The following is a 251,645-nucleotide window of genomic DNA, read 5'->3' as shown; positions in this document are numbered from 1 at the left end:
TGAGGTTGTTCTGTTGTTCAGTAGTATTCGGGTAGTACTCATAGTATTCGAGTAGTATCCGGCGTTCCACTCCTTCATTCCCCCCTTTTGATACTTGAACATCCATTCTGGTGGAGAGTATCACCTCCATGGACCCTGAAAGGGAAAGAAAGGACAAGAATAGTTAGCGAAGGAGGCATCAAGCGAGCCCTAAGCCCTTGCGCAGCCGTCGGTTGCTTCGCCGGGGTTGAGACGGAGGGTCCCTAGAGGAATCCCCCCCCCTTTGTAGCCGGTCTTTTGCTGGCACAAGGGTAATGGCCCATTAAGTGACTCAGGGGGTTCAAAGTGCACATCAGCCACAAGGTGCTTCATCGTAAGCTTCATCAGACTGAGGAATGGGGGAGTACAGCTGGAGAGCCATAAGTTGGGCAGCAGCCCGGCGGTCGGCGATGCCCTCCATGGTGGAGCGGAGACACCTGAAAACAAAGGGAAGAGATAAAGGAATTAGTAAACAGGACAACAAGAATAGGCCACCCATGACGAGGAGGCCTTGCAGGCTCCCGGAAGTTGGTAACCAGCTGGTTAGGGAGGAAGTCCAGTCCCACGCGCTGTTCCAGGTCTGGACGGGGACGTGGGCTAATTTGACCATCCGGTCAGTTATCTCTTTGATGACATGGCTCTGGTCATCAATCTGTAAGCAGCAATTACTGAGGTTAAACTTGCCACACACCCCGCCCTCCTGGGCTAGGAGGTAGTCAAGAGCTAAGCGATTTTGGTAAACCGCGGTAATGAGCTTAGTGTTTTGTCGGGCTAGGATATTAAGGGCAAAGGCCGAATCGTTAGTAAGGATTTCGAGCACGGCCTGTAGGCGAATAATGCGATTCAGCATATAGATAGGGGTTCGGTACCCATATGTGCCATCTTCAGCCCATGTGGCCGGTCCATAGTAATGAATGATGCGTTCTGGCGGCCACTCGTTGTCTTTCCAGTCTCCAATTTGGACCTTGGGCTTGGTGTTTAGAAAAGACCGTTTACGTCTGGCAGGGTTATCTGGCCCCTTTTCCACGTATAGGGGGATACCCAAAGTTTCACCGACTAGCAGGGGCAGAAGGAAAAAGCTAGGTCGGACAGTACCCAAGAGACAGGTACCGTACCAGCGGGCCGGGAGCTGTTCGTAGGCCCTGCGCCCACAGATATAGTAGTAGCCCCCTGGGGCTACCCACTTGAGGGAGGCGTTTCCTCCGTATGTCCATGTCGTGTTCAAGGTGGGTTCTGTCCAGATAGGCTCCGGGACGGGCCAGTTATCCGTTTGCCACCAGGTCGTTCAGCTTCCATTATACTGAAGGACCCCCGTGCAAGCAGAATCTCCCACTGGTACAGAGTACCGCTTCGATGGCGCTCGACTAGCGCAGAGGGTGCCTATGATATTTGTTCTTAAGGCCCATTCGTACGGCTTCGGCCGTTGGGGAAAGGTAATGTTAGTGGTGTTGAGTGCATCCCATGTTTGCTGTCGAATCTCTCTCGCTTCCCAGGGCCATTGTTCACCCATGTCAGTGCCTCCACAGACAAAACAGTTGGCAATTCCCAGGGAGAGGGCAATGTTTTCGGCCAAGTTGAGGAACATATTCCGGGCTTCTGGGGAAATGGGGAATTTAGTCTCGGTCTGCTCAGCACGAGCGATTTCATCGAACACCTCTTGGTAGCCGACGACAGTAGTCTGGTAGTGCGTAGGAGGCTTTGTTTCGAGGCTCTGATATATGGTAATATATGTCAACGGATCCATTCCTCCTCCGTCAATGCCAAGGCCCCACGTCCCTCTCCATGGCATATCGTGTCCTCGAATGGGCCAGTCTAGGGACACATAGTTCCCAGAACCTCGACGAAACTCGCCCAGGCCGGTGCACCCGGCATATCCTCCACCCGTATAAGCACATACTCGGTCCCAGCCCGAGGCTCGAGTGTCACCGGCACATGGGAGCCAAACCCACGGGGAGCAGCATCTCATATCTGGACTGAAGGGGCAGACATACTTGTGGTCGTTCATATATGCCTTACGCCAACTCTGGCTGCCACATTTGCGGGACCACGGGTGTTTGTCCATGGCGACACAGACGTCGAAGGTTAGGGTTGCTACAGTTTGGATGCCACCGACGAGGATGCGAGTGGAGTTTATGTAATACAGAATGTCATCTCCCTCGACTCCCGGAGGCCCGGCCACATACGCAGGGAGTCCTACGCTGAGGGTGACATTGTAGTATCTTGGCTTGGTAGGGCTATGGCAGATAGTGAGATTGCCTTGGAGACATCTGTGGAACTGTTGGAGGCCATTCGGGGTAATGAGGGCACACGTCGGTAGAAGCTTGCAATCGCCTTCTGGGGGTTGCGTCTGGTGGATGAGGGTGGTAACCAGGTGATATCCTCCCTCTATACGATGGCGCACCAGGCGCAAACATTCAGTGCAATTCTTGCTCAGGGTGGTAGGATAGCTCGGGACTGCGCACAGGAGAAGGAAGATGCTCAGCATTATAGATTTGGTGGGAGGTATCCGAGCTTTTGCAGCAAGAAGATAATGAGGCCCACGATGAAGGCTGCGATAAACAGGGAGCCAAAAACGCAGTGGGTCCAGAAGCTGAGTTCCTGTTGCTGGGCAGGCATGAATCTGGTGGGTCACGTCTTTCTGAGAGTCAGCCGTAATGGAGCGTCAGGATGTTGATGCGCAGTCCAACGCTTCGGGGTGCTGCTAGTGGGAGCAGCAGGTTTCAGTCGGGTCCAATGTATCCACACTGGGTTTCCTGCAATTTTAACAGCGGTTGGGGTCGTTAGGAGAACAAGGGAGGGTCCTTTCCATTTGGGTTTCAGACAGTCGGAGTCATCCCACTCTTTTACCCATACCTCATCTCCTACCCTGAACCGATGGGTGGGACTGGTGAGAACCAAGGGAGCTACTCTTTCAGTGTATTGCTGGATGTCTTGCACTACCTCATGTAATGCTTTCATCTGTTTCACTAGGGAACTCTCACCCTGTATCTGCAAGGAGTCGGGAAAAGAAGGTAGTGGTGGTGGCCTAGCATACATCATCTCGTAAGGAGTAAGGCCGGTAGCCTTGGGGGTACACCTAAGATGCAGCAAGGCCAGTGGAAGCAGATCGGGCCATTTAGCTTTTGTTTCTTGGCACAGCTTGGCTAGCTGGTTCTTCAGGGATCGGTTAGCCCTCTCCACTACTCCACTGCTTTGGGGTCTCCAGGCACAATGCAACTTCCAATCGAGGCCCAGTCTGGTACTGAGCTGTTGTGTTACTTCGCTGGTGAAGGCGGGCCCGTTGTCAGAATTTATTTGCTTGGGGAGACCGTATCTGGGTAAGATTTGATGAAGTAGTAGGGAGGTGACTTCTTTAGCCATCTCCGTTCTGGTAGGCTGGGCTTCAATCCATCCGGTGTAGGTACATACGACGACGAGGATAGCTTTATAGCCCCGGGCCGGGGGCATGTGTGTGAAGTCAATCTGGCAGACTTGGAAGGGGCTTGTGCCTCGGAGGACATGTCCTGGCATAGGAGCGGGCCCCGCTCGAGGGTTGTTCCGGGCACAAGTTGCGCATCGGCTGGAAGCATTTTTGGTCCACAGGGACAGTTTGTTGATGTAGTAGGTCTTCTCGAGTAGGCGCCCCAGAGCGTCCCTGCCCAGGTGGGTGCGGTCATGAGCCTCCTTGGCCACCGTCCAGGCCAAGGCTTCGGGTATCCATATGCGCCCATCCTGTAGTATCCACCAACCGTTGCGTGATTCTAGGCCCTCTTGTCGGGCCCATTCCGTTTCCTGGGGGGTGTAGATGGGGATCTCTGCAGGGAGGTGAACAACGAGTACAGGGTCAGAAGAATGAGTAGAGTGAGGGAGCTGACTTGCCCTTTTTGCAGCATCATCCGCCCGTTGGTTACCGCGGGCAATGGGATCCGTCCGGCCTGTGTGGGCCCTGCAGTGCATCACAGCCACCTTCTTCGGTTTCCATACTGACTCGAGTAATTGGCAGATCTCAGTGGCATTTGCAAGTCCTTTCCCCTCAGCAGTCAGAAATCCCCTTTCCTTGTACAAGGCTCCGTGCACCTGAAGGGTGAGGAAGGCGTATTTAGAGTCGGTGTAGATATTAACAACTTTTCCTTCAGCCCACAGGAGGGCTTTGGTGAGGGCGATCAGCTCCGCCTTCTGGGCTGATGTTCCGGGCGGCAGGGCCATAGCCTCGATCACATGGTCTTCAGACACGACAGCATAGCCAGCTCTTCGAATTCCCTCTATCACCTGGCTGCTTCCATCGGTAAAAAGGGTGATGCCCCCTTGCCAGGGTTGGTCCTTCAGGTCAGGTCTGCTCGAATGCACAGTGGCCATTACCTCTTCACAGTCGTGGAGTGGTGGTTCAGGGGCCGGAAGGAGGGTGGCGGGATTAAGGTTAGTTGTGTCCAGGATCCGCACCTCCGGATTTTCGCACAGGAGGGCTTGGTATTTAACCAATCGGGAGTTGGTCATCCATCTAGGTCCGTGGCTCTCGAGTAGGCCGCGGATGGTGTGGGGTGTGGTCACAAAGAGGGTCTGGCCGAAGGTGAGCTTATTGGCCTCGTGTATCAGCAGACAGGCCGCCGCAATGCTTCGGAGGCAGCCCGGCCATCCTCGTGCCACGTTGTCCATGCTCTTGGAGAGGTATGCTACAGGGCGTTGCCAGGTGCCGACCAGTTGGGTAAGGACTCCAAGTGCCAGTCCCTTCTTTTCGTCGACGAACAAGTGGAACGGCTTAGTCACGTCTGGCAGTCCGAGCGCTGGTGGGGCCACAAGGGCCTCCTTGAGGTCCTGAAGGGCTTTCAGTTCGGGTTTCTCCCACTGGAGGTTTTGGCCCTCGAGTTCAGGTCCTTTTAGCTTGGCGTACAGATCATGGGTCAGAACAGCGAAGTTGATGATCCATATCCGGCACTATCCAGCGGCTCCGAGGAGTGCTCGCAATTCCTTCTTATTTGCAGGAGTGGGTTGGTTGCGGATAGCTTGGGTTCGGGGGGTACCGAGCCTCCGGGTTCCTTCTCGGAGGCGGAAACCCAGGTATTCGACTTCGATCTCGCATATCTGGGCCTTCTTGCGACTGGCCCGGTACCCCTGGGCTTCCAGGGTTTTCAAGAGGTAAAGGGTAGCTTCTGCACAGTCCGTGTACGTTTCACGGGCCACCAACAGGTCATCCACGTACTGGACGACCGGCCCATACTCGTCCTGATACGTCTTCAGGTCCTGAGCGAGTTGGTCGCCGAAGAGGGTGGGGGAGTTCTTGAATCCCTGGGGGAGTCGTGTCCAGGTAAACTGCTGCTTATTACCAGTCTGTAAGTCTTCCCACGTGAAGGCAAACAACTTCTGGCTGTCGGCAGCAAGGGGGATGGAGAAGAAGGCGTCCTTCAAATCAATGACACTGTACCACTTGGTCTGGGATGGCACTTGGGCTAGGATGGAGTATGGGTTTGGTACGAGGGCAACTATGTCGGCTACCTGGTTGTTGACTTTCCTCAGGTCCTGGACGGGTCTGTACTCGGATGTTCCTGGCTTCTTAACGGGCAACAATGGGGTGTTCCATGCGGATCTGATTGGTTTAAGGACTCCCTGTTGAAGGAGTTTCTGTAGATGTGTGTGCATACTATGCCGGGCTGCATAGGGGATATGGTATTGTCCTTGGTTGACAACTTGAGCATTTGGTTTGAGCTCAATCCAGATGGGGATAGCGTTAACGGCCAGTCCTCCGGGGTTTACTTCTGCCCATACATCGGGCACTTCATCCATTATGGCTCGCCTCTGCTGGGCAAAAGGGGATTTCTGGTCGTAACGGCAGTCGCCAGGCCCTACAGTCGGGGGAGCATGTAGTCTCCACTCTTCTCTCACTGGACAGATAAGTGTTACTGGCCGATCTTCAAAACGAGCTTCCACTTCACCCGTGGTCTTGAACTTCAAGGTGGCCTGGAGCTTACAAAGTAGGTCTCGACCAATCAAGGGGACGGGGCATCCAGGAATGTGTATGAACTGATGAGACACCATCGTCCCTCCGATCTGGACTTGGCGCTCCTTGAGGAGGGGGGCTGCGAGGGATTTCCCGGAGGCTCCCACAATTGGTATAGTCTCTTTCGTGGCTGGGGCTATAGCAGTGGTGATAACAGAACGTTGGGCCCCTGTGTCTAGTAAGGCCTTCATAGACTCTGTCCCCACTCGAATTTCCACCAGAGGGTCAGTGGGGACTCTGCCCTCCCGGTCTCTTCATGCGGTGCTGTCTCGGGTAGCCTCCATAGCCATCTGCCATTCCCTCCGGTCATCCCGTCCCCTATCTCTTCGACCCCGGCTCCGGCCTTGTCTGGGGGCCCCTGCACGGTTGTCCGTCTCCTCCTCTCTGGGCCGGTCCCATGGTTCTTCTTCTCTCGGGTGGTCCCGTATCTCCTCTGGGCAGTCAGCCCACCAGTGGCCTTCTTTTCTACAATTCGCACACTGGTTACGTCCTATGGGGGACCGCGTCCCTCTTGTTCTCCTGCCTCTCCCCTTTGGTCTAGACCTCATTCGTTCCTCCAGCACCGTGGCCAACACATCTGCTTTCTCCCGCATCCGCCTGGTTGATTCCTTTCGGGCTTCCGTCTTCTCTTCCTGATCGCGATATCCGAACACGCGATCAGCTATAGCTTTCAGTTGGCTGAGGCTCATCCCTTCGAACCCCTCCGTCCTCTGTAGCTTCCTTCGTATATCCGGTGCTGACTGGCTAACAAAACTCATAACCACGGTTGGGAGGTTCCTGGGGTCTTCGGGGTTTATTGGGCTGTGCCTTCGGAATGCTTCCATAAGTCGTTCAAGAAAGTCCCCTGGACTCTCGTCCTTTTGTTGGACTACACTGTGAATTTTTCCCATATTGGTGACCTTCTGCTTCCCCTTCTTTAAGGCGGCCAGGTACGCCTGCTGGTATCGGCGGATAGAGGTTTGGCCTTCAGCGGTTCGATAGTCCCACACAGGGGCAGCCATGGGCGCCTCCGTCTCTATTAGGTTCTGCAAGTTGGCATGGGTAGGGTTCGCATCCCGGACAGCTTGCTCCATATTCTGTTGCAAAAGGCGGCGTTCTTCGGTGGTCAGGATGTGGGCGCTCAACTGCCTAAGGTCTCCCCAAGTCGGATTATAACTGTATATAATGCCTTCCACCAGCTCCACCAACTGCTCGGGTTTCTGGTCGTAGGACGGCCCATGCAGTTTCCAGTTATACAAGTCGGCACTTGAGAAGGGAACGTGGCTATAAACTGTCGATTCAATGGGCTGGCCCCCCCCTTCCGCCGGGTTAGGGGTATAGGTGGTAGATTGTCGAACTGGGAATAAGTTAGTGGCTCCCTCTTTCCTGCTCGAAGGAAGGGCACTGCGTGGACTCGATTGGGGGAACCGAGTAATGTTCTTCACAACTCGTTTACTCTTCCGTATGGTTGCGGGGCCAGGTGACTCAGGTGATTCAGGTGAGTCCGGACGGGACGTCTCTCCGGCATCCGACTCTGACCCGGAAGCCTCAGCGTTATCCGGGCCCTCCTCCAGGCTCGCGATGTCGGGGTATATCGGGGCATACGGCGGTGGCGCGATGTCGTCTTCGTATGCTTCCGCCGTAGCAAGTATCGGGGCCTTCGGGAGCTTCTTTCCGGGCAAACCCTGAACTTTCCCTAGGGTTTTCTTTGGGGGTTTCATTCTAGGAAGTGTGTTGGTCGTACTGGGCGTGGCTCCTACCTTACCAATGGTAGCAGGGGGCGTGGTCTCAGTGGCTTCAGCGCTAGGGGCGGTGGGCCGTATGGGGGCGGTCCCTGCGGCCTTCTGAACGGCAGCGGTTGCCGAGCTTTGGAGAGCGAAGGCATGGGTCGGCAGGGTTCTGAGCTTAGTTTTCCGGCCCTTCCTCTGCTTTACCAACATGAGGGCGGCCTTTTCTACCTTCCGTTGGGCCCAAGCCGGCGGGTCCCGGACTACATCCAACCACGCTTCTATGTATGGAATGTCCTCGGGACAGCCTGGGTTTCCCTCAACTATAACAATATTCATGACCGCCGCCACTTTCTCATACTCGAATGACCCTTCCGGGGGCCATTCGGCAATTCCTAGCCCTGGCCACATAAATTGACATCTCTGTATCATCCCGGCCCTGCTACATTTATCTAGGTCGAACACTTCGCTAAAGTGTTCCGTCATTAAATCTAACGGTGAAGACCCACCCCCGCCCATCCTAACCTGAGTGCCAAAGGACAGGTGACGGACAAAGAGGGAAAGGGGCGGTGGAGGAGTAAGGGGTCTCGTTCCACCAGACACAAAAGGGTCAACACTCGGCCTGACCAGGACGCGGTCGCCCGGCCTGGAACTGCAAGCCCATTCACACACTTTCATACGCCACAAGAAACCCTCCCGTTCGCCGCTCGGTTTCGTCGTCGGAGCCTAGTGAGTTTCGGGACCTAGTCGTATACCAATAGTCCGTATTAGTCACTGGCTAAAAGAGGGTGATCACGCCTCTTCTTCGGTCCTTACTGGGCCGGTCACTACGTAGAGTATACTCGCCTGTCCGCCGGGGTCGCAGGCCGCGCCGTCGTGCGCTTCTCCCTGAAATAGAAAAGGTGCCTTGTCGGAACCACACAGCCCCCTCTACAGTCAGGCAGAGTTGATCGGCCCTCCTCCGGGAGATGGACGCTGAAATCAGCGGTGGCCACTCACCACCTCCTCGGGTGGGAATCGATGACCCGATCCGACTGCAGTGGGGGAGGGGAAGAATATAATCCGATTCCCCTTTCTACTTCTGTCCCATCTGGGGTTCCAATGAAACAGGTGGGAAATCAGGAGACGAAAGGCAAACTTTGGTTCCAAACAAGGCAACTTTATTGCTAGCAAGTGAACAGTACCGAGTAGTCTCGGGACACTGTGTGTCGCGAATCACCTGACACTTACAATTATACTTCCCTACTGGGCCTGCGCACTAGGCCCCTTACACATCACATTTGGCATGCGCAGTAAACAATTGTAGTTCTTACAGTACAAAATTGTAGTCCCAGTACGTACACACGTCATAACAGCGAAATGATACTGGCAAGAAAAACGAAACTTAGCAGCTTATTCTTCACACACACACACAATGCTCCTTTCTAGCACAGGAGATAAGGTTCGGCTCAGGAATGCAGGGGGTGTCAGCACCCTCCAAGGTCGCGTTGCTACGTGCAAGCTGGTCTTGTATAGGCCTTGCAAACTACTGTTACAAGCTATAAGTCTAATAATCCTGCATTCTGTCCTTACATTAGTAAACAGCAAACTTCTTTCGTTAGTAAACAGTAAAACTGGATAAGGCACGAATGTCCAGTGCAGTAATAAAGTATGGCTAAACAGCCAAAAGCAGAGGTAGAGTTCATAAGTATAAGTCCATCAGTAGGCACAAACATGAGGTTGTTCTGTTGTTCAGTAGTATTCGGGTAGTACTCATAGTATTCGAGTAGTATCCGGCGTTCCACTCCTTCAATATGGTAACCCTAACATGACCAAAGGACCCTATCCTATATCTGTGCCCCCCCCCCTCCCCCGGATATAAAATCGTACACTGGACCAGAAAGGAAAAGAGAGGCAGAGGCATAGCATTAATCTATCGATCCCAGTTTACCATCGAAACCACTGCCGAGTCCATAGCACTGCAACTTGAAATTGCCTCAATCAGAGTGCGACCAACTCCAACATACTAATACTAGGACACATCAACCTTCACCTAGAAGTCCCAGACTCCACCATGCACATGATGTAAGGCATTCCTCCATTCATGGGACCTCACATGGCCACAAATGCAAGCAACTCATGTCAAAGGGTATACTGGACCTCATCTCACACAAACTGCCAATAGACCAGAACCTAATAATAACAGATATCAAAATCACTACAAACTAAACCTATCAGTAAAATGGAGGAAGAAGGGCTCATACCGCACACAGGAACACACAACCTACAGCACCAGAGGCCAAATAGACCCGGAAACATTCCGGCTACAGATATACAATAATGAATGGACAGCACAAACTGACTCCACACACTATCTCACAGAATGGGATAAAAGATGCAGAAGCATACAAGACAAAACAGCACTCTTACGAACAAGAACCTCACGTAGGCAGAACTCTATACCATGGTTTAACGATGAACTGAAAAAACTAAAAACACAATCCAGGAAACTCGAATGAGCATGGAAAAAAATAAAAGATGAACACATACTCAATGCATGGAAGCAGATACAAAGAAAATACAAATACGCAATAAGACAAACCAAAAGGACATGCTAGAAAACTAAAATAGGGCCTGACTACAAAGACACAAAGAAACTATACCAGCTTGTGAACAAACTACTAGACACTACAGCGGTCACTGCAGCCAATACAGACATCCCATCTGCAGACAAACTCGCTAAATACTTCAATGAAAAAATTACAAACTTACGCAAAACGCTACCTCAGGACAATACTGATACCGAAAACTTTATCAATAGTTTGGATCCAAATCCTGGAGAATACCCAGCTGACCGAATTTGGTCACATTCCTCACTGTCGAAACAGTCATCCAGGCGATCAAAAGGTTCTCCAGAACCCACTGCAAACTGGATACCTGCCCCAGCTACCTACTAAAATCCGCCCCTGACCGCTTCATAACAGACCTCACATCCCACCTAAACTACATGCTCCAACATGGTCTTTTCCCTGAGGAATATGGTCCATCAAGCCCATCGTCCTGTTTCCAACAGTGGCCATCCCAGGTTGTACGTTACATTGTTATAACGGAATGATTAACCAGATATTGGTAGTGTGCATAGATTAAGCATAGAATTTCTTGAAAACGTAGGTCTTCAGTTCTTTTCTGAACTGGATGTAATTTGTGATGCTTCTTGTGACCTTGGGAATTGCGTTCTACCATTTAGTGGCCAGGCAGCTAAATCCCACTGTGTAGATGGATTTGTAGCAAACCGGTACTATTTAACATATTTATAAATGATATGGTATTTGGAACAACGAGTGAGGTGATTAAATTTACAGATGATACAAAACTATTCAAGGTTGTTGAAACACTTGCGGACTGTGAAATATTGCAGGAAGATTGGGCATCCAAATGTCAGATGAAATCTAATGTGGACAAATCCAAAGTGATGCACATGGGAAAGAATAATCCGAATCATAGTTACCTGATGCCATGGTCCACCTTAGGGGTCAGCACTCAAGAAAAAGATCTAGGTGTCATAGTGGATAACATGCTGAAATCTAATGCTCAGTGTGCGGCGGCGGCGGCGGCGGCCAAAAAAGCAAACAGGATGTTAGGAATTATTAGGAAAGGGATGGTGAATAAGATCAAAAATACTATAATGCCTTTGTATTGCTGCATGGTGCAACCACACCTTGAGTATTGCGTTCAGTTCTGGTCGCCGTATCTCAAAAAAGATATAGCAGCATTAGAATAGGTTCAAAGAAGAATGACCAAAATGATAAAGGGGATGAACTCTCGTATGAGGAAAGGCTAAAGAGGTTAGGTCTCTTCAGCTTGGAAAAGAGACCTTTAAGGGGAGATATGATTGAAGTCTACAAAATCCTGAGTTGTGTAGAATGAGTAGAAGTAAATTGATTTTTTACTTGTTCCAAAAGTACAAACAGTAGAGGACACTCAAGGAAGTTACATGGAAATACTTTTAAAACAAATAGGAGGAAATATTGTTTTACTCAACAAATAGTTAAGCTCTGAAACTCTTTGCTGGAGAATGTAGTAACAGTGGTTATTGTATCTGGTTTAAAAAAGGTTTGGAGAAATTCCTGGAGGAAAAGTCCATAGTGTGCTATTGAGACAGACATGGGGAAGCAACAGCTTGCCCCGGGATTGGTAGCATGGAATGTTGCTGCTAATTGGGTTTCTGGCCGGTACTTGTGACTTGGCTTGGCCATTGTTTGGAAAACAGGATACTGGGCTAGATGGACCATTGGTCTGACCCAGTATGACTACTCTTACGTTCTTATGAGTGATGGCTGAGCTCTACATTGAATGGTTGATGGTATGAGAGGGGTAGAGGCTATGGAGGAGAGGCCGAGTTCAGGCCCCCTGGGTGTACAGGTCCAGAGTTTAACTTTCTGGACATGACTGATGAACAATGTATAGGCCACTACTGCTTTATAGAGAGACTATTGTACACCTGTGTGAGCAACTAGAGGAGAACTTGGAGCCCACCACTTGAAGGGGGCACGCCCTTCTGGTCCATGTGCAAATGACGACAGCCCTGGCCTTCCTGGCAACCAGCACCTTTCGAAGACCTCTAAGAGCTGCAGCAGGCATAAGTCAGCCATCTGCCTCACGCATGATTAGCAACTTTCTTCAGGCCTTTTTGTGAAGGGAACTCCCTGGTTCTCCATGCATGAGGCAGAACAGCAACAGACCATGATGGCCTTTTACCAGCTAGCCCAATTCCTCTCAGTCTTGGGTGCAACCGACTGCACACAGATGGCCCTCAGACCACCTGCAGAAATTGAGCAAGAGTACAAAAACCGGAGAGGCTGTCATTTGCTCAACACACAGGTCTGCATTTCTAAAATGAAAATCACAGATATGTGTGCAAACTAGCCAGGATCATGCCATGATTCCTATATCCTGTCGAGGTCTGGCATTCGTGCTGCTTTCCAGAGGGTACACATCTGAGGTGGCTGGTTATTAGGTGAGGACCATGCTACTACCCTAACACCCTTTTAATCGTTGACTACATATCTCTCTATTCACCACAGGTGCTTGGGCAGCGTGGGACCAGTGGTCTGGAAGATGACACAGAATACACTTGTGGAACATGCAACAAGACATTTGTGTCCATTCTCTAACATCATGTGTTTTCTCCTGTCCTCAATGCAGGACACCCATTTAAACAACACCTGTAAAAATGTTAGAATTTATAAAAATAAAATAGTAGTATTTCAGATATCAAATCCCGTGACTGGTTCCTGCTCCCATAAGCAGATAGATTTTGCACTTGTATCTTGAGGAATCCAGGCTTTCCTACTCTAGGAGCCCTCACTATTCAGGGAAGGAGGTGGCCAAGTGCTTAGATCTAAAGACTTATACTGGGGTGGTGAGATCAAATTCTGTCACTGGTCAGCTCCCCCCATGCCAAGAGACATCCCCAAGCAGGGGAGGAAGTAGCCTTGCAATTAGAAAATCATACACTGCCCCAGGGTTAGCTAACCACTACAATCATGACCACCACTTTTGCACGTACTTTGCATGCGAAAGGAGGCTTCAGCCTGATTGCTTCAATCAATTTGTCACCAATGAACATTAACATCCTACCCCCTATCTCTCATGCCTGAAATGAACTGTTTATTTAACTTACTTTATAATTCACTTCAACATTTATGAACTTTAATGTAATAATACATTGTATTTCTCATTCCGGAAATGGCGATCGCTATTACGGCATACTGTAAGTCACATTGAGCCTGCAAATAGGTGGGAAAATGTGGGATACAAATGCAACAAATAAATAAATATTTCTCTGTGAGTCTCTCCCAGGCCCTCCTATGTCTTAGGCATAACCTTCTGTGGTCTGGGAGGACAAAATAACCCTTCTTTTTGCAGAGGAACAACCTTGCTGATAGGACAGTGTCCCCAGTAGCCATTTTCCCTGTGTCCCCGCATAGATGACATCATAACACGCCAACACCATATCGGCGTTGATACAGAACGTGGAATTGTTTTGTCAAATGTCTGGAGATTCTGAATAGAGCATGGAACAAGGTAGGCATGTTCTATAAATGACACTTTTTTGGACAGGCCGTGACACATAAAAATAACGCTAAATGTTAGCGCTTAGCGCAGTTCTTTAAAGGCCTTGTGTCCTTGATAAAATCATGCTACCCGTGCTTTTAGTCGGTGTCAATTTTTCAGGCGCAATATATAGAATTTGGCTTTCCATTCATCTTGGTTCTTGTTCCAGTTAGTCTTGGATTCTCTGTCTCTCCTTTCACCCCACCCTGGGAAATCTGTTCATCAGTAAAGTCATTCTTACTGTTTCCTTCTCCTCTACCGCCAACTCCAGACTCTGTTCCTTCCATCTTGGTGTGCCATACGCCTGGAATAGATTTACCAAGTCCACTTTTTTGAGGTTCCTTTTAACCCCTTATTCACCTGTTCAATACCCATATTGTTTAAATCACTCCAATAATAAATGTAAGTCCCTAATCCTTTGGGTGTCTTGAATAGATAGAAAGCTCTGAGGAACATGGACTGTCTCTTGTGTGTTTGTGTGCAGTGCTATGTATGTGTAATAGTGATATAGAAATAAAAAGTACATCCTTCTTCCAGTGTTCACAGTGGGTTACAACCTTACATAAACAATATCATGAGATAAAAAACAATCTTTATCAGAAAAGAAACAGCTAAAATAAAAATCATACTGCACAATACAATTATTTTACATATAAACATTCACAAATAAGAGTAACCATATTTCCTTTAGCTTCCCACAGATCAGTTCAGAACTTGTGGGTTATGTCTGTCGACCAGCAGATGGAGACAGAGATAGAAAGTAGTTCTCTGTGAGGCTCAAAGCTGAGGGGGAGGAATATGTAAAATTTGTAAATGTGCCTACTTTGGAAGAAAGGAGATTGGGAAGATATAAAGATATTTAAATACATATGTCGTATAAATGCATAGGAGGCAGGCCTCCTTCAACTGAAAAGAAGCTCTGGAACGAGGGGTGATAAGATGAAGGTGAGAGGAGATAGATAAAAGTAATCTAAGGAAATATTTCTTTATGGAAAGGATGGTGGATGCAAGGAATGGCCTTCCATTGGATGTTGTGGAGATGAGGACTGTATCTGAATTAAAGAAAACCTGGGACAAGCACAGAAAAACCTGGGACAAGCACAGAAGACCTCCGAGGGGGAGAAATGGACTGTAGAGCTTAGTAGTTGGTATAGATGGACAGACCAGATAGGTTGGATGGTCTTTATCTGCATCACTTTCTGTGTGGAATGTGGGGGAGAAAATAAGGAGTTAAGGAGAGAACCCTCAGTTGTGAAAGGGCAGAGGTACAAGGAATCCAGGGGGAAGGAGATGAAGACTGGAAGAGAAGAATAACTGCGAAAGGAAAGCAGACAAGAAGAGGAATAAGAAACAAAGAAAAAGAGTAGCAGAAAGAGAAAATATTAAAATATCTACTCTGAAGGGAAAAGCCAATGAAGGAACACTGAAACAGAAAAGATAAAGAATGGATGACATCAGCGGGGAGCAGAGAATGAGACAAAAGAGAGACGGGGAGCTGGAAAATCAACTTGGTATTTGCTGCTAGAGAATTTTAATTATCAAATATAGAGAAACTGGAGACCCAATCCAAAAGTATTACAGTCTTCATGTATAGTCCATAGACAGACGATGTTTATATTCTGAAAAAAGCTGAATCTGGAACGTTTGTCTGTTTCTGATATCTGCTTACCTTTTGTGAAGGACATACCTCAGAAGAGAGCTGGATTGCTAACATTTCATGCTAAGAAAACTTAAAAGAATGTTTCTTAGATGGCGGAAGATTGTATATATCAATACTTGGTTGCTTACCTAAATGAAATCTCTGGATCTCTTATGACAGGCAAATTTGTCTCACAGGATGATCAAAATTTTGGTAATGTTAGATTTGTATTCGACAGTACTTTGGAAAAATCAAGGTGCAATGGCTGAACTGTAACCATGCTCCTCTGCTTGTGCTTCTCCTCCACTGTTTAGCTAATGAATGCTTTATTTATTTATTTATTTATTGCATTTGTACCCCACATTTTCCCACCTATTTGCAGGCTCAATGTGGCTTACATAGTACGTCAAAGGCGTTTGCCCAGTCGGTGGATAGCAAATACAAAGTTGTATAGTGATCGTATGATGTGGAGAGTCAGAATGGATGAAGATTGCGTGATGTCTTGTTCGATCATAGTCACAGGGCCGTGCCTAGGGTCTCTGGCGCCCCCCTGCAGTTGGTCCCGCCGGCGCCCCCCCCCCCGAAAACGATCGCTACACTACCCGCCCTCTTCTCCCCAGATCCTTTTCCTTTTTGTTTAAATTTACCTCTCCGGCGCGCGGCAGCGTAGCGTTAGTGAGAAGGAGGCGGCGCTCCCCCGCCCCGAAGTGTCTTCTTCCCTTCGCTCAGTGTCCCGCCTTCTTCTGACGTCATTTTTGTCGTCAGAAGAAGGCGGAACCGAGCGAAGGGAAGAGACTGACACGTCGGGGCGGGGGAGCGCCGCCTCCTCACGCTACGCTGCCACGCGCCGGAGAGGTAAATTTAAACAAAAAAAAAAGGACAAGGATCTGGGGAGAAGAGGGCAAGGTAAGCATGGTGCGGCGGGGCGCCCCCCAGAGGATGGCTCCCTCCTGCCATGCTTACCTCGCTTACCGTGTCGGCACGGCCCTGCATAGTCATGCTGTGTTGGTAGGTATTTTTAACATTTTATTTTAGGAGGTTTTGCAGTTCATTTTAGAAACCAAAAAACAGATTTACGTATTTAAGTAGCGATTTTAGAAAAGATGCTATTTAAAGGCGAGATGTTCTGGGAGAACCTTCCAGATATACCGAATACCGTATTTGAGAACATCAATACGCATATTTCTTGGAAGTTTTTCCCATCAGTATTTACCCTGCTCAGAATCTGACATGGCTCCTAACGTCTCTTTTAGACCTGGGGCTTGGAGGAGCGGTTGAAGGGGAAATGTGCTGACCTCTCCGATGTTCAAAACCAACTCCCTTGGGACAGGGATCAACTTTCAGAGGCGACTCTCTAATTAGCTCACACTTGCATCTGTTTTCCACCCTTTGCATGGATATAGCCCCTCCGGACATGTACGCTTGTAGAACAGGTCTTTCTGGTATGTAGCACCATTTCTACATGTATCATTGACAGTGCTATGTGTATTTTACAAAAAGCTTAGCACTCGCTGGTTCTTTCTAAAAAAAAACTGCTCTACCTTTACGTTCACAGACTGAAATGTCCTTTTTTTTTTTTTTTGCTATCTGCACACCCTCTATCCCTTGTGCTGTAACGTTTGCTTCTCTCCCTGAAGTCAGTCATCCAAATGTAGATAAGCATTGTTCTTCCAAGGGAGTTGATTGCCACCTGGTTGATCTTTGGTTTAAACGAAGACCATATAAAACATAACACAACAGTTCATTATTTTCTTTTAATGGTCTATCAAAGCAATGCAAAATCTTTGACTTTTTCTTGACATGAAACATATCAGGAATTTGCTGCAACTCCATCTCATAGCATCTAAATTTGTAAAGCTTGGGGGGGGGGGAGGTGTAGAGCCCAGACCCTCTGGTTTTTATTTTTCCTTTCTCTGCCCTTTAAATTTTATTAACAGTGTTGGTATATAAAGAAAATATTAAATTCTGATACAGTCAATACAAACAAAATAATGTGAACAGAAAATGGGCAGATTTTGAACCACTCCCCCCCCCCCTTTGATGCTGCTCTGCTACATGGATAGTGAAAGAGTATTCTGAATCCCTCTAGATAAGTAGGCAACCCTAGTGATACAATTCATTCACTAATTCTTTTATTACACTGGAGTGAGGTTACATTTAGCATAGTTTCTGCTTGTATAGTGCTTTGAGCATTGGAGTCCAGCCTGGATCAGGCAAGATGTATAGCAGGTATTACTATGGTGCTCTCGGTGTCTCTCTTCTTCACACTGTCTCACTCCCATCTTCCACTTTCACTTTACTAGTCTTTCGTGTTTCTTTCCCCTCCCATTCTCTGTCCCCTTCACCTCAATACGTTTCCCCTTCCTTTCCTTCCCTCTTCTCCTGCCCTCTCCACTCATTCGTTTGGCCACTCTCACACTCTTGACATCAGTCTCTCTGTTTCACTGTCTTTCTTTCTCGTCTCATATATTTAATGCCTCTTTCATTTTGTCAGAGGCTTTCTCCAACCCTGAGAATTTCTATATGTACTTGTTCATAACTCAAGATTCCTGACTGTAGAAACTAGGAAATCGTCTACTAAAACTACTGCAGAAGGCACTGTGCTGCTCAGGCCTTTGCGTTCTGTGGTCTATCAGAAGACGAAATCCTGTGTGTACAGTCTGCAGCTTTAAGCAGGACTGTAGAAGGCTGGAGAGGGAGGAGCTTATATAGACGCTTACTGACTTCACTTTTTCCCTTCTCTGCAGTTATACTTTTGGAGGCTCTCTGATAAAGCTTAATGACGAAGCAGGTGCTGCTAGGCATCAGAGTTTCTCAGAGCCTGCTAGATTGCTAAGGAATGCGAGTACAATTGAATATTTTGCAAATGCCCAGAATGAGGCTATCAGCTTCCTTTTGAGCGCTCAGCAATGAGAGTATCAGGGTCTCTAGAAGAGGACCTTACTGCGCCCTCAGAACTTTCAGGGTGTTTGAGGAATGAGCTCTGGGATCTATCTCACTTTGGCATGATAAGTTTGATGTATGCAATGCTCCCTGCAATTCCTCCCCCCGACCCAATACACAGCAATAACCCAGTGCCAGGCTCAGATCACTCCAGACCAAGTCCAAAACTCTCCACGCTCCAACTCCATGAACCGTTGTGAACTAGCGCAGGACACTGGAGAGCGCTGTAGAGGAGATGCAGCTTCTGCTGACTGAAGACCCACTTCCTGTTTCTCAGATTCTTGTTCCTCTTCTTTTGATGGCAACAAGCTGATTAGTGGCTGGTGAGAGCACAGACATAGCTCTGTTGTCTGGTTGTTGGGGGTGGAGGGGAGGGGGGAGGACAAGGATGGAGATAATACAATGAGACTTGCATGAGGCTCTTGGAACCATGTGGTCAGCAGTCCAAAAAGAATTGAACCTCTCCGCTAAAGTCCACTGTTTTCATCTGGGTCCTTTTTTTTCTTTTCTTTTTTTTTTTTTTGTTCTTCTTTTTCTCTGCAGTTCATGCCACGATCCAGAGTTATAAGCCCTTCCCAGTTAACCAAGACATATCGCCAGTTCTGAAGGGCAGACAAGGAAAAAAAACAAGTTAAATTGTAGCCCACAAAGCTAGGCCAGCTTAACTAAGATTACTGCCTGACCCATGTCATCTCTCCCCAGCTGACCAAGTTGTTCTTTTCCCATTGCTACCAAGGACATTTTCATTTCAATTTTTCTAGAAACCTCAGAACTAAGTGTAATGAGGGAAAAGCAGCACTAGATCAGGTTTTCAGGATTAACCTGCATGTGATGATAATCAGAGGCACAAGAAAGCAGGAGGTGGAATGGAGGATGCACTGTACAACATGCTCCGCTACAATCATAAATCCTACCTACTACAGCATTACAACAGAAAGGGGCACACAACAAAGATTTCCCTCAGTATAAAAACTGTTCCAGCACTGGTCATCAGATTTCCCCCTGAACATACCACTGCAGAATCGCATCTCATCATAATATATAGACTTGGAGCCAAAAAATGTCTTTTACAAAGAGGGGGAGGTGTGGTCACAGCAGATCTTCCCAAACTTGTCCTGGGTGCTCAAGACAACCCACCATGAATATGCATGAGAGAAATTTATATACTATATATTAGGTCTCCAATGCATGCAAATATACCTCATGCATATTCATGATATTTCAAAATCCTGACTGGCTGTGGGGTATAGCAGGACAAGTTTGGAAGGAAAAATTATCTTACCTGATAATGTTCTTTCCTTTAGTCACCTTTCTGATGCTGCTTTTAACTCCTAACCCTTACTCACTTGTTCAGTACCCATGTTTTATCATTCCCACCTTAGTAATTCCCTTATCCCTTATTTGTCCTGTTTGTCTGTCCTAATTAGATTGTAAGCTCTGTCGAGCAGAGACTGTCTCTTCATGTTCAAGTGTACAGTGCTGCGTACGTCTAGTAGCACTATAGAAATATAAATAATACTAGTAGATGAATTCAGGAACTTGTGGATTATGACCCTCTACCAGCAGGTGGAGATAGAGGACATCAAACTCTGTCATATACAGTGGGGGAAATAAGTATTTGATCCCTTGCTGATTTTGTAAGTTTGCCCACTGACAAAGACATGAGCAGCCCATAATTGAAGGGTAGGTTATTGGTAACAGTGAGAGATAGCACATCACAAATTAAATCCGGAAAATCACATTGTGGAAAGTATATGAATTTATTTGCATTCTGCAGAGGGAAATAAGTATTTAATCCCTCTGGCAAACAAGACCTAATACTTGGTGGCAAAACCCTTGTTGGCAAGCACAGCGGTCAGACGTCTTCTGTAGTTGATGATGAGGTTTGCACATATGTCAGGAGGAATTTTGGTCCACTCCTCTTTGCAGATCATCTCTAAATCATTAAGAGTTCTGGGCTGTCGCTTGGCAACTCGCAGCTTCAGCTCCCTCCATAAGTTTTCAATGGGATTAAGGTCTGGTGACTGGCTAGGCCACTCCATGACCCTAATGTGCTTCTTCCTGAGCCACTCCTTTGTTGCCTTGGCTGTATGTTTTGGGTCATTGTCGTGCTGGAAGACCCAGCCACGACCCATTTTTAAGGCCCTGGCGGAGGGAAGGAGGTTGTCACTCAGAATTGTACGGTACATGGCCCCATCCATTCTCCCATTGATGCGGTGAAGTAGTCCTGTGCCCTTAGCAGAGAAACACCCCCAAAACATAACATTTCCACCTCCATGCTTGACAGTGGGGACGGTGTTCTTTGGGTCATAGGCAGCATTTCTCTTCCTCCAAACACGGCGAGTTGAGTTCATGCCAAAGAGCTCAATTTTTGTCTCATCTGACCACAGCACCTTCTCCCAATCACTCTCGGCATCATCCAGGTGTTCACTGGCAAACTTCAGACGGGCCGTCACATGTGCCTTCCGGAGCAGGGGGACCTTGCGGGCACTGCAGGATTGCAATCCGTTATGTCGTAATGTGTTACCAATGGTTTTTGTGGTGACAGTGGTCCCAGCTGCCTTGAGATCATTGACAAGTTCCCCCCTTGTAGTTGTAGGCTGATTTCTAACCTTCCTCATGATCAAGGATACCCCACGAGGTGAGATTTTGCGTGGAGCCCCAGATCTTTGTCGATTGACAGTCATTTTGTACTTCTTCCATTTTCTTACTATGGCACCAACAGTTGTCTCCTTCTCGCCCAGCGTCTTACTGATGGTTTTGTAGCCCATTCCAGCCTTGTGCAGGTGTATGATCTTGTCCCTGACATCCTTAGACAGCTCCTTGCTCTTGGCCATTTTGTAGAGGTTAAAGTCTGACTGATTCACTGAGTCTGTGGACAGGTGTCTTTCATACAGGTGACCATTGCCGACAGCTGTCTGTCATGCAGGTAACGAGTTGATTTGGAGCATCTACCTGGTCTGTAGGGGCCAGATCTCTTACTGGTTGGTGGGGGATCAAATACTTATTTCCCTCTGCAGAATGCAAATAAATTCATATACTTTCCACAATGTGATTTTCCGGATTTAATTTGTGATGTGCTATCTCTCACTGTTACCAATAACCTACCCTTCAATTATGGGCTGCTCATGTCTTTGTCAGTGGGCAAACTTACAAAATCAGCAAGGGATCAAATACTTATTTCCCCCACTGTAGGACAGTGTGCAACCTGGTAAATCAGTATTTCCCATAACAAAGCAGAAGCAAAAATTAACCAAACATACATGTCTCCTTCCTCACAGAAACAAAGCAAGAACAATGTAATGTGGAATTTACAACACAGGAACATGCAGCAAAGCCTAAACAGAGAAATATACTAATACAGAGCAGTACACCGCTGAGCAAGGGCGGGACCCTGGATTCACCTGCTGTGACTAAAGGAAAGAAAATTATCAGGTAAGACATAATTTCTCCTTCCATGTCATCAGTAGCAGCTGAATACAGGAACCTGTGAGATGTAGCAAAGCAGTCCTCAAATAGGGTGGGACACAGAGACTCCCATGATGATAACTGAAGCTACAAAGGATGCTTCTGCACAAGCTTCAGTGTCCAAGTGATAATGCTTGGAAAAGGTATGCAAAGAGGACCATGTAGCCGATCTGCAGATTTCTTCAAGAAAATATGCTTGAGACTTGGCCCAGGATGTGAAAAGAACCCTCTTAGAGTAAGCTCTGCACAACATCGGAGGATGCTTCCCAGAAAGAATATAAGCTGAAGAAATAGTTTCTTTAATCCAGTGAGCAATAGTTGCCTTTGATGCTGCATTGGCCTTGTTTGGCCCTGCCAGCAAAACAAGAAGGTGGTCTGAATGCCAAAAATCATTGGTGACCTGCAGATATTGAAGGAGAACTCAGCGGATGATGGAAATCCTTACCATACTCATCCTTCCTAACTGATGGAAGAAACAACAGTTGCTTCTTGTGGAAGGAAGAAGCTACCTTAGAGAGAAAAGACAGAACCGTTCGAATGGTAATGCTCACCTCCAAAAAGCAAAGAAACGGATCTCTACAGGACAAGGCCTGAAGCTCTGATATTCTGTGAGCCGAGGAAATAACCACCAGAAAAAACGATTTCAAGGTAAGAATGGAACTGCAAGACTGAAAGATAATGAGAATGGCTATGTGAAGAGTAATGAAGATAAAGCGAATGTGCTAAACAATTATTTCTCTTCAGTGTTCATGGAGGAAAATCCTGAAGAAGGACCGCAGTTGGCTGCCAAGGGAATGTCTGGGAATGGAGTGGATACTGTACCGTTTACGGACGAAGGAGTTTATTTTATTTTTATTTGTTACATTTTGTATCCCACATTTCCCCACCTATTTGCAGGTTCAGTGTGGCTTACATTGTTCCGTAGAGGCGTTCGCCATCTCCGGTAGAGAAACAAATACAAGGAGTTGATGTGGTCGGATAAGGTTCATGTGTTATAGAAGCATTAGGAATTATAGAGAGGAAGAGTTATGTAGAGTCTGTTACAAGCTTTCGTTTCGTTGTGTTGCGGAGTTTAGGCACTTAAGTTGGGTCGATGGGGTATGCCTTTTTGAACAGGTTGGTTTTTAGTAATTTCCGGAAGTTTAGGTGGTCATATGTTGTTTTCATGGCTTTTGGTAGTCCTGGAGAATCTGAAGGTGGACAAAGCTATGGGGCCGTCTGGGATACATCCCAGGATACTGAAGGAACTCAGGTCCTGGCGGGACATGTTAAAGATTTATTTAGATCTTTAGAGACAGGAGAGGTTCCGCGAGATTGGAGACTAGCAGATGTGGTCCCTCTTCACAAAAGTGGAGACAGGGAAGAAGTGGGAAACTACAGACCGGTAAGTCTCACGTCGGTGGTAGGAAAAATAATGGAGTCGCTGCTGAAAGAAAGGCTAGTTAACTTTCTAGAAGCCAACGGGTTACAGGACCCGAGGCAACATGGCTTTATCAAAGGAAAATCCTGCCAAACTAATCTTATTGACTTCTTTGACTGGGTGACCAAAGAACTGGATGAAGGACATGCGCTAGATGTAATCCACTTGGACTTCAGCAAAGCCTTTGATACAGTCCCCCACAGAAGACTCGTGAATAAACTGAAAGGGTTGAACTTAGCACCGAAAGTGGTGAACTGGATAAGAAACTGGTTGACTGACAGGTGGCAGAGGTTGGTGGTAAATGGAATCCACTCGGAGGAAAGGAAGGTGAGCAGTGGAGTTCCTCAGGGGTCGGTGCTGGGGCCTATTCTGTTTAATATATTTGTGGAAGATATTGCTGAAGGGTTGGAAGGAAAGGTGTGCCTTTTTGCGGATGACATGAAAATAGCCAATAGAGTGGATACCCTGGAGGGAGTAGAAACAATGAGAAGGGATCTCCGAATGTTAGAAGAAAGGTCGAGGATCTGGCAATTAAAATTTAATTGAAAATCCAAACACAGCCTCACACTTAACTATGTATATTTGATGTAGAACACTCACTCTGCTATGAAACCTATAACTTCTGTTTAAACTTAATGATGGAGAAAAAAAGCCATCAGAGTCGCCACCCAGCCGGCCCAACTCAGCAGGCTATAAGGCGTAGGCTCGGCGTGCCATAGGGTTACCATATGGCTTCAGAAAAAGGAGGACAGATTATGCCAGTCTGGGTTTTACTTTCATTGCTTTCAATGGAAGCAAAACCTGGACTGGATCAATGTGTCCTCCTTTTTCTGGAGCCATATGGTAACCCTAATCATGAAGCTTTTAAAAAACTCCATCAAATTTTACTCATTATAATATCAACCAGAAAGTTTCTATCTCAATATTTAATCTTTTGGTTTGCAGTCGTTTGTGTCTACCCTCCTGTAGATCAATGATAATTTATATAGTGTCTATTCCAAATGTTGTGGCTACCACTTTCAAGAGTGCAGACCAAGGAGGTATGATTGAGAACAGGAGACGGCATGACATCAGAAAGTTGAAGCCAATTAGGTTAGCCTCAGTTTCCTCTCCCTTGCGCAGCCGTTTTTCCACGTACACTCAAAACAAAGCAATCATATGAGCTGCTGCATCCACGTAGTTCTTTATTGTTGATGGCATTTTTATTTAATCTCACTTATATTTTCAAACATGCTGGCTTGTGCAGCATACGGATGTACACCAAGGAAGTATAATAACGGAATAACTTTTCATAGGTAGAGTAGTAATTTGTTATAAATTGGAATCAGTGCATCATTTGGAGAGGCTGGTATAGGGACACCCTTGCATGTGTTATATTCGTGTAGAGATTTTTTTTCTCCTGGTAAAGGGCCAGTAAAACAGACATGTTATGAGAATCGGGTGCTCAACATTCAGAGTTTCTATCTATTTATTTATTTTCTTACTTATGGCAGCTATATTCCAAACTAAACATGAATTAGGTTGAAACCCAGGAACATTTAAAATCTGTTTTTCCTGTGCCTAGATCAAAAGAGAAAGATGGTTTGTGGGAACTTGCTCCTTTTTTTTTGAATGCAGTAGTATATTATAAAAAATTCACTTAATATTGTTTCTTACTACTATTTAAAAGAAAGATATTAAATAATGAGGGCAGAGCTACCTTCATGCTGAAGTCCAGTCTAAATGTGCCAACATTTTTCAGTTCTGTGATTATATACTTATTTCTTCTTCAGGTCTGGTTGGTTGTAAAAGGCATTTTTTTTGGTGGGGGGAGAGGGGGGTTAATATTTGTCTCCCGGTCATGTGTTTGTATATAGATGAGTCCTAGGAATAATGATGGTTAAGGGAAAGCTGCAGTAGAAAAGATGGAGCTGAATGACATTTATGTGTTCCACATGGTGATGGCACAGCTTGATGGGATTTCCTTGTTGTAAGACTGGAGTAAATCATTTCTTAGCTTCTTGTTTAAAATTAACCAAGAAGGAACAAATCTGGTAAAGGGGAAATGAGGCAGCATGAGTTCAGCCAACAAAACCTAGCCTTAAAACTATTAGCTGCTTGATCGACGTCAAGCTTCCTAATAGGATTTGAAAACAGCATTTTCTCAGTTATTAGCCAAATGCGAATACAGTTATAATGTTAATAAGTTTTGGATGTTACTGAATTCTATTATTCTGTCTTGCTGTATTTCCAGTTTTGGCACAGTATAATTCATCACAAGGAGAAAATATAAGAATACCAATGGATTGCATGAGAGATCTGCATGAAAGAAAATATTTATTTTTATTATTTTGACTTATGAAAACCACTTGTCCCTGAAACACGCTCAAAACAGAATAATCCATTTGTACAAAAGTGAAGAGGTGAAGATGTCTATAAAATAATGAGTGGAGTGGAACGGGTGGACGTGAATCACTTGTTTACTTTTTCCAAAAATACTAGGACTAGGGGGCACATAATGAAGCCACAAAGTAGTAAATTTGAAACTAATTGCAGAGAAAATATTTCTTCACTCAACGTGTAATTAAACTCTGGAATTCGAAGCCAGAGAATGTGGTAAAAGCAGTTTAGGATAACTTCCTAAAAGAAAAGTCCATAAGCCATTATTAAGGGAAGGGAAGGGAAAATGATCCAGTATTTTACCTTCTCTCTCCACCCCACACACACACACATGGTCCAGCATTTTACCTTCTTCCCCCCCCCATCCCCCCACACACACATATGGTCCAGTATTTTACCTTCTCTCTCCACCCCCCATCCCCCCACACACACATATGGTCCAGTATTTTACCTTCTTCCCCCATCCCCCATCCCCACACACACACATATGGTCCAGTATTTTACCTTCTCTCTCCACCCCCCCATCCCCCCACACACACATATGATCCAGTATTTTACCTTCTCTCTCCACCCCCCCATCCCCACACACACACACATGGTCCAGTATTTTACCTTCTTCCCCCCCTCCCCCATCCCCACACACACACATATGGTCCAGTATTTTACCTTCTCTCTCCACCCCCCCATCCCCACACACACACACATATGGTCCAGTATTTTAACTTCTCTCTCCACCCCACAAATAGTTCAGCATTTACCTTCTCTTCCCCACAAATCAGAAATAAGCCAACATCTCTCATTTATCTCTCTACCCCCCCCCCCCCCCCCCCCCCGTGTACCTTTTAAAAGTTTTCTTGTCTGTAGCAGTCGGTGACAGAGAGAAGGCTCTAGGGTTGGCGCAAGCAGGATGTATGAATCGTCGCTCGCCAGCACCGACCACTAGAGACAAGAAGACTTCTAAAAAGATACTCTCCTTTTGGCACAAATGAAGCTGGCTATGTTAATAAATGACCCTGCGGAACACCTGTGCACCAGGCCACCGGTTGAAAAATGCTGACCTAGTGCATTGATGTTATACAGTGGATGCAGTATCCATGTAACCTCAAGTCTATCCTACACACAGAGTTGCCAGATTGTTAAGCAGGATAAGTAATAAAGTGATGCTTACTTGCCATGAAGAACAAAGATCCTTTATTTGTGAAAGCATGAAGAGAAGGAAGCACATGTCCTTAATGTACCTATCACTATGGATTAATACCAGGAGCATATACATTGTCACACACGTGCGTACATATATAGAGAAAGGCTGAATCCCAGGAAAATGCATTGAAATGAATATTTACTTTTATTTATTTAGGATAATCATATGTACCCCTCCTTTCCCCAGACAGTCACACTGCGATCGTGCCAGGTCCTTCTGACCTGAATTGGCCACTGTTGGAAGCAGATGGACCATCGCTCTGACCCAGTATAGGTATTATGTTTTTATCTCCTGCTGGATTAGTCGAGGGGGCTCTTCCTTTAGCTCAGCAATTGAATCCCTGTTTATCAGTCAGAAAGTTGCCAGTGTGAAACCTTCATAAAAATGGAACGGCATTTTCACTGGTGCTGGTGCAGTACTTTAGAACAGGATCTGCCGATGTACTGCCTGTTCCACAATACAGACCCCATGTGCTGGTTATTTCCAGCACAGAATTCCATTTTACAAACTAAAGGGTCCCTTTTACCAGCTGTGGGAAAAGGGGGCCAGTGCTGGCTTCGGCGAATGTATCGAGGCCCCCTTTTACCGCAGCTGGTAAAAGGGAAGTCTCGCCTCCCTGCAGGAAATAGCCGTACAGCAAGTAAAGCACTTACCACGCAGCCATTTGGGGGGGGGGGGGCCGAGCCCTTACCATCATCCATTGAAGTGGCGGTAAGGGCGCCTGCATTAACCCAGCGGTAACTGGGTAGCGTGCAGCACTGCCCGATTACCGCTGGGTACATTTTTGTAGCGCCGGAAATGAACGCCCACTAGGAGTGGGAAGTACTGCTGGGCTGCTGCAGTGGTGCTTCCTGTACGTCCTACCAATCTTCTTACCCTCCATACTCTTCCCCTACCTCTTCTTCATCGCTCCACTTCCTTACCTACCCTATCCTTTCTCTCATACCTCTTTTATCCCATTTACCCTTGTTCATTTGTCCTACCACATACCTCCTTTGTTGATTCAGATACTACGGATTGTATTCTCTGTTACTATGTAAGCCACATTGAGCCTGCGATGAGAGGGAAAGCGCGGGATACAAATGTAATAAATAAATAAATAAGCCCGCGTTGGGCTCACCACCGCTTAGTAAAAGGAGCCCTACGGGACACAACAAGGGACATGACATCATTGTGGCAGCAAAGGAACATCCCTGTTATGAAATGACCCTAGGTGTCCATGTGGAGTGAACATAGTAACATAGTAGATGACGGCAGAAAAAGACCTGCATGGTCCATCCAGTCTGCCCAAGACAAACTCATATGTGTATACCTTACCTTGAATTTGTACCTGTCCTTTTCAGGGCACAGACCATATAAGTCTGCCCAGCAGTATTTCCCGCCTCCCAACCACCAGTCCCGCCTCCCATCACCGGCTCTGGTACAGACCGTATAAGTCCGCCCTCCCCTATCCTCGCCTCCCAACCACCACCCCCTCTTCCCCCCACCTGAGTGAAGGTCCAAGGGACCCTGGTTCAAATCCCACTTCAGCTCTTTCTGACCTTTTTTTTTTTTTTTTTTAATTGTGAGTCTGAATGTCGACCACTTCACTACCCTTCAGGCTTACAGGTGTCTATATATATTCAGGTGCACTAGGTATTTTTCTGTCCCTGGAGGGCTCACAATTTAAAAAAATATATCACAGATTGAAGTGGGATTTGAATCGTGTCCCCTGGGTCTTAGTCCCCTGCTCTAACAATTCGACTACTCCTTCACTCCACATGGAAGTCTATTAAGAAGTTAATGTATAAAACATTTTAGCACCATCAACATCCACAGTGCCTGCAGCTGTCACAGAGTCCAGTATTCCTTACCCATTTCACATTCCAGGGAGGGTGGGGGACAGCGACCACTGGGGGATTAAGGAGGTGATTTGCCTTAATCTCTTTACAGGAAAGCTGCACAACTGGAGAACCTCTCTGTGACTTGGATGGGTACCAGGTCTAAATACCAATGTCTATTTTTTTGCACACAGACGTCCCTTCCCCTTCTAAAATCGGGTTGGATGTCTATATTTTAGCCCCTCCCTAGTCCCACCAAGACCACGCCCCCTTGCCCTGTGGACGTACTGAAGTTTTAGAGGTTCATATCCTGGTTTATAAAATTGGGATTTGGGCATCTATGCAATAAGGATGTCAAAATGCTGATTTGAAAATGTCAGAAACATGAGTAGAGCTTCTAACATAACGGCCATATGAGCTAAAAGATGCAGATATACACTTAGCTAAATATTTACAGGTACAGAGTCATAAAACGCGTCTAAAGACACCCACAGAGAGAGGGGAGTAGAGAGGCAGAATCCTTGTCCGTAATTTCTGTATACTCACTCCACATCCCGTTTACGGATTGTTTTCCCAGAGGCCATGACTTCTGCCACTTTGGACACAATAGGATCATAGTTCATGCTGGCCACTGCAATTACCTCATCACTCCTGCAACAAAGTACATAAATACATAAATATTGCCATACTGAGAAAGACCAAAGGTCCATCAAGCCCAGCATCCTGTTTCCAACAGTGGCCAATCCAGGTCACAAATACCCGACAAGATCCCAAAAAAAGTACAAAACATTTTATACTGCTTATCCCAGAAATAGTGGATTTTCCCCAAGTCCATTTAATAATGGTCTATGGACTTTTCCTTTAGGAAGCCGTCCAAACCTTTTTTTCAAACTCCACTAAGCTAACCACCTTTATCACATTCTCTGGCAACGAATTCCAGAGTTTAATTACAAGTTGAGTGAAGAAAACCTTTCTCCAATTCGTTTTACATTTACTACATTGTAGCTTCATCGCATGCCCCCTAGTCCTAGTATTTTTGGAAAGCGTAAACAAGACATAAGTAATGCCACACTGGGAAAAGACCAAGGGTCCATTGAGCCGAGCATCTTGTCCACGACGGCGGCCAATCCAGGCCAAGGGCACCTGGCCAGCTTCCCAAATGTACAAACATTCTATACATGTTATTCCTTCACACCTACCCGTTCAACTCCACTCATTATTTTATAGACCTCTATCATATCTCCCCTCAGCCGCCTTTCTTTTGTCTGATTTTTATTTTTATTTAAGGACACCTGATCTACTATGGTCTCTTTTGCAACCTATCGGGATACCCTATCTTCCCTATTTTGGTGATATCTTTGAAAGATACCTTATCCCGAACCATGCGCTTTTGAGCGACTGTCGGCCTTCCCCCCGTTTCTAGTTTAAAAGCTACTCTATCTCCTTTTTAAATGCTGATGCCAGCAACCTGGTCCCACCCTGGTTAAGGTGGAGCCTATCCTTTCGGAATAGACTCCCCCTTTCCCAGAATGTTGCCCAGTTCCTAACAAATCTAAAACCCTCCTCCCTGCACCATCATCTCATCCACGCATTGAGACTCCGGAACTCTGCCTGGACACATCACCCCGTGCTCTACACATGTCCCCTGTCTGGGGGAGACACACAGAGTGAGACCCCCAGGACACACGTCTCTATGTTGTACAACAATCTCCCTGTATCCAAGATATACTGAGTGGGAAAGAGCAGCTGGGTGACCACATGGGCAATATTTTTGAGGTTCTCATGGTTTCTCATTAGGATGTTTGTCGGTGATTCCAGTGTATTGTACAGATAATAAAGGTGCCCGGTGAGAATGACTCAACCAACCTTGAGCATACATCCTCTGAAGAGATGCGAAGAAGTGCTTCGGTCTGCAGGACAGTTCATACTAACCGTGTGAGGATGTCAGGAGTCAAAGGGCTGGTGTAATCAGAGCACACCGAACATCTGAATAAAACCTTTAGCACAGATACTTCATTTCCATGTTAAATTTCTACTTAACTCCTGATGTAATAAAGTGATGAAATGCATAGCGCACTAAAGAAAAAAAATCTACTCTAAATTGTCATTCAGTGATAAAATCAGTACAAAATTGCATTGTAGCTTAGAAATGTACTACTCCCAATATATTCAGGTTATTGATTTTGTGAAGCATAAAGGTGTTCAGGGACTGAGTGCTACTAGACGCCCTTTGGAAACGGCCCTGGGAGGTTTGGAGGGTTGTGGGCCAATCACAGGCATTTATAATTCTTTATTAGTTATATATGATACTATCTCTCCTCATGGGTATATCAGCTAACCCATGGCACTTTTCACTCTGTGCTTCTGACACGTGCAGGAGACCGGCTCCTCCGAAGAATACCAGTAAGACACTGGTTTCCTCCATCACCAGGACAGGCCTTCCACCCTGATGTCAGCTGATAAGCAGTGCTCCAGTATCATCTGTAGGAAAATGCAGGTTTCTTCCCTGTGTTTCCCAGGTCCCACATCAATGACATGAATTAAAATGAAGAAGAAAAGAAAGCATCACCCAGGAGAGTCGAGGCGACAGTGTAGATCGAGTCCCAAGCTGCAGAGTATGAGAGAATGAAGCCATCGCCTGCCCGATGCATTTCAAATTCCAAATCCAGAACAACCAGAAAAGCAGAAGAAAGGAGGAAGTTAACCTGTTGACTTCTGATGGTACCAAAGAAAACAAATCCGTGTCTGTAAGTAACACGCTTGGCATTTACCTAAAATCCACTGTCTTTTGAGTTCTCTGACATTATAAACTAATTGTACCCAGATAGATTAAAAAAAGAGCAAGTCTCCTTCAAGGTTATATCCACTGATTGCAGCCTGCAGAAAGGCAGGGACAGTGGCAACTTGAGTTGTACCCTCCCTCCCTGACACAATCACAGGATCTCATGCAGTCACTGAGCAGTTCACTCTGTGTTAGGGGGTGACAAGTGAACCCCACTGCTTCACTGATCAGTATGACTGTTCTTAGCTAGGGACCCTTAACTGTGACCTCCTGGACTGAGGTGAGCCCTGAACAGGGACACCAGCTGGTGGTGACTGAAGAGAGATAAAATTAGGGGGACAGTGACAATAGTACCTGGTCATGCAAAGCATAAGGAAACCTTAACTTTAAAGTTTTTCCTGCCAGGTTCTGAATTATCTGCTCCCTGCAGGCTTCTGTCACAGCAGCTCATGACTGAAAGCTTCCAGTGTGATGTCTGGGAAGCAAAGAAGCATTGCAGATGCAAACTAGCTGAAAATGTATTCAAGAAAATTTGAACTGAAAGGTTTTTCCTTCAGATGGGGCCAAGGGCTGTGTAGCAGTTGGTTATGTTGAAATACTATAAATTCAGTGTAACTGAAACTGTTAAGAATGTTCTATTTTTGATGCTGACAGGCATTGGTAATGAAAGTCTTTAGTGACACTTCCTAAAGAGAGGGAGGGAGAGGGAGGTACCATGTATCGCAGTCAGCAGGTTAATGCCTTTTTCCCCCAAAAGATTAAAACCATGCCTTCACCAGAGCTGCCGCCTCATCTGAAGAAGCTCCACCCACTTTTGTGATGTCATAGCACATGTCGCTCATGAGCAGAAACATAACTATGCAAAAGGCCCTCCGTCTGGTGAGCTTTTCTACAAATGTTCCACCATGGTACGATATGTGTATTGGGCTGTAGAAGGTCCTGAGGCTCTGTCCTGGTGTGATGCATGCCCTGCGCTGTGTATGTACTAATGTCCCACAGGTGTGTTATGCTACCGAAGTTGCTCCCTTACTCACAACACATTCAGTGGTGGATCTGTCCACTCTGTGTGCATTACAGAGAGCGAGGGCACTTCCACAAGACTCAGGCTGCTAAATTCCTCCATGATCTCTTTGTTCTGGCTCCTTCCAGAACGTTCCCTGGAATCTGATCTGTTAATGAATTGTATTGCAGTAGTTATCAATCCCTGTCCCTGGGAACCCCCCCAGCTAGCCTGCTATTCAGGATTTCCATAATGCATGGGAATATTTGTATGCAAATGTATCTCATGCATTTGATTTGTGGATATCCTGACAATCAGGAGAATGTCTGAGATTGGGAAGTACTGGGATAGTGGATGAGGGTAGTTTGACTGATGGCATATAAGCATATCTGTCCATACACGTGTAAATGCCAAATCCCCCCCTCCCCCCATTCTGTAAGCCTGCGCATGTTTTACAGGTAGGCAGAGTCAGGGCGGGCTTCACACATATCGACAGGATCCGTGCCTATCTCATACCAGCTCTATGGCTGCCGTGAGCGTATGGTGCGTACAGAGCCGGTCCTTCAAGGACAGTAGGTGCCCTTCTTCCTCTGTAGAACAGATGCCACACAGTCCACCCTCTTAGGGGGCCCCAATGCCACGCAATGAGAGTTTATCCTATAATGGCACTTGGCAGCCCACGTTCTAACACGCCTAATGTTTCCATGCCCCCAGGTGTAAATGTGGCAAGGGTGAGCACGATTCAAGAATTTGTACGTGTAAGTGGTGGCACAGCCCATGTCCCCCCCCCCCCCTCCATGCTCCACTCATGCAAATACCTCCTTGTATGTATGTACTTTGCCCTTACAAAAAACACTTGGATGCTTTCCTGCCTGTCGCTGGGATTCTGGACTTTTACACGCTCAAGCGTAATGTGGCACCTTTGTTTGCAATTGCTCGTTTAACGCCTGCTATGTCTGACATCACAAAAGGAACCGCGATGGAATTACAGCTTTCAGGCCAGGCTAGAGAAGCCATGAAGGCAGGAGGCAGCCCTAGGATCCAGCAGGCAGAAGATCCCGAGGTGATTATCCTGAACCAAAGAGTCATCTGAAGGACAGGTTACCTCCATAGGTCTATGCACGTTGCCATCCTATTATAGGACAAGAATCTCCGCTTTGGCTTCCTAAACAGCAAAATAATGCACATGTAGTTCCTTCTATTAAGTTATTTCTTATTAGTTTTAAAGCAGCAGGTCTGGTCCTCTGTAATGATTTGTTAGCAGACTGTAGGAAGAAATGCAGTTGGAGAGTTCAATTAAATCCTTAATACAATGGTTCCCAAGCTGTGGATCAACACCATGGGCGTTATCGGGAGAGTGGACTTAATAAATAACTAAATAAAATGGGGTCTCAGAAACCACCCCCAGCCTTCAGTGTGACCTATGCTGAAGACATCATGGGACTTGGAAGCAAAGATTGTCATAAGGAGGAGAAGCAGCCAAGATTATCACCAATGCAAATTTATTGAAAGTTGACCCAACTCGGCCGAGTTTCAGCACAAGTGCCTGCATCAAGGGTCATCCACAGGGCCGCCAAGAGACTGGGCTGGGCCCCTGAGGTTGCTGCCACCGCTCCCCCCTCCACCCCCCCACCCCCGGTCCGCCACTGGGCCCCACCCCCTGCATTGATATCACAGTGCCTCTCACCTCCGTATGAAAGCGCTGCAGGCAGCAGGGCAGCAGATCGCCTCCCTTCGGCCCTCCTTCTCTCCTTGTGTCCCACCCTCGCGGAAGTTACATCAGACGAGGGCGCGGCACAGGGAGGGAAGGAGGCCCAAAGGGAGGCGATCTGCTGCCTGCAGCACTTTCACACGGAGGTGAGAGGTGCTGCGATTTCAATGCAGGGGGCCCGGCCCGGTTTCAGACGGTCGATGACGGAGGGCGGGTGGGACTGCGGCACCGGGCCCCCCTTGGAGGCCCAGGCCTAGAGAATTTAGTCCCCCCTGCCCCCCTCTCGGCGGCTATAGTCATCCATTTCTCAAGAAATCAAGGCACAGCACAAAGTTCTGTCTCCTCGCAGTGAACTGAAATTTCACTCACCGCACCGATCGACAATCAGTGCATTGTGAGGACAGAGAAGTTTGGGCTTTTGTGGTCCCATTTATGAGGTTACCCTGGCTGGTTAAAAGCTGAATATTGGCTGACTCTGCCCCTGGAGTGCCCACAAAATAGCAGCTTTTGTATTGGGTACTAACTGGACATTTTCAGGGTCCAGTTAGCCATGGACAGCTGATTTAAATCACCAATAGGTTCTCCTGGCCATTTAAATCATTTTTAATATCGGGCTCATGAATTCTATAACCTACCCATGTAAATATTCGACACTCCTATGCCTGCCCATGTCCTTCCCCCTGTGTCTCTCTAGAGGCCAAGAACTTCCTGGTAGAATTCGTTATGGAAGTAATTCTTGGGGATAATATTAAAAAAAAAAAGGGTTTCACTTAAGTACTAAGTTGTCAGCTGACAATTCCTCTCGGGAGCTTATACTGTATTGAGACCTTGTCATTCAAATACCAAAAGCCATAAGAAATACCACTGACTATCTATAGTTCAAAACCCACCTATTCAAAAAATTCTTCAACTAACCCAAACAAGGAATCCATGACCTCCCCACGCAATAAATGTTAAAACACCCATGTAATGTCACCAAAATGTAAACTCTAAGCCACTTTGAACTGAAACCTGTTTTCGGATAACAGTGGGATACAAGAATGCATAAATAAAACACATAAAAATTGCCCAGATTTAAGTAGGTGCCTTGCACTGAAAATCTTTAAGGAGCTGCCTGACTTTTTCTTCACTATAACTCTGCTTCCATAGGCCATGGTCCACTTTTCAGGCACCTCAGAGGAGTCTCTTTATGTTTCTAGATGCTAAACCTAGGAAGATAAACCCTGTTAACCCTGGTCCCGAGTGCTTAGTAGGCTACAGGGAGCAGTGAGGCGGTTTCATATTCCCTGCCTGCCTGCTGCACTGATTTACATTATATCCTGCAGTGTCCGTGACGATGACGAGGAAGGTAAGAAGCCACTGTACCTTGTATAAAACGCCACAAATTTAAGTTCATCAAGATCCCCCTGGACAATGACATCATCAAATCCTTCCCCATGGCCTGTAAAAAATGAAAAAGGAAAGGAAATGTTTCCTGAGGCATCAGCACAGAACTGCCAGGACGACACGGCAACATTGGTCACGGGCGTCCAGGAGAAGCAAATGTAAGCTCCGCCCCCTGAGAGCCAGCCACAACCTACGTTTACCGTAACTTTGTAGTCGCTAAGGCCGATACCTCAGTTGCAGGTTACTCTCAGAGAGACGAGCCCATAAAATAAGGGATGAAGTAACATAGTAACATAACATAGTAGATGACGGCAGAAAAAGACCTGCACGGTCCATCCAGTCTGCCCAACAAGATAACTCATATGTGCTAATTTTGTGTATACCCTACTTTGATTTGTACCTGTGTTTTTCAGGGCACAGACCGTATAAGTCTGCCCAGCACTATCCCCACCTCCCAACCACCAGCCCCACCTCCCACCACCGGCTCTGGCACAGACCGTATAAGTCTGCCCAGCACTATCCCCGCCTCCCAACCACCAGCCCCGCCTCCCACCACCAGCTCTGGCACAGACCGTATAAGTCTGCCCAGCACTATCCCCACCTCCCAACCTCCAGCCCCGCCTCCTGATCTTGACTAAGCTCCTGAGGATCCATTCTAGGATATGTAAGGGGAATATCTAGCACAGGGGCGTAGCCAGACACCCAATTTTGGGTGGGCCTTGGCCCAAGATGGGTGGGCAGAAGAACCCCACCCCGTCTCACAAGTGATTTGGTCTCTCCCTGTCTTGCCTGCATGCCATATGGTCTTTAAAGCATCCCTACTCTCCCACATACCTTTTAAATAGTAGATTTTCACCAACGAGCAGCACCTAATACACACTCTCATGTTGGCCCCACAGCCTTCCCTTTGATGCAAATTCCTGTTTCTGCATAGGCAGGAATACAGCTGTGGGGCTGGTGCAAGCAGTATGTATCAGTAGCTGTTCGCTACAGGCGACGATCTGCTATTTACAAGGTATGCAGGAGGGACAGTTGTTAAGAATTTTCAGCTGGTGAGGCTTGGGGATCCCTGCCAGCCACATCATAGGTATGGTGCTACTGGGTGGGTCTGAGCCCATAGTGGGTGGGCCTGGGCCCACCCTTGGCTACGCCACTGATCTAGCATACAGAAGGATGAGGTAAGTTTCTATTTGTGTTAATCTACACAGATACTTGAATAATACTCAGTGACACACAAACATAATCAAATGTTTTTTTTTAAATCTTTCTTTCTAGTGACCTAAACTGGATCCAGTGTAGAAACTAAATAACATGACAAGAAAAATATCAGATAAGTGGTTTTACAGTTTAACTTTCCATCAGCAGAAGTCTAAAGCTGGCAACAATGTATCTCAGCAAAGGACTGAGATACACATGTGCAGAACAGCGCTGAACAGGCCCCTCACAGCCACGGCGCTGTCCCAAACTCCCAGCCTCAGGAACCTCGGCTGATGCCGGATCAGTGCTGCCTATCACCAAGGCTCCTGCAACAGCAGCCTCTTCTGCCTCACCCAGGCCTAATGATGCTCCGAATGCGGTCCAACGCGGCACCCACAGCACCTTTCTAGCCCCTGTTCAGACCCGGGTGCTCTGCCTCCAGGTACTTAAAGCTCGCAGAGTTGGGGTGAGGTGTGGGTAAGGCTTTCCTCACACACACTCCTGCACCACAGAACAGGTACAGAACACTTTCTGAGCACACTACCAAAACCCTCATCCACACTCTTATCACCTCTCGCTTAGACTATTGCAACTTGCTTCTCACAGGTCTCTCACTTAGCCATCTCTCTCCTCTTCAATCTGTTCAAAATTCTGCTGCACGACTAATATTCCGCCAGTGTCGTTATGCTCATATTAGCCCTCTCCTCAAGTCACTTCACTGGCTCCCTATCCGTTTCCACATACAGTTCAAACTCCTCTTATTGACCTATAAGTGCATTCCCTCTGCAGCTCCTCAGTACCTCTCCACTCTCATCTCTCCCTACATTCCTCCCCGGGAACTCCGTTCACTTGGTAGATCTCTCTTATCTGCACCCTTCTCCTCCACTGCTAACTCCAGACTCCATTCCTTTTATCTTGCTGCACCATATGCCTGGAATAGACTTCCTGAGCCGGTACGTCAAGCTCCATCTCTGGCCGTCTTCAAATCTAAGCTAAAAGCCCACCTTTTTGAGGCTGCTTTTAACTCCTAACCCCTATTCACTTGTAAAGTACCCATGTCTGTTTTCATTCCCACCTTAGTAATTCCTTTATCCCTTATTTCTCCTTTTTGTCTGTTCTGATTAGATTGTAAACTCTGTCAAGCAGGGACTGTCTCTTCATGTTGAGAGGACAGCGCTGCGTATGTCTACTAATGCTATAGAAATAATAATAAGTAGCAGTAGTAACATAAGAACATCAGCATTGCCATACTGGGACAGTCAAAGATCCACCAAGCCCAATATCCTGTTTCCAACAATGGCCAATCCAGGTCACAAAGTATCTGGCAAGATCCCAGCAGTACTGGAAGATTCCTTCACCCACACTGCCCCAAAACTTTCCTGATATACTGCCGTGCTCCTTGAAAGGGTGGCTGGAAACATCCCTCTACCCTGCCTATTAAATCCTTTCCCACCCTGTGTCATGTTCCCTGACCGTTCAGGATATGGGCATCTGAGGATGGGGTGGCCATCTTGGATGTGGGTATCGCCAAGATAGGGCAGCCATCTTAGAGGTGGGCGTCTTAAGCTGTGGCAGTCATCTTGGAGTTGGGCAGTTTCAGGAAGGAAGGCCATATTTGGGCATAAGGGCATCTCCGGTTGGGGCAGCCATCTTGTTGACAGCTACACATGTTTTGGGCCTAATTCCTGTTCTATTTAAAGCCCGACTACCAGTCCTTCCACGCTTCGGCTTCTACTCAGTTCCTTGGGTAGTTGCTGTGCTTCTGGATACCTTCACGTCTGCTTCTTGGTCTTGACCTGCCTGATCCTGGATTCGCTATTGTTTGCTGCCTGGTACTGACTTCTGCCTGTTCCTGACTCTTCTGTTGCCTGCTGCCTGGTCTTGACCTCTGCCTGATCCTGGATTCGCTATTGTTTGCTGCCTGGTACTGACCTCTGCCTGTTCCTGACTCTTCTATTGCCTGCTGCCTGGTCTTGACCTCTGCCTGATTCTGGATTCGCTATTGGTTGCTGCCTAGTACTGACCTCTGCCGTTCCTGTCTCCTCTGCTGTCTGCTTCTGGTCCTCGTTTCTCCCATGGCTAGGCCGGGCCCCGTGGACTTTGTTCTGGACTCAGTTCTTCCCGCTGTTGGCTTCCTGCACCTGGGGGCTCAACCCCTGGGAAACGGAGGGTGACACAGGGGGAACTCGGGGTTGGCCGACAGCTCGGGAAGGAACCCTCCTCCATCGAGCACAAGGGCTCACACGTTCCTTCTCAGCGAGCCTGACACCCTGTCTTCTACCCTGCCAATATCTGTGTTAATTAGAGATAATTGTAGGCCTGACTGTTTTGGACATTTCATCAGGATAACAAGGTCTCTCACCTGCGTATCGGATACTCTTTCCAAACATAGCTGTCCAGAGGTAGGGAATGGTGCTGATTTCTGTGCCCTGTGCCAGCATGTTCAGGGCTGCTATGCGACCTGCCAAAGGGGCAAAAAGAAAAACGAGAAATGTTTGTTGTGACGGGAGAAGGAATATCTCTGCCAGCTACAATATTGCAAGAGACAGAATACAGGCAACCAGCCAGACTTAGGCAGGGTAAAAAATACTCACCATAAGATAAACGGAAAAGCCTCAAATGTATCTGTTATATTGTCCTAACATGACAATTTGGGCTGGTTCCACTGTATTTGTCAGGCCATTTTGTTTTCTCTCAAAATCTTAGAGCTATAAGGTTACCAGTTTTATTTACTTTTCCTTGTTTAAAAACTATGAAAACATTTAGATTTTCAGATTGCCTTTTTTTCTTTTCAAGCTGCTCGTTTTAGTACACACGTTCAGACTTTTTGAACTGTGAGGTACTGGCGGAATACAAGTTATATTGTTAACATTAGTGGATAAAATCCAGGAAAAGTGCTGTGACTGAAACCTGCCCTCCACTGTCAGCCAAAAGTGCATCTGCCTGGACCGCAACACACCCTTTTAACCAGAGGCAAAGGAAACACTCCCCTGATGAGGAGAAGGTGATTTAGAACAGATGTATAGATTGATTTTTCACATCTATGGGTATTATTTTCCCCAGCGTAAATGCAGGTGCAAAAAATACAGATACTTCAAGCCTTTGGGTCTTCTAGAAGATTTTCAGAAGGAAACGTCAGCTCATCGTGAGGTATTATGACCGTTCAGTAGCATCATGTGGCCTTGTATTAACATCTCCGTTCTCAGCACATTACACCAGACCAGAGGCATCAAAAGATGTTCTGAACAGAAGCACCAGCCTCCTGCAATTCATGGACTCTCACAGGTTAGTACCTTTGCACGTAACAGGAATCAACATTACTAACTTCGAGAGGTAACTGTGGCCGGGGGTTGGCGAGCTGCCTCTTTTACTGTCAAATTTTGGCTTTGAGTCTAAATAGCTTCAGAGATGCTTCAGGCTCTGCTAGCAGTGTTTTACTGGTGGGTGTGTTAAAGAAATAACCTGCCCCAAGAGGAAGGAGGTAGCTGTTCAATGTGTGATTATTCAAACCCTGTGTTGAGGAAGGATTTTGTCCTTCCTTATCCAGCCTTCCCTGAGTTTGAGCCTGTGGTCTACAGACAGGACAGGAAGTGCCCACTGTATTTGGGTTTTATCCCATCAGGGACTTCTGGAAAATGAACCTCTCCCCTCTTTCTTCTCCTGCTCAGCTCTTCCTCATCTTCTGCCATGTCTTTGAAAACAGCTTCTGAGCACCAGGCTGTATAATTTCTACCTCTTAGGGCCGACTGGATCCCTCAGTTCCTGGAGGCCAGAAGTGCAGTGCAGAGTGCTCAGATTGGGAGACTTGGCATTCTAAGAGGCTTGGGGAGGCTAAGCCTCCCCAGCCCAATCGTCGACTTCCGCTTGTGGTGCAGCCCATCCTCCCGCCCCGCGCATTTTCATCTTTTATTTCCGTGGCAGCAACGTCAATGAAGAAAAAGACTACAGGCTCGCCGCCAGCTTCTCCCTTCTCTCTGCACACAGTGTCCCGCTCTCGCGGAAACAGGAAATGAATCACCGCAGAAGGCGGGACACTGTGTGCAGAGAGAAGGGAGAAGCTGGCAGCGAGCCTGTAGTCTTTTTCTTCATTGACGTCGCTGCCACGGAGCGTATGGAGGTAAGCTCCGCCCCCTTTAGCCTCCCCAAACAGTTGGGCTACCGACCGTCTATGTTGGCATTCCTCTCAGCAGGAGAAGGGCACAGCGAAGGTGACAAAATAGATGATGCCAATCAAACTTCTACTGGACTCAAGAAAAGTTCACAGCAAGAGTTTATAATTCAAAAAAAATGGACTCGACACTCAGGAGTCCCTGTATGGCACAGGGCTGTTGATTCTTTAGGAAACGTCTTTTTTATGCTTTTTCGAGCAGTATCGTTCGTATTGGTATAACGGAGCTGAAAGGTTTCTTTGATTTAACATTTTCCAGGTCTTGTTAGCAAACCCAAACATCGTGGGAGAAGACTTTTCCTAAAGAATCAACAGCCCTGTGCCATACAGGCACTCCTGAGTGTCGAGTCCATTTTTTTGAATAATAAACTCTTGCTGTGAACTTTTCAGTAGAAGTTTGATTGGCATCATCTATTTTGTCACCTTCGCTGTGCCCTTCTCTTAGATTTTCCATTGCGGAGGTCTGCTTTCTTCTGTGTTTGGCTTTCCTCTCAGCAGAGCACTGCACTGTCTCTGTGTGAGAGGAAGAGCCTTAGGTGGTATCAGTCAGACTTGGCCTCTCTGTAGCTGGGCAGACTGCTGTTTGCAATTACAGCAGTGGTTCCCAAACCTGGTCCCGGAAGCACCCCAGCATGAATATTCATGAGATAGATTTGCATGCAGTGGAGGCAGTGCATGCGAATCTCTCTCCTGCATATTCATTGTGGGTATCCTGAAAACCTGTCTGGCTGGGGGGCCTCCAGGACTAGGTTTAGGAACCCACTGAATTACAGAGATGCCAAGATACCCAGTTCCAGGCTGGAGCTTTTGGGCAGGTCTAGATTTCTGACCACCCTATCCTGGTGCATTATGGGACATGTAGCACTGATTTCCATGGGCAGGAACATGCACTACAAATCCCATACTGCTTTGGGATGTAAGTTCAAAACCAGGTCTGTCCAAAAAGTCTCCAGTCTGGAACTGGGTAATTTGGCATCTCTGCAATTAGAAAATTGAAGTTAATGAAAGGATACAATATTAAAATCCATCTCCAGGATTTCCAGCTACTTAGACCAGTTCAGATGCTTTGTGTTGCTTCCGGATTGGTTAGTGCTTGAAGTGACAGACTGACACAGTTCTGGTTTTACCTTACTGCATCTATGGACTTGCAGGTCTCAATTCCTCTAAAAATCCAGACCACAGTTAGGCAGAGGTAACATCTGGAGCGTTGCTGCTATTTTGTCATGCCTTGATCTGATCACAGATCACCCAGGGAACCAGCGTTGCTTCTTCCTTAAGAAATGCTCAAGTGCAGGTCCTTTCACTTGTGACCTAACAAGACCCTGTGATACCTCAGCCTTTGCACAGGAAGCCTGTGCCAGAGAAGAGGCAGCACATCACAGTGTCCATCAGCGTGCAAATACTGGAAGGTCCAAGCAAGAAGCACTGGTTACCACTGAGGGGGTCTTTTGTACAGTGCTAACATAAGAAGTCGATTAGGGGAGACCCCCCTCCCCAGCACAATTTCAGGAGAAGACCTTCCCCCTCCCTTTTCCTACTGGTTCCTACAGTTTAAATCCAAGCTGGCTGGGATAGAAATTTTGTAAATAAAAATAAAAGCAGGATTACTGGTCTCTGGATGTACTGGGGTATAACAGTGATCGCCAGAGAGGCAACCCCACTACCCCTGCGGCTTCACCGTTGCTCTGAGCCACGCTGGCATACACCACAAGCATGAACCAATGCAAGTGCCAGGCTATCTGGGGCCATGCTCCAGACACAACTGTGCCCACCTTGGATGTGTGCCATCTGCCAGTGAGGTACATTCACTCTCTTATTGTTCCGCAGAGCCAGAGGAAACGTTACCACATCACCAGCTGCAAAGACCCCCGGGACATTACTCTGCATCATCTGCCGGGAGAGGAGAGACGGGTGAGTGACATTACAGCCGCTGCAGCCAGAAGAAAGAAAACGCCCACGTTCCTTTACAGAATACCAGTGTAATGAGCGCTTGTACCAACTATACAGCTGACGTGTGTGCAGCTAACACAAAAGTCTGAGCCTCACTTATACTGCCCAAGAGTCTACCTGAGTGCAGGTATTTACAGAACAAGGCTTACTGCATTTGGCGCAATCAATACGCCATTGTGTGTAATTAGCACCGATTTTGTACAATTAGCCCATGTTACCCTGCGCTAGGAACATGTTTTTATTGCGTATTGTGTTGACATTGTAAGTAGTGTACTATGCCATACTTTGTATTGTTATTTCAATAATTTTTCTGCTGTAATTGTGTATTGCTTATGCTTCACGTATTTTTGCTGTAAACCGCTGTGAGTGAATTCCTTCAAAAAGGCAGTAAATAAATCCTAATAAATACATAAATACATCACATTCCCAACAAAGGAATTCCCCTAATAATGTACTTTTATGAAGAAAAAGCAGAGTATAATGTGCCCCTGTCTTAGGGTTACAGGTAACAGGGAGGTGTGGAAAAATGACCAGTATCTGCCAGCCAAAGGCAGGGCTGTGGGGTATAAAAGGGGAAGTTCGGTCTTCCCTGGGAACTGAAGGGAGAAGGAGACCCCAGACATGGCTTCAGGACTGACGTGATGCTACCACTCTTGGTCCGTTTCCCCGAGACAGTTCCTCCCCAACACCTGGGATAGCAGAAGGGTCAGTCCTAAACACCACCCTGGGGGCATCAGCTTCACACCCTTTCCACTCTCAGCAGAACCCGTAGCCTCTCAATCTGCTCCTGCAGTTTTTGACCCAAGGCATTGCAACAGAGCTTTGTTCACACACTCTGCCCCTTAAAAAATGTGAACTATCGGACAAAACACAGCAATGGAAATAAGAGAAGATATCAACCTAATTAATAACAAGGTTATTGTGACAGTGGGGAAACAGTTATAGTGTTATTTTTTTTGTTACGTTTGTACCCTGTGCTTTCCCACTCATGGCAGGCTCAATGCGGCTTACATGGGGCAATGGAGGGTTAAGTGACTTGCCCGGAGTCACAAGGAGCTGCCTGTGCCTGAAGTGGGAATCGAAGTTCCCCAGGAACAAAGTCCACCACCCTAACCACTAGTTCACTCCTCCACTGTTGCTACTATTTGAGATTCTACATGGAATGTTGCTATTCCACTAGCAACATTCCATGTAGAAGTCGGCCCTTGCAGATCACCAATGTGGCCGCGCAGGCTTCTGCTTCTGTGAGTCTGACGTCCTGCACGTATGTGCAGGACGTCAGACTCACAGAAACAGAAGCCTGCGCAGCCTTCTACATGGAATGTTGCTAGTGGAATAGCAACATTCCATGTAGAATCTCCAATAGTAGCAACATTCCATGTGGAATCTTCAATAGTAGCAAAATTCCATGTAGAATCTCCAATAGTATCTATTTTATTTTTGTTACATTTGTACCCTGCGCTTTCCCACTCATGGCAGGCTCAATGCGGCTTACATGGGGCAATGGAGGGTTAAGTGACTTGCCCAGAGTCACAAGGAGCTGCCTGTGCCTGAAGTGGGAATCGAAGTTCCCCAGGACCAAAGCCCACCACCCTAACCACTAGTCCACTCCTCCACTGTTGCTACTATTTGAGATTCTACATGGAATGTTGCTATTCCACTAGCAACATTCCATGTAGAAGTCGGCCCTTGCAGATCACCAATGTGGCCGCGCAGGCTTCTGCTTCTGTGAGTCTGACGTCCTGCACATATGTGCAGGACGTCAGACTCACAGAAACAGAAGCCTGCGCAGCCTTCTACATGGAATGTTGCTAGTGGAATAGCAACATTCCATGTAGAATCTCCAATAGTAGCAACATTCCATGTGGAATCTTCAATAGTAGCAAAATTCCACGTAGAATCTCCAATAGTAGCAACATTCCATGTAGAATCTCCAATAGTATCTATTTTATTTTTGTTACATTTGTACCCTGCGCTTTCCCACTCATGGCAGGCTCAATGCGGCTTACATGGGGCAATGGAGGGTTAAGTGACTTGCCCAGAGTCATAAGGAACTGCCTGTGCCTGAAGTGGGAATCGAACTCAGTTCCTCAGGACCAAAGTCCACCACCCTAACCACTGGGCCAGTCCTCCACTGTTGCTACTATTTGAGATTCTACATGGAATGTTGCTATTCCACTAGCAACATTCCATGTAGAAGTCGGCCCTTGCAGATCACCAACGTGGCTGCGCAGGCTTCTACATGGAATGTTGCTAGTGGGATAGCAACATTCCATGTAGAATCTCCAATAGTAGCAACATTCCATGTAGAAGTCGGCCCTTGCAGATCACCAATGGGGCCGCGCAGGCTTCTGCTTCTGTGAGTCGCCTGCGCAGCCTTCTACATGGAATGTTGCTAGTGGAATAGCAACATTCCATGTAGAATCTCCAATAGTATCTATTTTATTTTTGTTACATTTGTACCCTGCGCTTTCCCACTCATGGCAGGCTCAATGCGGCTTACATGGGGCAATGGAGGGTTAAGAAGGAGCTGCCTGTGCCTGAAGTGGGAATCCAACTCAGTTCCTCAGGACCAGAGTCCACCACCCTAACCACTAGGCCACTCCTCCACTGTTATTGTCCTGCTTATCTGATTAATTTATATCAATAACTTGATGTATTTTTCTTTTGATGAGATTCCTCACTTGGCTATACAACCTCAGAACAGGGATAGTAACAGGTAGACCTCATTTAACTCTTCCCAGTTAAGAAGTAAGGCAGTGCCAGTGTGGTCAGAATCCAGAACATGTTGTGCAGAACGAAAGATTTGAGGCTAGAGAAATGAAGATGGGAGAGATGGCAAGTCTGAGACCCAGAGGGACGCCACACCTTGTTCACAGGAATGAAGCCCCGAGAGTCGATAGTGATCCCACTCTGTTTCAGGAAGCCTGTCGTTGGACTTGCACCTGCAAAGGAGAAAGGGAACCTGTCTGAGGTCAAGTGGGGAAAGCATGTAGAGCAAGGCCCATGGAATTCTTTCCAACCCATCTATATGTGTCTGCCACGTGCTTGGTGCATTGGAGCTGACTCTGTGGGTGCTGTGGGTGCTTGAGCACCCCCAATATTGAGAAAATTCATCGTATGTGTCCAGGGAGGGGTTATTTTCATTGGGCTTAGCACCCCCAATAATTTTGAAAAGTTGGCTCCTATGGCTTGGTGTCTTATCTGTGTGTTTGTGTGTGTGTTTATCTTGTGGGCTGCTATGTCTGTGTGTTCATATGTATGCATATGTATTTGTGTGTCAGTATATGTATACTTGTATGTGTGTGTGTATGTAAGTGTGTGTGTGTGTGTGTGTGTGTGTGTGTGTGTGTGTGTGTGTATTTATGAGCCAAAGGAAAGAGAGAACATGACTCCAAAACACAGACGGTACAAATTAAGGGACTACATGGATCACTAACAGCAAAAGCCAACAGGATGCTGAAGGAGATGAGGTTATTGAAATGGATCTGACACAGTATTTCTGCATCAGAGGTCAAAACCAGCTATGACAGATTCAGCGCCAAACTGACTATGTTGAGTGGTCAAAATAGGCCACTTAAATGCTATCATAGATAGTTAACTTTTTAGCAGCCAAAAATAAACTGGTCGCCGGAAATGGCCAAGAATTGAATAACCAGAGTCAGTGCCACCGGTGGTAGCTAAATACGTTGCCTGCCGCCAGCTGACCATCAGGAGGGGGAGGGGTGTCTGACTAGAGCTGCTTTCTAGTGTTGCTGTTGTTCTGAGACTGGTGGATAGGGGGATTGTTTTGACTTGTCACCTGCATATTTTCTCTTTTTTATTTATTTATCGATGCATTCTTGTATCTCACTGTTCTCCAAAGGCACATTTCGTTCAAAGTGGCTTCCAATTTACATTATTAAGTGACCATTACAATAGTATGTCTATTGTTACCTGAAAAGTACATTGATAGTTTGTCTATTTGTCTCTAGAATTTTCGGAGAGGTTAGTCTGTGTTTTTGTCTGTAGCATTTTCGGAAGGTAGTTTTTTCAGGAGGTAGTTGTCTGAAGGTATTGATGAGGTGATTTGGAGAGGTGGAACGTTCATAGGGATGGAACTTTGCCTTTTGATCTCTGAACTCTGTATCTGAGGCGACTGTGCCTTCTGTCTTAATTTAATTTCTAGTTTTCTTTCTGAATTTCTTTCACAATTTGCCATTGTAAACCTCTTGATCTGTGTGCCAGTAAAGGCGGTATATCAAGGCTGAATAAAAATGAACAGAAACGTATAGAGGGAGGGCAGTTTCCTGACAGCCACTAACAAAGGAAAATGTCTAAATCACTTCAGTATTTTTATTCAAATAGGCAGATTGTCATTTGGTAGCGTCTACCATGTAGATTTGCCACCAAAGACCAGACACTGCCCTCCCTGTGTGAATGGACCTATGACACTGTGCATCACTTTTGTGTTGCTTAGCCAGGCACTGCCACTGTAGGTCACATTTGTCATGCCGTGGATTGTAGCTTTGCTGTGTGTCTAACTGGCACTGCCCTATTTGTGCCACTGGACCGTGGCTTAGTCAGGCATTGCCCGTGTTCTGTAACTGTTTGTGGCACTCTGGATTGTGGCTTTGTTGTGTTGCTTGCTATGTGCTCCTTATTTGTGTCACTGTGTATCACATTTGTGGTACTGTGGATTGTAGTGGGCCACGTGGCTGCCCTGCCCTTCACTTACCTATTCCGATAACACAGACATCGGCTCGAAGAACTTTGCCACTCTTCAGCACCACTTCCTTCAGCTACATGGGAACAAAAATACAAGAGACATCCAGCTGTGATGCTAGCAGCAACTCTCCGCAATGCACATCTGTATGACCCATCCAGCTGTGACACCACTGTAATGCACATCTGTATGACCCATCCAGCAGTGACTCACACTAATGCACACCTGTCTAACACACCCAGTTGTGACGCCAACAGTGACTTGCTGTAATGCACATCTGTGTGACTCTTCCAGCTGTGATGCTATCACTGACTCTCTGTAATGCACATCTGTATAACACACCCAGCTAAGAAGCAAGTACACCCTCTGCTTAACACAAGCATACATAAGACACTCAGTTGTAAAACATGGATAGGTGATGGGGAAGCCAATCCGTTGACCAGTAAAACAGTCGGAGCCCAACATAAGTTGGAGGATCGTCCAGGAACTGTTCTCCTGACAGAAAACATTATTTGACTGCAGTCTCTTGACACAGGCTCACTTAGTCCTCTGCTCTGGCCTCCAAGACCAAACTAACGGCCTCAACTCTTCCCGCATCAATTATGTTACTATCCAGAAAAGCCTGAGATATATTTTAGACTCAGTTCTGTCCTTTATGCAACACTATTTCCCCCTTTCTAACACCTCATTGCTGCCTGCCTCCCATCACACTTCCGCTGCTTTCCATGGGGTCTCCTGTAGGTGGCGCCACTGTCAACCATACAGCTCAGCTTTGTATGCAGCAACCATGAACGTCTTACCCACTACCCCAGAAGCTCTGCTGCAGTGATTTCTAGTTTATTGTGTATCACGCTTTGAGCTTAGTTGCCAATGTGTATATAACATGAAGACAGAACATATCTGAACTGATTCACTACCCCAATCCTGGCTCAATCTTTTATCCAAAAGAAACGAAAGTAGGGCAGGACAATGGCAAATCCACAAAGAGCCAAAAGGGAGGTGCAAAACGAGAGGAACAGAGCTGTGTTTCGGTGAAGGTCGCTGCCTCAGGGGTCACAGAATCTTATAAAGTGTTCGGTGCTGTACTATCAGAACAGCTGTATGCAAAACTTGTATGGGATTTGCGTTACAAGACGTATGAGGAGAGACTTGATGACCTGAACATGTATACCCTGGAGGAAAGGAGAAACAGGGGTGATATGATACAGACGTTCAAATATTTGAAAGGTATTAATCCGCAAACGAACCTTTTCCGGAGATGCGAAGGAGGTAGAATGAGAGGACATGAAATGAGATTGAAGGGGGGCAGACTCAAGACAAATGTCAGGAAGTATTTTTTCACGGAGAGAGTAGTGGATGCTTGGAATGCCCTCCCGCGGGAGGTGGTGGAAACGAAAACGGTAACGAAATTCAAACGTGTGGGATAAACATAAAGGAATTCTGCTGAGAAGGAATGGATCCTAAGGAGCTTAGACGAGATTGGGTGGCAAAGCCGGTGGCGGGAGACGGAGATGGTGCTGGGCAGACTTATACAGTCTGTGCCAGAGCCGATGGTGGGAGGCAGGACTGGTGGTTGGGAGGCGGGGATAGTGCTGGGCAGACTTATACAGTCTGTGCCAGAACCGGTGGTGGGAGGCGGGGCTGGTGGTTGGGAGGCGGGGATAGTGCTGGGCAGACTTATACGGTCTGTGCCAGAACCGGTGGTGGGAGGCGGGGCTGGTGGTTGGGAGGCGGGGATAGTGCTGGGCAGACTTATACGGTCTGTGCCAGAACCGGTGGTGGGAGGCGGGGCTGGTGGTTGGGAGGCGGGGATAGTGCTGGGCAGACTTATACGGTCTGTGCCAGAACCGGTGGTGGGAGGCGGGGCTGGTGGTTGGGAGGCGGGGATAGTGCTGGGCAGACTTATACGGTCTGTGCCAGAACCGGTGGTGGGAGGCGGGGCTGGTGGTTGGGAGGCGGGGATAGTGCTGGGCAGACTTATACGGTCTGTGCCCGGAAAAGGACAGGTACAAATCAAGGTAAGGTATACATAAAAAGTAGCACATGTGAGTTTATCTTGTTGGGCAGACTGGATGGACCGCGCAGGTCTTTTTCTGCCATCATCTACTATGTTACTATGTTACTATGTCACCTAGGTGAAGAGAAAGCTACCTTACTGAAGGTACCAAGGCTTTAAACATGGTGGATACGTTTTGGACCTACATCTACGTAAGGGTTTTTATTTTTCTGGTTCTGCCTGTGGGCCCACAGTAAAGAACCAGCCCAGCCCTCTTCATTTAACTGTGCGTTCATGTTCTCCAGACGTTACCCTATGCCGTACCAACCTTACTCAGTCCGGCCCCATTCACTTAACCTTGCACTCATGTTCAGACCCTGCCCTCTGCTCTACTAGCTGCACTCATATGTGTATGTCCTGTCTCAGGTTCTGAAAGTTTCCATCCCTCCTCTGGACCACAGGCCTCCACACTGCCATCCCAGCCCACATGCCTCAGACCCTGCACCTGTACAAGCACTGCTGATTAACTTAAAACATTTACTCATTTCAGTCATTTTCATATTTCCATGGGCTGAGGTCCTTCTTCTGTACCTTTCCCTCCTGTTCTCGGAGCTCAGACACTTCCGTCTGCATATAAAACTTTATCCTGTGATTCTCAAACATCTAAAAACAGGAGAGAAAGAAACACATTACTGTTACTAACTAATTACTAAACATAATTAACACATTAATAACATTAATTACTCTAGGTTTTCACAATGTTAACTCTTTTATTCTAGGAGGGAAGTTAGGTCACTGACATGTCTCTTACAAAGTAATAAATTACAAGATACAGGTCACATAGTTAACCTGTAATCAACTATGGGGCACGAACATGTGACATGCAGGATCCCTTACTGGTCACGTGGGTTAAGGCGGGATCTCTTACTGGTCACTGATAAGTACATAAGGGGGGAAAGGGAAATGGGACTTGATATCCTGCCTTTCTGAGGTTTTTGCAACTACATTCAAAGCGGGTTACATATATTCAGGTACTTATTTTGTACCTGGGGCAATGGAGGGTTAAGTGACTTGCCCAGAGTCACAAGGAGCTGCAGTGGGAATTGAACCCAGTTCCCCAGAATCAGAGTCCACTGCACTAACCACTAGGCTACTCCTCCACTCATTCCACCAATAAGAGCCAACCTCATCAGTGATGTCACAATGGCTTGATTGCCCGATACTTGGGTTGTGATGTCATAAGGGAAAGGGAAATGGGACTTGATATACTGCCTTGCTGTGGTTTTTGTAACTACATTCAAAGTGGTTTACATAGTGTATACAGGTTCTTATTTGTACCTGGGGCAATGGAGGGTTAAGTGAGTCACAGGGAGCTGCAGTGGGACTTGAACCCAGTTCCCCAGGTTCAAAGTCCATTGCTCTAACCACTAGGCTACTCCTCCACTCATTCCACCAATAAGAGCCAACCTCATCAGTGATGTCACAATGGCTTGATTGCCCAATACAGTTCTGATATTGTGATGTCATAAGGAGGAGAGGGAAATGGGACTTGATATACTGCCTTTCTGAGGGTTTTGCAACTACATTCAAAGCGGTTTACATATATTCAGGTACTTACTTTGTACCAGGGGCAATGGAGGGTTAAGTGACTTGCCCAGAGTCACAAGGAGCTGCAGTGGGAATTGAACCCAGTTCCATAGGATCAAAGTCCTCTGCACTAATCACTAGGCTACTCCTCCACTAGCAACATTCCATGTAGAATCTCAAATAGGCAAAGGGAAATGGGACTTGATAAACCACCTTTCTGTGGGAATTGAACCCAGGCTGCCTGGCTTAAAGCCTGCTGCACTAATCACTAGACCACTTCTCACTTAAGACAACTGAGGGCAATATGTTCAGTCTAATCTCCTTCTAGTTTTCAAAGTGTAGCGCAGTCTATTTTAATCCCTTATTTTCTTTATATGGAGGGATGATGAATACATTGATTGGTAATCTGCAGTTTTTGCAAAATACAGCAGCTCGATTAATCTTTGGCCAGATTAGGTTTAAGAGAGCTACTCTACTTTTGCAAATGCTGCATTGCCTTCCTATTGATAAGAGAATCAGGGTCAGATGAGCTTGTCTTATATTTAAATCTTTATTTGCGGATAGTTCTACGCCTTTAGTCAAGTATTTGAATTTTTCATCTGCCTTTTGTTCAGCACGAAAAGAACGGTGTTGGAAGCTAAATTATCCATCTGCAAAGGGTGTGCGATGTAAATCAATTCTGGAGTCATCATATTTGTATTAAGCAGTAAAAGTTTGGAGCTTGTTGCCTCTTTCAGCAAATTGAGTCATATCTTACTTTTCGTAAGGCTTGTAAGACTATCTTTTTAGAGAAGGAACTTAGAAGAATGCTTTAATTTATTTCCCTCTGTATTAAATGTTGGTCTATTGTTTTTCTCCCTTTCTCTTCCCAAAGTCTGCTTCAGAACAATCCATTGACTTCTATCTCCTAGTATCATCCATTATCCTTTCCTATAATGTTTTTCGTCTCATGCATTACACCAATGGTCTCTAATTGTTCTCATACCTCACACTAACATTATCGGCTTCTGTCTCACCTAGAATGTAAACCACACTGAAATCTGGAAAGAGGATTTTAGCGATATAAAAGAATTGACTTGATTCGATTATGGAGATTTGAGCTGTGATCCATTTAGAATCAGTTTTAGGAAAATAGAGGAATATAAAACTTGTATAACATAACATAACAAAGACCATCCCAAACTACAAAAGGTAACGGACGACATTACAGAAAACAAAAGATAGTCATTTCAAAAGAATGTGGGCCAAGCTTAGTGGGAATGAGAGGAAGCTTGGCCATTACCTTAATAGACCAGTTTTCTCTACTCTGATATACAAGTGTCTAGAGCCTTCCCAACTAAGGGTCAAGTACTGCTGACCTCTGACCTAATGATCTAGATGTTTCTGGGTATATCTGACCCAGCCAGCAGATGAGTGTCTGGCCCACAAATAACACTGTGGCCAGCTTGAGCCAATGAAGACTAGGCCTAGCTCTCCACCTTCTCCCCCATTTCAAGAACCTGGTATCACCTCTTCCTGATGTGACTGTCAAGACATGGCCAGCCTTACTACTAGGGGAACAGACAGTTGCCTAGGGGGCAGAATTTGGAGAGTGTGGCTATTAAAACAGCCACTAGAGCGGGCCAGACAGCACCACATGGCTGGCAGAGATCAGATCTCAATGCCCTAACAGCAGAAGAGAAAATTGAATAGGCTGGCAGGAGTCTGTGCCGAATTGCCCCATTAGTCTTCCTTTTAGCCGGCCTCCCCAGCATGTCCAAAGTCTTGCTTGTGCGACTAGTACTTCCTGCTTTATGTCACTGCAAGACTGGCATTTGGAAGTGCTGGTCTTGAGATGACACATTTTGAAAGTGCTAGGTTTAAGGAAGAGCAGCAGGGGGTGGTATCCCCAGGACAGGGAGGGTAGGCCACAGTTAGCACCTGGGGATTTGCCAGTGTTGCTATGCTCATATTAGCCCTCTCCTCAAGTCACTTCATTGGCTCCCTATCTGTTTCCACATCCAGTTCAAATTCCTCTTATTGACTTACAAGTGCCTTCACTCTGCAGCTCCTCAGTACCTCTCCACTCTTATCTCTCTCTACACTCCTCCCTGGGAACCCATCCGGTAAATCTGTCTTATCTGTATCCTTCTCCTCCACTGCCAGCTCCAGACTCCGTTCCTTTTATCCTGCTGCACCATATGCCTGGAATAGACTTCCTGAATCGGTACGTCAAGCTCCATCTCTGGCCATCTTTAAATCTAGGCTAAAGGCCCAGCTTTTTGAAGTTGCTTCTTTAAATTCCTAACCCCTGTTCACTTGTTCAGTACCCATGTTTTATCATTCCCACCTTAGTAATACCCTTATCCCTTATTTGTCCTGTCTGTCCTAATTAGATTGTAAGCTCTGTTCAGCAGGGACTGTCTCTTCATGGTCAAGCGTACAGCACTGCTTACATTTAGTAGCGCTATAGAAATGGTTAAGAAGTAGTAGTAGTAGGAACTACAAAACATGTGATATAATTTTTTTTTTTATCCCACATATTTGTAGGCTCAATGTGGCTTACATAGTACCGTAATGGCATTTGCCAATTCAGTTGATAACAAATGCAGGCTATATATATATTTTTTTGTTACATTTGTACCCTGCGCTTTCCCACTCATGGCAGGCTCAATGCGGCAATGGAGGGTTAAGTGACTTGCCCAGAGTCACAAGGAGCTGCCTGTGCCTGAACTGGGAATTGAACTCAGTTCCCCAGGACCAAAGTCCACCACCCTAACCACTAGGCCACTCCTCCACTCCTATTGTGGTCTAATGAGGTAGGTGTGTATCTATTTTATGATATTTTGGTCCTAACCCCCTGGACTGATTGTAAACCACCTTGATATTGCATCTTGAGTATTGTGTTCAGTTCTGGTCGCCGTATCTCAAAAATGATATAGCAGAATTAGAAAAGGTTCAAAGAAGAGCGACTACAGTGATAAATGGGATAGAACTCCTCTCGTATGAGGAAAGGCTAAAGAGGTCAGGGCTCTTCAGCTTGGAAAAGAGATGGATGAGGGGGGATATGATTGAGGTCTACAAAATCCTGAGTGGTGTAGAACGAGTAGAAGTGAATTGATTTTTTACTCGTTCCAAAAGTACAAAGACTGGGGGACACCTGAGAAAGTTACATGGAAATACTTTTAAAACAAATAGGAGGAAATATTTTTTCACTCCACGATTAGTTAAGCTCTGGAACTCTTTGCTGGAGCAGGTGGTAACAGTGGTTAGCGTATCTGGATTTAAAAATAGGTTTGGACATATTCCTGGAGGAAAAGTCCATAGTCTGCTATTGAGGCAGACATGGGTAGCAACTGCTTGGCCTGGGATTTGTAGTATGGAGTGTTGCCACAATTTGAATTTCTGCCAGGTACTTGTGACCTGGCTTGGCCATTGTTTGGAAAACAGGATACTGGGCTAGATGGACCATTGGTCTGACCCAGAATGGCTACTCTTATGTTCTTATGATATACTCAGGGGTGTGCTGGTAAATTTTTAACAACAGGCTCTTTCTCTGGATGTAGCCAGCTCTGCAGTTGGAAGGGCCAGGGGTGGCCGGGGGGGTGGGGGTGGGGAGCAACTCTTGCCTCTCTCTCCTCCCTCCCTTCGTGTGGGCATGCTAAGCATACCTTTGCTGGCAGTCAATAAATGGACTGCCACCACTCCCAACGTCTTTCTCTGAGCAGCATGCTGGAACTTCTCTCACATGCTGGAGAAGTCCCAGCCTGCTGCCCAGAGCTGGAAACAAGGAGTGGGAAGCAGCAGTAGTCTATTTACTTGGCTGGCAGGGCTCAGCATCCCCACCAGCAAAGTAAAAGTGAATTCAGCAGGGGGCCCAAGCCCACATTTTGGGAGCCAGTTGTTAAGGTAGTCATGGAGGGCCCTACTTTAACAACCGGCTCCCAAAATTCTTAAAAACTTAACAACCGGCTCTTGCGAGCCTGTGAGAGCCTGCTCCAGCACACCACTGGATATACTTCTTGAAAAATGGTATCACAAATTAAATAAATAAATACTCATGGCTGTGGATAAAGCACTTTATACCCATAGAAACAGCTTATATAATTACCTTTTAAAAACTCACAGCTATGTACATGCAACACACATGAACTAAGTATATATTGGAAGCAACAGACATGGATTTCTTTAACCACTCCATGGAAACAGGATGCAGTTTATACCTTCATGATTGCTCGCCCAACCTTTTCCCCTAGGAACCTCTTGAAGGGAATGTCTTCCAGCTCCACCACCGACACTGAATGGGCTTTCTCACACAGGTACGCTGCCACTTCCATGCCTGGGGAAGGATGAGAAAACAAAAACACATGTGTTCCTGAAAGTTGCCATGTCTGCCTCGGGGGATAAACTGGTCTCCAGTACTCAGCCACTGGCCCTTATGCAGATGACACCAGTTCCAAAGGAGTGGAAAAAGCTGAGTTTAGCCCCGGGCTTTCTCATGGAGGAGCCACCTAATGGTTAATACAGTAGACTGAGGTCCTGAGGAAGTGGGTTCAACTCCCCAAAACTAAGATCCTGAGGAAGTGGATTCAATTCCCAATGCAGCTCCTTGTGATCAGAATCTTGAGAATTATACTTTACTCACCAAGGTTGGCTTTGGAAATACATGTTTGACTCCAACTGATTCAGCAAAATAAGATTGCAGCCCTCTACAATCAAGACTGACATCATACATTAAGTTTAGCTTTAGATCGTGGATTGATAATATTCTCTTAGGGCTGGTTGGTGCAATGACTGACACTTTTAAGAGTTCGGCTTTTAGCTGAGTTGGGTTGCAGAGTCTGAGCACCTTCACATTCATTTATTCATGATATTAATTACTGATGACATTTAATTTTCCATAGAGTATAAATATTAGTAAAAGGGGAGAATATTTTTTGTTTTGAATCCTGTTTATTTTGATGTTGAGAGTCCTTGTGATCCTATGCAAATCACTTAACTCCATATTGCTTCCGGTACAAAAACTTAGATTGTGAGTCCACAATCATAAATGTGAAATGCTTTGGCTGTACCACATATCAAATGCGTGACTCTTTACTGTTTCCTTTTTCAAAGTTGTATACTGAGAAACGCTACAGAATGATCTAAGGAAGGAGCTGAAAAGCTAGAACATCAGCTAAGTTGTGCTTTGTTAGATCAGACCAAAGCTCAATCAAGCCCAGCCCCACCATATGGGTCACTAAGTATTACAAGGCAAACCCCAGAGTTAATGTTGCTGCTCAGTCCCCAGGATAAGTGATGGCTTTCCCAAGCCTACCTGGACAAAAATTCCCTACAGACTTAACCACTTATCCAAATCCCCTTCAAACTCAGCCATGGATTTATTCTCTTATCCAAATCCATTTAAACCCAGCTATGGATTTATCCGCTTATCTTGATCCCCTTTAAACCCATTTATAGACTTTCCGCTTATCTAAATCCCTTTAAACCCAGCTACAGACTTATCTGCTTATCCAGGTCCCCATTTAACCCAGCCATGGACTTCTCCGCTTATCTTTAAATCCATCTGTGGACTTGTCTGCTTATCTGAATCTCTTTAAACCCAACTATGAACTATCCACGTATCCTAATCCTCATTAAATCCAGCCATGGACTTCTCCACTTATCTTTAAACTCATTCATGGACTTCTCTGCTTGTCTTTAAATCCATCTATGGATTTATCCATTTTAAACCCAACCATGGACTTATGTGTTTATCTTGATCCCCTTTAAATTCAGCCATAGACTTATCCACTTATCCTGATCCCCTTTAAACCCATTTATGGATATCATCTGTTTATCCAAATCCCCTTTAAACCCAGCCATGGACTTCTCCTCTTATCTTTAAACACATCTATGGACTTATCCGCTTATCCTAATCCCCTTTAAACCCAGCTATGCCTCTATGCCTTGACCACATCCTCTGGCAACAAATTTCACAGCTTGATTGAGAGTTGAGTGAAAAAGTATTTTCTCGACTCTGTTTTAAATCTGCACCTGCCATTCACTTTTCACCTGTTCCTTCCTGCTCTTGATTTCTTAGCCCTCTATCCTAGCTCCTCTCAGCCTTCTCTTCATCAACCTGTTTAGCTTTTCCTCACATGGTTCATTTTGGTCACATTGTACTATCAATTTCTTGAGATGGGATGACCCAAAGTGCACACAATACTCAAGGAACTTGCATTGAGAGAGGCCTTGCGATATTTTCCATTTTGTCCAAATAATCCTATTTGCTTTTTTGGATTGCCGAATACACTGTTGCTATATCTGGCCACGTCCTCCGGGGGAGCCCTGCACCTGCATTGTGAGGGCAGGATAGTGTATGCTGTGCCTGAATCTGGTAGTGTCATTATAGAGGGCAGCGCAGCTCACCAAGAAAGGAAGCGCCCACAATGACAGCATTCTTGCCGCTGGCTAGTCTGACTGCCCAGTTGGCATCTTCCGGTGTTCGCAGGGTGAAGACATTGTCAATTTCTTTCCCTTTACATGCCAGGGTCTTGGGTCTGTAAAAGCCAGAAGGAAGTTTAATGCACCTCATTTACCTAACTGAAGCTCTGACAATTAATAACGCCTCAAACAGCGCAAGAAGACTGGCAAAACATTCAGGGGATAACTTTATAAAGTAGGCAGTAACCTTTTACATTGAATACGCATGTAATGATCAGAACAATGGATCCCTAGCCCGTCAAACTTTCAGGATACCCACAATGAACATTCATGAGAGAGATATGCATGCAGTGGAGGAAGTGCACGCAAATCTGTCTCATGAATATTCATTGTGGATATTCTGAAAACCCGGACAGGTTTGGGAACCACTGGATCAGAATAATGGTGTGTATGAATGTATAACTGCTGAAAATACACTATGCATTATTCTGTAAATACTTCCACATCATACATTTCAGAGCCTCTGTCTTTGTTCTCGTCTCCTCTGTGTCTGACTTGAATCATGGAACAAATGCAGCATTTGGCCGGAACTGATTCCCTGACTCAAAGGTTGCACTAGGCCAGGGGTAGGCAACTCCGGTCCTCGAGAGCCGCAGGCAGGTCAGGTTTTCAGGATATCCACAATGAATATGCAGGAGATAGATTTGCATACCATGGAGGCAGTGCTTGCAAATCTATCTCCTGTGTATTCATTGTGGATATCCTGAAAACCTGACCTGCCTGCAGCTCTCGAGGACCAGAGTTGCCTACCCCTGCACTAGGATACGTTGTCCTGTAACGCGGGGGTTCTCAACCCAGTCCTCGGGACACACCAAGCCAGTCTGTTTTTTAAGATATCCACAATGAATATTGCCTCCATTGTATGCAAATCTCTCTCACGAGTTTTCATTGTGGGTATCCTGACACCTGAGTGGCTGGGTTGTGTCCTGAGGATGTGACCCGGGGATGGGGATAGCAGGGGCACTGAGCATGCAATGATAACCCAATACTGGCCTGCGCTGGTCTGCGTGTGTAACTTACGTGTTCCCAGTGGCTATCAGCAGTTTGTTATACTCCATCTTGAATCCATCTTTGAAGACAGCCACCTTACTCTTGGCATCCACAGATACAACCTGAAAGAAGATTTTCAGCGTGAACCATCTGCAATTAATTACTGAAAAATCTTCTTCTGAAAACAATGGATTCTTAATTCGAGCACTTGAACGCGCTTTTAGGAACAGTGTAACGGAGTCTTAAAGACAGGTGAAATAAGGCACAGAACATCTTCTGTCAACATATTCCACGGTAGAATTGAACCCAAGCAAAACAGAGATTCTGTGGGTTCCTAACAAAAGTGGACAGATAACTGGAGTGGAGGAGTGGTTAGGGTGGTGGACTTTGGTCCTGGGGAGCTGAGGAACTGAGTTGGATTCCCGGCACAGGCAGCTCCTTGTGACTCTGGGCAAGTCGCTTAACCCTCCATTGCCTGCCACATAGAGCCTGCCATGAGTGGGAAAGCGTGGGGTACAAATGTAACAAAAAAAAAAAAAAAACTGGCTTCAAAATACTAATTGGGAAGTAGAAACTTCCCCTGAAATCACAGGTCAGGAATCTTGGGATGCTGCTAAACTCATCATTGACTTTGATCCTGCAAATTCAAACAACTTTTAACATTCTGCAAAATCTCTCTCTACATACGGAAAAGATGAGTCTAACCACAGTGGTCCATGTCATGATAACATGACTACTGTAATGCCCTGTACACTGGTCAAAACAAAGAGACGTTGCACTAGCTCCAACTAATTCAGAATACTGCAGCTCAACGGATAGAAGGCTGCAAGCAGTGTGGCCACATCACACCTTTCCTACGAAAGTTACACTGGCTACCAGTAACTTACAGGCCTAAATTTTCAAGGTCCTCAGGAAAAATGAGCTGGAGTACTTAAAGAACAAGATAGCCCTTTACACACCTTTAAGATCCTCTCAAGGATCATCACTATCTGTACCTTCGTCAAAAGAAACTGTACGATGTGATAGCTGCCAGTGAGCCTTCTCTGGAGTAGCCCCCACGCTCTGGAACTCACTCCCAGAGGGGCTACGTCTAACTCGAGACTACCTCTACTTCAGGAAGCAGGTGAAAGCCTGGCTCTTCTCCCAAGCCTTTAACACACATGATGACTGACTACACACTCCCTCCACACCTAGACTAGCTGGCTACACACCCGGTAACTTAGACCAGTTCCTCATATCTCCTCGAACTGTACATTCAATTTTTCTTCAGTTTAGCCATCCATCTATTTAGCCCAATGATTTTGTACTACACATCTTGTCCCCATCTGTATATCTCAACTGCATTTACCCCCTTAGCTACATGGTAAGATGTTTTATTACATTGTGGGAACAGAATTAGCATCATATCTATGTTACTTGGTTGTTCTGATGTCGATCAGGTGTTTCACTGGTATTATGCTGGCATTGTATTACATCTATGTTATTTGAATGCTTGAGTGGAGGAGTAGCCTAGCGGTTAGAGCACCAGTCTTGACATTCAAAGGTAGCCAGTTCAAACCCCACTGCTGCTCCTTGTGATCTTGGGCAAGTCACTTAACCCTCCATTGTCTCAGGTACAAACTTAGAATGTGAGTCCTCCAGGGACAGACAAAAGTACCCAAATGTAACTCACCTTGAGCTACTAGTGAAAAGGTGTGAGCAAAAAATACATAAATAGTATGTGCTTATTAGGTGTTTCATTGGTATTATTCTGATATCATATCTGTTATTTGAATGTTGTTGTTTTTTGCTGTCTATTATGGTATCATTTGTACTGTGATGACATTTATCATATTTCTGTTATGATTGTTTTACTGTGTGGTTTAATGTATATATTTCTGGAACTGTTTCATGTTAGTCCTATTACTAGGTTTCAATTTGCCATATCCAAGTCTACCTCATGGACTGTATTTATGTTTATATTTGGTCATCTTTACTATTGTTCTACTGTTAACAAAATTGTAAGCGTTATTTTTAACTGTACCTGCTGTACATCGTCTTGGGTGAATCTCTTCATAGAGGTGGTTAATAAATCCCAATCAATAAGTAAGCACACCCAAAGACACCCCAATACTTTACCTGCATGTCCATCAGGACCTCGATATCATACGTATGGAAGAATTCCTTGGAGCGCAGAGCAATCTGGTCTGGTTGAGAATCCATGGACTGCAGAAAAACATGCAATAAAGTAATGTTCTTAAGCATCCTAACAGGTCGGGGGGGGGGGGGGGGGGGGGGGGAGGATTGACAATCTTTTCAGCTACCACTGTCCTCATTCCAGAGACTACTGCTGCTACTACTACTACTACTACTACTACTTAACATTTCTAGAGCGCTACTAGGGTTACGCAGTGCTGTACAAATTAACGAATGACGGTCCCTGCTCAGAAGAGCTTACAATCTAAAGGACGAAATGTCAAGTTGGGGTAGATGAGATTTCCTGAGAAGAGATGTAGTGATTAGGTGAAGAAGGCGACATTGAAGACTCTGCTGTAAATAGTGGCCTGATGCACTAAAGCACTAAAGAAAGGGATTAGAACAGGATGTCCTTTGGAAACTTACATTATATTCCTTGGGGGGGGGGGGGATGTTAGCAACATGGGCTCCATTAAAATGTGTTCTTTTACTGTTAACCCCAGTTATTAGGAACTAGGTCTTATTACATAAACTGGACCTGTGGTAAAATAGCACCAGTTAGTAGTAAAATAACCCATTAACAGTGGCCCACGTTGATAACTTCCCCTCTTAGTGTGAACAATTTCAGTCTTTGGTAACCAGAGCTGATATTGTGATGTCATAAGTCTCATTCCACCAATAGGAGCCAGCCTCATCAGTGATGTCACAATGGCTTGATTGTCCTATACTTGGCTCACTTTTATTACACATAGCAGTGATTCTGATTTTTGGAAACATTTCTTTTTTCTTTAATAGGGAATCAGGAGATGCCTTCATATTTGAACAACGCACAGATCATATTGTTGCTTAAGCCTGGGAGAGACCCTTTAGAACCGATGTCGTATCGCCCTATCTCTTTACTGAATTATGATACAAAGTTATTGGCGAAAATTTTAGCAAATAGATTGGGTTGCTTGCTGCCTCGACTGTTACATGATAGTCAGGTGGGGTTTGTAAGAGGAAGAGCTGTGAGCAAAAATTTACGAGCGATCTTGGCCTCTTTAGAATATAGCTCGCAGGGACACTTGGCGTCATTGCTGATTAGTTTTGACGCGGAGAAAGCTTTTGATAAGGTTCGCTGGGAGTTCCTTTTTGATACTTTAGAATGTTATGGTTTCTCTGGGTGGTTTGTTGATGCGGTCCGTGTACTGTATGCTAATCCTAGTGCAACATTATTGGTGAACGGACTTGAATCAGAAAGTTTTCCCATCCGGCGGGGCACCAGGCAGGGGTGCCCATTATCACCGCTTCTTTTTGTTTTGACATTGGATCCCCTTATAAGAGATATTATGGAGAATCCCTTGGTTAAAGGTGTACATGTGGGGTCTCAAATGTTCAAGGTTGCTGCTTTTGCAGATGATCTTTTGGTACATATCACGAACCCAAGAGAATCGTTGGAGGCATTGTTGGAGACGTTTCGAGAATATGGGGATTATGCTGGCTTTAGATTAAATTTGGATAAGTCTGAAGTCTTGGCCTCCCCAGAAGTGAACCAGCAGGATTGGGGACCTGAGTTCCCACTGCGGTGGGCTGATGAATCTTTCAAATATTTGGGGGTTCGGCTTGCCATGGATACCTCTGTACTCTATCAAATAAATTTAAAGGTTCTAATTGATGACACTAAGGTTAAGTTGGATGCTTGGATGCATCTTCCTTTGTCATTAATGGGGCGTATAAATTTAATAAAGATGACGTTGTTTCCCCGGTGGTTGTATGTTCTGCAAACTTTGCCAGTCCGTTTGTTGCAGAAAGATCTGAAAAGGATAATGTGTCTTTTTAGTCGTTTTTGTTGGGCGGGGAAAAGGCCAAAATTCAGTCAGGAATTGTTAGTTGGGAGTTGGAAACAAGGTGGCATAGGATTACCAGATTTATTCTTATATAATCAGGCGTGTTTATTGCGTCATCTGGGGGATTGGTTTGAATCGACTCATTTTTACACACCCACAAATTTAGAAAAGGCCTTTTTTGTTCCATATGATGTAATGGCGCTTCTTCATCTGCCTAGGAGTAGGGTACCCCCTAGATTTAAAAACAGCTACAGCCGCTTCGTGAGGTATGGCAGTGGTGGGTGCGACGACTGGGAGGACATCCATATATCACTGACTTATTGCCGAATTTTGGGGCCTGGGGACGGCAGGGAGTTGTGCGTTTAGAACATTTGTTGCAGAATAATGGGGAGTTGTTGCCATTTGAGGCTATTCAAGTCAAGGTGGGAGTAGCCTGGGGTAATAGGTTTGCTTATGCGCAGGTCACGCATTATATGAAGTCTTTGCATCAGGCTTCTTTGAGATGTCGATTGGGGGACCGGGTTCGAGAATTTTTTGAAGGGACGAAAACTGCTAGACATTCGGTCTCTGATTTGTTTGGAGCATTGGTTAAGTGTAAGCCTCGGAGAACATTTGAGGGTCTTAAGTATAAGTGGGAACAGGATCTGGGGTCCTCATTGACTTCATGGAATGTGGAGGCTACTTTAAAGGGTATTCGCCTATTAGTATTGGATGAACGGTTGAGAGAATGTGGGTATAGAATAGTTCTTCGGGGTTATATGTCTAAAGCGCAGTTGGCTCATGTGTCAGATACGGTTGATGCTGCTTGTTCTAAGTGTGGGGGGGGTCATAGTTCCTTTTACCACGCGTTATGGCAGTGTCCAGGGGTGCGAGCATTTTGGCAGCGAGTTCGGGGGTTTTTGATTAAACTTGGGAATAAAATTGAGGGCACGGAGAGACAGTTTTTGCTAGACCACCCACGGGCTTTTGCCTCTTTGAGTACTCCTGCAACTCTGCTATGCAGAAAGCTGAGTTTGGTAGCTCGTAAGTGTATATTGCAATATTGGACCTCCTCGGAAACGCCCGCTTATTGGCATTGGCGTAATCAGGTGCACCTTTTAGCATCTTGGGAGGCTAGAGATTCCAAGATGTCACCTAAACGTAGAAAACAATTTCTTCAGATATGGATGCCTTATATTCAGATTCTAAGTCCCAGGGGTCGGAGTTTACTTATTAATGCATATTGATTTTCTCTGTTTTGTAATAAGCTGTTTTACATAGAGTACAAAGTTCAATACATAATCTGTAATCTGCTAAACAGTTCTGGATTATTGGTACTGTTGTACTTCCTTGAATTTATACAAAGTTTTTGGAATTTGAGTGGTACAGGGGTGGGATGGAGGGGATGGGAAGGGGAGGGGAGAGATGGGGGGGGGGTATGGGTAGTTTATAAGCTGTATAGTTCATGAATAGTTTTTTATTGTTTGTAAATTGGCATTATTGTGTATGCTTACTTTGAGTTATCAATAAAATTTACTTACTTTGCCTCTTCGATTGCTGCAGAAAGATCTGAAACGGGTAACGCGACTTTTTAGTCGTTTTTGTTGGGCTGGGAAAAAACCTAAAGTAAATCAGGATTTATTAGTTGGGAGTTGGAGGCAGGGTGGTATAGGTTTCCCAGATTTGTTCTTATATAATCAAGCATGTTTGCTGCGCCATCTGGGGGACTGGTTGGAATCCACTCAATTTTATACACCCACAACTTTAGAGCAAGCTTTATTCGCCCCTTACGATATAATGGCGCTTCTACACCTGCCTCTTACCAAAATACCCCCCAGGCTTAAAAATAGTGTTTTGTTGCAGCCGCTTCGTGAGGTGTGGCATTGGTGGGTGCATCATTTAGGGGGAAAACCTCATATCACTGACTTATTACCAATTATGGGTAATGTCATGTTTCCAGCAGGAATGGACAATCCGATTTTTGGCATCTGGGCGCAGAAGGGAATTGTGCAATTAGAGCATTTGTTGCAGGATGATGGGGAGGTGTTGCCATTTGAAGCTATACAGGATAGGGTGGGAGTGGCCTGGGGTAATAGGTTTGCATTTGCACAAGTCAAGCATTATATGAGGTCCTTGCATCAAGCCTCTTTAAGGGGTCGTTGGGGGAACCGGATCCGTGGTTTTTTTGAAGAGCTGGTACCTGTTAGGCATTTGGTCTCTGATTTGTATGGGGCTCTGGTTCGGCGTATACCACAGAGAAGATATGAGGGCCTCAAGCATAAATGGGAGCAAGATCTGGGATATTCCTTGACATCATGGAATGTGGAGGCTACTTTACTAGGATTGAGGCGGTTAGTAAAGGATGAAAGATTAAGAGAATGTGGGTACAGGATAGTCCTTCGGGTTATATGTCCACAGCGCAACGGGCCTCATGTGTTGGGTTTGGTTAGTACTGCCTGTTCCAAATGTGGGGGGGTTCCAGGCTCCTTCTACCATGCATTGTGGCAATGCCCAAAAGTGCATGCATTTTGGCAGCGGATACGAGGGTATCTGATCAGACTAGGATATAAAATACAGGGAACAGAGGGTCAGTTTTTGCTTGATCGACCAAGAGCTTTTTCCCCTTTGTGTGCTCCAGCAACTCTGTTATGTAGAAAGTTGTGTTTGGTAGCGCGAAAGTGTATAATGCAATATTGGACCTCGCCGGAAGCGCCTGCCTACTGGCATTGGCGCAATCAGGTGCACCATTTAGCTTCTTGGGAGGCTAGAGATTCAAAATTATCACCTAAACGTAGGAAACAATTTCTTCAGATATGGATGCCTTATCTTCAAGTGCTCAGCCCAAGGGGTAGAAGCTTGCTTATTAATGCTCATTGAGGATGGTATGACATGGTTCTGATGCATTTACTTGTAACCACTCAGTTAGCAGTAAGAAGGTTCCCGAGACTATATACTAGGGGGGAGGAGGGGTTGGGGGGGTTGGAGGGGATGTGGGGGGGGGGGGGAAGGAACTTTATATGTTGTATAGTTTAACCGTGGTATGTATGATGTTATGAATATGTTACGTTGTTTACCTTTGTTATAACAATTAATAAAACTTAAATTTAAAAAAAAAAAAAAAAAAAAAAAAAAAAAAAAAAAAAAAAAAAAAGTAAAAAAAAAAAAAATGAAAGGAGAAGTTAACGTGGGCTACTTTAACCCCAGTTATTGGTAACTAGGTCTGATTGCACAAAATGGGACCAGTTAGTGGTAACATAACACTTCTTAAGGGTATCCCACGTTGATAACTTTCCCCCTTTAATATGAAGAGTTTCAGTCTTTGGTAACCAGAGCAGAGATTGTGATGTCATAATGCCTCAGTCCACCAATAGGAGCCAACCTCATGAGTGATGTCACAATGGCTTGACTGTCCTATACTTGGCTCACTTTTATTACATAGAGCAGTGATTTCACTTTCTAGAGACATTGCTTTTTTCTTTAATTAAGGGGGGGGGAGTTATCAACCTGGGCTCCATTAAAATGTGTTATTTTACTGTTAACCTCAGTTATTAGTATCTAGGTCTCACTGCATAAAATGGACCTGAGTTAGTGTTAAAATAAGATCTTAACAGTAGCCCATACTGATAACTGCACCCTTAATGTCTTAATTGGGAGGGTGGAAGTTTTACTCCCTGCCTCTTGATCCATGCAAGCTCCACAGAGCAGACTTCCCTTTGGAGTCACCCACCAACGCTACATGTTCAAACTTTAGAAACTATAGGCGCCACCTGCACATATATAAAATGAACTTCTATGTGCAAAATGGCAACATATGGGTTTAAAATGCACTGAAAGGAGGTATTTTTATAGAATGGAGGTATTTTATAGAAAGGAGGTATTTTTATAGAATGGGTATTTTTATAGAAATGTCTATCAACCCCCTTAGTTACTTTTCCTGTGTGGATTGCTCTGCCTGTCCTACAGCCGAGGTGGGGCCTGGGCCCTCCCAAATTGGCTCTGGAGTCCTTGGTTTGGCTGGCGGGGTCCCTAACCCCCACCAGCTGTAGCGTTTGTCCCATGCTGGCCTCGCCACATTGCCTACCCTGCTCTTAGTTGTGCAATGCACACTCATTTTAGTGAAACTGAACACGCGCAACATTTTGCGCATGCTCCATTTCATGAAAACGAGCATGCACGGCGCGACTGAGAACAGAGCAGGGTAGGCAATGCAAGACCAGCATGGGACAAATGCTTCAGCTGGCGGGGGTTGGGGACCCCTGCCGTCCAAGGTACCATCATGCAGCAGCAGCAGGGAGGCAGGCCAAAAAGTGTCTCCCCCCCCCCCCCCCCCAAATCAAGGTCTGGCTATGCTCCTGGCCTACAGGAGTCATTTATCATTGTTCTGTGTGGAGGAGATTTTGATAGTATTGTCACACATAATCACCCGATGGGTTACCCTCAGCCCCATCAAGTCAGGGGGCCAGATGCACTATCAAGGATGATGTATTCCAAAGTCTGGACGCACGTTCACTGTGACGTGAGCCGGAGACTGTTGTGTATGAGAGTTCAGTGTTTTGCTACTATTAGTACCTGACCAGACTCAGAGCCATTCAGTCTCAGGGTCCATATTCAGCTGCTAAAATCCTGACGTCCTCATCCGCTGGACACAGTTTTGCAGCTGTCCCACACCTGAGTTTACTAGAATGTGAAGGAAAGACTCCACGAACCTTGCTCAGTTTGGGTCTGTCGTAGGGTAAATACTTCTCCATTGTACACATTACAATTCTGTCGGAAAACCCCTCTTGCCGTAATGTTTCTGCACACAGTAATCCAGCTGGACCTAGAGGTAGAAGACCAGAAGTGCGTTAATAACAAAGGAAATCTCTTCACCGACATTCAAAGGAAGTTATGTTCACCTGCAACGGCTAAATCTGTAGAGGCCGAAATCAAAGCAATTTAACCAGCCAGAAAGAGATCTTGGCAAATTAAATCGTTTGCTTGACCTAACCGCTCATTTTCAGCGACACTTATCCAGTTACAGTCACCGATAATGTCCGGTTAGTATCTAACGCTAAACGGGTTATCTTGGAGGCGTTTCCGGGACGGAGTCATCACTTGCCTGGTTAATTGCTGATATTTAGACTATAAGAAATTTACAAAACTTTTTAAAACTTTTCTATTTCAAAAGTTTGTTATGTGTTAGCAGACTTAGCTGATGCATTGATTAAACTGTACAATTTGTTTGAAATTTCCGGTTTCTACCCACAGTCTTTAAATTGTAATCCGCACTGAACCTGATTTTTGGACACATGCGGAATAGAAGAATAAATGCTAAACTATGGTCTGCTTTTGTAGGCTGGAAAATCAGGTAATCAGCCACAGCGTGGGATCTACATGGACCAGGAGATCAGCAGGGCAGTGGGAGGCACGTGGGATACAGGTTAGTGAGGTGGTGTCCAGAAGATTAGCAGGGTAGCAGTGGGAAAATGGAGACAGAGCCCAGAGCCTCAGCAGAAGGATAGTGGCTCAAAGCCCAGAGATCAGTAGGGGAAAAGAGAGACTGGTGGAGTGTGAGTGGACTAATGAGAAGGGAGGGAGTGGAAGAGGGAGAGAGAGACAGAGTGATGATGGTTTGAAGGGAAGAGAGAAACTGAGGCCTGGGAGACATTAAGAGCTGGGGCCGGGCTGCAGGGCAGACAGATTGGGGGAAGAGACAGTGGAATAGCCATGGGTGGGCCCAGGGGGGTAGGGGCCCACCCAGCTTCACTTCAGGCCCACCCAGTTAGATTAGCTGGCGGGGATCCTCAGGCCCCGTCAAGCAGTCTCATCCCTGTGACAGTCAGCAGTGTGTTTGCAGCTGCCAACAGTATTTCCCTCCTCTCACGCATGTGAGCATGGGGGGTGGGATGCTGGTTGAACTGAGAGTGCATGGGGGAGGGGCAGTGCCAGTGTCGGCGGCTGTAAACACGCTGTTGACTGCAGCGGGGATGAGACTACTTGGTGGGGGGGGGGGGGAGGAGAATCCAAAGAGGACTCTCTTGCTAACGGAGCATGGGGATGTCCGTCAGCCAATGTATTCATTTTTACTGTCTCAGGGGGAGGAGTCCACCCAGTCCACCCCAAGGCCCACCCAAAAACTGAAGTCTCGCTGAGATGGAGTGGGCTCCTTACCACTTTCCCCTGCCCTAGAGAGATAGGCAAAAACCAGCAGAGTCCTGTCTCCTGGCAAAGAATAAACTATCCCAAATCCAGAAAGAGAAAAACAAAACCACGTGAACATCAGCCGGGGGGGGGGGGGGGGGGGGGGGCTGCAGGATGACGTATCTTAGATTTGTAAATAAAACAACACAAAACTGCTCAAACCCAGATTCATTAAACAATATAAGTGAAATAACCCCCGTAATCACTTCCACAGAAGCGGTTAAATTATCTGCATTCTTTCGTCCTCAATAACCAGGGATCAAACAAACATTAGAAATGGTTTTACCCTTTATATATGCTGAACATGAGGAGGGACAACCTTGAAAATGAGCTAAGTAGGGAAGTGGCCACTGCCTGGGTCAATCAACCTGTCTGAAAAGTCTCCCTTCCCTTCCCTCTCCTCTGCCATCTGAAGTCTGTGCGGGCATCCATGGCACACGTGCGTTTAGCCAGGTTATAAAGAGGAATTTCTGTGGATAGGACTTTGTGCGTGAAATATTTTGATTTCACTTGACTTTTCCTACACAAGTAGAAAGTGAAAAATATGAGGCTTCTTTCCACACACAGATTTTGCAGCTTCTAATTTTCAAAGGGAAACTACACACCTGCTAACCTTTGAAAATGTGCTGCAAAGATTGTATTCAAAATTGCCCAAGGGTTGGATTTTATTTATTCCTTCATTTGCTTTCTTCAAAGCGTTTTCTTTAAGAACACCGAATTGGTTAAACGTATTAAACTTTCTAGAATTATTGGAGGGTGGCACCTCTTCCTCCCCCTTTGTTAAGGGTCTCATCCATACTTTCACTTTGCTTCCAACGTATATAAATAATGTTTCAGTAACGAGCTGTGACGTGACTGCGGAGATCCAGTACCTGCACCAATGATCAGCACGTTGGTGATGCTGGTGTTATAGTTGCTCAGAGTGATACACTTTGCCATAACCTTCGTCCGTCTTTGCGACTGGAGAGCCTGAAAGCAGAACTGCAGGTCAGTTAAGAAAAAGCACTCAGCCTTTAGCTGAGTCCACTCTGGAGCCCCCCAACCCCACCCCAACCCCATCTCTGGAAACAGCCTCACTTTAAAGCCATTTGTCATCTTCGATGACATCCTTCTTATCTGTTCCCTTCTCCGCTACTGCCAACTCCAGACTTCGCGCCTTCTGTCTCGCTGCACCTTACACCTGGAATAGACTTCCTGAGCCCCTACGTCTTGCCCCATCCTTGGCCACCTTTAAATCTAGACTGAAAGCCCACCTCTTTAACATTGCTTTTGACTCGTAACCACTCGCCTCCACCTACCCTCCTCTCTTCCTTCCCGTTCACATTAATTGATTTGATTACTTTATTTTTTGTCTATTAGATTGTAAGCTCTTTGAGCAGGGACTGTCTTTCTTCTATGTTTGTGCAGCGCTGCGTATGCTTTGTAGCGCTATAGAAATGCTAAATAGTAGTAGTAGTAGTCTTGTAATCAGAGGTGATATTGTGATGTCATAATGCCTCAGGCCACCAATAAGAGCCAACCTCATCAGTGATGTCACAATGGCTTGATTGTTCTATACTTGGCTCACTTTTATTACATAGCTCTTTGAGCAGGGACTGTCTTTCTTCTATGTTTGTGCAGCGCTGCGTACGCCTTGTAGCGCTATAGAAATGCTAAATAGTAGTAGTAGTAAATGGCCCTTCTCCACTACTGCCAGCTCCAGACTTCGCGCCTTCTGTCTCGCTGCACCCTACGCCTGGAATAAACTTCCTGAGCCCCTACGTCTTGCCCCATCCTTGGACACCTTTAAATCTAGACTGAAAGCCCACCTCTTTAACATTGCTTTTGACTCGTAACCACTTGTAACCACTCGCCCCCACCTACCCTCCTCTCTTCCTTCCCATTCACATTAATTGATTTGATTTGCTTACTTTATTTATTTTTTGTCTATTAGATTGTAAGCTCTTTGAGCAGGGACTGTCTTTCTTCTATGTTTGTGCAGCGCTGCGTACGCCTTGTAGCGCTATAGAAATGCTAAATAGTAGTAGTAGTAGTCTCTTGTAACCAGAGCTAATATTGTGATGTCATAATGACTCAGTCCACCAATAAGAGCCAACCTCATCAGTGATGTCACAATGGCTTGATTGTCCTATACTTGGCTCACTTTTATTACATAGCTCTTTGAGCAGGGACTGTCTTTCTTCTATGTTTGTGCAGCGCTGCGTATGCTTTGTAGCGCTATAGAAATGCTAAATAGTAGTAGTAGTAGTAGTAGTAGTAGATACATCATCCATTCAAGCAGGATGATAACAGCATCCTCTTTGCATGAGAAGTATCTAAGATCTTCCTACCTCATTAATAGGCTTTAATAAGTGCTAAAAGGACCAACTCACAGGAAGATGTTTTCAATGCTGTTTTAAAATTTTTTTTAAAGGAAAATTCTTCCCTAAGGTAAAGATGGAGAAAACTGAAAAGAACAAGGGTGAGACAGAAGAACGCTGATCTGCGAGCAGTCTTAAAATGCAGGTGAAGGGATAACTAGATAGAGATGATGTTGTGATTGAAGCGAACATGGGGTGACAAGAGGAATTTGGTGATTTGATAAATTCTCTTGGACCCTGGAAAATAAAAGCTCTATGAGCTACCAACAAAATTCTGAATTTCATTCTAAATTTTAGAAGGGAAGAAATACGACCTGACCTCTTTGTGTTAAACAGCACCGAACAGCTGCATTTTGCAGGTTCTGAAGCCGCTTCATAGAGGTCATTGTGTAAAGAATTACAGTAATCCAGGCAGAATAGGATCACGGTAAAGAGTAATGAAAACCAAACAAAAAAAACAGCACCACGGGCCTTTAAAAATGGAACACAGTTCTTTAATGAATGAGCCTTGACAAAAAGACCCTGCCACTTATCAAATAAAGTTTCATCCTCATTCTCATCAAAAATTGGTGGTTCCTGAAGTAAATTATTTAGTCGATCCTCAGAATAACTGAGTAATGAAAATCATTCAACAGACTAAAGCTGACACCGTACAAAAACACTGACCCACACACAGTAAAACTGAGTGTCAAAGGGTAGGTTTGAGTCAAACATACAACCTGAGATGGTCGGTGAGGGATAGACTGAGCTAACTGTGGAGCCAGGGCAGGCCTGGAATAGGACTTTAAGGGATTCAGTTTCAGTCTATTATCCGCCTGCCATTTGGACACTGCATCTAGACACAAATTCAACAGTGAAAGGTCAGAACTAAAGGCCTTGTTTACTAAGGTGCGTTTGCATTTTTAACATGCCTCCAATTAGCATGTGCACTAACTATGGAATATTGTAGGTACATACACACTTAACGAGCGTACATGGTTAGCATGCGTTAAAGACGCTAACGCGCCTATAACGCGGCTTAGTAAACAGGGCCCTAAGACAGTCAACACTCAACACTGGTTGAATATCACCTGCGTAACTGAATCTATTAATGCCACATGTTTGAATGAGAACTACCAAATGACCTAGGAACACATTAAAAAGGCGAAAGGGAAATGGGACTTCACATACAGACTTTCTGAGGTTTTTGCAACTGCATTCAAAGCGGTTTACATATATTCAGGTACTTATTTTGTACCAGGGGCAATGGAGGGTTAAGTGACTTGCCCAGAGTACAGGACGTCAGACTCACAGAAACAGAAGTCTGCGCGGTTGCGTTGCTGATCTGCAAGGCAGGCTTCTATATGGAATGTTGCTAGTGGAATAGCAACATTCCATGTAGAATCTCAAATAGTAGCAACAGAATCTCAATAGTAGCAACATTCCATGTGGAACCTCAAATAGGGAAAGGGAACTGGGACTTGATATACCGCCTTTCTGAGGTGTTTGCAGCTACATTCAAAGCGGTTTACATATATTCAGGTACTTATTTGTACCTGGGGCAATGGGGGGTTAAATGACTCGCTCAGAGTCACAAGCAGCAGCAGTGGGAATCGAACTCAGTTCCCCAGGATCAAAGTCCACTGCACTAACCACTAGGCTTCTCCTAACCAACAAAACTGACCCCTGAAGCAAACCAAAACCTGTGGTACAAGAGAATAAAAAAACACACAACAGATTCTGTCTATAATGAAGGAAAAGAACTGACCTAAAACCCTCCCGTAAATTCCAGAAGCCACAAGATGACATAATAAAAGCTTGTGATCAATAAGGTATATGCAAAGATACAATTACGGCACATCATTCATATCATGCAGACCTCAATCATATCCTCTCTCAGATTGGAAAAGAGGCGGCTGAGGAGGGATATGATTGAGGTCTACAAATCCTGAGTGGTTTAGAACGAGTAGAAGTAAATCGATTTTTACTCTTTCAAAAAGTACAAAGACCAGGGCACACGCAAGAAAGTTACATGGAAATACTTTTAAAACAAACAGGAGGAAATATTTTTTTCACCCAAAGAATAGTTAAGTTCTGGAACTCTTTGCCGGAGGAAGTGGTAATGGCTGTTAGTGTATCTGGTTTCAAAAAAGGTTTGGAGAAGTTCCTGAAGGAAAAGTCCATAGTCTGTTACTGAGATGGACATTGGGAAGCCACAGCTTGCCCTGGGATTGGTAGCATGGAATGTTGCTACTATTTCAGATTCTGAATGGAATGTTGTTGCTCTTTGGGGTTCTACATGGAATGTTGCTTTTACATGAGATTCTGAATGGAATGTTGCTACTCTTTGGGGTTCTCCATGGAATGTTGCTACTATTTCAGATTCTGAATGGAATGTTGCTACTATTTCAGATTCTTAATGTAATGTTGCTACTCTTTGGGGTTCTACATGGAATATTACTACTATATGAGGTTCTGAATGGAACATTGCTGCTCTTTGGGGTTCTCCATGGAATGTTGCTACTACATGAGATTCTGAATGGAATGTTGTTGCTCTTTGGGGTTCTCCATGGAATGTTGCTACTACATGAGATTCTGAATGGAATGTTGTTGCTTTTTGGGGTTCTCCATGGAATGTTGCTACTACATGAGATTCTGAATGGAATGTTGCTACTCTTTGGGGTTCTCCATGGAATATTGCTACTGTTTGAGATTCTGAATAGAATGTTGCTACTCTGGGGTTCTGCATGGAATGTTGCTACTGTTTGAGATTCTGAATGGAATGTTGTTGCTCTTTGGGGTTCTGCATGGAATGTTGCTACTATATGAGATTCTGAATGGAATGTTGCTACTCGTTGGGGTTCTCCATGGAATGTTGCTACTAATTAAGATTCTGAATGGAATGTAGCTACTCTTTGGGGTTCTGCATGGAATGTTGCTACTGTTTGAGATTATGAATGGAATGTTGTTTCTCTTTGGGGTTCTACATGGAATGTTGCTACTATATGAGATTCTGAATGGAATGTTGCTACTCTTTGGGGTTCTCCATGGAATGTTGCTACTAATTGAGATTCTGAATGGAATGTAGCTACTCTTTGGGGTTCTGCATGGAATGTTGCTACTGTTTGAGATTCTGAATGGAATGTTGTTGCTCTTTGGGGTTCTACATGGAATGTTGCTACTATGTGAGATTCTGAATGGAATGTTGCTACTCTTTGGGATTCCAGAATCGTGTTACTCTTTGGGGTTCTACATGGAATGTTGCTACTGTTTGGGTTTCTGCCAGTTACTTGTGACCTGGATTGGCCACTACTGGAAGCAGAATACTGGGCTACATGGACCATTAGTCTGACCCAGTATGGCTATTCTTATGTTCTTATGTACTTGCGTCACTTACAGAATACTGCAAGTTACTCATGCAAACATATAAGAATAACTATACTGGATGAGACCAATGGTCCATCTAGCCCAGTTTCCTGCTTCCAACAGTGGCCAATCCCAAATAGTAGCAACTCACGTCCCTGTTGCATTCAGGCACATTTAGGTTGGTGCAAATGCAGGTACCTAAATTTCAGGCACTCTGATACCAGATTGTACTAGGTATTTCTATAACAGAATCCAGGCGTCAGGTGCCATTACAGAGTTATGCTGTCACTGCACAGTGTCAGGGTGCCTAAAAGGAGGTGCCCGTCTTATAAAATTACCCCCTTAAAACTACCACAAGTCAGAAAAAAGGGCCTCTTAATGCTCTCAAAATCAAAATAACATCCAGTGACCTGTGAATTAACATGAGTGAAAATGTTCTCACGCATATAAAACATTGTGCTATTAACACAAATGTCTGAAAACGTTTTCAAAAGCTCTAAAATTGGTTTTAAAAAAGGCTAAATGAAATGCAAAATGTTTCCCTGTGGAAGAGATAATGGTCCTGCTTCATTTCCCCCTCTCATTCTCTCCAGACCTTGCTGTCATGGATTCACACAGACTCTTCTCACCTGTTTGCTTGCTCGAATATAAACTCTCTCCTTCTCTATTTTCACCTAAATGAAAAAAAAAACCCAATAAAATAGTTACACTTCCAAGCGAAATTGGTGAGCGACTTTTTAAAGAATTTCTTAACAGGAAGTATGTTATTCTCATGTTATATTACTTGTCAGTAAAAGATAAAGCTGAGCATTACCTGTGGGAATTGATTTTTGTAAGGTGTCTAACCTTTTATGAGCAGGTTTATTGTTACGATCTCAGGGAAGGTGAACACTTTTTGTCCTTTAGATTGTAAGTTCCTTTGAGCAGAGACTGTCCTTCTTTGTTAAATTGTACAGCGCTGCGTAACCCGGGCAGCGCTTTAGAAATGTTAAGTAGTAGTAGTACTCCAACTACCACTATTACTAATCGTTTCTATAGCGCTACTAGATGTACGCAGCGCTGAATGCATTATATGTATGTAACCTTGGAAGGACTGGAAAGTTAGAAATGAAGAGCTGAACCATAGAGGGAATGAGTCAGGAACATTTCCTGTGTATATATGGGAGATAGATGAAAGCATCACGTTAAATGTACGGTGTTGATCTGCAATGGGTTGTTTTTTCCCTTTCACAATCACTTTATCATTTATTCCATTTGATATACCGTTTTACTTGTGCTCAAATCAAAACGGTTTACAGTGTTCTGTCAATAATTTGGTGGTCCTTTCCTGTTCTCTGTTTTGATTTGAAATGTAAACCGCTTTGATTTTATTGATTTTATTGATTTTATTTCCCACCCAAACCCACTTCTCCTCTCCCTCCACTCTCCATCTCGGTTGATAACACCCTCATCGTCCCCGTCTCATCTGCCCGCAACCTCGGTGTCATCTTCGACTCCTCCCTCTCCTTCTCTGCTCATATCCAGCAGATAGCCAAGACCTGTCGCTTCTTCCTCTATAACATTAGCAAAATTCGCCCTTTCCTCTCGGAGCACACCACCCGAACTCTCATCCACTCTCTCATTACCTCTCGCCTTGACTACTGCAACCTACTCCTCACTGGTCTCCCACTTAACCACCTATCCCCCCTTCAGTCCGTTCAGAACTCTGCTGCACGCCTTATCTTCCACCTGGACCAATACACTCATATTACCCCTCTCCTCAAGTCACTTCATTGGCTTCCGATCAGGTACCGCATTCAGTTCAAGCTTCTGCTACTAACCTACAAATGCACTCGATCTGCAGCCCCTCCTTACCTCGCAACCCTCATCTCCCCTTACGTTCCTACCCGTAACCTCCACTCTCAGGACAAATCCCTCCTTTCAGTACCCTTCTCCACCACCACCAACTCCAGGCTCCGCCCTTTCTACCTCGCCTCACCCCATGCGTGGAACAAACTCCCCGAGCCCATACGTCAGGCCCCCTCCCTGCCCATCTTCAAATCTCTGCTTAAAGCCCACCTCTTCAACGTCGCCTTCGGCACCTAACCTCTACCCAGGAAATCTAGACTGCCCAACTTGACATTTCGTTCTTTAGATTGTAAGCTCCTTTGAGCAGGGACCGTCCTTCTTTGTTAACTTGTACAGCGCTGCGTAACCCTAGTAGCGCTCTAGAAATGTTAAGTAGTAGTAGTAGAGGTAACTGTGAAAGGCTGTATATCAAGTTTGTATCACTGTTGTGATATATTGCTAAAATTAGTTTTTTGTATGATAAACAAGGAGGATTAAGCTACAATTCCGCCTTGAGCCAGTGCCAGAAATGTGGAGTGTTACTAAAGCTGTGTTATTTTGTTGGTTTTACGTTATTTAAGAGCTAATCAGGACCCCTTTACAAGATGTTCTCATAGACAGAACTACTGAAGCCACATGAAGCCCCAGAGATTCCCATGTTAAATAAATTCCACATTCCTGAAACTGACCCTTTGACAGGCATCTCTCTGAATTGTTTTATAGAAAATGCACCTGAAATTTTGGCAAACCATCTAATCCTGGAAAGTCCTCGATGTCCCCAGTGCCAATACTGAAGCAGGCACCGTGCCAGGGGCAGCGAATTCTTCCTCTGGACAGCACTCCTGCAAGACAGAGACGGCCAGTTACAATAACTGTTCTCACAGCTGCGTCTTTCTGTCCAGGATAAGAGTTTGCTTCGCTGACCAGAAAGCCAAACGTGGGTTAAGGTACCAAATTCTCAGAAGAGAGGCCTTCCCAGACCCAAAACAGATTATTGGATGGAAGTATTTTGTGTCCTGATATATTTTTATGTTCAGCAACAGCCGGACAGCGACACTAGATATCTGGATATATCACGTCCTGCCAGAGTTATCTGGATAGCGACACCAAATATGTGGATATTACCTCCAATCGCCAGAGTTATCCGGATAGCGACACCGAATATGTGGATATTACCACCACCCGCCAGAGTTATCCGGATAGCGACACCGAATATGTGGATATTACCACCACCCGCCAGAGTTATCCGGATAGCGACACCGAATATGTGGATATTACCACCACCCGCAAGAGTTATCCGGATAGCGACACCGAATGTGTGGCTATTACCACCACCTGCCAGAGTTATCCGGATAGCAACACCAAATATGTGAATATTACCACCAGCCGCCAGAGTTATCCGGATAGGGACCCCAAATGTGTGGATATTACCACCAGCCGCCAGAGTTATCCGGATAGCGACACTAAATATGTGGATATTACCACCACCCGCCAGAGTTATCCGGATAGCGACACTAAATATCTGGGTATCCCTCCAACCAACAGAGTTATCTAGACAGTGATCCCAAATTCTGTAAGCCGACCATTATTTCCCACGTAAAGTGGTAGGATCAGAGATTTCTCACCTTTCACCAGTGGTGCCCCGTAATGTGGACACTTGTGTCCCATGGCGTAGTATTCTCCGTTCTGTTTGATCAGAAGGGCTTTGCCACAGCCCAGGTCCACCTCTCGCATCCTACATGAAAGCAGAAGAAAGTTTGCTCCAGAGCTGCACGTGCAAACTGTTTCACAAGCAGCCATGATGCGCACAAGGAGGGAGGAGACCAGGGCTGCCAGCTGTCAGTAAATTTTCTGTTGATTATTAAAAACCAGTGGCGTAGGAAGGGGGGGCGGGGGGGGGGCGGTCCACCCCGGGTGCACGCCGCTAGGGGGTGTCGGCTCCGCGCTGGTGCACTGCCCTCTCTGCCCCGGAACAGGTTACTTCCTGTTCTGGGACAGAGAGAGCAGTGAACCAGAACGGAGCCGACACACCCCAGCAACGTGCAGTCGGGGCGGATCGGCCCTCCCGCTCGTCCCTCGCCGCAGGTATGCGCTCCGGGGGGGGTATGCACTCAGGGGGGGTGCGCTCCAGCGGGAGGAGGATGCGCCGTGCTGCACCCGGGGGGGGGGTGCGCAGCGGCGACCCGCCCTGGGTGTCAGCTCCCTTCGCTACAGCTCTGTGAAAAACAAATGAATGAAATAACAGGACCGTAAAAATAATGTCATGGTGGAGTCGAGGACTGTTCCAGAATTTAAAAAGGCATGGGATCGCTTAGGAACAGGAAGAATTGGGGGTTACAGAGGATGGGCAGACTGGATGGGTCATATGGCCTTTATCTGCCGTCATGTTTCTATGTCAGTTAAAACTCTTATGCCTCAGGTGTGATGGGCGCTGGTTCTGCAATGCTCCACCGCTTGGGAGCCGGGAATTATATCTCTGTTCGTCAGGGTGAATCTTGGCTACTGAGCAGTGGCATAGCCACAGGTGGGCCTTGGTGGGCCAGGACCCACCCGTTTAGGGCTCAGGCCCATCCAACAGTAGCACACGTTTAGCGGTAGCTGGTGGGGATCCCAAGCTCGGCCAGCTGAAGACACTACTCTCTACGATACCAGCATCTGCGCATTCTCAGTTTTCAGCACATTCCTGCTGCAGACCCCCAAGATAGAAAGAAGCATTTTCCCGCCAGCTGAGATATTTTTCTGGTGGTGGTTGGGGGGAGGGAGAACACTTGGTGCCCACCCACTTGTCTAGGCCCACCTAAAATCTGTTGTCTGGCTACGCCTCTGCTACTGAGGATAATTTTATAAGGGTAGAATGGGATTTTCAGTGCTTAGAATACTGACATTTGCACAGTTGCATGTGAGACTTACACTATTCTGCAAGTTCCCCCAGGGTTGCCAGGTGGAAAACTTTTTCCCCACCCAAACCAGCCCAAAACCCGCCCAAAGTCAAACCCCGCCCCTGACACCCCCACCCCCGCCGTCATCAACCCCGCCCCCGCCGTCATCGGCCCCGCCTCTTCCATCACGACCCCGCCTCCCCGTCATCGGCCCCACCCAGAATATCACTAACCCCGCCCAAAATGTCACTAGCCACGCCCCCGCGGCCTGAAAAACCGCTAAAAAAACCGCCGAAAGACCCCAAAACAAGCCCAAAAAACCGCAACCCGCCACGGGCAAAAATTTCCTGCGGCGGGTCACGGAAAACCGCCCAATTGGGCGGGAAAACCGCCCACCTGGCAACACTGGTTCCCACTGAGCTTAGCGTGCATGATTTGTACACAAGCACTGGGGCCTTGTTTATAAAACAATTACCCCCAATAAATCTGTGCGCAAAATGATGAAAGAAAATGTTTCTATAAAAAGATAAGGCTGTTTGTAAAAATATGGACGACTGACACTTAAAAGTAGGTTCCCCTGCGCAGTTCCATGGATGCCTAGATTTTGGCTACAGAGAGTGGATGATTGACAATGTATCAGGAGGGTGCGTTTTCCTAAGACTATTCAGAGAATTTTTACATCTGCCCAGGGGTAGGGAGGGAGGAGGCGAAAGGGACTAGAACTCTGAGGGAGGGAGAGGGGAGCTGGAACGCGGAGGGAGAGGGCGGAGGGGACGGGGTGGGGGGAGGGGGTAGAGGGGGGCATGGAATGCACCACCTGTAAAAATAAAATTTCAGCACCCCCCAATCATTTTGAAAAATTGGCTCCTATGGCCCCTGGTACAAATAAGTACCTGAATATATGTAAACCGCTTTGAATGTAGTTGCAAAAACCCCAGAAAGGCAGTAGATCAAATCCCATTTCCCTTTCCCTTAGCACATTCTCTGTTTCTGCAGGTAAATCCCACCCAAACTTTAGTGAGGACACAATGCCAAAAGCAGGAAAGGGGTTAGTACTAACATGTTCCAGCAGGTTTTGCATATCATTATTTGTTTTCGAAAAAAGCTAAAGTTCTTACGTTAGGTCCCTAAATTTTCAGTCAAATCTAGGAGCTTAAGTTTTCAGCTGAATAGTCACCTAAATGTAGGCCATTCATTTGTCTACGTTCATGAGTCTCATTGAAGCGCCCTGGTGCTGAAAGTCGGTGCTCAGCGCCTAACTTTTCCCCCCACCTGAAATCTATCCCTCCTGTCACCTGCTTTTTAAGAGTTTCGTGAAATTTTGAGCAAAAACTCAGCCCTAGTCAGTTTTCAGAGAGGCTAATTGCAGAGCATCTGTCTGAAAGGAGCCTTTTATCGCAGGGCTTTCCCACGCACCAGGGGCGTAGCCAGACCTGAGCAGGAGGGGGGGCCAGAGCCCAAGGTGGGGGGCACTGTTTAGCCACCTCCCCGCGCCGCCAACCCCCCTCCTCGCCACCGCCCCCCCCCCCCCGCCACTTTGGACCGCACCCCCCCCCCCCCCGCTACTTTGGACCGCCACTGCAAACCCCCCCCCCACTGCCGCCCGCCTCTTGCCCCGCCGCCGCATCAGGTACCTTGTTTGCTGGCAGGGGTCCCCAATCCCCGCCAGCCGAAGAGTCTTCTTCAGCGCTGGTCGACTCCGGTGCCTTTCTTGTGGGATCATCTGTTTCTGACACCTTACGTCCTGCAAGGGGCTACATGCTCAGTGCAGGACATAAGGCATCAGAAACAGATGATCCCACAACGAAGGTGCCAGAATTGACTGGCACTGAAGAAAACTCTTTGGCTGGCGGGGATTGGGGACCCCTGCCAGCAAACAAGTTACCTGATGTGGCGGCGGGGCGGTGGGGCGGGGGGGCGGGAGGCAACAGCAGGGGGGGGGTCAAATGTAGAGGGGGCCAGGGTGCAATGTGTGGGGGCCCATGCCCCTGTGGCCCCACGTAGCTACGCCCCTGCCACGCACTAAGCCCATTGGTAACCTGGCCCCAAAATAGGGCTTTTTTCTTTTGGCAGGTCCTGTGCTAATTTTTCCATTAGCACGTGAGATCTGCATAAATACTTCTAGGCCTGCTCCCGTATTGAGTCTGAGTTATCCAATTAGCGCAAACATGTTAGCGGGATAACACTTCCACACCCAGTCCCTACCCATGACATGTCCCCTCCTGAAAAATAGCAAAACAAACAGCACGCAATTAGCACTGCATTGATAGGCAAATTACTGCGAAGTGCTTTAATAATAGGACCACAAGCACATTAGCACTTCTTACATCAAATGGACTCTGTTAAAAATGTTGGGTTAATGCTGCGATTTGAACCTGTTTTGATAAACAAAGCCCTCGGCAGATGCAGGATGTGATGGGAGCCTCTTCCCAGGCCTCAGCAGCTCCAGTGGGAGGGAATTTGAAGCCAGTTCTTACGAGGTGCAGCGTACGACACTAGAGCGCAAGACACAGGACCAGTTGCCGAACTCGTTCTTAAATGTAGTAATATCAACCTCCAGTATTTAAACAGCATTTTTCCTAGACCCTGGAAGGCGGTAACCAGACGTTCCTGTGGGTGAAATGTTTGCGTCTTGCCCACCATCCCTGCCAGACTCTTGGATTCTCACAATGGCCTGCAGAATTTAATTGAGTAACGAGCAACCCAGTACCAATAACTGGGCAACTAACAATCAAATATTGGACTCAATTGGCAACAATTTGGATTTACCTGCTCATCTTGCTAGATGTTGTTCTAAATCTTTTAGCACGCAACTGAAAAGGCGTCTTGGCCATAGGAGAGGCATGGGTGGGTCACGGGTGTTCACTATTATCGAATTTGGGGGATCTGCGCCTAGTTTATACATGAAGATTTACACCAGTTGGCGTTGATTCTCATGCCTAAAGTTGGGTGCGAATCCCGGTGCTATGCATTAAATAGTGCCCAACTCAGCGTGTTTATAAAATAGAGTTCATTGGCACCCCATAACGTATATGTGTGTATCAGTCAGTATTACACTGTTCCTGGGATGGAGGAAGATCAGAGGAAGCTACTGCAGGCATAGTTTTACATTTTCGAACTACAGGGCACAAACCTGTGAGTACGTTTGACAGGGGCACTAATGAAAGCACAGGTATCCGGGCAAATACTGTGGATAAAATCATCCCCACCAGGGAAAGTTTGAAACCCTTCTGGAGCAGGACCCAGAAATGTTCAGCACATACATACAATCTGGATCAAATTTCTTCTGGCTGGATTTAAGAGAGTTTGCACTGGTCCCAGTGATTGTGTCATATCTCTGCACTGAACCTGATGCAGTGTGACATGTCTCCTGCCCTTCCAAATGTCACATCAACCCCAGAATGGTATCTGTGAGCACCTACTGCCCATTCTCCAGCTCCTTCACATGACACACAGACGCCTCCACCACATCCTTGGCCTTGGGGTAGGGGTTCAGAGTGATGGGACGTTCCTCCAGGTGGAAGTGCCGGCTGGTTCCGTTAGCTTTGTATGCCAGAGGACTGGCTTTGCCATTTGGGGACATCTCCTCCTTTTCAGGTAACACAACTTCAACTTTCACTTCAACTGTAGGAAGAAGCAAAGGATTCAGTGTTAGACATTGGTGTCCTGTAGTGGGTGCATTCATAACAGCCTGTTCTTAGCCACTAATGACATGGATGGACCATGTTTGCCCTTTATACACCTTAAGAGGCCTCTAAGCTCCTCCCAAGGAACATCACTATCTGTACCATCAAAAGAGATTGCATGATATGATACCCGCACGATATGATACCCGCAGCCTTCTCAGGAGCCCCCCACACTTTGGAACTTACACCCAGAGGGGCTACATCTAACTTGAGACTGCCTCTACTTCAGGAAGCAGGTGAAAGCCTGGCTCTTCTCCCAAGCCTTTAATACATAAGTACATAAGTACATAAGTATTGCCATACAGAGACAGGCTGAAGGTCCATCAAGCCCAGCATCCTGTTTCCAACAATGGCCAATCCAGGTCACAAATACCTGGCAAGATCCCAAAACAATGCGATACATTATTATGCTGCTTATCTTAGAAATAAGCACTGGATTTTCCCCAAGTCCATCTTAATAATGTCTTATGGATTTTACACTCCCTCCGACCCTGGACTAGCTGGCTACACAACCTGTAACTTAGACCTATTCCTCATATCTTCTTTAACTGTACACGTAATTTGCCTTGAGTTCAGCCAGTTAACTCTGCTCTACCCTTCTTGACCTCTCTATATCTGCACTTGGTCCATCAGCTACACAGTAATATATCTCATTTTATTGTATGAACAGAATTAGCATGTTATCTATGTTATTCTAATGCTCTAATGTCTGCTTATTAGGTGTTCCATTGGTATTATGATGGTATTATATTATATCTTCAGTTTGAATGTTCTATTGTCTATTAGGTGTTTCGCTGGTATTATGCTGACATTGTGTTAGATCTATGTTATTTTAATGTTCTAATGTCTACTTATTAGGGGGTCCTTTTATGAAGCTGCGGCAAAAGGGAGTCTGTGCGGGCATCAGTGCGTGTTTTTGATGCGCACCGAAGCTCCCATTTTGGGTGGGAGCACTTACCAACACCCATTGAGTTGGTGGTCAGGGCTCCCACACTACCCCAGCGGTAAGTTGGCAGAATGTGGCACTGCTCTATTACCACTGGGTACACACTGGCGATACAAAAATAAAAACACCTAGAAGGACCCCCTAATAAGCAGACATTAGAACATTCAAATGACATAGATATAATATGAAACACTTAATGGAAAATGGAGTGCATGGAGGGGGGGGGGGGCTCGGGCTGCTGCGGTAGCCCAGCGGTACTTCCCTTTTAGTGAGTGGTAAGCCCGCATTGGGCTTACTGCGGCTTTGGTGTTTAATTGGTATTATTCTGATATCATATCTATGTTATTTGAATGTTTCTTTTTCTGTCTATTATGGTATCATTTGTACTGTAATAACATTTATCATTTTTCAGTTACATGGTTGTTCTGCAGCGCTGTTAAATGTTTTAATTTCTGATAATGTTTCATGTTAGTTCCATTATTAGGTTTTAATTTGCTTTTTCTGCTACTACTACTACTACTATTTAGCATTTCTATAGCGCTACAAGGCATACGCAGCGCTGCACAAACATAGAAGAAAGACAGTCCCTGCTCAAGAGCTATGTAATAAAAGTGAGCCAAGTATAGGACAATCAAGCATTGGACATCACTGATGAGGTTGGCTCTTATTGGTGGACTGAGGCATTATGACATCACAATATTAGCTCTGGTTACAAGAGACTACTAACCTACTATTTATCACTTCTATAGCGCTACAAGGCGTACGCAGCGCTGCACAAACATAGAAGAAAGACAGTCCCTGCTCAAAGAGCTATGTAATAAAAAAGAGCCAAGTATAGGACAATCAATCCATTGTGACATCACTGATGAGGTTGGCTCTTATTGGTGGCCTAGGCATTATACCATCAAATATTAGCTCTGGTTACAAGAGACTACTACTACTACTATTTAGCATTTCTATAGCGCTACAAGGCATACGCAGCGCTGCACAAACATAGAAGAAAGACAGTCCCTGCTCAAAGAGCTTACAATCTAATAGACAAAAAATAAATAAAGTAAGCAAATCAAATCAATTAATGTGTAGAGGAAAGAGGAGAGGAGGGTAGGTGGAGGCGAGTGGGAATATTTATTTCAGGCCCTTCAGTATATTGGTATGGGGGGAGGGGTGGTTCCTCACTGCAGTGCAGATTTTATACACCAATCCCAAGGTGGCCTTACTTGTGAACAGTATGCACACAACCACCTTTGATGTTCAAAGAGGTACCAGGCAGGGCTGTCCTCTCTCTCTTGTTTACCTTGAACATCTTCGTTTGATTCAGCTCAACACCGATGTATCGGGTGTGACTCTCCCTTTTTTAACGGTTAAAGTTCTAGTATTTGCTGATGACCTACAGCTCATGTGTCCTAAGTGTCAAGGGTGTGGGGCCAACTGGGACATATGTTTTGGTCTTTCCCGGACATACAGCATTTCTGGACTCAACTCATTTCCCATGTCTCCTCATTTTGGAAACTTGGTTGGACTCCTTCCTGTCGCCAGTTGTTCGATATCTTTTGGCTGCGGGGGAATCCTCCTTCGGAGATAAGTGCCTTCCTTCCTACGGCGTGCTGTCTCGATGGCCAAGAAGGTGATCGTACAATTATAGCTCACTCTGGATAACCCCACAGTATCTCACTGGAGGTCAACCATGATTCAGCCTTGTGCTTTGGGACACAGAGGTATCCCGGATCCAGCTTCCTCTAATGGAGAACCTTTTCTTCGGGTCTGGGCACCCTTCTGTGACACCGACACCAGTGGCTTGCAGCCACATCCTGAATGCTTAAGATTGTGGTTTGTTGTACTTTGGGGGGGGGGGGGCATTTAAACAAAAACTATTGTTTCTTGTATTTGATTCTGGGCTTTGTTGATCTTCTTGATTATGGTAACTTTGCGACTTATGTAGACTTTGTTCTTTGTATTGGCCATTTATTGAAGTAAATAAATATGATATTGAAAAATTAAAAAATCAGTGGAGGCTTAGCCTAGTGTTAGCAGAAGGCACTCAGGATCAGGGAAGCCACTTCTTCACTCAGAACCAGTCCAACAGGTAGACACAACTAAGCAGACTCCTAGGTCAGCGCCTTCTAGAAGGCAGCAAACAACCATCAATGCACAATTTTACCTGCATAAAAGGGTGGTGACACACAGACACACGCATACACACAAACACACACACGCATACAGACCCCTCCCTCCGTCCAATATTTAAAAGGATGATGTCATTGTGGGGATTAAGGGCCTGATAGATAATTGCATTGGAGTCTAGTAGTCCATGAGGATCCCAAAATACCTCAGTAATGGCGCCTCTCTCCCCTCTCTTCCTCTTCTGCACTCACAGCCCAGCATCTGCCTGTCTTTCTCTGAACCTCTCCCCCCCCCCCCCCAGCCTCTGTTCTACCTCAAAGGCATCGCCAGTGGTGGCAATTTCTATAGGCAACCTGTGCCGGCCCTATAGGCGTCTTTCTACTGTGTCCCACACTCAATGATGTCACTTCCTGTTTCATCACTGTCGGGGAACAGTGGAGAGAAGCCTGCAGGGCTGGCAATGGCTCTGAGGTAGACCGGGGAGGGGGTTCAGACAGAGAGATGGGTAGGAGGGGGTTGGCAGGAGTAGATGCTGGATCTGAGGCAGAGAAGAGGGAGAAAGATGGAGACATGTGACTAGGGGCAGAAGGGATGGATGGGAAGTACGGGGGTTGGAGTGGGTAGGACCCATCCTGGTTAACTCTGGGTCCACGCAGAAAGGCAGGTCTGGCTATGCCCCTGGATAATTGAGGGAAGGGTGTAAGGTTGAAGGTTTTTACCCAGCCCCCTTGTAAAGCCCCATAACTCACAGCACCTGCCAATCACATCTAAATTTGGATTTGGAAAGTCGAGTACTGAAAAGCAGCTGAACTTTGGGTTAATTCAGGTCTCCGGCCTGGAACACTGTCTACCTGAGGTTGGCACCTTACAAAAGCAGGGGTTGGGCCGGGCAGTATAGTACTCATTGCACGAAAGGCTTCTAGCAAGGCAGGATTTCTTCTCGGCTGGTTTTATCTTTAAAGCGTTATAAACTTCAGCAGTAAATATTTGCAAAATAAAGGAGAGGCTCAGGGTTTAGGGCTCTGCTTCTCAGCGTTTGACAATGTTCATTTGTGTAACACCCAGAACACTAACCCTGGGGCTGAACAAGAGAAGCCTAAATATTTCCTACAAACCATCAAAGGAAATACAAATATTCTTAAGATACAGTCATTTACTTTGGGACTTTTTTTTACACAAGCCTAATGTGTGCTAAACGCTTCATGTCCAATTTTGTACCTATGGGCCACTGGCATTTACTTAGCACAGGCTTAGCGTTAGTAAAATATTGTAGATGACGGCAGATAAAGACCTGTTTGCCCAACAAGATAAACTCATTACTTATCCTATGTGATACTTCACATGTATACCTGGTCTTGATTTGTCCTTGCCATTTTCCAGGCAAAGACCATGGAAGTTTGCTCGAAAATTTCTGCAGTTAACGTTGAAGCCCCCGAACAGCTCCAGTCCAGCCCATCCGAATCTATTTAGGAACGATAAGGCCACAGACTGTAGACGTCTGCCCGGCACTGGCCTTGTTCTCCAACTTCTGAAGCTGCATCTGTCTAGCCATTTTCATGACACAGACCCAGGGGCATAGCCAGACACCCAATTCTGGGTGGGCCTGGGCCCAAGATAGGTAGGCAGAAGAACCCCGCCCCATCCCGCAGGTGATTTGGTCTCTCCTTCTCTCACCTGCATGCCATCTCCTCTCTCCCAGATACCTTTTAAATAGCAGATTTTCACCGGCAGCGAACAGCAACTAATACGCACTGCTCATGTTGGCCCCATAGCATGAATCAGTCGCTGATCGCTGCAGGCAAAGATCTGCAATTTACAAGGTCTGCAGGAGGGACAGTTGTTGGCAGTTTTCAGCTGGTGGGGCTTGGGGATCCCTGCAAGCCACATTATAGGCAGGCTGCTACTGGCTGGGCCTGAGTCCAAAGTGGGTGGGCCTGGGCCCACCCTTGGCTATGCCACTGGCACAGACCGTAGAAGTCTTGCTCAGGACTGGCTTTGCTTCCCAATTACCGGTGTTGCTTCCTGATCTCCACTAACTAAGCTTGTTTGGTTCCGTGTCATCCATTCAGGATTCCTTTCAGTTTTTCCTACACGTTTGAATTCCGTTACCATTTTCATCTCCACCACGTCCCGCAAGAGGGCATTCCAGGTATCACCACCATCTGATATTATTTTTTTACATTAGTTATTGCATTTTATTTTTCCCCACAGAAGTTTTCATCTTCAGTGAATAATCTGGGACTGACGAGCTACACATCACAAATTCACATGAAACTCACTGTTCACATTGAGAAACTTGTAACCATTCTGAGATCTGTACAAGGCCGGGAGCTACTATGCTTCTCTTACAGCTTGGCCTTTAAAGTAAAACATAAAAACTATTTTAAGAAACAGGGCTATAGAAAATAAAGTAAATTATGTAGCTTTCAGCTATCAGTACTTACAAACTGCAATTCTGCCATTAGCTTTCACTAGAATAATCCTTAACATGATAAGTCTCTCAAGAACGACAACAATATACTGAAAGTGTCCTCAGCTTGGTCCAGTACCAAAGTCGTTTTACGGAGGGTCTTAAGGAGACCAGGGGACATACAACAGCAGTGGGCAAAACTGAAAGAGTAACTAACTTGTTAGTCTCACTCACACGCACAAGGAGTGACTCGGGCAGAGTCATGCATTTGGGCTGTAAAAACCTGAAGGATGGGTACAGTTTGGGGTTTGAAGAACTTTTGTGAATGAAAGAGGCGTGGGACTTGGGTGTGGTCGTATGTGATGATCTTAAGGTGGAAAAGGCGATGGCGAAAGCTAGAAGGATGCTTGGGTGCATAGGGAGAGGAATGGCCAGTAGGAAAAAGGAGGTGATGATGCCCCTGAATAAGACTCTGGTGAGACTCATTAGAATATTGTGTACAATTCTGGAGACGCACCTTCAAAAAGATATAAACAGGAGGGAGTCGGTCCAGAGGACGGCTACTAAAATGGTCAGTGGTCTTCGTTCTGAATGAATGGGGATTTGGATATAGCTCAAACCTATTCAGTAGTATGTCAGTGTGAGTTACGTTCAGGCACAGTACCATCCTCATAGCTCTATGGCTGATGGAAGTCCTCTGGCCTAACATTTTCAGTTACCCTAGTGTTCTGTAACAGAAAATAGGCACCGACGTTCCCTTACAGAATAGAATCCTACCAGGTACCCACCTGTTTATAGAATGACCCCCTGGTCTTTATCTGCCATTATTAAAGTAGATTGCATGACCTGAGAACTGGGCTAGGGAGGCTGCCAGCACTGCGTAACCCTAGTAGCGCTTTAGAAATGTTAAATAGTAGTAGTAGTAAGATACTGGGAATGGAGAAGTGGACTGATGGTTAGCGCAATGGACAGAGAACCAGGGGAGCCCAGGTCAAATCCCACTACAGCTCCTTGTGATCTTGGGTAAGTCACTCAATTCTCCATTGTCTCAGGGGCAGGGAAATATCTACTGTACCTGAATGTACATCACTTTCATAGCTTTTGGGCTTGCAGATAGTATATACAAAAATTAAATAAACAAATTCATTTAAACTAGGGGGCATTTAGTAGTACAATCAATGCACTAGGAACAGGCTTTAAAGTGACCAACAAGGTCAGAAAACAGTTGAGTGAGCAGTAAATGAAGTTCACTTGAGGAATGGGCCAGTAACAGTAGAGTACACAGGGAGCTGGTGCTATCTAACATGTTCAGCGTTACGAAGTGCTTCCAACAGAGGCCAGTCCAGGTCACAAGTACCTGGCAAAGTCCCAAAGAGCAGGAAGATTCTACGCTACAGATCCCAGGGATAACAGTGGGCTTTTCCAGGTCTATCTTAATCATGGTTTATAGACTTTACCTCCAGAAATTTGGCCAAACCTTTTTTTAAACCCAGAAATGTTAAATGCTTTTACCACATCCTCTGGCAACAAGTTCCAGAGCTTAGCCATGGGGCTCTTTTACTAAAGTCCTCGGGTCACACTCAGCCAGTCCAGTTTTCAGGATATCCACAATGAATATGCAGACCATGGCGGCAGTGCAGGCAAATCTTTCTCATGCATATTCATTGTGGATATCCTGAAAACCTGATTGATTTGATTTATTTTCACATTTGTATCCTGCTTTGACCAAAGCCGGTAACAGTCAAACACACAAAATAAAAGCATACTAAATCAGACAAACAGTATCAATAAACTGGATCTAGCTCTAACATAACCTTCTAACATCATCTCTGACAGAAAACACTTCATTCCTCCAAAAAAAGCTTTTACAAAACAATGAGTTTTGAGAAAATGTTTAAACTGATGGATATTGTCACAGAGTCTCAAATGACCAGGAAGGCCATCTCACATTATAGGACCAAAAGCCTTGCACTAAAGTGTGGTAGGTTTTTGCAAACCTTAAGGTGCAGTAATTGTAAAGACCGTGTGATAATTACACAGTATCTGCCCTGCAGGTAACGCAGTGGGGACCCAGTCCATACATAACAAAAATAAATAGTGTAAAGCTGTGGCAGAGCACCCTCCCCCAAACACATTCCCCACCCCCACAATCATAGGAGCCGACTCTGTGGGTGCTTGAGCACCCCCAATATTGAGAAAATTCCTTGTATGTGTCCAGGGAGGGGTTATTTCCACTGGGCTTAGCACCCCCAGTAATTTTGAAAAGTTAGCTCCTATGCCCCCAACTATTTGATCCTCTCTCTCAATCCCCCCAAAGATCTGAGCCCCCTCCTGCAATCCCTTCCTTGGAGATGGGACCCCCTCAAATTCCCCCAAGTCAAACCCCATCCCCCTGACAGAATAATCCTGCCCCAGTAAGTCCTCCCCTACCAGACCCTCTGATCCTACCAGGATCCACCCAATGCTCAGCAGTGATAGAGTTAAGTTCAGCAGTCATGGATTGGAGTCTGCATCCAATGAGACTCCTCTGCCCCCTAGTGGTAGACCCACAGTACAGCGAGGGCGGGAACCATACATTATTTTTATGACAGCTGAATACTGGTAGGATGCAGGTAAGAGGTGGTGGTCTGTGATGAAATAAGTAAATTCAGCACCGCTCACCATGTGTGAAGTGGGGCTGAATCTATGAATTTATTTAAATGCTGCAAACGGCATTTAAATAAATCGTATGAATGTAAGAGTAGCTATACTAGGTCAGACCAATGGTCCATTTATCCCCATCTCCTGCTTCCAACAGTGGCCAATCCAGGACACAAGAAACCCAATTAGTAGCAATTTCTTGACGGCTGCCTTGAAAATTGACCCGAGTCACAGGACAATCCCTTCTAGAAGTTCAGTCTTAGATCTGGAAAATTATTGTCTCCTTGTGGCTCCCACCTAGACAGTAGCAATTCCTCTACAATATGGTTTGATACAAGAACTATGGAGTCCCAGAGACTGGATCACAGTAAAGCTAAAACCAAATTTTATTAATTAGTATATTTGACTCAACACCTTTGTATCGAATCGTGGAACGGATCACTTGCGTGAAGGGTTCAGCAGTAAATTTGAAGAAACAGCTGATGGCAAATGACAGCACGAGAAACAGGAGGAAGCCAGAAGGGCTGTCATTTGCCATCAGCTGTTTCTTCAAATTTACTGCTGAACCCTTCACGCAAGTGATCCGTTCCACGATTCGATACAAAGGTCTTTTTTAAGACCATTTATAGACTATTCGCCAGTATTTCTTATTCTGGATCATCATTAGCTGTCTACCTTAGTATTTAGACTCCTGATGCAGGCCTTTTGGCCGAATCACAACGGTCGTGTCGAGTCAAATATACTAATTAATAAAATTTGGTTTTAGCTTTACTGTGATCCAGTCTCTGGGACTCCTGGTTTTGTGCCCACTTTTCTGTTTGTTTTACAAAGTATCCGTGGGTCTTCTTTGAGTTCTTTGTGGATTCTCTATTGATACAAGAACTATAACAGCGAGCAGACACACAAAATTCATGGGTACTGGATCTCAGATCTGCTGACTTCAGTAGAATGGGGGAGTTACCTGAAAAAGGAGCTGACGGGAAGGGTAGACAGGAGAAGTGGAAGGACAGTGGTCCAAGCTGAAAGAAGCTATACACAAGGCAACAGATCCTAACGTAAACAAAAACAAGTGAAACAGGAAGCCGATATCCTTCTCTTCTCTTTTGGTACTTTTATCCCGCTTATATCTACCCAGGAATCAAAGTGGATAAACAGCAAATCCCTAAAGACAAGTAACTTACCCTTAAGAAAGAAACTAAATTCAAAAATTTCACTAATTAAAATCATAAAATGTACTAAAATGAAAGGTCTTTAAACCTTTATGAAACTGAAGATAATTTAGGCAAAAGAAGTGGCTTTCATCAAATACAGAATGCCAAGACGATGAACACAGAAAATATTACTGGCTAAAACTCAAAGAAATGAAGAGAAAAATACAGCTAGGAAAAGTAGAGGCAAAAGAAAAAAATGAAAAGAGATGTACAGAGAGACGAATAGACTTTTTCAGATATGTTGGGGAAAGGAGGAAGGAGTGGCCTAGTGGTCAGAGTGGTGGACTTTGGTCCTGGGGAACTGGGTTTGATTCCCACTCCAGCTCCATGTGACTCTGGGTAAGTCACTTAACTCTCCATTGCCCCAGGTACAAATAAGTACCTGTATATAATATGTAAGCCGCATTGAGCCTGCCATGAGTGGGAAAGCGCGGGGTACAAATGTAACAAAAAAAGGCTAAAAAAAAAGATATGTCTGCCCCTTATGTGGGACTCCACCCACAAACCGGGCACAGGCTGGCCATTCTTGAAGCAATTAGGAGGGTTCTGGGGGAGGGCAAGAAAGGGGAAGAGGTAGCAACTGCGCAAACGACACACAAGCGGAGTCCCTTGTTGCTGGGCAGGTTCTTCATTACACAGGAATGTCGCTGCCACTGAAACAGATCATCCAATGTTAGGAGGGATGGTGTGGAAGGGGTGGTGAAAAAGGAACGCCATACGAGGGAAGACTTACCAGCACCAGTTCTCACTCTGCCCTCAGCTGCTATCGCTCCCTTCCCTCTGATCTATTATCTTTTCCTTGCCAGCACAGTCAGTGGGGCCTCCCATGTCGCAGAATAGACCTGTCAGGTTTTGACCTGGGCCCAACTGCACAGCACATGTTGAAGGAGGTAAAAGAGATGAGTTTTGGCTCCAAAGCACGGTTTCATTCTTCATGTTGCCAATGCCGAATTAAAAGTAGGATGGTATAATATTGTTGTCACCAGAAGAACAGTGTAAGACTCAAACTTCAACAGGACGGGTCATGTATGTTTACAGTTGAGGCGACTGTGTTCTTGCTAAATTTCTAATGAACATGCTTTGACGGCAACTCCACCAGTGTGACTGAAACGATGAAGAAGGGGAATAACTAATGAAGTAATTAAATTGCTGACAGCACAAAGTTATTCAAAGTCGTAAATCGCGGGAGGATTGTGAAAAATTACAAGAGGACCTTACGAGACTGGGAAGACTGGGAGTCTAAATGGCAGATGACATTTCATGTGAGCAAGTGCAAAGTGATGCATGTGGGAAAGAGGAACCCGAATTATAGCTACGTAATGCAAGGTTCCATGTTAGGAGTCACCAACCAAGAAAGGGATCTAGGTGTCGTCGTTGATGATACATTGAAACCTTCTGCTCAGTGTGCAGCGGCCGCTAAGAAAGCAAATAGAATGTTAGGTATTATTAGGAAAGAAATGGAAAACAGAAATGAGGGCGTTGTAATACCTTTGTATCCTCCTTGGTGCGACCGCACCTTGAATATTGTGTTCAGTTCTGGTCACCGCATCTCAAAAAAGATATAATGGAATTAGAAAAGGTAAAGAGAAGGGCAACGAACATGATAAAGGGGATAGGACGAGTTCACTATGAGGAAAGGGTAAAGGATTAAAAACTGGTTAAAAGATAGAAAACAAAGTGTAGGGTTAAATGGTCAGTATTCTCAATGGAGAAGGGTAGTTAGTGGGGTTCCCAGGGCTCTGTGCTGGGGCCGCTGCTTTTTAACATGTTTATAAATGACTTAGCGATGGGAGTAACTAGTGAGGTAATAAAATTTGCTGACAACACAAAGTTATTCAAAGTTGTTAAATTGTGAAAGGATTGTGAAAAATTACAAGAGGATCTTATGAGACTGGGAGACTGGGCGTCTAAATACTACTTACTACTACTACTACTTAACATTTCTAGAGCGCTACTAGGGTTACGCAGCACTATACAAATTAACGAATAAGGACGGTCCCTGCTCAGAAGAGCTTACAATCTAAAGAACGAAATGTCAAGTTGGGGTAGATGAGATTTCCTGAGAAGAGATGTAGTGATTAGGTGCCGAAGGCGACATTGAAGAGGTGGGCTTTGAGCAATGATTTGAAGATGGGTAGGGAGGGGGCCCGGCGTATGGGCTCATGGAGTTTGTTCCAAGCATGGGGTGAGGCAAGGCAGAAGGGGCGGAGCCTGGAGTTGGCGGTGGTGAAGAAGGGTACTGAAAGGAGGGATTTGTCTTGAGAGCGGAGGTTACGGGTAGGGACGTAAGGGGAGATGAGGGTAGAGAGGTAAGGAGGGGCTGCAGATCGAGTGCATTTGTAGGTGAGTAGGAGAAGCTTGAACTGTATGTGGTATCTGATCGGAAGCCAGTGAAGTGACTTGAGGAGAGGGGTGATATGAGTATATCGATTATGGCAGACGACATTTAATGTGAGCCATTGCAAAGTGATGCATGTGGGAAAGAGGAACCCAAATTATAGATACGTCATGCAAGGTTCCACGTTAGGAGTCACGGACCAGGAAAGGGATCTAGGTGTCATCATTGATGATAAATTGAAACCCTCTGCTCAGTGTGCGGTGGGAGCTAAGAAAGCAAATAGAATGTTAGGTATTAATAGAACACTGCCTCCCATCCCGACTCTCCAATTTCCTCTGGAGTTTTAATTAGGTCCTTTGTCAAATACCTTTGAAAATCCAGATACACAGAGGGGGGTGGTAAATGGAGGAAAGGAAGGTGAGTAGTTGGGTGTCTCAGGGGCCACTTCTATTTAATATATTTCTGACTGATCTTGCCAAAGGATTAGAAGGAAAAGTTTGCCTCTTTGAGGATGACACAACGATTCGCAACAAAGTGGACACACCCCAGTGAGCAGACAACAGAAGAAATGATCTACAAAAATTAGAAGAATATTATAAGATCTGGCAGTTAAAACTGAATACAAAGAAATTCAGAGTAATGCATTTGGGGAGTAGAAATCCAAAGATGTATGAGGCAGGGGGTGAGAGACTGATAAACACAGTTATGTCTCCCATCAAGTACCTTCTCCAGCATTATTCAGTGATTATGAGCATAACCTAACCATTCTGTCAGTGTCCTCAATTGTGCAGTCCTGTAATAAGGGGTCAAATTTGGGACTCCAAATCCACCTTGGGATTCAAGTCAAAAAGCACCATCCTCTGTACAGGCTTCTTTTTCCAGATCTATGCAAAAAATTTTCTGATGGGCAGTTCCAAAAAGTAGTACCGTCATTATGATGTTGTGAACCCTCCCAAGCCACCTCATGTTCAGTCCTTCCCAAAACTGGTGAAAAGATAGAAAACAGAGAGCTGGTGGTGGGAGGCAGGGATAGTGCTGGGCAGACTTATACGGTCTGTGCCAGAGCCGGTGGTGGGAGGTGGGGCTGGTGGTTGGGAGGTGGGGATAGTGCTGGGCAGACTTATACAGTCTGTGCCCTGAAGAGGACAGGTACAAATCAAAGTAGGGTATACACAAAAAGTAGCACATATGAGTTTGTCTTGTTGGACAGACTGGATGGACTGTGCAGTTCTTTTTCTGCCGTCATCTACTATGTATGTTACTATGAGGAGACAGACCATGGGGTTCTGAGAATGTCAAGATGGCAAAAACAATGCGACAAGGTGGTAACCAAATCCAGAAAAAAGCACTTGCAAAAGAAAGGACTTGTAATTCCCTTATACAAGTGGTTTGTGAGACCCCACTTGGAGTGCTGTATTGTGTTCAGTTGTAGAGGTTGTATCTCACTAAGGACATAAAAAGACTTGTAATGATTCAGAGAAAGGCGACAAAAATGGAGTGTGGTTTGCGCCAAAAGATATGTGACAAAAGGCATGAATACATATACCCTAGAGGAAAGGAGGGCTAGGGGCGGTACGATACAGACATTTAAATATATGGAAGGTATTTGTATCCAAACAAATCTTTTCCAGAGACAGAGAAGCTATAGAAGCAGAGGACATGGATTGAGGTTTCAACAACAGCTATAAACGTTCACGCTTGAATGCGGCAGTTACACGCATAAATGACAAGTGCTAGACATGGCCCCTGCCACACGTGTGCACACTCCCTCACAATTGTATGCAATAGAAATTGTACGTTAACGTTATAAATAGCAACTAATTGAAGTTATGTGCAAGAGAGAAAATTACTGCCAATCAACTTCAATGAACGCCAATTAATGGTGTCACTTACAAGCTAACTGCTAGTATTTCTCTACTCTACAGGCACAAATCATGCACCACGCACATCCATTTGTGCATATACACAGAGGGGGTCTGTGTCCCAAATATGGCAAGACAGATGTGGATGGGCTGAAGTGAGCCGGTGTCGGTCTGTGTTCTGAAAATGGCAAACAGAAAGGAGGATTCTGCGCTGATTTTACAGTAAACCATATTCATATCATATGCAAGGACTGCGAGTGGGATCTCAGCGGGGGATGGGATGAGCTGTACTTTGTCGATGAATATGACCTGCTAACACATGACTGGCATTGGGGCAAATCTGCCAAATGCCCTGGATGTGATGTCAGAGTGTAACCTGCACAGAGGGGCACCCTGGGGGGCACATTGGATGGACTGTGCAGGACTTTATCTGCTTTCATTTACTGTGTTATCACGATCAGGAGGAGAAAACCAATCCCAGCACCGTCTATGGCTGGCTGCAATTTAAATCCAGCCCTGCGGAGATGCAAAACTCTGTCTCTCATTGCTGATCGGTCCTGGGTGTCAGCTCCTGAGTCTTGCAGTCACCTTCCTCTAGGTGTCCTTTTCTGATCAGAGATGAATTGAAGCATGAAATATTAACACAGCAGTTTCAGGCCAGCGCATCACCCACTGAGTCTTTCAGTCCAGAAGAGAAATGAGTTTTTAATGCTCTTTACAGGTTAAAACTGGCCACTATCCACCTAATACATGAAGAAATTTCACATTTGTTTGGCACATTTTAGGAATTTTTTCCGTAATGCAATGAGTTTTATGTGAGCGAACGCACAATGTAGTTTTCTGCAGATTAACTATAATCCACTTTTCAGGAACCCAATTTAACATTCCTGAGCGAGGTCTCCCCATGAGATCCATTGTATCTGACTCCCTCTGGGGGCCTGCAGGCTCCTGTCAAGTGACAGACAGTACCGGATTTAGGGCAAATCACCTGGTTTGGGTTTGGAGAAGCATCCACCCATGGTGAGCTAAGTGCAGGGAGAGAGGTGAAGCTGCAGAAGACGAAGCCGGAATGCAGGACTTTCACAAAGTCTCCAGAGGGGGCGTCACTAAGCCACAGTGTGAACAGGCAGGGTGCCACAGAGTCACATGGTAGGTTGGAAACCTGGGATGTCCTTTAATGGCCAATAGTTCTCTGCCGCCATCATGGGCGACTTTGATCTTCAGCACCTACATTAAACGAAAAGTTCCAGTAAGAATATATTCAAAGGTCTGGAAAAAATGTATTACACAGTGCCAGAGAAGCGTGCTCGATCGGGTCATGGGTTTGGCTGAACATCCTGAGTCCTCCTAAGCTGCTAAATAACTCTAGGTCATGAGGAACACTGTGAGCCAGTCCAGGTTTTAAAAATAATTCTCAGCCGGCAGCAGCCACAATTTCTGTAAACTCTGACCACTGCCGGCTCAATTAGATCCGGATACAGTGCTGACCCCTGAGACTTTAATAAACTTGAAACTAATTGCAAAAATGGATATGCAGCACAAAATCCAATCAGGATATACAAAGATAAGTATTTAATCACATCAATCGTTGTATTGCATAAAACAGAAAAATCACATATGGTGGGTTGCAAAGAACATAATGATGCTGAAAATGAGGCTATTACTGTCTACTGTTCATCCGTCATGATTAACCAGCTTATTTTCGAAAGAGAAGGGCGCCCATCTTCCAACACATATCGGGAGATGGGCGCCCTTCTCGCAGGTGCGGCCAAATCGGCATAATCGAAAGTCGATTTTGGCTGCCCTCAGCTGCAGTCCGTCGCAGGAGCAGCCAAAGTTTAAGGGAGTGTGTCGGAGGCGTAGCGAAGGCGGCACGGGGGTGTGGTTAACACATGGGCGCCCTCGGCCGATAATGGAAAAAAGAAGGCCGGCCCTGACAAGCATTTGGCCGACTTTACTTGGTCCATTTATTTTCCGGACCAAGCCTCAGAAAGATGCCCAAACTGACCAGATGACCACCGGACAGAATCAGGGATAATCTCCCCATACTCCCCCAGTGGTCACCAACCCCCTACCACCCAAAAAAAAAAAATTTAAAAACATTTTTTGCCAGCCTCTATGCCAGCCTGAAATGTCATACCCAGCTCCATAACATGTCAGGGGGACCAGTGCACTACAAATGCTGGCTCCTCCCACAACCAAATGGCTTGGATTTGGCCAGATTTGAGATGGCCAGCTTTAGTTTCCATTATCAGCGAAAACTGAGGCCTGCCATCTCTAAATCCAGCGATCTCAACATTTAGGTCGACCATCTCTAAGGTTGACCTAAATGTTGGGATTTGGCTGGCCCCGACCGTATTATCAAAACGAAAGATGGCCACCCATCTTGTTCGATAATACGGTTGGCTCCACCCCTTCCCAGGGCCGTCCCCGGAGATGGCCGCCCTTAGAGATGGGCACCCCCGTTCGATTATGCCCCTCTAAGTCACCCAACACTAAATGCCTGACAAGTTTTGGCATGACACTGTTTCAGGGGCTGCCTACGAATTAGGTGTGATGACAATATCAGGGCAGTGTATCGATTAGCAGCAAGAAATAGAAATAACCCACAAGAAGCAGTCTCAGTGACAGCAGGTTTCAAAATTGTAGACAGCCTCTGATCAGAAGTCCGGGAGCATTTCAAACAAATTCAGACTGTCAGCAACAGACTGAAACAGCGTCACGCCAAAACACGTCAGGCATTTAGTGCTGGATAAGTTTATTCACGATGGATGGACAGTGGTAGCATCTTTTCAGCATCGTTACATTCTTTGGCAACCCACCATATTTTATGATGTAATGATCAATGTGATTAAATTCTTATCTGTATATCCTGATTGCTTTTTGTACAACATTCAGTGGCGGCACCCGGGTACTTAGTCTGGTTAACTTAGGCCACCCTTTCGTCCAGGTAGGTATCTGGGTTCCACCCCTGACTCTGCTCTTGGACTAACCTCTGGATTCTATATGTCACCCAAATTCAGTCACCTGCAGACGCAAATTAATTAACCAGGCATTAACAATCAATAAGGGAGTTAATATACAACAATTTGAATTTGTGTGCGCACCTGCACTTAAAATCCCCACCTACATTTCATAGCGTCCAGCTCAAAAGGGTCGTACATAAGGCAGGAGAATAGGTGGACGGGTGAGATGTTATAGAATAATGTCATTTGTGCACCTAAGTTGGGTGCCGGCATTACACCGGGTTTCAGCAGGTGTAAATCCAAGCCCCCTTTGCAGAAAACTCCTTTAGGGCTGGATTCTATATAGGGTGCCTAAACGTATTCTATAAGCTGTGCCTAGATTTAGGTGCAGTATATAGGATAGGCTTAGTTGGTATCCTAGTGCCTAAAACTACGCGACTCCATTTACACCAATGAAAATGCGGCATTAAATCCCGGCGCATTGATTTAGGGCCTTAATCTATATCATTTGGAATGCCCGCCCATATCCACGCCCCTTTTTGCCTGGGTGCATTAAAATTTAGAGAGTTGTGCGTGTAAATTCTAATTATTGCCAATTACTGATCATTTTTGCTTGTTATAGAATACGCCTGGATTTCAGCACGGAACGCTAGGTGTGCTACATAGAATCCAGAGGTTAGCGTAGATCTTTTTGCCGCCTAACTTTGGCTGCCACTGACTGAATCCAGTCCTTTAGTGGACAGTGCTGTGACGTCAGCGTAATCAGCAGTATCCCTGTGGGGACCCAGTCAGCAGTAGTTAACCTGCCACTGAAAATCGACCCCTATATTGACAACCCATAAAATTACAAAGACCATAATATAATAGAAACATTGGACACAACAGATCTTTTGGAACAATCCAAAGAGGAAATTGAAACTAGACCAACCTTAATTGTTTCATTTGTATTCCTTCAAGACAAAGAGGCCTTATTATGGCTTTATTTTAAGAATATTCATCCTGAATTCAAAGGAAGTAAAGTTTCAATTTTCCCAGACATTTCTAGATGGACGCAACAGAGGGGGAAGAAGTTTCTGGACATGAAACAAGAATCTATTGGGATAAAAGCTTGTTTCCAATTGAGATTTCCTTGCAAATACTTATTATTCTTTAAAGACATGAGATATGTTTTCTTTGAACCAGAACAGTTGTGAAATTTTCTTAATATGCAAAGTAATAAGGAGGAGCACCAGATATAAGCGGGTTAATTGACAGGGGTAACCTCCTGCTTAATTTTCTTTGGTAGAACTAATTAGACCAACTTCCTTTGGTATAATTCTAGATTTTCTACCTTATTTGTGGACTTTAAAACCAATACTTTATTTTATTATACTAATATAATTTTTGTCGTTGAAGAATACTATTTAAGTATTGGCGTATTGTAAAGAGTATGTAGAAAGGGCTAGGGAACTAAAAGGGAAAAGGAGAGGAAGGAACTACAACTCCCAACATGCCCCAAAGGAACCCGGGGATAGGCAAGAGTACCCCCGTTACCGGCAGGCTTTTCCCAAGAAAGCCCTCGACATGAGAAACTACGACTCCCAGCAGGCCCCAAGGGAACACGGGGATAGGAGAGAGTACGTACATTCCGGGGAGTCAACAGAAGAGGGCCGCAGGGGAGTGAGTAAAGCCAATTCTCCAACCTGGGGGGGGGGGGGATGGTGGAACAAGTGGCTGGAGAAAGAAAAGACACCAAAGAATCTTAATGAGGAAAAGGGGCAGCAGCTGGAGAGAGGGCGGGGTGCAGAGAATATGGATTGGGCTCCTGAGGAGGGAGGAGACAGGGAGGAGCCTTGCCCGATGGAGCTGACTGAACCTGAGAACGCCTTGGAAGAGCCGATGGACTGTGCCTCTCTGGCTCAGCGAAGGCCAGAGAAACCGCGGGGCCAAACCGGGTCAGCGGGAGGAGGTCAGGAGAGAGTGTGACTGACCAAGAGGGTGGGACCCTAGGCTTTGAGCCCGCGCAGAGCCATTGTTCATAGAGAGCGAGAGAGATAGAAAGAGAGAAAAGACTGTTGCTTATTTTTCTCAAGCGAAGGAAAGATTGCACTGTGGACATTTATATTGGGGTTTTTTTTTGCACCAACTACTGGGACTAAGAGGAGCCCAGGGGAGTTACTATAACTCGTAGGGCGTCACGGGTCGAGAACTAACCAGGGAGCCAGGAGCTGGCCAGGACTCTCATTGTTTTTTTTTTGTTGTTCCGAACCTCGGACTTTTTTTGTTTGGCGTGATCCCAGAGCTACTTACCTTTGGGAAGCTTAAAAAGGCAAGAAGTTGGTTGCTGTGTTTTTTTTGGCAATGCTCCAGGAGAAAAGAGGGAGAGGGGAAGTAGCTGCTGAAGCCTGGACTGTGTACTGATCGGCTTGCAAAGAGGGAGAGGGGAAGTAGCTGCTGAAGCCTGGACTGTGTAACTGATTGGCTTGCAAAGAGGGAGAGGGGAAGTGGCTGCTGAAGCCTGGACTGTGTAACTGACTGGCTTGAAAAGAGGGGGAAGGTGGTATGCCGTAAGAGGAAATAAAGGCTGAAAGGCGGAGGGATTAACCCCCTATGCAGTAAAAGGCTGTCCTGTGGATTGTTTTTTTGTTAAAGTGACCGGCCCCTGAGGTTGGGGTTTTCTTTTTTTTTCTTTTTTTTTTTTTTTTGGTTTTTGGAGCTGTACCAGACGAGAGCAGGTGGAGCAAACTTACAGTATCTATTCAAAGATTGTATCTTTGTATTAAATGAAAATCAATAAAGAAATTAATAATAATAAACTTACAAAGACCATTGAAAGGAAATAATAATCTCGGAAGTATCCGTCATGACATGGAGTTAGTTGGACGCTCTGCCATGTGTTGTGCTCCTCCTGAGCAGTGGAAGAGAATGAAACTAGCCTGGGGACCTCGTTACCCTCATAAACATGTTCTACTGGCAAATCAAGATTAGAAAGCACCATCCGTAGTTGGGACACTCCTAACTGCAAGTAAAGTCTTTTCTGTTATAAGAGGCAGATAAATCCTGTCCTTCCTTCCTCACTGGGTCCAGTACTGGAGCTCCAGCTTATTCTCTAGCGTCCACCCTCTCCTAAACCATTTTACTTCCGCTCTCTGTACTGGGAGGCTGTTCCACGCATCCGCCATCGTTTCCGTGAAGACTTCTGCCCTCTCCAGCCTCATATCACGACAGCTTAAGCGAGATTTTGCATTTCAGCAAAACAAGCTTTGTGTCCTGTACGTTGAAGACACTTCTCCCCATATTCTAGAACTTGGCATCTGATGTTAAGACATCGAGTATGCACGAATGTTATAGAAAAACGGCAGCTAATGCATCAGAGGCACCAATAATTAGTGCTAGGCATTATTCTGGAACATTCGTGGGCAACGCATGCAACGTACACAGTGCTACCAGTTCTGCATATTACATGGCACGCTTAGGTGAAGTACCTTTCTCCAGCCACCAGTCGTAACTGGCCAAACCCATGTGGCTTTCTTCCAGCATTTCTAGAACAGCTTAGGCGCCCTTAAACCATTATAGAATTAGCGCTAAATCTGCACCTTTCTGGCGTCCAGTTACAGAATTGTCCCCTTTAGCTATTTGATTGTCTCTGTCACATCCCCCATCTCCCCTCTCTCCACTTATGATCCAAATTCTGCCCCCTCCCCTCCCCCCATAGTCTATAGTCTTCCTGAGACCATATCTCCAGAGCTGAACCCAGAAGCACAGAAGAACGCTTAACAATGATTTCTACAAAAGATTGACCCTCCTCTTTCCTACCAGCGAAACACTCACAAAATCCTCATTTTGGGTCACACTGCCTGCAGCATTACAAGGGACAGAAGCCAGCACTGCAGCCACAAAGCACAGCAGCAAACCAGGAAGTTCATACGGCCACGTGTTAGCAGAGTGAAGAGCACAGAAAGGGCTGCTCTGCTTTGATGCCTGTCTTGAACTCCCCAGCCCCTGCTGTCATCTCCTAAGCACTGTTTCTTACCAACCCCTCCACTGCTGCCACTGCCTGTGTGTCTGTGCATAACTTTTGAAACAGCTGCCTGCTGCCGCCACTCCTGGGGTTTCCATATGACCCTGCTGCCACCACTCACAGAAACAGAAGCCTGCGCGGCCGCATTGCTGATCTGCAAGGGCAGGCTTCTACATGGAATGTTGCTAGTGGAGGAGTAGCCTAGTGGTTAGTGCAGCGGATTTTGATCCTGGGGAACTGAGTTTGATTCCCGCTGCAGCTCCTTGTGACTCTGGGCAAGTCACTTAACCCTCCATTGCCCTTGGTACAAAATAAGTACCTGAATATATGTAAACCACTTTGAATGTAGTTGCAAAAACCTCAGAAAGGCGGTATATCAAGTCCCAGTTCCCTTTCCCTTATGACATCACAATATCAGAAGTGAGCCAAGTATCGGGCAATCAAGCCATTGTGACATTTTTTTATTTTATTTAATTACATTTGTACCCCGCACTTTCCCACTCATGGCAGGCTCAATGCGGCTTACATGGGGCAATGGAGGGTTAAGTGACTTGCCCAGAGTCACAAGGAGCTGCCTGTGCCAGGAATCGAACTCAGTTCCTCAGTTCCCCAGGACCAAAGTCCACTACCATAACCACTAGGCCACTCCATCACTGATGAGGTTGGCTCTTATTGGTGGAATGAGTGGAGGAGTGGCCTAGTGGTTAGTGCAGTGGACTTTGATCCTGGGGAACTGGGTTCAATTCCCACTGCAGCTCCTTGTGACTCTGGACAAGTCACTTAACCCTCCATTGCCCCTGGTACAAAATAAGTACCTGAATATATGTAACCCGCTTTGAATGTAGTTGCAAAAACCTCAGAAAGGCGGTATATCAAGTCCCATTTCCCTTTCCCTTATGACATCACAATATCAGAAGTGAGCCAAGTATCGGGCAATCAAGCCATTGTGACATCACTGATGAGGTTGGCTCTTATTGGTGGAATGAGTGGAGGAGTAGCCTAGTGGTTAGTGCAGTGGACTTTGATCCTGGGGAACTGTATTGGGCAATCAAGCCATTGTGACATCACTGATGAGGTTGGCTCTTATTGGTGGAATGAGTGGAGGAGTAGCCTAGTGGTTAGTGCAGAGGACTTTGATCCTGGGGAACTGTATCGGGCAATCAAGCCATTGTGACATCACTGATGAGGTTGGCTCTTATTGGTGGAATGAGTGGAGGAGTAGCCTAGTGGTTAGTGCAGTGGACTTTGATCCTGGGGAACTGTATCGGGCAATCAAGCCATTGTGACATCACTGATGAGGTTGGCTCTTATTGGTGGAATGAGTGGAGGAGTAGCCTAGTGGTTAGTGCAGAGGACTTTGATCCTGGGGAACTGTATCGGGCAATCAAGCCATTGTGACATCACTGATGAGGTTGGCTCTTATTGGTGGAATGAGTGGAGGAGTAGCCTAGTGGTTAGTGCAGTGGACTTTGATCCTGGGGAACTGTATCGGGCAATCAAGCCATTGTGACATCACTGATGAGGTTGGCTCTTATTGGTGGAATGAGTGGAGGAGTAGCCTAGTGGTTAGTGCAGTGGACTTTGATTCTGGGGAACTGGGTTTGATTCCCACTGCAGCTCCTTGTGACTCTGGGCAACTACTACTACTACTTAACATTTCTAGAGCGCTACTAGGGTTACACAGTGCTGTACAGTTTAACAAAGAAGGATAATAAACAGTTTAACAAAGAAGGACCAGGAAGCACCAGATGATGGTGCGTAATTGTGTGGTGTCACCAAAATAACAGATTTTGAGAAGCTGTGTCATAACCTCCAAACCCGCCCTTGTCATCAACCATGATGAGAACATCAGCAGCGTTCACACGGGAAAAACCACTTTCTCAGAGAAAAGATTGAAGTTGAACTACAACTCCTTCCATCAACTTTTAACTACCAGCCTGAAGGCCTGTATTTATCATCAGCTGAAAGTGAACAGCTCAACTAAAGATTCCCAAGTTACATCTTGGTATGAACCCATCATTTATTTCACGTCAAACTGAGATTAAATGAGCAATACAGACTACAGTAGATGGTTCATCTATGTTTATCCTTGTAGATCCCTGGGATGTCTTCCTTATCCCCTTCTGCTGCTCAAGACCAGCATTTTCGGTTTTTCTGTTGCTTCTCTCCTTTATTTTCCTTTTAGGAAGTGGCAACAGGCTGGTTTCCCATTCCAGATTACAGATTAAGGCAAGTGCAGAAGCCTCAGCAGCCCTGCCACTGCTCACCAATCAGTGGCGTAGCCAAGGGTGGGCTTGGGTGGGCCCAGGCCCACCCACTTTGGGTTAAGGCCCACTCAGTAGCAGCATACCTATGATGTGGCTGGCAGGGATCCCCAAGCCCCACCAGCCGAAAACTCCCAACAAGTGTCCCTCCTGCATACCTTGTAAGTAGCAGTGAGCAGTGACATACATACTGCTCGCACCAGCCCCACAGCCTTCCCTCTGATGTATTTCTGCCTAGGCGGAAACAGGAAGTTGCATCAGAGGGAAGGGTGTGGGGCCAACATGAGCAGTGTGTATTAGTTGCTGCTGGTGAAAATCTGCTATTTAAAAGGTATATGGGAGAGGGGAGATGTTTGAGAGACCATGAGGCATATTTTCAAAACACTTAGCCTTCCAAAGTTCCATAGGTTTCTAGTGCTATGAAAATATGCCTCAGCATGGCATGCAGGCGAGAGAAGGAGAGACCAAATCATGTGTGGGACGGAGCGAGGTTCTTCTGCCCACCTATCTTGGGCCCAGGCCCACCCAAAATTGGGTGCCTGGCTACGCCCCTGCTCACCATTTCTTTCTCCTCCTAGTACAATGGCTGGACTTGTCAAAGACCTCTTCCCCTTACTCAGCAGGAGCCAAAGACAAAGATTTCAAACAGGGTTGGGGTTTTATATCAGTCACTGCTTCTTTCCAAAAGGGGTTTCCTCCTACCATTACGTCACTAGACAGGAGAGTCTTTCCTTTGTTCTGGAAACAGCACAAGTTAAAGTCCAGTATTTTAGTCAAGTCACTAGAGGTCTCATCTATCCACTCATTGCAGAACCCTCTACATACGCTTATTATTTGAATGATATATGGTTACAATTTGGGAATTTTAACCTGCTAAAATGGGGTCATATTGGAAAAGGGTTCGGAAGCACTGTAATCCAGCCTCCCATTCTTCTGACTTTTTCGACTCCTTGTCACACTGTTTGACAACCTTGAGGACCCTGGATTTGATTATTGAAAGGTCTCTTTCCAGCAGCTCACTTCCCTCACGTACTGCTCCCCTGGGTTTCTGCATTCCAGATGCATTACTGAGTATTTTGATATTAAATTAGAATTTCAAACTTCATCTACCCCTCAGGCTTTCTTTAATCCTTTAATCCGTCCATTCCCTCTGGAATGCAAATCATTTCCTTAGGAGAAAAGGTCAGTTCAGCTACAGAACAGAACATCTCGGTGTCCAGTAAAGGAAAATCACCCTGGAGCCCAGACTACATCATCATCTCCTCAACCCCATTGTAAAGAACCCAGTAACTGAATATGGGATTAGAAACCCTCACTAGCAACCTGAATGGACCTGGGCATAATATAAAATGTTGCCCCCCCCCCCCCCCGACAGAAAAAGGTTGGAGAAGCCTGGTTTAAAGAAAAGTTGCTTATCAGTGGGGTTTCCCTATTTTGCCCTTCTTGGTGTGGTGGTCTCTGTTTTCAGAAACGTCAAGAGTCCAGAGCACCTGTCTGTTATAGTATGAAAGTTCCAGTTTAAAATGTGCTTTGAGGGGGGGACCAGAAAGTAGAATCAAGGGGATAGTGTGGGGAGCGAGAGCAGTAACACATGATAAGGGGATGTGAGAGATACGGGGGGAGTACAGGGTGGGGAGAGTTTGACAGAGACAGATGCTGCATAGGAAAATGTTTGTCAGCTTTCATTCAGCTGCTTTGGGGGCAGCATGTTCCTCGCTTAAAAATTTGTGAAAACTACTGCAAAAGAGGAAGCGCCCATCCCATGAAATACAGAACAGGGGGAGACAAAAAGAGTTAGATGCTGGGGAAGAGGAACGGGGCAGATGAGGAGGAAAAAAAAACAGATGGAAAAAATGGAAAGTTGATGGAGGGAAGACATGGGAAATGGACAGAAAAGGAGAGCTAAGGAGGGAAGGGAATGATGTGGAGAAATAAGTGAGGGACGTGGAGGGGGGTGGGAAGCAAAGCAAGGAACGGAAGCTAAGAAACATGAATATGGAGAAGGAATCCAGCGAAATAATGGAGGAGAAAGTATAAGAGAAAGGGGTGTCAGTACCAAGCGATTACTCTGTGAATCACATGGAAGATCCTCCAGTACCAAGAAATGCAGTCAGAGACCAATTGGCGTATTTTCAAAGCACTTAGACTTACAAAGTTCCAACTTATGAGCCCATATGATAATGCGGCAGAAAGATACAGAAATATTTCCCACTACCACAGGTCCATTTGAAAGCAACTTCTAAACACATCTGCTTGTACAGGGAACACCCGATGAACTCAAGAGGAAAACTGTTTTTGGCCCGATGCAAGTACCGCGGCAGAATGAGTTTGAGAGACTGAGCCTTACTCCACATGCCCTGGCTTAGGAGGGAGGTTCATTCCTGCGCAGAACTAACTCATTCGGAGACTTTGCCTTATGAGGAAAAGAGAAAAAGGCAGAGACAGCAGGGATAAGAGGACAAAAATCAGAACAGATTTTCAGCCATAATTCAAAGCAGCTAGTTTAAGGCAAAGGGTTCCCAGGGCTGATATCTGTCCTTGTTGGTCCTCTTTCATCTCTGTCGTCACTGGTCTAAACCAGGTTTGTCTGGAAGGACAGGAAAGGGGAGAGGGGGTAATACACTGTCTAAATTACTTCTGCCTGGCAGCTTTGCTGAAGTGACCAGAGTAGTGGATTTGAGAGGCTCATCTTGATATCAGTAAAGCTTTTGACAAGCTTCCACGAAAGAGTTGGTGAGCAAGTTAAACAGTCAAAATTAATTATGAACTGGGTGAAAAGGTGGCTGAGAAAGAACTGAGTGAGAGTCAATGAGACCAATGCAGCCCAAGGAAAGTCACCGGGGGAGGGTCACAGGGATCGGTCCTGGGTCTAGTCTTCAACAAGTTTATATGATATTGGTGTACGGTTAGAAGGAAGAGTTTTCCCTGTCTGTAGATGATGTAAAATTGCTGGACTAGAGGGCGTACATTTATTTTAAGGTCAAAGATATTGGCAACTATGCTTTAATGCAAGTAAATAGAGAAGCACAGATGTGGGATGAAGGAGCTTTTTGGAGTTGATAAATGAGATGGGTGTCCTCGGTTTCCATTATCGTCGAAAACCAAGGCTGCCCATCTCTAAGGTCGACCATCTCAACATTTGGATTGACCTAAATGTTGAGATTTGGGCGTCCCCGACCATATTATTGAAACGAAAAAATGGACACTCATCTTGTTTCGATAATACAGGTTGTCCAGCCCCTTCACGACGCCGTCCTTAGAGATGGGCGCCCTTAGAGATGGTCATCCCCGTTCGATTATCCCCCTCCATGGGAGCTCAGTGGCAGGCAAGGGGGAAGCAAATAATGGCAGACTGGTTGGGCCAAAACCCTTCTTTTTGACCTCTGTTTCCTCCGTTTCTATGTCCTTAGGTATAAGAGAGAAGGTCGGCAGTTGTAAGGTTTTCTGAGTCATTGGGCTTTTTATCGGAACATTTGCAACTCACTTATTTCCTTATGAATCTGCCTGTCAGAAAGTAAAATATAACCACCCAAGAGGAATTTATGTGCCAGCACCTGTCCATTGTAAATCCGGAGACGGATACAATGGGTGTCCTATCATTCGCTAACAGTCTTTCCATTAGTTTGTATTGCATAAAAAGGTTCTTTGTAACCTGAACAATCTGTTCCTGAAAATGATGTCGACAGATTTTGCCAAAGGAACACAATCTAAGTAAGATTCCAGCAATGCCAAACTTTGGAAAGAGGGTGGAAGCTCCCTGGTTCATCAAATCCAGCCTGTGCTTTCCAGCCGCTTTTTACTTATCCGCATAGCAGCCAACTCTGTGGGTGCTTCAGCACCCCCAATATTGAGAAAATTCATTGAGTTGGCTCCTATGCTTAACGACACAGTACACGGAGGCCTTCCCCATGGCACAAGATATCAGTTGAGAAGCACGGTTCCAACTTCCATGTACCTAACACCTGTTGCTAAACAGTAATCCAGGGAAAGAGAAAAGCCATGAGCACCTGCAGCAGTTTAAAGAGAGACGTTTTAGCCTCAAATATGATGGCCAGCTTGAGTTTCTGATCACTGCTTTTCCCTAGAATTAAACCACGTTATCGCGTCCTTTGAAGTCCAGGGATTTGAGTCTGACTTGAAAGGGCAGGATAATGTAGTTTAATTCTAGGGGAAAGTACCGAAGCAGAAATGAAAAGAACTGTATTTATTTATTAGGATTTATTTACCGCCTTTTTGAAAGAATTCATTCAAGGTGGTGTACAGTAAGAATAAGTCATACATAAGCAATAAACATTTACAGCAGCAAAAATATTCAAACAACAATACAAAGTACAGCATAGTATACTACATCACAATGTCAACACTGCATAATGAAACATTTTAATAGACAGCATAGGGTTTAAGTAAAGATGGAACATACAGACATATAAGATAGAGAAACAGGAGTAAGAAATAAGGGGATTGATTTAAAGAAAGTTGCACATGAGGACAGAGAGATTAAATGTTATCTCAGTTAGGGTAGGAGTGGATAAACATGTCCTGTTATGGTGTATGCAGCTGGTGTCATTCCTTGTGTATCTGACTAGCAAGTTAGTTATTTCTTCCATTTAAGGCCTGGTTGAAGAGTCAAGCTTTCACCTGCTTCCTGAAGTAGAGACAGGGCTCGCTTGTAGGTATCACATTGCGTGATGTCCTTTGGAGAGGCTGTGGTTAAGAATACTCCTTGGGAGGACCTTGGTGACCTTGGAGGTGTGTAGAGGGAGATTGTGTTCTTCAAGTACTTGGAGCCATTTTCTTTAAGCGCCTTGAAGATCAGACATAATGTTTTAAATTTGGCCCTGTACTGTGTTGGGAGAGAGGAGAAATGCTGGACATGGACGGAGGGGAGAGAGAGGAGAAATGCTGGACATGGACGGAGGGAAGGGTAGAGAGGAGAAATGCTGGACATGGACGGAGGGGAGAGAGAGGAAGGAGATGCTCATGGATGGGGGGAGGGGATGGGTGAGAGGAGAAATGCTGGACATGGATGGAGGGAAAGGGAAGAGAGGAGAAATGCTGGACATGGATGGAGGGGAGGGGAGAGAGAGGAGAAATGCTGGACATGGATGGAGGGGAGAGGAGAAATGCTGGACATAGACGGAGGGGAGGGGAGAGAGGAGAAATGCTGGGCATGGATGGAGGGGAGAGAGGAGAAATGCTGGATATGGATGGAGGGGAGGGCCGACGCTGCCAGAAAGCTGACTGACTGAATCGCCGGTGCTGCGCAGGAGGGAGACGGAGAAGGCAGGCTTCAGGCCAGTGAGTGCCCACGCAGATAGGAGAGACGGGCAGACGAGGGGAGGGAGCAGCGTTGTGCTGGCTCTCTGGCCTTGCGTTTGCGGGGGCAATGCCCCCTGGCCCCCCCAGTCTACGCCCATGGGGAGGGGAGAGAGAGGAAGGAGATGCTCATGGATGGTGGGGAAGGGAGGGGAGAGAGGAGAAATGCTGGATATGGATGGAGGGGAGGGGAGAGAGAGGAAGGAGATGCTCATGGATGGAGGGGGAGGGAAGAGAGAGAGGAGGAATGCTGGACATGGATGGCGGGGAAGGGAGGGGAGAGAGGAGAAATGATGGATATGGATGGAGGGAAGGGAAGGGGGATAACCTTTTAGTAGAGTACAATAATAACAAAGGCTACGTCAACAGGAAGATATCATTACTAATTCTCCAAGGCCTTCTGAATTCAAACCATAAATTGATTTAAAAATTAGACAAACTATTTTATAAATCTAATACACTGCTGGACCGACAGCCATTGGAGGTCTCTCATGAGAGGTAAAACACTGTCAAAATGTCCGCTTCCAAAAATCAACCTTCACCAACCATCCTAAGTAGAAATAGGAAATACTTTTTCACTCAGCCAATAGTTAAGCTGTAGAACTCGCTGCCAGAGGATGTAGTAACAGCAGTTAGCATATCTGGGTTTAAAAAAGGTTCTGACAAGTTCCCAGGCTGCTTCCGCTGACTGGCATTGAATATCTGGGGTCAGCACTCCCGGCAGCATCTAACCATGCTGACCCCGACTGAATATCGGAGGAATAGTGTCTAGTGGCATCCCCCACCACCCAACCCGACTACACGTCCCACTACTTAAAAAAAAAACCCCAGACTCACCCCCAGGATGCGCTTACATTCTGCGTTCCTCCCACTCTGCCTAGAGCACCAAGTTCAAAACAAATCACATGTGAGCAGCTAGAATATTAACGAGGAATTACAGTTTATCAGAGAGTAAGTAACAGGTTACAGTTTTTGAAATAAAATGTATTCACGAAACAATGTGGTCAAAGACCTTTTGTCAGGGATAATAGGTTCCCTGCCTTTGCCACTTGATAGGAAAGTAATGCAGTAAAAATGTTCCTTGACACACTTCCTCCAGGATTTGGAAAAGTTATACCAGTAGAATTATGTATCAAATATCTTTTACAAGAGCACAAGAAGCAAATAAGTCTAAACAAAATAGCAGGGGGCTGAATGATGAATCCTATATATGAAACAGTAAAGTTTAAACTTAATTCTGGCTTCATTCGGAAGCCAGAACAGCCTAATAAATGACAAAGTTATTCTGTCATATTTATAAAGATTAAAAATTAAACGAGCTGCAACATTTCGTACAGTTTCTAATCTATTTAAAAGGATATTTGGAACAGCCCGAATAGATGATATTACTGTACACAGTAACATAGTAGATGATGGCAGATAAAGACCTGCACAGCCCATCCAGTCTGCCCAACAAGATAAACTCATAGCATAAAGTTTGATGTGATACTACGTATGTATACTCGATTTGTCCTTGCCATTTTCAGAGCACAGACCTTAGAAGTCTGCCCGGCACTGGCTTTGCTTCCCAATTACGTGTTGCCACCTAACCCCCACTCTGCTTGTTGGCTGTATCCTTGTATAGAAGATCTGTTGCCATATTTATAGCAGCTTTCAGCTTGGACCACTGCACTTCCACTTCTCCTATGCCTACCCATGCTGTCGGCTCCTTCTTCAGGTATTCTTCCATTTTACCAAAATCAGCATGTCTGAAATCCAGTACTTTGAGTTTTGTGCTTTTGCTCTTATATCAAAACATATTGTGTGATCACTATTGACTAGGGGGGAACTCACACAGACACTGAAACACTTCCTCTATTTGTGAGCACTAGAACCAGCATCAACTCTTCCCTCGTGAGATCATCCATGATCTTTCTGCTTCTTTCCAATTCTGCCGATGGGACGTTCCAATCCACGTCAGACAAGTTGAAATCTCCCAGCAACAGTACCTCCCCTTTCATTCCAAGCTTACGGATAGATACCTTCTATCAGATCCTTGTCCAGCCTCTCCATTTGTGCTGGAGGTCTGTAGGATACAGGTTCCATCTTTTCTTTCCAGAGCGATCCAGATAGCTCCTTCCTTTTCCCAGGTCCAGCTGCTCTGATATTGTTTTTCACATACAGCACCATTCCTCCACCTTTCAGCCCTCCCTATCCTTCCTAAAAAGATTATAACCCAGTGCATGAGAGTCATTGAACCATGTCTCTGTAGTAGCAACAATATCCAATCTTCATCAGACATCAGGGCTTGCAAATCTTGAACCGTTTTACTTAGGCTACTAACATTTGTGCTCATTGCTTTCCATGTGTTATTAAGTGAGTTTCAATGGTTTTCTATATTAACATTACCTTCCCCACAGCCGTCATGTTTTTCCTGGGGTGACTTTATGAATTCCCTTGCTTCCTTTTGCCACCCCCACCCTCTAGTTTAAATGTCTAGAAACACAGAGCCTGATAGTCAACCAGCGGTGGGCAGAGTGTTTGCTGACCGCCATGGCATTAAACCCAGATAGTTCAATGCTGGGCTGTTTCCGGAGACCAGAACCATAGGCGCCCCGTATAAGAGGCTTGGGGAGGCTAAGCCTCCCCAGCCCGCCACTGCCCCGCCCCCGTACCTTTAAATATTATACTTTTGCTGGAGTCGCGGGCAGCGCCGGTATTGAAGGCATCAGCAGGCTCATCGCGGTTCCAGCAGCCTTCCCTCGCAAGTCGGATGATGGTGGCTCCGCCCTTGTAGAAACAGGAAATACGTCAGAAGAGGGCGGAGCCATCATCCGACTTGCGAGGGAAGGCTGCTGGAACCGCGATGAGCCTGCTGATGCCTTCAATGCCGGCGCTGCCCGCGACTCCAGCAAAAATATAATATTTAAAGGTACGGCGGGGGGGGGGGCAGGAAGGAAACGAGGGCAGACGGGAGAGGAGAGGAGGGTTGCTGCACATGGTGGAAGAAGGGGAGAGGAGGGTTGCTGGACATGGGCGGATGGAGGGAAGGGGAGAGAAGGGTTGCTGCACATGGTGGAAGAAGGGGAGAGGAGAGGGCAGGGAAGAGGAGGGTTGCTGGACATGGGTGGATGGAGGGAAGGTGAGAGGAGGGTTGCTGGACATGGGTGGATGGAGGGAAGGGGAGAGGAGGGTTGCGGGACATGGTGGATGAAGGGGAGAGGAGAGGGCAGGGGAGAGGAGAGTTGCTGGACATGGGTGGATGGAGGGGAGAGGAGAAGAGGGCTGCTGGACATGGAGGGGGAGGGAGGAGTGAGGAAGGAGATGAGATGAGATGACGGAAAAGGAAGAGAGTAGAAAAACTGCACATGGATGAAGAAAATAGGCAAAAGCTGGATCCACTGGACAGTCAAGTTTGCGGAGGACCCAGCTTTTACTTACGGATGTAGGACAAGAAATGAAGAAGAAAGGCGGAAAGTAAACAAATAATGGAAAGGAAGCCCTGGAAACGGAGTTAAGAGGACAGATAGCAGCAGAATCGGATACTGGGCCAGCACAATCAGAAAAACAAAGTCACCAGACAACAAAGGTAGAAAAGATCATTTTATTTTCATTATACTGTTTGGAATATGTCCACTTTGAGAATTAGGTGTTCAACACTAAAAGTTTATTTACTTATTTATGACATTTTATCCCACATTAAACGTGAATTAGGGTGTTTTGTGACTCTACATGAGAATTGTGATGATATGATCCCTTGTTTCATATTGTTGACGGTCTGCATTTTCCGTATGGGTGGTATATTCGTGTATTAGGTTCTGCCCAGTGTAATATTTATGGTACAGTAAGGTTCAGAGTGTGTTTTTGCACAAATTTGTGCATAGTGTTTTGCAGTTGAGCGATTGTGGTTAGTATATGCTTTGAGCAACCACTTTATTCTTTGACATATGATACATATCTAATATCTAAATTTAATAAAAGGTATTAATTGTGACTTTTATTTTTATTTATTTACTTTTTTCTGTGTGTTATCAGACAATTATGGATTTAAGCTCCACCCCTGGCCACACCCCTAACCCCACCCCCTTTAGCCTCCCCAAACAGTTGGGCCACCGACCGCCTATGACCAGAACTGAATGTCTGGGCTTATTTTGGCCGCTAAAAAGTTAACCAGCCAAAGTGGCCTATTTTGACCACTCCACATAGCCAGTTTGGTGCTGAACATCTGTGCCTATCCAGCTATATCGCGTGATGTAACCACTAACCAGGATATTCAGCAGGAGGTAACTGGTTATCACCCGATGAATATCCATGGTTAGGTGCTTAAATGCTATTTAACCAGCCAGCAGCTGTTCCTGACTGATTATTCCGAGGGATACCTTTCGTAAACTAATGCAATCAACGGTCCTAAGCCATGCAGATTACTGCAACAGAATCTATGCGGGATGCAAAGAACAACTCACAAAAAAACTCCAGACCGCCCAAAACACAGCAGCCAGACTGATATACGGTAAAACACGATTTGAAAGCGCTAAACCCCTTCGAGAAAAGCTGCACTGGCTCCCAATCAAAGAACGGACCATCTTCAAAATCTGCACATTGGTCCGCAAAACCATCTACGGCGTAGTCCCAGGATACATGACAGACCTCATAGATCTACCAACCAGAAACAGACTCGGATCATCACGATCATACCTAAACCTACACTACCCTAATTGCAAAGGACTTAAATACAAATCAACTTACGCATTCCAGCTTCTCCTACATAAGCGCACAACTATGGAATGGACTCCCATATGCAATGAAAACAATACATGACCACCTAAACTTCAGAAAATCATTAAAAACCCACCTCTTCAAAAAAGCTTATCCCACCAATCCAACATAAATCCTCAGACCCAGCAACACAACATAATCAATGTTCGTACTGGACAATTTACTTTCCTCTTTCCCCTTGACCCCATGACGCCCGAATCACTTCTACCTCATCTGACCTCAACACAATCTTGTATTTGTTATCAACCGAAATGGCAAATGCCTTGACGGTATTTTGTAAGCCACATTGAGCCTGCAAATAGGTGGGAACATGTGGGATATAAATGTAATAAATAAATAAATAGTTTTGAATATCAGGGAGATACTGTCTAAATTTCTCCCCACGGATCCTTTTCCCTGTCACAGAAATATGTAGCCCATCATTACAGTACAGCCTGTGATTTTTCCATGTACTGCCCCATCCTCCTAGGAATCTAAAACCTTCTTCTTTACACCAAGCTTCAAACCACTTATTGAACTCCTCTGTTTTACGGTCTTTCCTCTCCCTTCTCATATGTAGGAATTACTTCAGATAAAGCCGCAGTCTGAACCAAAGACTTGAGTCCCTCCCCAAGCTTCTGGAACGCTCGCTGTACTCCAGACTTGCTATTGTTGGCCAGGTCATTTGTCCCCAGGTGGATTACGACAGCATTATTAGAAGTATTAGAATCATTTCTCTCTTCTCGGATCACATTCAGTATTTGGTCGGTACATCTGGTAGCTGAGGATCCTGGAAGGCATTTCAGTAGATTGGGATCCTTGAACTCTGTCCCTAAGCAAATGCCTCTTATAATGGAGCCTCCTAGCAGTAAGAATTTTCTGCTTTGAGCAAATCTGTCATTGTTTTGGGGCTGTCCTTTGGCTTGAGCTACATTCCTTGATTCTGGCTCCACCAGGAGCGGATTGAAAGTGGTCAGGACCCCCAGGCAGTAAGGGTCATTGGGACCTCCACAGCCACTGCCCACTGCTCCCCTCACGCACATGACAGCCCCCCACTGCCACAACTGTTGTCCCCCTCCCACACACTATAGACCCCTGCAAGTGGGTCCTACCTTGAAGGTAGTGGCTTCTTCAGGGGCAAACAGGCAGGAAAGAATCCAACTCCTTCCTGTCCGCTGCCAGCATGTTTTCAAAATGGCTGCCAAGACTTCCAGCAGCAGTCTCGCGGATCTTGGCAGTTATTTTTAAATCACGCTGGCGCCGGCCCTGGGCACGCTAGTAGCAGCGGGCAAGAAAGAGTGGGATTCTTTCCTGCCCACATGCCCCTGAAGAAGCCACTAGACCACCAGGGCCCTTCCAAGGTAGGACAATGGCAGCGGGCAACCAGACCTTCTGGGCCTCAAAGAGCCTCTAGGCCCTCAGGCACTGCCCGGTTGCCCAAATGGTCTGTCCACCTCTGGGCTCCACCTCAGTACTTCTTTTCTGAGCATTATAATGCTCCAATGCAGCAAAGGAATTATATAGGGGCAAAGGTTGGGAGGGTGAATACCTCTGTGACACAGGTTGTAATCTGTCTGAGGCTACTGTGACCCATCTATTCCTGTGTCACTTTATTCTCGGTGGCAGTGCTGGTAGTAAATTGTCTGGGAATTAGGTAGTTCTGGACGCTTCCTTAATTGCTGCCAATTCGTTCCTGAGTTTGTCGATTTCATCTTTCATAGCTGATATTTGGAGACAGATGGGGCAAGCTCTAAGGACTAAGACACAACATACAGTGGGGGAAATAAGTATTTGATCCCTTGCTGATTTTGTAAGTGTGCCCACTGACAAAGACATGAGCAGCCCATAATTGAAGGGTAGGTTATTGGTAACAGTGAGAGATAGCACATCACAAATTAAATCCGGAAAATCACATTGTGGAAAGTATATGAATTTATTTGCATTCTGCAGAGGGAAATAAGTATTTGATCCCCCACCAACCAGTAAGAGATCTGGCCCCTACAGACCAGGTAGATGCTCCAAATCAACTCGTTACCTGCATGACAGACAGCTGTCGGCAATGGTCACCTGTATGAAAGACACCTGTCCACAGACTCAGTGAATCAGTCAGACTCTAACCTCTACAAAATGGCCAAGAGCAAGGAGCTGTCTAAGGATGTCAGGGACAAGATCATACACCTGCACAAGGCTGGAATGGGCTACAAAACCATCAGTAAGACGCTGGGCGAGAAGGAGACAACTGTTGGTGCCATAGTAAGAAAATGGAAGAAGTACAAAATGACTGTCAATCGACAAAGATCTGGGGCTCCACGCAAAATCTCACCTCGTGGGGTATCCTTGATCATGAGGAAGGTTAGAAATCAGCCTACAACTACAAGGGGGGAACTTGTCAATGATCTCAAGGCAGCTGGGACCACTGTCACCACGAAAACCATTGGTAACACATTACGACATAACAGATTGCAATCCTGCAGTGCCCGCAAGGTCCCCCTGCTCCGGAAGGCACATGTGACGGCCCGTCTGAAGTTTGCCAGTGAACACCTGGATGATGCCGAGAGTGATTGGGAGAAGGTGCTGTGGTCAGATGAGACAAAAATTGAGCTCTTTGGCATGAACTCAACTCGCCGTGTTTGGAGGAAGAGAAATGCTGCCTATGACCCAAAGAACACCGTCCCCACTGTCAAGCATGGAGGTGGAAATGTTATGTTTTGGGGGTGTTTCTCTGCTAAGGGCACAGGACTACTTCACCGCATCAATGGGAGAATGGATGGGGCCATGTACCGTACAATTCTGAGTGACAACCGCCTTCCCTCCGCCAGGGCCTTAAAAATGGGTCGTGGCTGGGTCTTCCAGCACGACAATGACCCAAAACATACAGCCAAGGCAACAAAGGAGTGGCTCAGGAAGAAGCACATTAGGGTCATGGAGTGGCCTAGCCAGTCACCAGACCTTAATCCCATTGAAAACTTATGGAGGGAGCTGAAGCTGCGAGTTGCCAAGCGACAGCCCAGAACTCTTAATGATTTAGAGATGATCTGCAAAGAGGAGTGGACCAAAATGCCTCCTGACATGTGTGCAAACCTCATCATCAACTACAGAAGACGTCTGACCGCTGTGCTTGCCAACAAGGGTTTTGCCACCAAGTATTAGGTCTTGTTTGCCAGAGGGATTAAATACTTATTTCCCTCTGCAGAATGCAAATAAATTCATATACTTTCCACAATGTGATTTTCCGGATTTAATTTGTGATGTGCTATCTCTCACTGTTACCAATAACCTACCCTTCAATTATGGGCTGCTCATGTCTTTGTCAGTGGGCACACTTACAAAATCAGCAAGGGATCAAATACTTATTTCCCCCACTGTATATTGCATTGAATGAAAGTCATGTTGATATGATTAACAAGTGTGAGAAGATGTACTAAGGGATATCAATGAGCAGGATTGTTCCTACACACGGACAGCTAGCCTAGGGGTAGGCGAGGAGGGAGGTAGGAGGACTTTATAGTCCCTCCTTGCGTGGGAGTAGCCTAATGGTTAGTGCAATGAGCTTTGATCCTGTAAACCTGGGTTCAATTCCCACTGCAGCTCCTCACTTAACCCTCCATTGCCCCAGGTACCAAAATGTAGATTGTGAGCCCTCTAGGGACAGAGAAAGTACCTGCGTATAATGTGTACAGTGTTGCCCTCTAGGGACAGAGAAAGTACCTGCGTATAATGTGTACAGCGCTGCCCTTTAGGGACAAAGTACCTGCATATAATGTGTACAGCGCTGCCCTCTAGGGACAGAGAAAGTACCTGCGTATAATTTGTACAGTGCTGTGTGTGTCTAGTAGCACTACAGAAATGCTTAATAGGAGGACAGAAATATAGCTGTTTTTTCTCCTGTATAGGATAGATGCAGTTAATGTCAGCAGATTATTAAGGAAGAAATTAAGAGAGAGGGACACACAGGTAAGAGAGCATTGTAGAATCTATGAATCAATCCAAACATAAAAATCTGGAAATATATAAATTCAGAAAAGCTTAGCTTTTAGGCATGCAGTGCTTCTCAGGACTTCCCAACTCTCCAGGAAGCAGCACCTCCCTTAAAGACACAGACTCTACAAGGCTCCAGGTACAATGGGAGCCAAAATAATTACAGTAAACCTCAGTCAACTCTGCAGTAGGAAGAAGATTCAAAACACAAGGGGAGATGCTCAAAGCAAACCAGGCTTGCAAAGTTTCATTTAGACTGGTTTTGGCGTTATTGTACAGCTAATGCACAGAGGCTTTCGGGGCTGCTTTTACTGTGAATGGAAGCAGCCACCGAAAGTCCTAGGCAAATGAGTTTGCTGGTATTTAAATGAGGCCAATAGCAATTCCATGCAATGCTCAGAGAAACAGTGTTCAAAAAAGTTTATCCAAGTCCATAACATTTTCGGGGAGATATTCTACTTCCAAGCAGCTGCCCAGACTTCCAACTTGTGTTGGGTTGAAAAGAATAAACAACCCCATACCGGTAAAACAATGAAATGGTGCAGTCCTTGAATGGGCTCTGCTGAAGCTCCAAGCTCATGAAATCATGAACCAATTCCAGAGGTCACTTTGTTTTCCCACCTGTGGTGGCTGTTGTGACACGTCACTACTGGATGGAGCTGGACATTTCCATAACACAGTTTCATACTAAGCGAGAAGAACAGAAATGGAAAAGTTGTAATTAATTTGACTGTCTTTGTATTCTCATTGTCATCTCCAAGCAGGCAAAAAATGCATGGTCTGGTCCTGTGTGATCCATCACATTCCCCCCCCCCCCCCCCAAAAGGGAGTAAATTAGGTGAGAACTCAACAACTGCTCCCCAGTATCTCTCCACACTCGTCCTTCCCTACACCCCTTCCCGTGCACTCCGCTCCATGGATAAATCCTTCTTATCTGTTCCCTTCTCCACTACTGCCAACTCCAGACTTCGCGCCTTCTGTCTCGCTGCACCCTACGCCTGGAATAAACTTCCTGAGCCCCTACGTCTTGCCCCATCCTTGGCCACCTTTAAATCTAGACTGAAAACCCACCTCTTTAACATTGCTTTTGACTCGTAACCACTTGTAACCACTCGCCTCCACCTACCCTCCTCTCTTCCTTCCCGTTCACATTAATTGATTTGATTTGCTTACTTTATTTTTTGTCTATTAGATTGTAAGCTCTTTGAGCAGGGACTGTCTTTCTTCTATGTTTGTGCAGCGCTGCGTATGCCTTGTAGCGCTATAGAAATGCTAAATAGTAGTAGTAGTAGTAGCAACATTCCATCTAGAATCTCCAATAGTAGTAGACTTTGCGCCTTCTGTCTCGCTGCACCCTACGCCTGGAATAAACTTCCTGAGCCCCTACGTCTTGCCCCATCCTTGGCCACCTTTAAATCTAGACTGAAAGCCCACCTCTATAACATTGCTTTTGACTCGTAACCACTCGCCTCCACCTACCCTCCTCTCCTCCTACCTGTAAACATTAATTGATTTGATTTGCTTACTTTATTTTTTGTCTATTAGATTGTAAGCTCTTTGAGCAGGGACTGTCTTTCTTCTATGTTTGTGCAGTGTTGCGTACGCCTTGTAGCGCTATAGAAATGCTAAATAGTAGTAGTAGTAGTAGTAAAACACATCCTCAGAAGCTCACGTTTTAGCATAACTCCCAGGGTTAACGTATCAAGCTTATGTTGCCTATCCGTACAGAACGAAACTTGAAAATAAAATTGTACAAATCAAAACCGTCAACAGGAATAGCATCGCTATGAAAATCTTTTTGCCAGTCTTCTAAAAGAACATTTCTTGGAGTCATAATTCAAGGCAGAATGGCCTCTGCCCTTTCTCTGGTTTCTCAGCTGTTTGACCTTTAGATTCTTTCACAGGTAATAGAGGTTTCGAAGTTCTGTTCTAAAGCTGTGAGTTCAGCCCTCTAAAGCACCAGCCAGAACTCCCCAGATCCTTAAATATATTTTAGCAGACCTCCTGCTGTAGGACCCGCAGTGATAAATATGAAGAGAAAGCTCTCTTTCCAGTCATAGACCTGATCTCCGAATGTTTCTGGCAATGTGTACTCCTCATGGCCTTTACAAGGCAGCAGGAAGCCCCAAGCTGCCAAACTGTCCTCGGAGAATCAAAGGGGAGCAGACATTTCAGAAATTATTACAATGAACTCTCTTTATTTCTAAACTGAAATTCCTGAAGGAGAGTTACTTTAGTGGCACATCTTGAGCTTGACTGTTACTATATATAATTCAGGGTGCAGGCAAGCAGTTTCCTGTATCTTGTGGGCATCTCTAGCATAAAATAGGAGTTTACTTTCCTTTATAGAAAGCAACATAACTGGATATATACGTGCATATGTGCTTAGGAGCAAGCTCTTATGCCATCCACAGCACTGGTGTAAAGGTTCGTGCCAGGGCTTCTGCCAGGTCTCATAATCACAGTGTGAACTAGTTTAAATTCAGTATTAAACACAACCAAGCCTGGCTCCGACCTGGCCACAAAGGATCAGGACACCCCAGTATCGCAAGAAAAATCTCTTCCTACCTGAGCCAACCTTCTGCTCCAGTCTTCCTTGGGCCTTCCTGGCTTTTCTCGGCTCTGGGGTTTTACCTGCCCTGAGTGAACCACACCCTCTCTGCACGGCACTGTAGACCTAGGCCTCTTAATCTGACCCTGTACAGAAGGAGTGTGCTTGAGGGGGACCAGCAGTTTCCTAAACACGCCATCACAGTGCACATGTATTTACAGAAAAGTGCTTAGCTGAATTTTTCATCATATATTACCAAGAAGCAGAAAATAAATTAACATTAGCATATGAGAGGAACACTTAAGGAAAGGAGGCGTGTGATTATCACATAAAGAAGGAGCAAAAAGGTGACGCCCATTTCACTGGCTGCCAATGGCCTGAGCAACCCAGGGCCAACTCCAGGGTATCTGATGTCCTAAGTGAACCTTCAAACGTACACCTTCCCCTTCAAGGCAGTTCAAAACCTACCCCCCCCCCCCCCCCCCACTACGGCTCCCCCAAAGCGTACAGCCTCTCTTTCTCCACAAAATGTCTAGCTTCTCCATGCCCAACCTCCCCAAGATGTCCAGCATCTCCCTCCATTTCTCCCCCTCCCCTGCTCCTCACTCCTAGTAGACCTTGCTGCTGCACTGGTCCACCAACTCTGTCTGGGCCGGGAACACTAAGCAAGAGTCAGTGTAACCAGCACAGAGAGAGTCCAAAATCTGCCACAACCCACCCCTTCCGAACTTCCTATTTGGAGGGAATGGGATGCACCAGGCAGGTGCTCAACACCCCATTTCAGCTGCCTCAACTCTTGTTTAGTACAGTCAGTCACCGATTTCTGCCAATGCTTCCACTCCCCCAACTGTGATGCTCTAGGTCAACCACTGGTTGCTAAGAGGCACTGCGGTGGCAGCAGTAACCCAGGGTGGGATAAGAGAACAGAGGGCACCCCGTTCTCACATACATCCCCAGTTTCCGAGACACAGGCTGGTTACTGATGAGGGAAGCCAGAAGTGTCCTATCACAGAACCAAACGAGGCAGAGCTATTTAATGGCAGTAAAATAATAAAGCTTTAGAGAACAAACAACTTTCCGATGCCATCAAGTAATGTTGGCGTTTTCTTCCTAGTTGCAGGTTTATGTTCAGGGAATGTGATAAGCCTCACAGGTGCACCTATGACCCACTGATTAGCCAGTGCTGTCCTTCCGGTGAAGACCTTAGAATCAAACTGAGCAGACACTGTTTACAGCTATTTCTAATCTACAACACGGTTTCCGGACTTTGAGCAGGACCCTTCCCCTCTCCTCTTCTCCATGGTATGAAATCTTAAGGGTCGATAGTGTGTTTTAAACTGGTAGGAGAGGGTCCCTTCTTGCTTAAACCACACTGAGCTGGCCAATGGCACTGCCCTGAATATCCACGCTGACCGCTACAGCACGGTCCGAGAAGTGCCAGGGTGCTCTGGGAGCGGAGCTAGTGGCCGCATACCTAACTGGGCAAACTGGACTGCAGAAGAAGACCAGTTAGGAATGTGGGCACCGCACTGAATACTGGCCATAACCACTTAATCTTTGATGCCACTGTAGACCGGGGTGGCCAACGCTGCAGCTCGGATTGGCGCTGTCCTGGAGACACACCTGGCCATTTCAGGACTATCACAACAAGTGTGCATGCAATCGGTCTCCAATAGATACCGATTTTTTTTCATGCACTTTTGTTATGGTAATTGTGAAAACCCACCTGGTCAGGATTCTTCCTGAGGAGGGCTGAGAAGGGCCACATGCCCAGAAGATTTCAGACAAAGTAGGAGCACATCGGAGATGGTGCAGAGTCTGCACCTAAATCTTCTGAGGTGTCTGAATTCTTCTGGACATGTGGCCCTTCTCAGCCCTCCTCAGGAAGAATCCTGACCAGGTGGGTTTTCACAATTACCATAACGAAACTGCATGAAAGAAACCGGCATCTATTTGAGACCGATTGCATGCACGTTTGTTGTGATAGCCCTGAATTGTCCAGGTATGTCTCCAGGAGAGCGCTGAGAAGAACTGCTCCACATATCTTTAAAGGAGATTGGAAAACAGAGAAGTTAGAGTATCCCAGCCAAGCGCATCTAAAGGGAAAGCAGCAGACAGAAACCAGCGAGTTCAATTATCCCGATCAACTGCTAGGTTACAAAATAAATAGTCTGAATTATCTGTACTTGAATGCCAGAAGTTTAAAATAAGATTACAAAGCTTGGAGCTTAGACAATGACTCTAAGGCCTCTTTTTTCCGTAGGTTATAGAGATCAAATCTGAGAGGATTCCCTATGTGCAAAAAACAGCTTTCTGAAACTGTCAATTACAGTGCAAAGACCACCAGTGTGTGTCTTTATTAGTTATCACTATGCTTCTTTTTGTGTTTGTTATTAGTTGGATTTTATTATGTATGTATTTTATGTTCCCTGCTTAGAATGTTGAGATACAGCGGGCTATAAATAAAGTTTTATTATTATTATGGATACGCTTTTAAAATATAGGCCTAAATTAGCAAAATAGCATCTCAAGAAACCTGGCAGAAGGAAGATGGAAGGAGAATAACCACCTTCAAAAAGATTTGAACACGATGGAGTCGGTCCAGAGGGCGGCTGCTAAAACAGTCACGGTCAGTGTCTTCGTCATAAAGTGTAGTGGGATAGACTTCAAGATCTCAATATGTATACTTTGGAAGAAAGGATGGAGAGGAGAGATATGAAAGAAACATTTGAATACCTATACCCCTGATGGCGAACCTATGACACGCGTGTCAGTACTGACACGCGTAGCCATTTTCAGTGACACGCGGCCGCATGTGGCCGCATACAGAGAAGCAGCGGAGTTCCTTGCTGACACCCGGGGCGGATCGCCGATGCGCCCCCCCTCCCCCCCGGTGCAGCGCGACCTCCCCCCCCCGGCGAAATCACCCGGTGCATGTTTACCCGCTGGGGGTGTGCCGTGTGCGCTCCTATTGGCTCCCTCCCTGCTGCTCCCTCTGCCCCGGCTCCTCACTTCCGGCCGGCGGAGCAGAGAGCAGCGGAATGCCGTGGGGGACGCATCTCTGGGGGCCCTGTGATCGCCATTACCACATAACCACAGCAACCATCATCCAATCTACTGTTCTGGGGTGTCGTGGATTTGTAATTGACCATCATTACTGAGATAGGTGAGGGGGAGGCTGGGAGAGGCGAGGGCATGTGCTATGGGTGCCGTTTCCCGCCATTAGAAATAGCGGCAGCCATCTTAATTTACATAAGGTGGTCAGTTAGGCTAGTTAGGGCTAACAGGCTATCTATAATTCTATCTTCTGTCTCTGCCCCCCTGATGGAGAACTCAAAAAATAAAAAACCAAGGTTAAGTAAAGGAAGTGGTAGTAGCAGTAGCCGACCCTTTCAAGAGACATGGACCGAGATGTATGGCATTATAGAAAAAAATGGCAAATCATTTTGCGTTCTATGTACTGAAACGGTAGTAAGCAGAACGTGGAATATAAATAGACATTTTGAAACTAATCATTCCCAGCTCTTGAAAAAAAGTGAGGATGAACGGAAGGAATACATTTCCAGGCAGCTACACTTTTATAAGAGCCAATCTAAGTCCATCCTTAAATTTGTAAAAGGTTCTACAAATTTAACATCTGCAAGTTTGAGCATTGCTCACTCCATAGCTCAGCATGGAAAAGCACTCAGTGAGGGAGAATTTATTAAAGAAACTCTCCTAAGATGTGCACCAGTTCTATTTCACGATATGTAGAATAAAGATGCAATTATTAAGAGAATATCTGAGTTACCAGGAAATTTGGAGTGCCTGGATCCGATTACCAGACACTTTTAGCACCCTGAAAAATATAGCAATGGCTTTACTCACAATTTTTCCCTCTACGTACTTTTGTGAAACCTTATTCTCAGCGTTAAATAATATCAAAACCAACAAAAGAAACAGATTGACAGATGAAGTTAGTAGCGCTTGCTTGGGCTTGAAGTGTACAAAATACCAACCTTCAATTGAAGATTTAGCCAATGAAATTCAGCAACAAAAAAGTCACTAATAGGCAGATTAGTTAAAGAATTCCTCCTCCCCCTCACTTATCTTAGTTCATGGCACCCCACACAAGTTAAATAATATCAAGACCAACAAAAGAAACCGACTGACAGATGAACAAAGAAGTTACTAAGTAGGTAAGTTAAATAATTAGTTTTTGGTTTATTAAATACAGTTTTATATTACAATTATACATTTTTGTTATTTAAACTATAAATATCGCGAAATTATGGTTTTTTTCTCGAAGTGACACACCACCCGAGTTATGCTCGGTTTTTTGGCGAATTTTGACACACCAAGCTCAAAAGGTTGCCCATCACTGACCTATACGGCATAAATGAACAGGAGACGAATCTCTTTCAATTGAAAGGAAGCTCTGGAACGAGGGGGCAAAGGATGAAGGTGAAAGGGAACAGACTCGGAAGTAACCTGAGGAAATACTTCTTCAAGGAAAGGGTGATGAATTCGTGGAACAGCCTCCCAGTGGAAGTGGTGGAGATGAAAACTGTATCTGAATCCAAGCTTGGGAGAAGTACACTAGATCTCTAAGGAGTGATAGGGAGAGTAGATGGCATGAGTGGGCAGACTGGATAGGTCATATGCTTTTTAGCTGCCTACGTGTTTGGATGTTTCTTTGTTTATGGTAGCAGAGTACAAACTATCTCAAAATGATAGGGCAGGTCAACTTTCTTTCTAAAATTTTATAAACTGCTACATCTGACAAAAATGATAATGATTTACAATAAAAGATCCCAACATAAAATAGTATGATCAAGATAAAGCATAAAACCTAAACTCAGCAACCCCCTCAAATCCCTAAAACCTAATGCCAACACAAATTGAGCAACTCCCTCAAATCCCTAAAACCTAATGCCAACACAAATTGAGCAACCCCCTCAAATCCCTAAAACCTAATTCCAGCACAAACTGAGCAGCCCTCTCAAATCCCTAAAACCTAATTCCAGCACAAACTGAGCAACCCTCTCAAATCCCTAAAGCCTAATGCCAACACAAACTGGGCAACCCCCTCAAATCCCTCATACTTACAGGAGGGGTAGTGCTATATCTTAATGATGGCAAAGAATCAAGCAGGGAAAGAGTCCTGCGGGTATCGTTATGGATAAAAATTCCACACGTGATGAGAAGAGTCTAGTAGTGGGCGTATACTACCATCTGCATGGTCTGGATGAAGAAGCAGACAGGGAAATGTTAAAAGAAATTAAGAAAGCAACAGAATTTCAATACAATGATAACAGAAGATTTCAATTACTTCATTACTGATTAGGTAAATGTCTAATCAAGATACACTAGGGAGGTAAAGTTCTAGATAAATGGGCAAATGGTCCTGAAGCCAACTAGAGGGGCAACTACATTGATCTAGTCTTCAATGCAACACAGGCCCTGGTACAAAAGGGTAACACTGGTGGGGCTGCTTGAAAGAGAGCGCTAAGAAAACACTGATGCAATATTTTGCATGAGTTGAAGTCGTCAATGCTCTTTTTAACTATACCTTGCCTACTGCACACAGTCTCATACTCCCATAATATAGTGGAACAAAAAAGTATAGAGAAAGGTGACTAAAATGATAAAGAAGAAGGACCAGCTCATTTATGAAGAGACGTCTGGGAGGAGATAGGATAGAGGTTAAATATGGAATAGAAGTTGATCTTTCAGATAGCACCAAAGCAATCTACTACTACTACTACTACTACTACTACTATTTAGCATTTTTATAGCGCTACAAGGCGTACGCAGCGCTGCACAAACATAGAAGAAAGACAGTCCCTGCTCAAAGAGCTATGTAATAAAAGTGAGCCAAGTATAGGACAATCAAGCCATTGTGACATCACTGATGAGGTTGGCTCTTATTGGTGGCCTGAGGCATTATGACATCACAATATTAGCTCTGGTTACAAGAGACTACTACTACTACTATTTAGCATTTCTATAGCGCTACAAGGCATACGCAGCGCTGCACAAACATAGAAGAAAGACAGTCCCTGCTCAAAGAGCTTACAATCTAATAGACAAAAAATAAATAAAGTAAGCAAATCAAATCAATTAATGTGTACAGGAAGGAGGAGAGGAGGGTAGGTGGAGGCGAGTGGTTACAAGTGGTTAGGAATCAAAAGCAATGTTAAAAGCAATCAAAGAAAGCACTTTTTCATTCAAAACACAAGTTGTGGAATTTGTTGCCTACAGTTGTGGTCCAAGTAATCAGCATAGCTTGGTTTAAACAGTATTAGGACAAACTCCTGGAGGAAGGTCCAGAAATGCAGACTTGGGAAGTTCACTGCTTACCCTTGGGAGTGAGCCACAAGGAATGGATCAGGATTTTGCCAGGTACATTGGCCTGGACACTCTAAGCCCTGTACAACACATATTATGTTATTAAGTGCAAAGGTCTCATTATAACTCTCTTGTGCCTGCAATTTAGTCTCTGTAACAGGGCATCTACATAGCCTGATGGTTACGGCATCTATTTTAAGTCTACTCAATAATGAAAAAGAAGAACCTACTTTTCTTTATGGAAAACTAGCACAAGTCTCAGAGGAGGGTAAAGCTTGGTGTGACCACTCCCACCAACCCTATAGCTGGTAAATTATGCATAATTCACATACATACATGCCCACTGGCAAAGTACGCTCCATCAAAGCATGGCGTGGACTCTTCCATTAGTCAGTATTCAATAAGAGGCTACTTACACAGATAAAATGACTAGAATACGTCATTTCTGTGCTCTCTTGCCACAAAAATTAGGTAGCTCCTGAATTACCACATACATAATTACATGAAAATTTTTTAAATTGACTGACAATTTTTCTTTTCATTTCATATCCAAAGGCAAAAATGTGGCTATTTCAGAGTATGAATAAGAGAGAAATGTTTTCCTAAATTTAAACAAACTCCACTGTCCGTATGTTACTGGCTTGCCTTTACTCTCTTTGGCAATATGTTTTCATTGTTAATTGTTTCTTGTCTCGTTACTTGTGCACATCTTCCTTTGATCCATTTAATTTCAGCATTTTAAAGGCCTTTCTTTGTTATTTTTGTTGACTTTTTGAGGAAGTCACATGGGATTTACCTTTTTGTCAGTACGTTGGATTCTTGCTGGTATACACTCTTCTTGGCAACTTCTGAAAGTCTTTCAGTGTCTCCCATTTCCCTTTGCTATCTTTGCCAATGAACTCTGCATCCTAGTTTACTTCAGCCAGCTAGTTTTGCACATTTAATGTAGGACAGTCCAAGTCAAAAATGCGCCCTAGCTCTCCTGTCCCACAAACGGAGTCATGGCCAGGCAGCAGAGGCAACTGACAGGGCACAATTTTGGCACCCTTCTTCCCTTGCACTATGAGAAGCTACACGGCCTACACATAGCTCACTATGGCCATGGTTTACAGAGAAACTGAGCAAATGAAGGCAGATAAAGACTATGTGGCCAACTACTATCCCTTCTTCTCCCAAGCTTTCTTGAATTCAGATAGTCTTTGTCTCCAACTAACACCAACGTTGCACGGAGACCGTTCCACGAATTCACCACTTTTTCTATGAAGTAGTATTTCCTTAGGTTACTCTTTCTTTCCCCCTGAGCCTGTCCCCTTTCACCTTCATCCTATGCCCCCTCGTTCCAAAAGTTTATGTCCAGTAAATTTTTATAAAGTTTTTGAAAAAGAAGGTATAAACAAAGTAGAAAGAAAATTATGAACAAACGTGAGGATGAACATATGACAGAAAAGACATTAGTGACATATTATGAGTGTCATAAAGTAAACACGAGTATATATATATATATATATATATATATACTAGTAAAACAGGCCCGTTTCTGACACAAATGAAACGGGCACCAGCAAGGTTTTCCTCGGAGTGTGTGTGAGCGATGGAGTGTGTGTGTGAGTGAGAGAGAGAGAATGAGTGAGAGAGAGACAGAGTGTGTGTGTGTTTGTGTCTCCTCTCCTCACCTCTCCTCCCTCCCTCTCTCTCCTCCCCTCCGAGTTCTTGCCCCCCCCCCCTTCCCTCAGAGTGCCATGCCCCCCTTTCCTCAGAGTGTGTATGTTTGAGAGAGAGAGTGTGTGGGTGAGATGGAGTGTGTATGTGAGAGAGAGACAGACAGAGAGTGTGTGTATGTGTGTTTGTGTCAGAGAGACAGAGAGTGAGTGTGTGTGTGTGTGTGTGTGTGAGAAAGTGAAGCCTTCAAGCCTTGAAGCATTTGTGCGCTCTGTAAGGCTCCATCTCCTCAATTGATGACACATAGTTCCGGAACGTTGCAGGAATGCTTCAAGGCTTGAAGCCTTCACTTTCTCGGCTTCAGAATGTTGGAGGTGCGTTTTATTATATAGGATATACATTAAGATATAGGAAACATACAAAAGCATGATCTTCTATCTTGTAAAATGCTATTATGATCTACAATGTATTTGTTTAGGAGATGATTATAACGACTTAGTATAGGACCAAATTCTTAGTTTGGAAGTGGGATTGTTGAAATTCAAAACATTAGTCTCATATCTATAAATAAGGAAGGCCAAGTTCCATCAAAAACGGACACTGAGCATATTCATGAGGTTCGTTATGATTGGTTGGATGGCAATTGCTGTGAGAATATGTAAAAAATGTATCTCATTGACTTCTGTATTCAATATTATAGGATGAACCTTAAAGGTAGCCATGCAATAATTAAGTGGAATGGCGACGCTGAAAAAGTTTTGGACATAATCCCAAATAGCAGTCCAGAAGGAGTGAGTCGACGGGCATTCATAAAGTAAGTGTTCAAAGGTACCAGGACTTAGTTGACAAGTTCAGCATTTATTGGAGAAGGAAGGGTCAACTCTCTGCAATCTAACAGATGTCCAGATGGATCTGTGACCTATAAAATATAGAGACTGTGTGAAGGAAGTCCACGAATCTGTCAATATGTCATATATCATAGAGACCATGGAGGCCTGTGCAGTTAGATTTTTCAGTAAGAAGTTTGGACCTCTTTGAGGCTTCACGTCATACTGCAGCCATCTGTGAGCAGAGAGTGTGGATATGTCTCGTTTCAGGAGATTCACATGGCAGACGTATTTAACTATATGCTTAAGTTGTGTCTGTTTATAACAAGCTGCGAGACAGCTGATGTGGTCCCGGAGTACTGGCACTGGCGTAACCTCGTAAACCAGCTGATGATGTGGGAAGCGAAAGAAGCTAAGAGATCAGTAAGACGAAAAAAAATATTTTTAAAAGTCTGGGGTGCTTACATAGATACTTTGTCTGCCAGAGGGAAGAGTCTGGTGCTCAACGTGCTGTACGCAATTGGTGAGAACCAAGGCATTAACCAAATATGAGCGGGAGAGGGGTGGGGAGGGGAGAGAGGGAGGGGAGGGGTGGGGGTAGAATAGAGGGGGGTGGGTAAGGGTGGGTGAAAGGGGGGAGGACAGGCAGGGGACTAAGGGGGGGGAATAATAAAAATAGCTGGAAACAATATGGATAAATGGTTTTTGTTATTGTACAACAGTTTACCACTTTATTGTTCTTTTTTGTTGTTTGTAGACTGAGATATATGTATGCTGAACTACTTAATTTTGTAATGTTGTTTTCAATAAAACGCTGAAATATAACAAGCTGCAAAAGAATGATCGAACTTTCTTCGTAATTCAGCAAATGACATGTCAGTCATCCATCATCGCATCACGTACACAGTGAATTCCTTTATATAACCAATCCTTCCAAAGTATAGATAAACTATTTAGTTGGATATCCGGGTTATTCCATAAAGGTGTGTAAACAGTACTTCTGATGGGTATTAAAGCTGAACAGTCAATCACTAAAAGTATTCTCACTGTTGACATCAGGATTGGGTTGAGTTGGATTGGCTTCATAATTTTAGTGGTAACATAAGCAGTAAGAGGAACAGGCAAAAGCAGTTCCCATTCAAGTAGAAGTCATGACGATATTAAGCGACTTTTAGGTGTTACACACCACAGTATACCTTGACGTAAGATGAAAGCTCTGTGATATCCATAAAAGTTAGGCAAGTTCACCCCACCATGTTCCTTAACAGACTGTAGTTTATGTAAAGCAATCCTAGCAGGTTTAGAACACCATAGAAACGTAGATATAGTAGTATTCAAAGTTTTATGGGTATTATTGCACATGTAAAATACCAACGGGGCAATGGACATATTAATTGTGGCAACTCTGCATCCCCTCCCCCATGACAAGTGTTTGAGAGACCATCTATTGCAGAGATCGTCAACTGTTTTAGTGAGCCTTGATTCGTTCTTAACTAGCCTTTCATGTAAATCATAATATAGATAAATACCAAGATCTTTAAGGCCTAAAGTAACCCATTGAAATACAAACTTCGTTATTAGACCTTTCTGACTATGGACACTGAGAGGCATTTTTTCAGATTTTGACCAGTTTATCGTATAACCAGAGAACTTGCTGAATTCTTCTATGAAATTGAGGAGTGTAGGGAAAGACATGTCTGGTTTAGTAACATATAATAGAATGTCGGTCAGTGTAGGCTGAACGTTTGTATTCATGATCTTTCCAAGTAATACCTTCTATATTATTATGCTGTCAAATCGCAATTCATAGAGGCACAAGACCAAGCTCAAATATTAGTGGACAGCCTTGTCTCATACCTCTATTTAAAGCAAAAGATATAGACAAACATAGTTCAGTTTACAAATAATCCAACTGTTGAAGCAAAGTATAAAGCTTTGATCATATGAATAAAATGACCCCCAACTCCAGACCATTTTAAAGAAGAAAACATATACAGTCGTTTTATTGTGTTGAAAACCTTTTCGGCATCTAATAATACCAAAAAGGCAGAGTGTTAAAGAGATTTTGGCAAGATGCCTTTCAGGCTTATTTTCGAAAGAGAAGGGCGCCCATCTTTCAACACAAATTGGGAGATGGGCGTCCTTCTCCCAGGGTCGCCCAAATCGGCATAATCAAAAGCTGATTTTGGCGCCCTCAACTGCAGTCCATCGCGGGGACGACCAAAGTTCACGGGGGCGTGTCAAAGGCGGGACTGGGGGCGTGCTTAAGAGATGGGCGTCCTCGGCCGATAATGGAAAAAAGAAGGACGTCCCTAATGAGCATTTGGTCGACTTTACATGGTCCCTTTTTTTTCACGACCAAGCCTCAAAAAGGTGCCCAAACTGACCAGATGACCACCGGAGGGAATCGGGGATGACCTCCCCTTACTCCCCCAGTGGTCACCAACCCCCTCCCACCCCAAAACAAAAATTTAAAAACATTTTTTGCCAGCCTCAAATGTCATACCCAGCTCCATGACAGCAGTATGCAGGTCCCTGGAGCAGTTTTAGTGGGTACTGCAGTGCACCTCAGGCAGGCGGACCCAGGCCCATCCCCCCCTACCTGTTACACTTGTGGTGATAAATGTGAGCCCTTCAAAACCCAACAGAAACCCACTGTACCCGTATGTAGGTGTCCCCCTTCACCCCTTAGGGCTATGGTAGTGGTTTACAGTTGTGGGGAGTGGGTTTTGGGGGCTTAGCACACAAGGTAAGGGAGCTATGCACCTGGGAGCAATTTGTGGTCCACTGCAGTGCACCCTAGGGTGCCTGGTTGGTGTCCTGGCATGTGAGGGGGACCAGTGCACTACGAATGCTGGCTTCTCCCACAACGAAAGGGCTTGGATTTGGTCATTTCTGAGATGGGCATCCTCAGTTTCCATTATCGCCGAAAATCGGGGACAACCATCTCTAAGGTCAACCTAAATGTTGAGATTTGGGCGTCCCCGACTGTATTATCGAAAAATAGACGCCCATCTTGTTTTGATAATACGGGTTTCCCCGCCCCTTCGCCAGGAAGTCCTTAGAGATGGTTGTCCCCGTTCAATTATGCTCCTCCATGAGTGTTCTTTCTTCAGAGCTGCTTCTCAGCACGTCAATCACAGCAGTTTTAGGATTCCTGTCACTGGCTTCACAGTCACTTTTCCAGTTCAACCAAATTCCAGCTTCTTAGCATTTCACGTATAAGCATGTGACCTAGCTAGAAGTGATCATTTTTGCTATGCTGAACATTCATTCAGGTTAGTACAAGACACGGTAGCAGGCATATCTTAATTTACTTAGTACCAGCCCCAGAGTCTGATCAAAATCGGAGGAAAGGGGAAAGGGAAATGGGACTTGATATATGGCCTTTCTGAGGTTTTTGCAACTACATTCAAAGCAGTATATACAGTACTTATTTGTACCAGGGGCAATGGAGGGTTAAGTGACTTGCCCAGAGTCACAAGGAGCTGCAGCGGGAATCGAACTCAGTTCCCCAGGATCAAAGTCCACTGCACTAACCACTAGGCTACTCCTCCACTCATTCCACCAATAAGAGCCAACCTCATCAGTGATGTCACAATGGCTTGATTGCCCAATACAGTTCCCCAGGATCAAAGTCCACTGCACTAACCACTAGGCTACTCCTCCACTCATTCCACCAATAAGAGCCAACCTCATCAGTGATGTCACAATGGCTTGATTGCCCGATACTTGGCTCACTTCTGATATTGTGATGTCATAAGGGAAAGGGGGAAAGGGAAATGGGACTTGATATACCGCCTTTCTGAGGTTTTTGCACCTACATTCAAAGCGGTTTACATATATTCAGGTACTTATTTTGTACCAGGGGCGATGGAGGGTTAAGTGACTTGCCCAGAGTCACAAGGAGCTGCAGTGGGAATTGAACTCAGTTCCCCAGGATCAAAGTCCACTGCACTAACCACTAGGCTACTCTTCCACTTGTTCCACCAATAAGAGCCAACCTCATCAGTGATGTCACAATGGCTTGATTGCCCGATACTTGGCTCAGATATTGTGATGTCATAAGAGAAAGGGGGAATGGGAAATGGGACTTGATATACCACCTTTCTGAGGTTTTTGCAACTACATTCAAAGCGGTTTACATATATTCAGGTACTTATTTTGTACCAGGGGCAATGGAGGGTTAAGTGACTTGCCCAGAGTCACAAGGAGCTGCAGTGGGAATTGAACCCAGTTCCCCAGGATCAAAGTCCACTGCACTAACCACTAGGCTACTCTTCACCTTTCTTTCAAGTCTCTTAGTGAAAGATTTCATAGGATTATTAACACTCTGTGCTCTGCTGTATATACTGGTGAACCCCACCCAAAACTGTGACGTATAAAAAACAAAAACTTAGCTTTCTAAAAAGTGCTTGATTAAAGGCTTCAACATCGACTTGTGGCCTGAAACAGCCAATGGGCAAACAAGTCGATGTTGAAGTCTTTAGCCAAGTACTTTTTTGAAAGCTAAGATTTTGGTTTTTTTATTTAACTCACAGTTGGGGGGGGGGGGGGGCTTCACTAGTATAGACAGCAGAGCACAGAGTTTTAATGATCTCGTACAGAGATTTTTATGTCAGTGATCACTAAGAGACTTGAAGGAAAGGTGAAAGTGGGTTCTGAGGCTTTTTCCTTCGATTTTGATCCTACTCTGGGGCTGGTACTAAGTAAATTGTGTGCATTATTTGGGGAGAGTGTAGAGTATTCCCTGATAGGGGAAACCACTGGAGCATCTAGGAGATCCCAGAGAGCTTTGGAGAGAAAAGGTCTTTTACCTCTTTCCTGTCCCCCACCCTCGAAACAAGGACAGAGAACAGCAGCTGTCCAAGCAGAGACAGTGCAAAACCTTTTTGGTGCAGGAACCAAACAAACCAAAATCTCCCCCCCCCCCTCCCCCCTTAAGATCTCTAACTGCTGATGCTGTCAGGCAAAATATTGGTAGGGAGCCAAGGCCCAACTGCCCCCCCCCCCCCCCCCCCAGTCCTGTGATTTCAAGCCATGCAAGATTTGGATCCTAAATCCAGGTCTCAGGGCAAAGAAAAAAAGGGGTACCCAAAAAACAAAGAAAGGGTTACCATGAAAGAGAAGGGGAGATACTTAAAGAGAAAACAAGAGGGTCATCCATGAGTGAAGCTGAATGCAGTGTACGAGGGGAGGGTGCCACTATTTTAAGGATGATGGCACTGGAGGAAGGAGTGAATGAACATCACTCCTGTCTCATTTAGAGGTATGGGGCATGGGGTCAGGTAGGAGGGCCCCCCCACTCGTTACCAGAGTCAGGTTGAGCATCGGGGGGGGGGGGGGGGGTATGGGTGCCACTAAACACTAGGGATTTGGGGTTTTGTTGTCAGGGGCAGGGAGAGGTAATGGGTGGGTGGTGCTCTAGATACCAGGGCATTTTAAGGTCAAGAGGAGGGCTGGTCGTGTCAGAAAAAGGAGAGCAGGAGTGGGGCCAGGCGGGAGGGAAGGGAGATCGGGGAGTGGGGCCAGGCGGGAGGGAAGGGAGATCGGGTCAATGGTGAGTAACAGCAACTTCTTTGGAGCTCTTCCCCTTGGCCAGGGAATCTTAGGAAGCCTCGAGTATAATCAGGGATCATATAGCAAAATTATAAAAATGACGAGCAATTTTCCCTGGGCTCCACAACTCCCTGGACCTCAGTTTCCATAGATTTTAACCAATTTCTAAGTGACTGTAGTCTCAGTCTGAAATCAGAAAACTGGCGACAGAGAAATGTCTAATGTGGAATTAACACACAAGATCATTAAAAACACCATAGGAATGAAATTAGTCCTTCATTAAGGTCTAGAGAAAGAGAGAGGAAATTCCCTCAACAAAAACGTAATTATATGCTTTTAGAAATAAGAATTTTATGAAAAAGGAAAATATGTAAAAAAAAATGTTTAATTTGTTTGGGTCATAAAAGAAGAAGAACTAAGCGCAAGACTTCTACCTCTCTGTAGTGACCGCTGACATTGGGGAGGAATAGGGGATGACCTCTTTTGCACGTATTTGCATGCTTATTGTGCTCAGAGCCAGCGAGCTTGTTGTTTCACGCACTCATTAGTGCTGAGCATTCGGCACAAGCAAACGAAGGTGCTAGTCGGTGCTAATACCTGTAGCACACACAGTTTGCGTTTGAGCATCGGGGCCCAGGTGAGGTACTGGCTCCAGGCGCCAAAGCTGAAAAGCGACAAAAGTCTGCCTCACCGGTTGACCCTTCTCAGTGGCGATGCTCTGCTCCCCTTTCCTCCTGCGACACAGCGAAGGCGGCAACTGAAGGAAGCCAGACAATGTTCAAGGAAGAAAGATTTATTCTCAAACACTCCAAACTCGACACGAGTCGTGTTTCGGCCAAAGTGGCCTGCTTCAGGAGTCTTCTAGACAATGTTATTTTAGAAACGCTACCTCTCCGTACGGTAATCAATATAATACAGTGCCCTGCTGATGGAGCTGCTGGCAATAAAACCTACACAAATGGCGATGAAATGTCACCAAACATCTGGTAAGTACAGAGCATCTTGCAGCCAAGCGCTGACGCGTAATCGCTGGAAATTGTAAACAAATAATGGCCTCTAGCACCCGGATTCGCTTCTGAGCATGGGGCCCTGAGTGTCCAAAATTCATAGTGTGGAACTGTGAGGGGGTGTGGACCGGGGAGGGTCAGGGGCAAATCCAGCACTTACGCGCATCTGACTGACAGCAGCACATTTACACAAGTGACTGAGCAAGTGAAAGAGCTCACACCTAAAAGTTAACATGTAACTGCGGACTTACACTAGTATTAAAGAACAGCAGCATCCACATCTAACTTTAGGCAACCCCCCCCCCCCCCACCCCAGTGCTGACCACCAGCAAAGCAAGTTTCAGATCCCATGAAGTTACCACATTTAAAAGAAATTGCAGAAAAATCCATTCATCGTATAGTTAAACTCTGGAACTCATTTCCACAGCAAGTCTTAATGGACAAATTCCTGGAGGAAAAGTCCATATACAGTTATTAAGTCAGACCTGGGAAAAGCCACTGCTTAACCCTGGGATCAGTAGAATGGAATCCTGACGCTTTTTCGCATTCTGTCAGGTACTTGTGACCTGGACTGGCCACGGTTGGAAACAGAATACTGGAGTTGACAGGCCATTGGTCTGACCCAGTACATCAACTTCTATGTTCTTATGCTGCTCCTTGTGATCTTGGGCTGGTCATTCAACCCTGGTTTTAAGCCTGACAGGCACATAACTAGCACACCTGAATGTACAGACTCAAGAAAAATGTCAGGAAGTATTTTTTCACGGAGAGGGTGGTGGATGCTTGGAATGCCCTCCCGCGGGAGGTGGTGGAAACGAAAACGGTAACGGAATTCAAACATGCGTGGGATAAACATAAAGGAATCTTGTTCAGAAGGAATGGATCCTAAGGAGCTTAGTCGAGATTGGGTGGCAGAGCTGGTGGCGGGAGGCGGGGATGGTGCTGGGCAGACTTATACGGTCTGTGCCAGAGCCGGTGGTGGGAGGAGGGGCTGGTGGTTGGGAGGCGGGGATGGTGCTGGGCAGACTTACATGGTCTGTGCCAGAACTGGTGGTGGGAGGAGGGGCTGGTGGTTGGGAGGCGGGGATGGTGCTGGGCAGACTTATACGGTCTGTGCCAGAGCCAGTGGTGGGAGGAGGGGCTGGTGGTTGGGAGGCGGGGATGGTGCTGGGCAGACTTACATGGTCTGTGCCCTGGCAGGGACAGGTACAAATCAAGGTAAGGTATACAATAACGGAAAGGAGAAACCGGACATAAGAAATACCTGAAAGGTGTAAATAATGATTTGAGTGGAAAGGAAGCTCTAAAACAGGAGGTCCTGGTGTGATGCTTCAAGGTGAATTGATTGTAAACCGCTTAGGCTAAAAAAGTTTTTAAAATAAATAACAGCAACATCGGAAAAGAAGTTTTCACGTAAAGGATTGGTGGATGTATGGAACAGTCTTCTAGTAGAGGTAAAACCAGAAGCAGAATTTAAGAAAACATGGGAGAAGCACAGAGAAGCTCTAGTTACGAAGATAGTGACCAAGTGGGGTCAAAGGCAGTGCAGCAGAAATGATAGTGGATGGGGCTCACTGTCCTTCTATCTCCTGTCAAATTCAATGTTTATGTTGTACTTGTGCAAGGAAATGAGGGTGAAAAGTGGTCCTTTAGCCACTTCTCCTACATAAGTATTGCCACACTGGGACAGACCAGAGGTCCATCAAGTCCAGCATCCTGTTTCCAACAGTGGCCAATCCAGGTCACAAATACCTGTCAAGATCCCAAAAAAGTACAAAACATTTTATGCTGCTTATCCCAGAAATAGCAGTGGATTTTCCCCAAGTCAATTTTAATAATGGTCTATGGACTTTTCCTTTAGGAAGCTGTCCAGACCTTTTATAAACCCCGCTACGCTAACTGCCTTTACCACATTCTCTGGCAACAAATTCCAGAGTTTAATTACACGTTGAGTGAAGAAATATTTTCTCCGATTCGTTTTAAATTTACTACATTGTAGCTTCATCGCATGCCCCCTAGTCCTAGTATTTTTGGACAGCGTGAACAGACGCTTCATATCTACCCGTTCAACTCCACCTCTATCATATCTCCCCTCAGCCGTCTTTTCTCCAAACTGAAGAGCCCTCGCCGCTTTAGCCTTTCCTCATAGGGAAGTCGTCCCATCCCCTTTATCATTTTCGTCGCCCTTCTCTGCACCTTTTCTAATTCCACTATATCTTTTTTTAGATACGGTGGCCAAAATTGAACACAATATTTGAGGTGCAGTCGCACCATGGGGCGATACAAAGGCATTATAACGTCCTCATTTTTGTTTTCCATTCTTTCCTAATAATTCCTAACATTTTATTTGCTTTCTTAGCCGCTGCAAAACACTGAGCAGAGGGTTTCAACATATCACCAACAAGGACGTTGAGATCCCTTTCTTGATCGGTGACTCCTAACCCCTACTATTGAGTGCTGTGGTGCTGTTCAATCTGATCAAACAGTGGACGTGTGGCTATAACAGTGTTTATTATCCTCCCGCTGCGCAAATGCAAAATTTGGGCCAAAAGGGAGAACTAGGCATGCAATAAACTCATCTAATTAGCAATGGGAAAAGCAGAACCAGGAGATAGGGACAGAGGCTGCTATATGAGACTGAAAATGCATGTGCTGAGGGAGGGGGGGCAGAGGCCAAATCTGCAATGTGCAGTGTACAGAGAGCCCAGTCAGGTTCAGCCCTTAAAACACAGGTTGCACGTTTCTGTGTCCAACAACTTTTGATGGCTTGATTATTTATTCATACCTTCTTTCTATTTTAGTGCCCATATGGCATTTCAGTACTAAGGAGAAAGTTGCTCTGAAGCACTTGTGCAAAATGGAAAGCAAATTCCCAGGGCTGATCTGTGCACTGCTGGCCAAGCTGCATTCTTTCTGGTGAAACTGGGGGAGGTAATTATTCCGAAATCACTACCTGCCCTCTGCCTCGGGGTGTCTGTGCTCTCTACTCTCTAATTCTTAGCTATCTAGTCAGTTCCAGCTCTCCCCCTTAGCATACTGCAGAGGTACCAGCCTTGCTGCTGAGCCCTTGAGAATGGCAGGCTTCTAGTGAGTGATCCATGTCACCGTGTTCAACCGTGACCTTCTGTTCACTGCACGGAGACAATGGAATGGGAAGCTCAGACTGTGTTCTTTTTCTTAAATAGCGCACTAGTGTCATCGGACAAGTCGCATCCTGAACTTCCTTCCTCCCCGACAGGACAGCTTTTGACAGCCCGGGATGCGCCGTACTCGTGAAAGCACCAACACACAAGCAGCCGGTCGGCGGTACTTTGCGAAACGAAGGGCGACAGCCGCTCCCCCCCCCTCCCCTCCTCCCTGCAGGCGGCTCGGGGCTCTAGCGCGGGCGCGTTAAACTGCGCTTACCTGCTGCGTTGGGCTTCGGATCCCCGCAGGAAATCCTGATGCGGTGCCGGCCGAAGCCTTAAAGGAATGACGAGGGGGGAGGGGTGGAGGAGGGGGTTGGGCTGGCCTGGGCTTGCAGGGGGGAACCAGCCAACACGCTCCAGCCGCATGCGGTACTGCTGAAGAGGGATCGCGGCTCTTCTGCAGTCAGGAAGGGCAATGAACTTGTTTTTAGCAGGAGCTCCGACAGATTCCCTTCAAGGTCTCTCCTAGGGAGGAGGAGGAGGGCGTGTGTGTGTGTTGGGCTCCTGCAGGGCTCCCTGCCTCAGGGCTTTGCACATCATTTACGTCTGTAGCACTTTGGAAGAAACCCGTCAGCGCTGCGCTTCCTGCCCCTGCGTTATACGGCAGAAAAAGGTGTTCGGTGTTCACGGCACAGACAAGAGGGAGAGAGAAACCGGGCAGCCAGGGCTTCACCTTGCTCCGTCAGCCCCGTACAACCAAAGACACACATCACATACATGCTGTCCAAGGTTTGCAGTAAAAGGTACATGTCACGTACATGCAGTCCAAGGCAGGCAGTAAAAGACACACATCAGATACATGTGGCCCAAGGCATGTAGTAAAAGATGTCACATACATGCAGTAAAAGATCCACATAACATACATGCAGTCCAAGGCATGTAATAAAAGACACACATCACATACATGTGGCCCAAGGCATGTAGTAAAAAACATGTTGCACACATACAGTCCAAAGCATAAAGTAAAAGATGTCACATACATGCAGTAAAAGATCCACATAACATACATGCACTCCAAGGCTTACAGTAAAGGACACACATCACATACATGCTGTCCAAGGTTTGCAGTAAAAAGTACATGTCACATACATGCAGTCCAAAAAGCATACAGTCAATTACACGGTAAACCGCTTTGACGCTGTATATTACATTTATAAATCCACATATCATATATGTGCAGTATAAGACATGCAATAAAAGACACAATCACATACATGTGGTCCAAGGCAGGTAGTAAAACACATATCGCACACATGCGGTCCAAAGCATGAAGTAAAAGATGTCACATACATGCAGTCCAAGGCATGTAATAAAAGACACACATCAGATACATGTGGCCAAAGGCATGTAGTAAAAGATGTCACATACATGCAGTAAAAGATCCACATAACATACATGCAGTCCAAGGCATGTAATAAAAGACACACATCACATACATGTGGCCCAAGGCATGTAGTAAAAAACATGTTGCACACATACAGTCCAAAGCATGAAGATGTCACATACATGCAGTCAAAGACACATATCACATACATGCAGTCCAAGGCTTACAGTAAAAGACACACACCACATACATGCTGTCCAAGGTTTGCAGTAAAAGGTACATGTCACGTACATGCAGTCCAAAAAGCATACAGTCAATTACACTGTAAACCGCTTTGTCACTGTATATTACATTTATAAATCCACAGCAGTCCAATCCACATGTCACATACACGCAGTCCAAGGCAGGCTGTAAAAAGACACACATGCAGTCACATGCTGTCCAAGGTTTTCGTGGCTCCACCTAATTCCTTAGTGGCTGTAAAGTCATAGGAATCTGGGAGTCAGTCCTGCTCATGCGAGTGTTTCACTGAAATTTGCTCAGAAACACATGGTTTGAAGCTTTGGGCATTTAATAGTGTTGTGTACACATTGTCATTTGACTATTTTAGGAATCAGCACTGTACCAAGGGCTAAGTGAGCAGCACTGCCTCACCGTGTGTGAATATAGAAGGACACAAAAATTGCTCCCTGTCCACCACCTCCTCTCATTTGTGGTGTGGGGGGGGGGGGGGGGGGGGACACTCAGTGGGCAAGTCACACAGCGTGCAACTAAAGTTTGGTACAGACCCATTACTACTACTATTTAACATTTCTAAAGCGCTACCAGGGTTGCGCAGCGCTGTACTATCTAACAAAGAAGGACAGTCCCTGCTCAAAGGAGCTTACAATCTAAAGGACAAAAATGTGCAGTCAATCAAATTGGGGGCCATTAAGCATGTTCAAGACCAATCCAAGGGTATTCGATGCCCTAGATGAATCCTCAGCTATGTGTCCCTCTGTCTGCCCCCTCCTGACATAAAGACATGAAAACTTTGCCATCATAGGTTATAGTCAACAAAATTATAGCAGGATTCTAATCAAAAAAATTATGACCCTGAGTCTGCACACTGGACATATAATCTGTATTCACAAAAGTCCCCCTCACCCAACAATGAGTGCAGAGTAGAAAAGGGACATTTCTCCATGGAACTCACCATACCCCCCACCCCACCCCCAAAAATGCCCGATTCTGGTTTCATCTCCAATACCAGGCACATTATAAAGTAATATAAAATCCTTCAAAAGCCACTTAAGACCAGAACTTGCACTGCAGAGAAAAAGGAAGTAATGTGATTTAGAACATCATTACCCACTGGGGGGAACTGAGCCAGTTGATTCCTACAGATCCTTAATAGAATATATTGGATTTAGTCACACATATTGTGACAACGCAGAGAAAGTCCATCACCAATTACAGAATAAATGACCATAAACTTACGATAAAGTTAAAAGTGGCTGAAAGTGAGCTGCTATGAGTATCCTGGAGGAAGCACAACCAAGGCTTCATCAGAAGTAAAAAAAAAAAAATTTGGATTCGTGGCCTGGGAGTCTTGTTTGGTGATAGGGATGGACTTGATATACCACCTTTCTGTGGTTACAATCAAAGCAATTAAATATTATATACAGGTACTTATCTGGTTGTTGATGAGGCGTCTGGAGTCAATGTGGTCTTCCTTTATTGGTCTGCGTTTAGTTAAGTGGTCACATCCCCACCTACCCTTCCAGGATCTTCACTTGATAGTACGTGTGTTAGGATTGTTGTGGCTTGATTATTGTCATTTGCTAGGTGGTGAGAGTCTGATAGGTACGGACGGGGAGAGGGATCTTGGGGTGATAGTACCTGAGAATCTGAAGGCAACGAAACAGTGTGACAAGGTGGTGGCCGTAGCTAGAAGGTTGCTAGGCTGTATAGAGAGATGTGTGACCAGCAGAAGAAAAGAGATTTTAATGCCGGTGGTTGGGAGGCAGGGCTAGTGCTGGGCAGACTTCTACGGTCTGTGCCCTGAAAATGGCAGGCGCAAATCAAGGTAAGGTATACACAAAAAGTAGCACATATGAGTTTATCTTGTTGGGCAGACTAGATGGACCGTGCGGGTCTTTCTCTGCCGTCATCTACTATGTTACCATCAGGCTTATTTTCAAAAGTGATTGCCGGCTATTTCCCGAATAAATCGGGAGATGACCGGCAATCTCTCAAAAGTGGCAAAATTGGTATAATCGAAAGCGGCTTTTTTGACAGCATCGCTGCTTTCCCGTCAACTCGCCAGCGAATGTTCAAGGGGCGTGTCAGTGGCGTAGCGAAGGCGGGACATGGGCGGGCATGGGCGTGGCTACCAGATGGCCGGCTTTCGCGGATAATGGAAAAAAAAAAAGCAGCATTAAGCAGTATTTCACTGGGTTTACTTGGTCCTTTTATTTTCACGACAAAGCCTCAAAAAAGTGCCCCAGCTCTCCAGATGACCACTAGAGGGAATGGGGGAAGACCTCCCCATAGTCCCCCAGTGGTCACCAACCCCCTCCCACACAAAAAAAAAAAATAAAAACCTTTTTTTAACTAGCCTGTATTCCAGCCTCAAATGTCATACCCAGCTCCATGACAGCAGTATGCAAGTCCCTGGAGCAGTTTTTAATGGGTGCAGTGCACTTCAGGCAGGCAGACCCAGGTCCATCCCCCCCCCCCACCTGTTACTCTTGAGGTGGTAAATGTTAAGCCCTCCAACCCCCCCCCCCCCCAAAACCCACTCTGCCCACATGTAGGTGCCCCCCTTCACCCATAAGGGCTATGGTAATGGTGTAGAGTTGTGGGGAGTGGGATTGGGGGGGATTTGGGGGCTCAGCACCCAAGGGACGGGAGCTATGCACCTGGGAGCTTTTTTTGTATTTTTTAAAAATTTTTAGAAGTGCCCCCTAGGGTGCCCAGTTGGTGTCCTGGCATGTCAGGGGGACCAGTACACTACAAATGCTGGCTCCTCCCATGACCAAATGCCTTGGATTTCGCCAGGTTTGAGATGGCCGGCATTTTTTCCATTATCGCTGAAAAACAAAACCGGCGATCTGAAACCCAGCAAACTCTGGCATTTGGCCAGGCTAAACCGTATTATCGAAAAAAAAGATGGCCGGCCATCTTTTTCGATAATACGGTTCCAGCCAGCTGTTGCACCGCCGCCAAAATAGATCGCCGGCGACGTTCAATTATGCCCCTCTATGTATGCTGTACAGCAACTGTGACTTATTACAGCTTCGGTTACTTACAGGATGCAGTGACTGGTCCTCTCATCAGTGCAAATCATTGGGATCATTCTTCTCCATTATCCTTTGCTTTGTCTAAGTGGATACAGTTTAAATTCTTATGTTTAGTTTTCCAGTCCCCTCACTTAAGCCCTATTTATTTGAGACCATTGTTAGAGGACTATGGCCCATTCCTTTCAGGTGAATTATTTGAGGTTTCTCTCTTGCAGATAAGATTAGAGGATACACATAGGATGGCTTCTATGCATCAGGGATCGAGACTGTGGAATTCTTTGCTGCCTGCCTTTGGGGGGGGGGGGGGGGATCTTCCTCTATGGCTTTTAGGAAGGGCTTAAAAATGTGGTTATTCTGTAATTAAAGGAGGGTGGTGGAGAAGTAGCCTAGTAGTTAGTGCAGTGGACTTTGATCCTGGGGACCTGGGCTTGATTCCCCCTGCAGCTCCTCGTGACCCTGGGCAAGTCACTTACTGTAACTCTCCATTGCCCCAGGTACAAATAAGGGCAAGTCACTTAACCCTCCACTGCCCCAGGTACAAATAAGGGCAAGTCACTTAACCCTCTATTGCCCCAAGTACAAATAAGGGCAAGTCACTTAACCCTCCACTGCCCCAGGTACAAATAAGGGCAAGTCACTTAACCCTCTATTGCCCCAGGTACAAATAAGCACCTTTATATGTAGTTGCAATAACCGCAGGCAATATATCAAGTCCCACTCCCTTTCCCCCCTTCTGGGCAATTTTATTTTGTACTGTTATGTATATGCAGTTTGAAGTTTTAATTGTACTCTGCTTTGATTCTCCATTGTGGAGATATAAGATGATTATCAAACTGAATAATACACTAAGGGGTCGCATTTAGCACGTGGGTTTGCCACATGCTCTGGCCACTTTCTAGCATGGCACAAAATGCCTGAATTGTTATTTGTTTCCGTAATTGGCGCACAGCCAATTCCCGCCTGAGACCTTACCACCATCTATGTAGTTGGCGGGAAGGACTCACGCACTAATCCTGCAGTAATCGGACATTGCGCAATGATGGCCGTGCGCCTCCCGATTACTGGACCTACTCCCCGCTATTTTCTAGTGCGAGGATTGGCATGAACTGATCACAGCAATATTTTGGGATGCCTCAGTGCACCCCTCAGTGGTGCTATTTTGCCATGAGCCCTACCACTCTTTAGTAAAAAAAAAAAGTCCCTAAATTTAAATTAACAATATCTTTTTCTTCCTTTGTTGTATTTTTCTGTTCATCTAATTCCCAGTCTCTTATCTTTTCTTAGCTTAGTTGCAGGGTCTCCTATCCATTTACCATTTTTTCTCTCCTCCTGTCTTCACTTCCTCCCCTTCATCCATCTCTGACATCGATCTTTCACTTTCAGATGTCTTTCATTTATTTTTGTCAGCCTATCCACTCAGATGTCACCCCTCCTTCCCACCATCTCCCTTACTCCAACCCTCCCATTCTCCATCACTCTCTCTTCTTTCCTAGCCTCTAACTCCTCCCTCTCTCTGTGTCCCTCTCATGCTCATGTCTCCTCCTCTTTCCTTTCCTCACGGCATGTGTCCAGCATTTCTCTTTATCTTCCTCACCTCCCTCCACACAGTACAGCACTTTTCATTCTCTATGTCACCATATTTCATCATCTCCCCTTCCCTACTCCTGAAGTCCAACATGTCCCCTTCTCTTTGCTTCTTACTGATCCATGTCCAGCATCTCCTCTTCCCTAGCCCCCCTTGTCCAGTACATTTTGCCTTCCTTTCCCTAGGCCCAACTTATCCACCACCTTCCATTTCCCTTCTATGTTCAGTATCTCTCCTTCTCTAGCCTGTCACCATCCTGTATTTTCCTTTCCCTTCTCTTTCCTAGATTCACCCATGTCCAGTATCTTCCCTTCCCTTGCCTCCTCCCTCCAGTAACCAGCACCTGCCCTTTTCTTCCCTAGACCCATGCCGAGCATCAATCTCCCCTTTCCTTCCCTAGTCCCCCATCCATCATCTCCCCTTTCCTCCCCTGGCCTCCCTGTCCAGCATCTCCCCTTTCCTTCCCTAACCCTCCCTGTCCAGCATCAATATCCCCTTCCTTTTGCTATCCCCCTCTGATGTCCAGCATCAACTCCCCTGCCTTCCCTGTGCCAGACCAGCCTTCTCCCCTTGACATCCTTGCAGCAGTGCTGCTGCCTCCTAACCTCCACCCAGGTTTGCAGCACAGTGTGGGGTCTTTAAGCATTAGTTTGTGCTCAAGGCCTGTCTTGCCCTGCCTTCTTTGGTGCAAACATTCCTATATCAGAGGAGAGAAACACAGCAAGTCTTCAGCAGGGGCAGGTTCCCAAAGCCCTGCACCACACTGACAGCTTTTGTGCTGCTCAGCCATTCTGCTGCACCCATCTGCCACCCCCCCCCCTCAATTTTCACCCTAGGTGCATGCACAGACTGATGTGTACTGACTAAGGAAGAACCAATTGGTGTTGGAAGGTGGTGGATACTGGACTACCATCCTTGAGGAGGTGGCAGAGACAAAAAAACAAATGGGAAAAGTACGCAGACAGAATTCTTCCCAACCCCTCCGAGGGACTGATGAAGTTATTGCGGGTTGTGTGTGAAAGTTAATGGCCAATCAATGCAGAGAGGGATTGAGTGCGGGCGTTCCTTTGTCTGGTTGACCCCACAGGGTCCAGGCTATTCATTGAATGCCCACTGGCCACAGCCCAACTGAAATCAGTTTAGCCATGAACTCAGTTGATGAAGAAGTTGAAACTAGGCTGTCCAGTGGCTGGATCTTATACAAGTCCAGAGTTTCATGTGTTTGTGGCCGACTCCTTAGTTTTCTCAACTGCAGGCATCGTGGAGGAGTCATAAATGTCACAGTGAAGTAGAGGCTTTGGGATTTTTGGGATCTGAGCAAGTAAATTAGCTGTGGTGGTCCAACACTGAAGGTCTGGTGTGGTGATGTTACTCAGTACTGGAAGCCACCGAGTATTACTAGGTCACAGACAGCCACTAATGATCCATGTTGTGGTATTTAGCTGTGTGTCCAACAAATGTACATGTGCAGATTACCGTACTCTGCCACGGAGTTAACAGGCTTCCAGAACACTCATTCCCAAGGTCCTTGCAGACGGCCCCCCATTTTTTCCAGCCAACTTTCAGACTGAGTTGTTATTCTAACTGCCAAATTCAATAAGTGTTTTCTCAACGTGAAGGTTCAGACTAAAGTGACCCTGAGGTACACTAAATTTGGTTTGTGATGCAGTCTTTGACTATAAAGGAAAAAGTTAAGTTGTTTTGCTGCAGTGCATGATATAGATTGAACACCAAAGAAAATGTCTTGCTGGGACTAAGTTGCCAGGTTTGACAATGCTATTGAATTTCAGCCATATTGGCTTTTAACCCATCCTCCAGGTCTGAGAAACTGTTTGCTTGCAATATGTCATCTGCATGAATTAATTTTCTGCATTGGGCAACCAGGAGGTTATTAGTTCTGGAAAAAGCACCAGTCCTTGAGGAAGGCCGATCTTTTGATGTTTCCGGGTGCTGACGTCATTATCAAACACTTTATCTAATTCTACGGTTGAAAATGGGTTGATGGCCGTAATCTCTGCCCAATGCCGATGTCTGCAAAAAGTATTCTCAAACCATCCATTAGTCCCAGGCAGCACCTCTGGCTGTGAAAGGACTGCATGCCCCCTACCAAACCCCCATTCGGGCTTCCCTCAACCATCACAGGCTGTCTGAGGGGACTTACAAAACATGTCCAGTTACCAAGGGCCACCACATGAACCCTGGCTCCACTAATTTTTTTTTTTTTGTTACATTTGTACCCCGTGCTTTCCCACTCATGGCAGGCTCAATGTGGCTTACATGGGACAATGGAGGGTTAAGTGACTTGCCCAGAGTCACAAGGAGCTGCCTGTGCCAGGAATTGAACTCAGTTCCTCAGTTCCCCAGGACCAAAGTCCACCACCCTAACCACTAGGCCACTCCTCCACTGTTGCTACTATTTGAGATTCTACATGGAATGTTGCTATTCCATGTAGAAGTCGGCCCTTGCAGATCACCAATGTGGCTCCGCAGGCTTCTGCTTCTGTGAGTCTGACGTCCTGCACGTACGTGCAGGACGTCAGACTCACAGAAACAGAAGCCTGCGCAGCCTTCTACATGGAATGTTGCTAGTGGAATAGCAACATTCCATGTAGAATCTCCAATAGTAGCAACATTCCATGTAGAATCTCCAATAGTATCTATTTTATTTTTGTTACATTTGTACCCTGCGCTTTCCCACTCATGGCAGGCTCAATGCGGCTTACATGGGGCAATGGAGGGTTAAGTGACTTGCCCAGAGTCACAAGCAGCTGCCTGTGCCTGAAGTGGGAATCGAAATCAGTTCCTCAGTTCCCCAGGACCAAAGTCCACCACCCTAACCACTAGGCCACTCCTGGCTCCTCAGGAGTGGCCTGTTTTGCAGGCGATTTGGCGTCCACTGGGATTTGGAGGTGCTGTTTCCGCTGGATCCAGAGGAAGGACCCAGGGCTCATCAGGCGCATGAGAGAGCGCCTCCAACATGAGTAACAGGAACATAGCACTCCATCCCCTCCAGCAAGCCCAGGGTATGCAGTAACCCTCAACACAGTTTGCCAAGGACCCCCATATTACCAAAAGGTTATTGCAGGCAAACCCTCCAACAAAAAAAGACTTGACATACTAGTGAGGGGAGGGGGTTGGACCACAGCACCCCATTGCAAGCAACAACAAGCTGGCCAGCATGTCGAATACAGCTACCTAGCACATTGCCCTCTACACTGGTCATGGACTTGGGAGCCAATGGATCAGGGTTCATATCACAGCCTCAGTGAGCACCTGGTCAGTTTGGTGTTATCCAGGGAAATGGCTGATCCGCCAGCTGTTCAAATTCAGAAGCAAGACTGAATTGTGGATGCTTGAGTAATTCTCAACCTGACATTGCTGGGACCAGGTCCTTTGAGTTATTGTTTGTTTTGCTCTGAATTTTCCAGTTTAATGTTGACGGCTTTTCATCTGCAAAGCAAATGATTATTGGTGAATTGGTATCAAGTTATAACAGCATCATCTACCTGATGTGGATGAAATTAAGACATTCTCAATTATTGGGTACAACTTACTGAATCAATCAGTATGTAGGACTGGTTTGGAAAATCTATGGTAAAGGCGGTTAGCTTAGCGGAGTTTTAAAAAGGTTTGGGTGGCTTCCTAAAGGAAAAGTCCATAGACCGTTATTAAATGGACTTGGGGAAAATCCACTATTTCTGGGATAAGCAGTATAAAATGTTTTGTACATTTTGGGATCTTGCTGTGTATTTGTGACCTGGATTGGCCACTGTTGGAAACAGGATGCTGGGCCTGATGGACCTTTGGTCTTTCCCAGTATGGCAATACTTATGTACTTATGAGGTAAAGGCAGTTAGCATAGCAGAGTTTAAAAAAGGTTTGGACGGCTTCCTAAAGGAAAAGTCCATAGACCGTTATTAAATGGACTTGGGGAAAATCCACTATTTCTGGGATAAGCAGTATAAAATGTTTTGTACTTTTTTGGGATCTTGCTTTAGACTTAGCCTGGCCTCAGAATGACATCCTATAGTATATCTCCTATCACCTTCTCCCACTACTCCAACCAGAGTTACACCTAATCACACTGACCACCCTTCAACATCTTCTGTCCTTCTGTGACTGTTCTCTTGTGCTTGACTGCTTAAATATTTTAAATTTAAATGCTTTACTTTTTGTCTATTAGATTGTAAGCTCTTTGAGCAGGGACTGTCTTTCTTCTGTGTTTGTACAGCGCTGCGTACACTTTGTAGCGCTCTAGAAATGTTAAATAGTAGTAGTAGTAGTAGTAGTATTTGTGACCTGGATTGGCCACTGTTGGAAACAGGATGCTTGGCTTGATGGACCTTTGGTCTATCCCAGTGTGGCAACACTTATGTACTTGGGATTCTGAATGGAATCTTTCTACTCTTTGGGGTTCTACATGGAATGTTTCTACACTTTAAAATACTGCATGGAATCTTGTTATTCTTTAGAATTCTAGAATCTTGCTACTCTTTGGGGTTCTGCCAGGTACTTGTGACCTGGATTGGCCACTGTTGGAAACAGGATGCTGGGCTTGATGGACCTTCGGTCTGTCCTAGTATGGCAATACTTATGTACTTATGTATACCACCACACAAGGCTGCATTAAGAGCCTTATTAAAACACATGAACTAATTCTCACACTTATATACAGCCTTGCTGGAGAATGTGCTCGTTTGCAGGCCCTGCACTTGAAGAATAGAGGATCCGGGATATTTAGCTCACAGAATGTGAAGAAAGGCCAGAGGACAGGAATAGAAATCACCAGAGTCCTGGATGCTGTGGGCCCAATATTCAAACAGCATTTATATATGTGAAAAATGCCAGAGGTCTAATGCATGGAGTGGGCGCTCTGGGGATGGTCGGTGCCCATTACATGAACAGATTATGCGTACAAACGCTGATATTTGGCCACCGTGGAGAGTCATTTTACAAATTTTGTTTGCATGTAAAATGCTGCTTTGTGCAGTTAAAAGCAGCTTCTAAAAATATGGGGCAGTGCAAGTCAGCAGCAGTCATGATTTCTGCGTGAATTTCATACCACACACACATAAACATTTAAGTCCTGCTCCCAGCTGTAAACAGCAGCTGTTACCATCTAGGCACTATTTCTGCAGAATTTCTATGAGTATTTTCAACAGAAGAAAAAAAAGGCACGTTCATATCCTATTAACCTAGGCACCTTGTTTTAAAATGACCTGCTGTTGGGACAAGGAGCCTTCACAAACAGCCAGTTCAGGGTTTAGAAGTGAACAAAAACTCTTGGTTCAAAGGGAAAACATCCTCTCACAGAGTACATAAATCAACTTGGAATTCAAGAGCAAATGAACAAAAGAATCTGGTTCCTACCAGACCACAGAAGGATCACAGAGTGGACAAAGTTCGCAAGATAAACGTTCTTTCTCCTGCCTCACACCTACCCCCTGGTCCTTCAAACATATGTTTTCTAGAAGTCCTCTGGAGATCTTCTTCTCCCTGCTCTGGACTTTTGTCACCCCAGGCTGAACACTCTAGAGCTAGGCCTCTTAATGTAACCCTATCAGGGAGGCTGCTTAAGGGGGTCCAGCTGTCTCCTAGACATTCCATCACATAACCTCCCCCTCAGCTCAACCTTGTCTTGTTGAGTGTTTGCATCAGTGGGGGCCACCTCCCAAAAGGAAGAATGCACTCTAATACTCCCAACCAGCCCAGTGCCACACATCAAGGGAAGGGCTGGAGGCTCAGGAACCACTGCATAACTCAACTGTTGGATTCATAGGAGCCAACTTTTCAAAATTATTGGGGGTGCTAAGCCCAATGGAAATAACCCCTCCTTGGACATATACAAGGAATGTTCTCAATATTGGGGGTGCTCAAGCACCCACAGCACCCACAGACTCGGCTCCTATGGTTGGATTCCTTATAGCAGGCCGGCCACTCCAGGAGCTGATGTTCCATTATCAGGGTAAACTGACACCCCAGCAGATAATATTGGAACATCAGTGTAGTTTTTCTCACAATGAAACGATTTCCAACTGACAAGGGCAATAAGGTGTTCTGCCCCATCAACTTCCTGGACAGGATCACATCAAGGCACAGATTGGATGCATCAGTCTGAACAATGAAGCATGGGAGAGGGGGGGTAAACTGTACTGGGTGTCAATTACAGTCCTAACGATTCAGGGGTACAGCCCTGGCCACCTTTGTGGCTAGACTGGATGGGCCATGTTGGTCTTTATCTTCTGTCCTTCACTATGTTATTATGTGTCACCCTTTCATTCCCTTCCCTAAACCCCCAGCTGCCCAGCATCACCCTTTCCTCCCCCCACCCCCCCCCACCCCCTCCACCAGTAGTAAAAATGAGTCAGAGTGGCCAGCAAGGGGCCTTGAGCACACATGTGCCCCCAAAGACTGCCCTGGACTTTCTGTTTCAGAAGAAGCAGGACGTGGCAGGCCTTGAGCATACGTATGTTAAAGGACCCACACTGTTTCAGGACTGCTGATGACTGCCACACTGCCGCTGTCCACAAAATTGGGCCACCCAAGGCAGATACCTGGCCTGCCTACTGGCATGTCCAACCTCTAGCCCCTGAAGCCTCTTTCGACCAAAATGTCTGCCAGGGGATTCACTACAGAACAAAATAGAATTTGTAACTTTGACCGTGAGGCAATGGAGGGTTAAGTAACTTTCCTCCCTCCCTTCATAAGAGGGGGAAACATTGTAGTATATGCTCAGTCTGTATGTGTGAAAAGGCAAAGGTACAGCCCCACTGAAACAAGCTGAGAAGTTTCACAAACCTCTCCAGAAAGTTCCCTTAGCTATTTTTCTCCATTCCTCAGTGCTGACTCCATTTAATGGCTCTTGGAAGGTCATATATTGAAAGGGCCCAATTAATTACCAAACCCCACTCCCACCCTCAATAGTGGACATTCTTACGTTATAGTGAAGCCATAGAGAACCTCCTTACAGTTGTAAAATACATCATTATAAAATGCAGCCTTATCTCCAACTCCATTTCCACAAGGGGTAGAGACAGGACCAAACCCTGCCTCCTTCCAGCCCATCCTGAAATAATTATTACTCCCTTGAACACTCCGCATCTCTTCTGGTCACTGGTTACCCCCCTCAAATACGACTTACCTCCTCAGCAGGCCTGTTCTTCTGATGATCCTTTGATAACTGCAGGGGGGGGACGAACTGCATTCAACACTTGCAAGGCAGATCTCTTTAATCCTGGTGGGTGGGGTGTTTACTGCCATACTGTGGAGGAGGACACTCAGGAGGGGTCATTGTGAAGGTGACTTTTGAGTTAAGAACAGGAGAAATGATTCTCTTAACTTGCAAAGACCGTAGACCGTTTAACATAGTAACATGGTAAATGACGGCAGATAACCACCTGCCCAAGAAGATAAGCTCATAGCATCTGATGCAATGAGGGGCATAATTGAATGTTGCCGGCGAAATAGATCGCTGGCGATCTATTTTGGCGGCGGCGCAACAGCTGGCCGGAACTGTATTATTGAAAAAGATGGCCGACCATCTTTTTTTCAATAATACGGTTTAGCCCGGCCAAATGCCAGAGTTTGCCGAGTTTGAGATCGCCGGTTTTGTTTTTCAGCGATAATGGAAAAAAATGCCAGCCATCTCAAACCCGGCGAAATCCAAGGCATTTGGTCATGCCAGCATTTGTAGTGTAATGGTCCCCCTGACATGCCAGGACACCAACCGGGCACCCTAGGGGGCACTTCTAACAATGTTTAAAAAATACACAAATAGCTCCCAGGTGCATAGTTCCCTTACCTTGGGTGCTGAGCCCCCCAAACCCACTCCCCACAACTCTACACCATTACCATAGCCCTTATGGGTGAAGGGGGGCACCTACATGTGGGTACAGTGGGTTTTGGGGGGGGGTTGGAGGGCTCAACACTTAGCACCACAAGTGTAACAGGTGGGGGGGATGGACCTGGGTCTGCCTGCCTGAAGTGCACTGCACCCATTAAAAACTGCTCCCATTAAAAACTATTAGATTGTAAGCTCTTTGAGCAGGGACTGTCTTTCTTCTATGTTTGTGCAGCGCTGCGTATGCCTTGTAGCGCTATAGAAATGCTAAATAGTAGTAGTAGTAGTAGCTCCAGGGACCTGCATACTGCTGTCAGGGAGCTGGGTATGACATTCGAGGCTGGCATACAGGCTGGCAAAAAAGGTTTTTATTTTTATTTTTTTTAGAGTGCGAGGGGGTTGGTGATCACTGGGGGACTACAGGGAGGTCATCCCCCATTCCCTCCAGTGGTCATCTGGTGAGTTGGGGCACCTTTTTGAGGCTTGGTCGTGAAAATAAAAGGACCAAGTAAACCTGGCGAAATACTGCTTAACGCCGCTTTTTTCCCCCATTATCCGCGAAAGCCGGCCATCTGATAGCCACGCCCATGCCCGCCCATGTCCAGCCTTCGCTACGCCGCCGACACGCCCCCTTGAACTTTCACCGACGCGGCAACGGGAAAGTGGCGATGGTGTCAAAAAAGCCGCTTTTGATTATACGGATTTCGCCGCTTTTGAGAGATCGCCGGTCATTTCCCGATTTATGTCGGAAGATCGCCGGCGATCACTTTTGAAAATAAGCCTGAATATAACACATTTTCCTGACCTTCATCTTCACTACAGAATCTGCCCAGCACTGAACCTGAATGTAATTGAATGAAAAATGGGGATGTGTATTCCCTCCCCTTACAGAGTTCAATTCGGATTCATTTAAAATACGATTCAAAAATTACAAGTTGAAAAGTGCACATTTACAGTGAGACAAAATGATGTGTTTCCCCTTCCTCCATTTGCAAACTCATGCATGTCCGTTCGAGGATTGGCTGTAAAGAGACATGACGTGTGTCTTATAAGAGTGACAGGGGATTCTGTCTGGCATGTGTGTGTATCTTTGTGCCTAGGCAGACAGACAGACAGATGTTATCGCTTGGGCGAAACATGTCACCCACCGAAGACCCTTACATATAACTCTCCACATTTCTCATCCTGATATCTGCTTAAAAATAAAATTTAAGCCAAGCTGCTCCAAATGATCTCTAAGGTGAGCTGAATAATTGAACATGGGATACAGACTAATGGAAATCTGCTTCATATAGAAACAGATGGGAGAAAGTCATCCTGAGAAGGATTTGCAATGTTCGTGACTTCTGTGGTACCATCGGTTTGCACAGCCCTGGACAAAGTGAGTCCTGAAGGTTTGTATCTCTTCTCCCATCCCAAGTGTCCAAAGTGCTCTGACTGTTCCAGGTTAAACATTGATGCGAGCTGGGCTGGGAGCCCTGACACTGCTGAAGTTTATGGCATTGGGTAAGGATTATGTAAATACAGCTGATGAGCTCCTTCTGTTCTCTAAAAGATGCTGACATGTTATCAGTTGACAGAAGGAAGAACAGCCCTGTGGCTGTAAAAATCAGAACTTAAGTGTCCAAAGCACCTTTTTCATGGACATGAGCCCAGTATGCTTTTCTGTTATAATATATCAGAAACGTGTGCAGCCACCTCAGGGATGGAATGTCTGGCTCTCATTTTTTTTCCTGTACTTTCGACTATTTATTTATTTGGATCTGTCTCATACCTTTTCAGTAGTAGCTCAAAGTGATTTACATTCAGGTACACTAAGTACTTCCCTGTCCCTGGATGGGCTCACAACCTGAATTAGGGGTTCTCAGCCCAGTCCTCAGGACACACCTTGCCAGTGAAATTTTCAGGATACCCACAATGCATATGCATGAGCTAGATTTGCATACAATGAAGGCCGAGCATGCAAATTTATCTCATGCATTTTCATTGTGGATTTCTTGAAAACCAGATTGGCTTGGTGTGTCCTGTGGACTGGTTGAGAATTCCGGCTGACCTGAGGTAATTGAAGGATTAAGCCACAAGGAGCAGCAGTGGGATTTGAACTCGGCTCTGCTGGATGTCAAGCCTGGTGCACTAACCTCAAGACTATTTTGTCCTTCTATTGAGCTAGAGATCACAGAGGAATCTGAAGTCATAGAAACATAGAAAACCAAAGTCAGATAAAGGATGGCAGAGGTTTTGAACCCAGTCCTCAGGGCACACCCGTCCCAGCCAGTCCCCCCTATCCGTTCTGCCCATTGATGCCATCTACTCTTCCTTTCACTTCCTTAGAGATCTTATGTAATAGTCCCAAGCTTTCTTCAATTCAGATACAGTTTTTGTCTCCACCAGGAGGCCATTCCACAAATTCACCACCCTTGCTGGAAAGAAGTATTTGCTCTGGTTATTTCTGAGTCTGTCGACATTGCTTAAAACATTCATTGTTTGTTTTCACAGGAGTAACAAGGAAACAGAAAAAACATCCTCACACACTGTGCTCTGTCTCCCTTAATTCACTGTCCCACACACTCCGCATGAATAGTGATTGCCTTGCTGGTTTTCTGAAAGAGGCCACCAAAACGTGCCAAAGTCAGTGTCACTATAGTGAAGCAGGGTCGGGTTTGTCTCCTGGCTCACCCAGATGCTAAATTTAATTGAATGTAATGTATTGATTTCTAACTGTCCTTTCATCCATAGGATGTACAAGGTGGGAACAACATTCCCACCATGCAACAATGCTATTAAAACACATCTGTGCAAAAATAAATATCCCCTCTCAGACCTTGAGGGCCACCATCAGGTTTGATTCTCAGGATATCCATAGTGAAAATTCATGAGAAAGATTTGCATACTTAATCATCTCCATTGTATGCAAATCTTGATCATGAATATTCATCACAGATATCCTGAAATCCTGACTTGTAGGTGGACTTCAAGGACTGCGAGCAAAGACCAAAGATTCTTCATAATTAAGGCAATAAAATCTGTGCTAACACCAGACCCAGCATAAAAGATAAGCAGAAACATACATACACTTAAATTATCATATTAAAACATTCCAAACAATAACCTTCATCTCAACCAACCCTCTATTATAAACCACACACTGCATATCAACATTATGTCAACTTCTAGGCTAACTGAGGAAACGAGCTGGTCTTCAGCAAGGCTTCTAGTTCAAGGAGGTTTAGACAGGAGACAGCATGACTTCAAAAAGTTGAAGCCGCCTCCCCCGCACAGCTGCCATATTGGTGCACCCTAAACAAACAAACTATCAGCATATGAATGTACACAGAAGAACTGTAACCCAAGGTTCAATTTTTTTTTTACCTCATGGGGGGGGGGGGGGGGGGCTGTGGGTAGGGGCTGCATGGGCTGTGGTCCCACCATGGATTCAGGTGCTCCAGAATGGCAGACTTGTTTTTGGAGTTGCATAAGGCTTGATTTTTGTAGGAGGCAGCTTGGATAGCACTTGATATATTGCCTTTCTGTGGTCACAATCAAAGCAGTTTACATATTATATACAGGTATGTATTTTGTACCTGGGGCAATGGAGAGTTACAAACATAGAAACATGATGGCAGATAAAGGCCAAATGACCCATCCAGTCTGCCCATCCTCTGTAACCCCCAATTCTACCTGTTCCTAAGCGATCCCAAATGCTTACCCCATGCCTTTTTAATTTCTGGAACAACCCTAGACTCCACTACCTCCACCAGGCGGCCATTCCACGCCTCCACCACCCTTTCTGTCAAATAATACTTCCTTAGGTTACTCCTAAGCCTATTCCCTCTTAACTTTGTCATATGCCTCCTCATTCCAGAGCTCTCCTTCATTTGAAAAAGGCTCTCTTCCAGTACATAAATGCCCTTGAGATATTTAAACGTTTCTATCATGTCTCCTCTCTCCCTATTCTCTTCCAGCGTATACATGTTGAGGTTCATAAGCCTATCCCTATAATTTTTGCATTCAAGACCGCTTACTAATTTCGTAGCCGCCCTCTGGACCGACTCCATCCTGTTTATATCTTTCCGTAGGTGCGGTCTCCAGAACTGCACTCAGTACTCCAAATGGAGCCTCACCAGAGACTTATACAACGGCACTATCACCTCCTTCTTCCTGCTGGTCAGGCCTCTCTTTATGCACCCAAGCATCCTTCTGGCTTTGGCCGTCACTTTTTCTACCTGTTTGAAAGCTTTAAGGTCATCACACAATCACCCCCAAGTCCCGCTCTTCCTTCACACACTGAAGCACTTCACCCCCTATACTGTATCGTTCCCTCAGATTTTTGCGACCCAAGTGATGACCCTGCATTTTTTGGGATTAAACCTTAGTTGCCAAATATCGGTCCATTCCTCTAGCTTTGCTAGGTCCTTCCTCATGTCATGCACATCCTCCAGGGTGTCCACCCTGTTGGAGTTTAGTATCATCTGCAAAGAGACAAACCTTTCCAGACAGCCCCTCCGCAATATCGCTCACAAAGATGTTAAAAAGAGCTGGCCCTAGGACCGATCCCTGCGGTACTCCACTGACGACATCCTTTTCTTCAGAGCAAGCTCCATTTACCACTACCCTCTGTCTCCCACCAGTCAACCAATTTTTAACCCAATCCGTTACTCTAGGTCCCATACCGAGGGCACTCAATTTATTTATCAGTCGCCTGTGTGGAACCATGTCAAAGGTTTTGCTGAAATCCAAGCATACCCCATCAAGCGCCCCTCCCACATCCCTCCCACAAGTTAAGTGACTTACCCAAAATCACAAGGAGCAGTGGTAACTGAACCCAGTTCCTCAAGTGCAAGGCCACTGCACTAACCACTAGGCTACTCCTCCACTCTGTCTAAGCTTTGGGGCTGAATTGTGAGGACTTCTGTGGCTCAAAAAACAAGTCTGCCATTCCAGAGCACCCACAACCCACGGTGGGATCACGGCTCATCCCCCAGGACCCCCCACCCCTATTAAAAAAAAATAATTTAACCCTGGGTTACAGAATGGAATTGTCTTTCATCAATTAGCGTAGTAACACCAGGCAGATTACAACAACAGTTAGGATAAACCGATCAAGAAACAGGATATTCTCACTGGGATTTGGCCCACGTATTTCTGTATTGTATAGAACAGCGTAGAAAAATGAACACAAAATTCAGAGAGTTTATTACTGTTGTTTTTACCAGCTACAATCATTTTTAAGCTGTTTTAGTGACATTCAATTTTATTTCATGATATATATCTACATATGAAAAGCTTTCAAATAAGTACAAAAGCTGTCAAATTAAAAGAAAATCCATACATAGGCAGTCATAAACATTTGCTATTGTTTTTATAGAAATATCTTTATTTTGGATTACTCTATAACCCTCTCCCCCTCCCCTCCTAACAGAAAGAATACAAAACCAAGAAGGTTTACAAAAGTTTGCTATTGTTTTTATAGAAATGCTAGTAAAAAAGCCCCATTTCTGATGCAAATGAAACGGGGGCTAGCAAGGTTTTCTTCTGTGTGCATGTGGGAGTGTTTGTGTCCCTGCCCTCTGCCCTCTCTCCCTTCCCCTGTGCTGTCTGTCCTCTCTGTCCCCTCCCCCCTCGGAGTCCAGTCCTTCAGTGTTAAGTTTCCTGCTGTGCTGTGTTTGTGTTACAGAGATAGTGAGGGCTTCTGCCCTCTCTCCCCTCCCCCCGCTGAGTCCTTCACTGTTACAGAGAGAGCGATTTGATTTCCTGCTTTGCTGTGTTTTCCTTCACTGTTTGTGTTACAGAGAGAGCGAGGGCGGGGCAGACACTCATGGGGAAACCGGATATCTCTCCCCCTTCACACTTCCGGCTGGAGGCTTCATAGAACGTTGGTGGTGCCTTTTATATATAGAGATCTTTATTTTGGATCACTCTATAACCCTCTCCCCCTCCCCTCCTAACAGAAAGAATACAAAACCAAGAAGGTTTACAAAACTTTGCTATTGTTTATTTATTTATTTGTTGCATTTGTATCCCACATTTTCCCAACTCTTTGCAGGCTCAATGTGGCTTACAATACATCAAGAGTAGTGGAAATGAGAAGAGAATAAACAATTGGTATTACAGAAGGATTTTGATTACATGATAATAGGAAAATAGCAAGAAAGCATTGTAAGACAGTTCTGGATACATGTGGGGTTTCACATGTTTTGATCTTTGTGATATGTCTTCAGTAGTTTGCGGAAGCTGGTTAGTTCATTGATCGTTTTTAGGTTGCGCGGTAGTGCGTTCCAGAATTGTGTGCTCATATAGGAAAAGGTTGATGTGTGCATTAGTTTATATTTTAGACCTTTGCAGTTGGGGAAATGAAGATTGAGCATCTGCGAATTTGGGGGGGGGGGGGGGTCACTAGATATGGCAGCAAGCTCCGCCCACTGGCTTCAGCCCACAGAATGTGCTAGATAGGCTCATGTCACCTCCTTAAACCTCCTGTTCTAGTCTAGCTGAGGAAACAGAGCATAATCCGAGCTGCTGGTGTAACTGAGGAAACGGTATAATTTGAGCTAGTCTCTAGCATGGCATTTTGCTTCGGATAGGCTGGAGCACCAGCTGCCGGTCAAGTTCTTGGGTTCGTTGGTCTGGAGATTGGAATCTGGGTGTAACAGGTGGGAATCTCCTCCTCTGTCAAAGGGTTTCTCCTTGTAGAGAGCACAGAGATTCTGCCTGACAGAGACAGCTTGGCACTTACCACCATGGCCTCCACTGGACTTGGAAAGCCTTTGTGGTTTCCAGAAGACAACAGACCTGATCCTACCTCCTGGCAACAGCTGTAGGAAGAGACACCCCTGTGGAGAGAAACTGGAATTAAAAAAACAGGGACTGAGCTGGCCCATTAAAAAAAAAAAAAAACACCTAAAAGAGAGTAAAACTAAAAACTGAACATTTGGGTCAAATAGACTCAGCCATAAAAAGGAGAACAGCAGATGTATTTGGACAGCATAAGTTCTGGCAGTTTGCAGATGCATGTTCTTTATATATCCCAGCTTTGTAAAATCAGGATTTAGATGTTTATGCAATATAAACCTGTAAATAGCTGTTTATATATGTCTAGAGCCTGAATAGGACTTCTCAAATAAGGGCCACAACCCGCCTACTCAAACACAGTCACTGTGTGTGAAGGAGTTTTGTAGTCATCAAAGACAACTTCAGCCTGACACCTCAACTAAAATATGAGCATGAGTCATTGCTGTCAAATGCCTTGCAGGGCTAGAAGCACCTGCTCTTCCAGGAGACCTGCTTACGAAGTTGGTAGATGCACCCGTGTGCTACGTGGTGAGAAGGTTAAAGAGACCGTGGATGCTGCAACTCACTGCAGCACCAGAGGATGGGGCCTCCATGCCTGCAAGGCTTCAGTGTGGCACATTTACAGAGCTGCGTGGGTTGTGAATTGGTTTGCTGAGGCTGGGAAGGAGGAAGCTTTTCTAGGGTGCCATGAGGTTTGGAATGAATGTACCACCTTTCTGTGCTAGTTTACATATTAGGTGCAGGTCCTTTGTTCCTAGTGGGTTCACGATCTAAGTTTTTGTACCTGGGACAACAGAGATGCAAGTTGCCCAGTTCCAGGATGGAGATTTTGGGACAGTCCTGGATTTCTGACCACCCCATCTTGGTGCATTATGGGACTTGCAGCACTGAGTACAATGGGCAGGATCAAGCACTACAAATCCCACACTCCTTTGAGATGTAAGTTTAAAACCTGCACCTGGATCACTTGACATCTCTGGGACAATGGAGGGTTAAGTGACTGGAGCTGCAGTGGAAATTGAATCTGGTTCCCCGTTAGGCTCCTCCTCCAATCTGAGACAGGGGAGAGACTAGTGGAGTGCGTAAGTACATAAGTACCGCCATACTGGGAAAAGACCAAGGGTCCATCAAGCCCAGCATCCTGTCTCTGACAGCGGCCAATCCAGGCTTCAAGAACCCAGCAACCCCCCCCCCCCCCCAAAAAAAAAAAAAAAAAAATTTTTTTTAATAATGGTCAATGGACTTTTCCCTCAGGAATCTGTCCAAACCCCCTTTAAATTCCGTAAGGCCAGCTGCTGTCACCACATTCTCCGGCAATGAGTTCCAGAGTGGAGGGAGGAGTAAGAGGGATAGAGCAGAAGGCTGGTGCTGCAGGATGAGGCTTAGTGCCCCTCCCCCCATGTTAATTTGGGCCTTCCCATAAAATCAGTTCTGGCTACACCATTGGCGTGTAGAAATGATCAGATTCATTTTAGAGACTATTTGTAGAGAGCCACTGAAAATGAATGGATGGGACGTCTGGGGACTTATCCACAAAGGGGCAGCCACAATACAAAATGACTTCTCTGTATAGTGGCTGCCCCTATGTGGATCAAAATCAAAATATTACTTGCAGATTTTCTAATCTTTGCATAGGCACTTTTTGAAAGTGGCCGCACTATGATAAAGAAACCCTGAGTTGATCATACAGCTGTAGTACGTCTATAGAACTTCCAGTTTGGGGTTCAGATATCGAAGATCAGAGTCATAAACACTTTGACCTTAAAGAATTCAGGAAAATCCACTGTGCGTCGAGCATTCATTGCAAATCTTTACCATGCCAAACAAAAGCTGGAAAAGGTATATAATATCCTAAGATGTGGTTTGTAACTTCATTTTGTGTTTTACACCAGGATGGTTATCTCTGGAGAAAGGATCATTGCAGACCTTTAACTGCTATTCTCTAAAGTCCACCCCAACAGCATCACAAAACCTTCCCCCATAGCTCTAGCGTCATCTAGTGACAAGTGAATTGTCAGCTTGCTCCTTCATTTGCAAGAAGCTTCTTTAATTATTTTTTAAATTATTTATTTAAGGGGGGGGAGAGAGAATCCCTTGCTCTGTCTAGTTGGAAAGAGGCAACAAGTGTTGAACTGAAGAAGCCCCTCTCCTAAGTCCAAGAAGACAGAAAAAGAAGTGGAGGTGTGAAAGCTGAGATGAAAGAGGAGTCTCACTCTTTGGGATCCTTCCCAGGACTCCAACAGAGCACAGATCCCTTGCCAGGGCCAAAGCAGGACAAGGAAGCCAGTGCAGGAGTTGAGAGGAAAAGGTGCTGTTTCATTATGGAAAGCGGTGAAGCAAACACAGGACAGTGAGATGGGAGATGAGCAGTGAGGTTCCTTTTCTGGATTCTAAAAGCAAATATTAAGAATGGATGTGATTTTTTTTGTGTCTTTCCATTGCATCTTTATAAACATAAGTTAGAACAGGTGGAGCCTATTGTTCCAGACTCTTGGGGCTTGATAACTAGAGGCCCCAATATCTTGGAGTATAACCTTGGCACACCAATCACCCAAAGTCTCTATTATTTTTATGAAGTCTCTTTTATTGAATAAATCACAGATAATTTACTCACAGACAAGTGTTCTGAGGTGCTGCTCCAGGACACAGAGACTCCTTAATTTGAGAGCTGTTGGGGTGGAGATCTGAAGAGAGGTAGATATATTGCGGGGGGGGAGGATAGTTGAACAGGTAGAAATGGTCCAAAGCTGGGTGACTGGAATGTGCAATATCTCATTAGAAAGGAGATATTTCCAAGGTAAAAAAAAACAGGTTCATTACAGGGAGTTTCAGCAGGACAGAGCTGTCTGGAATAAGATGGTATATGCTCCATGTCTCTGGCTAGGTGGTGGGAAAGCCTCATGGCTGAAGAGAGAAAGAGGTGTTGAGGCTTCACGTGTGTTCAGGGAGGAGCAGATAGAGACCAATGGGGACAGAGCCTGCCATCGGGTAGCAAGGGGTGGTCCTAGAGGACGGCTCTCGATTGGAGGGAAAGGTCATACCTGGCTGACCTCCCAGGACAGAGATAGTGAGAATGACCAGGAAATGACAGCAGGAAAACAAAAGAGCCAAGCTTGGCAGAGAGAGAGAAGAGGTCTGGGCAGCCTCACAACCAGTGGTAACAGTTCTTACACAGCCAAGCAAGTGTGGTTGCACTGCCTGTGAACTACATTACCCACAGTGCATTGCTCATGTATCTCTGCAGTGAGAAACTGCAGCAATGATAGTCCTTAGAACTGAGAGTGAGACTGTTGGAGGACAGAACACCTATTAAAGGTGTTAGCTATGCACGTAGTCGACAAAGAAAAAGAGGTGTTTACTTTTCTTCTTTCTTGAATAAAAGTCTGACACTTACACATACTCATACATTATTTTATGCTGCTTTTTTTTTCATTTGCCAAGCAAAACTTTACTGAAATCAAACATAGATGCAAACTGAGGCGCTCTCACTCTGGGATGGTTGGTTCACCCTTCGCATCTGAATTTGAATGCATGACTGCTGCCAATTTGCACTCACTTCCTCTTCCTATGGTTACCAACTAGATCCAGATTCACCCAATGTGGTTCTGATTTCCCCACTGGATTCCCTAAGAAAAGCAAAGTTACAAGTCCCTGCATGCATTGGGGTAAGTCCAGGACTGGATCAACTGTCGGATGAATCTGGATCTAGTTGGCAACCCTACCTCCTCCTCATAGTCAAGAAGAAAGAAATGTATTTAGTCCAATGAAAAGGTGCCACCTCACCTGTCCTTGCATTCAAGTAGAGTAACAAAGCAACCACTTTACCCATAATTGTGCACAGACCATATTCAAAAAAAAAGTCATACTTGCAAGCTTTTTTTATTCCTGCTTTATCAACTTTTGGCCGGATCTTAAATCAGCCCCTCAGCTTTGTTTTTTTTCTAAAGGTGAGAACGTGAAATGCCAATTATCTGTCTGCAATCAACTTCCCAACCCACCCCCTAACATGCTATCTGGCCCAATAATTAAGAATTTTAACGGATGACATAGTCTCATCTCATAGAGATCATTAACGGCCTATGACAGTTTTGATGTGGTTTCCCTCTTCACCAAAGTTCCAGTGAATGAAGCAGACCAAGTCATAAACCAGAAGCTAGAGACATGTGGACTACTGATGGACTGACTGGAATGGTACTATGCCCAAACAGAAGGCTCATTAATGGACTCCCCCCTCTCCCTGGTGGTAGCCAACACATTCATGAAGTCTCTCGAATCCACCCCACTGGACAGTGCCAAGCTCATACCCAAACTGTGGATCCACTATGCCACTATGTAAATGACACATTTGTCATCTGGCCCCACGGACAAAAAAAACTCTGTGATTTTCTAAACCATCTGAATAGTGGCCACCCCAATATAAAATTCACCGTGGAGACTGAGATCAACGGATGCCTTCCCTCTCTGGACATATTGATCAGAAAGTGGACAGATGGAAGCCTGTATAAAGAAAACTCACCCATGCCAACCATTATCAATATGCGGAGTTCCAGCACTATCCAGCCACAAGAAGACGTGTACACTAAGAGTTAGTGACCTGGACAATCTTCAGAAACAAAAGGACACCCTCTGGGACACGTGATTCTTAGCTAAAAGCTACAGCAGAAGGGCCACTTCTCAAGCCCTAAAACTTCTGGACAATCCAATCTGCAAAATTAACAATAACCAACAACCATTAGATGATGACCCTACAACAGAATAAAAACTTGTAGTATTCCCCTATGTCTGAGGAGTGACAGATTGCTCAGGTAAACTACTAAAGAAAAATAACATCAGAACAGCCTACAGTGCACCACAGAAGTTGGCATCCACACTCACACATGTGAAAGATGGGCTACCTCTGCTCCAAATCCCTGTGACATATGAAATCCCAAGCAGTTGCGGCCAAAACCAGACGCACTGTACTGGAAAGACTACAAGAACATATGAAATACCACATGATCTGCGACACAGAAAAATCAGCTGTAGTCCTCCATGCTAAGGCAATTGGTTATATGATTAGATCTGAGGGCACAAAAATCTTGGAGAAAGATCGGTGGCTGAGAAGAATCAGAGGCAACAGAGATATAAAGACACCCAATAACTTCAATGGAGACAAAGGGCTCACCTTAAACAAAGCATGGCAACCACTCATTCAAAAGAAATTTAGCTCAAAAAAGACTGTCACTGAGAAAAAAACATCTTCTTCCTCCTGCCAAAGTTTCAGAATATGACCTATAGAACTTCAGAAATCCCCACCCCCCCCAGCTCCAGAGTCAGAACTGTTCCAATGAATTTCCAGCCTCATTTCTCACTAGAATTTTAAAAATGTGACCAATGAACTTTCCCGCCAAATTCAGATTTGTGACAAACGGAATTTCCTGTCCAAATCTCCTGCCTTGTTTGGGAAACCACCCACCTCAAAACCCAGCCAATCAGGTTTGAGAACCCACTACATAAAGACATAACCTGAAGAAAGTTGCAGCACAATGGCCGAAACGGGTCGACGTACTCAGATGCGGCAAGACTCAGACAAACGCAACAATACTGAATTTTTGTTACAATAAATTTTCTATTTGAATTGTTATAATATAGTATAACAAAACATTGTTGTATACTTAGATAGTGATTAGCATACAATTATATGTGAACATCTATGTAAAGATATGCTGCAGATTACAATCTTTAAACAGTCATGAAGTCATTCAATCAAACTTTTATTGAATTTTTGTAATAAAGTATAACAAAACATTGATCAGAATGCCCAGAATATCCAATAACCAGAATAGGTGACAGTATTGATCCTTGTGGTACCCCGCAGGTCAGTGTCCATGGTGGTGATGAGTTGCTGCCAAACATTATGGATTGTTGCCTGTCTGATAGATAGGATCTGAACCAGGCAAATACTGTTCCACTGATACCTGTTTCTGTCAGTCATGCTAGCAAGATATCATGATCCACAGTGTCAAAAGCTACTGATGTCCCCTTGCATACCTCCTACCCACCCCCATCCTCCCACCCTGTCAGACTGTCATAGTAATGCTTGAATGTTTTCACTTATATACACTGTCAGCTAGCACATTTGCTTATTTCCGATCTGACGAAGAAGGGCAACCTTCGAAAGCTAATCAAGAAATGTATTAAGTTATGTCCAATAAAAAAGGTATCATCTTATTTTCTTTTCCATGTTTTATTTTGTTTGATTTATATTGATAGCCTTAAGAGTGGACTAACACGGCTACCACACTCCTCTACTTAAAAGCTACTGAGAAATCTAGCAGTACTAACATCGAGGCAAATCCCTTGTCTTGGTTTCTGTGAAGATCATCTAGCATGGATACGAGGATCGTTTCTGTTCCATAACCGGGTCTGAATCCAGATTGACATGGATCTAGACACTCTTTTCTAGCCATTCATTAAGTTGAACACAGACTGTTTGTTCTATGAGTTTCCATAGAAACAGGATGTTGGATACTGGCCTGTAACTTTCAAGTTTGTCCTGGTCAAGGTTGTTTTTCTTCAGCAGAGGGTAAACCACTGCCCTTTTTAATGCTGTTGGTAGTTGCCCATTAGAAAGAGAGGTGTTCACAATTTTTGTGGCGCCTTCTATAAGGCCCATACTTGCCTGCTGCACCATCTTTGATGGGCAGGGATCAAGGGAGCAGGTAGTTGGTTGAAGGCCTCTTAGGAGTTTGTCAAGGCTCTCCTCTGTCAGGTTAAAAGTGTTCCATCTGTCTCTGTTAGGAGGGGGTGAGTTTGTGCACCCCTGGTTGACTGGATGGGCACTGGGTGGGATTGCCTGTAAATCCTGGTGGAGACTTTTAATTTTGTTGGCAAAGTATGCAGCAAAATCATTGCAGTTCAGTTTAGATTGGGCAGGCTGGTTCTGTTGTGGGGGCTGTAGTAGGCTGTTTACTATACTGAACAGCTGCTTGGTTGAATTGGCAGCCTGTGCAATGCATTGTGAGAAATACTGTTTTTTAGTTGCTGTTAATGCTTGGCAGTACTTTGCCATGTGCTTCCTACAGTTTAGTCTGTCTTCATCCAGGTGAGCTTTGTGCCATCTTCTTTCCAGTTTTCGTCCTTCACGTTTAAGGATCTGAAGTTCTGGAGAAAACCAAGGTGAGCATTTGTGAGTGGGGCATAAGACCTTTTTTAGTGGTGCTGTTTTCTCTAAGGTCTTGGCTAAGTGTGTATTCCAGATGTCAACTTGTTCTGACACTGTTGTCTTTTCATCTACATGTGGATAGTCCAAGGCCTCTAGGAAATTATCAGCGGTCAGCTTTTTTTTGTCTCTGATCTCCTTCCAAACTCTGGGAGGTGCAGGGTATCTGGGGTTTTGATGTGTAGATTGCAGTATCCCATGATCGCCAACCTAGGATAATTCAGGGGCACTTGAGTAATCAGGTCTAGGAGTTCTTGCACAGATAATGTGTTGTTACGAGGTGCTCTGTATACCATGAGTAGCCAGATTGGCTTCTCTTCTTCAAGTTGGATTAAAAGAGATTCTGATCCATGTAGCTGGGGGATGGATATTCTGCGCAGTTTGATTGTGTCCCGAATCAAGACTGCTACCCCTCCACCCTGTCTCCCTGGTCTTGGTTGATGTTGGATATAGAAACCTGATGGGCATAGTTCAGCCAGGGATAAACCCCCACTTTCATCTAGCCCGGTTTCACTTATTCCTAGGATGCCAAGATGCTGTTCATTTATGGCATCATGGATCACCGAGGATTTCTTTGCAGCTGATCTGGCATTCACCAGTCCTATAGTTCAAAGGGTGGTCTGGGGGTGTTGTGGGTAGCCTTGGTGTGACAATGAGGTGATCTTTTAAGTACTGTTATGTAGGTATTTGACCTCTTGCACTTTTGCCTTCTCTTTGGTTTGTGGGGGTTATGGTTTCCTCTCCCACACACCACTGGGATGCTTGCATGACACATTTTTGTGTCAGAAGCTAGTTAGGCAAACTTTCACTGGGTAGCGCTGCAATCCACTCTTTGGAGAACACCCTGTAGATCTGCAGTCTTCCTAGTTGGCAATGCAGGGTTAAGGCTTTAATAGCTGAAAGAATAGACCTTTTAAAGTTGTAAATTCAGATCAGGCCTGTGAGATCAAAGTTTTCCATCAAATAGAGAAACAAATGGCTGCACTTAGCACTTCTATGTGAAATTCTTGGAGACAGTGCACAGGTTTCCTTTAGTTTTAATGAATCTAAAAGATTCAGAGTTATAGAAGTAGATTATGCAGTTAAAATAAATTTTTTAACTCACGGATTGCAGGTATGAACTTTAGAGTTTCTGGTTCTGATATCCTTGGATGGTCCAATTGATGCAGGTTGCTGTAGGCTTTTTCTTTATTGCCCCAGAGGAAGGATAGATGTAAATAAGGATCCAGCTCCAATCTCAGTGCATGAGGAGAGTTATTTAGGGGAGATAAAATTTCCTTTCTCCAGCCAAAAATAAATGGAAGACGTTCCAAGTAAAATTGAGGACTGGTGCCTCAACACAGACTAAGCAGAAGTCAGTAAAAGTTTGGGTTGTAAATAAGCAGAAAATGTAGTTATTTAATCTAAATTGCAGAGCCTGAAGTGAGCCCAGCCAGCCAGCCCAGCCAGCCAACCCAGCCCAGGTAAAACGTCATCTGCCATTTGGATGCCCAGTCTCGTAAGGTCCTCTTGTAATTTTTCACCATTCTCTTGCAATTTAACAACTTTGAACAACTTTATGTGGTCAGCAAATTTAATTACCTCACTAGTTACTCCCATCTCTAGATCATTTATAAATATGTTAGAAAGCAGTGGTCCCAGCACAGACCCATGGGGAACCCCACTATCTACCCTTCTCCATTGAGAAAACTAACTATTTAGCCCTACTCTCTGTTTTCTATCTTTTAACCAGTTTTTAATCCACAATAGAACACTACCTCCTATTCCTTGACTCTCCAATTTCCTCTGGAGTCTTTCTTGAGGTACTTTGTCAAATGCCTTTTGAAAATCCAGGCACACAATATCAACCGGCTCACCTTTATCCACATGTTTGTTCACCGTTTCAAAGAAATGTAATAGATTGGTGAGGCAAGGTTTCCCTTCACTAAATCCATGTTGGCTTTGTCTCATTAATCCATGCTTTTGAATATGCTATGTAATTTTGTTCTTTATAATAGCCTCTTACCATTTTGCCCGGCACCGACATCAGGCTCATGGGTCTATAATTTCCCAGATCAGCTCTGGAACTTTCTTTTTTTAATTGGCGTTACATTGGCCACCCTCCAATCTTCTGGAACCACGATTGATTTTAAAGATAAATGACATATTACTAACAATAGTTCCACAAGTTAATTTTTCAATTCTATCAGTACTCTGGGATGAATACCATCCAGTCCAGGAGATTTGTTACTCCTCAGTTTGTCAAACTGTGCCATTACATCTTCCAGGTTTACAGAAATTTGATTCAGTTTCACTTTCTCCAAGTCATCAGCTTCGAATACCATTTCTAGCACCAGTATCTCTCCCAAATCTTTCTTGGTGAACACCAATGCAAAGAATTCATTTAATCTCTCCGCCATGGCTTTGTCTTCCCTGAGTTCTCCTTTTACTCCTCGGTCATATCGGTCCAAACAATTCGTTTGCCGGCTTCCTGCTTTTAATATACCTAAAAAAGTTTTTAGTATGTGTTTTTGCCTCCAACATAATCTTTTTTTTCAAAGTCCCTCTTTGCCTTCCTTTTCAGCGCTTTGCAATTGACTTGACATTCCTTATGCTGTTTCTTATTATTTTCAGTCGGTTCCGTCTTCCATTTTCTGAAGGATTTGCTTTTTTTTTTTTTTTTTTTTTTGTTACATTTGTACCCCGCATTTTTCCCACTCATGGCAGGGAATGCGGCTTACATGGGGCAATGGAGGGTTAAGTGACTTGCTCTAAAAGCTTCCTTCACCTCACTTTTTAACCATGCTGACTGTTCTTTGGCCGCTAAGTGCTTTGAAAATAAGCCCTGATACTTCCCAAGGCAGATTACAACAGTTAAAATGAACTCATGTCTGGGTTACCATATGATTCCAGAAAAAGGAGGGCAGCTCTGGAAACAGGATATGCTCACTGACATTTGGCCATGTTTTACTGTATTGTACAGAATAGTGTAGAAAAATGAGCACAAAATACAGTTTGTTACTGCTGTTTGTACTAGCTGCAATAATTTTTAAGCTGTTTTAGTGATATTCAATATTATATCATGGTATATGTGAAGCTTTAAACGAAATATATTTTTTAAAAGAAATAAAATCCCTTAACCTCCCCCTTTGAAAGCGTTAGACGGACCAGGCATAAGCAGTCCTTATTGCTCTGGGTGACTCAATATGGCGGCCGGATAAGCTCCGCCTACTGGCTTCAGCCCACGCCAAGGAAGTTCCGCCGGCTCCTGTTCTGACTCTATGGTCTTCCACTTCCGCTCTCACTTCCGGGCAGGGCGCAGGCAGTGTTGACGGCTCTCAGCTCCATGAAAGCAGTCCCTATTGCTTTGGGTGACTCAATATGGCGGCGGCCAGGTAAGCTCCGCCTACTGGCTTCAGCCCATGCCAAGGAAGTTCAGCTGGCTCCTGTTCTGACTCTATGGTCTTCCACTTCCGCTCTCACTTCCGGGCAGGGTGCAGGCGGTGTTGACAGCAGTCCTTATTGCTCTGGGTGACTCAATATGGCGGCCGGGTAAGCTCCGCCTACTGGCTTCAGCCCACGCCAAGGAGGTTCCGCCGGCTCCTGTTCTGTCTCTAGACTCTATGGTCTTCCACTTCCGCTCTCACTTCCGGGCAGGGTGCAGGCGGTGTTGACAGCAGTCCTTATTGCTCTGGGTGACTCAATATGGCGGCCGGGTAAGCTCCGCCTACTGGCTTCAGCCCACGCCAAGGAGGTTCCGTCGGCTCCTGTTCTGTCTCTAGACTCTATGGTCTTCCACTTCCGCTCTCACTTCCGGGCAGGGCGCAGGCAGTGTTGACGGCTCTCAGCTCCATGAAAGCAGTCCCTATTGCTTTGGGTGACTCAATATGGCGGCGGCCAGGTAAGCTCCGCCTACTGGCTTCAGCCCATGCCAAGGAAGTTCAGCCGGCTCCTGTTCTGACTCTATGGTCTTCCACTTCCGCTCTCACTTCCGGGTACAGTGTTGACGGCTCTGAGCTCCATGGCGTGTCGCTCGAAAGTGGCCCCGAGTGTGGATTTTGACCATAGCTGCTCGGACAGCGTTGAGTACCTGACTCTCAACTTCGGGCCCTTTGAGGCTGTGCATCGTTGGCGGCGGCTGCCCCCCTGTGATGAGTTTGTGGGAGCCAGGTAAAGGGGCGCCTCGGTCCTGTCATAAATGCAACGGGTCCTGCACTCCCCCCTCCCCCCCCCAGTCCTCACCTCCAAGCACTGGATCTTGTGATTCCCCCCATACCTCCCCCCCAGTCATAAATGCAACGGGTCCTGCATTCCCCCCTCCCCCTAAACCCTGGACCTTGTGATTCCCCCCATACCTCCCCCCAGTCATAAATGCAACGGGTCCTGCATTCCCCCCTCCCCCCCAAACCCTGGACCTTGTGATTCCCCCCAGTCATAAATGCAATGGGTCCTGCACGCCCCCCCAAACCCTGGACCTTGTGATTCCCCCCATCCCTCCCCCAGTCATAAATGCAATGGGTCCTGCACGCCCCCCCAAACCCTGGACCTTGTGATTCCCCCCATACCTCCCCCCCAGTCATAAATGCAACGGGTCCTGCACTCCCCCCCCCCCCCCCCCCAGTCCTCACCTCCAAGCACTGGATCTTGTGATTCCCCCTATACCTCCCCCCCAGTCATAAATGCAACGGGTCCTGCATTCCCCCCTCCCCCCTAAACCCTGGACCTTGTGATTCCCCCCATACCTCCCCCCAGTCATAAATGCAACGGGTCCTGCATTCCCCCCCCCCCCCCCAAACCCTGGACCTTGTGATTCCCCCCAGTCATAAATGCAATGGGTCCTGCACGCCCCCCCAAACCCTGGACCTTGTGATTCCCCCCATACCTCCCCCAGTCATAAATGCAATGGGTCCTGCACGCCCCCCCAAACCCTGGACCTTGTGATTCCCCCCATACCTCCCCCCCAGTCATAAATGCAACGGGTCCTGCACTCCCCCCCCCCCCCCCCCCCCAGTCCTCACCTCCAAGCACTGGATCTTGTGATTCCCCCCATACCTCCCCCCCAGTCATAAATGCAACGGGTCCTGCACGCCCCCCCCAAACCCTGGACCCCCCCCAGTCCTCACCTCCAAGCACTGGATCTTGTGATTCCCCCCATACCTCCCCCCCAGTCATAAATGCAACGGGTCCTGCATTCCCCCCTCCCCCCCAAACCCTGGACCTTGTGATTCCCCCCAGTCATAAATGCAACGGGTCCTGCATTCCCCCCTCCCCCCCAAACCCTGGACCTTGTGATTCCCCCATACCTCCCCATAGCCATAAATGCAACGGGTCCTGCATTCTCCCCCCCCCCCCAAACCCTGGACCTTGTGATTCCCCCCATACCTTCCCCCCCAGTCATAAATGCAATGGGTCCTGCACGCCCCCCCCAAACCCTGGACCTTGTGATTCCCCCCAGTCATAAATGCAATGGGTCCTGCACGCCCCCCCCAAACCCTGGACCTTGTGATTCCCCCCATACCTCCCCCCAGTCATAAATGCAATGGGTCCTGCACGCCCCCCCCAAACCCTGGACCTTGTGATTCCCCCCATACCTCCCCCCCCCAGTCATAAATGCAATGGGTCCTGCACTCCCCCCTCCAGTCCTCACCTGCAAGCACTGGACCTTGTGATTCCCCCATACCTCCCCCCCCCCCCCCCCCAGTCACAAATGCAATGGGTCCTGCACTCCCCCCTCCAGTCCTCACCTGCAAGCACTGGACCTTGTGATTCCCCCATACCTCCCCCCCCCCCCCCCCCCCAGTCACAAATGCAATGGGTCCTGCACTCCCCCCTCCAGTCCTCACCTGCAAGCACTGGACCTTGTGATTCCCCCATACCTCCCCCCCCAGTCACAAATGCAATGGGTCCTGCATTCCCCCCCCCCCCCCAAACTCTGGACCTTGTGATTCCCCCCATACCTTCCCCCCCCCCCCAGTCATAAATGCAATGGGTCCTGCACTCCCCCCCCCCCTTCTAACATAGGAGCCAACTTTTCAAAATTATTGGGGGTGCTAAGCCCAATGGAAATAACCCCTCCCTGGACACATACAAGGATTTTTCTTAATATTGGGGGTGCTCAAGCACCCACAGAGTCGGCTCCTATGCCCCCCAACCCAAACACTGGACCTTGTGATTCCCCCCCATACCTTCCCCCCTCCTTCTGGACATTTATATCCCAAAACTTCTCGGTCAATGTGGCTTTGAGAATGGAAAATGACATTGGTCGTAATAGGTTGGATTGAGTAAGGAGGAATAACAGATCGATAGAAGGGTTTGATAAAGACCTGATACAAGCAGAAGATAAGGTGGTCACTAATCCAAACACTTAGACAAAGGTGAAGAAATAGGAAATGATTTGTAAAGAGATGAGTTTTTAACTTCTTTTGAAATTGCATCTAATTAGAATGGAACAGATTTAGACAGAGAATCCCAATATTTAGTTCCCATGTAGGAGAAATCTCAGGAAAGTATTGATTTGTTGTAGACGTTTTTAGTGCCATAGGGGTCATTTTCAAAAGAGTGACATAAATCTGCATTTGGATGTCTTTCTCACAAAAACAGCCAAATTGGTATTTGAAAAACGTCAAAAACTTGTTTTTGGAAATGTGTCCAACTCTCAAGGGGGCCTGTGGTGGGATCTGGGAGTTTTTAACACTTGGACATATTTATGCCATATTGGAACAAAATAAAACCGTCCAGTGGTAAAACTAAGACATTTTGATCTAGACCTGTTTTTGTAACAAATAATGCACAAAAAGGTGCCCAAAATGACTAGTTGACCTCCCCTTACCCCTCCAGTGGCCACTGACCCCCTCCCAGCCCCGAAAATGTAATTTAAAACATTACTTCTTATCCTCTATGCCAGCTTCAGACTCAGGTCCCTAGAGTGGTCTAGTGGTGGTTGTAGTGCACTGCAGATAGGTGGACCCAGGTCCGTACCTCCCCCTACCTGTATACTTATAGTGGAAACTGAGAGCCCTCCAAAACTCACCAGAAACCCACTGTACCCACATATAAGTAAGTGCCCCCTTCACCCATAAGGGCTATTGTAGTGGTGTACAGTCAAGGTTAGTGGGTTTTGGGGCTCAAAATGATGGAACTCAATTCCCATAGTTATAAGAAGCAGCATGAACCTACCTCCAGTTCAGAAAAGACCTAAAGACCAACCTCTTCAGGAAATTCTATGAGTACAAGTGCACTAATCATTCTGGAACAATACATAACACAATCTCTAACTGTAACACATCTTTTCATTTAAGAAATGAACTAACTACTACTTAACATTTCTAGAGCGCTACTAGGGTTACGCAGCGCTGTACAGTTTAACAAAGAAGAACAGTCCCTGCTCAGAGGAGCTTACAATCTAAAGACTAAGACATATCTTCTCAAGAAACCCACTGACTATTCCACACACACTAACAGTTATCTTGCCAACCACTGTAAAACACAGCATCGTAAATGTAATTGAATCTAACAACTGTTAAATGTAAGCCACATTGAACCGAAACTTGCTTTTGCATAATTGTGGGATACAAGTTTAATAAAATAAGGGAGCAGTGGTGAGATGTGTACCTGGGAACATTTATTTGAAGTCCGCTGCAGTGCCCCCTAGGATGCCCCGTTGCTCTCCTGGGATGTCTGTGTGGCCAGTCTACTAAGAATGCTAGTTCCTGCTACATCCCAGTGGCTTGATTTTGAGCATTTTTCACTTGGGCTTCTTTTTATTTTTTTTCTGAAAATGGTTCAACAAGATAAATGCACAGAGCATAAATTTAATTTTTTTAAAATTTTTGTTACATTTGTACCCCGCACTTTCCCACTCATGGCAGGCTTAATATGGCTTACATCTAGCACAGTGTTTCCCAAACCTGATCCTGGAGGCACCCCAGCCAGTCAGGTTTTCAGGAAACCCACAGTGAATATGCACTGCCTCCACTGCATGCAAATCTCTCTCATGTTTGGGAAACACTGATCTAGCAAATAGCCATTAAAAAAAAAAACCAAAATAGACGTTTTTCTGTTTTGAAAATGGCTATGTTCCCCACTTGAATTTTGGACGTTTTGAGCAAAACATTCAAATTGGACTTAGAGGAGCATTTTTGATATGATGTCTAAATGTATCTTAAAATGGAAGAATAACGTGGGTAAATGCTATGTGCACTCTCGGCACTGTTCTGTAACTGACACAGGCAACTTAGTAGATAAAGGGACGAAGCATGGGCCGGACTCCCACTTACATATGTACTTACTAGTGACATAGTGGCCATGGATGTGCCTAATTGTAGGTGTTTAGATGCCAGTTTGCGCTACTTTATAATGGAATCTTGGAACCCAGATGCCATTATTGAATTCACGCTATGCTCACGGCATCCAGGCATCTACCTTTGCTGCACTGTTAAAGAATTGCCCCCATTTTGTCTTACTACTAGGAGTAGCCTTGTGGTTAGTGCAGTGGACTTTGATCCTGGGGAACTGAGTTCGATTCCCACTGCAGCTCCTTCTGACCTTGGACAAATCACTTAACCCTCCATTACCCCAAGTACAAATAAGTACCTATATATACTATGTAAACCACTTTGAATGTAATTGCAAAATCCACAGGAAGGTGGTCTATCATGTCCCATTAACAAGATTCCATGCACAGTCTCAAAGAATAGCAACATTCCATGTAGAACCCCAAAGAATAGCAAGATTTGAGAATCCTAAAGAGTAAGGAGTGGAGGAGTAGCCTAGTGGTTAGTGCAGTGGACTTTGATCCTGGGGAACTGAGTTTGATTCCCGCTGCAGCTCCTTGTGACTCTAGGCAAGTCACTTAACCCTCCATTGCCCCTGGTACAAAATAAGTACCTGAATATATGTAAACCACTTTGAATGTAGTTGCAAAAACCTCAGAAAGGCAGTATATCAAATCCCATTTCCCTTCCCTCCTAACCTAAATAGGTTTCCTGGCCTGTCTTCAGAACACTGTGGTTTGGGAAGGGCATTAGGTGCAGTGAGGCTCCAGGACCCCATAACCATTTCCTTTCTTTCCCCAGGCGCAGCAAACACACCGTTGTTGCTTACAAAGATGCCATTTATGTGTTTGGAGGGGACAACGGGTGAGTTCTCAAGCACAGGAATAGCCCTCCTGCCTTTGGGCTTTGTATTTTTGCTTTTTAAACGCTGGTCTTGATATCTGGAGTGAATTTTGAGTTTGGTGGTTGGTGACTCCATCTCGTCTATTTAGATAACTTTATTGGCATGACAATTTTACATATGTTGTAATACATTTATTGGTATATAACGAGAAAGGGGAAAAAGGCGATAGTTTAAAAATTAATAGTAACATTAATAAGATGAAGCTTTGTATGTGGTTAATATTGGATACATAGTAACATAGTAAATGACGGCAGATAAAGACCTGTACGGTCCATCCAGTCTGCCCAACAAGATAAACTCATTTTACATGGTAAGTGATACTTTATACCTGAGTTTGATTTGTCCTTGCCATTCTCAGGGCACAGACCATAGAAGTCTGCCCAGCATTGTTTTTGTACTAAAAGTTCTGAAGGTAATGTTGAAGCCCCTTAAAATGTACACTCCATCCCTATCTATTCAGTCACGATCAGGGTATAGACTGTTGAAGTCTGCCCAGCTCCCATTTTGTTTCCAATTACCGACGTCGCCACCCAATCTCCACTAAGATTCCACGGAACCATTCCTTCTAAACAGGATTCCTTTGTGTTTGTTTATTTATTTATTGCATTTGCATCCCACATTTTCCCACCTCTTTTCAGGCTCAATGTGGCTTACAATGTGATGTTATTAGTAGATAGTAGATTAAAAGATAATAGCGTTACATAGAAAGTAGTATCATCAAAATTCAAACAAGTAAATATAAGTAGAAAACATTTCTGATAATAGGTAAGATGGAGATGTCATAGAAAATAGCGTGATCGAAATTCATGCAAGTAGATATGAGCAAGAGCAGTGTAGATAATAAGTAGGTTACGATGTGTTACTTTATCCCACATATGTTTGAATTCCATTACCGTTTTCATCTCTACCACCTCCCGCGGGAGGGCATTCCACGTATCCATCACTCTCTCCGTGAAAAAATACTTCCTGACATTAGTCCTGACTCTGCCCCCCTTCAACCTTAATTCATGTCCTCTAGTTCTACCGCCTTCCCGTCTCCAGAAAAGGTTCATTTGCGGATTAATATCTTTCAAATATTTGAACGTCTGTATCATGTCACCCCTGTTTCTCCTTTTCTCCAAGGTATATATGTTCAGGTCAGCAAGTCTCTGCTCGTACGGTTTGCAATGGAAATCCCATACCATTTTCGTAGCTTTTCTTTGCACTGCTTCCAGTCTTTTTGCATCTGTAGCAAGATATGGCCTCCAAAACTGAACACAATACTCCAAGTGGGGCCTCACCAACGACTTGTAGAGGGGCATCAACACCTCCTTTCTTCTGCTGGTTATGCCCCTCTCTATGCAGCCTAGCATCCTTCTGGCCATTGCCATCGCCTTGTCGCCTTGTTTCTTCACCTTCAGATCCTCCGACACCAACACCCCAAGGTCTCTCTCCTGAGTCGAGCTTACCAATCTCTCTCCTATTCAGTATCTGTCTTTTGGGTTTCCGCACCCCAAGTGCATCACTCTACACTTCTTGGCATTAAATTTTAACTTTATGTAATAAATAAAAAGAAACCATTTTGAATCACTTTTTTAAATAAATTTTTCTTATTGCTGTGAAGTATCTAATGTGTCTTAATTGTGATATTGGTGCTCAGTTTTGCAAATTCCTCCGTGTGGCTTGTCTCATAGAGATATGCTACATTACACATCACTGCACCAATGCCCTGCCTACCTCCATAGCAAAATTATAATTCTCATACGTTCACATATCTCAAATTGTGAATTATGATGTTTATTTCCGTATATTAAACAGTTTGCTTATCTCAGGGCGGGTCTTCTATCACTTGAGTTGTGATGCGTTTCTCACCACGGAGTTGCAAATGCCTTTAATTTTGTGTCCGTGACTTGTGGTCAATCACGTCTCCTTCTTCATTTTAACTTGACTCAGTTCCCTTAACTTAGTTCCCAACGCAAGCTGTGTTTCGCTCGGTTTTAGCGTCTTCAGGAGAACTATTTACCTCTGTTGTGGAACATCATTCCTGTTCAAGGCTTCTATCTTTTGATTCAAAAGTGACTCAAAATGGTTTCTTTTTATTTATTACATAAAGTAAGTTGAAACCAGAAAGAACAGACACCCTAGGAAGTGAAATGTATTAAATTTTAACTGCCAGACCCTTGACCATTTTTCTTACTTTCGGAGATCCCTTCTCATCGTTTCTACTCCCTCCAGGGTATCCACTCTATTGGCTATTTTCGTGTCATTTGCAAAAAGACAAACCTTTCCTTCCAACCCTTCAGCAATATCTCCCACAAATATATTAAACAGAATAGGCCCCAGCACCGACCCCTGAAGAACTCCACTGCTCACCTTCCTTTCCTCCAAACAGATTCCACTTACCACCACCCTCTGCCACCTGTCGGTCAACCAGTTTCTTATCCAGTTCACCACTTTCGGTCCTAAGTTCAACCCTTTCAGCTTATTCACGAGTCTTCTGTGGGGGACCATATCAAAGGCTTTGCTGAAGTCCAAGTAGATTACATCTAGCACACGTCCCTCATCCAGTTATTTGGTCACCCAGTCAAAAAAGTCAATAAGATTCGTTTGGCAGGATTTTTCTTTGGTAAAGCCATGTTGCCTCGGGTCCTGTAACCCGTCGGCTTCTAGAAAGTTAACTATCCTTTCTTTCAGCAGCGACTCCATTTCTTTTCCTACCACCGGCATGAGACTTAGTTTCCCACTTCTTCCCTATCTCCACTTTTGTGAAGAGGGACCACATCTGCTTGTCTCCAATCTCGCGGAACCTCTCCTGTCTCTAAAGATCTATTAAATAAATCTTTAAGAGGTCCTGCCAGGACCTCTCTGAGCTCCTTCAGTATCCTGGGATGTATCCCATCCGACCCCATGGCTTTGTTCACCTTCAGATTCTCCAGCTGTTTATAAACTCTTTCTTCCGTAAATGGCGGAAGAAAACGGATACGTTTGGAAATACCACCCTTCACTGGAGCAAGTTTACAGCATCAATAATATCTGTATAAAAAGGGGCTGGGACAGTTCTAGAAACTATCCAGTTTAACCACTCAATGAATAAGTTATTCATTTAATTCAAGATTACGGAATAGCAGGCCTGAATCTATACTGTTAGTGCAGCAGTACTTAAAGGGATACTAACACTGAATTATGTACTAAGTTAGGTGCTGGGCCTGCTGCTTGAACCTGAAAATCATAGGCTCCAAGAGAGAATAATTAGTGACAAATTGAGTCAGAGATATATTGTACTGTTTGAGTATAATTTTTGTGCTACTTTTGTTTTAAATATTGCATTATCTAGCTCTGGTCAGAAATCTGTGACTGTATTATGGTATGGGGAAATAAAGAAGATGTTACCAAATCTCCCTCCCCCTCCCCTCCCCACACCTTATATGAGGTTATGCTTTCATAATGTGGCCAGACTACTACTCGTACTTTCTGTATTACTAGTAGCCATATGAAGTGCTGTTCAGATACACCTAAGAAACAGACCCTCTGCTGTTGAGTTTGCAATCTAGGCTAGAGTACGTCCGTTCTTTCTCTCGAGCCACTTTTTCTGTCATGGTCTGCTTCTCAGAGCATGGCAAGAGCTCTACGGACAGTGCACTTTCTTCAGAATGCAGTTGGGCTTCACGACAGTGAGGGCATCTCAGGCATTTTGTTCTGGTACAAGGTCTTAAATGATTTATCTCATTGCAGGAAAAATATGCTGAATGACCTGTTGAGGTTTGATGTGAAGGACTGTTCCTGGTGCAGGTAAGGAGGAAGCTCTGCCACAGCCATAAAATAGTTGTAAGATCTTATAGAGTTGGTGACGGAACTGAGATTAGAACTGTGGAGGTACATGACTTAATCATAATCACACCCAGAGACACAGTAGGAAAGCAGGAGATACAGGAAATGCAATAAGAGTACAATTTTGATTTATACCCCACCTACACAATTCAATACAATATAGATATAAGCAATAATAATAATACAGACATAATCATGGGTGGAGTAAGATGGCAGCAGCATTCCTGTTCAAGTGAGCCACAACAATTTTTCCCCTCGATTCTTTTTCCTCGCTTCCCTTTTTGATGGGGAAAAGAAATGGAGTTACCCGGTTTTCTAAGGCCACAATGCCTGCTTCTACAGTGGCTCAGCTGATTAATAAATATTTTTGCGATACAAAGGCATTATAACATCCTCATTTTTGTTTTCCATTCCTTTCCTAATAATACCTAACATTCTGTTTGCTTTCTTAGCCACCACCACACGCTGAGCAGAGGGTTTCAACGTATCATCAACAACGACACCTAGATGCCTTTCTTGGTCCGTGACTCCTAACGTGGAACCTTGCATGACGTAGCTATAATTTGGGTTCCTCCTTCCCACTTGCACTTGCTCACATTAAACGTCATCTGCCATTTAGACGCCCACTCTCCCATTCTCGTAAGGTCCGCTTGTAATTTTTCACAATCCTCCCGTGATTTAACGACTTTGAATAACTTTGTGCTATCAGCAAATTTAATTACCTCACTAGTTACTCCCATCTCTAGGTCATTTATGTTTAAATCTGTTTTTATTAACTGAAAACATTACATTCCATGGAATATATGTATAACACATCCAGATATCTAAAGCAGAGCATCTACATAACCACATTCTTCAAACATTTTCCTTTTCCCCCTCTCCAACTTCTTTCTTTTAACCCCCCCTTCCCCCTCCCTCGTTTAGCCCCCTCTTTCCTTTCTCTCATCTCAACATACATAGCAGTGGATTTAAAAGTTCAGTAAGTGGCTTCTTGCCGCTGGGGTCATAGTGTCCCAAAATGGTGACCATCTTTGCTGGAACCCCTCACCCATCTTGGAATCAAAGTCTTTTATCGCCATTCGTTCCATGTGCAGCAGGACCACCATACGAGAGCACCACTGTTGCCATGTTGGGGTACTGGTGTGCCAACCATTCAGTTAAGATCACTTGCTTGCCAACAATTATGGCCCTTAAAACGAATGCGATGTATCCTTTTCTGGGTTTCCTCCCCAATTTGGGGGTACCAAAGAGTAAAGATGAGTCATAGTGCCATGTTTGCCCCATAGCTTGGCAACATAGTCTATAATCAATTTCCAAAACTTCTGAATACCAGCACAGGTCTAAAACATATGGCCTGTTGTTGCCCCTTCACCGCCACACTTTGCACATTCTCCCCAGGTCGAAAGCCCCATATAAAATGCTCTCTTTGGGGGTATATGCAAACGCAAGACCATCTTATATTGTAGTTCCCAGTGTGTGGCCAGAGTTGTAACTTTTCTTATCTGTAAGATGTGGGTTTTCAATTGTTGTGTTGTCACTGGTACCTGTAAATCTGTTTCCCATAGCTATGCCAGTCTGTGATATTCCAAATCTGGGGCTGTGTCCCGTATATGCCTATGGTGATAAGCCATTGGTACTTTCTGTTGTGATTCTAGCGAATAGGCTGATGAAAGTTCTTCCTGTACATCTGCTGTCAACGATGTCTCTAGGTCATTTATAAATATGTTAAAAAGCAGCGGTCCGAGCATAGACCCGTGGGGAACCCCACTAACTACCCTTCTCCATTGAGAATACTGACCATTTAACCCTACTCTCTGTTTTCTATCTTTTAACCAGTTTTTAATCCACAATAGAACACTACCTCCTATCCCATGACCCTCCAATTTCCTCTGGAGTCTTTCATGAGGTACTTTGTCAAACGCCTTCTGAAAATCCAGATACACAATATCAACCGTCTCACCTTTATCCACATGTTTGTTCACCCCTTCAAATAAATGTAGTAGATTGGTGAGGCAAGATTTCCCTTCACTAAATCCATGTTGACTTTGTCTCATTAATCCATGCTTTTGAATATGCTCTGTAATTTTGTTCTTAATAATAGTCTCTACCATTTTGCCCAGAAAAGCACCAGATGTCCAGCTTTCACCTGCTGCTTTTTCAGAGGATCCAACTATGAACCAACCATCAAAACAAACCTCTAGAACCCAAACTTTGAATATTGTGTGCAGTTCTGGTCACTGCATCTCACAAAAGATATATTGGAATTAAAAAAGATACAGAAAAGGGCAATGAAAATGATAAAGGGGATGGGGCGACTTCCCTATGAGGAAAGGCTAAAGAGGCCAGGGCTTTTCAGCTTGGAGAAGAGACGGCTGAGGGGAGATATGATAGAGGTCTATAAAATAATGAGTCGAGTGCAACGGGTAGACCTGAATCACTAGGACTAGGGGACATGCAATGAAGCTACAAAGTAGTAAATTTAAAACAAACCGCAGAAAATATTTCTTCACTCATCGTGTAATTAAACTCTGGAGTTCGTTGCCAGAGAATGCAGTAAAAGCAGTTAGCATACCTAGGTTTAAAAAAGGTTTGGATAGCTTCCTAAAAGAAAAGTCCCTAAGCCATTATTAAGATGGACTTGGGGAAATTCACTACATATTCTAGGATAAGCAGCATAAAATCTATTTTGCTGTTCTGGGATCTTTCCAGGTACTTGTGACCTGGATTGGCCTTCGGTCTGTCCCAGTATGGCAGTTCTTATATTCTTATCCCTCCTCCATAAAACACAAACCCCTGCAATATCCCCAAATAAACACAAAACATAAACATCCTCTCCGGCCCCAACAGCAACATGTACAGCATGGATCGCTCATGCCCCAGGCCTTCCCCATACCCTCAAAACATGCTACAGCACTACAGCATAGTAAATAACATGACAACATCACAAGAGCCAGAAAGCATAGCAAACAATTCAGTATGAACAACATTTTTAAGATCCTCTGATCTCTACAGCTGGCCAAGAAAGATAAGGGAGCAAATTAGGTCACTGTCTCTTGGCCTCCTCAACAGTCGAAAAAAAATAAGGCACACCATTATGAAGTACTCGAAGGCACACAGGGTACTGGAGTGTGACGTGAACTTTTTTGTCAAGTAGAGCTGTATACATAGGGCCAAGGACACGGTGTTTTGCCGCTATAGCAGCAGAATAATCCTAGAAAATTAAGATCCCCCCCCAATGGGTCAGTTGTTTCTTGCACCAATAATTGCGTAACACTAAGTACTTATGACCAAAATTAAGAAATCTTGGAGTTACAGCATTTGATTGTGAATCTTGCTGAGGCATGCAGCCCAGCTGATGTGTGAGTTTGAGTTAGCAGAGTTTAAAAAGGGGTTAGATGGTTTCCTAAAGGACAAGTCCATAAACCACTACTAAATGGAGTTGGGAAAAATCCACAATTCCAGGAATAACATGTATAGAATGTTTGTACGTTTGGGAAACTCGCCAGGTGCCCTTGGCCTGGATTGGCCGCTGTCGTGGACAGGATGCTGGGCTCGATGGACCCTTGGTCTTTTCCCAGTGTGGCATTACTTATGTACTTATGATATGCAAAGGGCCCAGAGGATTATTAGGTAGCAATTCCACCACGAGCCATTCCTCCAGGAATCCCACTAGCTCAGCCTTCTGGGAAGACGATAAGACGTAAATTATTTCACCTAGCACAAGGTGTCCGAGACATCCTCCAGTGCATTGAGCCTGTTCTCATTGGTGGTCATCCGATTAACAAAATCTACAACAGTCTGCAACAGCATTCACTGTGAGTCTAGCAAATTGACTCCTGAGCACCAAGACCACAGCATCTGTGATTTTGTTTTTGTTCGGTATCGGACGTGTCAGCCACCACCTTTGGCCCCTCCAGACAGAACGCCTTCATTTTTTCTTTCTCTTCCTTCCCTGATTTAGCTGCCATCAAAACCAGAGACTTACGCAAAAATTTGTCCATAGAAATGCAGCATGTAAGTAAAAGTTCAGCAGGCAATATCGCAGATAATCGCCTGATTGAGTAGGATAACGGGAGGTTCCAGGAGCCCCTAAAAAAATGCAGCCTTACCCGTTCAGCAAATCACATGATCTCTCTCCACTCAGTATTTTATAGACCTCAGTCGTATCCCTCCTCAGCCGTCTCCTCTCTAAACTGAAGAGTCCTGACCTCTTCAGCCTCTCTTCATAGAAAAGTCATCCCGTCCCCTTTATTATTTTTGTGGCCCTTTTCTGTACCTTTTCTAGTTAGATGTGGTGACCAAAACAGCACGCAATGGAGTGGAGGAGTGGCCTAGCTGTAATCTAGAGGTGGCCGGTTCAAATCCCACTGCTGCTCCTTGTGATCTTGGGCAGGTCACTTAACCGTTCATTGCCTCAGGTACAAACTTAGATTGTTAGCCCTCCAGGGACAGACAAAAATACCCAGTGTACCTGAATGTAAGTCACCTTGAGCTACTATTTCAAAAAAGTGTGAGCAAAAATCTAAAGAAATGAAAATAAATATTTGAGGTTAGGTCACACCATGGAGCAATACAAAGGCATTATAATGTTTTCAGTTTTGTTCTCCATTCATTTCCTAATAATTGCTGTGTGCTTTCTTAGCTGCTGCTATACACTGAGTAGAGCAGATATATAATTCACCTTGGATCACACACACAGCGTCGGTAGTAGAGTGAGGATTGCTTCCCGAGCTCAGAGAAACGTGTTCTCGTGTGTAGCTGCTTTGCACTGTCTTGCTGATGGCTTCCTTTCTGTGTGTTTCACAGGGCTATCACCACGGGCACCCCTCCTGCCCCCAGGTATCACCATTCTGCGGTGGTCTATGGTAGTAGCATGTTCGTGTTTGGTAAGTTTGTGCTGATTGTCGTTTTGGACCCACAATAGTGCTGAACTGCTTCAGTTATATTCACATGTGTCTGGTTCTCCTTGGGCTTTTTGAATGAAGATGAGCCCTTGCCACTGATTCATTATTACTACACTGGGGCTGTATTCTGGGTGCTCCCTCTCTTAAATGCTCATGCAGCTCACAACCTAGAAAGAGATTCCTCTCCTAAGTGGGATTCTCAGTTAGGGATCTCCTGCATGAGCCCCTTTGCAGTACCTCCTGGTGAATGTCCTTCAGCAGCAGTCAGAAAGATGAGAACTGACTCCTTGCATGCAAGTGAGAGCTCAGGTTTTGCTGTGTGACAGCAACACCCCTGTCCTCTCTTCATTCATTTTTGATCCTGTTGTATTTTTTTTTCTTTTCTGTGTACTGAATGTGTGTAAATGTGAGCCTACATGATTCCACGGTAAATGTGAATATCATAATTCTCTTGTGCTCAGGTGGTTATACTGGAGACATTTATTCCAACTCCAACTTGAAGAATAAGAATGACTTGTTTGAGTACAAGTTTGCAACCGGCCAGTGGACAGAGTGGAAGGTGGAGGGCAGGTAAGGAAGGAGAGAGAAAAGGAGTGAAGGAGGAGAGAAAGATGAAGGGCGGTGAGGGAAGAGTGGAAGATGGAGGGCAGGTGAGAGATTGGATGCCTGAGATGGGGGGGAAGGTTGTGGGGAGGTGGTGTCTGAAAGAGAAATGTGAAGGTTGGGCAGATGACAAAGGGATGATTTGGAGGAGTGGATGGTGGGGTTTAGGTGAGATGGGTTTTCTGAGGAAGTCGGACTAGATGTAAACAGTTAAAGAAGGCAGTGTCAGAGTGAAGAGGAAGGTGAAAGGATCGATGTCTGAGGTAGAAAAAGATGGATGCAGATGAAGGGATTGTCTCAGAGGGGCAGAGGAGCTGAAGGAGAAATTCTTACCTGATAATGTCTTTCCTTTAGTCCTACCAGACCAGTCCAGACAAGTAGGTATTGTGTCCGTCGACCAGTAGATGGAGACAGAGAAACAAAGTAGTTCCAGGTAATTTGCCCCTTAAGGGTATTGTGCAGTTCTAGAATGTTCAGTATTTCAGCTAGCGAAGCAGTGGTGCTCATGATCGTGTGTTCAGTCAGCAATGAAAACTTCAGACATCATGTTCTAATCAGCCAAAACAACAGAGGCCAGTGCTCTACAGACACAAAGGTTTTTCACCGAGTCAGGAGATGTGTGAAATAGAGCTCGTCAGAGAAGCTTGAACACAAATTTACAATAATCTGTGAAAAAGAAAGAGACTATCTCTGCTCAGACACTATTGGAAACATGTCAGAGGGAAAGCTTGGAGAGAGCAGAATTACCAAATCGGGTAAAACCAGAAAATTTGTAAGAAAACTTTGGTAAATTAACAAGAGTAACTGATGTGACCTGCTAGAAATGCAGTGTATGTAAAGTACGGCAAGAGGTGTGGGCAACAAGACTGACAGATGCAACCTATCACCTCCTGAAGAAGTGAGAAGCCACCATTCTACTGTAGTTCTGATAATATAGGATATAAGACTAGTTGAGTCAGAGATTTATAATGAAATCAAGTTCCAGAACCAGGATAGCTGTGGAGTAGCATCAGAGGTCTATGCCAGTGAGCCTCAGAAGTAGCTGATGAAAGCAGGTATTCCGTTACAGTGCTCCAGTCTTTTGCCTGACTAGATGAGCAGTTGAGGGAAATCCACAAAACTGTGGAATAGTTTTCCAGTCTTAGGCGTGTCATTTAACAAACTGCCAATTATTGGGAAGAATCATCTGCTGGGAAAGGCAGTGCCCCAGAGGTGAACACAGGACCTGATGTGAAAGAGACGACAGCCAGAGACAAAAGCAACTGTATAAGCTGAAGACATACAGGAGAATTCAGAAACCAGTGCTGTAGAGGAGGTGAGGGAGCTGTTGTTCCAACTGATTCCATGTCTATTGGAGCTATATAGGCAGCCATAGTAGGCAGAGTCCTGAAGAAAGGCTAGAGGAACTAGGCAGCTGCTGTATCTATGGTAGCCAAGTGGTCATTGCATCGGTGCTGTGACAGAGCATGTGTTTTAAGCCTGAAAAATGTATTGGGTATTTTCTGAAGTGTATTTCTCTAGTTTGGCCAGCAGGTGGTGCATGTTTATGTTTTGAAGCTGCTGCAGAACCAAGGCTGTTTTCTTTGTTTAAGCCTTTTGGAAAGGCAGTCTGCAGTATACTTTCAAAGATTGTTGTTCTGGACTCTGGCCCAAGAGCTCATTTTCATTTGGATTTTACAGGCTTTTTCCCCAGTCTTAACCAGGGAGAAGAGAGAGACAGATCTCTTTGCTGAGGCCCTGTGATCAGTTATATTTGATATTCTGTGAGCAGCGTATTTCCTGATCTGCCCAGGTACATTTTAGAAAGTAAACAAATGTTTAGATAGTTTTATAATTGGTCCATATTTCAGTTACCTGTTGTTTGTTGATTGCACTTTTTCTGTTTCACTGTTCAATTTTTAAGACGGCAAACAATTTTCAGTTTGTTGACTCTTCCTCTCTGGACTGATAAAGAATCCTGGTGGTTTGTGTGTTGTGCCTGTGAGTGCTTTCTGGGAACTGTGGGACCACTGGGAGTGTGGCCTCCAGTAACCTAGAAATCACTGGGGATAATTTGAGAGTGGGAGACTCGCCCAGAGGTGGTTGTGACTCAGCCAGTGGGAGGAGGGTGCCAGTGTAGAGCACAAAGTGGCAGGTGCAGGCGGACCTGAGCTGTGCTGGGGATAGACCCTCTAAGTTGCCATGGGGTAACCCCAGGCAAGTGGCTAGGCGTTTCGTGACAGGTGCCATACAGGCAAACGCTTTCTCTGTATCACATAGGTGAGTACTGCATGTGTGCCCTACAGGTAAATGTTGAGACTGTGCTACACAAGCAAGCTTTGAACCTAAGAAATCGAGGCAAGTTTTACACCTGCGTAATACAGGTGAGTGATGTGCTGGTGTCGTACGGGGAGTGCTGTATCTGTCATTTAAGCAAAAGTTGCACTCGTGCAATACAAGAAACTAGTACCTTCATGTTATATAAGCGAGAGTCGTGTCTGAGCCAGAGAGGTGACTGTCATATTCGAGACCAACAGGCACCCACAGTGCCATAAAGTCAGGCATTGCTAGTGTGGCATCAGTGGTCAAAGAGAGCCATGTTCAAGCAGAAAAATGAACCCTTAAGACTGCTATTAACTGTGGAAACAGGGAACTGCTACACATAAGGCCCTTACTAAAAAGCAAATCAACTGCTACAGCCGAGAGAACAGGTTGTCTCAGCAACTGCAACCTATCGACTGCTTCTGCAGCTGAAACATGCCACCTGTTGAAGCTTTAAATTGCCTTCAGGAGGCACTGCTGCATAATACAGGATATTGATTGAGCTGCAAAGTGCTAACTGCAATCTCATCCAGGAAATGCTGCCTTCTATTACAGCCACGATGCTGTTGCAGCTGTGTTCAGTTGCCACTGTGACAGGCCTGCTGCCGAAGCAGCTACGACAAATTGGCTGCTGAAGGAGCTATGATGTTAGTTGCCATTGCAACTGAACCAAATATACTGTTGAGGAAAGTATTATCAGCAGATTATTGTTGGAGCTGAGAGAAGCATCCTGCTGATGTAAGAATGAAATGCAAGCTGCTAGCACAGCTATGAAAAGCTACGAGAATGGTAAGGGATTTGCGTTACAAGACGTATGAGGAGAGACTTGATGACCTGAACATGTATACTCTGGAAGAAAGGAGAAACAGGGTGATATGATACAGACGTTCAAATATTTGAAAAGTATTAATCTGCAAACGAATCTTTTCCGGAGGTGCGAAGGAGGTAGAATGAGAGGACATGAAATGAGATTGAAGGGGGGCAGACTCAAGAAAAATGTCAGGAAGTATTTTTTTCATGGAGAGAGTAGTGGATGCTTGGAATGCCCTCCCGCGGGAGGTGATGGAGATGAAAATGGTAACGGAATTCAAACATGCATGGGATAAACATAAAGGAATCCTCCTCAGAAGGAAGGGATCCTCAGAAGCTTAGCGGAGATTGGGTGGCAGAGCCGGTGGTGAGAGGCGGGGCTAGTGGTTGGGAGGCGGGGCTAGTGCTGGGCGGACTTACACGGTCTGTGCCCTGAAAAGGACAGGTACAAATCAAGCTAAGGTATACACAAAAAGTAGCACATGTGAGTTTATCTTGTTGGGCAGACTGGATGGACCATGCAGGTCTTTTTCTGCCGTCATTTACTATGTTACTACGTTACTATCAAAGTAGATTGCCAAATCTCCTGTAAAACTCAGGCTGATGTTGTTGCTGGGAAATGCCTGCTGCTGAGGCAGATGCAAAGTGCAGGATGCTACTGAATCTATATCCATGACATGCAGGCTGCTGTTGAATCAGAGAGATGGTAGCCACTGTTGCAGGTGAGATATGCAAGCAGCATTCGTTGCAACTGATATGGAAGTTGCTGTTTGGGCTAAGAGAGGCAGTGCGTTATTGCAACTACAATATTTTGGCTGTCGGTGCAACTGCGATATGCAGGATATTGCTACAGTTAAGATATGGAGACTGCGGGGGTGGGCCAAGATGGCTGCATGAAGCTGGCTGCTGTGCGACATGTTTCTTACCAGTCTGATATTTTCCTCTTTTAATGCCACATACGAAGCGTAAGGGGACTGTGAAGGTGGTTCCCCAGACTGCCAAATCGTCCCTGGTGCAGCAATTCATCATGCTATGCAGCCAGGACCCCCATTGATCATTCTGGAGTGGAATTCTTGGCTTTAGCAAGTGGCAGATGAAGTTCAATGTTGACAAGTGCAAAGTGATGCATGTGGGTAAGAGGAACCCGAATTATAGCTACGTCTTGCAAGGTTCCGCGTTAGGAGTTACGGATCAAGAAAGGGATCTGGGTGTCGTCGTCGATGATACGCTGAAACCTTCTGCTCAGTGTGCTGCTGCGGCTAGGAAAGCGAATAGAATGTTGAGTGTTATTAGGAAGGGTATGGAGTCCAGGTGTGCGGATGTTATAATGCCGTTGTATCGCTCCATGGTGCGACCGCACCTGGAGTATTGTGTTCAGTACTGGTCTCCGTATCTCAAAAAAGATATAGTAGAATTGGAAAAGGTACAGCGAAGGGCGACGAAAATGATAGTGGGGATGGGACGACTTTCCTACGAAGAGAGGCTGAGAAGGCTAGGGCTTTTCAGCTTGGAGAAGAGACGGCTGAGGGGAGATATGATAGAAGTGTATAAAATAATGAGTGGAATGGATCGGGTGGATGTGAAGCGACTGTTCACGCTATCCAAAAATACTAGGACTAGAGGGCATGAGTTGAAGCTACAGTGTGGTAAATTTAAAACGAATCGGAGAAAATTTTTCTTCACCCAACGTGTAATTAGACTCTGGAATTCGTTGCCGGAGAACGTGGTACGGGCGGTTAGCTTGACGGAGTTTAAAAAGGGGTTAGATAGATTCCTAAAGGACAAGTCCATAGACCGCTATTAAATGGACTTGGAAAAATTCCGCATTTTTAGGTATAACTTGTCTGGAATGTTTTTACGTTTGGGGAGCGTGCCAGGTGCCCTTGACCTGGATTGGCCACTGTTGGTGACAGGATGCTGGGCTAGATGGACCTTTGGTCTTTCCCAGTATGGCACTACTTATGTACTTATGTACTTATGTGAAGGAGAACTTGCAGCCCTGTGGTTGGATGTCACCTTATCTCACTTGTCTGGACTGTTTTGCTATGGACGATAAGGAAGTTGGTGTGTGGTAAGGGGGTAGCTCTAAGTTTCCAAATTGTTAATCTCAGTCCTGCCATGGCAGTTCCAGGTGTGGGACATGTACACAGTGATTTCTCCAGCCTCTTATATCCAGTGGTTTCAGGCCAGATCAAGAGAGTCTCTTCTTCTCTCCATATAGACAGTAGGTCTGGGTCTAGTTGTAGCAGGCAGCTGTGCTGTAACCTTTGCTTACCTCTAACAGATTACCTGTGGCACGATCTGCTCATGGCGCGACAGTCTACAGTGACAAACTCTGGATCTTTGCGGGATACGATGGGAATGCCAGGTAACCAATGCTGCCTCCTTCTTTCCAGCAGACTTTTGGGTAGTCATTGCTCTGACAGTTCTTGGCTGGAGACAGGGCCCTTTCCACAATCCTAGGCCCAAAGTCTGACCATTTATGTTTGTTTAGTACAGATTTAACATACCAGCTAAGGCGGTTTACATAATATATAAAAATATGAAATTAAGGAAAGGAGAGATAAAACTATGGACTGAAGGGCGAACAAAAGATGTAACTGTGTGGGATGCAAGCGTTAGACTAAACCATCGACTGCCCTGAGCCTCCCTAAAAGTTATGCTGAAAAAATGGGTTTTGAGAACAGATTTAAAGTTTGGAAAAGACACTGGGTCACCCTAACTTTTCTTTTTAAGAGAATGTGCATACACAGAATGTGTTGTATTGATCCACCTTTTCCCTTTACTCCTTCAGCTTTCCTCAATTCTTGCACTTCTTGGCAACAGAGGAACAAACTGTATAGACCATATAGATGGGCAGATTAGACAAGCCATATTTCTTTATCTGCCGTCATTTTCTCTGTTTTTAAAAGTCGGAAGTTCACTGGAGACTTGACTAGTCTGTAGCAATGAAACTGGAAGACTAAAGGGGTTTTATCTGTTGTCATACAGTCTATTCCGACAGTGCTGTTTATTCTATTACAAATCTTGGTATCATTTATGTTAAAAAAAAATCCTTTCCTACTATCTCCCCTTCCCATCAGTAATATCCATTGTAAAAATCTTGAACAGACCCACTCCACTAATGCTTAGGTGCCAGTCAAAATTGTTTACTATGGAGGTGGTGTGTTTTTCTTGCCTTTAGTAGTTCTAACTTATTTTCCTCTTTACTTTCCATTCCTTGACATCCATATCAGACCAGACTAATGGGTTGTGTCCATCCACCAGCAGAAGGAGACAGAGAAAATAATTGCAAGTGATTCACCCCTTAAGGGGTGCCGTTCAGTCTGGAATGTTCAGTATTTTTCTCTGTCTCCTAGCGGATGGTGAATGAATCGTACAGCTCATCTTGGTGCATTGCCGTTCACCTCTGTGTGACAGCTGAGCAAGGGGTTTGCTGGTTGCCAGATTTTGGCATAATTGAAGATGACACTCATCAGTGGAGCTGGGTCCCTCATCCTCCAGGTAGGGTGATACCCAGTGGTGCCGGGTCCCTCCCCACCTCTTCCTTGCCTGTGAGCCTCTGAGGCACGGCGATGGTTAGAAGTAGCATGGAGCAAGATTTCCTCCGCTTCTGGGATGTTTCCTTAGAGATAAGCTATTTTCATAGGAGAGCACACTAATTTTCCTTGCTTAAAAAAAAAAACAAAACGTAAATGGTTTTCTTTCTGTTCCTCAGTTGCTTCCGTTCTTCAGTGATTGAGTTTTGTGTCCTCATTCCATATCCATTTTTGGCGGGCAGTTTCTTTTGCGACGTTCTGTGTTGGTTTCGGCTGGTCTCCCCCGTGCTGCACAGTTTGCCCTTGTGGCCTTCCATGAACGCACTGACCTATTCTAGCACTTCTTTGTGTTCGATGTTCACATCGGCACACGGCTGCTCGCATGGATTTCTACTGCGTTGGAACCCGTGTGCTTGTGGGTTCTGCTCTCCATTGCTCCCTAATTGCCAGTTATCAAGTGGGTAGCATGATTCAGTGCCTTCAGATCCTATTCCACAGCTGTGCCATTTTCGGCTAGTTGGGGGCAGCTTCTTGGTTGTCTGCATCCCATCAGACATGCCTGGGGTGGTCTTTCTGGGCTCTTTCCTCATAGCGCGGGACAGTAGAATTGAAGGGCTGTTCTGTTTTAACAACACTATTATTCTAGGTTTTCCTTCTCATGGCTGCCTCTTGTTTTCCTTCTCGGCAGTATATTAGTTTCTATGCTCATGATTTCTGGGGGTTTGCAGCCTTCAGTTTTTATTAGGGTTCTGTAGCAGCTCTATGACTTGTTTAAGTCACCAGCCTGTTGGCTTCCTTTCACAGAGTCCTTATTTGTTTACTTCTAATAGTGGCCTGTTGTTTGGGGGTTTTCCTGCAGCCCTTTGGGCAGCGTTATCAACTCCCTGTTGCTTTTGAGGTTCTGTTTTTTTATTGTCTGCTGGACTAAACTGTGGTGTCTCCCTAAGGAGGGCCTCTTAGCATCATCTTGCTGAGGACTCTCAGGCATCGGCCTCTTGGGTTATCGGATGCCCTTGCCCTTTTGAACTTCAATTGGGGCATCACCTCTTTTGCATTACGTAGCTTCCCACTATTCCAGAGCCTGTGGGATAGTTATGTCTTTATCAACCTGCAGGTGGCGATAGAAAATGCTGAAGAGCTTGACTGGATGCCAAGAGAAAGATGTTTCAGTTCTCTATCTCTAGCAGGTGGATGGATACACTCTTCAGCCTCTGACTCTATGTGCTTTGTTCCTGCTCCAGTTGCGCATGGCTTGAGTCTGCACAGTCATATCTGGAGGTCTTCAGATCCCTGTCTCTGGTGCCCTGCAAGTTTATTTTTTCCCTCCCTCCATCTCTTCCCTGTTGCCTGTGGAGCTCTCCTTTTTCAGCCCAATGACCTTTTTAAAAAAAAAAAAAAAAAGGGAAGAAAACAGGTGTACTGGAGAGCATCGGATAGAGCAGAGGTTCCCAAACCTGGTCCTAGAGGCATTCCTGCCAGTCAGGTTTTCAGGATATCCACAATGAATATTCATGAGATAGATTTGCATGCAGTGGAGGTAGTGCATGCAAATCTCTCATGAATATTCACTGTGGATTTCCTGAAAACCTGACTGGCTGGGGTGCCTCCAGGACCAGGTTTCGGAACCACTGGGATCAGTCCTGATTCTTTCTCATCTGAGATAAGACTTGTGAAGACTATGAGCTTTGGGGGAGCAGCCAGCAGTGGTAAGTCTGACTAAAGTTTGACTCGGAACCGCTTGGAGGGCTGCAAGTTCTGTTTGGTGCAGGAGAGGGATCGGGACTACATCCAGGTTTTGGAGTCAGTGTCGGCGGAAGTGGTGCCATGGGAAAGGGCTCATATGCAGCCTTTACAGGAGTCTCTTCTCAGCCACTGGTCTCAGGTGTCTCAGAAATACTAGCTTCATCTTCCTTGGATGGTGGTTGTCATCCAGGAATCTGACCATCACAGCTCCCTTTCTGATTGATGGTGACAACAGAAACCAGCAAGGCAGGTTGGGGAGCTCATTCCAAGTTCCATCTGGCACAGGGCACATGGATGGAACAGGAATTTCAGTGGTTGATAAATCACTTGGAGCGCAGGGCAGTGCGGAATGCCTTGCGCAACTTTGCTCCCTTTCTGGCGGGGTCCCCGGTCTGATTTTTTTTCTGACAATGCGACTGCGGTGGCTTATATCAACAAGCAAGGCCGGACCTGTAGCTCTCTGATGATGGTGGAAAAGTCCATAGACCATTATTAAACGGACTTGGGGCAAATCCACTATTTCTGGGATAAGCAGTATAAAATGTTTTGTACTTCTTTGGGATCTTGCCAGATATTTGTGACCTGGATTGGCCACTGTTGGAAACAGGCTGCTGAGCTTGATGGACCTTTGGTCTTTCCCAGTATGGCAATATTTATGTGCTTATGTGGTGGAGGCAGCATCCCTCATGAGTTGGGCAGAAAAAATTCTCTGCTTGTTGGCAGCTCACGTCACTGGGTACTTGAATTTGGAGGCAGACTTTCTAAGCAGGCACTCCTTGGACCCAGGAGAATGGGAACTATCCATCCAGGGTTTTTAGCTGAGAGCAGACAAATAGGGTTCTCCACTTCTGTACTTGATGGTGAAGAAACGCAATGCCAGAGTGCCCAAGTTCTTCAGCCGTTGGAAAGAATCCGGATCGAAGGAGATCAATGTCTTTCTGTAACCCTGACCGGAGAGACATTTACTGTATGTCTCCCAGTGGCGATCCTACCCTGCATGACTCCCGGGGCGGATCGCCGATGCGCCCCCCCCCCCCTGGCGAAATGACACCCCCCCTCCGGGGCAGAGGGAGCTGCAGCGAAGTTAGCAAAGTCAGCGAACTCAGGTGACAGGCGCGCGCCGCAGCACCCCCCAGCGGCGTGCACCCGGGGCGGACTGCCCCCCCCCCCCTTGGTACGCCACTGATGTCTTCCCTCCTAGGCCCATGGTACTTACTGGAGTCGAATAATTCTCATAGTCACAGATTGGCTGTGGAAGTGGGGCTCTCTCTCTCTCTGCATGGTTCCTTCCTTTCTTCCAGTCCCTTAGAGATCCTATGGACTTGTCTTCACCACTTTCATTCTGTTAATTCACCACCCTTTCCTTGAAGAAGTATTTCCTCAGGTTACTTCTGAATCTGTCCCCTTCATCCTATGCCCCCTCGTTCCAGAGCTTCCTTTCAATTGAAGAGATTCACCTCCTGTGCATTTATGCCACATAGGTATTTACATAGTAACATAGTAGATGACGGCAGAAAAAGACCTGCATGGTCTATCCAGTCTGCCCAAGACAAACTCATATGTTACATATGTGTGTGTCTTATCATATCTCCCCTCTCCTGCCTTTCTTCCAAAGAATACATATTGAGATCTTTAAGTCTGTCCCCAGACGCTTTATGACCAAGACCGCTGACCATTTTAGCAGCCGCCTTCTGGACCGACTCCATCCCGTTTATATCTTTTTGAAGGTGCATACCCACAATTGTACATTTTTCTGCACGTTTTAATGTGCAGTTACTGTTTATTCACTTTTTCATTCTTTTCAGTCACTTAAAATCAGTAGATAAATAGTATTTTCTTTCTTTTTAACTCATAAGAACAGAATAGCCCTACTGAGTCAGACCAGGGGTCCATCCAGCCCAGTATCCTCTTTTCAACAGTGGTCAATCCAGGTCACAAGTACCAGGTTGCATCCCAAAAAGTAACAAACTGTATCTCTTTTTATCACTTTTTTCCAAACAGATATTACATCTGTCTTGGACCTTCTCTTAGGTTTTACAAAAAGATATTTTCTTTTCTTCAAACACTTTTCCCATTAAACACAATTTCTCTCCTCACGCACAGAATTAGCTTACCTTGAATTACTTGAAAAGAAGTTCATGACGCTGCCGCTCCTCAAGTAATAGTTCTTCTGCCAACTTAAACAGAGGACTCTGAGTCCTACGTCCTCACCAGCCCTAAAATTCATTGATGGAAGAAACAGTGAAATTGCAAAAGCAGTGGAGGTCCTCGCTAGTCGGGTTCTCAGGATCCCCAAAGTGCATATGCATAAGACAGTTTTGCATTTTACACCCGCAGCATTACATTTTGTCTCAGTTCGACTACTTTGCTGGATTCTGCCTGTTCTCATGTTTTTGCCGCTGTAGTATTTATGTGTTTAATTTTGTATGTTTTATTCCAGGGCAGATTATAAATATTAATAAATAGAAATGTGTCTCTGCAGTTTGCAAATTCATCTCATGCATGTTCTTTCTGGTAACCCTGAAAACCCGACTGGCTATGTTGTACCTCCAGGAGAGGGCTGAGAAGCTAAACAAGAAACCTAGAAACCATTTGTAAAGTGGTTGAGACCATTCTGAAGGCTTGATTGGGGGGGGTGGGGGGTGGCTAGTAACATGGGTTTTCTTGTTCTGGTTCTGTCCAACTAGTTCTGTGCTCTGTGGTGCAGGCTCAGTGACATGTGGACCATCAGCCTGCAGGACCGGGAGTTGACGTGCTGGGAGGAGGTGAGTCCTGCATCCATTGCACTTGGTGTTTGCTTAATATACTTGTTAAAGAACAACAAATTTTGGACAACAAAATGATGCAAATTGTCACTCAGCATATAAATTTTACTCGCAAAACTGTCCGCTATTTCGCCATAAAACATTATCAATAGAAATCAAACAAAATAAAACATGGAAAAGAAAATAAGATGATACCTTTTTTTATTGGACATAACTTAATACATTTCTTGATTAGCTTTCGAAGGTTGCCCTTTTTCGTCAGATCGGAAATAAGCAAATGTGCTAGCTGACAGTGTATATAAGTGAAAACATTCAAGCATTACTATGACAGTAAAATAGATACTATTGGAGATTCTACATGGAATGTTGCTACTATTGGAGATTCTACATGGAATGTTGCTGCTATTGGAGATTCTACATGGAATGTTGCTACTATTGGAGATTCTACATGGAATGTTGCTGCTATTGGAGATTCTACATGGAATGTTGCTACTATTGGAGATTCTACATGGAATGTTGCTATTCCACTAGCAACATTCCATGTAGAAGGCTGCGCAAGCTTCTGTTTCTGTGAGTCTGACGTCCTGCACGTACGTGCAGGACGTCAGACTCACAGAAGCAGAAGCCTGCGCGGCCACATTGGTGATCTACAAGGGCCGACTTCTACATGGAATGTTGCTAGTGGAATAGCAACATTCCATGTAGAATCAATAGAAATCAAACAAAATAAAACAGGGAAAAGAAAATAAGATGATACCTTTTTTATTGGACATAACTTAATACATTTCTTGATTAGCTTTCGAAGGTTGCCCTTCTTCCTCAGATCGGAAATAAGCAAATGTGCTAGCTGACAGTGTATATAAGTGAAAACATTCAAGCATTACTATGACAGTCTGACAGGGTGGGAGGATGGTGGTGGGTCGGAGGTATGCATGGGGACATCAAAGCATATCATTGATATTCTAACTTCCATCACAGACTGAAAAGGAACAGAAGGGCACACTTCCCTGTAATTTATCCAGTTGCAAACTATGCCAAAACATTTCACAGGACCCCACAGTCATCCACAAAGGAAAGATATTCAACATAAAGGAATCTTTCACTTGCTCATCTTCCAATGTGGTATATATCATTCAGTGTAAAAAATGTAACGAAGGATGCTATATTGGAGAAACAGGCCAGATGCTTAAGACAAGATTCAATTTACATAGACATCACATGAACAATACTGGTGCCAGTAGGGCTCCCACCCCTGTTGGTCAGCATTTTACAGGACCAGGACACTGCACCAGTGATTTCACAGTGAGAATCCTGAAAGGTAACTTTAAAACCATACAAGAACGTAAGACCTTTGAAGTCAGAATGATTGAATATTTTAACACCCAACAGAAAGGACTTAACAAGGATCTGGGGTTCCTAACCCATTATAAACCATAAAGCTGTATGTCTCTGTTGATCACCCCACCCCTCACCTATCCACACCCACCCTGTTAGAATATCAATGATATGCTTTGATGTCCCCATGCATACTTCCTACCCACCCCCTCCTCCCACCCTGTCAGACTGTCATAGTAATGCTTGAATGTTTTCACTTATATACACTGTCAGCTAGCACATTTGCTTATTTCCGATCTGAGGAAGAAGGGCAACCTTCGAAAGCTAATCAAGAAATGTATTAAGTTATGTCCAATAAAAAAGGTATCATCTTATTTTCTTTTCCCTGTTTTATTTTGTTTGATTTCTATTGATTCTACATGGAATGTTGCTATTCCACTAGCAACATTCCATGTAGAAGTCGGCCCTTGTAGATCACCAATGTGGCCGCGCAGGCTTCTGCTTCTGTGAGTCTGACGTCCTGCACGTACGTGCAGGACGTCAGACTCACAGAAACAGAAGCCTGCGCAGCCTTCTACATGGAATGTTGCTAGTGCAATAGCAACATTCCATGTAGAATCTCCAATAGTAGCAACATTCCATGTAGAATCTCCAACATTCCACGTAGAATCTCCAATAGTAGCAACATTCCATGTAGAATCTCCAATGGTATCTATTTTACTGTCATAGTAATGCTTGAATGTTTTCACTTATATACACTGTCAGCTAGCACATTTGCTTATTTCCGATCTGAGGAAGAAGGTCAACCTTCGAAAGCTAATCAAGAAATGTATTAAGTTATGTCCAATAAAAAAGGTATCATCTTATTTTCTTTTCCATGTTTTATTTTGTTTGATTTCTATTGATAACCTTAAGAGTGGACTAACACGGCTACCACACTCCTCTCCATAAAACATTGAAACATTAAAGAACAGAAGCCCCTCTATGGCTAATTATAGAAACCTCAATGGGGTTTACTATCACTGGCTTCAGCAGTGGAACAACTCACCAAAAAATGGGAGAAAAAAAGCAGACGGCGTCTAAAGTAAGGAAATGATGTACTGCCACTTCTAAATAGGTCTCAGCGGTTCACAAAACAGGTAAATAGTAATTAAAATAGAAAAAGGAACACCAAGGTAAATAGGACAGGCTCAATCATCCAGGAACACTTCACAACAACAAAACTGAAACATTTCTCTCTGCATAAGAAAATCAACCTCTGCCGTTAGCTCACCGGAGGCAAGAAGCTGAAAGCCAGAGTAAAGAACAGACTTAAAATGCAAAAATCAGAATTCTGAGCGAAGTACCGGGGGGGGGGGGGGGGGGGGGGGGGGGGGGGGGGGGGGGGGGGCGGCGATCATTCTATAATTTAGGAGCCAAAAAGTAAAATTCCAAGTGACGAGTAGTTTCATAACGTGTCTGCTTAGGGGAAGGGAGAATTAACTATCGGCCTTGAAGCAGTTGTTAGTCCTGATGTGTCTCTGCATAATACAATTATTTTGCTACTTTCCTATCTGTGGGGGATAAAGATCATAGGTTCAATATTCAGCCTGCAGTGGTGATTGTTATTCCCAGATAGTCAATGCTTGGCTTTGTCTGGGCTTCAGCATTGAATATCCGTTTTGTTTTTTGAGGCAGCCAGGACATAACGAGTTAAGCCAATATTCAGAACTTAATCTAGCACATGAAGATAGGACTGTGATATCTGCGGTCACATTTATGTGCTAAACCTGGCCAGTTAAGTTCTGAATATCAGAAGTTAAGCGGCCGTGCTGACTCCACCCCCAGCGTAGTCAGTTTTCACGTAGGTACTAACTGGTCATTTTCAGTGAAGATAACCAGTTAAGGGGCCCTTTTACAAAGGTGCAGTAGGCTCTACACGCATGCAGCGCGTGCCGAAACGAGACTACCGCCTGGCTAGTGCACCCTCCTGGTGGTAATTTCAGATGTGACGCACACCCATACCGCCAGGACCAATTATTTTTTTATTTTCTACCACGTGCAGCGTTTCCAGCATTAATTGGCAGTTGGCACGCGCCGAACGGTCGCACATGTAGCACGTCAGCCTTTACTGCTAGATCAATGGGTGGCGTTTAAGGGCTCAGGCTGTAAATAGGCAAGCGCTGGTTTCAGTTTTACCGCAGGCCCTTTTCCTAGCCTATTGAAAAAAAAAAGCCCCTTTTCCAAGACGCAGTAAAAACTGGCCCGGCGCGCACTGAAAACACACGCCCACAGTACCGCAGTAAAAGGAGCCCTAAGTGCTGCTGAAATTGACCGAATAGCTTCGAACAAGTGATTTAACCGATCAGAGGCCGTTTCTGGCAGGTTAAATCATTTTGATTATTGACCAGCATATGGTTTATCCAGTTTTTCCATACCAACTAATAAGCTGTACAGGCCCTTCTGTCTGTGCTTGTCTCAGATAAACATCTGCCAAGTGGCTGTTCCATGCATACACCATCCTTTTTTGTGAAGAAATATTTGCTTTGATTATTCTGAGTCTGTGTCCTTAGGTTCCAGAGCTTCCTGTCAATTTGAAAGAGGCATATGCTGCTTTCAAGGTCCTCCCTAGTTCTTTTTTGAAGACAGCCGAGAAGGGGATATGATGGAGGGGTTTAAAATCTTGAGCGGGTTGGAACTGCTAAATAGGGAAAGATGATACTGAGACTAAGGCCACCCCATCAAGCTAACAGGTAGCAAATGTGAAATGAATTCTAGAAAGTATTTGTCAGTGCATAATGGAACAATGGAATTTGCTATAGGCAACAAACTCCATGAAATTGCCCAAAGTCAAAAATATATTTATAAAAACCCAACACGGCCATGTTGCGCCTTTTCAAGAGCTGTAAATCTAGAGTATCACCCATTGGTTCAAGGCAATCTTTTGAGCAGTAACAGCTTGCGCAAGTGGCGAATCCTTCATGAAAATGTATGGTTTAGCCTTTCAATTTGCTGGCAGAAAATGTGCTCAAGTAATTTAGCTGAGTTTAGCAAAGGCTTAGATAAGATTTGAGAGTACAGATTCCTTCACCTCACTTTTCCAGGCCTAAGCAGCATGGAGTGGACTTTCGTAGTTAGGATCTGATGGGTACTTCCAGGTGATGCAAACTGGCTGCTCTCAGACAGAAACAGAGAAATACAGACAATGAGGGCAAATGAAGATTCTCCAGTGTGGCCGTCCACACCACCCGCTCTCCTTTCCTCTGCCTTTAGAGATCCTACATGCTTGTCTCTAGCTTTCCTGAAATCAGATACAGACAGGATACTAAACTTGAGAAACTTTGATCCAGTTGACACAAAGAAATTTGTCTGGTTTCTGTCTTGGTGCCTTCTCGACCACTATCTGTTCTGCTGGTCTAAGGTTGCCTTTTGATTATCAACTTAGTCTTTGTGCACCAGCTCCGTATTCAGCGAGAGAAACTGAGTTATGGTCTAAGGATACAGAGATTGCAGTTGGGGGGGGGGGGGTCAGTGGTTTTTAGGGGTGTCTCTGCACTTTGTCCTTCTGAAGAAGGTAAACTATACCCTACAAATGTGTAACTTGTAGTGTGAATGCTATAGAGTCCTTGCACGTGCCTTGATTCTTTCTACGTTGGATAATAACCTCTTATGTGGTGTTATTCAGCAGCAGATACAGCGCTTGCAGCTAGTGTAGAATGCAGCTGTGCATCTACTGAAAGGCATTGGCCGAACCAAATGTTACCCCCTCCTTACAAGATGAGCAGTGGCTTCCTGTTTCCTATTGAGCAACATATATGTTGCTACTATTGATTTTTAAGGCCCTCGCCTATGGAAACAAACAAAGCAGATCAATCAGTGATATGGTTCAAAACTTTATTTTCAGAGACACGCAAATTCGTGAAGCGTTCCATATTTTTAAAAAAGGGTAAATCTCTGAAAATAAAGTCTTGAACCATATCACTGATTGATCTGCTTTGTTTGTCTCCACGTTGGATTTTGCAGATCGCTTGCCATCTTGTTTCTTAGGCCCTCGCCTATGGAAGCCCACTTTATTTGACTTGTTTTTTTATTGCCTTATACCCCATTGCGGACGCTTTTCTCTTCGCTTCAGATACCCCCACTTTCCACTCTTAGAAAGAAGTTGTTTAGTGTCCAATGACCCACTTTGCGGAACTGCCTCCTCTCCTTGGATTTGCGACTTGCACAATCTCTAGATGACTTTAAAGTTAAACTTTAAGCCCATCTCTTTCGCCAAGCATTCGGGCCTTAGGTCGCTGCTTGATGGGGGAGATGGATTGACCTGTAACTTTCCTTTCCTTGTCATTATAGTTTGGACTTGTAAACTGCTCTGATAGCTGTCTCTTGAGTGGAATCAAACATATAAACGGCGAGTGACCGTACTCACTCGCAAATGCGCAGTAGAGACTTCCCTCACTGCCCCGCCCCCGCTTCAATACGTGATGATGGGGGCGGGACAGAGAGGGAAGTCTCTACTGGCATGCTGCAGACGTCGGAACTGCTCCCTCTCCCCCCTCCCCCACAGTCGCCGCCGCCCCTCCATCTGGCCCGAGCACTGTGAACTTACATCACCACGCAGCAGCAGGCACATCAGCAAAGCTGCCATCGGGCTTCCTTCTCTGCCTTTGTCCCGCCCTCGCTGACGTTACGTCACACGAGGGCGGGACACAGGCAGAGAAGGAAGCCGGCCCAACGGCAGCTTTGCTGATGTGCCTGCTGCTGCCTGCTGATGTAAGTTTACAGTGCTGCTTGGGCCGGGTGGAGGGGCGGCGGCGACTCCGGGGGGGGGGGCTCGGAAACCCCCCCATTCCAAAAGGGCTCAACGGCTAGTATTTTGATATATGTTTGTGGTGTGTGGGTATAATCATGTGGTACCTTTGCTGCATAGTATGCGGTGTGGGCACCACATGCGTACAGGATATGGTTATTGGGCTGAGTATACTACATTCTGTGCCATGTCTCCTCTCCCTGCAGATTGAGCAGAGCGGTGAGATCCCTCCATCCTGTTGTAACTTCCCAGTGGCTGTCTCCAGAGACAAGATGTTCGTTTTCTCAGGCCAGAGTGGAGCTAGGATCACGAACAACCTTTTCCAGTTTGAGTTCAAGGAGAAAGTGTAAGTGCTGGAAGGAGAGGCCTGCACGAGTGTGGGTGAGAGAGAGGCTTTCATTGGTAGATGTTTACTAAAGATGACAGAACAGCTCCTTGCTTTGTCTCCTTTTGCAGCTGGACACGCATTCCTACAGAACACCTGCTGCGGGGCTCCCCCCCTCCCCCCCAGCGCCGCTATGGACACACTATGGTGGCATTTGACCGTCATCTGTACGTGTTTGGTGGTGCGGCAGACAATACGCTACCCAACGAACTGCACAGCTATGACGTGGGCTCTCAGAGCTGGGAGGTGATCCAGCCCAGCACGGATAGTGAGGTAATGTGGCCTCTGTGTATATCGTACCCTCGTAGGCCCCCTACTGCACCTTCACTGACCCTTTCAATGACGGACTGAAGATTTTGCTCCCACCTTCCTAAGAAGGTCAGAAAACACCAATGAAAATGACATTAATAAATTAAAATATGGAAAAATATGCAATTTCACGTTATAGATATACAGGTTAGTCTCCAGAAGCACTTAATCTGAATAGCTGGCCCTTCCGTGCGGACTTCGAGCAGACTTGGGTGGTACATTGTGTCAGTAAAATATTCTTTTGGATATCGTTCGTTTCTGTTGTGCAATTTTTGAGATCAGCGTTATGAGTATTCTTTTAGAGCAAGATAAGCTGTCCAGAGTTACTTAGGACTCATATTTTTTTCTTGAGACATTCATTTTATTGGACTTCATCCTTTATTCAGCTGGGAAGCGTAAAGCAACCTAACATAGTAGGGGCGTAGCCAGACCTCGGCGGGAGGAGGAGCCAGAGCCCGAGGTGGGGGGGCACTGTTTAGCTGCCGACCCCCCCCCCTTGCCACTTTGGACGACACCGCAACCCCCCCCCCCCCCCCGCCCCACTGCCGCATCCCCAATCCTCGCCAACCGGAGAGTCTTCTTCAGCGCCGGTTGACTCCGGCGCCTTGTTGTGGGATCATCTGTTTCTGATGGCTTATGTCGTGCACGGGGCTACATATATGGTGCAGGACATAAGGCGTCAGAAACAGATTATCACACAACGAAGGCGCCGGAGTCAACCGGTGCTGAAGAAAACTCTTCGGTTGGCGAGGATTGGGGATGCGGCAGTGGGGGGGGGGGGGGGGGGGTTGCAGTGTCATCCAAAGTGGCAAGGGGGGGGTCGGCAGCTAAACAGTGCCCCCCCACCTCGGGCTCTGGCTCCTCCTCCCGCCGAGGTCTGGCTACGCCCCTGGTTAATTAAGGCAGTTTTACAGGCTTAAAACACACTGTTCTATCACAGAAGGGTACTATAAGTCTCAAGAAATTCCAGTAATTGCTTTGCAACTATGCTTTCCATCAATTTAGTCAGCAGAGATACCTGATGCGGCGGGGGGGTTCAAATGTAGAGGGGGCCAGGGCGTAATCTGTGGGGGCCCATGCCCCCTTGACCCCACGTAGCTACGCCCCTGGTTAACACAGATGAAGTAAATGCCTTCAGTGATGTAACCAGCATTTTTATGTTTCACTGTTCAGTTTTTAAGATAATAAACAATTTCCAGTTTGTTGACTCTGCTGTCTGAACTGATAAAAAATCCTGGTGGTTTGTGTGTTGGGTCTGTGAATACTTTCTGGGAATTGTGGGACCACTGGGAGTGTGGCCCCAGTAACCTAGAAATCACTGGGGATAAATTGAGAGTGGGAGACTCACCCAGAGGCAGTTGTGACCCAGTCGGTGGGAGGAGGGTCAAGTGTAGACCACAAGCAGCAGGTGCAGGCGGACCTGAGTTGTGCTGGGGATAGACCCTCTAAGTGGTCGTGGGCTGGATGAACCACTGGTCTGACCCAGTATGAAAAAAATAACTTTTATTGACCATGGAACATGTTTGGAGTCCAAACGCATGAGTAAATTCAGATGCACAGTCCCAAGTGATTGGGTTTGGTTTTTAACAATTGTATGGTGAATGTAAATATTGCCTGTGCTTTGATGTCTACAGAATCATGGGGAAACAGGGACCCTGTTTATATTTCAAATATTAGTCTTTAAGGTGCTACCAGCCCCTGTGTCATTTGTTACTATAGCCTAACACAGCTACCCCTCTGGAAGCAGGATTATCTGTTCAGCCTCTCATCTGTAAAATGGTATCTGATGTCAGGATACAAGAAAGGAGATAGCTTGTGCCTGATGGCTCTCTGAGGAGAGCTGGATAGAAAGAGACTATGCATGATGGCATCATGAAAGGAGTACGTTTCTTGGTTGCTGCAGTAGGTGGTCGGAAAGGCCCCAGGAACCCTGTTATTTCTTTGCCCTGTTCTCACACCTCTGCTTCTCACACAGCTGCCTAGTGGGAGGCTCTTCCACGCCGCTGCAGTGATCCACGATGCCATGTACATCTTTGGTGGTGCGGTAGACAACAGTGTTCGCAGTGGAGAAATGTATCGCTTTCAGGTAAGAACTGCAGAAACTTAGGTATAACATAGTAACATAGTAGATGACGGCAGAAAAAGACCTGCACGGTCCATCCAGTCTGCCCAACAAGATAAACTCATATGTGGTACTTTCTATGTATACCCTACCTTGATTTGTACCTGTCCTCTTCAGGGCACAGACCGTATAAGTCTGCCCAGCACTATCCCCGCCTCCCAACCACCAGCCCCACCTCCCAACCACCGACTCTGGCACAGACCATATACAGTGGGGGAAATAAGTATTTGATCCCTTGCTGATTTTGTAAGTTTGCCCACTGACAAAGACATGAGCAGCCCATAATTGAAGGGTAGGTTATTGGTAACAGTGAGAGATAGCACATCACAAATTAAATCCGGAAAATCACATTGTGGAAAGTATATGAATTTATTTGCATTCTGCAGAGGGAAATAAGTATTTGATCCCCCACCAACCAGTAAGAGATCTGGCCCCTACAGACCAGGTAGATGCTCCAAATCAACTCGTTACCTGCATGACAGACAGCTGTCGGCAATGGTCACCTGTATGAAAGACACCTGTCCACAGACTCAGTGAATCAGTCAGACTCTAACCTCTACAAAATGGCCAAGAGCAAGGAGCTGTCTAAGGATGTCAGGGACAAGATCATACACCTGCACAAGGCTGGAATGGGCTACAAAACCATCAGTAAGACGCTGGGCGAGAAGGAGACAACTGTTGGTGCCATAGTAAGAAAATGGAAGAAGTACAAAATGACTGTCAATCGACAAAGATCTGGGGCTCCACGCAAAATCTCACCTTGTGGGTTATCCTTGATCATGAGGAAGGTTAGAAATCAGCCTACAACTACAAGGGGGGAACTTGTCAATGATCTCAAGGCAGCTGGGACCACTGTCACCACGAAAACCATTGGTAACACATTACGACATAACGGATTGCAATCCTGCAGTGCCCGCAAGGTCCCCCTGCTCCGGAAGGCACATGTGACGGCCCGTCTGAAGTTTGCCAGTGAACACCTGGATGATGCCGAGAGTGATTGGGAGAAGGTGCTGTGGTCAGATGAGACAAAAATTGAGCTCTTTGGCATGAACTCAACTCGCCGTGTTTGGAGGAAGAGAAATGCTGCCTATGACCCAAAGAACACCGTCCCCACTGTCAAGCATGGAGGTGGAAATGTTATGTTTTGGGGGTGTTTCTCTGCTAAGGGCACAGGACTACTTCACCGCATCAATGGGAGAATGGATGGGGCCATGTACCGTACAATTCTGAGTGACAACCTCCTTCCCTCCGCCAGGGCCTTAAAAATGGGTCGTGGCTGGGTCTTCCAGCACGACAATGACCCAAAACATACAGCCAAGGCAACAAAGGAGTGGCTCAGGAAGAAGCACATTAGGGTCATGGAGTGGCCTAGCCAGTCACCAGACCTTAATCCCATTGAAAACTTATGGAGGGAGCTGAAGCTGCGAGTTGCCAAGCGACAGCCCAGAACTCTTAATGATTTAGAGATGATCTGCAAAGAGGAGTGGACCAAAATTCCTCCTGACGTGTGCAAACCTCATCATCAACTACAGAAGACGTCTGACCGCTGTGCTTGCCAACAAGGGTTTTGCCACCAAGTATTAGGTCTTGTTTGCCAGAGGGATCAAATACTTATTTCCCTCTGCAGAATGCAAATAAATTCATATACTTTCCAAAATGTGATTTTCCGGATTTAATTTGTGATGTGCTATCTCTCACTGTTACCAATAACCTACCCTTCAATTATGGGCTGCTCATGTCTTTGTCAGTGGGCAAACTTACAAAATCAGCAAGGGATCAAATACTTATTTCCCCCACTGTAAGTCTGCCCAGCACTATCCCCGCCTCCCAACCACCAGCTCCGCCTCTCACCATCGGCTCTGGCACAGACCATATAAGTCTGCCCAGCACTATCCCCGCCTCCCAACCACCAGCTCCGCCTCCCACCACCAGCTCTGGCACAGACCGTATAAGTCTGCCCAGCACTATCCCCGCCTCCCAACCACTATCCTCGCCTCCCACCACCAGCTCTGGCACAGACCGTATAAGTCTGGCCAGCACTATCCCCACCTCCCAACCACCAGTCCCGCCTCCCCCCACCGGTATGAGGAAGTGAAATGAGCGGTCAGAGAGTCCAGTTAAATTTCCTCTCTGTACTCCTGTCAATAAGCACCCGGTTCTCTCTGGAGCACAGAAGTATGTTTCTCCAGTGAGGCGAGTTTGCTGCCTTACTCCTCCGACATCGTCTCCCAATACATTATTTACTCAACTACAGACTGAGTAAATGATAACTTTTGTGGACTGATTTTTCTCAGCTGCTTAATAGATGCAGAGCTGGAAGCCACTCACATTCCTGGTGACCTCAGACAAGTCCTTAGGGAAGGAATTTATTGTAGCCAAAAATAATGTTGTAAATCACTTAGAGCTAAAATTGGAAAACGTGTCTAGACTGTAGAAGAGGATGGGCAAAAGAGATCTTGGGACTTAAAGAGATTGCCTGTTCCATCTTTGACCAAAAATATAGTTTGCATCACATTTATATGTGGCTTGTCACACCTCCAGTTCAGAGGGCTAAAAGTACTGAATTTAGAAAAAAAAGAAAGGACGGAGGATTTGGTAGATATGGCGGAATAATAGCCTACAAAATAACTCATGGTTCCCTGTTTGTTTGAAAGAGTAGAAAGGGCAGGTGGGGCAGGGGTAGGGTACATTGTTCATTCTCCCATCGTTGTGCATTGCTCTTCCTATCGACATGGAGCTGGTCATGAGACATTTGAGGGATTTTATCTGGGATCTGCTGAGGCAGCTGTACACTGTCCTTGACGTTTGCACATCACATACTGGAAATATTGAGAAGTAAGAGAATTGGATTAAGAGTTATCCTCAGTCCCTGAACTGTGATTTTTTTCTTTCAGTTTTCTTCCTACCCAAAGTGCACCTTGCATGAGGATTACAGACGACTATGGGAGAACCGACAGTTTTGTGACCTGGAGTTTATTCTGGGGGAGGTGAGGGATTTATTTTAATTTTAGTTTTTGCTGCATAATGCTGAATTAGGTCACATGGAGGGGCATTTTCGAAAGGGACGTCCACGCAAAACATCCCGATCCAGGGGCAGGGAAGCCCGTGTTTTCGAAACAAGATGGACGTTCATCTTTCGTTTCGATAATACAGTCAGGGACGTCCAAATCCTGAAATTTGGTCATCCTTAGAGAGGGTCATCCCTAGACTTGGACGTTTCTGATTTTCAGCGATTTTCGAAACCAAGGACGTCCATCTCAGAAACGACCAAATGCAAGCCATTTGGTTGTGGGAGGAGCCAGCATTTGTACTGCACTGGTCCCCCTGACATGCCAGGACACCAACTAGGCACCCTAGGAGGCACTGCAGTGGATTTCATAAATTGCTTCCAGGTACATAGCTCCCTTACCTTGTGTGCTGAGCACCCCAACCCCCCCCCCCCAAACCCACTACCCACAACTGTACACCACTACCATAGCTCTTATGGGTGAATGGGGTTACCTAGATGTGGTACAGTTGGTTTCTGGTGGGTTTTGGAGGGCTGGCTGTTTCCTCCACAAACGTAACAGATAGTGGGGGATGGGCCTGTGTCCACCTGCCTGAAGTGCACTGCACCCACTAAAACTGATCCAGAGACCTGCATGCTGCTGTGATAGAGCTGGGTATGACATCCGAGGCTGGCATAGAGGCTGGCAATCAATATTTTAAAGATATTTTTTGAGGGTGGGAGGGGGTTAGTGACCACTGGAGGGGGAGTAAGGGGAGGTCATCCCTGATTCTCTCTGGTGGTCATCGGCCATAAGAAAAACACAACCAGATAAAGTTGTCCAAGTGTTCGTCAGAGACGTCCTTGTTTCTTTCGATTATGGGTCAAGGACGTTCAAGTGCTAGGCACACCCAAGTCCCGCCTTTGCTATGCCTCTGACACGCACCCTTGAACTTTGGCTGTCCCTGCGATGGATGATCCTGGGAGAAGGATGTCGATCTTCCGATTTATGTCGAAAGATGGGCGTCTTTCTCTTTCGAAAATGAGCCCAATGGCCATTGCTTCTTAAGCATTGCTTTCCCTAAAGAAGCCCTCTGGGTCAAACTCAAATTGAATCCTGGCTTTTACAGTGTCTTGGAGTCATTTGCTATTTTAGTTTAGTTAAGCTGAAGCATTTTGCTTTTTTTTGTGTCAATAAATGTTTATTAAGTAGAGGAAATGGAATGCAAAACTTTTGGAACAATGATAAATATTATGTACAGTGAACAGTGAGAAGCCCATTAACACCTTACAATTAAACTTCTCAGAAAGAACACCCAACCCCCATCCTTCCATCTAGTATGTGCTCGACCCCCTCTAAACAATCTCCCCTATATCCTGCCCTCCCCCCCCCTCCGAATCAGAATATTCAGTCATGCCCATTCAACAACTTGAGAGTCCTAACAACCCTTTTGCTTATCAATAAGTCTCCATTTCAGTTACAATCTTTATTTGTGATATTCAGTCTTGTAAAGCTGGTCCAATCGCTTTCTTTCAATGGGCAACTAGGAGAGACACATTCTATGCAACCCGTGATGTTTTTGTCCTCGTGCAATCCCTATTCCCAGTAGGTGCTATTTGGGGCACTAAAACATGGGGGTAAACGTGCGTCAAACCACAACCTCCCAAACCTCCTGTATTTTCTCATAGGTCCACCAAATATGGTCGAATTGTCACTCTGTAAACCACGTCACCAACATAAGTCATTCACACTTGCTGGGTACAATTGCTAAGTTGATCTGAGGTTACAACTTTATAAGCATTTTCTTTAATCAAAACAGATATAGAAGCCTTGTGTATTTCCGTAGAAGTAGTTTTCCACGCTCCCATAGTCAGTTCCTCACACAAACCCTGTTCCCTCAAACTTAAAGCTCTTAAGCTCTCTACCCCTTAAATATCTATAAATAATAGATAATGGTCTTCTTAATTTCCCCAAGGCTAACCACAAGTTTTCCAAATGATCAACATCAGGGTCTTCCCTCAACCATCCCTGAGTCAGCATATGAGGTTAGATCTGTGAGTAAGGGAAATACAATTTCTGAGACAAAACATGGAGTGAAAAAGTTTCTTAAAATGTTTCCTGAAAAATAATGGTCATTTGATGGACTGAGAAAACTTATTCACTAAATCGATATTACCAGTGATTTCAAAAACTTCCCTGTTAGTTGTCGTCCCCAAAGAGCATGCTTCCCTAATGTCATTTACCAAATTGAAGATCTGGTATTAAATCACTCCATGCAAAGACATTTCAAACGTGTGCTTCAAACTATCAGCGCAAGTAACTTACATTTGGCAAATTTTTGTTTGGAAACTGATTTTGAAATAACGTTTTTAGCATTGATATTTATCATTTTCATTTGTTCATGAAATGTTTCAAAGTACCTTAATTTGTTGCATGATCATTTTGTAGCTCTGTCATGGGCCTGTTTGTGAGCCAGGTTTTATTATTGTACAACTAGCTGTTTATTTGTTATGTCAAAAAACATAAAAAGGGTCCCATTATTTTGATACACGGTGTATATGCTCAGAGTACATGCATAGATGTGTGCCTTCCTTACAGCAGGTGTAACTTGGTGTGACAGCATTTCTACACTGCTGGGTGTAGTTTGATGCATGTTTGTTGCCTTTGTAAATAGATGCTGTGGCGAAAGAGTGGGTTTTCAAGCCTGTGAACTGTATTAATTATTTCATGAAGTGTATTTCCCTTGTTTGGCCAGCCGATGGTGACTGTCTTTTTTTGAAAAGCTATTACAGAAGTGACAGTTTTTTCCCCCCGCCTAAGCTGTGAGGTAATCTTTAGTCTCAGATGGGGAGAGGAGAGAGAAAGATCACTGAGGCCCTGTGGGCAGTTATATTTTATAACCTGTGAGCAGCTATATTTCCTAAACTCCCCAGGTACTTCTCAGGTAGTAAACAAATGTTTAGTTAGTTTTAATATTGATACCTGTTTGATTTACCTGTTATTGTTGCTATATTTTCACCATTTTTCCTCTTATTTATTTATTTTATTGCATTTGTATCCCACATTTTCCCACCTCTTTGCAGGCTCAATGTGGCTTACAATACATCATGAATGGTGGACATATATTAGAAGATGGACAATTAGTGATACAGAAGGATCTTGGGAACATGATAATGATAAAACATGATAGTAGTATAACAAGCAACTATTATAAGACAGTTCTGAATATATGTGGAGGAGTTGTGTATATTCACATTGGTTGATCTTACTGTTGATCTTACTCTTCGCTGTTCAGTTTCATGACAATAAACCTTATTAGTTCATTGACTCTTCTGGCCTGGACCTACTAAGAATCCTGGTGGTTTGTGTTTTTGACTGTGAGTGCTTTCTGGGAACTGTGGGACCCCTGGGATTGTGGCTCCAGTGTCCTTATAAATCACCGGGGAAATAACTTGCGAGTGGGACCCAGCAGGCGGGTGGAAGGCTATGCCAGTGACAGATGCATTTTGGGGAACATTTGTAGGCTACCTGTTATGACTACCCCTATGTGACCAGAGTGTGGCACAAACTTACCTGTGATCCCCAGCCACAAATCCTTGCTCAGTTCTGTATGCACATCTTTGAAAGACGTACCTATGTCAGGGGCTGTTACAGCACGGCTGCATTGCTGGGGTAGGTGAAAGAAACCAGGTGGATGTATGCACACACCCATCAATTAGCTTGCTGTTCATTGATATTGGTGATTGTTGTCCCCTCTGTCTTTATTATGCAGTGAAATGATACTGACTCTTGCTGCTTGCTCCCTCGTGTACAGTGACTGTGATTTCTTGCTTTCTGCATAGAAGGAAAAGCGAGTTCAAGGCCACATTGCTCTGGTCACAGCTCGTTGTGACTGGCTCCGAAAGAAGATCATTCAGGCAAGAGAGAGACTCCGGCAGGTAAGTAGTCAATAAATAAATAAACAAAATGTATCCTTGGGGCCAAGTCATAAGCTGGTAGCCCTGTCTGCATAAGAGTAGCCATAGTGGGTCAGACCAATGGTCCATCTAGCCCAGTTTTCTGAACAGTGGCCAAGCCAGGTCACAAGTACCTGGCAGAAACCCCAGTATATGAGGTTAGAGGATAGTTCTGCATATCAGGCTTATGAATTGAGCTTTAAGGGGCTCCAGAGAGACCTCTAGGCCATTGTCATCTATACTTCCTCTTTTTCTTTCTAAAATAGTTGACCTTTGAATTGATGTATCCCTAAGGAAGCCTGTTCTGATCCCATGCTGTGCTATTTGTAATAGACAGAGAAATATAGCGACAGAGAGAACTGAAGATCATATGACCTATCCAGTCTGACCATCCATGCCATGTACTCTCCCTTTCACTCCCTTAGAGATCCTGTGTACTTGTCTCAAGCTTTCTAAAATTCAGATACTGTTTTCATCTCCACCACTTCCACTGGGAGGCTGTTCCATGAATTCATCACCCTTCCCTTGAAGAAGTATTTCCTCAGGTTACTTCTGAGTCTGTCCCCTTTCACCTTCATCCTATGCCTCCTTGTTCCACAGCTTCCTTTCAGTTGAAAGAGACTCACCTGCATTTATGCCACATAGGTATTTAAATGTGTCTTATTGTATTTCCTCCCTCTTGCCTTTCTTTCAAAGAATACTTACTGAGATCTTGTATAATTATAGAACAGCAAGAGGCCCTCACTGGATGCCCACCGGAAGGGTGGAAGGCCAGATTTTAGGACTCAGGCTGTAAAAATACCAGCTAGGTTTAAAAATCTATGACTGGCTGAGCAAGGACTTGCTTTTCCTGCAAGTTAATATGTGTTCTAGCTTAAGACCTATCCACTGGAATAGTGGTGGGCCAAGCTACATAGCTTTAAACAGCTGAAAAGCACTGACTAGGCCTGATAACAAGATGATGGCCTTATAGCAGAGAGCCTGCAAGAGCAAGGACTGCTTGGTGAGTTCTAATGAAACCTGGTGCAACTTCCAAATTGAGTGTAACACACATGATGTAGAAATTAAAGACAGAAATGATAAGAAGTTTGGTTCATAACACGGAGTCTGTCTTTAATAAGTTGGCACCCAGATCACAAGATGTTATGAAATTGATATATCTATATTTAGATATCTTCAAAAGAACAAAGTGTTTACAAAAAAGGAAATTACACAATAGCCATGTTTGGATGTTTGGATGTCCGTATCTAGGGAGATGTTGACAAAAAGGGAAATTGCACAATAACTTGCAATAGTTAGAACGGAAAAGTGAGGGTACAGATGGACACCTGCCGGAAATGATTCAGAGGTTGGGCAATATTGAGAAAAAAAACAGGGTCTTGCCATTGACTTGTATTGAGATCTGCGCCTATAAAAGAGATGAGATTTTGGCAGATCATTGGAACGGTCCCCAACTCTTCTCGGAGGGCAGAAGCTCTGTGCAATTGAACCCAGAACCTGTCTGATGAATGTATTGAATAGAAGACTTTATTTTGGTAAGAATAAACAAAATCCTATTTCTGAAAACTATCTTTGTCTTTATTTCTACTGTTTATCTATCATTTGCTCTACCAAATAATCCACACACAAGTGACACTCACTCCCCAAACTAATTTGGGTAGATTTTAATAATATATATGTGGGAACATAAATGGCCCAAGATTCACTTAGATCCGGATAGACAGGAAGCCGTGGTAATGGGAATAAGATTTGAAATTTTAGAAAAGCACCCTGAAGGGTGTAAGATAAAAATAGGATAAAAAAAAAAATAAAAATAAAACAAAATATTATACTTCTGAATTGCAGCAAGGCATATTCAGATGGCAATGCAAGAAAAAGGTTCCTTGAAAAAGATAAATTGAAGAAAAAAACTTTCAAAAGTGCAGCCACCCTTGATTGACCTTCACATAGAGTTTAAGTAACCCTTTTCAATCAATCAAAGAATAGGAAGAAGCATATCGCTTCAAGACAAAACCACCACGTGGCAAGAGTTAGTTGAAGCAAGGTGTTAGTTAAATACACAAAGCATGAATTCCAGGACCGTTGCACACAAATAATCTACACCAGTTTGTCTCACAATCACTCGCAGTGAAAGACAGAGAGATAAAAAGAGCAATAGTTGGCATTCCAGGGGTTATTGTGATAACCTGTTTTAAATAGAAAGGAATCAGAAAGTGGAGTGCATAATTTTCCTTATTTATGTCTGAAATCTTCACCAATTCTCTGTTCAAGAATACTACCAAATCTATGATCAGCGCAAAATGTTCCCCCAAATGGCCAGTTCAAGGGAATATTTCTCGCATTTATTCCATATAACGGATAATGGTTATTAAATATTTCTTCTTTCTTAGACAAGGAAATAATGAAACGCTTTCAGACATCACACACTCCATAAAGAGATTTCAAAAATGAAGGCTTTATATTCATGAAGAAACTAAAGAAGTCAATGTCACATCAATTTAAACAGCGCAACAGTAAAAGCAGCAAACATTTTAACAATGAGCAATACACAGCTTTTATTTAAAAGGGATCCCGTATAAAGTAAAATGGCATAAATAAGTCAGTTAAGGTATATATAAAAAACATAAAATGAACATCCTCTGGGGATCGCTCATCCCTGCAGTTGATAAGAACTCCCCAGGGAAGGTATGCATAAAAGCTGACCAGTCCTCTAGACTGACGCTGTCTTGTTTATATCGTTTTGAAGGTACGTCTCCAGAATTGTACGCAATATTGTAAATGAGATCTCAGCAGAGTCTTATACAGGGGCATCATCACCTCCTTTTTCCTACTGGCCATTCTTCTCCCTGTGTGCCCAAGCATCCTTCTGGTTTTCTCTATCGCCTTTTCTACCTGTTTGGCCACCCTAAGGAGTGGCCTGGTGGTTAGGGTGGTGGACTCTGGTCCTGGGGAACTGAGGAACTGATTTCGATTCCCACTTCAGGCACAGGCAGCTCCTTGTGACTCTGGGCAAGTCACTTAACCCTCCATTGCCCCATGTAAGCCGCATTGAGCCTGCCATGAGTGGGAAAGCGCACGGTACAAATGTAACAAAAAAACAAAAAAGATCATCATATACAATCACATTCAAGTCTCATTCCTCTTTTATATTCAAAAGTTCTTCACCCTCTAAACTGTACCTTTCCCTTGACCTTTTGCAACCCGAATACTTGACCCTGCATTTTTGTTAGTCCTAAGGAGGTGCTGAGAGAGTCACCCAGTCTTACATAAGCTGGTGCTAAGTACATAAGTACTGCCACACTGGGACAGACCAAAGGTCCATCAAGCCCAGCATCCTGTTGCCAACAGTGGCCAATCCAGGTCACAGATACCTGAAAAGATCCTGAAAAGTTCAATACATTTTATGCTGCTTATCCCAGTGGATTTTCCCCAAGTCCAATTTACTAAATGGTCTATGGACTTTTGTTTTAGGAAGCTGTTCAGACCTTTTTTAAACCCCGCTAAGCTAATTTCCTTTACCACATTCTCTGGCAATGAATTCCAGAGTTTAATTATACGTTGAGTGAAGAAACCTTTTCTCCTATTCATGTTAAATTTACTACTTTGTAGCTTCATCGCATGCCCCCTGGTCCTAGTATTTTTGGAAAGAGTAAACAAACGATTCACATCTACCCATTCCACTCCACTCATCATTTTATAGACCTCTATCTCAGCCATCTTTTCTCCAAGCTGAAGAGCCCTAGATGCTTCAGCCTTTCCTCATAGGGAAGTCGTCCCCCCCCCCCCCCCCCTTTATCATTTTCTTCGCTATTCTCTACCTTTTCTAATTCCACTATACCTTTTTTGAGATGCAGCGACCAGAATTGAACACAATATTCGAAGTGCGGTCTCACCATGGAGAGATACAAAGGCATTATAACATCCTCAGTTTTGTTTTCCATTCCTTTCCTAATAATTCCTAACATTTTATTTGCTTTGCTTACTTTATTTATTTTTTGTCTATTAGATTGTAAGCTCTTTGAGCAGGGACTGTCTTTCTTCTATGTTTGTACAGCGCTGCGTATGCCTTGTAGCGCTATAGAAATGCTAAGTAGTAGTAGTAGTAGTAGTGCTTTCTTAGCTGCCGCAGCAAACTAAGCAAAGGGTTTCAACATATCATCAACGATGATGCCAAGATCCCTTTTTTGGCCGATGACTCCTAACATGGAACCTTGCATTATGTAGCTATAGTTCGGGTTCCTCTTTCCCACATACATCACTTTGCACTTGATCACATTAAATGTCACCTGCCATTTAGACCCCTAGTCTCGCAACATCCTCTTGTAATTTTTCACAATCCTCCCGCGATTTAACGACTTTGAATAACTTTGTGTCGTCAGCAAATTTAATTACCTCGCTAGTTAATCCCATCTCTAGGTCATTTATAAATATGTTAAAAAGCAGCGGTCCCAGCACAGACCCTTGGGGAACCCCACTAACTACCCTTCTCCATTGAGAATACTGAACGTTTAACCCTACTCACTGTTTTCTATCTTTTAACCAGTTTTTAATCTACAATAGAACACTACCTCCTATCCCTTGACTCTCCAATTTCCTCTGGAGTCTTTCATGAGTTACTTTGTCAAGCACCTTCTGAAAATCCAGATACACAATATCTGGATTTTCATAGCTTTCAGGCACACAGTGATGGTATTTACTTTGGATTCTGGCAGCGCTGTGCCAGGTGTTCTGGGGAGTAGGGATTGCGTTTTGTGATAAACCTCTACATCTCTTCTGCTTAGCTGTCCTGTCTAACCATCCAGTCTGCCCAACAAGATAAACTCATAGTATAAGGTATGATGTGACACTACATACGTAGACTTGATCTTGATTTGTCCTTGCCATTTTCAGGGCACAGACTTTTGCCTGGCATTAACCTTATTCTCCAAGTGCTGAAGCTGTCATCAAAGCCCACTCCAGCCCATCCACGATTAGGGCACAGACTGTAGAAGTCTGCCCAGACTGATTTTGCTTCTCAATTACTGGTGTTGCCTCTAATTATGTTTGGTTCCACACCTTCTATACAGGATTCCTTTGTGTTTATCCCACGCAATTTTTAATTCTGTTGCTGTTTTCATCACCACCATCTCCTGTGGGGAGGGCATTACAGGTATCTACCAGCCACTCTGTGAAAAAGTATTTCCTGATGTTATTCTTAAGTTGCCCCCCCCCCCCCCCCCACTGCAATCTAAATGATCTCGCATTTCCACACCAGGACTGGCTGCGCCAGCTCTCACACCTGCTGCAAACTTACATTTGAATGTCATCCCACAGATGAATCGAGAGACTTGCAGTTCAGGCCCATCTACCAGCAGGTGGAGATAGAGAGATGCCATATAGCCTCATTCCTACTTCTCTCTCTACCATAACTTGTGCAGCTCTGGATTGATGCTGCCTTCTGCCCTGTCCCTCAGATTCAGTTGAACTTTGGGGTTTGAGAGACTCCACGTGGGCTGCAGGGTATACCTGGTGGTACCTGGTCCCCCCTTCTGTCTCCTTTCTGCTGGCTCCCGGGGTTCTGTCACGTTTTCTGCCAGAAATCTTCTGCCTCTTTAAAAATACAAAACGGAAGCTGAAATGGGAGGCGGCAGCTCTAATTGGCTATGGAGACTGGATTTCTGAGGCACCTTTTCTTTTTTCTTGCTCTGTTTTTGCCCACGTACTTCACTGGAGCTTGTGAGTTCTTTATTTCTTTACTTTTGGCTTCCCCTGCCAAAAACGGTGAAATGCTGCAGCGCATGTAATCGCGTCTCTTCTCAGTGGTAATGGCGCAGGCTAGCTTGGGGAGGTTGACAGGACTGGTCGGAGACATTATGGTGGGCTCCATGGTGCTTCCCTTCACCCTCTTTGAGGTTCCAGTGCATTCCTCGCTAACTGAGCTGGCGTCAGGTTCCCTGGCAGTGGATCTCAGGGGAGCTGTTTTTGGTGATTTGGGGTCAGATTCCTCTGATACTCCATTCTCTCCTAAATTTGTGCTTTTGATGCTCTTCTTCTGCCCCCACCCCCAGGTGTACCTTCTGGCCAGCAGTCTAAACGGTTGTGTTTGGAGGTACAGCAGGAGATCAGTGAGGTATCAATTGTCAGATCACAGGTCAGGGGCCTCATGTGTCTCGCATTCTGACCCGTTGGAGGACGGGAACTTCCTCCTGAAGAGAGAGATGGATCCCACTGCGGCCCGGCTGTTCGGGAAGGAGGAACTACCTTTGCTGATTACCGAGGCATTGGAAGTCCTTAATATTTCTTTACGTGAGCCGCTTTCATCGGAGGACACCCCTCACTCCATGACTTTGGGGACCAAGAGGCCTTCTAGGGCTTTCTGTATCCATGCTGCAATGAAAGTCCTTATTTTAGCTCAATGAGACACCTGTGAGGCAGGGCTGCAGGTTGCTCCTGCCATGGCTCATGGCTCGGCTACATCCTCTCCCTGTGGTAGATTGTCTAGTCACTGCAGTTACTAAGAAGGCTACCCTGCCTGTAGAGGCCGGTATAGCCCTTAAGGATGTGCAAGACAGGAATCCTCAGTTAAGATGTCTTTTGAGGTCTCAGCATTGTTCTTGCAGGCCACGGTCTGTGGTTCCTATTTGTCTTGCGCTGGTTTAAGTTGGGTTCAGAAAGGTTCCTCGGTGGAGGAATTAATTCAGTCACTGCCCTCATTGGAGGCCGGTTTGGTCTACTTGGCTGATTTGCTATATCATCTCCTCAGAGCATCCACTAAAGAGATCTCCTTAGTGGTGGTTTTGGCTTAGACTTTGGGCTGCAGGTGCAGTCTCCAAATCAAGGCTTGCAAAGCTTCCTTTTTGGGGAGGACTTAGAGAAAATCATGAAGGATCTTGAGAGATTCCAAAGGGCAACATTTGCCAGAAGACAAGCCACAGACCTTCCTTCCGTTCCTCCCAGTCCCAATTCTGAGAAGCAAAACATTACAGGCTGGGTAAATCAGGCTTGTATAAGAGGCCTCACTTTCAGCAGAAGCAGCAATCCTTTCGGGGGAACAGGTGTCCTACGGTCTTCACCTCCCGGAGAGCTACAGCCCCCCACATGTCCCAGTGATGGGCTATCAGTCCATTCCTGCGAGACAAATGTCAGAGGACAGTTGTCTCTCTGGTGAAATGGGCCAAGATTACTTCAGGCCTTTCGCTGTCGTTGGAAGGTTTTTCTCTGGACCATCTCCATTCTTTCAAATCAGGTCTCACTAAAGGACTACTCAGAGGCAATTATCGCCTTTTATTTGTTACTGGTTGTGCCTCTTCCCTCTGCAGAAGTTTAAATTAGAGGCCCTCAAGCAACAATTTTGAAAGGGCCCCAGAGTGGGAGGGAGTCTGCCTCAGAAGAGCCTGGGCTGGGGGAGCAACTTGTGTCCAGTTCTTTCTTGTGGGTCAGAACTTGTCACTGCCTGTCCCTGTTCACCTTACCGTTCCTCTTGCTCTGGCCACTGTCTTGTTTCATTATTTTGTAGCCTTGATATCAGATACCATCTCCTTCCAGCAGTTTGAGACAAATGCTTATTCGGATCTCATCACTCTTAGACTTCTGCACTTTTTGGTTGTTAAACACTTAACCAACTCCTCACCTGCTCATTTTGTCTATTCCCTCTGGGAGTACCAGAGCTACACCCCTGTCCTTGGCGTGAACTCCACTCACCTTATGGCCCATCTCATTTAGCAAGCAAGAGACGTGTGTTCTGGCATTTTCTCTGACTCTGTTATCTTTGCTTAGAAATGGAAGCAGGAGATGGAGGAAGACGGCCAGACTGCTACCCAGAAGTCCGACGCTGCCGGCGAAAGCCCAAAGCCCATGCTGGAGGTGATAATCCGTGATGCAGAGCTGCAGCCTTTCCAAGTCCTCATGCAGTTCCTGTACACAGACAAAATCAAGTACCCCCAGAAAGGTAGGGAAGGAATGTGTGCAGGGCAGTGGCTGGTAGAAAGGAACAGTAGTGATGGTACTGGTTCTGTACCTTGCTCATCTTAGTGTCTCCCATCCCTCAGGTCATGTGCAGGACGTCCTTCTGATAATGGACGTGTATAAGCTGGCGCTGCATTTCCAGCTCTCGCGCTTGGAGCAGCTGTGTTTGCAGTACATTGAAGCCTCGGTTGACTTACAGAACGTTCTCATCGTGTGTGAAAATGCCAGCAAACTGCAGCTGGATGAGCTAAAGGTAAATGTGACAAGGTCACGTTATTACTTAGATCAGTGGGTATAGCAGAGGGGAGGAGGAGGCCTGCAGTATGGGATGCTTTGAACGTTGCCTTCCTTACTTTGTGAGAATTTGCAGGAAATTATGGATTTTGAACAGATCCAGGGTGGAAATTAAATTTTTTGTTTAGACTAAGAAAAACACAGCGCAAATCTTGGTTCTGACCTGCACTGCTGTTTAAGTACTGAAACCCTACACACAGCTTTGCCCGAGCACCTCAGTTCTGCTGCTTCCCCCTGGCTCTGTTACGGTTTGTGTTTGACCTGGTTGTGTTGACCTTTGCAGGAGCACTGCCTGAACTTCGTAGTGAAGGAGTCTCACTTCAACCAGGTAATCATGATGAAGGAGTTTGAGCATCTGTCATCTTCGCTGATTGTGGAGATAGTACGCAGGAAGCAGCAGCCACCGGCACGAGTGACCTCTGACCTACCTGTTGATATAGGTATGATAGACTTTGTGATCATCAGGTAGCCTAGTTCTGCACTTCGCTTCGCCAATTAACCATACTAGAGAGTTGCACGGGGACAGAAATCTAACCTGTCCTTGCTGGAATCGAACCCATTCCCCCCTCCATCCCCGCTGGAATTGAACCCAGTGGAGGAGTGGCCTAGTGGTTAGGGTGGTGGACTTTGGTCCTGGGAAGCTGAGGAACTGAGTTAAATTCCCACTTCAGGCACAGGCAGCTCCTTGTGACTCTGGGCAAGTCACTTAACCCTCCATTGCCCCATGTAAGCCGCATTGAGCCTGCCATGAGTGGGAAAGCGCGGGGTACAAATGTAACAAAAAAAAAAAACCCGTCCCCCCCCCCCCATCCCCGCTGGAATTGAACCCGTTCCCCCCACCTCCATCCCCGCTGGAATCAAACCCGTTCCTCTCCCCCAATCCGCTCTGAAATCTTACCCATCCCTGCAAGAATTTAATGGTACCTAAAAAAATAAACAAAAAATTTTGATCGACTCTCTGAGTTCTGCACTGCACGCAAAGAAGAAATAGAACTTGGAACATTTTGGTGTGCACATGTAAGACTTGTCTCTGATTTGTTGGCACTATGTGCTGAGATGTCACCACATGCACGCGCCAGTAGGTCAGGTGACCTCTGATGCTTGTGTCGGTGTCAGAGCTGAGGCTTGCGCATCAGCCCGGGAGCAGAGAAAATTAATGAAAGACTTTCTGCATCTGCGCTTTCAAAGCAAGGAGGAGATGGCACTCAAAGAACTTGGTACTCGGTAGGTGAGAGGTGGTGCAGATGCAGCTTACACTTCCACGGGAACCCCACAGGAATTGCTTCCATCCCCGCGGGATTCCCGCAAACCTCATTCCTGTGTAGGTCTCTAGTTCAAACTCCCACCCCTCACATTTTGGTGATTAAACTCATCAATCATGAAGGTTTCTGCCACTCCCAGAACAATCCTGGACTGAACTAAGATATCTCCCCTCACTATTCACACACACAAAAATTGCATTCTGTTGTCACATCAGTAATAGTGAGCAAAACCTATAGATATTCAAAGAGATTTAAGTGAACAGGAGCCCAGCTTCTGTGGTTAGTGCCTGGGTGGTCCATGGGCAGTCAGAGCGGATCCGGAAGATATGCAGGCTGGACAGCTAGGATTGCCCTGAATATTGGCTAGTACCCACATAGCTTCTGGCGTACTGAGAACCCAGATACTCAGTGCTGGTGCCTGGGCGTGGCCCAGGATTGAATATCTAGACTAATTCATCTCACAGATGCCAGTGGCTTTAAAACCACTGACTTCTGTGGGTAAATTTGCTGGATGATAACCGGGGGGGGGGGGGGGGGGGGGCTGTGTATCACTTTATCAGCACACTGCCATTAACCATCTTCATTTTCATCACTGTTTAAATTTGATCTTCCATTTTTACTTAAACCTCTACTCAGTTGTACCTGCTGATAATGTAGGGACACTGTTCATCTTCTCAGCTCTCTTGGCTTGTAGCATTGGGACATTTTCCCTCTCTTGTATGTTCCTCAGGTACATCTCTTGTGCAGGACATGAAGGCATGCCTTGAAGGCGTAGGGAAGGAGTTCTGTGACATCACTCTGCTTTTAGATGGCCGTCCCTGGCCAGCTCACAAGGCCATATTAGCTGCTCGCTCCAGGTACGTAATTTTCTAACATGTACGTAGTTACAGACTTGAATAAAGACATTTGTTCATCATATTTCACTCTCCAGTTATTCTAGATTTTTTTTAATTTAGATCTTTATTAGTTTTAAGAGTTACATTATATCCCATATGCAGACTGACACATATCATAGCCATTCTTCTAGTTTGTTATCTTAAATAATAATAATAACTATTATCATTTCCATCATGATGACCCAAATGGAGTAACCTAGTGGTTACTGCGCTTGGTTGAAAACCTGGGGAATGGGATTCAATTCCCACTGCAGCTCCTTATGACTCTAGGCAAGTCACTTAATCCTCCATTGCCCCAGGTACTTACATTGTAAGCCCACTAAAGACAGAGAAAGTACCTGCATAATATAAAAACGTAAACTTCCTTGGTTGTACCACAGAAAGGTGGTATGTAAAGTTTATGACCCTTTAACAACCCCCCCCCCCCCTTCCCAAATTTGCTATTTTAAACAGCTTAACTTCATAACACACTAGCTATCTCCCCAGTTCATGGGCCATTCAGTCCCTCATGCACCATTTGCAGCCATCTCCAATACCTTTCCCATACTTTCTCCGTTTCCTTCATTTTTCCCTTTCCCTTAATATCCCAGCTAGTTTGTTCAAGCTGGTCAAAATAGGTCTTGCCCACTAATTTTATTTCCTTGAGTCCCACCAGACCAGAACAGAACATAAGAATAACCATACTGGGTCAGACCAATGGTCCATCTAGCCCAGTATCCTGCTTCCAACAGTGGCCAATCCAAGTTCGAAGTACCTAGCAGAAACCCAATTATTACAACATTCCATGCTGCCAATCCCAGGGCAAGCAGTGGCTTCCCCCATGTCCATCTCAATAACAGACTATGGACTTTCCCTCCAGCAGATGGAGACAGAGGACAAAAGGCCATGATCCCTTCCCTATAAGGGTACACTGCAACCTGAGTTCTACAGAATTTTTGATAATAAAGCAATGGTAAAGATGTCCTATTTATTGTAAAAGAAATTGTTCCTTTTTAATAACCTTAAAATCTATTGAGCACATTTTAGCTTGTCTTTTTTTTTTGTAAACATACATATTAAGAAAACAAACTGTAAACAACCTGCAGCATTAACAAAGAAAGGGAAGGGATACTAGATTGGTCTGGTAGGATTCAAGGAAAGAAAATTGGCAGGTAAGACCTAATTTCTCCTTCCTTAGCGTCCTCCTCAGACCAGTCCAGAACCTGTGGGATTCGGCAACCCCTGCCGTCAGCACTGGCTCCAAAAGCCAAATCAGCATTAGCAGCACATCAATTCTATAATGTTTTAGGTATGACTCAACGATCAAGATGCTGCTTTATAAGTATCTTCTGGTGACACTGCATGCAATTCTGCCCACAAGGTAGCTATATCTTGCTTGCTTGCTAGAACATAAGCAGAAGAAATAATTTCTTTTAGCCAGTGGGCCATGGAAGATTTAGCAGCTGCCTGTTCCTTTCTCACACTGGCAAAAAGGACAAATAATGTGTCTGATTTCAACTCATGGGCACCCTGCGAATATCCAACAGCAGTAAAGTCTTAGTCAACTCCACAATCATCCTCCTTAAAGGAAGAAAGATTGAGAAACTTAAATCAGTTTCTCAGATTTAAGTGAAAAGGAATGAATACTTTCAGTAGAAAAGAAGAAACCACACGATTAGAAACCACAGTCTCTCTAAAATGGGCACCAGGTATGTGGAGTTGAAGTCGGAAGCAATTTTGGGTAGAGCCAAGAGTCAGAAAAAATGGACTGATTCTGACTTCAGCTTCAAAAAAAAAAATCATAATATAAGGTAAATTTATCATTTTATACTTTGTTCCAAATCTAAAGTAATATTTACCAGTACTTTAGATCCAGAATAAAAAATTTAAAGCCTACTATCAGTGGGAGCTGAGTCAGACAATAGAAAAATAGAGGAGACTGAGTTGAAGGTTTGGTGTACCAACTCCACAGCCCTCGTGGGCACCCCAACCGAAAAGACTGGTATCCATTGTTACCACTGCTAAATCCGGAGGTTCCAGGGACACCCAGTTGAGCAGGTTATGTGATTGAAACCACCAATTAATGCTGTTCCTGGCTTTCATCGTCCAAGAGAATCAACACTTGTAGCTTTGTGAGTGAGCAGACCAGTGACTGAGCAGAGACCTTCGAAGAGAATACATATCTGCTCAATTCCAAAGAATTTGGTTGCTGCCATTGACCCCAGTACTTGCATATAGTCCCAAGCCCAAGACACTTGCATGGTAAAAATACAACATACCCGTGCCTCTAACTTGAGCATTCTCTGCCTTGGGAAGGAAGCCTGCCCTCCATGGTGTTGAATTTTGCTCCCAAATATTCAATGGACTGTACCAGAATGAGATTGCTGTTGTCAGTATTGATTACCCACCCTAGTTACTGAAACAAGTGAACTATTCTGTTGGTTACTTACAAGGCCTCCTGCTACAAATTAGGATGAATTACATAATCATCCAAGTAGAGATGAACTCTGATTCCTTTCCAATGACAAAAAGCAGCCACAACTACCATTACCTTGGAAAAAGTCCTGGGAGCTGTAGCCAAATTGAAGAAAGTGCTGCCCCAGAATTGCTGATGATGAGGCCAATTAGATAGACTTTTTTGAGGTCCAAGGACATTAATGATGTTCCTTTTCAGCCCGCTGTACTTAAGGATCTCAAGGTTTCCATTCTGAAATTAAGTACTTTGTACTTTGAGCGTTTTGTTAGCTTGCTCAGTGTCTAGAATGGGCTGAAAAGTTGCCTCTTTCTTTTGAGACCAGCAGAGTAAATGGAATATCTTCTGTTCCCTGTTCTGTGTTTGGATCAGGAACTATGGCTCTTAGATCTAAGAGACTGTATAATTGATTGAACTACCACTATTTTGGCTTTAGCATGACGAAAAGACTATATAAAAGAATCTGCAAGCAGGCGGAAAAATTCCAGTTTGTACCCCTGCAAAATGATGTCCAAAACCTATTCATTGAATGTGGTATGGATCCACTCCTTGACAAATTTGTGGACCACATAGTAGCTTGTTGCAGGAGTTAGGCTGGGTGGTGAATTTCCAAGAGCAAGTTTGTGCCATCGCAGAATTTGGAATACTTGGAGGCCTGATTCGATACACACTACGATGGGGTATTTCTTATGGAAGGGAGAGTGTAGAAGCTACAGGCGCAAGTAAAGACAGTTGTAATCAACAGAGGGAATTTCTGCAAGTTTTCGGATCGATGGTGGCCATAGTCAAGGTGGTGCCCTGAGCCAGGGCACGCATGCATCTGCCACAGGAAATATTGTTCTCTCGATCCACCTGATCCTAGGGGTAATGGTGAGATGAGATATAGACTGTTGTGGTGGCTGAGCAGGGACGATTTGGTATGTGGGATGGATCTAGAGATTCATTAATACATTTGTGTGTAAATACCATGCAGTATCACTGTCACTGATGTAAAATAATAATACTGTAAATAACTATAAAAAAAATAAGTGGAGAGGAAAGACCTCAAAGTCTCAGCCTTAGCTCACACAATTGCAAGAACTAAAGCAAATCTGTAGCCATCATAGTTCTTAAAAAAAAACCTCCACTTTGATACAAACATCAAAAAGGGTGAAAGCTCCATTAGCGGCAAGCAGGAAAAAGCAAAACAAAAACGATGTCTTATTCACCTCCGACTTTGTACTTATCTTCATATATCACCAATTCTCAAAGGTCTTTTCTCAAACATAGCTTGTCCACCAGGACCCAAGAGGGAATCCCTGTTTTGCTTTAGCTGCGTAAGAAGGAAAAAACTCCTGTTCCTCAGCCACAGCATAATCTCAAAATGACGAACAAGATTGCAGGATGCCAACTTCTATTGAAACGATACACATAAGCCAGTCCTCTCTTCATAGCCAATCAGCATAGAGTCCCATAGAAACCACACCACCGAAAAGAAAAACGCAGACCATTCAATCCATATATTCAGCCCTCACGGCTCAACAGAATCAAAAAATAAAATCCATTTCTGGTCATGTCACAAACATTTCCCAAAATCACCTCTACGTGCTGATCGCTGGAGTTGTTCCAATACAGTGCATCTTAAAATATAAGCTCATGCCACTGTTGCCTGCAGTGAGCCACAAGGGGAGCTTCCACTTTGCCTAAGTGTAAGCAAGAACAATGTTCGATAAGTCTTACTTTTAAGCTTCTAGATGTCTGCCCAATATAAATCAGACCACAAGGACGTTGGATTAAATAAATAACCCCAACAGACTCTGATGCCCTGTGGCTCACTGCAGGCAACAATCGTACGATTGGTGCCCTCAATCATTTTGAAATGTTACCACCTTTAGTGCAGTCCAGCAGTGACCAGGCCCAGTGTCTAAAATTGTCTAATTGTGGTGTCTTTGGTTTTTTTCAGTTATTTTGAAGCTATGTTCCGATCTTTCATGCCAGAGGATGGCCAGGTGAATATCTCTATTGGAGAGATGGTACCCAGTAAACAGGCCTTTGAGTCCATGCTACGTTACATCTACTATGGGGAGGTGAACATGCCTCCTGAGGACTCCCTGTATCCTTCAGTCGCTGACTCTTCCATGGAAAATACCTTACCCTGATGTGTGGATTCCACCCCTGAGTTCTCTGATAAGTTTGGGGTAACTGCCCTGTACTGTAGTACCATGAGGGAAAGAAGAACTAACACAGCTACTGTAGAATTAGTGAAATTCATTTTGCTAGTCTAAACTGAACAGCCTTGTGGTGAATATGTGCCTGTGGAATTCTGATGGGAACTTGTGCACAGTGTTTGCCCACTAAGCTGCATTTACCTAGCCATGTGCTGGGTGTGTATTCACAGAGTTGCATATGCCCTGTGAGTAATATTCACCCATTTAGCTACGCCGATGGTACTTTGTTTGTACTGTTGGGGACGAAGCAAAATCAAATAAGGGAATCTAATGTTATCATTAATGAAACCTCTTATTCTTTAAATCGCTTATTAAGATTCTGGGAATTGTGATAGAGGATACATTATCCATGGAACCTCAAATACATTCGCTTGTACGCAGTTCATTTTATGTAAAGAAAAAGTTAAGGAGTATTAGGAGATACCTACCGGAAGACCTGTTTAAGTTGGTGGTACAATCTCTGATTCTAAGCAAACTAGATCATTGTAATATTTGGGTCTTCCGAAACGGGTGTTGAGAAAAATTCAAACCGTTCAAACTGTGGCAGTTTGTTTGATCTTCTCTTTAAAGAAATCAGATAAAGTTGCACCTTATTTTGTGAAGTTACATTGGCTCCCTATTGAGGCAAAGTTGTTGTTCACGATGGGATGTCTGTTACTTAAGTTTGCTTATGAATTGATCCCACAATATATGCTTTCTTTAGTACACTACTCAATCATTGAACCATTTAATAATACCCTGTTTATCTTTCCTAGTCCTCGGGGATCACCTCTTTTTAATAAGTATGTGTTTAGGAAATGATTTATTATAGTTTATATTTTAAGACTATGTTTTTTTGTTAATGCAAATTGTTTTAGTTATTTATAACTGTATTTGACCAACTTTGTCACATCCTAGATTTATCTTTTCTAGCTTCAACCCACTATGAACTATGATAATGGTATTAGTGGACCATAAGAGACCTAACTATAACTGTAGTGTGTGCCCACGAACATACATTCAAAGGTAAAAGCTAATGGAACTGTATGTGATGGAGTTTATTCATAGTATGGATGCCTGGTAGAGCTGTACGTTCATGGAGTATAATCGTAGTATGGATGCCTGATGGAGATGTATTCCCATGGAGTTTATTTGTAGTATGGATGCCTGGTGGAGCTACATGTCCATGGAGTTTAATTGTAGTATGGATGCCTGGTAGAGCTACATGTCCATGGAGTTTAATTGTAGTATGGATGCCTTGTAGAGCTGTATGTTCATGGAGTTTAATTGTAGTATGGATGCCTGGTGGAGCTACATGTCCATGGAGTTTAATTGTAGTATGGATGCCTGGTGGAACTGTATGTTCATGGAGTATAATCGTAGTATGGATGCCTGGTGGAACTGTATGTTCATGGAGTATAATCGTAGTATGGATGCCTGGTGGAACTGTATGTTCATGGAGTTTAATTGTAGTATGGATGCCTGGTGGAACTGTATGTTCATGGAGTATAATCGTAGTATGGATGCCTGGTGGAACTGTATGTTCATGGAGTATAATCGTAGTATGGATGCCTGATGGAGATGTATTCCCATGGAGTTTAATTGTAGTATGGATGCCTGGTGGAACTATATGTTCATGGAGTATAATCGTAGTATGGATGCCTGATGGAGATGTATTCCCATGGAGTTTAATTGTAGTATGGATGCCTGGTGGAACTGTATGTTCATGGAGTATAATCGTAGTATGGATGCCTGATGGAGATGTATTCCCATGGAGTTTAATTGTAGTATGGATGCCTGGTGGAACTGTATGTTCATGGAGTATAATCGTAGTATGGATGCCTGATGGAGATGTATTCCCATGGAGTTTAATTGTAGTATGGATGCCTGGTGGAACTGTATGTTCATGGAGTATAATCGTAGTATGGATGCCTGATGGAGATGTATTCCCATGGAGTTTAATTGTAGTATGGATGCCTGGTGGAACTGTATGTTCATGGAGTATAATCGTAGTATGGATGCCTGATGGAGATGTATTCCCATGGAGTTTAATTGTAGTATGGATGCCTGGTGGAACTGTATGTTCATGGAGTATAATCGTAGTATGGATGCCTGATGGAGATGTATTCCCATGGAGTTTAATTGTAGTATGGATGCCTGGTGGAACTGTATGTTCATGGAGTATAATCGTAGTATGGATGCCTGATGGAGATGTATTCCCATGGAGTTTAATTGTAGTATGGATGCCTGGTGGAACTGTATGTTCATGGAGTATAATCGTAGTATGGATGCCTGATGGAGATGTATTCCCATGGAGTTTAATTGTAGTATGGATGCCTGGTGGAACTGTATGTTCATGGAGTATAATCGTAGTATGGATGCCTAATGGAGATGTATTCCCATGGAGTTTATTTGTAGTATGGATACCTGCCGAACTTTATTAGTTTTCCATAACTTTTTCTGCCTAGCTATCTCTTCTCGGCTCCATATTATTACGGATTCTTCAACAACCGGCTGCAGGCTTACTGCAAGCAAAACCTGGAGATGAATGTTACAGTGGAAAATGTTCTACAGGTAAATTGCTGGCTCTGCCATATAGATGATACGGGTTCCGTTTCAAACGCTGATGACTGATCTGCTGGGAGTAAGATTGTTTTATGGCATTTTGAAGGTGAATAGGTTCTGCTCTTCAAATGATACATAGTGACCAAATGAAGAGTAGGATTGACTGGAGTAAATAACCAGGGTGCATGGAATAGAAATTCCACTTGCAGGAACTCTGAACTGTTAACGTCCCAGAGGAAAGATGGCGCTGAAGGGACACAGAGGCAAATCAGAGTGTCGTCTTGATAGCACTGAGGGCAAGAGGGGTGGACCTCAGGAGAATATTTTCTAGGTGAGGGAAGTATGGGGGCTGGTAGAGGAAATGGGTGTCCAGGGATGGATGTGGAAATCAGGGATTGAAGAGAACCGAGTATGACTTCATGTAACTGAATGCCGTGATTTAGCTGTAGCCACTGGAATTAAATGGTTGCAGCTGGGTGAGATTCAGAAAGGAGGGTGTTGGGTATACCTGCAAGAAAGCACTGGTCACATGTGGAAAGACGGGGCAGAGGGAGGGAGAGGAAAAAAACAAGGCAGGTGGAGTGAAGAGGAGAGGGCACTGACAGGGTTTTCCAGCTGGGAAGAGAGGTAAAAAGGAGCAGAGAAGGGGGTTGGGGAGGGGGGACCTAGCAGGTAATGGGGCAGCATCTGGAAAGAGAGGTTTGGTGCAGGGGCTGATGCAGACAAAAAAGATGAATGAGAGTACACCAGGCATTTGGAGGGGAGGAATTGAGGCTCCAGCGGGGAGGTCACAGTGTGACGAGAGTTTCCTCCGCTGAGTTAGGGAAGTGAGAAGGTGGTGGAGGCATCAGCTGAGACCAGAGTAACTGGTGGGGGCTGGGGTGGCAGCGGCCAGGTACGGTGTGCCCGCTGCACTAAGAGGGAAGGGGAGGTTGGTTTGTACCACTGTGGGATCATATTTGGAAATCCAGAAATTTGATGTGTTTCAGCAAAAATCAATTTTCCCTCAATGCTGCAGCACCTTGAAAAAGATGGACAGATTAAGTGAACTGTGCAGTTATTATCTGCTGTTGGCTTGTGTTTGAATTTTAGTAAAATAGAGGAAGCTTCCTTTCTTGCCAGGGGGTGGGATGGCAGCTCTTACTGTCCACATCATTTATAGAAATTAATTCTATGCTGAAGAGTGTGTACAACTTTGTTGATGGATTTCCAGGGGCTGGCGGTTTGGATGAGGAGTTTGTTAACCTTCTTTCCTTGCAGATCTTTTCAGTATCCTTTTTTTTTTGGGGGGGGGGGGGGATTGGGGGGAGGCAGGAGTGCATGTGGCCAGCATGGTATGCACAAAAGCCTGATTCAGCTTTTCTGTCCCCTAGATATTAGAAGCTGCTGATAAGACTCAGGCCCTGGACATGAAGAAACACTGCCTACACATTATTGTACACCAGTTTGCCAAGGTTGGTTGGATCTTTTATGGGGCTCTGAGTGTCTGCTGTCCTTTTTCCCTGCCATGGCTGGCACAGACCTAAGCTCCTTCTCGCTCTGGTTCTGCTTGTGCCATGGTACTGAGGGTTGTCCATATCCAGCTGTGCCTTTCTCCTGTGGAAGAGTTTTCTGTTATTTAGTGCCAACAGTCGGTAATAATCCGAGCTTACCTTTCGTCTTTCGCCTTTATGTGCTTTATAATTACATGTGTGCAGCCACCTCTGGAATGAATAGCTTGGCAGCATATTTCTAACACACACAACATTGCATTGCTGGGTACAGAGCTTTGGCCCTTGTTTCCCTGCTGTTTGTAAAGTCAGAGGGACTGCAAACCGGACCAGGCTGGCGCTGACCATGAACTCGTATTCATCAGACTCCTACATGGAGTTAGGAAGCGCCTCAGACATGTACTGATCTATCATATGTTACTATCTAAACTATAAACCCCCCAGAAAGGCGGACTGGACCGTGCATTTTTGGACTGAGTTCCATTGCTCATACATGTCTAGTCTTGGAAATCTTTTTTTTCTCCCACTCCACATGTGTTTCAGAGCACAGGCACTTACGTTTCTGTCTTATGTACATTCCAGAGATGGCAAAGTTAGTTCAACCCATCTTTGCAAGAACTGTTTACTAATCAAAATCTGTTAGCTACTCCGAACTGGAGTCTCAGTGGGTTCTGATACTACCTATCTTTTAAATGATCAACAAAAACCAAAACTTAGGGCATCTGATGAGGGGACCCAGGCGATCTGGAAAGCTTATGATGTGCACCATCTTCTTAACTGGGACGAATCGCAGCCAACTAACTCAGCAGCTCTCTGCAGGACCGGTCTGGCTTTACTTGAGCCGTTTCTAGTGTGATTGTGTGTCTGGCTTTACCCTACATGCAGTCATTTTCACCAGTCCTCTGCTGCACCTGCATAGAAGCTGTCTTACAGTCTTACCAGCAGGCTTCATGTCACATGGACAGTTTAATCTGGTGCTCATTTTGTCCCATTGCATCCAGGGTCTTGTGATTTTAATTTTCTTAGAACAATTTGAAATGGAAGACCAAAAATAAAATGGGCAGAACCAGGACTAGATGAGCAGGGGCCGTGGGTAGCCCTGTCCACATACTGGCTGTAACTTGCAGGTTTAGACAGCTGATGTGGTGACAGGGACCTGGACGCTGGTGTCTGGGAAAGGAGGTTGTCTTCCTTTTTGTAACATCCAGGCCACATTTGGGAAGGAAAATCCACAAACCAAAAAAAGAAAAGGCAGAGCTCTCTTGTCAGCTACAGCTCTGAGGCAGCCCTAGGTTAAAATGTAACTAGGACAGGGATAAGCTGGGAGCACATTGTAAAGGGAACACTCTTCTGTTCACTACAGATAAGAAACTTTTTTACTTTCAGGAAGGTTTGAGGAGGAGGGATTAGAGTTAAATGCAGCAGCACAGCTAGCTTCCAGGCATCTTTTCCATCCAAGACTCCTTTGTCATCATATTCACTCTGCACGAGACTACTACTACTACTACTACTTAGCATTTCTATAGCGCTGCCAGGGTTACGCAGCGCTGTACAAGTTTAAACATGGGGAAGGACAGTCCCTGCTCAAGAGAGCTTACAATCTAAAGGTAAAAACTATGTAGTCAGTGTAGGTATCAGGAATGGGAAGGTGGTTAGGCACCAAAAGCAAGGGAGAAGAGATGGGCCTTGAGACCCCTGACGCAGGCAGTTTCCCCGAAACACGGACCGTGTCGGGTCTGTTTAATAAAAGTACTGAATTGATGCCTATTATTGAAGGCTGCTTGTGCGTTTTTGCTACTTTGCTCTGTGGATGTGCTTTGGATTCCCTCTCCTCCATTTCTAATAGTGAGGAATAGCTGGCCTGTTGTGGGTGCTTTGCATGCCTGCTCTAACTTAAACCTTTCCCCCCCCAATTCTGAGCCAAAACATCAGTGTCGTTATTGCATTACAAAGCTGGGAGACTGAAATAATAATCCACGTACCCTATTTCTATCATGGCATACACAAATATAACTCATTTGGAGACATTCCTGCTGAGAATTGGTTCACAAAGCCAATGAATATTGATTTTCACTGACATTGAAAATTAGTAAAGTCTATTTCCATAACATCTCTCCAGACCGGCACAGATGGCTTATTCACTCCTACCAGCAGATGGAGACTGAGAGAACACTGAACTTGAAGCAGGCATAAGAGTGGGCTGTACAGTCCCGAGTCCCCTGATAGTCAGTCTGTTCTCAGTCTCAGCAGATGGTAACAGTGGTAAGTCTTTGCAGTCCACTTTCTGTTCCCTTAAATTGAAACAAAAATTATGTATGGTTAGGTAGGTGAGGCCACGGCAAGAGGTTTCGTATTAAAAAAAAAAAAAGCAAGTGAGCACCTTTGACACCAATTCGTGCTGGCAGGATTAGGGCTGAGTCCCGTGAGGGTCTCTGGAGCCTTGGGGGTGCTGCACTCGGATGTCTGAGTCCTTCCTTCCCTTCCCCCTCATGGTGCTCTTATTTGGGGGCTGCCTTGCCTGTTTTACTCGACCTTACTTTGCTGTTCAGAAAGGTCAGGGATCATCAGCTGGTGGAGAATCTGTTCCTTCTCCATCACAGACGTTTGGAAAGCTTCAGCTGCTTTTCAGTTCATATGTTCACGACCCATTACTCCCTCTGTCAAGAATTGTGTTTAGATACTACCTTGCAAAATGCAGTATAACTCCAGTTGTGCATGTTTTCAGTTTCCTGTTCGTCGTCCAGTGAACTTGTAGTTCAAGTTGATTATCTCATAAAATTGCATTGCTAATGCCACTTGTTTTGTCCAGATGTTTTTTTGTGTGTCCTTGATATGTTTTTGTTTCTCGTACTTACTCTTGGGTGTCACCTGTGACTGCCTTATCTGGCTTGTCCACGATAAAAGCTGGGTAACAGGGGTGGCAAGGATAATGTTGACCACTAAGGGGTGGGGGGTGGTGGGGAGGGTTTGCACATGCCCAGAGAGGCGCATCTGTTAGGTGCCATCACCTGTGTGTGGCTGGACTTCTCCTGCTGTTTACTGAGAATCTCTGTTACAGGTAAGCAGGTGGCTGTGTTATTTGGCATTAGCTCACACTTTTTCAGTAGAAGCTCAAGGTGCGTTACGTTCAGGTACACACTAGGTGTTTCCCTGGAAGGCTCACAATCTAAGCTCATACCTGAGACACAGAGGAGGGTTAAATGAGCTGCCCAAGAGTACACAGCAGCTGCGGGATTTGAACTGGGCCTGGAACTCTTAACATTAATTTTTCTAAGCTGCACGGATTGAACAAATTCAGATCAATTCAGCTTACAAAAATAAGAATAGGGCAAACCTAGATCTTTACAAACATCCAACAATCAGCAAGAAATTTCTGATAAAGCCAGGTTTTTAAAGATTTCCAACAAATTGAATAATTGAGTTTGCGACGTACATACAGCAGTAGGATATGGCACCATTTGGCTGCTTGATACACAAACAGTGGAAAAGTTTGATTTATAGATAACACCTTTAGATGAAGGAAATTGAAGACAGAGATAATGTCTGCAGTTTTTAACACAATTCTTCCCACTCATTATAATTAAAGATGACAGTTCCTTAGACACAATAGAAATATATATATATATATATTTTAACCCTTTAGGAACAGCTGCTGACATGTCTCTCAGGTCCTTTGGAGTCATCTCTTTGTGGGTCGTAGCCCTTATTACAGCTCCCTGACCTGTCTGCTAATTCAGAGGCTCATAGCATGTCTCCTAACTGCCTCTCTCCCATGAAGAGCTACTTTTCCTAGGTCACAAGTCGCAGCTCTCAGCCTTTCAGTTGTGGAAACAAATCCTTACATCATTTAACAGAAAGGGTAGCTTCAGGGTGAGGCTGGAGTTAGCTTTGGCCAGTTTATAAGAGGTAAGCTTATCAATAGAAATCAAACAAAATAAAACACGGAAAAGAAAATAAGATGATACCTTTTTTATTGGACATAACTTAATACATTTCTTGATTAGCTTTCGAAGGTTGCCCTTCTTCCTCAGATCGGAAATAAGCAAATGTGCTAGCTGACAGTGTATATAAGTGAAAACATTCAAGCATTACTATGACAGTCTGACAGGGTGGGAGGATGGGGGTGGGTAGGAGGTATGCATGGGGACATCAAAGCATATCATTGATATTCTAACAGGATGGGTGTGGATAGGTGAGGGGTTCCTAGCCCATTATAAACCATAAAGCTATATGTCTCTGTTGATCATCCCACCCCTCACCTATCCACACCCATCCTGTTAGAATATCAATGATATGCTTTGATGTCCCCATGCATACTTCCTACCCACCCCCCTCCTCCCACCCTGTCAGACTGTCATAGTAATGCTTGAATGTTTTCACTTATATACACTGTCAGCTAGCACATTTGCTTATTTCTGTTCTGAGGAAGAAGGGCAACCTTCGAAAGCTAATCAAGAAATGTATTAAGTTATGTCCAATAAAAAAGGTGTCATCTTATTTTCTTTTCCATGTTTTATTTTGTTTGATTTCTATAGATTCTACATGGAATGTTGCTATTCCACTAGCAACATTCCATGTAGAAGTTGGCCCTTGTAGATCACCAATGTGGCCGCGCAGGCTTCTGCTTCTGTGAGTCTGACGTCCTGCACGTCAGACTCACAGAAACAGAAGCCTGTGCATCCTTCTACATGGAATGTTGCTAGTGGAATAGCAACATTCCATGTAGAATCTCCAATAGTAGCAACATTCCATGTAGAATCTCCAATGGTATCTATTTTACTGTCATAGTAATGCTTGAATGTTTTCACTTATATACACTGTCAGCTAGCACATTTGCTTATATCCGATCTGAGGAAGAAGGGCAACCTTCGAAAGCTAATCAAGAAATGTATTAAGTTATGTCCAATAAAAAAGGTATCATCTTATTTTCTTTTCCATGTTTTATTTTGTTTGATTTCTATTGATAACCTTAAGAGTGGACTAACACAGCTACCACACTCCTCTACTTAAGAGGTAAGCTGAAAGCAGGCAAAACCACACATTCCTTCTCACTTGCAGCAGATGAATCCAGGAACTAGTGAGTTAAGTCCGCCTACCAGCAAGTGAAGATAGAGATAAGCAAACTAAAGGCAGTGATGCCAGACGGCCAGCTCCTTCCTCAGTTAGTATGTCTCTATCTCAGCAGGTGGTGGACGGCTTTTTCTCCAGCTCCTGGGCCCAAGGCCTCTGAGGGTGCTCCTGGGCCGGTGGCCAGTTTGAGCCATGGGTGGCGGACTGATAGTGTCCCCTTTGGCAGCATACACAGTTTCTGGATCCCTGCTGCACCTCAAATTCCCTCTGAACAGGCTTTTGCTGTTCCTTTCTGCCTCCTCACTAAAAAAAAAAAAGAGAACCATAGAATTTATTTAAAAGAGAAACAGACAAGCACAGGGAAGTTTGTTTTTGCTGAGAGCAGGTTTTTGTTATTGCTGTCCGAGTCCTGTTTTCTGTTGCCTGCTTGTCTGAGCCTGCCTCAAACTGGAGTCGGAGAGTTTTTATTTCCTTCGGCTCAGCTGTCAGTTCCCGTGCTTTCCCGGTCCAGGGTAAGTCCTGCTGGGTTCCTGTTCGGGGATGGGCGATGGCAGCGGAGGCGGTAAAACGCTGTTCCCGATGCGGGAAACGGCGTTCGGTGGCAGGCCTTTGCAGCAAGGTGTGCACTGATTTGGCGGGACTTGACGGAGCAGTGAGCCCCACCCGAGAGCGTGCTTTCCCGCCCAGAGCCTGGCGATTCTCGCGCCATCTTGAGATCGGTCGCGGAGCTGGCTCCGGTAGCGGTTTTGGGCAAAGCTTCTCCGCTGGTAGGGGAGTTGGGAGGGGGCCGTCAGGCACTGTGGGCGATGGTGCAGGTGCCATGGCTGCGAAATCCTCCGTTGCAGTGGGTAACCAAGAGATTCTGGGGTTTTCCCCAGAGGATGTCTCCTCCCTTCAAAAGCCTAGGCTTTCTTTGGGGTCTGAGGAGGGGTCCTGCATATGGTCGCCTGCTTCCTCCGTGGTGGCTCTCTCAGAGCAGCAGATGAATCCAGGATCCCTCCCTAGTTCAGCCGATGGTTTTTTCATTTTCCGCGCAGTGTGGCTATTTTTTCCTTCTGTGTTCTCTTTTGCAGAGTTCAGACAGATATGGGAACACGGAAAGGATTCCAATTTCTGGATCAAGTTGCAGTTATTTCAAAGTTCTTATTTGGTTCTCTGTTTTTCATAGTGAGGATGGTTTCTGGTTGTTATTGGTTTCATATTTTTGGCCTTGGCAAATGCTTATGAATGGCATACTAACTGAGGAAGGAGCTGGCCGTCTGGCATCACTGCCGTTAGTTTGTTTATCTCTATCTCCACCTGCTGGTAGATGGACTTAACCCACTAGGTCCTGGATTCATCTGCGTTAAAGGAAAGAAAATTATCAGATAAGACATAATTTTATCTTCTGTGCCTCTGCAGAAGAGCAGACCAGGTTAACACAGTGTACAATTGAGAATTAGCCTTGTTCCTGATAGAGATTAGGAGTCTGTGTCCTGCATAATCCCAGATGCCTCCCAGGTAGGTGATTTGTGAGGAGCTGTCATTTATCAGCCTCTTTGCATTGTATCAGATACCTGCAAAGCCTGCAAGCAGGGTGCCTACCAGCAAGAGTTAGTTCTGATTGGGTTTTATTCCTGCTTCACCTTGGTTTACTGTTATCGGTAAATGAATACAGTGGGGCAAATCCAAAGGCATTCATAACTTGTCTTAATCTCCAGAAGTCATGCATATTTACTGAGCGTATTCTGAAAACCCAACTGACCAGGTAGTCCCTGAGGATAGGGTTGAAAAGCCACTGGCACAGGGGTGTCCAACTTTGGCCCCAGGTTTTCAGGATTTCCACAATGAATATGCAAATAGATCTGATGCATATTCACTGGGGAAATCCTGAAAACCTGACTGGATTGCAGCCCTGGAGGACCGAGGTTGTACAACCCTGTGAGGCTACAGATGCATGCACTGCTTTCTTAGTATGCAAATTTCTCTCATGCATATTCATTGTGGATATCCTGAAAACCTGACTGGCCAGGTGCTCCCTGAGGACTGGGTTGAAAACCAGTGCCCTGAGGAGTTCTTGTGATCAGACCAGGTGAATACACTGTAAACCTGGAAGCCTCCTGAGAGGTTTGCGCCATCGTGACGGTTTCCTGGCGCTGCTTCTCTTTCTCATACCCCGACAACGGCCACTGCTTCAAGTACTCGGTTATTGTAAATTATCTGGGGAAGGGACTAACCATGTTTGTGTGCTGGTTTCATTGTAAAATGCCCAGGTTCCTATATAATAAATGAAGAGGGTCTCTCTCTTCCCTGACTCCCTCCATTTCTCACCTGATTGCCTTCCTCTCTGCTTTGCGCAGTGTTTGTCTGGGCTGCGCTTGCTGTCTGTGCAGGACCTGTGGGTGGCTGTAGTAGGGTTTACGTACCTTAAATTACTTTGTGATTCCCTGAAGAGACAGAAGAATAAGTCTTTGCTATTACCTGGACCATTAGCTGGTACTTTTTCTGTAACTGGGTTTTGTAATTAACAGCATGACCCAGTGGTCATTCCTGACTGTTCCTTTTCTGTCTCTCTATCTCATTTTGACTAAGCCTGACTCTGGTTTTCTGAATCTCCTTTCATGAAGGCAAGTCTGCACCTGAATAGAAACCAGCAGGCCAGAGCTGGTTGTCATTTTTGGGTAGGATGGAGTATGTTTGGAAAAACGCTAGGTTTTTGTTGTTTGACTTTTCATTTATAGCCACATTAATCCCCACTCCTCATTGTTTCCTGTTTTTCCCTCTTAAGGTGTCCAAGTTACCAAACCTGCGCTTCCTGAGTCAGCCCCTCCTCCTTGACATCATCGAATCCTTGGCCAATCATATGACAGACAAGCAGTGTGCGGAGCTGGCCTCGGACATATAAAGAGCAGTGGCTGCTTCTTTCCATCCCAAGCATTTCCCAAAATCCAACCCTTCCTTCTTAGCGAGTGCTGGAAACGGCTTCTGGCTGACTGTGGTGGCTCATCTCTCCTAGCCAGTTGCCTGCTTAGACCTTCTGTACTGCCTCCCTTCCCTCCTCCCTGCCAGGAGCCCTCGATGATGGGAGATCAGAGGGAAAATGGGAGTCGTAGTGCCTGTGATTGAGTCAGTGGGAGGAAATAAAAGCACGTTAAACTTATGAAACACAGCAACCAAAGCAAACGCTTTTACTGTTCAAGTACAGAACAGCTCTCGTCTACAGTCCCAGTGGAAATTTAATGTCAAATGGCAGCCAAAAATCATTAATGCAGTTCAAGTAAATTCTTCCACAGAATATGGGTTTCAGATGAATGTTTGAAGTCAGAATAATATCCCTATTATCACCCTGTCCTTTCTCACAGACATTGAATCGGGGTTGGGTCGGTGAATGAGAAGAGGAGCTGGAAGGGCCTGAACCCATTCAGGTGTTGTCACTGGAAAAGCAAAATCTGCTCAAAATTGCGAGGCATGGCCTGTGTTTACACATGAGGAGTGATTACATAAGATGATGATGATGACGACATGTGAATGGCTGATTTCTTAAGAATATAAATGCCAGGCTGGGTCACACCAGTGGTCTGTCGAGCTTAGCGTATCAACTCTAGCAGCGACCAGTTGAGGTACTTGAAAATACCAAGTGGACAGAACCATTCCCTATTGCTCCCAGAAGTAAGAGGTAATGATCCCTAAGTTGGCTGGATTCATAAATTACATGTAATGTTCCTCCAGTGCCGATCTTCGTAGCTTTCTTCAACTTGTGTCCTTAAAATTCACACTGATCTTACAATAGGGACGGAGCTCACCCAAGAGCAAAGGGAACCAAATGAACAAGGTCAGAGACTGAAGTATGTAACTTGGACCCCTGATTTATGGGCTGTCAACTCATAACTCAGTGACAGGATGAGGACAAGAGCCCTCAAACCATAGAGTTGTGTCTCTTGAGTGTGGTGTAAGCCATAATCTACTACATTAAGAACTCATGATACCCTATGGCCTAACTTTGATCATCCTATATACATGTATATATAAAGCTTCACAACCATATCACGACAGGGGTTGCAACACTCGCCCCAGACATACATTCCTCTATTTTGAAGTATGACTGAATGGCACATGTTTACAATGGAAGAATTAATTCTCCAGCTTAGGCAGATAGCAGACCCTTTCCACGATGTGTGGCCGAGTCTGTCCTGTTTGCTTAAAAATGATTCAAATGGTCTAATCAATATTTAAATAGAATATTTAACATTATTTCTGTAATTTATTTATGTGAACTAATAAATAAAGTAAAGTACACATCATGCAAATTATTTTATTTCTTTCAGTAGGTTTTTAACAAGTAATGGAATTTTTTTAATATTCAGCTGGTGGTGGTCAGCGGGTTTTTTTGCCGCTGTTGGTGTTATGTTTGGATATTCAATGCTGGCCAAGTCCTGTCCAGGCACTGGAATTGAATCTGGTTAAGTGTGACCTTCAGCACTCACCTGCCTAAATGAAACCAGATTCAGATAGGAACGAGTTTCATGTGGTCTGATTTGTTCAGTTAACTTAGGTTGTAAAATGCTGAAGATCAGCACTTCTAGCAAACTCAGCAAAGGTGACACCAAAACAGAAAAGGCTTTAACAGTGTACAGAACACACAAATTTTAATTAAAAGATCCAAAGACCAAAACACGAATCGTCCTCTAAAACTTTATTCAAGTTACATAAACAGTGACTTCTGTTTTAGAAATAACAAGTGTACTTTGGGAAGGTCTGTCTACCTTTCGTACTGGATGTAAGTAAAGTGTTGGAGGACATCCATTTAGAAGACTCCTGAAGCAGGCCGTTGTGGTCAAACACGATTCGTGTTTCGGTCTTTGGATGCTTTGCGTTCTGTATAACTTTCTGAGAATTTCTGAGAAAAGAGGACATTTCTCTGGTAAGTGAACACTATTTTGCTTTGGGAACTTAAAGATTGGGGTTTAAAGGAGGAATTGTAGGTTAGTGATAGAATAAAAATATAAAAAAGCAAATTTTATCAACTAATCTCCATAGTCTTTTCCCCTTAGTTATAAAACTTGAACTTTGTACCACAACATTAACAGATAGAATCTAACAGGCACTGCAGGATCTAGTTTAGTCTTCCCACCCACCTCTAGGACAACTCTTCATTTATAGTCAGTTATTGTAATTAGGGTAACAAGCAAGGAGTGCTCTTACAGAGTTTTAAATACATTTCATTACCATCTAAGAAGGAAACACTAAATAAATCATACAATATACTATATAAACTAAAATACATTTTCATATTAGGCTAATATCCTTAATACTTTAGCAAGTTTTAAATTATTGAAAAACTCAAAAATACTAAGATGGAGTCAGCAGTCCAGCAGTGACGGGTGCTGTCCAGTCTTTTGCATTGAGTGTCATATGTATGATTATCTCCCAGTTGGTGAGATGTCATATGTGTGTACCCGATGCAAAGAGCTCCTAGCTCTCAGAGAACGCGTCTGTTCTCTTGAGGCTAGAGTAGCAGACTTGGTGGAGCTGAGGGAGACCTATAGGGATGTTGTAGAGAAATCCCACCTCTAGTGTGGTAGCCCCTGTGCTACCTTGGAGGAGAGAGGTCTCCCAAGTGCTGCCCAGGAGGGAAGGGTTAGGACAGCTGTTATAGTTGGTGATTCGATCATTAGGCATATAGATAGCTGGGTGGCTGGTGGACGTGAGTGAGGATCGCCTGGTGCGAAGGTGGTGGACCTCACACGTCACCTAGATAGGATTTTAGACAGTGCTGGGGAGGAGCCAGCTGTCTTGGTACATGTGGATACCAATGACATAGGAAAATGTGGGAGAGAAGTTCTGGAATCCAGATTTAGGCTCTTAGGTAGAAAGGTCAAATCCAGGACCTATAGGGTAGCATTTTCTGAAGTGCTACCTGTTCCACACGCAGGGCCCAAGAGACAGGCAGAGCACCAGAATCTCAATGCGTGGCTGAGACGATGGTGCAGGGAGGATGATTTTAGATTTGTTAGGAACTGGGCAACATTCTGGGGAAGGGGGAACCTATTCCAGAAGGATGGGCTCCACCTTAACCAGGGTGGGACCAGGCTGCTGACATCGGCATTTAAAAAGGAGATAGAGCAACTTTTAAACTAGAAACAGGGGGAAGGCCGACAGTCGCTCAAAAGCACATGGTTCGGGATAACGTATCTTTCAAAGATATCACCAAAACAGGGAAGATAGGGTATCCTGATAGGTTGCAAAAGAGACCATAGTAGATATGTGTTCTTAAATAAAAATCAGACAAAAGATTGCAAATTAATACTGTCAAGTACTGAGCATGATGTAAATAGGAACAACAAACATAATTTGAAATGTCTATATGTGAATGCCAAAAGCCTAAGCAATAAGATGGGAGAGTTAGAATATATTGCACTAAATGAAAAATTAGATATAATAGGCATCACTGAGACCTGGTGGAAGGAGGATAACCAGTGGGACACTCATAATGGGGTACAAATTATATCGTAGTGATAGGGTGGATCGAATTGGTGGAGGAGTAGAATTGTATATTAAGGAGAGCCTTGAATCAATTAGATTGAAAATTCTGCAGGAAACAAAACACTTCTTGGAATCAGTATGGATTGAAATTCCATGTATAAAGGGGAAAAGGATAGTGATAGGAGTGTACTACCGTCCGCCTGTCCAGGATGAACAGACGGATGTAGAAATGTTAAAGGTAATTAGGGAAGCAAACAAACTGGGCAACACAATAATGGGTGATTTCAATTACCCCGATATTGACTGGGTAAATATAACATTGGGGCATGCTAGGGAGGTAAAATTCCTTGACGAAATCAAGGACTGCTTTATGGAGGAGCTGGTACAGGAGCCAATGAGAGAAGGAAATATTCTAGACCTAGTCCTTAGTGGAGCGCATGATCTGGTGCGGGAGGTAATGGTGGTGGGGCCGCTTGATAACAGTGATCATAATATGATCAAATTTCATATTAGCTTTGAAGCAAGTATACACAGGGAATTAAATATGTTAGCATTTAACTTTAAAAACAGGAGACTATAATAAAATGAGAAGAACGGTAAAAAAAAAAACTTAAAGGAGTGGCTTCGAGGGTCAAAACTTTACATCAGACATGGATGCTGTTCAAAAACACCATCCTGGAAGCCCAGGCCAAATATATTCTGAGGCATATTTTCAAAGCACTTTGGGAGGCTAAGTGCTTTGAAAATGAGCCTCATAGTGTATTAAAAAAGAAGGACAGAAGACCAAATGACAGCTGGCATCATTAAAAAGTGAGGTGAAGGAAGCTATTAGAGCTAAAAGAAAATCCTTCAGAAAATGGAAAAAGGAACCAACTGAAAATAATAAGCAACAGCTTAAAGAATGTCAAGTCAAATGCAAAGGAGTGGCCTAGTGGTTAGGGTGGTGGACTTTGGTCCTGAGGAACTGAGTTGGATTCCCACTTCAGGCACAGGCAGCTCCTTGCGACTCTGAGCAAGTCACTTAACCCTCCATTGCCCCATGTAAGCCGCATTGAGCCTGCCATGAGTGGGAAAGTGCGGGGTACAAATGTAACAAAAATAAAATAGATACTATTGGAGATTCTACATGGAATGTTGCTACTATTGGAGATTCTACATGGAATGTTGCTGCTATTGGAGATTCTACATGGAATGTTGCTACTATTGGAGATTCTACATGGAATGTTGCTATTCCACTAGCAACATTCCATGTAGAAGGCTGCGCAGGCTTCTGTTTCTGTGAGTCTGACGTCCTGCACGTACGTGCAGGACGTCAGACTCACAGAAGCAGAAGCCTGCGCAGCCACATTGGTGATCTGCAAGGGCCGACTTCTACATGGAATGTTGCTACTATTGAGATTCTGTGGCTACTATTGGAGATTCCACATGGAATGTTGCTATTCCACTAGCAACATTCCATGTAGAAGGCTGCGCAGGCTTCTGTTTCTGTGAGTCTGACGTCCTGCGCGGCCACATTGGTGATCTGCAAGGGCCGACTTCTATATGCAATGTTGCTAGTGGAATAGCAACAATCCATGTAGAATCTCAAATAGTAGCAACAGTGGAGGAGTGGCCTAGTGGTTAGGGTGGTGGACTTTGGTCCTGAGGAACTGAGTTCGATTCCCACTTCAGACACAGGCAGCTCCTTGTGGCTCTGGGCAAGTCACTTAACCCTCCATTGCCCCATGTAAGCCACATTGAGCCTGCCATGAGTGGGAAAGCGCACGGGGTACAAATGTAACTAAAATAAATAAGGAAGGCAAAGAGGGACTTTGAAAAAAGATTGCATTGGAGGCAAAGACACATAGTAAAAAAAATTTGAGGTATATTAAAAGCAGGAAACCGGCAAAAGAATTGGTTGGACCGCTAGATGACCAAGGAGTAAAAGGGGCGATCAGGGAAGACAAAGCTGTAGCGGACAGATTAAATTAACTCTTTGCTCCACTGAGGAGTATTTGAGAGAGATACCGGTGCCAAAAATGATATTCAAAGCTGACAAGTCAGAGAAACTTAATGAAATCTCTATAGACCTAGAGGATGTAATGGGGCAATTTAACAAATTGAAGAGTAGCAAATCTCCTGGACCGGATGGTATTCATCCCAGAGTACTGATATAACCGAAAACTGAACTCGCATTACTATTGTTAGTAATATTTCATTTATCCTTAAAATCGAGCGTGGTACCGGAAGATTGGAGGGTGGCCAATGTAACGTCGATTTTAAAAAAAGGTTCCAGAGGAGATCAGGGAAATTATAGACCGGTGAGTCTGACATCGGTGCCAGGCAAAATGGTAGAGACTATTATTAAGAACAAAATTACAGAGCATATTCATAAGCATGGATTAATGAGACAAAGCCAACATGGATTTAGTGAAGGGAAATCTTGCCTCAACAATCTGTTGCATTTCTTTGAAGGGGTGAACAAACATGTGGATAAAGGTGAGCCGGTTGATATTGTGTATCTGGATTTTCAGAAGGCGTTTGACAAAGTACCTCATGAAAGATGCCAGAGGAAATTGGAGAGTCATGGGATAGGAGGTAGTGTTCTATTGTGGATTAAAAACTGGTTAAAAGATAGAAAACAGAGAGTAGGGTTAAACGGTCAGTATTCTCAATGGAGAAGGGTAGTTAGTGGGGTTCCCAGGGCTCTGTGCTGGGGCCGCTGCTTTTTAACATATTTATAAATGACCTAGAGATGGGGGTAACTAGTGGGGTAATTAAATTTGCTGACAACACAAAGTTATTGAAAGTAGTTAAATAGCAAGAGGATTGTGAAAAATTACAAGAGGACCTTACAAGACTGGGCGTCTAAATGGTAGATGACATTTAATGTGATCAAGTGCAAAGTGATGTATGTGGGAAAGAGGAACCCAAATTATAGCTATGTAATGCCAGGTTCCATGTTAGGAGTCACCGTCCAAGAAAGGGATCTAGGTGTCATTGTTCATGATACGTTGAAACCTGCTCAGTGTGCTGTGGTGGCTTAGAAAGCAAATAGAATGGTAGGTATTATTAGGAAAGGAATGGAAAACAAAAATGAGGACATTATAATGCCTTTGTATTGATCCATGGTGCGACCGCACCTCGAATATTGTGTTCAATTCTGGTCGCCACATCTCAAAAAAGATATAGAGGAATTAGAAAAGGTGCAGAGAAGGGCTACGAAAATGATAAAGGGGGTGGGACAACTTCCCTATGAGGAAAGACTAAAGTGGCTAGGGCTCTTCAGCTTGGAGAAAAGGCGACTGAGGGGCGATATGATAGAGGTCTATAAAATAATGAGTGGAGTTGACCGGGTGGATGTGAAGCATCTGTTTACGCTTTCCAAAAATACTAGGACTAGGGGGCATGCGATGAAGCTACAATGTAGTAAATTTAAAACGAATCAGAGAAAATGTTTCTTCACTCAACATGTAATTCAAATCTGAAATTCGTTGCCAGAAGATGTGATAAAGGCGGTTAGCTTAGCAGAGTTTTAAAAAGGTTTGGATGGCTTCGTAAAGGAAAAGTCCATAGACCATTATTAAATGGACTTGGAGAAAATCCACTATTTCTGGGATAAGCAGTATAAAATGTTTAGTACTTTTTTGGGATCTTGCCAGGTATTTGTGACCTGGATTGGCCACTGTTGGAAACAGGATGCTGGGCTTGATGGACCTTTGGTCTTTCCCAGTATGGCAATGCTTATGTACTTATCATTTAGCCTTTTCTTTTTTGGTGTCATCGTTGCTGTGTTTGCTATATTGCTTTTTGCAAGGGACTTTGTTCTTCTGTTTTTTTGTTGAAGATTGGCACTTAACCATATCCGTGCTGATTACGGCTTTAGTGGTTAGTACTGGTGTTCAGCAGCGATAACCAGTTATCAACAGATCTCCCTGCACAAGCACTGTAAATACTGATTCCTAAATGAACATTTATGAAAATGTTATGTATATAGTTCAGTAGCAACAGTGAGAATCCTGAGCATTAAATCTTCATTTTTCCTGCTCTAGCAACTGCCTCCTCATCTAATCTAGACTGCCCCTATTTGACTGACTGTACATTTGTCCTTTAGATTGTAAGCTCCTTTGAGCAGGGACTGTCCTTCTATGTTAAATTGTACAGCGCTGCGTAACCCTAGTAGCGCTTTAGAAATGTCAAGTAGTAATATAATAGTCTGAAATACAGTGATCAATGTATTCGTTTCTGGTGAAACATCATTCAAGGTGCTTATCTTAAAGCACCAATGAAACATCCCTGTTTCAAGACAAATGTAAAAGTTGTTTATTGGATAAACACTGGAAAAGCACCAGTTTTCTTAGTGCTCACCCCTGGCTTCTCTTCTGTCCTCCACTACTTTTCAACACTAATAACACTTAAGTGATGCATTTAATTCAACTGGAAAAGGTACCCAGCAATGGAAAAGAAACACCTAATGAAAGCCCTATTGATGAGCAGGCCTGACTGTGTAGAACAGCATGTTATGTTTGCCAGTGGGTCCTTGTAACATTGTCCTGGGGTATATGTGCATAAAAGCTGGACATCTACTTTTCTGTGATATGCTGTGGATGGAGAATAAGAGGTATGGAGAGAAGATGGAACAAAATAAAAGGATCGAAATTAAGAAAAAGGGGATACAGCACAAGCACTGGCAAGTTGGATGTAAAGCATTGATAAGGAAAGCTAAAAGAACTTGAAGCTAAGAACATAAGAATAGCCATACTGGGTCAAACCAAGTGTCCATCTAGCATAGTATCCTGCTTTCAACAGTGGCTAGTCCAGGTCACAAGTATCTGGCAGAAACCCAGTTCGTACCAACATACCAAGCTACCAATCCCGGGGCAATCAGTGCTCCCATCTCCATCTCAATAACAGACTATGGACTTTTCCTCCAAGAACTAGGCCAAACCTTTTTTAGAGTGGAGGAGTGGCCTGGTGGTTAGGGTGGTGGACTTTGGTCCTGGGGAACTGAGGAACTGAGTTGGATTCCCACTTCAGGCACAGGCAGCTCCTTGTCACTCTGGGCAAGTCACTTAACCCTCCATTGCCCCATGTAAGCCGCATTGAGCCTGCCATGAGTGGGAAAGTGCGGGGTACAAATGTAACAAAAATAAAATAGATACTAGTGGAGATTCTACATGGAATGTTGCTACTATTGGAGATTCTATACGGAATGTTGCTATTCCACTAGCAACATTCCATGTAGAAGGCTGCGCAGGCGTACGCGCAGGACGTCAGACTCACAGAAGCAGAAGCCTGCGCGGCCACATTGGTGATTTGCAAGGGCCGACTTCTACATGGAATGTTGCTAGTGGAATAGCAACATTCCATGTAGAATCTCAAATAGTAGCAACCGTGGAGGAGTGGCCTAGTGGTTAGGGTGGTGGACTCTGGTCCTGGGGAACTGAGGAACTGAGTTCGATTCCCACTTCAGGCACAGGCAGCTCCTTGTGACTCTGGGCAAGTCACTTAACCCTCCATTGCCCCATGTAAGCCGCATTGAGCCTGCCATGAGTGGGAAAGCGCAGGGTACAAATGTAACAAAAATAAAATAGATACTATTGGAGATTCTACATGGAATGTTGCTACTATTGGAGATTCTACATGGAATGTTGCTATTCCACTAGCAACATTCCATGTAGAAGGCTGCGCAGGCTTCTGTTTCTGTGAGTCTGACGCAGGACGTCAGACTCACAGAAGCAGAAACCTGCGCGGCCACATTGGTGATCTGCAAGGGCCGACTTCTACATGGAATGTTGCTAGTGGAATAGCAACATTCCATGTAGAATCTCAAATAGTAGCAACAGTGGAGGAGTGGCCTAGTGGTTAGGGTGGTGGACTTTGGTCCTGGGGAACTGATTTCGATTCCCACTTCAGGCACAGGCAGCTCCTTGTGACTCTGGGCAAGTCACTTAACCCTCCATTGCCCCATGTAAGCCGCATTGAGCCTGCCATGAGTGGGAAAGCGCAGGGTATAAATGTAACAAAAAAAAATCCCAGATACGCTAACCATTGTTGCCACATCCGCCGACAGCGAGTTCCAGATATTATTGTTTGAGTGAAAAAATATTTCCTCCTATTTGCTTTAAAAGTATTTCCATGTAATTTCATTGCGTGTCCCCTGGTCTTTGTACTTTTTGAAAGAGTGAAAAATTGATTCACTTTTAGCCCCTTCTATACCTCTCAGGACCTGATTTAGAGGCAACAAAAGTTTCAGGAAGTCATGAGGGAGTTCATTACATCATTAGATGATCGCAGGGTAAAAGGGGAGTCAGGGGTAGGTTAGATGAATTCTTTGCTTCTGTGTTTACTGAGGAAAATGTAGGGGAGCCTGCCCATACCAGGAATGGTATTTAATGATGAATATTTGGAAGAACTGAAGCAAAGCTCGGTGACCTGGAATATGTAAGTACAGTAACCCCCAATTCTAGAAAGTTGCATGCCAACATTTCTGACTAGCATGGAAATTTATACATGCAACATACAGAATGTCAGTTGTGCACAGATTAATTAGATGCTAATTGGCCTTAACTATTGGTGCCAATTGGCAGTTACATGTTCATATTCAGGAGGATATCTGTGCCCCAACCTATGAATTGCTTTCTCACGAAGAGCAGGGGTTCTTGAAACACTGAGTACAGCAGTAGGAATTCCCAGACTGGAGGGGAGGGAAGGTTACAGATGCCCAGGAAACTTTTCAGGGGCAGGGTTAG

At 45.1% G+C, this 251,645-nt stretch overlaps 2 protein-coding genes across 5 annotated transcripts; one reads left to right on the top strand and one right to left on the bottom strand.

Annotated features, from left to right (window-relative positions):
• Window positions 1–17,218: 17,218 nt before the first annotated feature.
• LOC115480836 (apoptosis-inducing factor 3-like) lies at window positions 17,219–141,091 on the bottom strand. 4 transcript variants are annotated; one of them, XM_030219767.1, is made up of 21 exons: window positions 140,980–141,091; window positions 97,372–97,610; window positions 82,592–82,793; window positions 77,916–78,025; window positions 77,023–77,132; window positions 75,093–75,137; window positions 69,631–69,727; window positions 67,285–67,397; window positions 60,717–60,803; window positions 58,629–58,720; window positions 57,534–57,664; window positions 55,346–55,461; window positions 50,148–50,219; window positions 47,573–47,636; window positions 45,724–45,800; window positions 42,678–42,795; window positions 39,100–39,198; window positions 35,520–35,595; window positions 33,549–33,608; window positions 29,208–29,312; window positions 17,219–18,975 (listed from the first exon to the last, which is right to left on the bottom strand). In XM_030219767.1, the coding sequence occupies exons 2-21, from the start codon at window positions 97,400–97,402 to the stop codon at window positions 18,936–18,938; spliced, it is 1,845 nt and encodes a 614-aa protein (XP_030075627.1). In that variant the 5' UTR covers window positions 97,403–97,610; window positions 140,980–141,091; the 3' UTR covers window positions 17,219–18,935. The 4 variants fall into 4 exon arrangements, with proteins under 4 accessions (XP_030075627.1, XP_030075629.1, XP_030075630.1 ...); XM_030219769.1 differs by lacking the exon at window positions 33,549–33,608; XM_030219770.1 differs by lacking the exon at window positions 97,372–97,610.
• Window positions 141,092–172,758: 31,667 nt separating this feature from the next.
• On the top strand, window positions 172,759–242,741 carry LOC115480217 (leucine-zipper-like transcriptional regulator 1). Its single transcript, XM_030218726.1, has 20 exons — window positions 172,759–172,934; window positions 177,839–177,901; window positions 181,653–181,709; window positions 186,555–186,634; window positions 187,114–187,222; window positions 192,651–192,734; window positions 198,356–198,413; window positions 204,741–204,880; window positions 204,991–205,192; window positions 207,204–207,314; window positions 210,245–210,337; window positions 214,180–214,275; window positions 222,049–222,220; window positions 222,321–222,490; window positions 222,815–222,971; window positions 224,524–224,650; window positions 229,084–229,233; window positions 231,796–231,901; window positions 233,266–233,346; window positions 241,220–242,741. The coding sequence occupies exons 1-20, from the start codon at window positions 172,786–172,788 to the stop codon at window positions 241,334–241,336; spliced, it is 2,322 nt and encodes a 773-aa protein (XP_030074586.1). The 5' UTR covers window positions 172,759–172,785; the 3' UTR covers window positions 241,337–242,741.
• Window positions 242,742–251,645: the final 8,904 nt, after the last annotated feature.

The sequence above is a fragment of the Microcaecilia unicolor genome, chromosome 11 (genome assembly GCF_901765095.1).
Source record: "Microcaecilia unicolor chromosome 11, aMicUni1.1, whole genome shotgun sequence".
Classification (NCBI taxonomy): Eukaryota; Metazoa; Chordata; class Amphibia; order Gymnophiona; family Siphonopidae; genus Microcaecilia; species Microcaecilia unicolor.
The sequence above is the reverse complement of the archived record's forward strand: the minus strand, read 5'-3'. Positions and strand labels throughout refer to the sequence as shown.

What these genes read in the sequence shown, in the direction of transcription:
- LOC115480836 (XM_030219767.1), bottom strand. Translation starts at nt 97,402, where the DNA reads ATGGGTGGATGCTTCTCCAAACCCAAACCAG. An exon ending in AAGGAGCTGGAGAATGGGCA is followed by an intron (nt 78,026 to 82,591) that starts GTAGGTGCTCAC and finishes GCTTTCATGTAG; the next exon opens with GATGCGAGAGGTGGACCTGG. An exon ending in TTGGGCGAGCAATCATGAAG is followed by an intron (nt 50,220 to 55,345) that starts GTATAAACTGCA and finishes TCCTGTTTTTAG; the next exon opens with ATGTTTGAGAATCACAGGAT.
- LOC115480217 (XM_030218726.1), top strand. Translation starts at nt 172,786, where the DNA reads ATGGCGTGTCGCTCGAAAGTGGCCCCGAGTGTGGATTTTGACCATAGC. An exon ending in TTTGAGTTCAAGGAGAAAGT is followed by an intron (nt 204,881 to 204,990) that starts GTAAGTGCTGGA and finishes CTCCTTTTGCAG; the next exon opens with CTGGACACGCATTCCTACAG. An exon ending in TTGTACACCAGTTTGCCAAG is followed by an intron (nt 233,347 to 241,219) that starts GTTGGTTGGATC and finishes TTCCCTCTTAAG; the next exon opens with GTGTCCAAGTTACCAAACCT.